At 47.3% G+C, this 278,240-nt stretch overlaps 12 protein-coding genes, 2 non-coding genes and 1 pseudogene across 28 annotated transcripts; 5 read left to right on the forward strand and 10 right to left on the reverse strand.

Moving 5' to 3' along the window:
- Positions 1-4,986: 4,986 nt before the first annotated feature.
- Positions 4,987-5,975, forward strand: LOC117033231 (glyceraldehyde-3-phosphate dehydrogenase-like; annotated as a pseudogene).
- A 14,559-nt stretch (positions 5,976-20,534) lies between these two features.
- Positions 20,535-27,236, reverse strand: TCF23 (transcription factor 23). Its single transcript, XM_033124332.1, has 3 exons — positions 26,925-27,236; positions 25,919-26,161; positions 20,535-24,090 (listed from the first exon to the last, which is right to left on the reverse strand). The coding sequence occupies exons 1-3, from the start codon at positions 27,144-27,146 to the stop codon at positions 23,911-23,913; spliced, it is 645 nt and encodes a 214-aa protein (XP_032980223.1). The 5' UTR covers positions 27,147-27,236; the 3' UTR covers positions 20,535-23,910.
- A 10,158-nt stretch (positions 27,237-37,394) lies between these two features.
- Positions 37,395-38,477, forward strand: PRR30 (proline rich 30). Its single transcript, XM_033124348.1, has one exon. It carries the CDS (start codon positions 37,395-37,397, stop codon positions 38,475-38,477), a length of 1,083 nt encoding a protein of 360 aa, XP_032980239.1.
- Positions 38,478-40,266: 1,789 nt separating this feature from the next.
- PREB (prolactin regulatory element binding) lies at positions 40,267-44,195 on the forward strand. 2 transcript variants are annotated; one of them, XM_033124563.1, is made up of 9 exons: positions 40,269-40,674; positions 41,267-41,459; positions 41,639-41,859; positions 42,043-42,123; positions 42,222-42,346; positions 42,542-42,715; positions 42,864-42,936; positions 43,126-43,285; positions 43,463-44,195. In XM_033124563.1, the coding sequence occupies exons 1-9, from the start codon at positions 40,540-40,542 to the stop codon at positions 43,555-43,557; spliced, it is 1,257 nt and encodes a 418-aa protein (XP_032980454.1). In that variant the 5' UTR covers positions 40,269-40,539; the 3' UTR covers positions 43,558-44,195. The 2 variants fall into 2 exon arrangements, with proteins under 2 accessions (XP_032980455.1, XP_032980454.1); XM_033124564.1 differs by lacking the exon at positions 43,126-43,285 and having other exon boundaries at positions 40,267-40,674; positions 43,463-43,516.
- ABHD1 (abhydrolase domain containing 1) lies at positions 44,178-51,440 on the reverse strand. Of its 2 annotated transcripts, XM_033124565.1 has the most exons (9): positions 49,179-51,440; positions 46,287-46,447; positions 45,781-45,963; positions 45,577-45,622; positions 45,313-45,425; positions 45,017-45,190; positions 44,793-44,841; positions 44,525-44,690; positions 44,178-44,419 (listed from the first exon to the last, which is right to left on the reverse strand). In XM_033124565.1, exons 1-9 carry the CDS (start codon positions 49,290-49,292, stop codon positions 44,208-44,210), a joined length of 1,218 nt encoding a protein of 405 aa, XP_032980456.1. In that variant the 5' UTR covers positions 49,293-51,440; the 3' UTR covers positions 44,178-44,207. The 2 variants fall into 2 exon arrangements, with proteins under 2 accessions (XP_032980456.1, XP_032980457.1); XM_033124566.1 differs by having other exon boundaries at positions 45,781-49,060.
- A 3,860-nt stretch (positions 51,441-55,300) lies between these two features.
- CGREF1 (cell growth regulator with EF-hand domain 1) lies at positions 55,301-67,688 on the forward strand. Of its 2 annotated transcripts, XM_033125458.1 has the most exons (7): positions 55,328-55,385; positions 55,551-55,626; positions 65,181-65,292; positions 66,346-66,411; positions 66,501-66,571; positions 66,709-66,833; positions 67,025-67,688. In XM_033125458.1, the coding sequence occupies exons 3-7, from the start codon at positions 65,186-65,188 to the stop codon at positions 67,478-67,480; spliced, it is 825 nt and encodes a 274-aa protein (XP_032981349.1). In that variant the 5' UTR covers positions 55,328-55,385; positions 55,551-55,626; positions 65,181-65,185; the 3' UTR covers positions 67,481-67,688. The 2 variants fall into 2 exon arrangements, with proteins under 2 accessions (XP_032981350.1, XP_032981349.1); XM_033125459.1 differs by lacking the exon at positions 55,551-55,626 and having other exon boundaries at positions 55,301-55,385.
- Positions 67,689-68,848: 1,160 nt separating this feature from the next.
- Positions 68,849-80,041, reverse strand: KHK (ketohexokinase). Of its 3 annotated transcripts, XM_033125454.1 has the most exons (9): positions 79,282-80,041; positions 75,850-75,966; positions 73,403-73,537; positions 73,073-73,207; positions 71,261-71,333; positions 70,618-70,764; positions 69,482-69,570; positions 69,206-69,363; positions 68,849-69,119 (listed from the first exon to the last, which is right to left on the reverse strand). In XM_033125454.1, the coding sequence occupies exons 1-9, from the start codon at positions 79,371-79,373 to the stop codon at positions 69,034-69,036; spliced, it is 1,032 nt and encodes a 343-aa protein (XP_032981345.1). In that variant the 5' UTR covers positions 79,374-80,041; the 3' UTR covers positions 68,849-69,033. The 3 variants fall into 3 exon arrangements, with proteins under 3 accessions (XP_032981345.1, XP_032981346.1, XP_032981347.1); XM_033125455.1 differs by lacking the exon at positions 73,403-73,537; XM_033125456.1 differs by lacking the exon at positions 73,073-73,207.
- A 143-nt stretch (positions 80,042-80,184) lies between these two features.
- Positions 80,185-87,995, reverse strand: EMILIN1 (elastin microfibril interfacer 1). The gene is made up of 8 exons (XM_033125453.1): positions 87,405-87,995; positions 86,319-86,444; positions 85,627-85,847; positions 82,575-84,497; positions 82,098-82,214; positions 81,639-81,656; positions 81,344-81,481; positions 80,185-80,904 (listed from the first exon to the last, which is right to left on the reverse strand). Exons 1-8 carry the CDS (start codon positions 87,572-87,574, stop codon positions 80,567-80,569), a joined length of 3,051 nt encoding a protein of 1,016 aa, XP_032981344.1. The 5' UTR covers positions 87,575-87,995; the 3' UTR covers positions 80,185-80,566.
- Positions 87,996-94,217: 6,222 nt separating this feature from the next.
- Positions 94,218-95,523, forward strand: OST4 (oligosaccharyltransferase complex subunit 4, non-catalytic). Its single transcript, XM_033125113.1, has 3 exons — positions 94,218-94,371; positions 94,497-94,635; positions 95,273-95,523. The coding sequence occupies exon 2, from the start codon at positions 94,498-94,500 to the stop codon at positions 94,609-94,611; it is 114 nt and encodes a 37-aa protein (XP_032981004.1). The 5' UTR covers positions 94,218-94,371; position 94,497; the 3' UTR covers positions 94,612-94,635; positions 95,273-95,523.
- AGBL5 (AGBL carboxypeptidase 5) lies at positions 95,377-115,090 on the reverse strand. 8 transcript variants are annotated; one of them, XR_004424839.1, is made up of 17 exons: positions 114,296-114,590; positions 113,221-113,358; positions 111,590-111,850; positions 111,219-111,390; positions 110,733-110,896; positions 110,001-110,178; positions 109,546-109,724; positions 108,670-109,126; positions 107,987-108,156; positions 107,514-107,649; positions 106,650-106,852; positions 105,801-106,015; positions 98,633-98,788; positions 97,332-97,444; positions 96,983-97,029; positions 96,271-96,401; positions 95,377-95,906 (listed from the first exon to the last, which is right to left on the reverse strand). XR_004424839.1 is itself a non-coding variant. In XM_033125107.1 (16 exons), the coding sequence occupies exons 1-16, from the start codon at positions 114,454-114,456 to the stop codon at positions 95,735-95,737; spliced, it is 3,006 nt and encodes a 1,001-aa protein (XP_032980998.1). In that variant the 5' UTR covers positions 114,457-114,591; the 3' UTR covers positions 95,666-95,734. The 8 variants fall into 8 exon arrangements, 6 of the variants coding, with proteins under 6 accessions (XP_032981000.1, XP_032980998.1, XP_032981001.1 ...); XR_004424840.1 differs by lacking the exons at positions 113,221-113,358; positions 114,296-114,590 and adding an exon at positions 112,980-113,105; XM_033125107.1 differs by lacking the exon at positions 96,983-97,029 and having other exon boundaries at positions 95,666-95,906; positions 114,296-114,591.
- Positions 113,487-113,559, reverse strand: TRNAA-AGC (transfer RNA alanine (anticodon AGC)). Its single transcript has one exon. It is a non-coding gene; the product is annotated as a tRNA-Ala (tRNA).
- On the reverse strand, positions 113,917-114,007 carry TRNAY-GUA (transfer RNA tyrosine (anticodon GUA)). The gene is given in 2 exon segments: positions 113,917-113,952; positions 113,971-114,007. It is a non-coding gene; the product is annotated as a tRNA-Tyr (tRNA).
- Positions 115,091-119,391: 4,301 nt separating the features above from the next.
- TMEM214 (transmembrane protein 214) lies at positions 119,392-127,835 on the reverse strand. The gene is made up of 17 exons (XM_033125126.1): positions 127,652-127,835; positions 126,473-126,672; positions 125,759-125,909; positions 125,329-125,463; positions 124,987-125,069; positions 124,441-124,546; positions 124,254-124,335; positions 123,895-123,996; positions 123,404-123,545; positions 122,891-122,982; positions 122,551-122,599; positions 122,242-122,355; positions 121,903-122,020; positions 121,216-121,312; positions 120,856-121,024; positions 120,568-120,713; positions 119,392-120,350 (listed from the first exon to the last, which is right to left on the reverse strand). The coding sequence occupies exons 1-17, from the start codon at positions 127,794-127,796 to the stop codon at positions 120,224-120,226; spliced, it is 2,058 nt and encodes a 685-aa protein (XP_032981017.1). The 5' UTR covers positions 127,797-127,835; the 3' UTR covers positions 119,392-120,223.
- Positions 127,836-131,969: 4,134 nt separating this feature from the next.
- Positions 131,970-177,290, reverse strand: MAPRE3 (microtubule associated protein RP/EB family member 3). Of its 3 annotated transcripts, none has more exons than XM_033125164.1 (7): positions 177,123-177,290; positions 136,478-136,605; positions 135,688-135,833; positions 134,881-135,082; positions 133,437-133,591; positions 133,169-133,321; positions 131,970-132,914 (listed from the first exon to the last, which is right to left on the reverse strand). In XM_033125164.1, exons 2-7 carry the CDS (start codon positions 136,596-136,598, stop codon positions 132,846-132,848), a joined length of 846 nt encoding a protein of 281 aa, XP_032981055.1. In that variant the 5' UTR covers positions 136,599-136,605; positions 177,123-177,290; the 3' UTR covers positions 131,970-132,845. The 3 variants fall into 3 exon arrangements, with proteins under 3 accessions (XP_032981055.1, XP_032981056.1, XP_032981054.1); XM_033125165.1 differs by lacking the exon at positions 177,123-177,290 and adding an exon at positions 140,776-140,993 and having other exon boundaries at positions 131,991-132,914; XM_033125163.1 differs by lacking the exon at positions 177,123-177,290 and having other exon boundaries at positions 131,991-132,914; positions 134,926-135,082.
- A 14,807-nt stretch (positions 177,291-192,097) lies between these two features.
- DPYSL5 (dihydropyrimidinase like 5) lies at positions 192,098-270,785 on the reverse strand. Its single transcript, XM_033125490.1, has 13 exons — positions 270,576-270,785; positions 240,054-240,318; positions 217,272-217,430; positions 215,013-215,192; positions 214,294-214,362; positions 212,534-212,578; positions 210,655-210,730; positions 209,413-209,569; positions 204,996-205,137; positions 203,650-203,792; positions 202,014-202,221; positions 197,360-197,528; positions 192,098-195,246 (listed from the first exon to the last, which is right to left on the reverse strand). Exons 2-13 carry the CDS (start codon positions 240,312-240,314, stop codon positions 195,161-195,163), a joined length of 1,695 nt encoding a protein of 564 aa, XP_032981381.1. The 5' UTR covers positions 240,315-240,318; positions 270,576-270,785; the 3' UTR covers positions 192,098-195,160.
- Positions 270,786-278,240: the final 7,455 nt, after the last annotated feature.

Below are 278,240 nucleotides of genomic sequence, written 5' to 3' on the forward strand. Positions count from 1 at the left end.
GTAAAAATGATGAGGAAAAGAATACGTTAATACTTGTTTGTGTATACACAAACTGTCTCTGGAAGGGTACAGAAAAAACTAACAATGATGAATGTGAGGGGAAAGGATGATAAGAAGATTGAAGTGGGGTTGTGGGGGGGGGGGGTCTTCTCATCTCTACACTTTTTTACACACTTTGATTGTGCACAATTCCTGTATTACCATACTAATATATTTTTAAAAGTCCTATACATCGGGAAGTTTAAAAAATACTTGAATATCACCTGTATGAAAGATAAATCAAACTGGAAATCTAAAGCATTTAGAAATGTATTGCAACTTCAGCGTTATTACATAGCAAAGACTGTGGCTTTAGACCAACAGTCTTTTAAATGTTGAAAAATCTGGTGGGCAAAGAAAGAAAATCTCATTTCATTTGCTTTTCTTGATTACTGTTGAGTTTGAGCACCTTTTTTTTCCTCTTTTTTTCCTTCTCTTCTGCCTCCTTATCCTTCTCCTTCCCCTTTTCCTCCTTCTTCTTCCTCTCCTTTTTTGCTTGCATTGTTCTGGGAATTTCCTTGTTATATCCTTTGTCAAGTAGTTGTTGTCGGAATGCTGTATATATTCTGGATTTCTCCCACTCTTTCCCTTTTCTTTTAACTTTTATTATGGTATTTCTTTTAACAGAAGTTTTAAATTTTTATGAGAACAAATCTCTCAGTTTTATTTTGATGGCATCTGGGTTTTGTATCTTGTTTAGGAAGGCATTCTCCACCCAAAAATGATTAAAAACATAGTTTAAAAGCTTCTAAAATATTTTAACTTTTCCACCTAATTGTTTAATTATTTGTACCATCTGTGTTTGGGGTGATGGGACAGGAGTTTCAACCTAATGTTATTTTTCCCTTCGGTGGTTAACCAGTTATCTCTCATGGTTTATTGAAAAAGCCACTCTTTCCTCACAGATTTTAAATGTTGCCTCTATTGTAAGCTTCATTTGCACACATGTGTGGATCTGTTCTGCATTTTATTCTGTTCCACTGATCTATTTGTCTATTTTTATCCCTTTAGTTTTATATTACTAAATCTATTTGTGTTATGTTTATAGAGCTTTATATATTTTTATATTTACATTTTCATATATTGTGGGGTGAATTCCCACTCAATAATCTTTTCAGATTTTGGGGGCTACTATTGAACATTTTCTCTTCCAGAAGAGAATCAGAATTCTTAAATTCCAATTTAAAAATCCTGTTAAGATTTGGTTGGGATTGCGTTGAATTTATAGATTTGTTTGATTGTCCTGGATGACAATAGCATAGAAACTGCTTTTCCTGGATGCTGTCAGTACCAGACCTGAGTGGCTTTCCAGGCAGTCTCCTTTATGAAGCGTATTTGACTCCGATAGGCAATTCCTAGGAGCCGTGGCTCTGTCTGAACTGTCTACATGGGGTCCTCCATACCCAAAGCATGGATGGCGCTTATTGTGGGCTCCTCTCCCTGTCTTTGGACAGGTGCTGTAACAAAAAAGTGGCAAGCAGGCTCAGATGCAAAAGGCCCATTTAACTCGCAATATTTCCATGCAGAAATACAGTAGTAATCCTAACACACCTCTACTTAACCACCTCAGCTTGAAAGATGCTCTCCATTTACTCTGCAAAATATACTGACAGATAACCAAAACCCATTAAAATCCCAGAGCTAGTAGGCGACTCTCTAAAGCAATCTATACACATGGCTCCCACGGGTTGAGCTGTATGCTTGCCAAAAATCAGTTATGTTTTTTCTTAAACCTGAATTTACCAATTGTACTTTTATTGTAATTACATATAGTCACCTGGCTGTCAGGTGGGAGTAGAAGTCCAGGTTCCCTACGGAGCCCCTGCTGACATATGGGAAGGTCAGTCTCCCCACTAGGCCTCTGCTGACACATTCTGGCCAGGAGGGGAAGGGGTGCTCCTTACGTCGCCTCCAGAGACACTGGGGGTAGGGCTCTACTTTCTGACTCAATGGATTGCCTATTCTGAACAGTTCATATAAATGGAATCATACAATGTGTGGTCCTTTGTGACCGGCTTCTTTCACTTAGAAGTATGTTTTCAAGGTTCATCCATGTTGTACTATGAATCAGTACTTCATTCCTTTTTATTGCTGAATCATATTCCATTTTGTGGATATACAATATTTTGTTTATCCTCTCAATGATTGATGAACATTTGGGTTGTTATCACTTTTTGACTATTACCGTGTTTCCCCGAAAATAAAACCTAGCCGGACAATCAGCTCTAATGCGTCTTTTGGAGCAAAAATTAATATAAGACCTGGTATTATATTTATATTTATATTATATTATATTATATTATATTATATTATATTATATTATATTATATTATATTATATTATATTATACCTAGTCTTATAGTAAAATAAGACCGGGTCTCATATTAATTTTTGCTCCAAAAGATGCATTAGAGCTGATTGTCCAGCTAGGTCTTATTTTCAGGGAAACAGGATATGAATAATGTTGCAATGAATGTTTATATACAAACTTTTATGTGGATATGTTTCCGTTCCTCTTGGTTATAGACCTAGGAGTGGAATTGCTGGGGCATGTGTCATGTGATAACTGTGTTTAACCTCTTCTGCATCAGGAACTCACTTCGTAACCCCTACTGCCCCAAAGCCATAAGGCTCTGCTGCATCCTTGCCAGCAAAATGGATGTTTTGCCCAAAGCCCATTTCCTCCTGTGGTCCATTTCTGATTTGGAGACTGGCATGGGTATAATTGATTGGTGGAGTTTCAGAGGATGCTGGATAGTGAGTTTCCCCACAAATATGAGGAGGGTTCCAAAGCTGCTGGCCAACCAGAAAACATGACAAAGGTCCAATATAGTGTCTATCAATAGGAGATTGGCTAACACGTTACGGCACATCCATGCTTTAGAATACTATGCAGCCCTTGAACAGAATAAGATAGCTTAAAAAGTAATGATGGCAGAGGATATCCAAGATTTATTAATATGCATTCTGTTCTACCATTTGTAGTTTAAAAGGAGCTGTACATATTTATATATTTGTCCATGTATTCAAACCTTGGGAAGGATACACAAAAAACTGATAACAATGGTTACTTCTAGAGAAGGAAAAAGGGGACAGGATGGAAGGAGGGCTTATTGGACTGAATTCTGTGTATGCCATGTGAACATATAATTTATTCAGAATATTTAAAAATAAAAATGTTTGCCATACATACAAATTGTGGCTATTAAACATTTGGTAAATTTTATTCATTCTAGAATGTTTGGAAATAAAACCAAGAGTGGGTATTATCTACATTGTGATCAAAAGTGACAGCACAGGGCCGGCCCGGTGCCTCAGGCGGTTAGAGCTCCATGCTCCTAACTCCGAAGGCTGCTGGTTCGATTCCCACATAGGCCAGTAGGCTCTCAACCACAAGGTTGCCAGTTCGATTCCTCGAGTCCCGCAAGGGATGGTGGGCTCCGCCCCCTGCAACTAACATTGAACAGGGCACCTTGAGCTGAGCTGCCGCTGAGCTGCCGCTGAGCTCCCAGATGGCTCAGTTGGTTGGAGCACATCCTCTCAACCACAAGGTTGCTGGTTCGACTCCCGCAAGGGATGGTGGGCTGCGCCCCCTGCAACTAGAAACGGCAACTGGACTTGGAGCTGAGCTGCGCCCGACACAACTAAGACTGAAAGGACAACAACTTGACTTGGAAAACAGGCCTGGAAGTACACACTGTTCCCCAATAAAGTCCTGTTCCCCTTCCCCAATAAAATCTTAAAAAAAAAAAAAAAGTGACAGCACAGATGCCATTGATGCTAATGATATCTCAGGATCACCCAACCTCAACTTCTGGTCTAAAGGTTGCCCATCTCACACCCACAATTGTGAAACAGTATCCATCTGTTCCATAAAATTGGCCTGCCTGGCTAGCACTTCCCCAAGCATCCAGTTCAGATCTCTGAAGCTGTCAGTGACATTGAGAACATAGAGAACTGTTAATAAAAATAACTTCCATCCTAGGAAGCAAGAAACACTCACCCCCCGACATACACACACACACACACACGCAGTCTGTAGGCGAGTTTCTATGACTCTTCCATAAGAAGTTGAGAAAGACCCATGTGATACTACTAGGCCACTGATGTTATAATAAAATAATTTTGTTTATTTGGGTAGCATAAGGTTCTGTAGCAGAGACTGGGTCTATTAAAACCTGCTGAGTGAGATTCAAAATTCTTTCAGCTGAATCATTTAGGATGCTTCCAGCAGAATAAACAGAATGCCTAACTAAAAGAGGTTCAAACGGGAGGACATTCATTACTTCGCAAAACAAGAAGTATAGAGAAGAGAATTCCAGAGCTGCCTACTTCAGAAATTTAACAATGTCAGAGCTCTGGGTCAATTTCTCTGACTTTCACATGATTTTTTCTCCACGATCACAAAATGACTTCTGCTGTTCCCAGCACCACATCTTCCACGAGATTATTTCAGGCAGGATGCATGAAAGACTTCCCACATTGGTGTCTGTGTGTTTTTAACCAGGGAGAAAAATATCTCCTAGAAGCCCCCAGAAGATTTCTCCTCAAATGGAACTGTGTTATATTCCTACCCCCAAACCAATCACTGGCAAGGGGGAAAGGGATTACCATGTTTGGTTTAACCAATCATGGTTCATCCTCAGAACCTGGGGGATAATGTTGCCTATTCGTTGTTTGTCTGATATTCATTTTTAACTAGGTGTCCTATATTTTTATTTGTTAAATCTGACAACTCTACTCGGTGACACCCCCATCTTTCTTAAGCCCATTGCCAGCCAAAACTTAACAAACTCAGAGTTCCATTAGCAAGAAGAAGGAGCTAGTGCCTAAAAGTAGTAATGAACATTCTGCCTCATTGCTACACAAGATTTCCTACAGCTTCCAATAAGACAGTCCTGGTTTGGCTCCTCCCCATTTGACAGACAGCCATGTATTTGAGATGTGATGGTGAAGGTTGGAATAAATAGATTTGGCCATATTGGGCACCTGACCACCAGAGATGCTTTTAACTCTGGCAAAGTGGACATTGCTGCAGTCAATAATCCCTTCATTGACCTCAACTACATGGTCTACATGCTCCAGTATGATTCCACCCATGGCAAGTTCAACAGCAGTCAAGGCTGAGAACAGGAAGTGGTCATCACTGGAAAGCCCGTCTCCATCTTTTAGGAGTGAGATCCTGTTAACATCAAATGGGGTGATGCTGGTGCTGAATATATTGCGGAGTCCACTGGTGTCTTCACTACCTTCGAGAAGGCTGTAGCTCACTTGAAGAGTAGAGTCAAACGTTCATCTCTCCTGATGCCCCCATGTTTGTGATGGGCATGAATCATGAGACGTATGATAACTTCCTCAAGATCGTCAGCAATGCCTCTTGGCACCGCCAACTGCTTCGCTCCCCTGGCCAAAGTCATCCATGATAACTTTGGCATCATGGAGGGACTCATGACCGCAGACGACCATGCCATCACTGCCATCCAGAAGACCGTGATGGCCCCTCTGAGAAGCTGTGGCATGATGGCTGAGGGGCTGCTCAGAACAGCATTCCTGCTTCTACTGGTACTGACAATGCTATGGGCAAGGTCACTCCTGAGCTGAACGGAAAGCTCACTGGCATAGCTTTCTTCATCCCCGCCTACAATGTGTTAGTCATAGATTTGAAATGCCATCTTGAGAAAGCTGCCAAATATGATGGTATCAAGAATGTGGTGAAGCAGGCATCAAAGGGCTCCCTAAAGGGCTCCCTGGGCTACACTGAGGACCAAATCATCTCCTGCCACTTTAACAGTTACACCGACTCTTCCACCTTCGACGCTGAGGCTGGCATTGCCCTCAATGACCACTCTGTCAAGCTCATTTCCTGTGATGACAATGAATTTGTCTACAGCAACAGGATGGCGGACCTTATGGTTCAGATGGCCTCCAAGGAGTGAGAGTTCCTGGGCCACCAGCCCCAGCGAGAACGCAAGAGGAAGAAAGAGGCCCTCAGCTACTGGGGAGTCCTTGCCCCAGCTCGACCCGTCCTCAATGCAGTTTCCATACTAAACCCCTTGAAGGAGAGGGGCTTAGGGTGTCCTATCTTGTCATGTGCCATCAATAAAGTACACTACCCCCCCACACACACACAAAAAAGAAAATCTGGTTTACGTGGCTTGGAAGGTCATAGTTTTATATTATAAAATAAAACTTAAATTTTCAGGGTCAGGTGGCAAAGATGAACAGTGAAAGACTTGTTAAAAATAAGGTGTGTGTCGGACATGTTACAACCTGCAATTTACATTTGTGTGACCTAAAATTTTAAAAACCACCACCTCGTGTTCTAGCTTTGCTGTGACATTTAAAGAAGAAGGAAACACCAGCCCCACTGCTTCCTGAGACCCTGGAGTTTTTCTGGCTGTGAAAGATTTGAGTATTACTGCCTTTTCAAAGACCACTTGGGATTGAAAATCAAGGTGCGGTACAAATGATGAGAGAGAACAGGAATGATTCCTTGGGGAATCAGTGCCATTTTCACACTATTTTTATGCATTTATGTCACGGGATGATTATGATGTAAGTAACGAAAAGGCATTTCTGGGTCCTGATTATAAGTGTGACTACTGGGATTCTGCTCATAGATATACACAGACCGACAGCTCCTTTGCCAAGTCACAGCCGACCACTAATAGCGGGCTGCCCCGCTACCGCAGCGCTGTGGAAGACCACTGGCTTGTCCGACCCCCAGAAACTCTGGCCCACAGCCCAGGCAGCTGTTGGAAATTCTGGCTGCCAGACTAGAACACCATGTGACAACTCTTTTAAGTGTGTCCCCTCTGGGAGACAAAAATCCAATGGATTGCATGGAGATACTGGGATCACGTCTGGTAAACATCTATGTTTTCTGAGGTTGATCAGAGATAAATTTTATACACACACACACACACACACACACACACACGTGTGTTCATGAGAAAATACTATCCACTTCCTATATTTATGTTGTAGACTTGATTAAAGAAGAGCTTGTGTAAGTAAATATGAAACACTGAATATGCATTTATCTGTTCCCTGTCAAATCCTCACTGTAATAACAGTAAAGAAAAAGACCATAAAGTCATAGCGTTAAAGAGGGAGAAATGATGACAGGATCAAGAGATGTCAACACAATTTTGGAAAATGAAAGCAGATGGAGGAGTGGTAACTGATGGGCAGAACGGAGAGGTTTACACCCAAGGGAGCTCGGGGGAGTGGTGCTGCAGGCAGAGCAGGGGAGTGAGGGGGCATACCAATAAAGCGAAAGCCCATTGGCCCAGCAGAACACAGGAAAGGGGCAGAAACTGAGGGCGCAGTGTATCTCTGGCAATCACGGATCGGATCTTCATCCCTATGCTTTTGTCTTTTCCAGGATGGTACATAAACGGAATTATACAGTATGTAGTTTTTTGAAACTGGCTTCTTTCATTTAGAATAAAGCATTTGAGAATCATGTGTGTTGTTGTAGTATCATATGACTTTTTTCCTTGTAATTACTAACTAGTGATCCATTTTACAGATGGGCCACAATATGTTGGATTGTTTCCAGGTGGTTTCTCAGGTTTTCTGTGAGCATAGGTTATTTCACTTGGGCAAATACCTAGGAGTGAAATTCCTGGGTCATGTGTATAAGTCTACAAGAAACTTCCAAACTGTTTTCCAGAGTGGCTGCACTATTTTGCACTCTTTTTTCCCCCCTTCTCCTGCCTCCCCCTCCATCCCCACTCCGGTTCAAGCCGTTGTTTCTCAGTCCAGTTGTGTAGGACACAGCTCCCTGGCCCATGCTGGTGTTATGAGCCTTGCGCTCCCCCACCCCCACCCCAATCCTCTTTGAGGCAGGCGGTCGCTGGTCTTCGGTCGGCTGCTCACAGCAGCTCCCGGCAGCTCTCACCGGCTGCCGGCCGCTCATGTTGGCCACTCACGCTTGCTGCAGGCCACCGGCCACTCATGGCAGCACACGGTAGCCCGTGGCAGCACATGGTAGCCCGTGGCAGCTCACGCCAACCACCGCTGCTCACGACAGTCCAGTTCCTGGGAGAGCTGCTCTTCACAGTCTTAGCTATAGAGGGCGTAGCTCACTGGCCCATGTGGGAATCAAACCAGCCACCTCGGCGGCGTTATAGAGCGCTGCTCCAACCACCTGAGCCACCAGGCAGCTGGGCCACCCTTATTTTGCACTCTTATCAGCAATATATGAAAGTTCTGGTTCCTCCACATTCTTGGCAGCACTTAGTATTGTCATTTATGTTTTGTTTTATTTATTTAAAAAAAATGTTAGCCATTCTAGTAGCTACATGGTGGAATGTTACTGTGTTTTTCAAAGTATAAAATTTAGTGAGTTTTCGTATATTCACAAAGTTGTGCAACCATCACCACTATTCGATTCCATAACATTTCTGTCTCGTCCTGATATAGACTGAATTGCTCTCAAAATTCATATGTTGAAGCTTCCTAACCCCCAATGTATTTGGAGCTGGGGCCTTTGGGAGGTAATCAGACAGAGATAAGATTGGGAGGGTTGGGGCCCTCATGATGGGAGTAGCGCCCTGATAAGGGGAGGGAGAGAGATAAGCTCTCTCCATGCTCACACACCAAGAAAAGGCTATGTAAACACACAGCAAGATGGTGGCTGTCTAGAAGCCAAGAGAAGAGGCCTCAGAGTGAAACCTGCCTTGCCTGCACCTTGAGCTTAGACTTTCCAGCCTGCAGAAGTGGGAGAAATAAATTTCTGCTGTAATGGCAGCCACAGCTGACTAAGAAACCCCATAAGAGTAACCCTGCACCTCCCAATCCCCTCTACCCCCATCCTCTGACAATAACTAATCTACGTTTTGTCTCTATGGATCTCTCTATTCTGGACAATTATATAAATGGAATCATATCATACAATATGTGGCCCTCTGTGTCTGACTTCTTTCACTTAGCATAATGTTCTCAAGGTTCAACCATGTTGTAACATGCATTGATAGTTCATTCTTTTTATGGCTTCATGATATACTATTGTGTGGATATACTGTATTTTTCTTATCCATTCATCATTTGAATATTTAGGTTGTTTCTACTTTTTGGCTATTATGTTTAATGCTGCTATAACTACTTGTGTACAAATTTTTGTGTGAACATATGTTTTCAGTTCTCTTGGAGTAGAATTCAGTTACCTAGGAGTAGAATTGCTGGATCATATGGTGACTGAAACCGGAGGCCAAACGAGTCCAGGGCTCATGCTGCCTGTGCCGCTCAGCCAATAGATCGACGCAGGTGTTGGGTCATAGAATAAGCGTTTATTATCAGAGCACCGGTGGTCTGAGAATGCAATGAGTTAACACCTCCAAAAACTGTCTTAACATTCTCAGACTGGCTTGGAGTTTTTAAGGGAAAATCTGGGCAGGCCTCCAGAGGTTACGTGATGGTTCCAGGGGGTCTGCATGGAGCCTTCCCTCTGGCCACGTGATTCTCTGGTGGAGTCAGCAACCCAGGAACAACGATGGGTTTAGCTTGGAAAGAATGCTGAACCATAGAGATTGTGATCAATAAGCCTAAGGGTATTAATAATAAGTTTCAGGGTAATTTTCTAAAACTGGGAACTGGGTGGGAAAGGGGACAGCCTGAGCTCAAGCCACAGGGGGTTGATCTATAGTTAAGCTATAGTAGGTCAAGTAAAGGTGAGGCCGGGGATGTGGAGAGGCCTCTTCTGTGGGGGTGCCAACCAGGCCCTGCTTCAACTCTATGTTTAAGTTTTTGAAGAACTGCCAAACTGTTTTCCATAGCAGCTGTGACGGTTTACGTTCCCATCAGTGGTGTATTGGAGTTTCAATTTCCCTGCATCCTCACTGGCACTTACTATTGTCTGTATTTTTTATTATAGCCATCTCAGCGGTTGGAAGTGGTATGTAATTGTGGTTCTGAGGTGCGATTTCCTAACAACTAATGATCCTGAACATCTTTTAATGTACCTATTTACCATCCACGCAGCTTCTTTGGTGAAGTGTCTGTTCAAATCTTTGTTCATTTATTACATGGTTTGTTTTCTTTTCATTGAGTTTGACAGTTCTTTATGTATCTTGGATACAAGTCCTTTATGTGATTTGCAAATATTTTCTTCACATCTGTTAATTGTCTTTCTATTCTGTTAAGAGTATCCTTCACAAAGTAAAAATTTTAAATTTTGATGAAATCCAATTTGTCAATTTTTTCTTTTATAGATTGTGCTTTTGGTGTTATTTCTTAGAACTTTTTGCTTAACTCCAGGTCACAAAGATTTCCTCCTGTGTTTTCTTATTAAGTTTTTATAGTTTTCGATTTTACATTTAAATTTAGGCTCCATTTTGAGTTAGATTTGTATAAGACATAGAGTATGGGTGGAGACTCATTTTTTTGTAAATGTATGTCCTGTTATTCTACCACCATTTGTAGAAAAGACTATTATTTCTCCATTGAATTGACTTTGCACTTTGGTCAAAAATCAACTGTGGACTCTCTATTTCTGGACTCTCTGTTCTGTTCCATTGACCTATGTATCTGTCCTTTAGCCTAATACCACATTGTTTCTGGTTTTGATATTAGAGTAATTGCAATGGGCTGACTGTTTGTTTTTCCCCAAATTCATTTGTTGAAATCCTAACCCCCAATGTGATGGTATTAGGAGGTAGGGCCTTTGAGAGGTAATTAGGTCATGAGGGTGAAGCCTTCATGAATGAGGTTAGTGCCCTTACAAAAGGAATCCCAAACAGCTCTCCTGCACGATTTCTACCATGTGAGAACACAATGAGAAGATGACAGTCTGCAATCTAGAAGAGGGTCTTCACTAAAACCCGGCCATCCTAGATCTTGGACTACCAGCCTCCAGAACTGTGAGAAATAAATTTCTGTTGTTTCTAAGTCACCCAGTCTGTGGCACTTCATTATAGCAGCCTGACCTTACTAAGACAGAAACTTTGGTCTCAGAAATGGTTTGGGATGTGCTCTCTTCTCTTCTGTTTTCTGGAAGAGATTATGTCAAATAGGTACTATTTCTTACTTGAATATTTGATAGAATTTTCCAGTTAAATCATCTAGGCCTGGAGTTTTCTTTGTTGGAAGGCTTTTCAAAATGAACTCAATTTCTCCTATCATATGAATTGATTACTCTAAATACCTCATATAAGTGGAATCATACAGTACTTGTCTTTTTGTGACTGGCTTATTTCACTAAGTTTAATGTCCTCAAGCTTCATCCATGTTGTAACATGTAGAATATCCTTCCTTTTTAAAGCTGAATAATAGTCCATTATATGTATATATCATATTTTGCTTATCCATTCATCATCGATGGACACTGGGGTTTGCATCCACGTTTTAACTTTCTCAAATCAACTGATCGTGTGGCTTCTTATGCCCAGGCAGGATATTTTGAATGATAGAAAGGATGCCAAATTCTGGTGCTGTAAATGTTTAGTGATAGCATTTCACTTTAATCTCCACCCCCTGCCCTGCTCTCAAGTAGTCCACAACCACTGTGTTCAAATATTTCACATGAAATACACTCATTGTCATTCTGTGTTGCCAGGAGGATTCCCATTCAGCAGAGTGTTTGGAAAATGTGTGTTGTAATGTCCTGTACAAAGGCTGCCAAACACCCATTGCACCATATTATTTTTTCTGGTACTTTAGATACTAGTTAATCACCCTTTTTATGTAAAAAAAGTTCCCTGCCGATTAGTTTCCTCTAAAATAGACAGTCATGCCAGGATACAGACACACACAAATTATTGTTGCAGTTGTACATACAGGACTCAGAAGTCATAAGGGTGCATTTCAAAAGTTTGGGATACTTTTTTTTTTTAAGCAGTATTCTGTTTTTATCATATGTAATGATTTACCTTTTATTATATATATTGCTGCTCTGTGGCATAACTATCTTTGCTTGCTTTTGCTTCCTAAATTGAGTAGTTGTTCAGGACAGGATCTTTTAAGCTGTGAAAATTGACCTTTGGTACCATATCCAACATTGAAATAGGAATCCTTGTACCTCGATCATATTTTTACCACCTTTCATTTCATCCTTCTGTGACTTGAGACAACAGGAACAAATATAAAGGTATTCCCCTGTTGGCTGTTTGTAAATTCCCTTCAGACAAAGACATCACAAGAAAGTAAAACTACAAACCAGCAATAATAACAGTCATTATCTCCCCTAACAAGATGTCTGGGAGCTAGGTGGTCCAAGGTCAGCTCAGAGCCTTGATAAGGTCATTACAGATCTAGATTCACCAACGAGTCCATCTTTCTGCCTTGCCATCTTTCTGCCTCAGCGTGTTGGTGATATTTCTACTTGGGGTTTCCAGACGGCAGCAGCAATTCCAGACAATGCATGAATTTCATCCAGCAAAGAAGAAAGGGGAGTGCTCCTTCCCATGCCTCTCTTTACATTAGAGCAGACACAAAAACTCCTTAACACACATTATAAGACAATGAAAATGCTATATTAGTGATTGCATTACCAATTCTTTGACACAAGGAAGAAGCTGGCAAAATAAAACTGCAACCCTTTCGGCAAACAACAAAATTCAGAAACGTAAGTAGCTGAGGTACAGATCTGAAACTGACTTCTACTTCACAAGGTCATTTATTACAAGACTTGGAGATTGATAGTTCTATGGGGGATAGTATGAAACTTGTGGAGGCCAAACGTCTACAAGAAATTTCTTACAAATAGTCGAGAAAGACATTTTTATGACTACAGAAAAATAAGAAGATTAGAAGATACTGCATAGATACAATTTTCACAGCAGAGTCCTTTTCCTGAATGTAGGTCTGCTTAGCTCACCCTGACTGTACATTCAACATAACTTCTGGGGTGGTGAAGCCTCTGCATTTTCCACATGGCTTCATAGTGATTAATGTGAGGAGCATATAAATGGAATCATATACTATGTGGCCTTTTGTGCCTGGCTTCTCTCACTTAGCATAATGTTTTCAAGTTTCATTTGTGCTGTAACATGTATCAGTACCTCTTCACTCCTTGTTATTGCTAAATAACTTTCCATTGTGTGGATATATCACCTTTGGTTTATCCATTCATCAACATCTGATCAACATTTGAGTGGTTTCCACTTTTTGGCAATTATGAATAGAGCTGCTATGAACATTGATGTACAAGTTTTTATTTGAATACTTGTTTTCAATTATTTTGGGTACATATCAAGGGGTGGATTTGTTGGGTTATATCATAATCTATGCTTAACTTTTTGAGGACCTGTCAAACTGTTCCACAGCAGCTGGAAAATTACATATTTTGTATGATTTCGATTTTTAAAAAATGTATTAAGGTTTATTTTATTTTCCAGTGCAGTTAGAGGTGAAGTGGAGATGGACAACTGGTTGGAGTAAGTGAGGGAGGGAAGATAATGGAGAGTATTTTTTTTTTTAAGTTGTGCTCTGCAGTGGGACAGAGAAATGTGGGAGCAGTGAGGTGGGGATCTAAGGTCAAGGAAGTTTTGTTCATTTGTTTGTTTGTTTTTAATGAAAGATATACTGGAGAGTGTTTGTTTGCTGATATAAATGGGAGAAATGATCCAGTGGTGAGAGAAAAAGCTAAGGAGGCAGAAGGAGCAGAGGAAATAACTTTAAGAAGAGGCTCTTCAAAAGGGCACGAGTGAGTGGGATTCCAGCCCACGCAGAGGGCAAGCCCCGTCTATTGTGAGCAGGGGCGCGCAGCTGCGGAATTGGTAGGTGTGATGACGGGAAGGTTCCTGCCTGATTGCTCTTATTCATTCCATGAAGCAAGTGGTGAAGGCACGCTGAGAGGTCTCGAGGAGAAAAAAGACATGGGAAATAAATGTGCTAGAATGTGGGACAGGAGGCATATCAGGGAAGGTTGCCACAGAGTGTTGAGTGCCCATGTGAGGTTTATGATGAGAATTTCAAGGGAGGCCGGTAAGCACAGTGGTGTATTCGTCTCCAGTCACGTTTGGGCAAGGCCTGGAGTGGAAAGATAGGCAGAGTCAGCATGTTGCCAAGCAAACACAATGGAGGGGGCAGGGGAAAAGGATAAGCGTAGTTTTCAAGGGAGCAATTATAATAATATACATGGAATCTGGGGTGAGTAAAGAGGAGGTAAGGAGATGAGGGAAGACGGTTAGTAAAACAGAAGTGGTAAATACATCAGAGGTCTCAATAAGATTGAAGAAATATTAGGCTGGAAGCACTAGCCTAAGTCAGATGGACGAACAGGAGATAGGGATAAAATTATCAAATCAGAATGCTTGGAACAGAGATTCTGGAGATGGTACAGTTAGTGGTGAGGACAAGGTAAAGGGCATGTCCCTAGGAGAGGATGGCTGAAGTGAGCGAAATTACACTTGGGAAGGTCAGGAGCTGAGGTCCCAGGACGTTGGATAACGCCTCCAGGGCAGACCAGAAGTTTATCACCATCTAGAATGAATACATTAGGAAATTTTTATAAGAATATTATGGCTTAAAGGGTGAGTGAAAATAGATTTTTGAATAAACAACTTGTGTTCTGCTTTCTTTAGACACAGATTTAAATGTTGGGAACTCTGGAGGTGTGTACTTCACTGGGTTAGGAAAATTATATACCATGAGAGATTTCTGGGGGGAAGGGAGGGTGAACTAGACTTATAATAATTCATGATGGTTGGTACACAAGCCTGCTAGGGGATGAACACTGAAAGTTCCTGGCCCATCAAGGTCTTAGCTCACATTGTTTTGCTTACAAATCGCACGAACTTTTTGTTCATTTGTTGGGTAAGCTCTGCACACATGTTTACAATCTGGTTAAAGAATCAGCCATAGCAATGACGTTATTAAACACACACATACACAGTGGTGGCCACAGTAACAGCAGGGTGCCTCTGAAGTTTGATGTTCTCAAATTCATTTTCCTCAGCAACTCATCTAAGGAAGGCCATGAAGACTCAAGCAAGACGCCAGTTTCCCATTCATAGGAGAAAAAGAGTCCAGCCAGATATTGTTCATAAAGGTTGGCGCGAACCCTAGTTGTCCTCCTGGTAGGCAGTCACAGCAGTAGACACCCAGGATGTTCTGATCTCTTTGGCTCTGGTTGACTTCTGTAACCATGACAAGAAGCCATCGACAATCAACCAAGCAAGGCAGTGAGGATCTGGGAAACTTACCAACCACATTGCAGCCCTATGGTTCCCTATTTAAAAGAGGAGTGATATTACAATTCATTCCTGGTCAGGAGGCTGGTCAGATGCCAAACATATTAATCCTCGGCTGCATCCAGTCAGGGACATAAAAACCATACTTGTTATTTTAATAGGAGTTTATTATAAGGACTACAAAGGCCAAAGGAAATGCCCAGGAAACATAGACGTGGCAACTGAAGGAAGCCACAGGAGGAGTTGGGGGAAGAGGTGAGAGTTACTGGAATCCAGATGCTTGGAGGAAGAGCCTGGGTGGGGGCGGTAGAACTCAGACCTCAGAGGAAACAGCACTGAACAGTTAGTGCAGTGACTTTGCGGGGTACAGTAAAGGCTGGCTCTGAGAAGGGAGGAAGGCTGAAAACTTCAACCAAACGTAGCCGCCAAGGTAAAGAGTTTTTGCCACAGTGACACCCCAGACGCCCTAAGCAAACTTCAGGAAGCAAGCTCCTTCTCTCTCTCTTGCCTTACAGGCTTTCTCTAGCGCCCCCTATTGGCCTAACAGGGTGCCTAACTGGGTGCCCGTTGGCAAAGAAAAATATAACCATATTGGGTTGGTTATAAAGAAGCTCAGCCGCAGCAGCCATAGGAAAGAACACAAGTTTCCAATTTGGGGTTATTACAGGTAATGCTGTTATGAACATTCTTGTACATATCTTTTGAAGCACTTGTGCACTCATATTTCGGAGCTATATACACAGGAATGTACTTACTGGATTAATAGATACAGATATCCATTCTAGTGAATGTATAGTACTATCTCATTGTGATTCAATTTACATATTTTGAATTACTATTGAATTGGACCATTTTAGACCACTTGGATACTTGGATATCTTTTTTACAAAGAAGTCTGACTAAGTCTCTCGCCCATTTACAATTTTCTTATTGCTCTATGGAGATTTTTAAATATAGTCTTGATACAAGCTCTTTGGTTATATGTATTGCAAATATCCTCTCCCAGCCTTGCATTTTTCACTCTCTCAGTGGTGTCTTGTGATAAATAGATGTTCCTAATTTTATGTAGTATAATTTATCAATCTTTTCCTTTAGGGTTTGTGTTGCTTGTGTCTCCTTTAAGATATATTTCCTTATTGCAGGGTCACGAAGATATTCTTCTATATTATATTCTTTTTTTCTATTTTCCATCTCTTTGTCCATATGTACTGAATTCTGAGTAATTTCTTCAGATCTATTTTCTGATTTACTAGTTCTGTTTTTAACAGTTTTTAATCATCTACTGGGTTCCTAATTAAAATATTATCCTTTTAATTTTGAGAAATTTTATTTTTCCCCAATTATGCCTAGTCATTTTTGATAGCCTTTGTTCCTGCATGTCTTTTCAAATTACTCCTTATTTCTTTAAACATATTTAATGTATATTTTGTACCTAAAAATGATCATATCTGCAGTTATTGCAAGTCTGAGTCTACAGTTCAATGTTTCTAGTGTTGCTTGCTTCTGGGGGCATATTTCCTTCTGACTTTTAGAATTGTTTGCTATGAATTTTTTAATTTGTTGGAATTTTATCCATGGGAAGTCTTCAAAGCCTGGATTTAAAGCATGCTCTTCCAGAGAAGAAGAATTGTACTTTCTTGTGCCTAAAAATACTACTAAATCAAGACCACTTGAAATTTTTGTTCTTTTTGTTCTAAAAGTTTAAGGGCTTAGAAATCTCTGGGAGACTCCCTCCAATCCCACCCTGAGCCAAGACCTATTTGGGCAAGTATCTTTATCTCTCTTTTTTACACAGAGGCTATTGCTTTATGACGATCCCCACCTTATGACAGGGTCTCTGACCCAACTTCCCATTTTGTATGGGTCCCAGGCTTTGTCTCTGGTCCCCAAATTTGGTCTGTTAAAACCCTGGTATTGGGCACCAGAAATCTGCGGATACCACCAAAGCAACACAGACCTCAGTTATGCTGACTATTTTGGTTTTAGGCTTTTTTAATCCCTCTCTTTTTCCTTTCCCTTATTTCTCTGCCAGTTCAACGACTTAAAATATTTTTTATATTTTTCATTTAAAAATATGTTTTAATATTTTAGCATCATTTCGAGTGTTCTATACCAGAAGGATTTCTCTACACATCTAGTCCACCATATTGTCAGAAACAGAAGTTCAACAATTTTTCTTAGAAAATATGTCACTCATGCAGGAGTCCTATAAGGGAGGTCATTTCTGTATCAGCAGTTGGTCCAGTGTGTTTTACAAACCCACATTTTCTCTTTCCTGCTCTGATTGTTCATGTTTGTTTAGAGTGTCTCTGGAGAAATTCCTTCTATAACTTGCATAGTTGCCATAACTGAGCACAAATTGAATGAAACCTCTATAAGAATAACAATTATTACACTAGATAACAAGACGATTATCCAGGACTACATCAAGTTGGGAGAGAATACAGGCTATGGGAGAGTCGATCAACCCCACTGATACCCTTCTATCAAGATCAGAGCCATCTTCTTTCACAAGTTTGCAATTTAGGAAGAGCTAGGAGTTGTTTCAAACTAGACAATCTCACTGGTTGGGGATATAAATTTAAGAGAAGTTTCTGCTAAAGCCAGAGGGGATATTTCAACATAGATACTTTGTCACTTTAGGTCTTTGTGGGCAGCTTCTGAACAATTCCAGTTCTGACCTCGTACAAAGATCATCCTTGCAATGCTTTAAAGAAAAAAAAAAAGTCCTCCAGTAAAGGTGATAGGGCAGAAAGCCGGCTAATCTCTGTGTCTTCTTAATCTGGAAAGAACATTTTCCGTCTTCTTAAAAGGGCTTTAGGAGGATCATCATATAATGATTGACTTAGGATTTTTACTGTTTCTGGGAGGCTGCTGATGGCTCTGGTTTCTTTTTATATGCACGAGACCAGCCTCTTTCTGTTCTAGCTCTTAAATTAGTATGGTATTAATAACACACCACATCACTTCACTGCTAGTGTTTCTTACAGCTGGTTTCTTGGAAGGATTTGCAATATCCAGATCTCTTCTACAAAGTGACACTGCCTTTCAAAAAGGGCCATCCAGTTTTTTCCCCCAACTTCCCCCATGGCGCACACATAACAGGAACCCGATGAAAATCTGTTAGCCCTGGGTCCTGTAGACATCAAAAATACAGCCTAGAATTTCATAATTTGTTTAGTAACACCACGTTTTCCCCATGTGGAGTTCCACCTTTTCAAGGAACAAGTAGGTGTTCATTTTATAGTAATGTATGAGGGCCCTTCCTGTCTGGATCAATGGCATACTTTTATGATGACCTTCCAAAAGCAAAAATAGGTCTGTCCTGGTCTTCCCTTATATCCAGGGGAAATCGTGGTGGTGGCTTGTTGTTGCCAATAGGCAGCTGGTGAGACTGGTCAAAAGGGAGCCTCACTTCCTGGCCAGTCGGTGGAGCACGATAACCATGTTTGCGAGGCACATTCACCCAGCCTTGGCACGTGAAGGAAGAGGTGCTTGGCTGACTGGCTGGCCCATCCCACATCTGGCAGCCCTCCCAGTGTCAGGGTTAATGGCTTCTTGCAATGAGTGTAGCCCTTCCCAGCAGGCTTGGCATATGCCCACACTTCAGCGGTTACCACTCAGCTTTGCTTCAAGTTCCGGTTTACACTACTGCACTTCTCAGAGCATATCAGATCTTGACAGTTTTATTATGTTCACCTGTCGTGTGTACATCAGTTATGCCTGGCTCCCTCCCAAAGTCCAAAGTTTGCATCTTGGGAGACAGACTAACTGTATTTTCCCCAAGACTCCAGAGATACAGGGGCTCTGCCAGCCACCGTGCTATTAGCTATGGTTTCTGGGATGCGTGGTATAGAATCTATTTCCATCCAACTTGGACCCAACCCCCAGAAGTTCTGCCCCACGGAAGCCTTGGTGTAACTGTTGTTATTTAGGCCTGATTTACTCAACTGTTTTTCAACTTCCAGCATCCTAATGTGGAGGATTGTTTCTATTCTGATTACTGGATCATAATTTTTTGTAATTGTTTTCTGGTTTAAAAAAACCTCACTCACCTTTGCTCTTTCACAACTTCTCAGCTTTTTCAATGGCACTGGTCCTTAGTTTCTGCCTCTGTCCCCACTAATATCTTCCTGGTGGCTGGTGGTCAGCCCTACCCTAGGCAGTTAAGGAGGTCCCTTGTCCTTTGTTTCTCTGTTCAGCAGATGATCCCTTGCTGTGTTGGGGGTGGGGGTTCCTCTCCCCACTTGAGGCTGGGGAGGCAGACCCCCCAGGAAGGGGAAGTGCCATCTGCATGTTCCCAGCATCTCTAGCCACCAGCCTGGCGGTGGGAGGAGTGAGAAACCCAGGTTCAACCAGGAAGAGATAATCACTCCGGGTGTTTCTGATCATCAAAGCAGGGGCCGTGGTGGTTCTTTTGAAGGCCAGGGCCTGGGGAGCTGTGGTTGGCTGTGAGTCCAGCGAAAGTCCAGGGACCTGGCAGTCTGCTCACTGGTAAGGAGGTGTGGGATGGGTATCCAGAGAAGCAGGACAGGCTGAGGGAGAGTGCTCAGGGAATCTGGACTTTGGGGGAGAACTGACCTTGCCCTTTGGGCTCCTGGATGTCTGTGAGTCAGGTTTCTTGGCCGAGCTCCAGGAGGTGGGCAGGGGCTGGGGGCTGGGAGCCCCAAGAACAGTGGGCTTGCTTGGTGTGCACTAGTTACACGGTAAGACTCAGAGGTACCTTGATCTTCAGGGGGAATGCGGGGCCAGACCCTGAACCCTTGGACCATTTACCCAGTGTTGCCAGGACTCCTTGACCTCCTGCCCATGTCCTGTCAGAAGCGACTTTACTGCATTTAGCCAGGTAGCACCTATATTGTCCAGATTGCCCCCTTCCATCCCTCTCCAGACTACCACCTAATCTTCCAGGTTCCTTTTCATCCCTTTTCTTTCTCCCCCACCCAGCACCCTTTGCTCTGAGTATTTGCCTGAACCTGGACCATCCCGCAGCAGCTGCCCTTAAACAGAGGGTAGAGCTGTCACATGTAGGGTCATGGGGTGGGGTAGGAGCTTTCCTTGACCATCACCAATTTATTCTAAATCAGAGATTCTAAAAAGCTTTGGTCTCCGGACCCTTTTACAGTCTTAAAAAAGCAAGACTCTGAAGAGCTTTTGCTTATGTGGGTTATTCTATTGATAGTCACCATATTAGAAATTAAAATAGAGAATTTTTAAGAACATTTATTTTAAAATAACATAATTAACCCACTATAGGTGAACATATGTACAATTCTTATGAAAAATAATTGTTTTCCACTTTGGAAAGTATTTAGTGAGAAGAGTGACATTGTTTTACATTTTTGCAGATATCTTTAATGTCTATTGTACCAGACAGCTGGATTCTCCTATCTGCTTCTACATCCTATCTGTTGTTGCAATATCACATGTCTTATGGCTTCCGGAAAATTCCATTACACTTGTGAGAAAATAAGAGTGAAAAAAGGCAAATAGCATCTTGTATTATGTTTTGGTCACTTAGAGAACTGGAAGGGTCTCAGTGACACCCCCCAGAGTTCCCAGCCCACACTTTGGGTATCTCTGATCTAGAGCAGGGGTCAGCAAACTTTTTCTGTAAATGGCCAGAATTCCTTCATAGGAACAGTGTAAATATTTGGGGCTTTGCAGTCTTTCACAGCTATTTAATTCTACCATGGTATCAGGAAGCAGCCATAGGTAATAAACAAATGGGTGTGACTGTATTCCAATAAAAACTTATTTACAAAAACAGGTTGGAGGGGCTGAATTTGGCCCCTTGGCCATAGTTTGCCAACTCTTGATCTAGAATCTAAACTTTCAGGGGCCCTGGGTTTAGGGTTTGTGCCACAAAAGGGAAAGGACAGTGCCATCTGACTCATCCTGGCCAGGCTCCTTCCAGAGGAAGAGAAAAAGAATTTCTCAGAAAAGACTATATTTTCTATTTCTAATTATTCTAGTTCCCAATTTGGTGAGGTCTGCAGCCTCTCCCTTAATACTTAGATAACCCTTGGCCAGCTCTTCCTCTGCCACAGTCCATCTAAGCCTCTGCCCTTAATCCTGCAACTCATCAGAAAGCACAGCACATCCCACTCTGGGGAAGCTGTCATCATCAAGGCCTCCACCCTCACCTCGAGTCATGGGCACTGGGTATGGGGCAGGCGGTACAAGATAACCAAGTGGGCCAGCCATCCCTCTGACTCCTGAGCCAGATCACTTTAGTGTCACTTTGTCAACTGTGCTCTCTTTCCCACATAGCCTCGTTCCCAGGGAATAAAAGCTGTCTTTGGACCTGAGTCTCAGCTGCCTCCAACTGAGACTTGTTCACCCCCTGCTCTTGTTCACCCGCTGCTTCCAGCCCTGGTGGGAATAAAACATCTCCCAGTGAGAAGGTGTTTTTCTTTCGCTGCTGCAGAGGCAAAGGGGGTTACTGATGGTTCTGGTTCGTTTGTGGATCTAAATCTCCAAACTGTTATTTCCTCTGGTTACTCCTGCTCATCCCTTGGTTCCACCCACCCCCTCACAGCCCGTTTGTTCCCTGGTCTGACTGTGCTGGGTGCTGTCCGGCTGGAGGAGACAGCCTTTGGACCCCACGGTCCTGTCCGGGCCTTAAGGAAGACAGCTCTGCCTGGAAAGAGCCTGAGGCAGCTTTAGAAACCTGTGATGATCGCACTTGCCCTTCCTCAGCCCTCCACCCGCTTCATCCTTCTTTTGCCCTCCTTGTCTTCTCTACTCGGGCGATGTGGTCACCTTTGAGGGCATGAGTCTGAGCAGGGCAGGGTGGGGCGAGCCCCAAACCAGTCTCCCAGTTATCCGGAAAAGCCCCATGTTCTGGGGGAACCCCCCCATGCACACCCAAAGCCAGCTTTCCCAGTTTCATCCTCAGAAAAAGATTGTGTGCCACGAGCTCTGGAGGAAATCCCCCTGGTCCTCTTCTTATCATCCTAGAACTCAACCAGGAAGACCCTGCTCTTTGGCTTCAAAATAGAACACTCGAGCTGGACTTTTATGGTCCTGAAGAGCACGGTGCTCGTGCCCACCCACACCTGGTCTCTGCCCCTCCTGGCCCCGCGCAGCTGCCCAGAAGCAGCTCTGCACAAGCTCTCTAGGCCGAGACTCGGTAGATTTACGAGTTCAGCCTTGGCCGAGGCCTTCTCCCCGTGGCTCCCAGCCACAGTCCAGCTGCTCTCCCCCATCCCATGCACCCACGGCTGGGACATTCTGTGTCTCCTTTTCTGACTCCACCTCAGCTCGCTGAGTCACCCCCTCAGCCCTCTTTCCCCTGCTGTGCTGGCCAGCCCTATGGAGGAACAGCACCCCATCATGCCAGAACCCTACCCCTGGCCACTCCCAGCCTGCCCAAAACCTCAGTTATGCTCGTGATGGCAATGGTAGCTCTGGCGAAGGCTACCCCTGTTGGGACTCTAGGCAGCCTGGACCATCCCCTCCCTCTCTGAGGCCCTGAAGTTTAACAAAAAGCTGATTCCTTTTCTGTCTGGACTTCAGTTGCCTGGTTGGAAGTTATACCAGATCTGGAAAGTTACTTCCAGTATGTGTAGACTCTGTGATTAGTCCTCAAATGATTTCTTCAGGGCCAGAGAGAAATTCCACTAAAACCCTATCAGATGTGTGGCACCCCGTGGCTTAAGGAGAGCCTGGGAGGGCAGTGTCTGTGGGGAGGAGCTGGCCCCAGGAAGCACATCTGTAGACAGATTATAGAAATAACTCCAGAGCCAGTGAGGACTTAAGCCAAAGTCATACAAGGAACCCACTGACCCCAGGCTTTGTTTTTCCTGGAGGTTAGGTTTCTAACATGATGGAAACAAAAGACGAATTATCCCCTGGAAAAGATACCCGTTCTCCATTGAAGGTCATTCAAGGATGTAATCGAGTCTGTCAATATTCTTCATATTCTTCATATGCAAAGGCTTTACGGTGCTGCCTGGTTCAGTTAAGATAGAGCTGCCTCTGGGTAAGATCTTTGCAAACTAGGCAGCTGCAACCATCTAAAAGCGCCTCTGGAAACTGGAATGTAAGCAATGTAAGCTGTATGGCTTAACCTGTAACTAACTCACATTAAAAAAAGTCTGGAAGGGTGCGGAGCCCAGAAAATGCAGCGATGAGGGGCAGCTGGAGAGACCCTAATGCACAGACAAGCCCCCTACAATCCTTCCTGCCTCTTTGATGCCCGGTAAGCGTTGTATGGGGTCAGAACAAAACATGTTCCCTTCTTCAGTTTTTCCTCTTGCTAGGTAACCCCGGCCCAGCTCTGTTCACACTCATAACTTCCAAGAGCCTGTCTGGCCTTTGGCTGTCCCATCAGCACCTGTGGCTGCTGCCACCTTAGGCGCCTACCTCTGCACCTGTGCAGCAGTGTCTGTCTTCTAGCAATTTCCAGAGGGTCTGTGGGAAATTGAGTAGGAGAAAGCAAGGGGTGGTGCCCTAACTCAACCTCCAACCCAATCAAACCCCTTCCTTGCCCCTTTCCCTTGAAGCTGTCACAGGGAAGTCACCCCCTCGGTGCTGAGAGGAGGATTTGCTCCCTGCTGCTAAGTACTCTCATCACAGAGATGCCCGCGGTTTTACCTGGTCTGTGGGCTGGAACCTGGGAGCTGAGTCAGATTTGATGGGTAAGAGAGTGAAGACATGCAGGGCCTGGTAGAGAATCCAGGTCCCTAAGCTTGAGTCCTAGTCTAGGAGAAAAGGGCAAGTGTGATCATCATTTGTCACCAAGAGCTGGTGAGAGTGGCCTGGTAGGAAGGAGAGCCTCTGCTTCTCCTGAGACTTGGGGCCCGGCCTCTGCCTCCTTTGATCTTTGGCCTGAGGTGGTGGCTGTGGTGGAGTCAAGGCCAGAGTACCCCAAGCCTCCGGCGTAGAGACGAGATCGCATCGGCCACTTCTGCAAGACACAGGGATGGAAAGTGAGTAATGCTCACTATTGCAGCTTCTCGTAGCCCTTGGCACCCAAACGTCGGCCTTCTTAGTCTCCCTCCCTGAGGCCCTGCCCTGCCATGACTGCTCTGATGACAGCGGTTTCTGGTTCACCACACCTTCTGGCCCCACACATTCTCCTGGTCACCTGAGCCTTGCGGGGAGGCACATGAGAAGCCAGCTGAGGAGAGCGAGAGCCCTGAGAGGAGCCCCCATGGTGGGGAGGGAGGTGGACAACAGAGCTGGCCACAGTCATGGCTGGGCAGTGGGGAGGGCAGCAGAGCCAGGGCAAGGAGAGGCACCTCCTGGCACTGAACAGTCCTGAGCCCTCGTCTTGCCCAGCCGCCTGCCCGGTGCACTCGTATCTGGCCCCAGACATCAGTGCTGCCCACTCCCTCCAAGCTGGGGACTTCCATGATAGTCCATCCTTCCAGGAGGAGCGTGGACAGTCCCAGAAAACCAGGTTGACTCTGCCCTCCTCTTGGCAGCCCCTTCACCTGGGGGCTGAGGGGGCGCTGCTCCTGGCTGACTACCCCACCCCACCAAGCTGCCAGTACTAGACCTAACCAGGCTCTCGTGTTTCATTCCTCAACGTGTTGTCAACTACACGCAATGGCCTTGCCTTGGCCACCGTTTTACAGCTAAAGCAATGACTATCCACGGCCACCACCCCAGGTGCCGCTGTCACCATTTTAGAGTTGTGCCCATCTAGTCTCAATTTTTTGCATTTCAGCTACATTTTCTTGACAGAAAAAAATCCTCAAGTTTCAAGACATTACAGAACTATGGTGTTTAGGGGAGAGGGATGGTTAAGAGTATCTACCATAAAAATAAAGTTGTTAAAAATAAACGCTATCCTCAGAGGGCAAAGCTAGCCCTACCTTTATAGCACAGTTATACTCTGCAACCAGAGTTACATGCCGTCCCCTGGGTCTGCTTGGTGGCTGTGTGTGTGGATAGGGGTGCTGTCTGAACTCAGACTCCCTGCATTCAGACTGCATTTAGCCACTTAATCTTCCTAAGCTTCAGTTTCCTCATCTGTTAAATCATTCTCCTTTGGTTCTTGTGTGGATTAAAAGATAAGAGTGCACTGAAGCACTTAGTCCGGCTCCTGGCATAACTTTAGCATCCAAATAATGCTAGCTGTTATTGAGATGGTGATTTATTATTAATTATACTTTCATTCATGATCTTATTTCATACCCTGGAAGAGAAGTAAGGCTCCTGTTACTTCCCTTTCAATATAATAAAACTGAGGTGCAGGAAAGGTAGGTTGCAGTCTGGTAAGTGGTACATTCAGGAAGCCCCTCCTCCCCCTGCCGCAGGCCCCACTGTGCCCTCTGCTCCCTCCTCCCCCAGCTTGGTTGCTTCTAGAGTGATGGTGTTTTAGACTATTGTTCTTCCAGAGGGGGAATCTCTTTGTGACACAAGTCCAGAGGACATGAGTCATTGTACGATGGGATGATGTCCCCCCGAATCTAGGACTCCTCTAGGTGTGGTTTCCTTTCCCAGGCACCAGCCCTGGAAACTGCTCCTTTTTCTCCCCTGCCACTTGGCACCCCAGAGTCTTGGGGCCTCCATGAATTTCCCTCCTCTTGGAGGAACAACATTCTCATGAAGTCATTTCCAATCACCACCCTCCACTGCACCCTAAGAGCCAATCTAGGCTCCTGTTGTTTGAGAGAGCAGGAAACAGCTGGTCCCCATGTTGCTCTGCTCAGGGCAGGCGGCCTGAGTCTAATATCTCTCTATCCATAACCCCCTTCCCCCAGGCCCTGGGCCTGTGGCCTACCTACCTTGAGAGGGTGCAGGTAACAGAGTCCACGCAGGAAGGGTGGCCAGGCAGGGCCAGGCAACTCATGGCCAAGTGTGCGGGTGAGGTGGGCTATGTAGCTGGTAGCCAGCAACAGCACATCCAACTTAGAGAGCTTGGTGTCGGGGGGCACGGCAGGCAGAGCAGCCTGCAGGGCCAGGAAGGCATGGCGCAGCGTCCTCACCCGGCTCCGCTCCCGCGCTGCGTTCTCAGGACTGGTCTCACTCTGCACAGAGGACCCAGGTGAGTGGGTCTGACCACATCCCCACATGTCCTTGGCTTCTAAGAACATTCTAGTGCGAGGTCTCCTGCCATAGTAGTAGCACACTGATCAGCAGAGACCAAAGGGCCTCACCCCCAATTTGTCCGCTCTTGGCCCTGCCCCGCTTTACAGTTGAGGAAATGAGAGAAGGCCTTGCCAGGGGTCAGATGGAACAGGATGCCAACGCTTGGCTCAGAACCCGAGAGTCCTGTACTCGTTCTAAGTCTCCACTGTGCCTCCTCCTAGCCCTCATTCCATCCACATGCAAGTCTGAACCCAGTTTATCAGGGGACCTGCCCTTGGGGCCACAGGGATCACAGAGCCACGCCCTGTTCAGTCGGGCTGACCTTTGCCCCACCAGTCCCTCGAGGAAGAGACAGCTGTGGCAAAGAGGAAAGGACCAAACCAGGGTCAAATCCCACAGGCTGATGTCCTGGCCCTGCCACTGATGACTGCCCTGGGACTTTGGGATGTTCACATCAGTCCTCCAAGCCTCAGTTTCCTGAGAGAAGTGAGTCAGGACAGCTCTCTGAAGCGCATTCTAGTTAAGACCAGCTTTGACGTGTCCCAACCACCCCAGCAGGGAGCCTTGTTGTCAAAGGAGCCAATGTCCCCTCTCTTGGGCAGGGACAGTAATACTGAGTGAGGCTCTACCATCAGAGGCGACCTCCCAGGCCTCCAACCCCTGCCTCCCCAGCTCCCCTCTGCAGGGCCGGTAGTTCCTTACCCTGCCTCCAGCCAGGCTCCTGGCCCTGACCCCTCTCAGTCCAGGGGCAGCTCTGCTCCACCTTTGGTTGCTCCAGCTGGTCTCTTCCCACAAATGGTGACTTGTCCTGCTCAGGCGGCTCCTCCTCCTGTCACTGCCTGCTAGCAACCTCGGCCTGGCCTTCACCGGGCTCTGCCCTACTCCAGGCATGGCTGGTGCCCCTCTGGTCTCCCTCTGTGACATGCCACACCCCGGGGATGTGGACAGGAACACAGTGCCTGAGGAGCCCTTGGGCTCAAGTTAGCTGGGGCAGGCTGGTCATCCAGCCAGCAATGTCTGTATCTGAGGGAGCTGGCGCCAACTCAGTCCTGCCTCACTCCTTGCTCTGGGAAAACGGCCCACCGGCACAGCCCCCGCGAAAAGCCTCCTGCCTGCCTCCCAACCAGCTGAGGGGTGGGGGTGCAGGGGGCTGGGAGTGGCCAGGGCCTGGGAGGAGGCCCTTCTGAAGGAGGCAAGAGGATGGTGGGAAGGGAGCTTCCTTCCTGGAGCCTTGCTTGAGCCTGACAGCTGTCCTGTGATAGACCTGTGCCTTTAGCTTTGGGGTTCAAGTCCATGGAAGGGCCTTGAACCTCCTTCTCTGTGCCAGAAGCCTGCCTGCACACATCCCTGAAAGGACTTTTCCTCCCCTTGCTAGTGAACATAAGCTTCCAGCCACAGGGTGCTACTCTCCATCTCCAAACATGCCTCCTGTTTCCAACCCAGTGCTTTTCCTTTTGCTTTTCTGTCCCCCTGCAATACCTTCCACTAGCTCATCCAGGGCAAAGGCTGCCCATCCTGTGGGTTATTCCCTTCATTTGTGAAGGCACAGAACCCAGAGCCCTTGGCTCCCTGTTCGATTGGTGCTCCCGTTTATACACAGCCACACCATGGCTAGCTCCCTATTCGTTCCATGTTCTCAGATCAGCAATGCCAGGCACTGTGCTAAGTACTTTATATACATTTTCTTATCTATTTCTCAGCTCAACCTTATAAGAAAATAGACTCTTATATTCTCATTTTACAGACGGGAAAACTGAGGTATTGGGAGGTGAAATAACGTGCCCTATGTCAAGCACCTAGTAAGTGATGGGGGTGGGGTGGGGGAAACCCAGACATTCAGTGGACTTGGAAGGCTGACCCTTATCTGATGCTATTCTGCCTTGGGTGGGCTACTCACCTGTCGGTCCCCATGCTAGATGTGGGGTCTTTGAAGGCAAGGACCAGGATGTTTGCAGAGTGGCATTGTATCCTCCATCCAACTCGTTAGGAGTAGGAAGAAATAGCCCACCTGCTCCAGTAGCCCCTCCCTGCCCTCAAGTTACAGTCTCTACCTGCAGCAAAATCATCTTGCATGTCCCTTTCCCTCAATCTTAAGCTCCAGGGGAAACAAAATAAATGAAAGGAAAGTACAGAGAGGACAGAAAAACAAAAGTGGCTATAGATACAATCGGACAGAACACCCAGCCAACCAGAGAGAAAGGAAAAAAGAAGACAAGTAAAATTGACCTGACTGTCCAACAATAAGAAAGTGATTAATTAAATTTTGGTATATCCATAGCATGGAATGATGTGCAGTAAAAGAAAGAATAAGACAGACCTCTGTATAACGGCATGAAAAACCTCTCCAAGATGCACAATTAAGTGAAAAAACCTAGTTATAGATCAATATGTATCATATGTATCATATCATAAGATCCCAGCCAGGATCAAAACACCAAAAAACACAACCTGTAAATGTGAAGGTTTATAGGCTTATGTGAACATATAGGAAGGAAGCTGAAAAGATGCGCACACACAGCTTTTCTTTTTCTTTTTTTAACTCAAGATGCAGACAATTAAACATATACCTCAATTCGTGGCACACTGTTGTATTTGGTACACGCAGGACCACTTGTGAACCTCCTTCCCTCTCTCTATTTCTCCCTCCTTCTATTTCCTTCTATCCCACTCCTCTCTTTCCTCCCTATTGTATAACCTCTCTAAACTGCGTAATGTAAATTCTTTTGCTAGTGTGTTTGGTGGTTTGAAAGTATGTACACAAATTCTTTGCCACTCCTCTGTTCAAAGGAGGAGCCTAATCCCCTCCTCCCCCTGTGTGTGGGCCCCACATAATCACTTACTTCTAACAAATAGAGTGTGGCCAAGGTGTCAGAGTGTCACTTCTGAAACTAGGTTATAAAAGACACTGTAGCTTCCTTCATGCTCTCTCTCAGAGCACTCGGGTCACTCATCGCTCGCTCTGGAGGGAGCCAGCTGCTATGTACTGAATATACTCAAGTAGCCCTGAGGATAAGCCCACGTGGCGAGGAGCGGAAGCCTCTCACCGACAGCCAGCACTCCCTGGCACCCGTGTGAATGCACCACCTTGGAAACAGATCCTCCAGCCCCGTCCAACCTTCAGATGACCGCAGCCCTGGCGGACAGTCTGAGTGCAGCCCATGAGAGCTCTGTGAGCCAGTCTCACCCAGCTATGCTGCTCTGTCCCGTAGAACTCCTGACCCACAGAAGCCGTGTGAGATCATAAATGTGTATTGCTGTTTAAGTTTGGGGGTAATTTGGTAAGCAGCAATAGATAACTAAGGTGATATGTGTTACTGAACCGTGTGCGTTGCCATATGAATGAATTTGAAACTCAGTAAAATGATAATACATTTTATACTATAAATATACAATACCACTTATGTATTAGGTATTGCATTATATGTGTCATTGTTACTCCTCCCGTTCAATCCTGTGTTTTTGAGTTCCTTGCTTCTACCTGCTGCAGAGTACTCCACAATGTGCACCCATCACATTTTGAGCACCCAAAGCCCCAGGGATGGACATCCAGATTGCCTCCAGTTCCTCATCACCCCACACAATGCTGGCATGAATACCATTGCATGTCTCCTCGTGGATCCAAGTAAGATTTTTAAAGCATATGTCCAGGAGCAGAATGCTGGATTAATTGACGAAATACTGCCAGAGTGCCATCCAGAATGGCTGCAGAGTTTGCATGTCCAATGGTACTGCATGGGGCCCTAGAGGCCCACGTCCTCACCCCACCCGGTGTTAACCAGATTCCTAGTTTTACAGGTAAGTAGGTACAGAGGGTGATCTTGTTGCCACTTTAAGTTGCCCTTATCTGATTACTGATGAGTTCACACACCCTTTGTATGTGATGCTTGGTAGGGATTCAGTTTTATTTTTCCCCATATAAGGAGCCAGTTTTATTATCTCTGTGTTGTCTGCCAACATCATCTACAAAACAGTCCATTCTCTCTCCCTGTTTAGTCACAGCTCCCACTTCACCATATATTGTTTCCGTATTTGTATATAGGTCAATTTCTGAGCTCTCTATTCTGTTCTACTGATTTTTTTTGCCTGTGTTTGAGCCAATACCAGACTGCTTTTATTATTATGACTTTGTAGCATGTCTTAATATTTGGTAGGATAAAATTCCTCTATTTATTCTTATATTTCTAGGTTGACTTAGTAATTTCTGGACCCTTGTTTTTCCATATAGATCTTAGAGAAATTTTGAGTTCCTAAACATTCAACTGAAATTTTGATTAGGATTTCATTGAATCAATGTGTTAATTTGGTAAGTTTGCCAGCTTGATACTTTTAAATCAATCCTTCCAAAAACGTGGAATGTCTCTTACTTTATTACAGTCATTCTCTATATCCTTTATTAGTTTTATAGTTTATTCCATGAATGTCTGTATATTCTTGCTTCAGTGAAACAGTTCATAGTTTTATTGAACTAAATATTTCACAGTTTTTGTTGCTCTTGCAAATGCTTATTCTTATTATATTTTCTAGTTGACTATGGCTACTATAGAGAAACGCTATTAAATTGTTTAAGTTTATCTTGAATCCAGCAACCTTATGGAACTTTATTCATTTTACCACTTTGTTGATTCTGTTGGTTTTTCTAAGTAGATGAAATAATGACAATTTTATCTCTTCTTTTCCAATCTTTGTATTTCTTGTTTCTTCTCCTTAAAGCATTGACAAGTGCTTCTAAGGCTATGATAACCATAAATAGTGATGGTGGGTGCCCTTTTCTTCTCTTACTCTTAAGTAGAATGTATCTATAACTTCTCTATTAAGCATAATATTTGCTATGTTTTTGATATATGACCTTTACAAAGTTAAGGAAGTACGCCTCTATTCCTCATTTGCTAAGAGGTTTTTGGTGATTTTTTTTTAAATCAAAATAGGTGTAGCGTTTTACCAAATGTTTTTCTGCATAATTTGAGATAATCATGATTTTTCTCCCTCAGTCTATTAATATGTTAAATTATTATTTAGATTTTTCTGATGATCAATTTTCCTTGAGTTCTTGTGATAAATCCCACATGCTTGTGATTCATTTTTTAAACACACTGTCTTATTCATTTAATTAATATGTTATTTAGGATTTTTGCAACTATTTCATAATTGAAATGAGAGTATAATTTTCTTTTCTTTAATTATTATCATTTGGTTTTGGAACCAAACTTACACTAACCTCATACAATGAGCTGGGGAGCTCTCACTCTTTTTCTATTTTCTGAAACAACTCTTTACATAAGATAGGAATTAACTCTTCTTTGAAAGTTTGGTAAAGCATACTTGTAAAACCATTGGGCCTGGGCTTTTTCTCTGGCAGAGAGGAGAAAACATTTTAATTCCTATCTCAGTTTCTTTAGTTTCTTATTGATTGATTTAAGTTTTTTATTTCTTCTTATAAATATTTGGTATTTCATATTTTTCTATACATTTATCTATTTTATCTAGTAGTGGTACGGGACAAGAAAAACAGCCTTCTCCCTCTCTTTCTAGAACAGTAAGTAACTCATTCTTTTCCTAGCGCCTCAAGTGCTATAGAAGTTCCCTGCCCCAGCCCCAAATGGGAGCCCTCTTTTATTACTTTTTTTTCATCTCCATTATGTCTCTAGATAGTTCCCTTTTTTTCAGTTCTGTATTTTATTTGCACTCAACTCTTTTTGTTCTTCATCAGTGTTGCCAGAAGTATGCTTAGCTTATCAATCTTTTCAAAGACCAGCCTTTGAGTTTTTTAATATTCTATATCTTTTTAAAAATTATTTATTTAAAAATTGTGATAAAATACATAACATAAAATGTGCCATTTTAACCATTTTTAAATAAATGGTTAACATTAAGACATTCACATTATTGTGAAAACATCATTGGCATCCATCCACTGAACATTTATCATCTTGTAAAACTGAAATTCTATACTCATTAAACAATAACTCCCCGTTCTCCCTACCCCCAACACCTGGCAACCAGCCCTGAACTTTCTGTCTCTATGTATTTGACCACTCTAAGTACCTCATATGAGTAGAATCATACAGCATTTGTCCTTTTGTGACTTCTTGCACATAGAATATCGGCAAGGTTCATCCATGTTGCAGCATGTATCAGAATTTCCTTCCTTTTTAAGACTGAATAATATTCCATTCTATGTATATATCACATTTTGTTTCTCCATTCATCTGTGGATGGACATTTGGGTTGTTTCCACCTATTGGCTATTGTGAATAATACTGCTATGAACATGAATGTACAAATATCGCTTTGAGACCCTGCTTTCTGTTCTTTTGTGTATATACCCAGAAGTCAAATTGTGGAATCATACAGTAATTCTATTTTTAGTTTTTTGAGGAACTGCCATACTGTTTTCCATAGTACCACACCATTTTACATTCCCACGAGCAGTGAACAAGGGTTCCAATTTCTCCACGTCCTCAGTAACATTTATTTTCTGTTTTGCTTTTGTTTTTGTGTTATAATCACCATTTTAATGGGTATGAATCTATATTCTTTTTAAGTCTCCATTTTATTAATTTTTGCCCTTATCGTTTTTATTTTCTTCCTTCTCATTTCTTCAGTTTTGCCCTACTGTTCATTTTCTAACTTCTTGAGAAGAGAACTTGGTTGGATTATCTTTAAAGTTTTATTGTGTTTTGCTAAACTATAAGAGGAACAACAGAACAAGAAGTCTTAATCATTATAAACATATTTTTTCACCTAATAATACAGCTTCAAAAACACATTAAGTAACAACTGACAGAAATGCAGGAATAAATAATCAACAATTATAGTTGATTTTAACACATCCTTTCAGGACCTGATAGATTAAATAGAGATACATAAGCAGAGATACTGAAGTATAATTAATAGCCTCAAGATATTAGATATATCCAAAAACGAAGGTGAACATCCCTGGCCAGAATAAAAATAGGAAGAGTGTCAAGGCCAACTTTTAAATTTTACTCTTTATACTTCTGTATTATTTGGATTTTGTACAATGGAATTTGTGTTTTATTGTATACTTCAAATAACAATAAGAGATAAAGGCAAAAATAAATAAACAATCAATAGTCGATCAACTGGCTTGCTCACATTTTTCCACCTCAATACTCTGCCAAAAGCCTTGATGAAATCAAATACATTGGGGTTATTATCATTCCCAGGCTAGAAAACTCATTTACAAAGTAGAAAATAAGAGCAATATGGGCAAATGCATGTGATAAGTACTTAAGGGTTACATTTAGGTACCTACAAGCACCTGCAGATAGGGTAAATTGCATTGCTGAACTGCAAAAGCAACTCACAGTGAGTCAGAGCATAGGAGCGTAAATTTCAATTCCCATCTAGCAAGTCTCTTTAGTAGCTAGTTTGAGAGAATGTGTCAATCAACTTTGGAAGAGTAAGAAAAGAAGAGTTACAGAGGTCAATCTGGTAATACTCCTCCCAGCACTGTTCAGAAAAGATAGAGCTTTGTGCAACAAACTGAGTATTTCTGTTGAGATGAATGAAACTAACTCTTCTAGCCTGGTGTTATTAGGGAATCAATTTATTAATTTGACCAACTTCCCTTGTTCTGATACCATGCCTCAAGGATCTTGGTGACTCCCAGGCAAGTTTGCCTACATGACTGGAGAATACTGATGATATTGAAAGCAGTAGGTCAGTCCCTGCACCTACAATTTCTCATGGTAAATCAGTGATGTGGATTCTGATTACATTTTGACTCCCCAAATAGCTATAGACAGAGAATATGCTAATTATTTCCTGTTGTGTGAGCTACTTTTTCAGGGTAAATTTATAAATTGGCATTCTGGCATTACTTTAGGCTGTTGTGTTTTAGTTGGCATGGTCAAGAGCACATTTCTTACCCTGGAAAGTGAAAAGCCAGATATAACTGCCTTCTCTGATGACAGCATATACAATAGTCCCCCCTTATCTACAGATTCACTTTCTGTGGTTTCAACTACATGTAGTCAACCACTGTCTGAAAAGAGGAAATGGAAAATTCCAGAAATAAACAATCCATCAGTTTTAAATTGCACCCCGTTCTGAGTAGTGTGATGTAATCTTGTGTTTTCCTGCTGTATCCTGTCCTGGATGTGAATCATCCCTTTGTCCAGGTTATTCACACTGTACATGCTACCTGCCCCTTAGTCAGCAACCGTCTCCTTTGTCAGATCCACTGTAACGGTATTTTGGTGCTTGTGTTCAAGTAACCTTTATTTTACTTAATAACGGCCCCAAAGCACAACAGTAGTGATGCTGGCAATTAGGCTACACCAAAGGGAAGAGTTATAAAGTGTATGTATGTATATATGTGTGTATGTGTGTGTGTATATATATATATATATATATATATATATAGAGAGAGAGAGAGAGAGAGAGAGAGAGGCCAAAAAAATGTATACACATTTTAAGAAAGGAAAAGACTATTAAAAGTGTAATACTTAATATATACCAATAACAAAAGATGAATACAAGTCATGTTTGACTTCTGCAATTATAAGAAGTGCTCAAAGTGGTTGCCATCAGTGTCCAGGCACTTCTGATTATGGCAAACTACTGCTTGAGCATCATTGACCATCTCTTAAAATGTGGATACATTTTTTTTGGCACCCCCGGTATATCTATATATATGTACCGGGGGTCTTAAAATATATCCCCTAAGGATAAAGGGGAATACTGTGTGGCAATGGTTTCTTAGATAAGACACCAAAAGCAAGCAAGAAAAGAAAAAAATAGATAAATTAGACTTCATCAAATTTAAAGTTTTGTTCATCAAATGAGACCATGAAGAAAATAAAAAGATAATCCAGAGGGTGGCAGAAAATGTTTGCAAATCATATATCTGATAAGGGACTTGTATCCAGAATATATAAGAACTCTTACAATTCAACAATAAGAACACAAAATATCTAATTAAAAGATGGGCCAAAGATTTGAATAGATATTTCTCCAAAGAAGATAAACAAATAGCTAATAAGTACATGAAGAGATGCTCAACATGATTAGTCATTAGGAAAATGTAAACTAAAATCACAATATTACACTACCTCACACCCACTAGAATTGCTAAAATCAAAAAGACAGACAATAACATGTGTTGGTGAAGATAGGAAAAATCGGAGCCCTCATATATTGCTGGTGGGATTGAAAAATGGTACAGCTAATTTGAAAGAAAGCGTTTCAGTTCCTCAAAATGTGAAATATAGACTCATCATGTGACTCAACAATTCTACTCCTAGGTGTCTACTCAAGATAAATGAAAACATATATCCATACAAAACTTGTATAAGAGTGTTCATAGCAGCATTGTTCATAATCACCAAAAAAGTAAAAACAACTAAATGTTCATCAGTTGATTAATGAGAAAACAAAATATGGTACATGCATATAAAGGAATATTATTTGGCAATAAAAAGGAATAAATACAACTTGAATAAAGTTTGAAAACATACTGATAGAAGTTAGACATAAAAGGCCACATATTGTGTGATTCCACTTATATGAAATTGCTAGAGTAGGCAAATCCATAGAAACAGGAGGTAAATTTATAGTTTCCAGGGACTGGTGGGAAGGGAGGAATAAGAAGTGACTGGTAATGGGTCTGGGATTTGTTTAGAACACAAAAGTGTTCTAAAATGAGATTGTGGTGATGGTTTAACAACCCTGTGAGTATACTAGGAGACAGCAATTGCACAGTTTAAATGGGTGGATTGTGTGGTATTTGAATTGTATCTCAATAAAGCTGTTAAGAAAACAGTTGTTAAAACATATAACTATATCCCAAGGCCAGGGAGGAATGGAGCATGAGCCACTGATCAGAAAGCAAAAGAAAACAGGAAGTTGAAGGGAAAGCCCAGCCCAATAGGCTATATAGCTCAAGAGAGGGCAGAGAGCAGAGGTGGGAAATAGGACCTGAAGAGGAGACTGAGTGCCCCAAAGATTTTTGCCTGCTTCAGTTTTGTCAAGGACCAGCTTTGGATGATCCCTGAAAGAAGGTCCCAGAGCCTTGAGGCAGAGGGTCTATGATGTCAGTACCTGACTTTTGTGACATAAGCACTGGATGTCAAGGAGAACTGCCCCTAGGAAATGGGGCTCTTAGCTCCCAAGGGGGGCGGCAACGCCACCCCTTAAACAAAGTCCCAGTCTCCCAGAGGCTTTCACCAGCTAGGCCCACTGCTACCACTGCTGCTGGGTGTGGTAAACCGTCTCAGCCTGGGCGAGGCTGAGCCAGAGGACATCAGCATTACAGGCAGCAAGGGGTCAGGGGAACCAGAGTGGCAGGAGACCAGGATGCTTGCAGAATCCCTGATTCAGGTTTCGAACAAAAGCCTGTAACAGAAGACCTCCACCTCCCTGGAAGAGGACTGAGGGCAAGTCTCAGATAGAAATCTGGGTCAGAGTGAATTGAGGGAGGTAAACGAAGCAGAGCGGGGTGTATCCACCCTGTAGTGACTGTTTATCTTTCTCCCACGTCCCCTCATTGCTCAATTGCCTTGTGAAACACAGCCCAGAGAAACCCTCGTTGGTAAGAGCTCACAGCACCAGAATACCCTCCATTCCTAGTCCCATCTCAGCCCTCACCCCCCAAACCCCCTCATCCAACTCCATTCTACCCTCTCTCCCTATAATTCTCCTCAGATCTAACCTACCCTGGAGCATTTTCCAGCTCTTCTGACCCCAAAGGTGACATGCGTTTAGGGTCTTGGTGAATCAGCCTGGTACTGGCACATGAAGTAGAGCCAGAAATGGACTGATTCTCCCAATGTCTTGGGCTCTGTTTCCCTCTCTACAGGTCCTATAGGCTGTGTCTTCCTGACCCATTCAGATAACTGCTGCTGCCCCTCAGCTCCCACGAGGCAGCTCTGATTCTCCATCCCTATACATCCCTCATCAATGGCTGACTGCAAAGAAGTGAGACGCTGAATTTAGACCCAAGCTTCTGCCTGAACACCCAGACAGCCTGGTGCTACGGGGCTGGCTGTCTCCTTGGCCTGCCACCAACAGCTGTACCAACGCAGCCTCACACTGCACACAGAAGACCTTGGTTTCTCAGCTAAGTCTGACCTCAGAGATTCTGGTCCTGACTCTGCCAGATCTCTAATCTCTGGACTTGACACCCCAGTCCTTTCTGGACTCAAGGCAATGCTGCCTAAAAACAAGGACCAGGTGCTTCTACAGAACACAGTGCCCCCTGGGCACCCCCTTCAGGGCCCCTCACAACTTGTGGACTCCCATCCCCCCAACCTTCAGCCTCTGCCTCCCCAGAAATCACTCACTCCTTCCTACCCACCTAGCTTCCTTTCTCCACAGTCCCATTCTCCTGTCTCCCATTTTTATTCTTCTGAGTCATATTCTGACTTTGCCCTACATCCCTACTCTTTCTCTCTCCCAAGTTCTCCCACTTTCTTTCATCAGAATCACCCCTCTCTCTCCCTTTCACGTTCCTCCTCTCCCTCCCAACGGCTATACCCCTCTCCTCCTCCTCCTCATTCCTTGTCTCCCTCTGAGCCAAAGAACTCTCTCTCCCACTCAGGCTGCCAGACTCCTTCCCACCCTGTAGACCTACTTAGCTCCCCTCTTACTTCCCCAAGCCCCAGCCTACCTTCTCCGGGGATCTACTCTAACAGGCAGACATGGCACTGGCATCATCAGTACCAGGACACCAGGTCCCCTGGGGTGGTGGGGGAATGCGTGGCAAGCGAGAGGGACCCTGCAGAGTTCAGGGACCCCGGAGCACTGGCCAAGGCCCTGGTGGCCCACTTGGGGCACCGCCGCATTGCACACGACCTGCGGCTACTGCTTTTGCAGCACCTGTGGCTAGGCAGAACCGGCCAGGCTCCAGTCGTGGAGTATCCCATATGCCTGGTGTGTCTCCGGCCCCGCAGCCCCTCTTGCCCCATCCCCAGTTGCAGGACTGGACCCCGGCTCCTGGCCTTCCCCCAACTACTGCCCTGTGCACAGGGCCAGGAATCCGGACCACTCCGCCTAGGCATCGGCTTTGGCCTTCGCCTGCCTCGTGGCCAGGCCAGGGCTTTGCACCTGTTACCAGAAAGAAGGCCAGAGGAAGTAGGGTCTCAGGGCAAGGCCCCTCCCGCCTGTGGGTATCCAACCCAGGCATCTCGGGCCCCAGCAATGGCTCAGGCCCGGGCAAATTCAGCCCCAGGCACACCCTCCCAGACCCGGAGCCTCAGGTCTGCAGGCCCTCAGCCGTCAAACTCCGCCTGATGTTCAGAGCCTCCACCTCAGGCACCAAAACAGGCCACTGTCTCCCTGAAGCCCAAGCTTTCCTCTGCTCCAGAGAGGCCTGCCTCTCTAGAGCCCATTCTCCGAAAGACACCACCTTAGTTCCAGAGCCGCGGAGGCTCCCTGGAGCACCTCTGCTAAACGCCACTGTCCCCACCAGGCCCCAGATCTTGGGAAGCCCCCAAGACACCCTGAAGGGCTGGCTGGCTGGAGGTCAGGTGTGTTCTCCAGTCTTGAACCCTGGAAGCCCCTTGTGGAGTCTGCTCTCTCCGGGCTGAAGAGGACCAAGGGCATCCAAGGCCCCATTCAGCCTTCAGTGTATCCAATAAAGCCTGACCCTGAAAAACCTGTGTTTGTGCCCTGCTGAGCAGACACAGTGGGTACCTATGTTACTGGAAAATGGGTTCTTGGTTACGCCTTAGGAAGGAATTCAGGAATGCACCGAATAAGCAAGCAAGCAAAGCGAGCCAAGCCAAGCAAGTAGAGGATTTGTTAAAAGACAGAGAATAGACTCCCAAAAGGCAGGAGTAAGCAGGCCAAGAACAGCAACTGCGCCAAAGAACAAAGAAGTTTAGGATTTTATTTGAATGAGGGCACGAAATATTCAAGATTTAGGGGTGGCGTCACAGGTGTGAGGACAGGTTCCTGCTGTCCTCGCTTATCACTCCTTCCTGTGGGGAGGTGGGATTCCCTTGTCTTTACTTGGCCCTTGTTTGAACTGTCATATGGTGACATAGGGGGTAGAGATTTTTTCCCGCCCATAATGCTAATAATATTATAATCTATTACAATTAGCTGTAGCTGCACCTTAAGAATGATCTCATATCCTTTGTTTCCCTGCACTTCCTTCTTCCTTCCCCTTCCCTTCAGCCGCCCAGTTCTTTCTGCCTACAGTAGCACCTTCTGGGGGAGTCAAAGGAAACAGTGGCCAGGGACAGTGGATGCCATGTATCTGAGGAAGGCATGGGATCCACAAGGCCTGAGCACCTGAGATGTGCAGAGGGCTCTGGCAGACACTTCACACATGTAAAGACAGATAATGGCATCCCCAAAGACGAAGCCACTGGGCCCCTTCCTCTGGGGGAACCTTAGGTTGATAAGATGCACGCTGATGAGGCCAGGGGAGCAGCAGATGTATCCTTGCAGGAAAGGGCACTCCTAGCGTTCACTTGCCGAGAAACACAGGGACCCTCTCCTGGGAGATTAGAAACCCCAGGGCCTCCTAGGAGGGTGGGGTGTCAGGCAGAAGTGAGATCTGCCCGGCTGGGAGCCAGGTTGCCTGTCTCTCAAGGTGTCAGAGGGGAGCAGCCTCCACCTACAAATCCTCGGGAGCCACTCCCACCACTGCCTGCCAACCTTGGGTGGTTGTTAAGGTAAATAGTGGGTTCCTCAGACGAGGAAGCAGTGGATTCAGAATTTGAAGCCAAGTTCGTTCGAAACTCCGCACTGCCTCCATTGAGAGATTACATTGCCCGTGCGTGACCTTGGACAAATCACTTCCTCTCTGGGGTAAAACATGAAGGCTGAGCTGCATGAGTCTGCGTGTCACTCTTGAAGGGTAGACAGCCCTAATCCAAGGATTTCTTTATTAAAGGTTTATTAACCTTCCTTAATCTTTGTTGGTTCCCCTTCCTCCTCCAGAATCCCCGAGGACCTTCCCGCGAAACAGGAGAGCACCTCTCCCTCCCCGCAAAAAGAGGTCGAAATTTGACGTCACGCGGGGGGGCGGCGACCAGAACCCTGGCGCTGGTGTTCCGTCACCTACGGCCCGCCAGTGCTGACGCGTAATGGCGGGTCTGCGCCTGCGCGAGGAGAGCGAGCTCGGTGCGCTTGCGCGCTGAGCGTCTGCGAGCCCGACTTAGCCGGCTGGGGGCAGAGACACTGATCCCTGTGTGGTTCGAGTTTTGGCCACCCGGCAGATGTGAGAGGTGTCGGGAGTCCTCCCGGCAACGACGGGGCCAAGTTCAATCGCGGCCGGGACAAGAACCGAAGGCCGGGCGCAGCATGTCCCGGGTGCCGCCGTGCGGACAGTGAAGCGAGCGGGATGGGCCGGCGCCGGGCGCCAGAGCTGTACCGGGCCCCGTTCCCGTTGTACGCGCTTCAGGTCGACCCCAGCACCGGGCTGCTCATCGCTGCGGGCGGAGGAGGCGCCGCCAAGACCGGCATAAAGAATGGCGTGGTGAGAAAGCGGGGCCGCTGGGACCGGGTCACTCCACGGGCTGAAGGCGATTCCGGGAGGGTCGCAGGGTCGGGCCGCACCCCAGCTTCGGACCCTGCCCCTCCCCGGTTGAAATCCCCGGCATGCCGGATATCCCGGCGCGAATTTCAGCCGAGCAATTGATTGAGAGACTCCCGAGGTAAAGTGAAAACTGCTCTTAGCGCTGCGTTGGCGGGAACGCTTTAAACTCGACCACAGGAGCAGCTCCGGGGGTCTTATCCTGGGCTTTTCCAGGGAGGCCACAAAGACTTGTCCGTCTGCCCTCTAACGGCGGCGAGAGTGCTGCGTTTGGTCCTTAGGCTAGGTTTCTTCCTTCTAAGCGCCACCCTATTGCACTGTAAACTGGAGGCAATAACGCCAACCCTGCCAGCTGTCCAGATTTGCGGGGTTCAAAAAAAAAAAAGAAAAAGAAACAAAGGTTGGAGAAATCCTTGTGCACTAGAAAGTGCGGTAAGCAAAGGGGTAGAGCATCAGACTATAGGATGCAAGTCTGCCCTTGAGGTAAACTCCCAGCACCCCTGAACCTTGCTCATTGTGCTTCCCTTTCCCATAGCACTTTCTGCAGCTAGAGCAGATTAATGGGCGCTTGAGCGCCTCCTTGCTACACTCCCATGACACGGAGACACGGGCCACCATGAACTTGGCGCTGGCGGGTAACATCCTCGCCGCAGGGCAGGATGCCCACTGTCAGCTCCTGCGCTTCCAGACCCAGCAGCAGAAGGGCAAAAACAAGGCAGAGAAGGCAGGTGAGAAGCCCCCTCTCTAGCTTTGGAAAAGGTTACATGAGTGAGATCACTCTCATCTTGGTTTCTGTAAAAGTGGCGCTGGAAGTGGGGTTATGGTAGCAGTGCGAAGCTGGATATTGTAGAGAGGGACCTGGGATTACTATAGAAGACTGGAAAGTGACAGGCTGCTTGTGTTGCAGATTCCAAGGAGCAGGGACCTCGACAAAGAAAGGGGGTAGCCCCAGCAGAGAAGAAATCTGGAGCTGAAACCCACCAGGATGGAGTAGAACTCAAAGTAGAGAATTTGCAGGCAGTGCAGACAGACTTCAGCCCTGATCCACTGCAGAAAGTTGTGTGCTTCAACCACGATAATACCCTGCTTGCCACTGGAGGGACAGATGGCTACGTTCGTGTCTGGAAGGTGTGGTTTTGGGGGATTAGGAAGGATGAATGTCAGTAGCAGCAAGGCCAGAATTGTGAGAAACTGAACTTGGGTTCTAGGAATTTATGAGAGTGAAACCTGCGCTGCATGGCCATGAGAAGAGAGGAGGGGTGGGAATCAATGTGCTCTGCCTGGCTAATCATGGTGGTGGTTTGGCTGCAGGTACCCAACCTAGTGAAAGTGCTGGAGTTCAAAGCCCATGAAGGAGAGATTGAGGATCTAGCCTTGGGGCCTGATGGCAAGGTGAGGAGGTGAGAGGGTGGAGAAAGTATGTAATTATGCTGCGTGTTCTGTAAGTGGATCTCCTAACTGTTCATCTTGGAATCTTGATTCCTGACTAGTTGGTAACTGTGGGCTGGGACCTGAAGGCCTCCGTGTGGCAGAAGGATCAGCTGGTGACACAGCTGCACTGGCAAGAGAATGGACCCACCTTTTCTAACACGCCTTACCGCTACCAGGCCTGCAGGTGTGAAGACCCTGGCTGACCCCAGAGGGTCAGCCTCGATGTGGTGGGAGAGTGGGGAAAGACTTAGGGGAAACTGGGGAGCATCATGGCCTTGGTGGTGTTACCTCAGGCCTGACCAGGATGCAGGAGGGTACAGACTCTTGAGGAGGGTTGTGCAGGCCCCAGACGCTTAACAGCTTCTCACTTGGCTGCCAGGTTTGGGCAGGTTCCAGACCAGCCTGCTGGGCTGCGACTCTTCACAGTGCAGATTCCCCACAAGCGTCTGCGCCAGCCCCCACCCTGCTACCTCACAGCCTGGGATGGCTCCACCTTCTTGCCCCTTCGGACCAAACCCTGTGGCCATGAAGTCATCTCCTGCCTTAGTGTCAGGTATGAGATGATGCTGGCTTGGCTGGGTGTGAGGGTGGCTGGGGGAGCTTGGGAAGGAATCCTGCCTGAGTCCCTGAGGACTGTTTTTAGTGAATGAGTGTCGCTGCACAGGCCTCCAGGACAATGAGCATTTTATTGTCTGTTGCAGTGAATCGGGCACCTTCCTAGGCCTGGGCACGGTCACTGGCTCTGTTGCCATCTACATAGCTTTCTCTCTCCAGGTAACGGGTAGAGGTGGGCACAGCCCTGAGGTTTCTTTGGAGTGGGGACTCTAGGCCTGCTTGTACCCTGAGTGTGCAGGAAGGAGTCTGGCCTTCCGGTAGAGGGAAAGCCTTCTGGGGGCAGAGGGGATGTTTTCCAGAACTGTTCCCAATTGGGCCTTCCTTCACTAGTTCTCCTTCTGTCTCCAGCGCCTCTACTATGTGAGGGAGGCCCATGGCATCGTGGTGACAGATGTGGCCTTTCTACCTGAGAAAGGTCGTGGTCCAGAGCTCCTTGGGTCCCACGAAACTGCCCTTTTCTCTGTGGCTGTTGATAGCCGTTGCCAGCTGCACCTGCTGCCCTCACGGCGTGAGTCATTGGGGTGGGGGTACCACCTACCCTTTCGCTCTAGCAAAAATTTGCCCCCTGGAGAATGGGCTGCTTGCTTGTAGCCATCCCCCCTCCTTGAATGGAACCGGTTGAGGTTCTGTTCTTCAGGCTGTGAAGTCCCTTTGCCCCCTGACTACTTCCCTTACCCCCCTGCAGGGAGTGTTCCTGTGTGGCTGCTGCTGCTGCTATGTGTCGGGCTTATTGTTATGACCATCCTGCTGCTCCAGAGTGCCTTTCCAGATTTTCTTTAGCCTCCCTGCTCCCAGGGAGACTGCCACCTGGACACTGCCACCTTCTGGACCAGGGTGGAGGCCTGGACCCCGTTGCTCACTCCACCTCCACCTGGGTTTACAGCTGAGGTGGCCTTAGATGAGACTTGCTGGGTACTGCCTGCCCTTCCCAGTAAAAGCTCGGCTGTGGCCCTGTGCCACTCGAGTCCTGGGAACCCTGCATTCATCATCTGTGGATCTACCCAGGAGAGCAGTGTCTGCAGCTCCAGGCCACACCACCTGCTTCCTTCCCTCTGTCTACCAGAGGCTCCGGAGTTGAGCTTGTCCTTTCTCCAGAAATATGTGAAGATGCCCCAGAATCTGGAGGCACTGCTGTCCCTTCCTGCGAAACAATCCGTTTCTCCTCTCCTCACAACCTGTGGCCAGTTGCTCTTCACATGAGCCCCTGGCATTTGTTGGCCTGGGACTTGCTGTTAGGGAAGGAAGGGGCAAAAGGAAGACCCAGGCAGTAATGTGTGGGTTCAGCTGGGTAGCTGTAAGCCAGCCAGGCTAAATATGCAGTAAGTTCCCTAGCCTCGAGAGAAGGGAAGATGAACCTCAGTCCATTCAGCAGGAAAAGTTATATTTAATAAACAAGGGAAGACTGAACTGAGACCCCAGTGGTACTGTTGTCAGCTTTTGCCTCCCTCAGAAGGTGAGGGAGCCCTGAGGCCGAGCAGCTCTGCTGGATGCTGAAAGACAGCTTTGGCATACTGATGGAGGAGGCGGCTCATGTAGCAGTGCTGCCAGGGGAGCAGCCCCTCCAGGAAGCCGATGTGGCCACCCTGGGCAGTGACGAGCAGTGCGACATGGGGAGACTGTTGGGCAGCCTGTAAGGGGAGGGCTGGGGGGAGGGTTGGAGAGGAGGTCAGGAGAGCCCAGGCTTTCCACTTGCACCTCCTGGCCCATTGTCCTTGGGCCCTAAAGCATCCAGATTCAGGGTGCTCACCATGGACTGGGGAGAAGGGGTCATCGGCTGCGTTGAGGCAGAGCACAGGGATCTGGATGGCATCTACCTTGGTTCTTGGGCTTGCTGCCTCATAGTAGGTAACACAGTCTTGATATCCAAAGGCCACAGATGTGTAGCGCTCATCAAACTGGCGGATTGTATGGGCCTGTGGGTGGTGGAGGGCAGGATAGGCTAGGATGAAAATAGGGAATGGGAAGATACTAGAAGAACAATTTTGGGTGGAGGGGAGATGGTTGAAAGACTATACCTGTAGCACAAAGTCTACATTCACCACCTTTTCCATCACCTTTCTATTTCTGCAAAAGAGCGCTTAGAGGTTTGACTCTGCTCCTGGACCTGATCCAGAGCCCCCAGCCCGTTTTATCTTATGAGTGAAAAAACCCAGATATAGAACTGACCCAAGCACTGGGAGAACCTGGTGTCTTTGCCATCCTACTCTCTGCTTCTCCCTCCCACTTGCCAAGATCCTACCGGTCCACCATTTGGCAGAGCCCAGCAGTAAGGCGCTGATTAAAGAGCAATGAGTTGAGTGGGGTCTCCAGGGAGCGGGTGGTCTCAAAGGAATCCCAGCATGCAGATAGAGTCAGGGCTGCCACCAGTCCTGCAGCCTGCCCCATTCGTGCCAGGTGGTTCAGCACCAGTATCCTGCAGGATCAGGTCAGTGGCCATGGAAGAAGGGTTTGCATTAATGAGTGGGACAGAGGATATGGAGGAGGAAAGAAACAAAGGGAGACGGGGCATTTGGGTTAAGCCCAGGAAGACTTTACCCTCCAAGAGAGATGCCCACAGCCAGCAATGGAGCTTGGGAGTAGCGATGCTTTATGTGGTTCACGACTGTCTCCAGATCTTCAGTATTGCTGGCACAAAAGGCCCTGTGGGTCTGAGGCAAACTGGATCATTGGACAGGGAGGGAGGCCCTTGCCAGAAGGCAGAAAAATGGAAGGGAAATGGGGGAAGGATAGGTAAGTGGAGCCCCAGGGCCAAGGATCTCTCAAGGGAGTGGGTTGAAGGACTGAGGAAAGGGTACTCACCAAGAGAGCTTCCCCACGGCAGCCCCGGTTATTGAAGACGACAGCCCTGTGGCACACAGGTACACCTTAGCCCCTCCCTAGAAGCCCCTCTTTGTCAGCCTTCAGAAAGGCCCTGGTCAAAAGGTGCCTTTCATATAGCACCGTCTGAATCGACCTCCCTATTACCAGTTCTCACCCCCCAGCTCCTCTGGGCTGTGGCCTTACCTATAACCATCCCTCAAAGCTTGGTCAACTAGGTGCAATATGTATGCCTCCTGGCTATTGCCTGTGATACCGGGAAGCAGTAATACAATGGGCTGGGTGGCAGGGTCAGGGTGTTGACTGCTGTCATGCTGGCCAGCCCAGTCTAGCAGGAGCCGTCCTCCATCTGGGGTTTGGAGGACTTCACTGTGGTTTTGGAGAAAAGGGCACACAAAGATATCATTAGGAACTCCATGTACTTCCAAAGGTTTACCCCCTGCCACACCACAACTCCCATCAGCCTCACTTGAGGGCATGTGTTATGCCAAACAAGACTAACAAGGTATGATGGGGACATAAAAGATGGATTACCTCATGGTTGTGCAAAGACATAGCCCTCCATCTAGCCACTCTTTATTACCCTCAACACACCCAGGCATATGGTGCAAAGGTTACCTTCATTTTTAAAAGGTAGACAGGATTCCCCTATACTTGCAGCTTCACATTCACCCCTTTCTGTCCCTTCTTACCTGCAGTAAGGGACTAGAGGCCGAGACTGCAGTAAGACTCGGAAGATGGTTTGTAGCCGCCCCTCAAAACACCACAGCGTAGGGTAGAAAGTCTCCACAGTGATTGGACAGTGTTGCTCCAGGAAGGCCAGAAACCGGGACCCAGTCACCAGTTGAGGCCTCTGTAATCACAACACAATCGGCCTCACACCCGATGTTTGCACCAAGCCAGTGAGGCACCCAATACCAGTGACCCCTCTGCAGAGGCCAGCCTGGAGGGCACTGCTTCAGCTGCGGTGAGAAATCTAGCAAGTCATATCTGTTAATATCGTCTGCTCTAACCCAAAGAACTCCAGGAGTGTCACCCGTCCAGAACTGACCCTGAACTAGGGCTGGGTGCCGCTGCAGCTGACTGGGTGCTGAGACCCCCCCTCAGCCTATGCATGTCCCAAACCCATTTTGGAGAGAGCAGGTAATAGAAGTTGCCCAGCTGATCCCTTGCAGGAAGTGTTGGGATCCTGGACAGAGGCAGAAGAAATGCAGCACCATTCAACCTGCTACCTTTGCCTTGCAGTTGAATTATCCACACTGTCATCTTTCCAAAACTAGCTCTAGCCATGCTGGCTCCTCCTGATTTTAGCACCCCATTGTTGCATGTTCCTATTCCTTACTGTGTGCGCTCACTGTTGAAAGGCTTCTTCCTACCACAGCCCATCATTTTCTTGTGGGGCCCCTGCTGTTAGACCACACTCTGAAGGAGGAAACATCCTGATGTGAATAGATTTTCTCTTCCTTCTTGCCAGCCAGGGAGAAGGTAACAGGGATGGGCTAATAGGGACAGATGAGGTCAGAGGGCACTCAGCCCTGCTTACAGCGCCTCTGCTTGGATCTTCAGGAGAGACAGCACGTGAATGAGAGGACCTAGCCACACAGAAGGCTTATGAAGGAGTATGCCTCACAAAGCCAAAAGGCCTCAGACTCAAGGAAAAGAAACCGCATTTCTGTCAGAGGCCCTAAGGAACCCGAGGATCAGATTTTATCTTTTCTGCTGTCTCTACTCAAAAGGGGTTAGGTAAATTATGAACTAGAGAGGCCAGGTTGCTAGTGTGACTGTTGTGTGATGTGACTCACCCGTAAGACCTGAATAAGAACACCTGTCATTCGTTGTGTGCTATCTGCAGGCACCAGGCTAAGCTCAACCTTATCAGATAGGATATTTTCAGTGAAGAAACTATGACTCAGAGGTTGTTTCCCAAAGTCACATAGCAAGCAAGAGGCAAAGCGGAATTAATAATTATATTACCATTAGTACTAGTAGTAAAATTTGTTGAGTGCTCATTATGTTCCAGCATCATGCCAAGCATTTTACATGATTATATCCTGTGATCTTCACAAACAGCTCTTTGAAATAGGTGTTATCCCTCTGTGGAAACAGCTTTGATTGTTGAGTAGCTTGTCAAAGGTCACAAAGCTTGCCAAAGCTGGTTAGTGGCGGAGCTGGGATTCAAACCCAGTTCTGTCTGAGTCTAGAGCTTACGCTCTTAGTCACCATACTATATTACCTCCTAATTGCCAAGATTTTGAGTTGTTATCACTTTAGTAAATCCTTGGTCAAAAAGCTTAGCAGTGTAGAACAAAGTGCTAATACATCAGGTCACGGGTTTGATTTATGTGGGTTAATTTCATTTTAACTCTTGTGAAGTACTTCTTGACTCATTCCTGAGAATTAACTTGTAAGATGCCATTGGTCCCTGTGATTAATCAATACCAGTCCAATACCATGCTGAATAAACGCCATGTCCTCAGGGCCTCCAGAATGGCACTTCGGCATTTTAACGAGTATGGATGAGTATGTGAAAGTCAAGGAAGGGTTTGGAGTATGAAGTGGCAGAGGTCTCTGACTTTAGTGGCTGATTGCAAGCAAAGGAAAATGTTTAGTTAAGGACAGCTCTGGTCTGAAATGAATGACTTTCTAAATCAGACATATAAGGTAAAATTTATAGGGTATGGTGAGGTTTGGATTTTTAAAATTGTTTTATTAAGGCAGACTTATTTAAAAAAAATACATGTGAATGTAGAAAGCTGAGAAACTACAGAAAAGTCAAGGTAAAATTAAAATCCCTGATTGATCTTTTTAAAGGGCTTGAATCAGTAGGTTTCTTGTTAGACTCAGCTACCTAGATAGAACTGTGTTTAATGAAGATTAAAAGGTTTAGATTTTTCTAGATATGTTATGTATTTTATCTAAATTTCAATGGGAATAAAATCTCCAAGTTCATCAAAGTCAACCTCTTCAGACTTTCTCCCTTCTCTATCCATGGGAAACCTAGAACTTAAAACAGGGCTGCATAAGCAACAGCAGTTTGGGTTATCCATTAATCCTGAGCCAGGAGGGGAACCTCCGCCAGCCCGTAAGAGAAGCAAGGCCCTACTATGCCGTCGCAGTGGTGCTGGGAGTAAGCCACAAACCCGCAGGCATCTGGTTCCTTCATTTAGGACCACTAATGAGAAACTCAGCTAGGCTGCCTAAAAAGAAAAGGAAAGCATAGCGTGCTTATCTCCCTGACACCTCAGGATGCCTTCCGCCTGGCCTTTCCCCGAATGCTTGTCCACATCACAGGGAGCAGCGCCACTCCGATGACCGAAAGGCCCAGCTGGCATGGGGAGCGCACGAGATGAGGAGAACCAAGGCAGGCGAAGAACCGACTCTCCATTAGGTGATAACACCGTAGCATAGCGGAGCCTGGCTGCAGCGCGGGGCTGGGTGGTGGTGGGATTGGGGCAGCAAGTTTCACCTGGGATGGGAGGCCAAACAAGCCAGCTCCCACAAAGGGCTCGAGCCCCCGGCTGGAAGCTGCCCCCTGGACCCGAGTATCCCCGACCCGCCGGCCAGAGCTCTGGACCCGCACCCACCTGGGGCACACATGCCCAGTAGTAGCCCAAGTACAGGGCAGCGACGAGACCCAAAAGCAGAAAGAAGAGCTCTGTCCAGGTGCCATTCTGGGGGCTCAGGAAGGCGCTCAGCATACTTTGTTGCTGAGTTCCGACTCCCAAGTTCTCGATTGGCTCCAGCGCCTTGACTTTGACTAGTCGGCCCGCAGGTGCGCGCCGGACCCCACCTGTTGTTACATGTCATTGGACGGCCTGTGCAGGTCCCGCCTCCACAGACCGGTGGTTGGGGGCCCCGGCCCCGTCCACCGCCTATGATCCCGCGGCCGGCGAGGCGTGGGGCAGTCCTAGGACGGCGCGGGTGGGGACGGGCTGCGGCCGGCACCCTGCGCGGAGCTGACCCCGCTGACCTGCAAATGGCTGCCCAGCCCGCGGCCCGGATCTCGCGCCTCCTGCTTCCGCTTCGCGATCACGAGCCGGGCAGCCCTTTGCAAGGACTAACGGCCTCCTCCATGGCCGCCATCTTGGTGAGGGGCACCTCCTGCGGCTTCCTCACACTCGGCCTGGTGGGAGGACCCCAGCCCCTCAGTCCGTCACTCACAGGACACAGCCACACCGGTGGTGACGTTCTGCCCTGTCACACAGAGTACAGCCATTCACTGGAACCTTCACACTCGGGACATGGCCAATTCACGTGGTGACTGACACCCCGAAGTTCCAGTGTTCAGCCATTCATAGTGGTCCTCCCCCACTGGACACAACCGTTCACACTGTAATACCCCTCACTGTCACACAGGTTTCAGCTACTGAGTGGGTGGCGTTACAACACAGAGTCACGCACACATAGGTTAAATTCACGCACACCGTGTTACTCTGTATTATGTAATCCCTGTCAAGTAAGTACAGCAGATACTTACTCCTCACCCATTCTGTACTAAGTCCCTGAGACGCGCCAGGCTGCTGTCCCTGTCTTCCAGGGAGATGTAGAAACAACTCATCTACTAGAGCAGTGGCTCTCCGTCTTGACTAAAGATTGGAATCATCTGGGAGGTGTCAAAACTACCAGTATGCAGGCCCCACGCCTGACACAGTTGGTCTGGAGTGGAGCTTACGTATCAATATAACCTGAAAGCTCTCTGGAAGATTCAAATGTGTAGTCAGGGTTGAACCTCTGCAGTAGAGCATGGTGTTAGATAAGGGAAGGTCTAGCTGCAGTGGGAGCACTGAGGAAGGTCCCCAAACTCCATGGGATCAGCGAAAGTATACGCAGATGTTAAATAACTGTAGGGAAGGTGTTAGGAAAATTTGCCTTCATTGACTGATGTGAGCTTTTGTCTGTTAGCTTTTTGTTCCTTTGTTCCCCCACATGAGAGACTGCATGTGAGCTATTGATTAGCTTAGGGTTAAGAAAATTTCTCCCTCGTCTCTTTCCCGGCAGGAGAGATATGGGATGATGTTGCTTTCTGTCTGTTTTGCCCTCATCAGCAGATGAGGTAGAAAAAGTAAGTTATATCAGAATGATGTGACAGGCATGTTGCCAGGCTTTGGAAGGCCTTGGGCTGATGATCCCAGGCGAAAACAGTAAGTATTGTTTGTCTGAATGAACTGGCCCTTCAGCAGGATAAATAATGTTTTTATCACAGTAAGTGCCCAAACCTCCGGGAATTGGCCATTCCATGAGGGGGAGGCAGGAACAAGGAGCTTGGCTCTAAGGTACATCTAAAATATATATATATTTTACATATATATATATATACATATATATATAAAACAGACCTCAGTTGGCAGTATAATTTTGTTATTTTGTCATTTGTCATCGGTGATTCTTCATCATTCTAACATTTTGGAAACTCATATACAACATGCAGCTTACAATACCAGGAGACGCCCCGACTTCCAGCCGCAGACCTGGTGAGGTCTGGCTGGTTCCTAGCCTCTCCAGTGTTGTTCCCCACGGTTAGCCTTCTTGAGAACTGTTTAGCAGTTTGAAAACTTGTATGCAGCTTGCAGCTTACCAACATCAGGAGACACCCAAACGTCCAGCAACCACAACAACAACAGAAAAAATAGCAGCAACATTCTTGGGAACTAGCAAGCATCAGTGGGAGACTCTTCAGCTTTCCCAGCTGCAGACTTGGCAAGGTTTTGATTCCTGACCTTTCCACTGTTGTTTTTCCTACAGTTTGGTGCGCTTTTGGCATCTACTGTAATAGCTGATATCCTATAGAGTTTATTACTGCTTTTGGGTACTCTTTATTGATGTTATTTGTGTATTTAGTCAAATGATTTTTGATCAATAGTAAACATATGTTGAGATCTCTTAAACTTATATGTATGTGCACTCCTTTGACATGACATTGTGATCAATGTATATAGTTTAGTCTTAACCGCCTTTACTTTCTGTCATCAGCACATTCTTTTAAATGCCTTTGTCTTTTGCTATTGCATATTGCTAAATAAATTGATTAGCTCTTGCTAAGTAATTAATTAACCCCACTCTAGTGTGTGCTCCTCTTTCTTTTCCCCACTCGTCATTACAATAACAGTACATTTAAGGTGAAACAAACAAACAAACAAAATATGTAGGAGCTTCCCAGGCAAGAGGGAAGCCGGCAAAGAGTAGTTCCAGGAGAGGGAACAGTCTAAGGAAAAGCATGTGAACGACTTCTTAAAAGAACCAAAAGAAATTTGGTGTGGCTGGAGCATATGAGATGGTCAAGAACCAGGTTTTGAGCAGCAACATAAAGGATGGTAGAGTTTATCCTAAGAGTGGAGGAAAGCCATCAGAGAGTTTATGAACAGAGAGTTTTATGAAGTGGTGGGCTACATGATCAGAGTTGTTTTGGAAGAATTATTCAGGCTTCTTGGAGAATGGATTGGAGGAGGATGAGAATGGAAGCAGAGGGACCAATTAGGAGGCTGTCCACAGAACTTTGGCAAGGATGATGGCTGCCTGGACTGGGGGAGGAGTGAAGATCTTCGAGACAGGCTGAATTGATAGGACTTGGTGGTAGGTTGGAGATGGGAGGAGAAGGAGGAATCATGGATGACCCCCAGGTTTCTTTTTTTTTTTTCTTACATAGCCAGGCAAGAGAACACAGAGACTTTATTTCTGTGGTGAGTCTTAAAAATTACCTGCTGAACCGTATAACTCTGGATTCAATAAGCAGGTTTTGTCCCAGTAGTCTACCTGTCTATGTCTAGGTTACACCCCAAGATGCCTATTACCAACTGGTTTCACCCCCTTCAAAACACTGGTGTTGCGTACTCTAACTTTATACGAGGTCAGGGTACAAAGCAGATGGTGTTAGGTTTCTGCAGCTTCGGCGCAGTTGATCTGCTGGTGAGTGAATGGGAGGAGGCGTTCACAGCAGCGTATCCCAGACGAAGGGCCCAGCATTGCAGCACAGCCGTTCTGGAGGCTCGAAGTCTGAAATTAAGGTGCTAAGAGGGCCGTGTTCCTTTCAAAGCCAGCCTCTAAGGAAAAATCCTTCTTTGCTTCTTCCAACTTGTGGTACCTCCATGTGTTCCTTGGCTTTTGGCAGCGTAACTCCCATCTCTGCCTCTGTCCTCACATGGCCACCTTCCTTCTGTCGACCCCCAGGTTTCTGACTGCTTTTATTTTTTTAAAGATTTATTGGGGAAGGGGACAGGACTTTATTGGGGAACTGTATGTACTTCCAGGATTTTTTCCAAGTCAAGTTGTTGTTCTTTCAATTGTAGTTGTGGAGGACGCAGCTCAGCTCCAGGTCCATTTGCCGTTGTTAGTTGCAGGGGCACAGCCCACCATCACTTGCAGGAGTCAAGGAATTGAACCGGCAACCTTGTGGTTGAGAGCCCACTGGCCCATGTGGGAATTGAACCGGCAGCCTTCCTTGTTAGGAGCATGGAGCTCCAACCGCTTGAGCCCTGGGCAGGCCCCTGACTGCTTTGATTCAGAGATGCATGGTGGTGCCTGTCCCTGGGATAGGAAAACTGGGGGAGGGGAAGGTTTGAGGAGGAAGATGATGCATTCTGACTCCGACATGTAGAGGTTGGGGTGCTAGTAGATGTTCTAATTGTGTTTTCTTAGACTCTGAATTTTGGCATCCATTACTATACAGCCAAACTAATAGCCAAAGGTGTTTATATCTCCCTTGCTACCCAGAGCCCATACTCTGAGCCACCTCCTTTCTCTAACTCTCACATACCGAGTCGATATTTCCTCTGTCGTAAATCAACATAGGGCCAGGTATCAGACAACTAGGGATAGCCCTGTCCCCCAGAGTCTGCCAGAAATATTCAAACTAGCCAATCCAAAGCTGTTTACCCTGCCCTGCCTTACCTTTTCCACTTAATAAAGGCTGTGGCCTAAGCCTTCCCCTTGCTTCTTTCTGGCTTCTGACTTACACTGGCACTTCCCGCTGTGGTTCTGTGTGGTGAGCTGTGCCTCTCGTTTCTAGGGGAACTGTAACATTAAACTTTTCTTCAGTGGCGTTGCCCTCTCCATGTTGTCACTCAGTCACCTTTATAAATTAAGATCTGGACACAAATCAGTAGGCTGTTCAATTTCTGAAGTGGTCTGGGGCTTAAAGATTGGAATTTGAGATTTGGCAGTCATCAGCATTTAGATGATGTATTAGTTTGCAGGATTGCCATAACAAAGTACTACAAACTGTATCTTAACCAACAGAACTTTATTGTCTCACAATTCTGGAGACTAAAAGTCTAAGTTCAAGGTATCAGCACGGTTGGTTCCTGCTGTGAACTGGGAGGAAGAATCCATTCCACACCTCTCCTCTAGTTTCTGGTGTTTTGTTGGCAATCTTTGGTATTCCTTGGCCTGTAGAATAGAAGCTTCACCCCAATCTGCCTGCATCTTCACATGCTACTGTGTGTGTGTGTCCACATTTTTATATGGGTACCAGTCATATTATATTAGGGACCCACCGTACTTCAGTGTGACCTCTTCACTAATCATGTCTGCAACAACCCTATTTCCAAATAAGGTCACATTCTGAGATATTAGGGCTTAGGACCTCAGTATATGAAATTTTGAGGGAGGCAGTTCAACCCATAATAAAAAGTGAGGGAAGCTACATAAATAGAGGAGCACATGAGCAGATGGGGAGTGAGAAGAGAGCCCAGAGGAACTCTGGTACGTGACGAAAACTAAGAAGAAATGACTCTGTAGAGAAAACGGTGCTGCTGAGACCAGTGGGTACCGTGATCCAAGGAGGCAGTGTCCATCAGTGTCCACCACGAGGAGGATAGGATGACCTTGATGAGAGTGAGTTTGTTGTGATGGATGCTGATGGAGAGGGAGAAGATGAAGATTCCAGGGAGATAAGAAATCGTTTATTCAAAGAACTAAGTCTTTGGGCCGGTGGGTGAGGATGTAGTCCAGAGCCTCCGTGGAGGAACTGGCCACTGACAAAATTAGGTGACACTCTATTTCGACCACAAAGCTATAGCCACACACTGCAACACTTGGTGCTGGCAAATAACTGCATCCATCACCCTTGAGATGCTTTTCCCAGACAACCCCTTCCCACCACCGCTGCTGCCAGGTCTCCTACGGAGCCACTTCTCAGGGATGCACAGGCACAGCCACACAATGACAGTGTCATTGGGAACCAGCAGTCACAGCTGCCACTTGAGCATCATGAACAACTCAGGAAGAGTGCACCCAGATACCCTAACACACATACTGCTACCATCACATACCAGTCAGTCAGTCACACATTGGCCATACTTTCTCAAGCCCATACTGTCACACTGGATACACAGTCACACAAAACACCCCTTACTGTGTCACAAGTTCCCCAAACACACAGCCACAAACACCAATCACAATCACACGCGCTAACAGTAAGTTACATTCCATCTTGTAACATACATCTGGGTGCTTGCGGGCCGTGGCACCCACAGCATCACACACACACACACACACACACACACACACACACACACACACACACACACACGCAGAGACCGCGGGGAGGAGAAGCCGGGTGGAGGTTGCAGAGAGCCCGGTCCGGCGGTCAGGGCGGGGCGGCAACCCTGTCCTCTCGCTGGCGCTCCGGACTCTGCCCGTGCCAGGGCGGTGGCTGCAGCCAGGAGGGCGACGTGGAGCGGCCACGTGGAGCTGCCTGGGGGAGGGCCTGGCGGCGGGGAGCGAGGCGCCGGCGGCGCACGGCCTGGAGCGACGTCGAAGCCGGCCCTCAGCTGAGCCTGGTTGCGCCGCCGCAGGTGGGTCCGAGACCCGTCCGGGGCTGGCGGGCTGGGAGAGGCGGGGGACCCCCACCAAGCCAGCTGGGAACGAACCGCGCGGTGGAGCGGGATCGCGGGGCGGAGGCGGCCTCCTCGCCTCTGGGTCTGGATGCTGAAGGCGCAGTCCCTCTGCATCCCCTGCAGCTGCAGCTGTGACGCGTCCGCAGCGGTGCACCTCGCCTCCAGGCACCTCTCGGGAGGAGGTCACGCCTGAGAGCAGGTAAAGGAAGGGGTGGAAGGCGAATCCTGAGCTCCCTCTGTGTGATGATGAGGTTTCACAATTATCCAAGTGTCTCATTTGTCACTCTGACTGCCCTTGGGGAGAGGGGGGCTGGCAGGAGTTTCATTCTCTTTTGACAGATGAAGAAAAGGACTGGGTGGGGGCCAAGGTTATCACCCAGCTGGAAGTGGCAGGATGGAGCCCAGTGCTCAGGTGTGGGACCCTTTGGTGGTATAGCCACTGCCTCTTCTCTTGGGAGGGGTGTGCTGGGAAGCACCAGAGGGATAAGCTAAGGGAGAGGATTTGGTTCCAAATAACTTCCTGACAGAATTAGCCAGAAGTGGAGTGGATGCCCTGTGAGGTGCTAGGCTCCCATTCTGGAAAGTCAGGCAGAGGCTGAATGGCCATTGGCAGGGATACTGTGGAAGCAATGTTTGCACTGGATGGGAAGTTATGCAAGATAAAAGGCCCCTGGCACATCCTAGAGTCTCTGAAATAATCAAGAAGCATCTGCTCACTTTCAGCCATTTACCCTACAAAGTGGCTGCATTGCATCCTCCCCAAACCCCTTCCAGATAGATAGTGCTATCCTCATTTTTTAAAATGAAGATCCCAGGGCCCCAGAGATGTTAAGACACCTGCCTAGACCACACTGTTACCACTGTGAGAGGCAGGGTTTGATCAGAGGTCTAACCCCAAGGCTGGCTCTTTTCTCTTGGGCTGGAGCAAAGGTTTGAAGAAATCAGAGGCCGGAGGGTCATTGTGAATGTGAGTGTGTGTGTGTGTGTGTGAGTGTGTGTGTGTGTGTGTGTGTGTGTGTGTGTGATGTGAATAACTTTACTGAGTTACATCACAACTGTTAACTGACAGTTGTGGAGGCTTTCATGTGGTGATTAGGGTAAATTATGTTTATGCACAGTAAAGTTACAGGAAATGATTAGGAACATTTTATTTGACAGGCAGTGGTTTGTAACTGCTTTATTTCTGTTGCTTACAAATGCTTTGTAAATACTTAGAAATTTGTGTGAACAAATCACATTACACCAACCTCATTACTCATTCCTGGAGGTGCCTGAGACTGAATTCCTTTAAATAATAGAGGGAGGTGAGTTACCTGTACTAAAAATGTCACAGTTGGAAGGATGACTTAAGAGAATGTTACTTAGATGACACATGCACAAGTCCATATGCACTTATTTGAGTTTGTGAAGTGGACTACAACCAGAGTGCTAGGGTTGTCACGAGGGACCAGGATATTCCAGGGAGAGGGTGGAACAGCTCGGGCAAAAGCACTGAAAAGAAAGTGAAAAGTATGTCAGGAGACTCCACTCACCGCTCTGTTAGTGTGATGGAGCACTGGAAGATGAGTCTAAGATGATAATTTGATATCTGAGTGTAGAAGGCTTTAAATGCTCAGGTGGGGACTCTGGACTATAATCGATAGAAGGAGCCATTGAAGATTTTGGAACAGTGGAGTTCTAGCAGAGGAAGATTAAGCTGATGTGGGTATGGGGGCTTCTTTAAATGGAAAAGAGGCGGGAATAAGAATGAGAGGCTGCTGCATTAGTTTGTGCAAGAAGTAATTAATTAATTACCCACTTAATAGTCGCTGTAACCCTGTGAGGTAAGTACTCTTTCCATTATGCAGATACAGTAACTGAAGTTTAGTGAGGATAATTAATTTACCTAAGGTCACAGCGATGGTGTGATGGTGGAGCTGAGATTTGAACCTCGGTCTGGCTGCTTCCAAAGCTCTGCTCTCTGCGCATTGCACATGCTGACTAGTTGCGTAAGTGTGACAGATACATGGACAGATACAGAACTAAGAGGAGGAGAGTGATAGTAACTCATGTGGGCAGCGCTCAGGACCAGGTACATCCTTTTCAGGTCCCGGTGCAAAAATAAGATTAAGAATTTTGAGACAGTGACAGCTGAACATTAAGAGTAAGCACAGGACCTTTCCTAGAGCAGGGCCCCAGTGGCTGCAAAGGTCACACGCCCATGAAACCAGTTCTAATTACTACGACAACTTAACAAACCATTTCAAAACTTAGTGACCAGGGCAGACGGGTGGCTCAGTTAGTTAGAGCGTGAGCTCTGGACAACGGGGCTGCTGGTTCGATTCCCACATGGGCCAGTGAGCTGCGTCCTCTGCAACTAGAATGAAGTCAATGAGCTGCCCCTCAGCTCCCAGGTGGCCAGATGGCTCAGTTGGTTGGTGTGCGGGCTCTCAACCACAAGGTTGCCGGTTCGAATCCTTGACTCCCACAAGGGATGATGGGCTGTGCCCCCTGCAACTAACAGCAACTGGACCTGGAGCTGAGCTGCGCCCTCCACAACTAAGATTGAAAGGACAACAACTGACTTGGAAAAGTCCCGGAAGTACACATACACACTGTTCCCCAATAAAGTTCTTTCCCCTTCCCCAATAAAATCTTAAAAAAAAAAAACTTAGTGGCTGAACAGTGGCACTGACTTTGCTCATGAGTGTGCAGTCTGAGCAGGGCTGTGGAAACAAGCACATTTCTGCTCCATGCTGTTTCACCTGGGGCAGCTTGAAGGCTGGGGGTTGGAAACACCTGAAAGTTTGCTCTCACTTGTGTGGTCCCTGGGCTGGGAAGATGTGTGCAGCTAGAGGCCAGAATGTCTGGGGCCCCTCAGGCATCTCTATCTCTATATGGTTTCTCCACATGGTCTTTTCAGCATGGCGGCTTCGGGGAAGCCAGACTTCTCCCATGGCAGCTCAGGGCTCCAGAGGTGCATATCTGCATGTTAAGAGAAGGAGAGAGAACCAGAACCAGGCATAAGCTATGTGGCTTTTTGTGACCCAGACTTGGAAGTCATGCAGCGTCATTTCGTTAGAAGTGAGTTGCTAAGTCCAGCTCATATACAAGGAAAGGCAAAATAGACTCCAGCTTTTGTGGGGAGGATTGTCAAAAGAAATTTGTAGACCTTTTTTTGAAACCAGCACAGTTGGCCTCATGAGTGAGTAGAATAGTGAGATCCGCTGGGTGCATCCCCTCTATGCCTGAACTGCTTGCTACCACTAGAGATGGTCGTCTTTGTCCTCTTTTAAAAGGCAATTGCTAATGGATGATATATTAAGCCTGGATAATAGATTTTGACAGCTCTGAGGGATTTAAATTACTCCAGCGCCTCCTGCTCCCCTAGGTCCTGGCAGTAAACAGATGGGGAGGAGAAAGCAATTTGAGGGTACCCAGGTGGGGAGACCAGGATGGTGGATATGTACGAAGCCACCGCCAAGCAATCCAGGAAAACTTCTGAAGGAAAAAGGCCTTACTGTATGACCAGACATTGTGTGTTACACATCTTGTCTCGTTAACCCTGACCACACCCCATGAGAGGGTACAGACGGAGAACCTGAAACACAGAAGTCACACAGCTAATGAGTTGCAGAGCCTGGATTTGAACTTAGGCAGCCTGCGGTTAGGCCCCAAATCCTTTCACTTTGGGCCGTGCTACCTATTCCTTGGCACTTCTGTGTTTCTCTGTCCTATTAATCATTGTTTTAATCATTTATAACTTTTCCTACTTAACATATTTGCAAACCTTAAGGAAGAAAAAGAATAAGTAATTCTATTTTATATTATTATCTTATAAGATAGTGCCTCATCTACAGTAGGTACTCAATAAATATGAAAGAAATGAATACCACTTATCTTTATTCTACAAACTTATGTTTATACCTGCCTTCCCTATGGATGCTTGCCTGCCTGGCCTTTGTCACCAAAGTTGCTTCCCATGGTATCAGTGGCACTGAGTCCCAGGGTCCATACCTTGTAGCTTTCTCTTTCTGACCTCTTCTGGCCAGCCGGCCCTCTTAGCCATTATATGCCCATCCTTCCACCTTAGAGCCTGGAACCCTCAGCAGTCCCACTGCCCCCACCCCGCCCTCCACCTCAAACCACAGCACTCTGGATAAAAAGAACTGGGTGAAGTGGCCCTTTTGCCCATTCACCTAGACTCTCCTTCAGCCACGGCTTCCTGACCACTCAGGCACCCTGTGGGAAGGGCCTTCTCACTAATCCTCCCAGATTAGGCATATATCTCTGCAGTTCTTGGATTTCCACTCAGGCTCCGTGGGTTATAATGGAGATTTCCGTCTTCAACCCCCAGTTGAGGGCCAGGTGGTGGTGAGCTCCACCCGACTGAGAGCCCAGGTCGCCTTGTACACTAGTTACATTCCCGCCAGCCCTCTATCACTCCTTGAACTTGATTTATGGTGTCTCTCCTGACACAGAAGTATAAACTTTTGATGTACTCAAATCTGTCCATTTTTTCGCGTAAAACATAAGTTTGAAATATTTATCATGTTTAGTGGCTCTGTCATATAATATGATTTGCTTAGTCATTGCCTAAACGTTACACATTCAAGTTGTTTACATTTCTTTGACTAACATTAATAGCACAGCTATAAATATCTTTATAACGTTTTTTTCAATTGTGTTTTTCCTTATGAAATTCCCAGGATGATATTGTTGGATTAGAGTTTCACAGCAATTAATACACATTTGCAGAGTGCTCTCTAGAAACAGTTCAGGTTTATAGTTCCTCAAACAATGTAAGTTAATACTCACTGATTCAATTTCTTTTTGTGAATTTTGTGATGACACTCTTCTGTCTTTAATAATGCTTTTCACCTTAAAATGTAGTCGTTAAAGCTATATCAGCTTTCTTTTGTCTAGTACTGTTTTATATATCCTTCTTCCATCCTTTTGCTTTCAACCTTTCAGTCTTTATTATTTAGGTTAATCTTTTGAAAATTGCATATAACTGTATTTTGTTTTATACACATTTTGATAATCTATTTCCTAACTGATGAGTTTATACGACTTATATTTATTATGATTACTGATATACTTGAATCTATTTTTACCATCATATTTTGTACTTTCTATTTGTCTTTTTAATTTTATTTTCTTAGGTGTGCTTTTTTTTTTCCTCTTTCCCTGCCTTCCTTTGAATTGATTTTTTTAAAAAAATTCCATTCATTTTATTCTGTGCTGGCTTGAGGTCATATATATATTCTATTTCTCTTTTTATTTTTTTTTTAGTGGTTATCCTTAAAAATTTTTAAATGCATATTTAACTAAGTTGATCAGTATAGTATGTCTGTTCTCTTCTCAAACAACCATCTTCACCTTGTATCTTGCTAACGTAGTTCTTTTGTCCCATACAGTAACATAATTATCATAGTTTAATAGTCTACGTTTATATTTTCCCACATGCTTTCTGATTTTTTTCTCTCTCACCACTTTTCCTTGCATTTCAAAGCCTTGGATCACTTTTCTTTTTCCTTAAATAGATCCCTTAGAATTTCCTTTAATGAAGGAATGTTGGTGGTAAATTCTCTGATTTGTTGTTTATCTAAAGTTGTTTTTGTTTCACCTCATTCTTGAAAGATAATTTTGCTGAAAATAGAATTCTAGAGTGGTAATTTCCCTCCTTTTTCAACATATTAAAAGAATACACTACTGTATTCTGGCATCACTGTTGCTGTTGAAAAATCAGCTGTCTAATTACTCTTCCTTTTAGGTGATTTGTCTTTTCTTTCTGACTGCTTTTAAGATCGTCTCATTTTCCTGGTGTTCTCTAGTTTCACAAAAGCTATAGGTGTGGATTTCTGTTTATTTAATTCACCTGGGATTGTTGGGCTTCCTGGATTGGAATATTAGTGGTTTGCAACATGGAAAAATCTCAACTGTTTATTTCTTCAAATACTGCTTCTATCCAATTTTCTCTATTACTTCCTCCATCCTCCATGCCGTTTAACCTTTTTTTCATATTTTCTATTTCTTTGACTCAATGAACTTTTAGGGGCTCAGAGCTACTCATCCCAAGATGTGCTTCTGTGGTGTGTAGATTGTTTTGAGCTAAAGAGCTGCTGGCTCAGGAGAAACTTCTGTCCCTCCCTTGACTATTTGGAAGAATTTGAATTAGGGGCCTTTTCCATACTGGAGATTATCAGAGATAACCTCTTTTGACTCCTCTATAGGGCAGGGCAAACTTCTATTTATTAAATGTCTATTCTTCTTATCATCCTGCAAGGACCTGTTGAAGCCCTCAAGGAAGGCACTTTACCTCATCCCTTAGCTCAGAATGTTTTATATACCTCAATCCCCCTTTCTCCCTCTGAACCTGTTGTGCATATGGGGTCTCTGACTCTTTCATGTATGTGGGTTTCCCATACATATATATTAAATTTGGTTATTTTCTCTTGCTAATCTGTCTGATGTCTATTTGATTATTAGACCAATCGAAAGAACCTTGAGGGTAGAGGATAGTTTGTTCCTGCCCCACAAACTGTATTCTAGTTAATTTATTCAGATCTATTTTCCAGTTCGTTAATTCTCACATCTGTGTGTAATCTATTTCACTCACTGTATTTTTTAAATCAATCTTTTCTTTATATTTGTGTAAGTTATACTTGGTTTTCAAATCTAGTTGGTTATTTTTATGGTCTTATTCCTTTCTCATAGTTTCAAGCTTCTCTTTAGTTAAAACATATTAAATATGCTTTATATTCTGTGTGTGCTGATACTACTACTGTGTTTCCCCGAAAATAAGACCTAGCTGGACAATCAGCTCTAATGCGTCTTTTGGAGCAAAAATTAATATAAGACCCAGTCTTATATTATATTATATAAGACCTGGTCTTAGATTGTAGTAAAATAAGACTGGGTCTTATGTTAATGTTTGCTCCAAAAGACGCATTAGAGCTGATTGTCCAGCGAGGCCTTATTTTCAGGGAAACACGGTACCTTTAGTTTTTGCAAGTCCAGTTTTGCCTGCAGTTGTTTAGCTGGCTCTTATTCAGTGTCTTATTTTCCTTGCATGTTTATGACTTTTTGGCTGAGCATATGCTCCTTAAAACTTTACCTATGGGACTTCTTTGAGCCCTGGATTGGAGGTGTGTTCTTCCAGACCATATGTATATTTTCCTGTCAGAACTGGGAGAATTATCAACCAGGTACCACTTCAAAATCAATTATCTGCTTTAGGTTTTTGAACCACAGAGGTAGCATTAATTCAGGCCTCGAATCCACATTAGAGCAGGCTTATTACAAATTCTCCGGGGAGATATTTTTCTCCCTTCTATCCAGCACCTAGGCCAAAGTAAGCAAGAGTTTGTGCTGTCCTTCTACATGGCGAATTTACTTCTTGTTCACCCTTAGATTGAGAGTTGAGCTGTTTGAATCCCACCTTTATGTATATAGTCTCCAATTCATCTCCTCACATTCGATGGATCCAGGCTTTATCTGTGGTCTCTTCTATTGCACAAAGCACTCAAACTTATAAGTCAAGTTCACCTGGGGTTTGGTTTAGCACATACTCTTAAGGCAAAGGCTGACTTCAAACTGACTTTTCCCCCAGGATTACAGGTTTCACTGCGCTTTTATACTCAGAGAATTTCTTAACTTTCTTGCCAACTTACTGCATTTGAAAAGATACTTTCTATTTTAATCCAGCTTTGGACTTACTTTCACTGGGATATTTACTATTATATTACCAGACATGAAAGTCTGGATGTTTTTCTAGTCCATCCTTTCACTGAGGGGTGTCTACTGTGGTGGGATCTCTGAGGTCCCCAGTTACTATGGAGATCTCAGTTCCAGCTGCCTCTCCTGCATGGGCCCAAGACCTTGTCTTCTCTCCTGGGTGCAGCAACTAAAGTCCAAGGACCTATGTTGCCAGCCGATGTTTGTGAACACCTTTACGGCAGCTGTGGCTTCAACACCCATTTGGCCACCGGGGATTATGGACAAACTATGTAGATTATCTCTTTTGGGGTCAACGTATGCACAGAAAATTGAAAACAGTGTCTAGGACTCTCAGGAGCTTCACCTTCACGTGTACCTCCATGTTTTGCTGCTGCTTCTTTAGGGCAGCTCTGCTGGCACAGCTACAGGCAGGTTCCCACCTGTATCTTCCTGTTAACCAGATGCTGGCCTACTCTTCCCTGCATCTTTTAGGAAGCTGATGTCCACCCTTGCAGTGGTTCTGAACCTTGTCAAGGTCATGGAACTCTTTGAGAATCTGCTAAAAGTTATGAACCTTTCTCCAAGAAAATTGAGTGCCAGCCAGAGAGTACGGCACTGTCTCAGAGGGCTCCTCACCCTCTGCCTAGACCAACATCTGCTGATTTGTCTTCCTGGAGATGGGCGTGGGGGTCAGGCCTCAGCTGTGGTGGGCGCCTGTTTCAGGAGCGCACATGATGTGCACACACACTTGGGACTACTCACACTTCATGCTCTGTGCTTTTGTTCGATCCTCTCTTTTTGACTGTTTTCATATAATCAAATGATTGTTACCAGTGGGCCTCAGGGGACGTTTTTGTTATTTCCTTCATATCGGGATCTGATTTCCTAACTGCAGTAAACAGCAGTTCCTGGGGCCACTGTTGGTTTGACCCTGTTTTTCTTTCAATCCCTACCTGAGATTAGATCTATTTCAACGAGTCTGATTTGTTCTTTGATGAGGTGTTTGGTTTTTTTTGGTTTATTTTAAGTTAGTTTACTTTTTTTTAAAAACATTTATTGGGGAACAATGTGTTTCTCCAGGGCCCATCAGCTCCAAGTCATTGTCCTTCAATCCAGTTGTGGAGGGCGCAGCCCTGCTCCAAGTCCAGTTGCCGTTTTCAATTTTTATTTGCAGGGGCACAACCCACCATCCCATGGGGGAATTGAACTGGCAACCTTGTTGTTGAGAGCTTGTGCTCCAATCAACTGAGCCATCCGGCCACCCTTCCGGAAGCTCAGCTGCATCTCATCTCCAATCTAGTTGTGGAGGGCACAGCTGTGGAGGGCGCAGCTCACTGGCCCATGTGGGAATCGAACGGGCAACCCTGATGCTCAGAGCTCAAGCTCTAAATGACTGAGCCATCTGGCCGCCCCTCTGGAAGCTCAGCAGCAGCTCATTGTCTTCAATCTAGTTGCAGAGGGCGCAGCTCAGTTCCAAGTCCAGTCTCCGTTTTCAATCTTAGTTGCACGGGGCACAGACCACCATGCCATAGGGGAATTGAACTGGCAACTTTGTTGAGAGCTCGTGCTCTAACCAACTGAGCCATCCAGCCGCCCCTCTTTGGTGAGGTTTTAATGAATACAAACTAACAATTTGCCTTTCTGTTTATAAGTCTTGGTCTTTTTGTGAGTCTCTGCATTTCTAATTTGGCCTTTTTCTTAACCTCTCTGAGCTAATTTCCATCTGTAAAATGAGTGGACTGAACTGGACTGAACTTACTTAATTTAAACTGCGCTCCTCCCAGTACCTCAGGGGGCTGACAGGGCCAGCGAAGTGGGGTGTGGGGAGGGGCTCCTGTCCGTGTGCTGCTTCCACCAGAGCAGGGCAGCTTTGTGCACCTTACACATGGGATCTGGAAAGTTCCTCAGGGGAGCCTTGATGTCTGTGTGATCGTGTCTTGTGATGACTCCAAGCAGGAGTCCTATCCCAGGACTGCGGGGGAGGCAGGAAGAGAAGGCATTGCTGTCTCACCCACCCATCCCCCTTCCCCCACTCCCTAACTCTGTTCCCAGGAAAGATGTTACCTGTTCCAATTCCAGGAAGGATGTTACCGATGATGATGAGAATGTTAGCGCTGCTGCTGCTGCCCCTGAGTCAGGCTGCGCCCAGGGATGGAACCACGAGGTGACGGGATTCAGAGGGCAAGGCCAAGCAAGGCCCAGGAGCAGGGAGAGTCTGGGAGGATCTGAGGGTGTGGTGAACCTCTCTGGGAGGCAGGAGACCAGGGTGTACGTTCCCTGATGTCTGTATCCCTCCCCACCAACCTCACCCTCTGCCTTGTGGCCTATGCAAAAGTGGGTATGCAGGGTGTTTGCTGGACTCATTTGGAGCCAGGAGCTCAGTTGCAATGAAATGTCAAGCACAGGGAAGAGGCTATGGGCCAGGGAAGAAGCTGCAGTCCCCTTATCAAGATGTTCTAGTGGGGACTCCATAGAAATAGAGCTCACTAAGAAGTCATTTCTATTTTATTGGAATACCTTTCTTGTACCTATGCAGTGTGCATGCTGGGCTGGGTGGAGGACAGATACAGGAACAGCCGCAAGGGCTGGCCGCACGGACAAAAGTTGCTGCAGCAGCTCCTGCCAGCTCTTTAGAGTCACCAGTCTAGACTGAGTTGGACTTGGTCCAGAACTGGGAGCAAATCTTGAGCTTTAAAGACTGACAAAGAGACCCTGAGCAGATTGAAGCTCCAGAAGCAACATATATGCCTTCAGCTCCGGGAGGGGGGAAGAGTCCAGTTTGTGTCACGGAGTAAATCGGGTCTATATAAAACTGGGCAGTGCCACAGGGCTCAGCCAGAGACCTGCCCCTTGGCCCAGCATCAAAGTAGAAGGATTGCCACAATCCATGCTGTCCTGCCCCCTCTGCCTGTTTCCTGTGGTTGCCGGCTTGTGGCTACTAGGTGTGGCCTCATCTGGTCTCTTTGTAACCAAATATCTTATGGGGCTTTCCGCTTACCATCTAAGTTAGGAATCTGCAAACACAGTCAGAGGGAGTAAGGCTCTGCTTCTGAGGAGACCAGAAGGACCTCCTCCCCACAAGGTTTTTGGGAATGTGGGGGAGCAATTCCCTTAGGATCTGGGGAGAACTCTGCCAGGAGCTTGGAGGGTGGATGGCTGGTAGGCTGGGCCCTGAGGAAGGCTCTTTGCAAGGCGGGTCTTCTCCTTCCTCCTCCAGGCTGGACCTTGAAGAGCAGCAACAGCCCCTACCCAACCCCTTCCAGCCAGGCCAGGAGCAGCTCCGGTGAGTAGGCTGGGCTGGGGGCCTGAAGAAAGGCCTGGAGCTGCGTGCAGACTGGCCGCTTGTGGGCTGATTGTCCACTCTTCTGTCAGACTTCTACAGAGCTACCTAAAGGGACTACAGAAGACGGAAGGAGAGCCAGAGCACATGAGCCGCGAGCAGGGTAAGGGGCTGGGCTGATGCGGCCAGTGGGTGGGAGGCACAGGGAAGCCAGAGCTCGGACTGACCGCAGGCCGTCCTGTTGCCTCCTGCCTCCTCCCCGTCCCTGACACCTCTTCTGATCCAGCTTCTTTTCCTTAGTTCTCCTCTACCTCTTTGCCCTCCATGACTATGACCAGAGTGGACAACTGGATGGCCTGGAGCTGCTGTCCATGTTGACAGCAGCTCTGACCCCTGGAGCTGCTGACTCTCCCACCACCAACCCAGTAAGCCCTGCTGGATGGGGGCACTTCTATCATGAAGGAGACCCGGCTCCTTGGGGCTTTGGTCTTTTTCATCATGATTCTTTTGGTGAATCCCCAGGAATGCTCAAAGCCCGCATGATAAGGATGGAGGGGGTGGCATTGGGAGGGTCAAGGCTGCTGGGAACACCTCTGGCCACTGTGTGCTTGCACAGGTGATCCTGGTAGTGGACAGAGTGCTTGAGACTCAGGACCTGAATGGGGATGGGCTCATGACCCCTGCTGAGCTCATCAACTTCCCAGGAGAGACCCCGCAGCACACAGAGCCCCAGGAGCCACAAGATGTTGGGAGGCAGCCCCTTTCAGCTAAAAGCCCAGCAACAAAAGAAGCACCAGAAGCCCTGGATCCCAGAGAAGAAGCTGCAGGACAGGTGGAGGCCAGAACGGAGTCCTTGGAGCCTGTACAGGAGGCTGGGAGACAGGCGGAGGCTGGGGGACAAGCAGAGGCTGGAGGACAAGCCCCAGGCCCTGGAGGGGAGGCTGGGGGACAGGCAGAAGCCAGAGACATAGGAGAGAAAGCAGAAGAGCTTCCAGGGGAAACACTGGAGTCTAAGAACACCGTAAATAAGTTTGAGGTTCATGCTATTCAACTGGAGAATGATGAGATATAAACCTTAAAGATACAGGTTTCTACCCCTAGAAGTCTCAGTGCCAGAACATAAGGCCCAAAGGGTGGGAAGTGTATGTTGGGATAAGGACCACCTCTGTGTCCCCTTCTTGGCCCCAGTAGGTGGCAGGTCTTTCTGTGCAGCTCAGGGAAACCCTAACTTGAGGGGCAGCTTGAGGACTCAGACAACTAATAAAGAACGAATGAACTCACCCCCCTGGGCCACCTATCTACTGGTCCAGCCTGCCGAGACCTCAGCGACACAGAGGGCTGGGGTTGGACAGGTCTCTTGGAGGAGCAGGGATTCAGCTTTCCCAGTGTTCCCAGCTGGTGCTGAGACATAGGAGAGTACAGCACTAGGCCACAACCAGCTGCAGACAACCCGGGGAAGAGAGCTCAGCCTCTCCCTGGGGCCCAAATGCTCCTGTTCCCTCCTCCACTGGTGTTCAGGCACCCAGTGCCCTCCTGCAGCTCACACAGACCTTCCCCATCACTCTGTATCTGCCCCCCATCACATTAACAATAACTACCATTTATTGAGAGCCTCGTACACATCAGCATCATGCTGGGCATTTCATGTATTGTCTGATTTTATCCTCACAATAATTCTATGACCAGACAGAATTAGTTCCATTTTACAGATGAGGAAATTGAGGAAGATTGAATTCAGTAATGTTCCCAAGGTGACACAGCTAATGAATAGGCAGATTTGAAATCAGGTCTGTCTGACTGCAAAGCCCAGGCTGTTCATCACATTCCGTGGCCTCACTCACCCTGACCCCACTGCCCTGTGGAAATTGGCCAACTGCAATATGCCCTCGAGTCTCCCCAGGGACAGCAGCACTCTGTATCCGGTGTAGCCACATTTGTGGCTGAGGCACCGCCTTAACTACAAGGCTCCAAGGGTGGGGCTTTCAGGCTTTGGGGCAGTCACTGGGGGAATATTTTTGGACTGCAAAGGCCCCACCAAACCACAGAGTAGGCTCCCTGCCTGCTGGCCTGTCAAGTTGACTCAGCCTGGGCCACTCCTGGGGCCACAGGACTGGAGAGTTGCGACAGCACAGGGGTCCAAAGGAGCTTTTCTCATGACTTGTGGTGATTTGGAAGGGTCCCTGGGGTGCAAGGAGTTAAGTGTCCTCCCCAGCCAGAAAGGCTCTGATCACTATCTACCCCTGAGCTGGGCCTCCCCCACAGGCGCAGCTGGTAGCAAGCCAGGGGCACTTCTGCTGCTCTGGTCTAGGCAGCCCCTCCTCTGGTCTTGGGCAGGGAGGTAAGTCGGGGGAATGGAGGAAAAGGATGAAAGACTGTAGTATCAAAGCCTCCTGAAGCCCCAGCCAGAGCAGTTTGGACATCAAGGACACACAGACTGCCAGAAGGAAGCAGGCTCTGGGGAAGATTTATTTGCTCTGCGGCTCTGCAGTGTGAGATGCCAGGACACAGGGAGCGCCCTCCCACAGCTTGCATCTGCCCAGAAGCAGGGCAGCCTGGATGCCAGGCTAGACAGAGGGGAGAAGGCTCAAGGGGTGGTGTGAGCCAATGCCTCCTGCCACAGGGCACTCACACGATGCCATCAAAGCCCTGCAGGCCGCACTTCTTGCCCGCCACCTGGCAGCCAAACCTCAGTGCCTCCTGCACGCTCTTTCCTGGAGGGAGGGACAAGTAGCTGGGTCAGCCCTGTCTTCTGGGCAGGGCGGGGCCCCAGCCCTGCGCCCCCTGCTGAGGTACTCACCCTGGGACAGGCTGAAGATGACTGAGGCATTGAAAGTGTCTCCAGCCCCCAGAGTGTCCACCACCCGGGGTGGTGGGAAAGCATCCGAGTGGAGCAGCCGTCCATCGGGGCCCAGAGCATCGGCACCCTCTTCAGCCCAGGCACAGATAAGCACAGCCCTGCAAGATGCTCCACTCAGCCGGGTGTGAGCCCACCCCTGACCCCGGGGCAGATCCCGGAGCCCAGGCTCCCTCACTCCCCACACCTAAGGCCTCTCCCTGGCTTCCCCCAGCTCACCCTTTCCTCACACGATTGTACAAGCCCTTCAGGGCCTCCACCGCTGACCGGAACCCGAAGTGCTTGGCCACATCTTTGCTGACAAACACCTATGGGCAGTGGAAGCGAGGCTGATGGTCACCCTAACTCTAGCCGCAGCTCAGTCACCCGCCACCAGCAGCCTAGCATGGCCCCCAGATTATAACCCGCTCCTCCAACATGCCCAGCTAAATTCCCAGCATAGCGTCATCACACTGGCTCAAGACATGCCAGAAGACAGCCCTGTAAATTGTGACACACAAGCCCTGGTCTGGTTGTTGTAAGATCAATGAACTGCCTCGCAATTGAAAACCCAAAGCGAGCCTTGAGCGCCATCTTGAGGTGAAATCTACCACTGCCAAGTTAAACTGCCCCCTTTTCAGAAGCGTTTTTGTTTTGGTTTGGTTTGTTTTCCTCACACAACTATTCTCTCAAGGTCTGGATTCTTTATCTTAAACACAAAGGGGTATGGGCCCAAAAGTTTCCTTAACACCAGCTACATGTTAGAATTGCCAGAGAGAGTATTGTTAAAAAAAAAAACACAGCACTTCAGCCCAGGCTCCCCTACTACCTATTAAATAACAAGCAAGGGTGGGGCTCAGGCATCCTCATCTTTTAATGTCTGGCCAAGGTTGAGGACCAACCAGCTTTGGCTATGATGATACATCAGTCCTGCCCAAATCCACCTTGTCCAAGCCCCTTCCCATGCTCTCTCAGCCCCTCGTGGCTCCCATAACCTGCCACCCACCCCTGAGTTGGAGGACACATCAGAAACTGTCCTATACCCCCATTTGACAGAGGAAAGGACTGAGGAAGCCCAGGGAGGAGATGCTTCCATGCAGGCTTGCCCTGTGGCTGGCTCTGTTGACCCTGTCTAAGCCCTCTGGCCACCCTCATACCTATGTACACACTGGGATAGAGAATTCTTGGTCACTGCAGAGGCCTGCACCAGAACCCAAAGCTGGGAGTCAGCCTCTTTGCTTTGTAACCCTCCTGCCAACACTACCAAGCCATGAGTAGCCGTTCTAGGCAAGGTAGGCAGGACAAGGGAATGCTCAGGCTCCTTTTAAGAACCAAATTAGAGGGATGGGCAAGCAGAAGCTGCACGGGAGGCTCACCACATCTCCATAGCTGAACAACTGGAACAGCTCCTCTCGGGGCTTCTCCACCTCCACGGACACCCGGATTTTCTGCTCTGGAGGCTGCCTGGCATTGTGCTGTTCTATCCGCTGCAACATCTTCACCTGCTCTGATGCGTTCCGGCCCTGGGGCAGGACAGGGCAGCTCAGGGCCCATTCTTCCCTCCCTGCTGGAACTCTGGGGGAGTGGGGAGAGGAGCTGGGGGAGGCTGGGCTGGAACCACATCCTCAGTCTCAGAATTCTAGAGCTGTCATGGACCTAGATGACCTCCCATTTCTGCTTCCCTAGAGGTAATGGGTCAGGTCTTCTGCAGCCAGGCTCCTGCCAGAGTCTGGAGGTGGTGGGGCAGCCTGTACCACAGAGAGCATGGGACTTTGTCTGGAGCTAGCATCCTGCTTCTGGTGCCTACATCCTTCTGTATAATCTTGAGTAAATCACCCAATCTTTGTGGGCCTTAGTTTCCTATCTGAAAACACAAAGAAGGATGGAGATGGGATGAGGGAAGTTGGATTCACTGATCTCTAAGGTACTTTCCTGGTTCAAAGAAACCAAGAAGGAGGCAAAACATGAGGAGGGGCTGGCAACTGGAGCCCCTCGAAACACAGGTAGGGCAGGGCTTGCCTCAATGTGGATCCACTTGAACCGGGTCAGATCAACTTTCTCAAAGTCCATAGCAGACACATCTGGCAGGTTCCTAAGTCACAAGATGGAAGGACAGAGAAGGGGCATGGTGAGGTCGGCCAGGGCCAGGATCTCCAACGGGCTGCTGGGGCCCCTATGCCTAGCACTGCCTGCAGCATGAAGCTGATCTACAGCTCAGTCTTCTGAGGCTCAGCTACAGGACAGACCCTGTCCTGGGCTAAACTCACAACCACTCCTTGCCCCTCTTGGCTCCATCCAGACGGGACTGGAGGTGGTTTACTAGGATTCCCTTTCCTGTGTTTGAGGTTGTGGTATTATCTAAGAGCAAACTCAACAGCAGCATGTGTCAAAGGGCAAGTTCTGTGTGCGTTGGAGACCACATCTCCCAGAATGCCCTAAAAGCATCAAGGACTATAATTCCCAGAATTCCCCTTATCCGCAGCACACACAGTTCCCAGCACCCTGTGCCATGGGAAACTACAAAGGTCATGGCTACTCTGCCTGGAGCTCCAGTCTGGTCCCACTCGCTTCTGGCACCCCAGCGTTGACAGCACCACTTTGGCTACTTATGGTGGAGACCCCAGAAGGGTCTGCCTTGACCCTCCTTAGCCAGAGACCTATGCACAGCTGATGTCCTTCCCTGCCAATTCTGTAGGTGAATCCTTTGTCCACTTAACCAGCTGTGTAACCTGGCCTTTCCGAGGCTGCTTCCCTATTGGTAAATGGGGCCAAAGCCCCCAGCCTCACAGGCCTGTTGCCGTTGGAGGTATGTGTGGCTATGCCTGGACTGAGGCCAGTAGGCAATAAACATCTCTTCTTGGAACTCCTCTCCCTCCCTTTCTGTGAACACCATGTTGTGTCCTTGATCAGAATCACTACAGACTGTTGCTTAACGGGCAGATGACTAGGATTTGGCCCAATGTAAATGCTGCCTCTAGTAGCATGTATGCCCACCCATTTATTGCTTGGGACTCACAGAACCTAAGGACCACTGGCCATAAAGCTTGTTCTCTCCCCCAGGTCCAGGGGTCACGCTGGGTAGTAAGGATGGCCTGAACTCCAGGGCAGCTGAGTTTGGCATTTCAGCCCTAACATAGTACCTGGCATACACTAGGTTCTCAGTAAACTAAACCTCTGAGATTCTTCAGGAAAGAATCTGGGCAAGAAGAGAAGGCTCTGTGCCCACAGGTCCTCTCCTAATAGATCAGAACCTAAAGGGATCCCCATCCCCCTAAGTTAGCACCATATCAGACGGCCCTGATCTGTTGACCCATGTTCCCCTTTTCTCTGTGTGGCATTTGGTCTGCCTTCATTATGCTGGGAACTTGGCAGGGGGCTCATCTTTTCTGAACACCCAAACCCCAGCTCCTTGGTGCCATGCTGCAGGCTGATAATTCTGGGGGCTGACCGTGGAAATCCCACTGGCCCCACTTCGGGGCTCACGGGAGTTTAAATCACATCTCCCATCCTTCCACCCTCAGAACAATTTCCCCCCACCCACACCCAGGCTGCTGATTGACTAATTAAGGAGCAATCACATAAATTACATTTTATACAGGCTTGCCTGCCCAACCGTGATATTGACCAAGGCCAGGTTGCCAGGCAGAGCAAAGCCCATCCCTTCCCACCCACTTCTCCCCTAATTGAACACAATTCAGAAATCACTGAGCAGTTTGGCATAGGACAATTTCTGGTACAATGAGGCCACATAAGGTGGGCAACTGGGATGCCCATGGTGGCGAGGGGGGGACTGATTGGTGGGTATGGCAGGGCGAGGCCAGGGGGCCTTACGTGTCATAGAGCACAATGGTACGGGAGCCATTGGAGTTGTTGATGATGCAGCAAGAGCAAGGGGTCTCCCCCCTGCTCTGCCAGGCCACCTGAGACACGTCCACGCCCCGTTGCCTGAAGTCAGCCACCAGGAAACTTGGGGTGGAGCCCGAGCCAAGGGAAGGGCAAGGAGACACAAATTAGAGCCTACAAGTGGCCTGGACCTTCCATTGGGGTAGGGAGGGGTGCTGGAGCCTGTGGGTGTGAGCACCCCTCTTCTGAGAGAAGAGTCCCGTCCTGGGATTCAGCAATGGTAGCAGCAGCTGCCAAGACGCAGACAGCTGTACAAACCTGTAGGCATGGAGGATGGTGCGGCTTCCACTGGCCTCGCTGATGACGACTGTGGAAATGGGGACAGAGCCCGTGGTCTGAGAGACCGTGTAGCGCAGGTCCACGGAATAGCGGCGGAGGTCATCCAGGACAAAACTGCTGGGGCGGAGCAACCCAGGGAGGTGCAGCTCGACAAGGGTTTGGGGACTGGAGGGTAGCTGGCAGGGCCACTATGGACCCAAGGTGCAAGCAGAGAGAGCTAGGAAGGAACTGGAAATCACCGGTTGTCACAGGCTGGGCAAGGAGGTGGGAGAGGCAGAAATGCATAGGCTGGAGCTCAGTGAGATAAACACTAAGGGACCTTCTTTGAGGTCCTGACTGAAGCAAACTCCAATCCTGACACGGGCCTTCAGTTGATTCAAGCTGGAAAGGATTTTCTCGCATCCATAAAGCTAACTGGGGTAGGTTTGGGGCCTAGAACATGTGCCTTGTTTGAAACAAGTAGGTGAGGACACTGTGGCCTGTTTCATGCAAAGCCCAGGCAGAATTAATAATTACCAAGATGAATAAACAAGGGGAAAAAGTTTTTTAAAAATGAATTACCAAGATGATACTTTGCTCCCCATCTGCCCTCTGCACACTCATCCCCAGGGCCCTCTTCTCTCTGAAGTCCCTTCCAGTCCAAACATGAGTCCTCTCATGCTACACCATGATGCCCAGCCAAAGTGGTGCTGCCTTGGCAGCCCTGCTCACTGTCCTCTCCTCGCACAGTGAGGCGAACCCTCCCGGGCAGTGAGCTGGCTCCCAGTGCCTGAGGCCCCTCCGCATGGGCATGGTCCAGGACTCTTGCCCAGAATCCCCTCCAATCAGAGCGAGCCCGGGGCAGCCCCTCAAGAAGACTACACCAGCAGGAGAACAAGGAAGCCAGGCCCATCCCTCCTGGCCGTCTCCGGAAATGCAGTGTCCTGTGCTCAACAGTTGGCACTTATGTCAGTCGACCAGCCATCATCTTGGCTTTTCTCACTAGGACTGGATCCCACTTATAGCAACACCAAAGCTGGACAATACAGATTTGTATAAAAGTGAAAAGACAATAACGCTGGGAAAATAAAAAAGCAGCTGTAAGAGAGGAAGACCAAACATGAGATGGACTGACTCCATAAAAGAAGCCACAGGCATGAGCCTACAGGAGCTGTTAGGGCAGGACATTGTGGACATCATTCATTCACAGGGTCACCAGGAGTAGAGGCTCAATGGCGTGTCACACACACACACACACACAAGTCGGGACATCGGTCCTTGTCTTACACTTCAAAGATCCTTTAAATAGTAGGTTCCCCATAGTCTGGAAAATACGGTTTGGTTTGCCAAATAACTTTCTGCACCCATAGTGCCTGGCACATGGCAGATGCTCATTAAATGTTTGTTGAACACAAGAGGAGAATTCGAAATGGCCCACTATCAGCATGATTGCTACATAAAGATGGGTCCACTACCTGAAGCAAGAGCCAGTCTCGCTTCTAGCTGGGAGGGAAGGCAGCTGCTGGAAAGGGTTAACAAGAGACCAGCTGTTGACTCCGGGACCTTCTGTTCCATCTCACAGGGCAGGCTCTCACCCCTTAATTCGCTCTGTTCCAGTTCATCAAGGAAGGTCATCTGGCTGTGGCTCGGGGGCAGGGCTCTGGCAGCAGCCTCCCTCCCCCTCCAAACCAGGGTTCAAAGGGCTTTGCTTCACAGGCCAGCAACCTGGCAGCCTACTCCAGTGCCCACAGTGGGCAAAGTGTAAGCCTCACCTCCTGATAAGTGCATGCTGAGTTGGCAGTGCCAGGGGGTCAAAGGGACCTTGGGTCCCTGCAGTAGCCAACAGAGTGTAAGTGTGTAAGCCACATACTGGCTGCAGCCTCACAGCAGATGAGCCGGGAGGCAGGGGTCTGGGCCCAGCTTTAGCACGTGGCTCCAGAGTATCCTTGGGCAGGGTGCTCTTGCTGCTTCAGGGAACAACTGGGACACGAGCACTGGCCCTGCCCTCTCAACTGGAAAAGAAACTGTAGGCCTGGACCCTCAGACCATGGATGCTGGACAACTCTCAGGGAGGGTGGGTCCACCATGTCCCTAATTGCCTTCTGCCTCAAGCACTGCTAGAATAAAGAACTTAAGAAGGGCAAAGTCACATCCACCTCAGAATCTGTTGGAAGCAAAGAAGGAGAAAGTGGGGAAGCTGGAGCAGGCTCCAGGGAGTGGACAGGGAAACAGGCTATACAGATGAAACTTTTCACAGGAGCAGTGTTAACGCCTGAACAGCAGATAAACCACACCAGGGAGGGTCTGGGATGCTGGTACTCCTCTCCGCCTCCTCCCACCCGTGTCTGGTGGCCACACACCTCTTCTTATAGCCCACCACCCAGGGGTAAGACTTTCTTCTCTCCCCACCCTGAAGGCAGGCCTCCCCTGCACCCTCCTCAACTCACTCAGCCACGTGGCCTGGGGCCAGCGAGCCCATGAAGGCACAGGGGGCTCCAAGCAGGGAGAGAACGGTACAGGAATTAGATGCGTTGCCTCCACGCTGCCATCTCTGGGACAAGCACCTGCAAAACACAAGGAGGGTCCCTGCAGTGCCAGCAGGCTGATCCCGAAATAAGCAGGGCTGATCACAGTGCCTGGGTAGGGGCCACAGAATGTAAAAGCTGGGAGAACTCCTTCTGAAAGCAGCCAGGCCAGTCTTCCCATTTTCTAGATGGGCAGCCTGACGCTAGGGAAGGACAGTGGCTTGGCTGAGGACCAGGTCTGTCTCTCCAATCCAGGCTAAATTCAAATGCACAGCAATGAATTTCTATCTTCCACCTATGCTTATGACATTAGGAAACCATTCACTCAGATCCGTCACAACTTGAGGGTTCCACTCCCTCTGGGTTACCTCCTCCTCAGTTACAATGGCCCGCTCTCCCCCAGGCACAGCTGGGACAGCCTTCTCCTGAGAGCTGGATAACTACAAGTGCTGCTTCCTTCCCAAAGGTGTCAAATCTACTATGTGTTCCTCTCTGAGAAGAGCTGTTTCAATAACAACTCAAGTTAAAATGAGTAAGACAGGAATCAAACCCACTGTGATCATTTAAGAAGTGAGGGTTGGGGGGTGCTAACTTTCACAATATCAAAAATTTTAAAAAGATTATTGGGTGAAGACCAGTTTTTCTCCATCGTTTTTTTTTTGGTTTGTTTCCTTTTATTTTTTATTTTTTAGCTTTATTGAAATATAATTGACATATAACATTCTGTAAGTTTAAGATGCACAACGTGATGATTTTATATACATCTATATTGCAAAATGATTACAATAAGGTTAGTTGACATGTCCATAACATCACATAGTTACCTTTCTTTTCTTTAGTTTTTCTCCATCTTTACTGAAAATCTAACAAGAGGAAACTAACTCAAGATACACCTGTATGACTTCATTGTAATCATCAACAAAAATGATAACTTATGCATACGTATCAAAGCACTTTAATGATATCTCATTTGTGCGCCAATAATACTGTGGGGTAAACAATGCAGGATGTTATTTCTATTCTCCCAGTGCCAAAAAGAATAATAATGATAACTTTGGCCGCTTACAATAAGAGGAACAAGTACCAAAGAGCCATTAATTAAGGGAAACAAATGAAGCAGAATTTTTAGACTAAAGTTTATTTGTACACAAAACTTAACCCTGGACTTCCGTTCAGGGAAAAGGGGACCATAATCTCATTAGAAAGACGGATACCAATTTGTAAAGGGGCAAACGTTTCTCAAGCTATGAGCTTTAGAGGAATTTTCATGCCGAGAGGAGGAGCCTGGAGGCATTTGACTTGCTCAAGGTCACACCAATAGTTAATGACAAAGCTACTATGAGAACCCAGGTTTCCTGACTCTTAAACCACTGTGGTGTCCTCTGTATTTCTGAAGAGAGAGTAGTCAGGCTCCAGCTTGAATGAGGTGTCAAAAAAAGGGTATAAATTGTACTATGTGGAAACCCTTCAAAATTACACTGATACCCAACTTCTGGGGCAGGAAGATTCTAATGAGCATGAGGATACTTTCTGGAAGGCTCTTCTCGGCCTGGACTCTGGGAGACAGGGCCATTTCTCAGGGGTCGGGCCAAGTACCAAGCGGCAGCTCCAGTGAGTCCCCAGTTTCCTGTGGAGCCTGGGACAAGTGGGGCTGAGATGGCTGAGGACTGGCCCCGCTCAGGCTTGCTCCTCTGTGCTGGGTGGGATGGGAGCACAGGAGAGAGGCCCTACACAACCCAAGTGCTCTGCAGAGGAGCAGAGCCAGGGGTCTGGGGGAGGGGAAAGTACACCTAAGGGCAGCTGTACTGAGAACATGGGCTGGCTCTGTTTAGAGAGGCACCGCACTGAGTGCCCACCTTCAGAACCAGCCCCAGTCAGGGTGGGAGCTAGCAGGATCTCCTCACCCTGGCCTCCTGACATAAGCTCAGAGGAACGGGGCTGTAGCTCTTGTCGAAAGAGGCACTCTGGGTCTTCCCCAGGCCCTCCCCAGTCCTTGGAGGACCTGTGGCCCTGAAATGTAGACTATTCTTCTGAGAGGACGCCTAACTCCTCACTGTGCAGGAGCGGGGGCTGGCCTGTGCCTCTCCCCTACTGGCCCCGGCACCCCTGGCAAGAGGCTCTAACCTCTGGCAAACAAAGCAGCCCAAAGCCAAGGGTGAGCTCCATGAGAAGGGCAGCAGAAATGGGATGGGGTCACGACAGACAACGGAGGGCTGGAGCGCTAAGCTTGGAGTTAGGAGGCTTGGGATGTGATGACTGCTCTGCCACTTGTGAACCACGTGGCCTTACAAAAATCATAATGTCTCTACATCTCCCTCAGCTATAAAGAAAGGATCTGATTGATCTTTACACACTTCCCATGTGTTGCTGTGAGGAAAGTATGTGGTAACACATATGACATTGCTGGATGATCCCAAAGCCTGAGGAACGCCCGGTCTCTCCCCTCTATTAGCCTCGTGGCTATCAGTGCTGTAATGTCTTGCTGAGCTCAGTCTTGAATTGGCCTTTTATCCAGAATAGCCAAGGAGCAATTCTTCTCAGTATTCTAAGCACTGGACTGCACCAAGAGAAAGGCCTGTATTTCACCCACAGAAATACCTTCTTGGGATTACAGTGTAACAGTGGGGTTCTTATCAAGAGTAAGAACCACCAAATGACTCTTCATCTTCTACCAGACAACTGAGAAGAACGTTTTTCACGACAGACTTTTCCTTTTATAAAAAGGACTTCCGGTAAGCTCCTTTTGGAATTTAGCACAGGGGAAAAGTCTGTAGTGACCAGCTCTGTCCATAACCCACAGCATCTCCAAAGTTGCCAGTGCCAGCGAGCCCTGAGCCACATGGTGAAGCTCAATACCACACCTTTAAATGTTCTTGAACAATCTTAACTGTACATACTTTTTATGGTAGGCTACCTCAATTATTTTAATAGATGAGATACATATGTACTAAATAAATGAGAAGTAAATGCTGGTGAGAGGCAAGTGCATAGGTCATGTTAAAAAAAAAATTGGCCCTACACTGTACTAATTGCATGCCCTTGGATAAATCACTTCGTCTCTCAAGAGTGTCTACTTGCTTATGGGTAAAATGGGGATAATCATACTTGACATAGTCCCAGGGATGAAATGAGAACTGGAGAACACAATGCTATCTGAAGTCTGGGCCTTTTTACTGAAGGCCTCACTTCTTTCCCCAGGTGTCGGGCAGAGGGCACGGGGCACGGGCTCCCGAGGTTGGTCTCTCACCGCCTTAATGCGGGGCCCCTGACTCCGTGGCCCTGTAGTGTTGGCTGCCAGGCACAAACACGGGGCTGCAGCAGGCCCTAGTCTCCGAGGGGCCCGGGTGCCCCTACCTGCTGTCCGTGTCCTCCTCCGGGTACTTGTCCACCACGTTGATGATGTCCAGCACCACCAGCCCCACGCACAGGATCTGCTTTTCTTCCATGAGGCCGCTCCTGGAGCTTTCTGCCCACCCGGCTGCAAAGATTCCTCCCGGTCTGGCTCTTATCCCTTAGGATTGTATTCTCTGCCCTGGCTCCGCCTCCGCGTCTCGAGCTCCTCCTCCAGGGAAGCCTCCTGCAGCGGCGGCGGGTGCAGTGGGGTGCAGAGAACCTCGCTCTCCACGTCCACCGATGCAAGCGGACGTGGGAGCGCAGACCCCGAGGTCCTGGCCACTGGCTCTCCTTAACAGGTTGTGTGGCCCAGCAGATGGCAACGCCTCCCACTTCTCGGCCTCAGCTTCCTCACTTGTCAGACGGAGGAGCGAAAGCACGGCTAGGCAATCTCATGAATGCAAAGAGAAAGTCCAGTAGAAAGGCGCCCCTAGCTCGCCCTTTCCTGCACGGGTGGCTCCCACGGCACACCCTAGACCCACTGAGTTGAGCGGACCTCGCAGCTGCAACCAGTTCCCGCAAGTCCAAGCAGTGGCTCGCGCGCCCGCTACTGCACAGCGGGGCCCAGACGCTCAGCCAATCCCAGTCCGAGGCCCCGCCTCCGCCGGGCAAGGAGAGCGGTGATGGTCACGTGACGGGAGACGGCGCCCAGCGACCCCTGGCGGACGCCGGCGGGACGGGCGTGACTGGGAGGAGGGTCTCACCTGGGTCTAGTGTGGCTCGCACGTCCGGTGCAAGTGCTGGCAGAGCCTCGCAGCGCAGAGCGGAGGGCGCGAGGCGGGGTCCGGAACCGGGGCTCCCCCATCCTGTCCCTTGTGTACTCCTATCTATACCTGAACATACTGAAGCAGACGGGGTGTTTTGTTTTGTTTTTTATAAAAACCAAGTGTCTTTATTCCTGAATAGTTTAGTATGGCGGTGGGGTACTCTCCCGAAACACCCTCGGGAGAGCCCTGAAACCCAGGGAATCAGCCTAGAGGCCAGTTGGGGGAGTAAAGAGGGCCATGATCGGCTCTTCCACAGTCCGAGTCCTGCAGGGGACAGCGATCAGGCCAAAAGTCTGGACGAGGGGCTCCGGAAACCCCAACCCGACGCACTCCGTTCGTGGGGAGGACGCTGCTCTGGATGCCAGTGCCGCGGCGGGTCCCGAGACGGCGACTCGCCCGGGGCTGGGGTGCCCGGGATCGCCGCCCCCGCTGGCTCTTTGGCCGGCCTAGACTCCGGGCAGGTCGGCCCAACCCCCAGTCTACTTCTGTTCTAGTTCCAGGTCCCCGTAGAGCAGGGCTCCGCTGAAGATGGTGAGTGGCTCCTCCGAATGCGCCAGCTGCCCCATGACTAGATCGATGCAGACCGTGTCCCCGGCCTGCAGCGGCAGGATGAGGCTGAAGACACCCAGGGCGCCGGGGCTGGGCTGGCTCTCAGCCACAGGCTTATTCTCCAGGCCCTCAGGCTCGTAGCCACCGGAGTCTATGCGGGCCACGCCCAGGTTGGAGCGGGACAGCACAGCCTCCACTTTCTCGTGCCGGTGCCCAGTAAGCACTGCGCTCAGCAAGTAGCGGCCGGGCAGTGGCGCTGTGAACACGCCTGGGGACAAGGATAGCAGTCAGGAGGACAGACAGGTGGCAGAGCCCCTGAAGGCTTCCCGACCCAGAACTCTTGGACTAGGGAGGGACCTGCTGGGTCTTTTCATCTCTCTTCCACCAGACTGTAAGCTCCACGAGGGCAGGGGATTGCGTGTTTTGTTCATCACCGCATCCCCTGCGCTCACAATAGTGGCCTGGGCAAGAGCCAGACCCAGTAAAGAGCTGTTGAACCAATGGCTCCTCCCGTCCCCACCCCAGTGCTCGGCCCAAGCTGTGGTGAGAACGAATAAATGAAGGAAAGAACAGGCTCTCCCCAAACCAGAGCATGAAGAGTTTCACCTTGTCTGAAGGGGCAAGAATGAGAGCACGTCACTGCATAGCCTCCCTGCCGCTCCCGCCTGCTTCCCCGCAGTGCCCAGCCAGCCTTCTCCCAGGCTTACCGGTCTCTGGATCGTAGTAGTCCCCATCGTTGAGCAGGACTCTGTCAAAGGGCACTGTGCCTGGTTCAGACCTGGGCAAACTCAGGGCAGCTGAAAAAGCCACCCGGGGCACAGAGACTGCTGGTGCCCCCTCCACTCCTGGGTGGGGGTAGGGTGGGTGTCAGAGTGGATGCTCAGTGCAGAGCTGCCTAGCCCCCTTCTCCTCCTGGGTCTCTACCCTCAAGACCACCTGAGGCCTTCCATCCTCCAACCCCTAGTTCAGTTCCCCTCCCCCCAGCATCACATGAGAACTTACCCTGTTCACCTTGGGGACCTGTGGGAAGAGGAAAGGGAGCAGTGAGAAGAGAAGTACAGCAGCTCTCACTAAGTCACTTGGCAAACATCTGCTGAGTGTGCGCTGCTGTGCTAGGTGCTATGCAGACTTCAAAGCAGGAAAGGGGTACTAAGAAAAGGAGGGATAGGTCCACTCTGTTCAACTGTTAGGCCATACCTCTTTAGCCCCTAGCTTTTCACATGCAACACAGGCCTTGTAGACTCAACCTTGGTCTTCAGTACAGCAGTGAGGCCGCCATATCCAATTAGCCAACACAGCTCCTAGTCATTTTCCTCGTCACTACCAGCCATCTAGAACTCCCAATTCCTTGCCCCTTTCCCCCCTTCCCTGTCAAGTTCAGAGTAGAATGTCAAGCCTGGGGCTAATCGGGGGGCATGGGGAGTGGTAACCCGGCTGCAGCAAGAATCTCAGCCCACATACCTGGTGGTCCGATGGGCCCCTTTTGTCCATCATTGCCAGGAAGTCCTGGAGGTCCAGCAGGGCCTGGAGGTCCCTGTACTCCAGGAGGCCCTGGGGGTCCAGCCTCACCTGCAGGCCCTACAGCGACAAACACAAGTTGAAGGAGAGCCACATGAGGAATTCCCAAAGGACAAAGAGGGTTGTGGCTCCATTGACAAGTTGATGGGACCCATCGCTGCCCGTGCTGGATACCTGGCAGGCAGAGCAGCACCCCACCTCCACCCACAGGCCTGTCCGAGCTGCCAGGGGAGGGCTGGGAGCTGGGACCTTGGAAGATCTCTTGTGGATAAACCAACCCTGGGACAGTGTTGGGTCTGCGATTTTTGCTGGGCAGAGCAAGGAGAAAGTGGATGAGGTGAAACCTGGGCCGTTGTGGGGGCCGGGGAAGGACTTGAAAGGGATACCCCCACCACCCCAGGTCTTCTCTTGCCCCCTCACCAGTGAGGTCCTTCAGGCTGAGCTGGTGAAGTCGGTCCTCCAGGAGCAGCAGGGAGGTGTTCAGGGCACTGAGCCGCTTGCCCAGGCCCGCCTGCCCCCCCAGCAGCTTCTCCAGCAGCGCTGCCTGTGTCTGGCTGGTGCTGTTGGTTTCCCGTAGCCCGGCCCAGAGCCCAGCCACGTGTCTGGAAAGGCCTTCGCGTAGGCCCTGCAGTCCGCCAGCCACTGTGTCCAACCGCTCACAGACTCCCTCCAGACGGCCCAATCGCCCCTCTAGGCTGGGGCACTGGCCAGCCTGTGCCTGTCCCTCTTCCAGGCCTCGGAAGCGCTCCTCACTCTCCGTAACATGCTCTGTGGCCTCCTGCTGCAGCCTGTTAATCTCAGAGATGATGCGGTCTTTGGTGGCTCCCAGGTCAGCCAGATCAGCTCCCTGGCCCTCCACGGTGGTCTGGAGCTCATGCAATGAGTCATTGAGGGAGCTGAAGGTGAGAATAACCTCGGAGAGCTCTCCTTGCAGGGCCTGTAGGGCTGAGCCTGAGTTGCCCCCAAACACACTGAAGCCATCCAGAGGCCCACGGCTTGGCCCCCCAACACCCGGGCCGGCCCCAGGGCCCCGTGGGGGTAGTAGGGGGCAAGAGCAGCGCTCCACACCATCCCGAAGACGACCCAGTTCCTCTTGGACACCACCGCAGGCCCCACAGCCCTCATCCCCACGGGCCTGCAGCAGACCCTCCAGCTGGCCCAGCCGTGCAGCTGTGAGATTCAGCTGAAGCGTGAACTCTGCAGCTATCTCATCCTGCGCATCGACACGACCCTGGAGCTGGCCTATGACCCCTTGTAGTCCCTCCAGTGCAGCCTGCTGGGCCTCCCCAGCTGCTCCCACCTTGTGCAGGCCTGAGCCTACCAGTCGCAGCTGCGCCTCACTGTCCAGCACCCTGCGCTCCAAGTCACTGAGGATCTTGCTGATCTGGGAGTCCTGCTCCCCTGGAGCCCCAGAGCAGAGCTGCCCACAAGCGTGCACAGCCCCTGCCAGCTGCTCTTCCAGCAGGTCTAGCCGCCCACCCAGCTCCCCACTCACATTGGCCAGGAGCCCCTCCAGCTTCTCTAGCCGGCCCCGGGCAGCAGGCAGCCAATGGCTCAGTCCCCCAGGATGCCCAGGCCAGCTCTCTTCCTGCTCCGAAGGACCCAGGGTGGAGTTGAATCGGTCCTCTAGGCGAGAGAGGCGGGATGCTAAGCTGATGTAGCCTGGGGGGTGACCCCCCTGCCCTGCCGCTCCTTCCAGCTCGGTGCCTCGACGCCCGCTCAACACTGTCACCGAGCCAGCCACGACCTCTAGCCTCCGCTCCAGCTCTGCCAATCGGCGGCCCAGCTCTGGTGGGCAGCATTCCTGAGGTGGCCTGCGGCCCAGGATCTGCCCTGTGAGCTGCCGCTGCCCCTCCTCCACAGAGGCCAGTAGCTTCTCCAGTGCTCGAAGCCGCTCCCTGTCCTCTTGCTGCTGCCGGCGGAAGCCATCCAGTCCCGTCAAGCACACAGAGCAGGACTCCTGCAGCCGCTGCTCCAGCTCCTGTAGCAGCTCCTCGCTGTGGCCAGGAGTTGGTGGGACTGGGTCCAGGGCCCTGCCGCCACTGCTACCACCACCACTGTGATGGTTGTTGAGATGGCCCAGCTCCTGGTCATGGGTGGAGACGCGATTGTCTAGGAGCTGCAGCTGCTGCTGGATCTCATGGAGGGTTTCGTGGACCCCAGGGCGAGCAGCTGCATCTGCTGGCTGCTGCCTCCCATTAAAGGCCGTCTCCACAGCCCGCTGCACATCTTCAGCCAGGCGCCCACTCAGTCCTTGCAGGACACCGCGAAGACCCTGCAGTTCCTTTGTCAGGCTCTGTACCTGCTCCTCCAGCTGCTGTACCTTCTCTGACTCCCCAGGACCTGGCAGAGAAGGGAAGGCATAAGGCTGGACCTCAGAGCTCAGTGCCTACCTCCTAGGTCCAGCTCCCCAGTTCCAACAGGTCAGAGGTCCTAGCTGATCTGGCCACCCCTTTCCTGGGTGATTTGGGCAAGAAAAGATGGAAGAAAACTCCCATTCACTAAATGCCTCTAGGACAAACCTTTCCCCCTTACAACTCCATTGGGCAGCTGTCATCAACTCTTCCCATTTTGCAGATTGAGAAATCAAGGACCAGAGAGACTAAGTAATTGGGTTGTGGATTACAAGTGTAATACATCGCAGGGCCAAGTTTCAAACTCAAGTCATCCACTGGACCACCGAGCCCATGTCCTTCCCACTGTCCAGAGGGCCTCTTTACTCTATGGAAACTGTGTCCTCATCTGTGAAATAGGTATGACACTAGGTTGCTCCCTCAGAACAAATGAAATGGGAATGTAGGGGAGGCAGTGTGGACTGCATGACAGTGGCTATTCCTGAACAGCACCTCTCTGCAACACCACGGGACAAACAAGGTTCCGTGGCAAGCCTGCGGGGGCTCTGGCTGGATGCGGGGAGAGTTGGCCAGAAGTTCCTGTTTCTATAATTACATCATGGTTATCTCTCTGGCAGGCAAACACAGCACATCCGCAGCGCCCAGCACACACATGGGAAAGCAACAGGAACTGCTGCATTCTGGGACCTGCCGTCTCCAGAGGCCACCGAGAGGCCTGGGACCTGTAGTCGGTTGCAGTGCATGCTAGGACTTGTAGTCTCAACTGTCTACCCCTTTGGACCAAGCTTCTCGAAGGAATTCCCCCTTCCTCCCGCAGCTGTTCCCAACTAGGAAGTATGTTGGCCACATGTGGGCGTGCGTGAGCACATTCACTTTCTCTGCCTTTTTCTCTTGGTCTCTTAATCTGTTACACACACACACACACACACACACACACACGCACGCAGGCACGCACGCGTGCGCGCATGTATGCACGGACAGGGAATCTCAGGGATCTCATTAACTCCCTTCTGCCCCTGTTTTTCTGACTTGGAGCATGGGGTTTTCCCTCAACATCCTGACCACATTTTCCACCCAATCCCATCTCCCACTTCTCTCCCCAGGGCTCCCATACTCACCTTCCCCCCCTAGTCCACTCAGGTGGCTGCCCGCACTGGAACCTGAGAGGTTGGGGCGGCCGGGCCGGGGCCGGGGGCGTGGTGTGGTCGGTGCAGGACCCAGCGCTGGGGCAGGACTCTCGGCACAGGCATCACCCCCGTACCCCTGACAGCACCTCCACTCCATATCCGTCACTGTTTTGTAGGCCACGCGGTAGCGAGGGCGGAGGAAGCTGCGGTACCTGGGAGAGGTAGAGGGAGGGCTCTTTACTCTTCCCTGTACGGTCAGTGACCCTGGCCCCTGTCCTCAGAGATGGGCAGCTGCTGGTGGGCAAGACCTGTCCCTCAGGCTGGGCCACCCTTACTGTCCAGCATGCGGCCTGGCTCCATTGACAGCTGTCAGCTTGCTGGCCAAGGGCCAAATCCCTATTCTTTCTCCCCTTGTGCTGTGCTGGAACCTTGAACTCCTCTCCTTGAGCATGACCCAGCAAGGAGATGGCATTCGGGGGCTGGCAGGGTAGTCTTGGTAAGTGTGTCCTCAATATCCCACCAAAATGTTGCCTCGGCATCTTCTCAAAATGGCTCCGACTGAAACCCCTGGTCCTGCCCCTTGCCACAATTACCTGCTTTGTACAAATTCCCTGAGTTGGCTGGTCGCCTTCCGTCCTAGCCCAGCCCCCTCCAACTACCCATTCCCCAGCGCCGGGGCTCACATCATGCTGCGGTGACACTGGGGCTGGCCCCAGCCACAGGCCGGGATCTCGCGCTTGATGAAGGTCTCCACTCCATCCTCAAGGACACAGCTCACTGTCCGAGTCACCACGTAGGCACACCAGTTCCTGCAGGCACAACCTCACCTGGGCCCGAGGGCCAGAGACACACGCCCCAGAGCAGGGCACTGAGGCTACCAGAAGGGCTGAGGGAGGGTCAAAAGATGAAGGGCCCCTGGGGACCAGTGGGAGCCAGGGCATTGGCCGGGGCAGCTCCCCCCACGCCTTCCTGTACGGGACGGAGTCAATAAAGACTTTTCAAGACAGGAGAAGAGGCACAGAATGGAAAACCACAACTACAAAAAGTTGATACATGGCTGGGGAGGGGGTCCTGGAGAGGCTCTGAATTCACACATTCATTCGTTTCGCTGTCTGAATCCCCAGCTTGGCGTGGCCTGTATGAGCCGGCTGGCGGGGGCCCTCTGGTGATTCTTTGGATGCTGGCTTCCACCCGCCCCGCAGGGGAGAGGACTGGGCAGGCAGGGGTCCAGCTCAAGGTTAAGCAGAGAATAAGCCATTGATGAGCCCTGTCCCCCATGGGGTTTGCAGTTCTGCACTCTTGGCCCCATTCATGCTGGCCTCTGATCTGTGTCCGGCTGGAGACCCGAAGGGAGCAGAGCAGGAGTGGTGTTAAAATCATGGATTACTAGATGGGCCGAGGAAGCCCTACACAGAAATAAAAGGTCTGCCCGAGGATCCCAGGCTGGCACACAGCTGGCCGGAAGGCCTGGCCCACGTCCCTCAGGGTAGTTTCCCTGGGCACCTAACGGCACGTCCCATGGGGAGGACGTGAGAGCCGATCCTATGAGGTTTGATGGGACCCATCTATGCAGGGGGGCCCTGGAAACACCCGGCAGGAAGGTGGGCGTGTGAGGAGCCATCTGATGGATGGGTTTCCTCTCCCGTTCTTCCCTGCATTGGCGATACAGCCCAGGAGAGGGTAGCCAAAGTGGGGCAGGGCCAGGATACCCACCTTCTGACCCACCCTCCCACCTACCTCCAGCGTAGGGCTGGGACCCAGATTCTTACCTGTGGCGGCTGGCAGGCCGGGGGGCACTCTGGGCCTGGGGCCCACCAGGGCTGAGGGCCCCGCCATTCCCCATGTAGAGGCTGTAACCACGAGGAGGGTAGCTAGCTGCCGCCACAGCTGTGGTCAGCAGGCAGCAGAGATAGCAGCTCCAGAGGTTCCTGGGGGCCATGGTGGGGGTGCTCCGCTGTGGCCCTCAGAGGCACATCCCGCCTGACCACTGGCGCCTCTGCTTGGAGTGGGGATGCCCGCTGCTCCAAGTTGGGTCCTGTCCCCAGCTTCCTGCTGGCAGCCCCCAGCCACTCGCCTCCTCCTTGGCCTCCTGGCCTGACCTCTCTCCCCCTCCTCTTTCCTCCTCAGGCTCCCGTCTGTTCTTCCCTTCGTTCCTTCCGCTCTCCTCTTCTCCACCTCTGAGGGGAGTTTGTTCTCAGTGCCCCCGGCCTCCTGTGCCTGGTCCCTGCCCCTCTCAGATGCTGCTTCCTGGGCCTCCGCCCCCTTGCCCCAGCTGGCCCTCCTCTGGTCCCCTATCTGTTTTCCCCAATGACCGGATCCTGGGGGTGACAGGACTTTACCCCTGTGGCTGTCCAGAGGCGCTAGAGTGGCTGTGTGGGGCGGGCCCTGGCCTCCCGCCTCTCTCTCTTGCTTACTCCCCTCCCTTCCCCCCTGTCTGGCTGGCGGTCCAGCCTCCCCCTTCCTCCCCCCACCTCTCCAACCATCGTGCGCCACATCTGCTTCTTGTTAACTCCGGGAAAAAGAGGGGAAAAAAAAAAGGAAAAACAGAGAAATGTGGAGTTGCCGCCGGGCTTAGGGCCAGCCTCTCAGACGGGCCACATGGAGCAGAGCCGGGGCCAGGGCTGGGGAGGAGGCCCAGGGCTGGCTGCTTAGACGGGGAACCGGGGAACAGGAGCTGGAGCCACAGCTCTCCTGGGGCTAGGGCAGGCCTCCCCTGGGATAGACCTGAGAGAGGGGCCTGGAGGGGACAGGAGGAGGGAGGACTGTAATAGGAGAACAGGCTTGGAGGGCTCCGCAGGACATCACTCACAACCAGTCCAGCTCTCTCCTTTTTATAGATATGAAAATTGAGGCCCAGAGAAGGAGAGTAACTTGTTCAAGGTAACACAGCAGATCAACAGCAGGGCTGAGACTAGAATCTAAATACCTAGGTCATGACTTGAGAGAAAGAAGGCGGATAGGAGAGAGGGCTACTGGGTCAAGTAGAAGGAAAAGGACTCCACTGAGGCAGGCAGGAAATTCAGAGACGCCAGAAAAGGAAGAAAGGAATCTGGAGAAGGGGGAGCAGAGGAGGGAGCCTTTTAAAAGGCCAAATGAATATGGGTCCCAGGCTTGTCTTAGTGAGTGTCAGGCCTTAAGTTGGGGAGGGGAGGGAGGTATCTATATAGAAAATAGGGCCCTATCTATATAGAAAAGGAAGTCACTCCCTAGCCTGAAGGCAAGTCTGATAACCTCCGTAGCAGGCAAGGAACTCAGTCAAACTCAACCATCGGCCTGACCCGACAGCTCTTCCTGAGATGTCTGAATCTGTCAGCTGCCCCTCTTCACCACCTGGCCCTCAGCGTTGTGTTCTGGACCAGGTCTCCCTGTGTGGTGAGATGCTTGCTTGTGAGAATGAAGTGGAAGTACTAGATGAGAGCGCTGTGTGCCAAGCACTATGGAGGCACCCAGGTAGCACAGGCAACTGTAAGACTCAGTGAGGAGCAGCTGGGGCTGTTGGGGAATGGGACACAAGGTCCAGAACAGAAAACAAACACAAAGCAGGATAGACAGAGTGCCAAGGGGGCCAGACATTTGTGGAGTGTTCATCCAGACATTTGTGGATGAGGTGTGTTCTGGGTAAGAGAAGGACAAAGACAGCTGGCTGCTGGGGGAGAGAGAGAAAAGCTGTTGAAAAAGGTACAACTTGAATGGCGTTGGGGGTAAAAATTGAAGAATAGAGACAGTGAGGGGAGAGGGGTGTAAAAAAAAAAGAGAGAGACAGTTGAGGGGAGAAATTTCAGGTTGGGGAATGTGGTCTGCTTCAGTTTCCTTTTCTGTAACGTGGGACTAATGATAGAACTGAAGACTTAAAACAACTTTGGTATCATAACTGGTGGCCCCAAATTTGGATTTTTGCAGCTTGAGCTCTGAAGCTGCCCTTTTGGGCTCTGAAACTGCCTGCAGAGCGAGCAGTCCCCCAGTGCTGATTGTGCTGTTAAATAAATTGTACTCCTTGTGTCGCTGTTAAATAATACTCCCAGTACTATTAGGTTGGTGCAAAAGTAATTGCGGTTTTTGCAATTAACCTTTTAAACCGCAATTACTTTTGCACCAACCTAATATAATTATGTGAGCAAAGACAGTCTTTTTGCTCTACAGGCCTGGACTGAAACTAAGACGTGATGAATGCTTAATCATACATTACCCACTGTTCTCACTTCACAACTCCACTTGCTCAATCACTGAGTCAGTCAACTACAGAAAGTTCAGTTTGCCCCCCCACCAATCAGAAAACAAATGAGGTAAGTTTATGATCTTGTTTCCCCTAGCAACCCATCTCTTTGATCACATTAGTTCCTTGCAACTTTTGCCTTTATAACCCTGCCCTGTCCCCTTCATTTTGGAGCATATTTTCTTTTCATACCAAGGACTACATTTCCTAGTTTGCAAACCATTACCTGAATGAACTCTTCACATTTCTTTAAAAAGGTATGTCCAGATTTTTGTTTACAGTACCCTCCTTCCTAGGTTTTTGAGGATTCAGTTAATACATGTAAAGCATTTAGAATAGTGCTTGGTATGTGGTAAATGCTCAATACACGTCAGCTCTTATTTGTGTCAAGAAGAAGTGGCACAAAAAGAGACGTTGAATGTGGAAAAATTAGGGAGAGGCTCAGATGACTGGTTAAGTGCTTGGGTTACAAGCTTTTGAGTAGAGGGTTAATACACACACAGAAAGAAGACACTGTTGGCAAGAGCAATGGGCACGGTGTTAGGGCACGAGGATGCTAGCAGTTCCAGCACCTCCTCTAAACGTAGTGGTATCACTTTGAGCAAATCCCATGACTCCACTGGGGGTCTGTTGCCTGTTGTCTAAGGGCCCTTCCAAATTCTATATTGCAAAGATGCAGAGCTGGAAGAGAAGGCTGGGACTGCCTGGGTAATGAGGGACCTGATTGAAAGAGATACCAGAGAGGATTCCAGGGTTCTAACGCAGATGGGTAAGTGGAGGAGAGGAGCAGGTTTGGAGGAAAGAAAGATGACCTTAGTTTGGATATACAGGCATATCTTGTTTTATTGTGCTTCACAGATGTTGCCTTTTTTTACAAATTAAAAATTATATACATTTTTACAAATTTACTTTCTCCACTAGCAAAAAGATCACGACTCGCTTTATTGCAATACTCACTTTATTGTGCAGCCTGGAACTGAACCTGCAGTATCTCTGAGGTACACCTGTACTGAGTTTAAGATAATAACACATCTCAACGGAAATAAATGTCCAGGAGGTGGTTAGAAATGTGGGTCTTGATTCTGGGAACCATTTGTAGAGCAATGATTGGAAAACATGATAACAGACGCCACCAAATCTTCAATGTCACCCCGAGGTTCTATGGCACAGAACATGATCCTGATGGCTGAAAGCCACGTTGGTGAAAAGACAGGATGGTGAAAGGAAGCACTGGAACCAAGAGATGGAAATTTGTGGCTGCCCCTCAGAGGTGTAGAGATCAGCACACAGGCAGATTTGAAGGAAATGGTCCTAGGAGACCCTGATTTCAAAGTGGCTGTCCCCGGAAGGGTGCGGCTTTGTCCCCACTCAGCATGAGTTCTAGGCCCTGGCCCTGGCAGGAAGCCAATCCACTTCCCCCCTCTTAGTTGCCCTGGCTACTGGTATAGGTTTACTTTCTCTGCTCTTCCCCCTTTTCTCTCCCTTCATGGGGCCTCTGGCAACCTAAAAATTCTTCCCAGCCATCTTGTCACTGCCCAGTGTCACCCATTCCTTCGCCTGTCCCCTTAAGTGTAAAAATTGGTTGTGTTTTAAGTGTGTCGAGTCAAAATGTTGTCTTTGAAATACAATTGCAGTAGGTTGCATTTCATTTAGTCTTGTAATTAGGAGCCAAGACCTAGAGGCTGACATGTCTGTGAGATCTGATAAATCAGTGGCTCTGGGTTCACCGGGGAGAACAATTCCAGGGTTCACTGGGGAGGCCTGAGGTGTTGGGCAAGCAGGCTGCAATGGAGACTAGGTTTAGAGAGAATACAGTGGTGGCTGCAGTGGTGGTACTGGCAGATAGCCACACATTTCCAAAGCAACTGGCAAGAGAATTCCTGAGATCAAAATAGGCTAAGTCCTGGGGCACTAAGACAATATCTATTTTATAACCTCTCCAAGATGGGGGCTTTCCAAGGTAGTATCAATGGGAAATCTTGGCTATACTAGGCAAACTAACTCGTTCAGTCAACCATCACTGGCTGAGCAACGAGCTCATATCCCAGGGCCAGAACACCCAGGGCACTAGTAGTAAGGACATTTTATGTCAATACTATCAGAGGACTGAATATTGGGAGGGAAAAATGTGAATTGGGCCTTCGGATCATACAAACCCAGATGCGAATTCGAGCTTGTGGGGACTCTCGAGCAAAAGTCCACCCGTCCTCAAATGTATACATTTCCTTTCCCTTTCAACCCTTCTGATAGGTACAATACTTTAGGTGTCAACCTCCCTGGACTCAGGGTCCAGTCCCCTTTTTCTAGGTTTTGTTGCTTTTTCACTCCTGAGTCTAACACTAACCTCCTATTTTTTCCTTGAAAATATCACACTAATCACCGGGATTAAGCTCCACATACCTGTCCCACTCAAGATCCTCTTCCTCCTCTAATTCCCCTCAGGGTGAGGCTTTGCCAGTGTCATTTCCCACATATTCTTCCACCCAAGCTTTTTTCAAGATTTATTCATTCTTAGCTGAGTCTAGTTTTGTTCTGGAGACCATTTTTAGTTTCAGTTCCTTCCGGCACTAGGCCAAATGACCCATTCAGGGCTGATAAAGTCTCGCTGACCTAGGCACAGGAAATTCTGGAGAGTGGAGGACATTTCTAGATGGTTCTAAAACAAATCCTTTCCTTCTTGTCCCTGACCAAGGACAACCTACTGACTCCACAATCTGACATGGAGTATGGAATAGAGGAAAGAGGATCAAGTGACACTGCCTCTAACGTGCAGAACCTTGGTCAAATCAATTACCTTCTGGGCCTCAGTTTCCTTCTTTAAAAAATGATCTTGAAGGCACCTTTCAGCTCTGACAGTCTAGGATACTTTGTACCTGGCTCAGCTGGTCTTGGGACAGCCTTGGAAATCTGAAGCACCTCATGTCATTTGCAGTCTAGAAAGCCTGCTTTCTAGGGTCTAGTTCTAGAGGTCTAATTCTGTTCCAACAGTAGACCTAAGTGTCTGTTTGCACTTGGATCTGCTTCAAATATCTAGAAGACATGAAGCATGATGCGTATAATCCTTTCAGACCTAGGCTCTCATTCTCCCAGGGCAGAGCTGGGAACACACTGTGCACTGAGAGATACATGAGGGAGTACAGGTCTGGGGTTTCACTGTTATGTGGAGGGGACATGGGCTTGGGGTTCCAAATAGGAAACCTCTGGGGAATACTTGCTGGGGGCTACGGGTGAGGCCAGGGGACCTACAGACTCCTAAAGGCAGAGACTGAGCTTAGGAGTCACTGGGCCGGAGCATGGAAGACAAACTGCTGATGGTCCCAGGCCAGGGAAAGCCACTCTAGGCTAGGGCACCCTAGCTCACTCCACACACAGGCAGCCAAGTTGGTCCCCTGACCCAGTTGTTCCAGCCTCATAGAAGCTCCTGTAGTTTTCTTTGGCTCAGAGAAGCAGAGGCGTCCCCTGAGCCCTGGCCCCCCTCTACCGCAAAGCAACTGGCTTCCATTACCCCTGACAGCTCCAGCGCAACAGCCCAACCCAGCCCAGCCCCCGGCCCCAGCCCTGGCTCAGTGCCGTTCCCTTTTATGGTGAAGCTGAGGGAAAGCCAGGAGTGAGGGGGGAGTAGTTCCTGGCTGGGCAGAGGGTTGTAGAGCCCGAGTGCCTCTCCCCTCACCAGAGACCCTCGGACATCTATCCACAGTCATCTTTCTTCTTTCTCCTCCACAACCCATTCTGCTCTGAACCCACGACCCCTCTTGCTTGTTCCAGCCCTTCCTCTCCTCCCCCCTCCTTCATATCCGGGGGGTGATTTCCCACTTGGCCGAAGTCCCACGGTTTGGGTTTAGATTCCGGGAGGGTCCGCCCTATTTCCGACGCCCACCTCCGGGGGTGGGTAGAGGGAGGGAGCTTGGGTAAGAGAGGCACAGGTCAGATCACAGACAGGGTCGTTCTACTTGGCGTTTGTGGGGCAGAAAGGCCGGCGCCAAGGAGAGGAGCACCCGGTCGCCCCAGCCCTGTCTCCATCTGCACCGCCTCTCATCCCTTTCCCCGAAGCCCGGGCCAGAGAGGGGACCCTGTGGGCGGGGCTCAAAGGAAACACCTGGCTGGGCCGGGCCGGGAAGCGAAGGGTGGGCAGCAGCGCTGGGGACCGGGGCAGGAAGGGGGGAGTCGGAGTCTAGGGTCAGGCCGAGCCTCCTGCTCGTCTCCGCCGTCGCACCCTCACCCTAGTGCACTCCTCGGCTCCGGGAAAGCGGTCACCCAGAAGGTAAACTAACCGCGTCCTCCGCCGCGCCAGCTGTGAGCAGCTGCGCTGTGTGGCACGCTCTCCGCAGCCCCGCCCGAGACCCCGCCCCTTGCGAGCGAGGCGCGGGGAGCAGGCGAGACGGCGGGGCTAGAGAGCCCGATCCGGCCGAGCCGCCCAGCCGGAAGTGCCTGGATTGGGACAGCTGGCGCTACAAACTTCCGGTGCAACTCTCCTACCTCGAGCTAGGGCGCAGAGCGCGTCGGAGCCGAGCCCAGTTGATCAGGTGAGAGGCACGCAGGCGCGGTCCACGGCGCATCTGGCGGTGGCTGGGCCAGGGGAGTGAAGACGGGTCCCAGTCTGGGTGAGGGGTGTGCCGTCCCGAGGCTTAATCCCTCCTCTTTTCCGCAGGATGATCACAGACGTGCAGCTCGCCATCTTCGCCAACATGCTGGGCGTGTCGCTCTTCCTGCTTGTCGTTCTCTATCACTACGTGGCCGTCAACAATCCCAAGAAGCAGGAATGAAAAGTGGCGCTTTCTCAGCCCCAGGTAACGGTCCGGGGCTGTAGCGCCCAGCCCCCGGAGAGTGGAGTGGCGAGGCCGCGCCAGGGCCTGCAGGGTTCGAAACTTCAGATCAGAACGTGTCGGGCCAAGCACGATGCAGTCCAGCACTGGGGCCCTCTGTCCGCACCGAGAAAGGAGTGCCTTCCAGTGCCCAGTCTCTCCGCCTTAAACTGCCCCCTGCTAGAACGGGGCTGGGTTTCCTACTCCCCCTCAGTCTGCAACTTCATATGCTCCCCAGATGCCCAGGTTGGGGGTATGGAGGCACTGTCACCGGTGGAAATAAATGCCATCCACGTATGAGGATTTGGGCTGTTCACACTTTTTCAAAGTTGTTTAGGCTTTATTTACACAGCTTTTTTGTGAGGGATTGTAAAGAAACAATTTCATTTCCATGTGCTGGGGGTAAGGGGCACTGATTTAGGGATTGGCTACTGTAGACCCAAGTCATAGAGAAGGGGAGGGTGGTGGGGGAGGGGAGGTGAAGGGCTTGGAAACCAACCTTAAGTGTGGGTCAAAAACGGAAAGGGGGAAGAGGCTGGATGGGAGTTGATTCCTGAAGGACTTCCCCCAAAGTAAAGCTGCCGCATTTTTCTTACCTCAGGTCTTTCCCCCTCTTTTCTAGGGTTCCAGGACATAGTCTGAGGCAAGATGGAGGGTGTGAGGGGCCTTCACACTTCACTTCATCCCTTCTACCCATCACAACATACAAAGCAACTACACCTGGATTTTTTTCAAACAACTTTTATTTCCTCAAAGTCTTCCTTAGCTCTATGGAACAAGAAGCTGCCACTGAGTAGGACCCAGTATAGGGGCTGCTTTCTTTTCTACTCCCTCCCCCCCAATATAAAAATATAGATTTTTTTTCCTGTGGTCCCAAATCTTGTGCTGTGGAGGGAGGGAAGGGGTGGCACAGCTCTGCTTTGTCCTGTTTCAAGGTAATGCTCTGCAATGCCTCAGAACAGTGTGGCTGGCATTCCAAGGGGTTACGTTGTCACATGGAATCAGCAGCTCACGGAGGGGACTAGCACATTTCTCACTGTGTTCCCCATCTTGTGGCTCTATCCTGGGCATGAAGGTCAAGGCATCAGACCCGGGGAGAAACAGTGAGTGGGGGAGATTTAGGGACAAAACAAACCTCAGGTTGGCCCAAGGGCCCCCCGCTGTAACAAGTCCGGGACTGGGAGTCAGATAGACTACAGGAAATAGGAGAAAAGGCAGGGGCAGAGCGGGGCCGTGGGGGCCCAGCCTGAGGCAGCCTGCAACAGAGAAGAGAGAGGAATCAGGGTTGTAAAAACTCTGCCCCTCTTCTGGTCTGTTAGCCAAGGGCTGGGAGAGGAGAGGGGTGAGTGGGTAAGGCTGAATATTGCACAGTCGTCTGACGCTGGAACCAGCCAGCTTTCCTAAGCCTTCCACCCTAAGTAGAAGTTGTTTTCGTGTCCATTAGAGTGAAGACTGAGGCCATGATGGGGGAAAAAATCAGGGACTAGATTCTTAAAGAAAGTACATTTAGTCTTTTTGGGGTCAAAGGGAGTAGGGAAGGAAGAAAATGATCCTGAATGGCAGATGTGGGAATGAGGGGAGAGAAATGAGGTGGGCGAGGAACTGGACCCCGGTGCTCACCCTGGTGTTGAGCGGGGTCCCGGCTCCGGCTCACGGCTCTCCCTGGTCCGAGGGGTAGGGAATGTGGGGCTTGAAGAGCCTCTCATCCCTCTGCGAGTCGGCGGTGAGCCCCGGCCCAACCTGGGCCTAGCCTGTGTGGACAAGGGATGCGCTAAGAGGCTGGATTCTTCCAACTTTTTTGCTTCTGGAGTTTCCATGAGTAAGAGTGTAGTTTAGTGGTCAACACAGGTACAGGGACCTTGAATTCCTAGGCACTGTCCCTAGCTGAGAGGGTAAGGCAGGATAATATTAGGTTAGTGCAAAAGGAGTTGCAGTTTTTGCAATTGTTTTTAACCTTTTAAACTACAGTTACTTTGGCACCAACCTAATAGCTAGAGAACTCTTGGATTCAATCTGTGACTATATACTCCAAGTCTTATTTAACTAGGGGAGGCAAAAGGACCCAGCGTTTAGGCAAAAGGATCTAGCATTTAACCTTCGTGGCTATACCATGGCCAAGATCTGGCTGAATAGAGAAAAACGGCATAGAAAGATGCTCGAGGACTGGTAGAGCTTCCACAGAGCCTTCTATGCCTCAGCTCCTGCCAGAGCAGCTTAAGCTTCACCCAACCAGTCACCTGTCTATACCCAACTTTAGCCAACCTAGCATGGGGATCTGGCCTGAATCAGAGTTCGTACAGCTGTTCCTAGGAGGAGCAACCAGATGTATTACCTGGGGAATCCGGGACCCCTCCTGGCGGGAACTCTCCTCGGGCAGGTCTGGGCAGAAAGAGAGGAAAAGCTAAGGGCAGGGGCAAGCAAAGCCAAAGCTAGCAGGCTGAGAGGTTGGGGTATATCTGGAAGGGTCACTGGGGTTGGAGGCAAGCAAGAGACCTGGCTGAAGGGGATGGAGACACTTGACAGACAGGCACTCAGAACCAGAGCAGCTCTGTGGCATGGTTCAGGGAGGAGGCTGTAAAGCAGTGCTGGGCGTTTTCCCTCCCGCTACCCAGATAACAGTGCCTTGTTGGGCTCTGCCAGAGTTGTTAGGCTGGAGACTGGGGAAGGCCCAAAAGTGTTACCTGCAATCGGGTCCTGATACAGGGGATCCGAGGTCCTGTCCCTAGTAGACCTTTCCCAATCACCATGACAGCCTCTGGTTTGTCCCCTGAGGACAGGAATGAGCAGCTGCTCCCTAGGGAACAAAGAAAACTGATAAGCAGGGTAAGGGCCATGGAAAAGAAGTGGTAAGTTGTTTAGATCAGGGTTTCTCAGTCTTGTCAATACTGACATTTTGGGCTGGAGATTTCTTTGTTGTTGGGGGCTGTCTTGTGCCATTGTAAGATGTTTAGCAGCATCCCTGGCCTCTACCGACTAGATGGCATTTCTTCCCGTCCCTTCCCCATTTGTAAGCACCAAAAATGTCACCAAACATTGCCAGATGTCCAGGGGTGGTGGGGTTGCCCCTGGTTGAGAAACTTGGCATGTTCTAGTCTGGTTCAAGGGGTGGAACAGCAAGTCGGAGCTTCAATCAGAACACTCAAGCTGAAATACTCTGAATTTCTAGACCTTAGAGCCTGTTCCAATCAAATGTGTAAGCATTTAAGGATCAAGTCAGCAGTAACCAAGACAGGTGGATTGAGGGCTACCCAGTGAAGAGACTTTCAGGTTAGGAGGAGTGGGCCGTGAGGGAGGTGAAGATGCTGCACTGCTGGAGTCTTACAAACCGTTCCCATCCAGGCCCACACGGCTGGGGCTGCAACTTAAAAGGAGCGGATGGCCAAGGCGGTTTTGTTTGTTTTAAGGAGGGTGTAGCTCACAGTGACCCTTACGGGGGTTGAACCAGCAACCCTGGTGCTATTAGCACCATGCTCTAACCAACTGAGCAAACCGGCCACCCTGGCCAAGGTTTTATGTGGATGATATGGTCACACACTTGCGGCTATGACAGGTAAAAGGCCTATGCTTTTTTCCATTCTTCAATTTTGTCCAACGTTGCCCAATTCCTAGAGTCGGAGCTTGAGTTAAGTAGCAGGTAGAAAAGTCCTCAGGTTCCTCAACTATAAAAATGAGGATTAAATGAGATAATGTGCTTAGAGCATTGCCTGCCACATAGTAAACGCTCAATAAACCGTAATTATTATATAAAGACGTTCATTCAATTCCATCTTCATGTACAAGGGCATGGGGTTTAGGATAATCCAGGAGGATAACCAACGCCCCTGGTCTGGAGTGGCCTATATTATATCAAGTCAACAAGGAGGTCCAGGTCAGATGGCAATGGAGCTGAAGGGAGTTCTTCAGGCCTGGTCTACACCCTGTGTGGGAAGGAAAGAAGGAAGGAGGCTGGCCAACCCCAATGTCAGTGTCAGTGGGTACAGACCTGATACGCTGAGTGAGTTGGGCAGTAGGCAGGAGCCTATGCTGCGTGAGGAGGCTGGGCTAGAACTGGCAGGCGTTGGGGATGGGGCCAGGCTGCTTGAAGTAAGGCGATAGGTCAGTGGCTGCTGCCGCCGTCTCCTGTCATGGCCTCGGGGCTCTGAGTGGAAGGGACATGAACAGATAAAGGCAAGTAAGTGAGGTAGTCACTCCACTGCCCTGCTGGCTCTCCTTGGTCAGAAGATGCCTGTTTTCAAGCTTGTCATCACACCAGCAGCCCTTCCTCTTCTGGAGTAAATCTAAGACGAGTAGAAAGACCTCTAATATTTATTCGTTATCCAGTGCTCAGCCACTCCTCACGCTACTCACCTCTCTGTACTACCCAACCTGCTCCCCCACCAGTCTACCCCTGTGGCAGTTACTGAGCGTGGCTTCTAGAGCATAGCTTTCCTAGGTTCTCCTCTTCTCACTGCTCCTCTTCAACTACTCTTCCTGTCTCTTAACTGACACTGTCCCCCGCCACCATTCTGTCGTTAGTCCTCTCCTGCTCAATGTACTTTAAACTCCCAAATCTCCCTCTCGCCCTTTCTCCTGAACTACAGTTCTAATTGTCCACTGGGCATTTCTGACGGACAGTCTCTCATGAAGCAAACAAAATTCATTTTCTCCCACCCTTCCTTTTGTTCTCCGTATCTTGGTGAAGAATCTGCAAGAAACCTTTTTCATCTTTCAATTTCTCGCTCTCATTTAGATTTGTGTTTAACCAAATCGGGACAGTTCTACCTCTGCCTTCACCTGAGTTCCTCCTTTCTTCTCCTTTGCCATTGCCAGTGTCTCATTCAGACTTTTGAAAAAAATTCCCCACTGGTCTCTCTCTTTTTACAATCCGTCCTTTACACAGGTGCCAGAAGTTGTTATTCTAAAATACAGACCTGATCAAAAATCATTTTGGCTCAGGCAAGGGGGAGATACGGAAGGTCTTTTAAAGGAGCGAGTCTAAACCTTTTCATGTGGCACTCACAGCCCTGCCCACTGTGGTTCGTGTCTATACACCCTCGGTAGGGTGCTGACTTGATCCTTCACACCCTGTGCTACAACCCCTGTGGCTAGTACTAGCTGTGTGGTTCCTCTGCAACGTGTTTCCTAGTGAAACTTTGGGTATCTTACATGTCCCATCTCAAATGACACCTCTGTGAAGCCTCCTTGACTATTACAGGTAGAATTAATTGTTCTCGTTTTATTGTCATTTTCTTACTTGGCTAGTAATTGTAGTTTCTGTCTCCTTATTAAATCAGTACATATTAAAGGATTTGAAATGGTGTCTGGCATACAGTAAGTACTCTAAACATTTGCTGATATTCTAATTAAATTTGAGTCTCTTGACGGTAAGGACCTCTTTAATACTACATAGCTCAGTGCCTATAAAATACTGTCTAAAAAACAGAGACCTTAGTATTGTGTACCTGAATTGCAGACACCCACTACAGACCTTAAGCTGGCTCAGTAATCTCTTGTCTAAGGGCATATGGTTATACCCTATGGGCAGCAATCTGGTCTATTCCTTGTGGCTAGAGCCTCACTTTACAAGTTCTAAAAGGTGGGGGCCCAGTGGCATAGACAATGACTGGGTGGGGTAGGGAGGCTTTCAGGTTTGGCAGGTTACTTCCTCATCACAGAGGGACAGCAGGTGCCAAATGCTCTCAAACTGCACGAGCTATTAACCTTCGCTATTAACCTTCACGGAGCTGAATTCGATGGGGGTTCCAGGATGTTAGTTGACACCTAACAGCAACATATGTTAGATGTGAAAAGCCTCCAACTTAGGAAGGAGGTGACAGTAACTTCATCTTGTCTGGCTACACTGAGCAGAAGCTGGCAATAACAAGGCGACTTCTGGAAGGTCCCAAACCAAATTTTAAAAAAATTGGTACTTTCATGAATAAGGACTAGAAAGGGAGCGATCTCAAGATGGAAGCTACTCTACAGCTTTGAGGAGCTTGCTGAGATGCTGGGTAGAGTCTAAGACCACAGCCAAGAGTCAGAAACAACCAGATCGTAGTGGGCTAGTAAGAGCTGGCACAGCAAAGCCGACGGACAACAGAAGTCAGAGATTGAAGGCCACAGTGAAATAACCTGAAACGTTACCCATCACCAATGACTTAGTGATACTGTAGAATCCGGACCTGGGTAATTCTTTGATTAAAACAGGAATGTCAAAGCAGGCGAAAGACTTTGGGACGCTTGTAGGTTCTGGTAAGAAACTGCATGACACTCAAGAAGGTATGAAGCGAAACAGGCAAATAGTTTTTAAAAAGTCAGTTTGAAATGTAGGGATGATAGGAAAGGTACTAAGGATACAACTCAGGAATCCTGCCCCTACAGAGAGTTTCAGGATAGGAGACAAGGTCTAGTTTAGGGGGCAAGTCTGATCTGGAAAGTGTAAGGCTTTTAAAGATACCATTTCAATCCTTACTGAAAAGGCGATCCGAAGATCTGGCCAGGCCTGCCTATAAATTTGGCATTGTGAGCACACAGCCGTGTCTCATGTTTTGGCTTTTGGCCCCCAGTATAATCCAGGCCTGCACAGTTCCCATTGAGATAAAAATTAAAGGGAGGAGCCCCAACTCTATTATTTCTTGCTTCTGAGCTATAGAAACAGCAGCTTGAGACTGAGTGCACGTGGTATGTGATCAGCTCTGCTTCCAGAGCTGGTGAGGTGATGCTCGATGGTAATCAGCCATAGGCTCCCTCTGGGGCGGTAGGACAGTCCCGGGGCAAGTCTGAGACGAGGAGCCCCGACTGACCTGCCACTGTGTGAATGCGAGTGGATGTTCTTAGGCCTCACAGTTTAGAGCAGTTATGTGACTTGCGCTTGGTCCTGCATCATCCCCCCAAAACAACTTTGGAACTGCCCCTACATGTAGCACCCCAGATCTTCTTTCACCCCTAGGACTGCAGGCCTCATTTATGCCCTCGGAGGGGTGGGAAGGTGAGATACGCATTCATGCAGTTCCCAACTTCTTGCCTTTTATTTGTCCAGCAAATATTTGCTGGTCATTTAATAAGTGCTGGGCATGGTGCTGGGTGATAAACAGATGTATGAGGAGACATTTCCTGCCATCAAATAAGTTTCAATCTGTTACTTAACATGAAACTTGTTTGCAGTAAAAGTGGTGAAGGTGCTGGAGGACTCTTCCTGTGTTCTTTGACTCATTTCTCAAAGGAACCTCCACTCACCACTGACTGGCCTTTAGCTGCTCTACCAAAAGCTGCCTGTCAGCTGAGCCAAGGCATTGCACAGGCCAGGAAAGGGGTCTAAAACCTCAGGTTCGGAGGGATGAGTGGCGGTGGTAGGACGATAGCTGAAGACTTTACACTTAAGTCCCTTGTCTTTTACCCCAGTGTCCTGGAGGCTGGGGAGGCTGGAGGGCAAAGCCATGTTTCAGTTACTGAGTGTTGCTTGAATCCAGGGCCAAGAATAGGATGAAGCGAGTGAGGCATCTAAGGTATACAACGTAGGGAGACCCTTGCCTGACCCTGAGAGCAAGTACCTTCCTAAATTGTGTGTCCTGGGCGCCTCACTGGCCTCCCCCCAGTCCTTGGCCTGTTTTTAGCAATACATAACCAATAGGAGAAGCTGGTTTACCTCTCTGCCCTCTCCCCAGCAGGCCCTCCTTTGAGCCGTTTCCATCTGCCCTTGCACCAGTTAGCTTGCAGACATGACTTCCCTCACTCCATCATTGTATTAGCTATTCCCAGCAGATCTCTCCCTTCTCTGCAGCAGCAGCTGCTGATACTGCTGGCTGCGCTTCTGAGCCAGTGGGCAGGAATTTGACCACGGACCTGGGAAGGTGGCATTCAGGGCCTGTTTTGTAGCAGGGGAAGAGGTAAAGCAGATCCTGATGACAGTTAGGGGGTGCTGGGAGTCAAGGCTTACTCAGAGGCTCCTCCAGCCTCCTGCCCTAGGAACATTCCTGTTCACCCCAAATTGGCTACTCGTTGGCCTTCTAAAATGTCATCCCCCAGCATCTGAGGACAGAACCTGGCAGACTAGTTCCCTGAACCTCTGCCTCAAGCTTCTGAGTGGGCTGCCTAGATCTTTTCTGAAATTTTCTGGATAGCCCAATCTCATGTTTTGTTCTAGCCAATAAAGGAGAGTCACTAATTAAATGTATACTTAAATGTGATACAATTTTTATACATTAGTGAAAATTTTCTTACATAAGTCAACAACAAAAAATCCTTCATCAAATCACAATGCCAGTTATGGGATTGGAAAGTATAGCTGCTTTATAGTTAGATATCAGAGGTCCGGGGGTCGTGTTCTTCCTGTCTTGGAAGACCAAGTATGTCTAGAGGTGGCAGGGGCCAAAGAGCCAGACGTGTGGAAAAGGAAATGTCACAAAGCCACAGCAGACAGATCACACTGGACAAACAGAAGTTGTCCCAAGGGTTGAAAACACCAAGTCCAGACCCAGAGTCTGCACCACAGGTCCTGGTCCCAGGCGAGGGCCAGTCCCCCGTTCTGGACTCCTATCAGACACTTGAAGAGACAAAGCAGCACAAACTGCAGCAAATACCCAGGAGACCATAGGAGGCAAGATTCCCAGGATCTGCTCTTTCAGCTCCTCACAGTATTCCTGTTTGGTATTATTAGTAAACCTTTCCTTGACCCCCTGACTTTGAGACATAGTTTCTTAGTTCTTATAAATCTTTATTCAAGTCCCTGGGGTGTCAGTACTCAAACCATCTCTCTTTTCCTGCTTCTAAGCTCATTCTCCTGGGGAACATAGCGTCTCATTTGGTTTACCAGCACCTGTATGTAGAGGGCCCCTAGAGCCAACCCTGAGTCACCTTTTCTACAAGTTTGGCCCTTTTTCTGCCTGTGGGACTCTCCACATAGATACCATGCCATCCAAGTATGTCTAAACTAGGCAAGCTCATCACTTTCACCCAACAGTGTCTTAATGTCACCATGACCTCTTCAGGTTGTAACCTTGAAGCTCTCTTAGTTTGTCCCTCTTCCACCATCACTGAGTCCTGCCACTTCTATTTCTGGTTCTCTCCTTTCCAGACCCTGGTATAGGTGCTGGTCTTCTCATGTATAAACTACTCCAAAGATCACATCTCCCCTCCCTGCCTGATACGGTTCACAGACCGCTCGCTCACGTAAGCCTTTGGTTCCCATCATTCTCCAAAGCACACAGTCATTGCCATATGTCTCATTAACTCATAACTCATAATCTTGGTTTTCAAAACATTTCAGCTTCTTCCTCCCGCCTCGCTTCACCTATTTCCCTGATGAAGGGCTTGCCCCTTTCAGCCTGCTAGTACAGCAGGCTGTCCTCTCTATGGCAGCTCTGGTCCTGGCTCTCGTTCTCATCTCTGGAATGTTTTTGTCAAACCGTATACCACCACCCATTCTTCAAAACCGTTTCTCAACTAAACATTATTTGGGTAATTTAATTCCTGTTTATCTATGACAGTGCCTCCCAGGTCCCGTGTATGTTTATAATGTGTGTGTGCTTTATCTCCTAGTTGTATCTCCTAGTAGGAATTGAATTATTTTGTACTGACCATGCCTCTTTTCTACTAGTTATTCGGGGAATTCATGTCCCTCACTCCAGGAGCTTAATAGAGCTCTATGCATTGGGAGGGTATTTGAAACTGCCTAGAATCCTCCAGCGAGGACCTAGAAAAGGCTCTTTACTATCTCCCTTTTGTGTAGACAGGGAAGGAGAATTTATGATGCTATATTCCTTCCTAGGAACTATGAGTTAAGAAGAAAGGAAATTAGACAAAGAAAAACTTTATCCATATTTGAGATGGGCAACTCAAGTATACCAGAGCATGAAAAGACATAGTTTGAATAACTGCCACTTAATAGCTGTGTAATCTTGGAAAGTCACCCATAAATAGCCTGTTTCCTCATCATAGAAATGGAAAGCCATCTATCCCACAGGGTCCTCATGAAGATTACATGAAATGTATGTGATGCTATTTTGTTCACTGTTTAATGTTATTTACATATAAGGCGTTACTACTTTAATACTCTCCTTCAAACACTGTACAAGTATCCTTTCCCAGGGAAGACAGAATCGCAGCATATAAGCAGCGGTAACTACAGTGTGTGTCAGAGAGTAAACATCTCACTGGTCACAGCCGGGAGGGACCGCTGCTCTCCTCGGGCTGCTCTGACTCGTGCAGTTGGGTTGCCAGGGCGCTGAGCCTCTGCATGTGTCTGGTCTGCAGCACAAGCTCTGAGGCGAGCTGAGTAGCAGGGACGGGCTAACAAGGAAGAATGAGTACAGCCCGAGAACCAGCAAAGCTCCTGGTGCTAGCTACAAGCCTCCATACTCGGGCAAGATTTCTGTGGCCCAGAAGTCATATACAATATTGATTTGTGGTTTAGTGTATTTCTAGAAGTGGCACTGCCACAATCTCTCCCCACCATAGCCTGGTCACTCCCAGGGAATGGCTCTGGAGTCTTTTCCTCTAATTTTTCCCTGAAGGACCACGTTTTTCTGGTATCCACTTTGACCCAGAATCTCTTGTATTATCAGGCAGGGTCTCATCAGGCCAAACTAGGGGGACTGATGCAAAGTGGAGCAATTGTGGCCACTGCTGGAAGAGGCTAGACTGTTGCTTTGTAAGCCTAGAACAGAAGCTGTCTGCAGTTCCATTTTTCTTTGGAAGAGCTGGAATCTTTGATTTCAGTTTCTGAATTGGCTCTGAAGCCAGGAACAATTTCAGCCCACAGGACCTTGGAGAGGATTCTCCATCATTCTACAGTGTTGCAATTTGGATTGTGAGGGCATTTCCTTACACTGGCTCCAAGAAGACAGCCTGGCACTGTTCTTGAAGTGGAGGCTCCATGACTCAGTGTGGCCCTGCTTCAGCTAGTGTTTCATCCTTAGAAACTTCCCTGCCTCCCAGCATGTGCTGAAGCCCAGATACCCGGGACTGCCGCCTATGCCACACTCCATCCCACTCTGGAGCTCATGCCGCAGGGAACACCAAGGTCGCAGGAGAGGCTGCAGATTCCACTATGAACTAATTTTATTGGTTCACCCTTTGGTCCCAGGCCAAGTGTATATCTTCAAGCTCTCACTTCCCCCAGCAAAGCCCCAAACAACTGAACACCTGTTGCAGGGGCTCCCAGACTAGCTTACCTCTCACAGGACCCAGCACCCGGTGGCTGACCTTTTGGGTGCTAGAGCCCAGGGCTGGCAGCCCTGCAGGCCGACTGCCATGAAAAGGAAAGCTGGGGGAGTTCTTCATCTGTGGAGAATTTTGTTGGCTGCTGCTGCTACCACCAGCACTTGTGCCAGTGCTAAAACTTCGCGTGCGGCTCAAGGTATTTTCAGAGCAGGAAACAGGCAATCCACTGCAAAGAAGCAGATGCCAGTTGACCCTGGGCTAGGGAGATCGTGCCTTGAGCCTCTCCGCATTGTGTGATGCTCAGTAAAACTCCGCCTCTGGGGTGCAAAGGCCGAGGGACTCATTCTGAGGGAGGGGGATTCTTGTTGATGGATAAGTTATCTACGCTGGGGCATACCGGCTGATCTCCGAATGCCGAGGAGCCCTTATCCACACATACAGGCTCCTGCAGAAAATATACTGTGAGCGACAAAGGCTGTCCCTGGGCAGCTTTAACTCCCAGTGGAGTCCCCCCTTATTGCTGTGGTGCTGGCCTCTGGATCCCTCAATCAGTCATTCACAACCATTGGAAGCTGAGCCCTGCCCACACCCCACTCCAATTATATTTGATTTTGAGCAGGGCTCTGGAGCACGGAGCCCCCGACCCGATTTTCAGATATTTACGACATACGCAGCTCCAGGCAGAAGGGAAGAGGGTCCCAGTCTCAAAAAGTAAGCTAATCTTACTGTTAATTTACCCTAAAAATATTCACCATGTGGCCCTTCTGGAAGTAGGGAAGGAACATAAATCCCCAGGAACTCCTCACTCTGCAGCCTGTTCCACTTTCCAACGCGTTGTCCCTTCCACCCTGATGTCTTACTTGTTACACTTGGGTGGAGTTCGGGAGCCTTTCTTCTTGTTCACGGCCGCGTTCCCAGTGCTGCTCAGGCCTCGGCCGCTGCGCACATGTCTGAGCATCCAGGCCCGGAGGTTCGCGAGGCTGCTGTGCTCCGACAGCACAATCCGGGGCCATGGATTGCATTCCGCCATGTCCAGCGCTGCAATGGCCAGAGCTCGGCCTACCTGTGGGGGAGTCGTCCAGTCTGCTTCAGGGTCTTGGTCTTCCAAACCAGGGTGCTGTGTTGGGGTGGCGTGCACAGCACAATGGAAGGAAGGAGAGGCCAGGCCACAAGTTTCTTCATCGGGGACCCTAACTTTTGTGCCTGGACTGCTTATCACAAGTAGATTTAGACCTGTTTCCTAAACCAATGCTCATTTGGGACCCATATCCATGTGAGCTGGGGCAAGTGTGCTTTCTGGCTGGTGACTGGAAAGAGTTCTCCTACCAGAAGGCATTTGATTCTCTTCTATAACCCACAGCCCTTTCTACTCCTGTCCCCTAGGACACTGGGGATCAAGACCACTGTAGAGGGGTGCTTTTAGCTCAGGAGTGAACTAACCCGACAGCAGTGGGAACACAAGCTCAGAGGCAAAGAATCTGACTCAGATGTGCTGGGGATTGTGTATCGGGGACGGAGTGTGTGTTCTCAGAAACAGCGCCCACTTATCCTTCAGTGCTATTACAGTCCGCGGCCTGCGCCTGCCGACTGAGGAGAATAACCAGTGGGGAGCTGCTGAGAGCGCTGAGCCTCTCTTCAGAGGAACTTAGAGTCGGGCAGCAGGAGTGAAGGCCCTTCCAGACCTTGCGGTTCCCCCTTTCCCCACTTATCCCATGTATTCATACCTGCTCAAACAATTCCACAGTGTATCTGGAGGGGAAAGCCGGCGGGGGAGGGGGGCTGGCACGCCCGTTGTCATGGCAGGCGGCAGGGATGCTGTTTACTGAGCGTCCAGTGTTGTAGTTGCATTCAAGTGTGTAGCTAAGACACAGAGAGCTTTATCAGTGTGCTGTTTGGACAGAATTAGGACAGAACCTTGGGGGCCAGCCTAGGTAGTCTAGAAGGTAATCACTTGGAAAAAAGTGGACATAAATAGAAAGTCCTAATCCCTAGCCACCAGCAGCTGACTTTGGCACTGTATCATATACCCAGGAAGTCCCAAAAGGGTGGAGTCCCAGACTAAAGACGATGAGGACACTAATTGTGAGCCCGCCTTTTGAAAAGACTTGGGCCGTCCCCTGGCTCTAAACCCTCTAGACTGGGTATTGCTTTCTTTATGGAAACTATTTCGTCAACTGTATCCCAGTTCCCACCGAACCTGTGGATTATCCCTGAGGCTTTGTAGATTGCAACCCGACCACTTCCCTCCTTAGACTGGCCATCTCGGCGGTCTCGGGCGTACATGTTCTTCTCTGAGAAATTGCAGCCCTGGAAGTCGAAGTGGGCGGAGTTCAAGGAAATGAGCTTTGGATACAGCATATTTTCCACCTGTTTTGGGGGAGGAAAAAGGCAACTCAGAAGGAGAGCCAGACAAATAACGGACAAGGGCAAGAGAGATGGCAAACATGGGGCCACGTGACTTAACACACGGCAGATACCTTCACAACCATCAGCAGTAGTCAGCGTTTCTTGAATTCTCACAGAATGTTTGACATTATTTCCAGGTGTTGGAAAGGTACAATTCTACCTCTTTTTAAGCTCTTAGCTTCTTCTCTCCAGTAATACAAAATTGTCGTCCTCCCCTGGTTTCCCAAACTCTCAAAAAGAAAAAAACTACAATGCCAACAGCTTGACCCTCTTTCAAAGGTCATGATGTTATGACTGAGACATATGGCCCCAATGCCATCCCTTCCTGCCCCTTTGACGCTTGTTCAGAAGTAGTTCACCCTTTCCAGCCACAGGCCTTCCTGCCAGATCACCTTCTCTCTGTTCATGGCCTAACCTTCATCTCCTAACCTGCCACACTTCGCACATGCACATGACATTCTGTGGACTCCTTACCTGGGTGCTCTCATCACTGAAGCTGTTCCCATACATGAAGCAGCCCCTTTTGGAAGCGTGTCCGTGCAGGTCCACATAGTAAGCAACACCACTCTCTTTTGGGGGGATGGAGTCGGGGGCTGGCTGCTCAACCTCAGTGGACGGCTGTGGCATAACCCACACACTGTGGGGCTTCTGTTCTGCTGGCTCGGTCTGTGTCCAGGCTTCAGGGTTATCCCCATCCGGGGAGTGCCCAAGATGAGCTGCATTGTGGAGATTGTTGGCTTTCTCCAGGTCAGAAAGGGGAGCATGAGGAGGGAGACGAGGACGGTGCTGGTGCTCAGAGGGATTCTGGGAGTTCAGACGGGAGTGCACGTGGTGGTAGAGAAGCACAGCTTTAGCCCCGTAGATGGCTGGGTGCAGGACCGCATCAGGCTTCAGGTACTGACGGTTCAGATTCACTCCACGCGAGTCTGTGCTGTAGGGAAACAAGGACTGGAGCGGGGTCTAGAGGGCTGGGCCAGCAAAAGAGGCACGAGAGTAGATGCAAGGAGACTATGGGAGACTGACTTACGTAATGAGAGGCTGAAGTTCATTAGGAAAGAACTGAGGCCCTCTCCATAATCTGCTTTCATTCCTACCACAGAGACCTAAGGATAGTTCCCTCTACCCAGATGCACCCGCAGTTACTCTAGCTCTGCTCCTTCCAGAGATGTCACTAGATGGGATCCCATTCCTTCTGGGGTCACTGCATGATTAGATGGCCTTGCCCTTGTTGGGGTACAAGAAGATTGGGAATATAGGAGAAGTTAGAGGAGAGGCTGATAGTATTACACTGACAAGCAGGGCATGAAGGGGACTGGGGGGCAACTCAGACAGGCTGGGGAGGCTTCTTACCGGTAGTGGCCCCGGACTACACCATCGGGGTTCAACATGGGAATCAGCTTAAACACAAAGAGGCGACGTAGGGTTTGGGCCCGGGGATCATCAGGTCGGAGGATGAAATCCAAAAAGCCATTGAAGACAAAGCTCGATGGAGTCTCCCCGGGGTGTACCCTACTGCTTAAAAAGAATATCTGAGGTGGAAAGGAGAGCAGTCATTAGGTCAGTTACTCTGTAGTTCCACTGGAACAGTATGTAGGGCGGTGGGGGTAGTGGTGGTGGATGAGGCAGAAATAGCCACTGGATTTGCAGCTGGCTGAGTTTGTAAGTGGAGTGGAACTGCCACACTTGCCTGAGAAAACAGGCTGAGGCTGTGTCTAAGACACCTAGAGATAAGGTGGTCTTAAGCGATCAACAGTGCCTAGACTCGGGAAAGGCCAGGGTCCTACCTTTACACTTTTCCCACTCACCCTCTTGCCTGTGAAACAGAATGGTCGAGGGGTGCTGATGTCAGGAAACAGCTGCTCTAGACGGGGCTCTCGATCTTCTCGAAGCCCGTGGCAGGAACTGATAGTTAGCAGATCTACACGGAGTCCATCCAGAGAATAGCAAAGGATCTCCCGGTGGTAGTAGATGGTATCTAGGGGGCTGTAGGGATAAGAATCCTTAAGCCAGGAGAAGTCCCTAAAGTCCTAGCAGGAGGTGGGCCTCGTCATCAGTCCAGGACTTGTAGCTTCCGGTCCTTTACCGTAACCTTTGGGCCTTGCAGTCCCTCACAGTGTTAAAGGAGGTGCAGGACTTGGGGGGGTCTGCATTGCCAGAATGCAGACGACAGGACAGGATGAACTTTGTTTCTCCAATGAACGGCTCCCTACGATAGGTTACTTAGCATAGACACAGAGCTGCCCTCGGTGGGGACAGTACAAAGGTGTGCTGAGCGATGGCAGTGCTGGCTCAATTCCGGATAATTGGTGGGAACTGGGACAGTAAGGCCTGGAACTGAGCAGGTGGTGAGTAGAGTGTAGGTGGTGGTACGCTGAGCTCAAGGTCACACAGAAACATTTGTCAAAGGCACCCAAAGCCCCACATTCTCTAGAAAGAACTGATGAGGTTTTGATTCAGGGCTCTTAGGGCAAGTTCCAGAAGTAGCAGAGGTACTCTGGTCCAGGAGTGTGTGGTACAAGTAAGAATGCGGTTGGCACCTGCTATGGGTAGGGTGGTTCTCCAGAAAGCGCTGGTCTAGCTGGTTTAGCAAATCCTGGCAGTCACTATAGGAGAAGGGGTAGCAGAAGGCGAAGAAGGTGGTGGTCCCACGGCCCTCCACGAAACGGTGAACAAAGGATAACACAAACTGCGACTCTGTCATCTGAGGAGCAGAGGAGGAAAAGGGAGGGGCAACATGCCATCGGGGTCAGAACTAAGATCCTACTGGAGTCACCAGCTACTGACCTCACACCCTTGTCACATTTACCAACTTCCCTCCCTCTGAGACTTTCTATACGTCAGTCAACAAACTCCTTCCAAGAGCTCCTTCCAGGCTTCCTGAGGCAGGGGCTTAGCTTGGACTCCAGCTAGCGCTGCAGGGTGTCCTGCCTGCCTAGTGCTCTGTATCAAGGGTAACTCCTCTTTCCTTTCCCTCTTCTACTTTTAGCACCCAAGTCTTTCTTTCCTCCTCACAGAGAACTTACCTCAAAGGTGGGCCGGTCTCGAATGCGTTCCCAGCGTGGGCGGGTGGGCAGTGTACGCACAAAAGGGGCCATGCCCTGGGAATACAGCTTACTTTGCTTGTTCATATTCATAATATTGATCTTGATGAGTTTTCCTGGAGATCCTCCCCGGACACTGAAGTAGAACCACGACCTGAGGGCCAGAGTAGGAGACAGGTCATTATATACAGGAGGGTTGGAGACGGGATATGTGGCCGATTAATAAGGAGGCAGGAGGAGGATAGGGCCAGGGAAGGGTAGGGTACCAGTATGACCTATAAGGCCACGGGCTAACTGAGGTCGGTTTGGAGACACCCCCTTTCTTCTTCCACTCTCTCTTACTTTCCTCTTACCTGTTGCCATTCTCAAACTCTGTTTCAGCACAGTCTGGCCGGGTCCACACATTGAACTCGTAGTCAGGGGAAGAGGCAATGCTGCTGGTGGGGGCTGATGCCCCGCCTGCTCCTCCTTCCCCATCACTAGACACAGATTCCACTTTCTCCACGTGGGCTAGGTTCCCTGAATCAAAGCGAGAACTGAACAGCAATCCCCCACAGCGCAGCTCCATGGTGGGGCTGGGAAAGCATCCTCCTGCCCCACTCTGGCCCTGAGAGCTGGAGAAAAATGGGGAGTGGGGTAGGGAGGAGAGGGAAGAAAAATGAAAACAAGTTTCCTGGGTGTCTCTGGAGAAATGAGAGCTACTCTTCGGGAGTGCCTTATGAAGCAAGAGGTTCTCTCCCCCCTCAGGAAAGGTAGAAGTGGCCTTCCAGCAAAGGCCGAGAAAAAGCAGTATTCTGTCCCCACACTAAGGGTTATTACTGACCTAAAAGGATCCCATTTTATGACAGCTTGGCTATTTCAAAATGAAATGCTAGACTTTAAACTTCTCTGCAGCCCAAAGATTAGAGAATATAGTAAGAGAGGTCAGATTGCCCAAGCGTAGCCAAGGTACACCCACCACAATGCATGGCCGTTCTTAAAAAATGGGCCCTTCTGTATCTGCTTCGTAGATTGCCTCCCCACAATCCAGCAGAGCGGAGCGGAGAACCAAGTTTCTAAGTTTAAATGGGCAGCTTCCTGTCTCCACTCCTCTGTCCTCACAAGAACTGACCAGGCATTCTTCTGTTGCTCCCCTGAGCCCTAGAAGGGTTGGTTCTTCCTTTTTTTTATACTACCCTATCCCTGTTATGGAAAAAAAGTGTGGCCTTTGCCAAGTCAAAGGAAACTGGGCAGAAGCCATTTGCTTACCTAGAGACTAGCTCAATTCCAGCCAGGGCACAGGTCTTTCCACCCTTCTCCCACCCTGTAAGCACTGGAGTCCCTGAATAAGCTATCCCGGCAGTTATGGGTGAGTAATGGGTGTTCTGAGCACCCCTAAAAAAGTGGTTGTAGAGAACTACTTGGGGGCAGAGGAGTGGCTTCTCAACCTTCGATTCTGAAGGACCCTTACACTGACCATCTTGCGCGGAGCAGGTAGGGACTTGGAGGCATTGGATGGGTGGAGACAGACTCGCACTCCAGGAAGGGCGGGAAGGCAGGTAATAGGGGTCAGACGTGAGGCCACTGGAGTGGGGTGGAGCTGAGGGAAACCGGGGCTGAGGGGCGGGGTGGGCCAGCCGGGTGGCGGCGGGGCGGGGTGGGATTCCAGAAGTGCCACGGGCTGAAAGGGGCTGAGAAGGGGGCGGGGCCGGGGTCGGCGGGGCCGGGGTCGGCGGGGCCGGCATTCCACGCAGAGCCCCTCACCTCTCTCCCGGCTGGTGATCCCGCTCCCTTTCCCGCTAGCGAGGCGCCACCTCGGGCCCCGGCACCCGGGCCCTCCACCCAGGACCCAAACAAAACCCGAGCGCCGTGGTGCCGGGAGCCCGCTCTGCCAGGAAACAAGAAGTCTTTCGCCTATTGGCCACGGGTACAGCTGGCTACCCGCCCAGTAAAACTCGCTGCCATTGGCCAGTACGTAGGGGTTCCCTCGCACGCGGGCGGGTACCTGAGCCAGTGCCGTTTGGGGGTTCGGATGATCGACTGGGCGGGAGGGTTCCACCTGTGCCTTCTCAGAAGACGGTTAACGGCCTGCCCATCGGGAGGGGGAAAACACAAAGTAACCAAGAAGTAAATTGGAAAAGACCTGCAAAATAAAAGGACAACATAAAGTTAATCAATGTCTGAGTTGCTCTACGTGTATCACAAACACCTACCCGGCTCAGCTTATCTTCCGCGGGCCAGGTATCCTGGGGTGCATGGGCAAAAGCCGAGTGGAGGATGCGGGCATCGATCCCGCTACCTCTCGCATGCTAAGCGAGCGCTCTACCATTTGAGCTAATCCCCCGGTTGTGGTTGTTGCTCTTCCCTTTGCCTTACAGGTTGTTGCAAGCTGTCCTCTGACCCGCGGAACTACCTCCATTCAAAATATTTAGTACCAGAGTATAGTGGAACTGTGGGCAAAATTTTTTAAAAGTAGGCATTTGATAAGTACACGTAAGCAATAGTAATAAAGCCTTATTTAAAAACACCTGTTAATATGTTTGCATTTAACCCACAATAGTTGTACTGCACTCTGATCTCTTACTGCATATATATTTTACCGAACATCGGTAGTGCTCATGCAAATTCGGTCGGCCTTCGGGTTAACCTTTTTCCCCATGGGCTATTTGAATTAGCTGGAGGTTAAAAAGGTTATACGAAGTCCTTCGAGCCGGAATCGAACCAGCGACCTAAGGATTACCGCTTGTGTTACCCACTACAGTCCTCCGCTCTACCAACTGAGCTATCGAAGGCCTCGCTGGTGTGGCTGGTTGCGAATTCCCCTCTAATACTTACCGAGGCCGCACTACTCCAGAGACCGATAGATTTGGGGGCTCTGGACCCTCTATCTCCTAAGAAAGCTCAACCGGGCCGAGCCCCTCCAGGCAACACAGAACAGATGAAGCCGGAGACATAAGTACGAGCAAAGGATGTTGCCAAAGGACCCGCTTCCCACTCCTGGACGGAGGAAACACAGGCAATACACTTCCTTTCCGTTTCCCTGCTTTCCACAAAACAATACAACACCGCCCCACACTCACCCCCCGCGATGGCTTCTATAGGATTGCGGACGCTGACAGATCCCGTCCGCAACCCTGAGCTTATGCGCAGCATTGCAAAGGGAGACCCGTCTGCACACGTGCTCCACGAGGTGAAAGCCCCGTTTGCAAAACAAATAGCTTTTGCTATTTCTGCTCCACATTTCCCTTCGGTTCTCTCGAGACGCCAATAAAATCCTACTGCTCTCCTGATGTGAAGGACATTTTTTCAGTCAGTTAACCAACGTTTTTTCAGGATGTATTCGTCTTGACTAGGGTAAGAAAGATACAAACCACGCAGCTGCAGGGCGGCATAGGATCCCGCGGCGTGGAAACCCGGGACTGGCTGACCCAGCCAAACGAGGGGCCCAGAGCAGGGCCACGCCCACCTTGCCCCCGCCCTCACCCGGCTCACGCTTTCACCTCTCTTTCCAGGGACATGCAAAGCCAGTCTACTATCCTTTGCCCACCAGAAGTTCCCAGTGTTTTAAAAACAAAGAAACCAACCTAAAACCCAACTCTGTGAAGCCTTGCTTTGTAGTCTGGCGGGTTGGGTGTGCGGGGAGACCTGGCCTCCATTTCCAGCTCTTTCGCCAACTGCCTGTGCTGCCTGAAGTCCCTATTGCCCTGGGTAAATCCAGGTCAGGTGACGGTTTCAAGGCCCTGGCAGCTCACGTTTTACGGGTTCTTCAGGCTGAGCTTTAAATCCGAGGTCTCTGAAGTCATTGAGCACAGCAGGCTTTACGCCCACCCACAGAGCAGGAGGGTTAATTTCATTCAGTCGCTGCAAATGCTACCGTTGTGTACCCAAGGCATTAGCTTGGGGTGGTTTTCTCGGCACGGTGTTTAGCTTCCTCTCTCTCGCTCCCTCGCTCGCTCGCTCTCTCTTTCTGGCTTGGAAGCAAGTTATTTATGTTGCTTTTTTTTTTGAGGCGAAATTCAGGTAACATAATTAACAATTTTAAAGTATGAACAATTTAGGGGCATTTAGTGCATTCAAAATGTTGTGCAAATTACCACCTCGCTCCGGTTTCAAAACTGTTTTTTTTAAACCACCCTAGAAGAACATCCCCTACCCTTTAAGCAATTACTTCCCATCCCCATCCCCTGGCAATCACTAATCTGCTTTCTGTCTCTATAGATTTGCCCATTCTGGAGATTTCATTTAAAAGAAATTATAAAATGTGTGATCTTTTGTGTCTGATTTCCTTTACTTATAATGTTTTTGAGACTCATCCAAATTGTAGCATATACCAGTACTTCCTTGTTATAGCTGAATAACATTCTGTTGTATACATATACGACTTTGTTTACTCATTCATCCGTTCTGATGGACATTTGGGCTATTTCCACCTTTTGTTTTTTATGAACTACGGTGCTATAAACATTCATGTACAAGTTCCTGCGTGGATATGTTTTTATTTCTCTTGGTATATACCTAGGAGTGGAATTACTGGGTTTATGGTAATTATATTTAACTCTTTGAGGAACTGCCAAACTGTTTGCCACAGTGACTGAACCATTTTACATTCTGACCAGCAATGTAGGAGGGTTTCAATCTCTCCACATCCTCACCAACAACTTATTTTCCGTATTTTTTATTATAGCCAATATTTCAATAAGTTAAGCTCAATTAATTATAAGCATTTTTCTATACCATTAAAGATTCTTTGAAATCATTTGAATAGTCATTTCCCATCCTTAGGTTTTACCAGTTTATTGAAATATTTATCTTATTGCTGGACACAGTTTATATCCAAATTTTCATTGTTGATACTGCTACAATAAAAATTCTGGTACATAAATCTTTGTCCATATTTCTGTTTACTTCTCTATTCTCCAGAATATATTTTTAGGAGTGGAATTACTTGGTAAAATAGTATGAAACTTTCAAGACTTTTGATAAATATTACCAAATTACTTCCCAGAAACATTATGCCAATTTCTATCATACCATTCATTGAGTATATTATCACTTAAAAAAACATAGGCAAAAGTAAATGGTATCTTACTTTAAGTAAATGGTATTTTACTTTAAATTTGCACTTTTTTTTAAACCAATGAAATGAACTACTTTTCGAGTCTATTATTTATTTGCATTTCTTTTATGAATTATGTCTTTCATCCATAATTTTATTCGTGTTTAGCACTCTTCGTATTGATTTGTGGAGTTCTTTAACATTAAGGATATACAGAGGGTGCCAAAAAAATGTACACACATTTTAAGAAAGGAAAAAACTGTATTAAAATTATGCTGACGGTAACCACTTTGAGCACCTCTTGTAATTGCAGAAGTCAAACATGACTTCTTGTTATCGGTATATATTATTACAATTTTAATAGTTTTTTCCTTTCTTAAAATGTGTATACATTTTTTTGACACCCTCTGTATTTATAAGCTTATCAAGAAAATGGAAGCCATGATCAACGTACCAACTTGACCTAACAGATATACACAGAACATTTCACCCAACAGTAGCAGAATATGTATTCTCATGCACTGGAACATTCTCCAGGATAGCCTGTATGATAGGTAAAAAGTTTCAATAAATTTAAAAAGATTAAAATCATACAAAGTATGATTAGTGTAAATGTAAACTACAAACTGGATGATAGTGATGTGTCAGTGCAGGTTCATTGATGTTGGCAGAGTGAGAGGCTGTGCGAGTGTAGGGGTAAGGAGTATGTACATTTTGCTCAACTTTGATGTGAACCTGAAACTGCCCTAAAAAATAAAGTCTATTAAAAGTTAATAACTGGTGTGCTAACACAGTAAAAAAAAATTATACCAAGGCACATCCAAAAATATATCTGATTTCAATATTTTTATTAATAGGTAGAATAGTCACTATTCAATATTCACTCATACCCTGAATGGTCCCTCTGCCTTCAAATTCCTTCTCATATCTCAAATATGGGGCAAATAAACTACCAAAATGGAGTAACACATAAGGGAAAGCAAGGTCCTTTGTCCCCTCAAACCCTTTTGTGAACAGAATCATGAAGAATATGTAGAAAAAGGATGGATCACTTTAAGTGTTCACTTCAAACTCCTTTAGTAAAGACATGCTAAAATACTGAGGTCATCCAACCATTGAAATTTCTGTGTAATTGACAACTAGGTTATTCCGCAATAGGGCAGGGAAGGCATGTCTGTCTCCATGGGAAACACTCCACCCCAAGGGTGGTGGCATTTGAGAAGACCTGCAATGCTGCATGTGGGAGCCGAGCAACATATTCTTCCTGGCAATATTATCTATCCATAAGTCAGTCTGGCCCATCAAGCTGGCCTGCTCTACAGCTGCAGCTGTAAACTGGGCACAAATAACCAGAGGAATCTGGAAACATACTTTAAATGTTTCAAATGAGTCATGTGATATAATTTGCAGGTCCACACAGAATTGGTAATAACTAAAGTTAGTAAGACATAACCACACTTAAACTGCCCTAGTTTTATGGCATGTTATCTGTAGAACTCCAGCTGTGTGTGCCAAGTAAAGTTACAATGCCCGAATGTGGTCCTCTGAAGTCAGTTTACTTCCATTCTTTAATAACAAGTCATTGCCCACCTGTCAGTATCAGCGTGTACTCTTACTAGATCACACTCGTTCAACTCACTGGTTCAGTTTGGATTCCTGTTTGTTGACAGTTCTGCAAAAATGAAACATCTGGATGACTGGTTTAGCTTTAATAGACAGCTAAGTGCAGTGTTGGACTCCTCCACTGACAGAGCAAAAATTCTGGACAATTCCAATATTGGGTCAACCAACTGCATCTATCACGTAAAACTAATTCAGGTGTCAAGTGTCCTTGAGAGGCTGTGGAGACCCCAGTTTACCTAAATTGGAGAAAAATGTTGTATCCCAGACTAATGTCAGAAATTAAATGAACCCAACAAGGCATAGTACACACATTAGGCACAAAGGAAGCACTTGTAAGTGGCACTCTGAGAGCTGCTGGATTGAGATCAGCCCAGCAACCTTAGTGGGACTCAATGTCATTGTAGGATGGAGTGTCATCCATCTACTTGTCCTTTGCTGTTGCCAACCCAGGATCACACCAGCCCCTTCTTCCACTTGTCTTGAATACAGGACAGTTCCAAGGATTCGCTATTAAAAATTGACCAACAACCTTAGTGGGACTACCTTAGTGGGACTACTACAACCTTAGTTTGTTTCTGATTGGTGAAGAACTGAGGAAACGGAACATCTTGGGACCTTGGACAGTTCTGCCTAGCAGTCCTAGACCATGGCTTTTTGCCAGGCAGGGTAGTTTTTATTCTCAGAAAAATGTTCATGGTAAGTGCCACTAGGAGAGCTTGGTTCTGTCCAGTGTGGGCTGTTTAATTCCCTAGGTAACGTAGTTACTTCCTAACAAGGGAACAAAAATGTGAGATGCTATAGTTCTCATGACCTCACGTTATCAAGATTTTCCTATGCTTGCTACTTTATAATCTTGCCATTGGAAAATGGAGCGACTTATCTCAGAGTAGCACATGCCAATGGAAAGTGGTAGCTGGCCATCATCCCTGCTGGTCATCTCAGGTGTTCATGAAGGAAGCAGAAACCAGCCCGTGGAAGTTGGGAGAGGGCAGTGCACCTCTAATACTGCTTGTTTTACAACATTCAAGCAAAGAAACTCAAGGTGAGAGCCGAAACTCATGCAGTTATGATTTACTCAAGTCAAAAATTAAAAGAGATTTTGGTGATAAACCCTAGATCATGTGTCTCTTAGAGTTCTAAATCTTTCAAAAAGAAGATATCCCCTCATCACTGGCCAAGCATTCCCCTAGGAGAATCCCCTCACCGCAACTTCTCCAAACATAAAATATTCAAGCTGTCAAGGCAAATCTTAACTGGGATATGAATCAGTGACAAGTGGGACAATCAATACTCAGGGGCAAAAAGAGTGTCTAGAACCCTCCTAAGCCAAGTTTAGAATGACGGGTGTGGGCTTTCCTTGCCAGAAGCTCAATTACTGCCAGTGGCTCCAAGCCCCTAAGAGGGCAGGGGGCCAAAGGAGAACATGCAGGTGCCCATATTTTGTTGTCCTGTCCACAACTATGGGAATGCCAATGGAGGATGCAGAGAGGAAAGCTAGACATCAAATCTGTGTCCTTTATTCCACCTAGTCGGCATATCCAGGAGCCATATGCTGAATCCTGTCTCAACAGACTGTTGGGAAGGTTCTCTGGCCCCGAGGCACACAACTACATGGGCTCTGCTCTCCAGAGATGGTAGGGGTGGGCAGCTGAGAGAAGCGGCGCCTTGAGGCAGAACCCCCCAGCACTGAAGGGGAATGGCGAGTGAGGAAGTAGGATCACGATGGAGGGGGCAGCAAGCGACGCTGAAGGACCTCCATTGGGCATTTTGAGGTGAGAGCGTTTTGCAGCCAGCCCTGCATGCCCACTGACCGCCACCGCCCGGCGCTGGGTAGAGGTGCAGGTGCTGTTGTCCATGCCCAGTGTGGTGCTGTATTCTCCGGGAAGTCCCTTTCTTTGTCCTGCTGTGCTCAGTCTGGGAGCAGATATCATTCGTCAGAGGTATGTAGAAGCCACTCGCTGGAGGCCCACCTCTTTGGAGATGAGCTGTTTGGAGCTTCAGGAATGAGATGGGAGGAAGTGGAGAGCAGAAGACAAGAGAGGAGGCAAGAGAGGCTACCAGCCCCAGGACAGAGGCTGGGAGCGATGTGCCATTGGGCCAGAGACGTGTTCAGTGGAATCGTGGGTAGGAGACTGAGACACCCCTGGGCTCAGTCACCACCAAAGATGGAAGAACTGGGGCAGAGGCAACTGGCCACTTGCCTAGGAGACAGAACTCAGGGACCAGATTAAAAAAAAGACCCCACACAGAACTGAATCCCTCTGCCCCCCAGCAGTCTCAGAGGGCCTGCTCCAGACAGAGCCAGGCCCTGGCGGCCAGGGCGGCAGGGCTATTGCTGGGATATCATGGCAAGTGCCCAGTCCAAGAAAGCCACTGTGATGTCTTGCAGGCAGAGCCAGGTCCAGTGGGCAGCCTCACTGAACTGTGTCTTCACGCAGTTCCAGGTCACCTCACCTCTGGGAGGAAAGCAGAACACTTATGGGGGTTGCAAAGTAGTGGTGTGCAGCTATGTCAAGTCACAAGGCTGCCACTGAGACCCACAACCCCATACTAAGGGGGCCAAGGCATGAGCAAGGGGCAGGGTGGCGTGAGAGACCGGACAAAGGAGCCTTGTCCCTGGAGAGGGCATGCGGCCCCTGGGGCTCCTGCTGGAGCCCTGACTGAGGGTCTCACCTGCACGCCTCGTGGCAGTGTTGCTGGGCTCGGGCCAGGGCCTCGAGCAGCATGTGCCACAACGGCAACAGCACGTTCTGGTAGAGAAGCAGGAGCAGCTGCCCCAGAGAACAGAGCAGCTGGTTCAGGGCATCAGGGAGCTGGAGCTGGAGCATGAAGAATGGACGGGGTTAGAGTGACCGGCAATGCACCCCGGCCCTGAGGACCCAGTGCATGCGGGGCTGCACCTTCCCGAGAACTCAGCCCTTGGGGAGACCAGCCCTTCTCTGAATGCCGTTTCCGGCTTACCCTCTGGGACAAACTGGTGAGGCTGTCACGGAGAGAGGCAAGGTGGGAGGCACAGTGGGTAGAAAGGAAGCTGACTGTGGCACTGAGGTGGGCCCACGCCAGCTGCAAGCTGGGCCTCACCACGGTCAGCAGGTGGGAGCCCCAGGCCGGCAACGTCTCCACTAGCCAGCTGTAGAAGATGGAAGGAGAGAGGAAGGCTGAGTTTCCTCAGGCAGCTGGACTCCCCAAGAATAGTTGCAGGGAGGCCTTAGAAAAGGAAAACCACAATCACTTCCCACTGACGGTCAATGTTGTCACCACCCTGAATATCCAAGCCCTCTCTCGGCCCTCTCCCTCCTCCCCTTCCTGGGAGGTGCTTACCTGCAGCCTTGCAGGCTGTAGGAGTAGATCTTGGCACACACTTGTTGGCCAGCAGGCAAGAAACCAGATGATTGAAGCAACCGGCCAGAAAGGGAGGCTGAGTAAAGGGGGCTTCCGGTGAGCTGGGCAGTGAAGGGAGCAGGGACTGGGCAGCCAGACACTACAGGCCCCAGAGCAGGCCCGTTGGGGGATGGGGCAGAACTCAGTGTGTTCACAGAGCTGCACAGCATGCATGGAGGGAGGGACGCAAGGCTGGGAAGCTGAGCCCACTTCTCCTGCCGGGCCAGGTGCACAGGAATGGTGCAGTCAGGTGGAGGCCTGGACTTAGGCATCAGAAAGCCTCGGGTTTGGGGTCTGCCCTTCTACTTACCAGCTGTGATCTTAAACTAATTGATAAATGTTTGTGAGCCTCAATTGTCCCAGGAGTTAAAAAGAAGGTAACACCTACTTAAAATGAAATCATGAACACACAAACATTTCTACACTGCAAAGCGCTAGTCCAATCTGAAGTGGTTGTGTCACAGCTGTGCACACAAAAACCTGTCTGAAAAGTGTGTCTCTGTAGTATCCAGGGCAAAGCTGTGTGTGCTGGGCACAGAAGCGCTCCACCCAGCTCTATGTTGTCCACCCAGAAGTGTCCACCCAGTTCCACCCCCCGCTGTCTCTGGTCTGCCAACCCCTGCTTACCCTGGAAAGAGCTGTGTGACCGGAAGTCGTGGCACAGGAAGCCGATGGCAAAGATCAGCACCAACAGGAGCAGCTGTGTCCAGGGCAGCCGGTAGCCCCAGGCCTGCTGCAACAGCCCCTAGGAGGCCAGGGTGAAGGAGCAGTGGTCAGTCAGGAGGGAGACAGGCTGGTCTGGCCTCAAGCTAGGCTGACCACGGAGAGGGTCAAGCCCTCACACTACCCCCGAGGCAGTGGGGGCTCCAGGGACAGGTGGGGAAGGAATGTGACACAGGCCCAACCCAGGGTGTGCCACGACAGAGAAGAACAGCGTGTGGGCTGGGGAGGGCTGGGTGCCCGCACCTTGCAGGCCTTATCACAGGTGGTGACATCCTGGTCGTTACAGCTGCCTTTCCTTAGCAGCTCCTGGTTGGTAAGCTTGAAGGACTGAATGGTTTCTTGCAAAGACTTCCATGTCTACAGGGTAAGAAATATCTGGGTTGAGAACTTAAGATTTGGCCCATGAGAGAACCCTGAACCTCTGTCATGCTTCATTTTCCGTACCAAGTGTACCAACAAAGCACCTTCTCAGGGAAGGGGGGACAGCGGCTGAGGGGTACGAACCCAGAACCCAGGTGAGGCTCAGCTTGCCACGTCCTCCCAGCTCCTCACCTTCTTGGGAAGCCGCTCCCAGGACCTGAGCAAATGCTCCAGCAGCAGGCTGTGGGGGAAGCACAACCGCTTCCAATCAGGGGCCTGCTTGGCTCCTCCCATCATCCATTGGACCCCACCTTCTTCAGGCTGAAAGACTCTCTACCCCACACTCAGAACCCAGAGAGGAGCCGCTTCCTAGAGGCCACCCAGCAATGTGTCCACTCAACTTGAGAGGCATGAGCCCCAACAATAGTGACAAATGTTCCCCTTCTGCTTCTAAGACAGAAACAGGCTAGGAAGCATGAACTACGGTTTCTCTGTGTGGATCAGAGGCAGGTGACCCTCCACCCCCACCTGCCTGGATTGTGACAAGTGCTTGGGGTACAGCTGCCTCCAGACGCTGGCACTGAGGGGGTCCACTGTCAGGCACTCAGTCAGGCTGCTCAGGAGCTGCACAGGAGACAGGAGAGACAGATACTGCTGGGGCCCAGGGATGGCAGACGGGGAGTGCGGAAAGGAAACCCCTGTCCCCTAAGTGAGGCCACCCAGGCAGCCCTAGAGGAGCGTGCCCAGACCCCAGAAATCTCTGAGAGGCTGTAAAGGGGAGGCTGCGGTTCCCGAGCTAGACCTGGGGCTCAGAGATCCCTCGTTTACAAGGGGCAGGACATCAGAGATCAGCCAAACCTGAATGTGCCGTCCTTTCGCTTTGTTCTTTTAGTGTAGAGCATGAGGGAGTGGGGCAGGAGGCTGACAGGACTGAGCTAAGGGATGTGCAGGAAATGGGTCCACGAAGGCGAGGCCTTAGTCAGCAGACAGGAACCTCAGCAGCCGACCCCTGAAGGGTAAAAGGAGCCTCCCACCATTTCCTCACCTCTTTCTTCATCTCAGAAGGACAGCTAGGGGTGGCTCTGGACAGAAAGGAGGGGAAGTAGGTATGCAGGGTGGATTCCGGCTTTGCCCCAAACGCCAGCACCTTCAGTCGGGGGTAGAGCTGACACAGCTGCTCCTGCAGGCTGGGGTGGGGATGGGGAGAACCAGGCACAGGCTCTAACTGGAGTTGTGCCCCGTGTCCCTTTGCCTGCCTCAGAACCCACGCCTCGCCCAAGAGGGAAGTCACTAGAGGCCTTGTAATGGCTCTGAATCTTTTTAGACTCAGAAGCTTCTTGGAAAAGCTGTTGAAGGTCATGAACCCTCTCCCCAAGAAAATGCTCATATGCCAATCAAACTCGAGGGTCCATGTAATTTCACTTGAATTTGCAGGTTGTTCTAGGATGGCTGGAGAAGAAGGGACAGGGATACACTGCCTGCTCCTAACCATCCGCTGGGATCCTTCACAGCAGATGTGCCCCCAGGCAGCCCTACCTGGGTGTCAGGGAGTTGTTGGGCATATAGGCAAAGTCCAGAAGTGGGAAGAAGTCTTTGGGGCCAATCATGCCAAAGCCCTTCGTGAGGTTGGGGTGCATCCTGTGGGGGAAGAAAGACACAAGTTTGTTGGGAACCACCACCCAGGCCATGATGCCAGCTAAGACCGACATCTAGGAAAAAAGGCATAAACTCTACCCTACTCCCATCCCTTAATGCCTCCCTCCCTTCTTCCTCGCCATACATTCTGACCTGAATTCTCCTCACTCTGTGGACCCCAGGATCCCAGCATCCCATTTTGCTAAAACAGCCACTTGGAGACACCTGGGCCCTCCCCTTGCTGCCCCCCCACTACTTACAGGAGCAGGCGGTCCAGGTATGCAATGGCGAAGGGGGACAGGGACTTGATGCCCAGCACAGGCAGCATGATCCCCAGCCACACTGTGGGGACAAAGGTCAGGGCGGAAGCCTCAGGCTTGGATCCACTGGGACATAAAGACGAGCGCCCTGGCTCTAAGACCACCCCTCCCCCCACTGCCTTGTTACCTTTCAGTCCCTCGGTGAGGTTGGCAAAACCTGCTTGACCCAGGGCCCACATGATGGTGAGACACTTTGCTGGTCGGTTCTGGTGGGACCTCAGCAGTTCCAGGAACTGAGGAGAGCAGTGGGGGAGGCAGGCTGGGATGGAGCAAAGCACCAGGAGCACCCCCACAGCCAGGCAGGAGAGCTGTCAACTGGGAGAGCGACAGGCTGAGGGCCAGCGGGCTATCTGGTCGTGTGGTGCAGTGATTCAGAGCAGGGGCTCTGGCACCAGGCGGTGGCTTTCACCCAGACTTGCCACTTACTAGTTGACTGACTCTGGGAAAGTGACTGAACCCCTCTGTGGCTCAATCTTCTCATCTACAAATGAGAGTAACAGCAGTACCTGCCTCATGTATATAAAGCAGACACACAGCCAGCGCTAACAGTGGCAGCCATCATGACTGTCTTACGGGGTCCTCCACGAGCCCTTGACTGGGTCTAACAGTGTGGACTGTACCCAGCCACCCCAGTCCTAGCCTCCTGGTGTCCTCACCACCACCCTGAACTCACTTTGCCCAGGTTCATGGTGGCAATCTTGGGCTTGTCTTGTAGAATGGCCTGGATACAGATACGGTAACCATGTAGCGACTCCCCTGGAGAGACATATGTTCTCAGACCCACACACAGGACCAGGCATCCCAAACCTGAAATCTCCCGTTTGTCAGGTATGAGCCCAGAACCCAGGCCCAGCGAGTCCTACCCTCCTCCGCCCTCCCTCCCTCCTCCTCCCAACAAAAGAATGTCGAGATGAATACATTTCTAGAAACAGAACCACCCAACCACTCTTGACGCAGGAAAAAGGGAGCAGGCACCCAAGACGAGGCTGGGCTATCCCACATGGGCCCATCTCACCTGGCGTCTTATCCAGCTCTTGCAGCATGGTGAACAGACAGTGGTCAAAAAAGAGCTCCAGAGACCCTGCTGCCTTTGCCAGGAGCCCTCGGATGGTCCCACGCAGCTCCCGGCTCACCAGGCTGTAGGGATAATCTGGGGCGACAGGCCTCCACGTGAGTGCTACGACCAGAAGCCTCTGCCAGCTCTGCTGTGCTCCCCGAGGATGGTGAGTGGAGGCAGAGGTCCCTGCACCAAGACTGGCATCCTTCCCCTCTCAATGAGGTCCACGTTTCACGGCAATGATGGTTTGAGAACAGCTCAAATCACCCACATAAATCAGGACAGTGGGGGGCACTGGGGTCTGCCGTCACTACGTAACGCGCGTACACACAGCCCTTTGCGAATTTTCTTGAACTTGTCTGAGCTTGAGGGAGTTGGGAGAACTAACCGTGAGTATGCTGGCTCAGTGTGGGTTCACTTAGAGGTGCTTGGAGCTTGTAGTTGAGATAGCTGGCCAGGTCCTTCAACCACACGGATGGGTTCCCAGAGAACACACTCTGGCTCTTGTCTAGTTCCTTCTGCAGAGCTGCCACGTCCAGCTGCCAGGGACACAGGCCCCTCAGAGTCAGTTGTGGGTAAGTTTTAAGTGTAGAAAAATGGGGTAGAGGTGGGGAAATGATTGAACTAGGTGGTGGTAGGAAGAACAAAGGGTTTCTGCTTTTAAACATGAGTATGAAGAATGCCACAATTTTGCTGCATCCAGATCTTTACAAAGTGTACGACAGCTGGAATTGCTGATCTCAAGGTCCAGTACGCTTAGGCCCTTCACATGTTCAAGGGGAAAAATAAAAGACAAGCTACAAAATGAAAGATTACTGCTTCCAGGGCGAGAGAAACCACAAGTCATTTCTCTAACATGGCATCCATGAAGTTTCAAGGCTCTCCTGTCACTAATTTGTTTCCCTATAAACTTTTTATTTCCTTTTTACCCTAAGTGCAAACATTCTATCTCTTGGGGTTTCCATCCTGCCCTGTGCCTTCTCTCAGCCAAGTGTCCCAAATTCCACAGGTCTCTCAGCTGCCCATCCCCGCCCGGGTCCTTTCACTTTCTCTACATCCCAAGTCCTCCCTCTTTCCCCACCTAAAGTCTAGGCACACTCACAGCTTTCAGTGCCTCCTCCAGGCTGCGGAAACGGCCCTGTTTCTGGTTTTGGTTGGTGAGGGTCGCCTCCTTTTTAGTCTGCTTCTTGTTCCCTGGTTTCTTAGGCTCCACAGCAGGGGGTGGAACCTGCTCTTTATTCTGCTTCTTCATGATTCTCTCAAAGCCCAGCTCGTAAAGGGTGCTCGTTGTCTGGATTGGAGCTGGGGTGATGACAGGCAGAGAAAGGGGGGCCGTCTTTGGGTCATGAGGGCGTCACAGGAACAGGGGTCCCTTCCCCCACACTGTCGCCTAATTCATCTCCAGAGGGGAGCTGCCTCAAAGCCCCTCCTTGCTGTCCTGCTTACGGGGCAGACCAGGGAGCCCTCTTGGTTGCTTCTTTCAGTCATCACAGCTCTTGAACTCATAGGCTCTTTCACTAGATGAGGCATTTATTAGTAAATCAGCATATGTGGGAACTAGTGGAGGGGTTGGAGACAGAGGGCTGCTTCCGTGGTGAGTGGTTACTAGTCTGGGAGGTCAGAAATTCTCCATCTTGGTTCTACCCCATGTCCTCCTGGTTCAGATGTGACAACATCTTAATCAACAAGTGGCAAGATTTCTCCAGGAGACTGAGGAAACAGGTGCCACTTAGAACACGACTTGGTGGGTGTTGAGAGTGTGAGGTGGGTCACTTCTCCCATCCCTAGGCCTCCTGTCCGGCCTCCCTTCCCCTCATCTGCTGGTTAAGTAGGGAGGGAGCACCTTGTATAATGAACCAGAATGCCTGTTGCCTACATTAGGACCCCTGCCCATCGAGGCCAGGCCAGAGACCGGGAACAGCTGGTAGGGTTTGTGTGTGCAGTGAGCTGAGCATCCGAAGGCCGGAATCCCAGTCCCCTCTGACACGTGATACCACGCAAGGCCTCTAACTTCACTGGGTCTCAGTTTTCTCATCTGCGAGGCGAGGACAGCAACCTCCAACCTCCCTCGTGCTTTCTACCGCTTGTGATGCTCAACAGAGGGAGACAAGGCGAGGGTCGCGCTCGCTGAACCGGAGGAGGCAATCGGCGGAGAGCTCTCGCCTCCTCCAGGGGCCCGGGGGTGCTCTGACTCTGGGCTCCGGCAGCTACTCGTTACCACCCTAGAGGGGCAGGCCTGGGCCGGACAGCGGCGCGTGCAGCGGGCCCGGTGGGTACTCACGGGTCAGGTCGTATTTCCATACTCCGTTCGCCTCCCCAAGCGCCCGGCGGTCCCCTCCGCCGCCTCGCCCACTGCCGCTGGCCCCAGGCCGCCGCCCCTTCTTCACCACCTCCCAGCGGCCCCCACCCGCCGTCTTGGCCGCCATGGTTCCGACCCTCCCGCCAACGCCACCTCCCTGGACTTTCCAGTCGGATACAGACGCACTGCGCTCTGCCACGTCTGCTCATAGGGCCTCACGGAGCGTGATGCCACCCGCAAGGCAGCCTGGGACTTGTAGTCTTTCGTTTTTGCCAAGTTATCCCCGCGAGGGGCGAGGGGCGTCATAGCAAGAAACACCCAGGGAAAGATGTTGGGATGGGGAGGCTATTACATTCAGCAAAGTTTTTTTTTTTAATGTATTTTAATTTTTTTTTTCTTTGTGGGAGGGATATTGAGGGACAGTGTGTTTCTCCAGGGCCCATCAGCTCCAAGTCGTTGTCCTTCAATCTAGTTGTGGAGGGCACAGCTCAGCTTCAAGTCCAGTTGCCATTTTCAATCTTAGTTGCAGGGGCGCAGCCCACCTTCCCATGAGGGAATTGAACCCAATCTTTAGTTGCAGGGGGCGCAGCACTCGTTGAGAGCTTGCGTTCTAACCGACTGAGCCATCTGGCTGCCCCTCCGAAGCTTAGCAGCAGCTCATTGTCTTCAATCTGGTTGTGGAGGGTGCAGCTCACTGGACCATGTGGGAATCCAACCGGCAACCCTGTTGTTCAGAGCTCGCGCTCTAACATCCGGCTGCCCTCAGCAAACTTTTATTGAGCATCTACTGTGTGAAGGCCACTGCATTGGGTGACTTTGTGGAAATTTAACTGGGTTTTTCTTTTCTTTCTAGTAGTGCTAGAAGGATGGAATGGAAATAGTTCTCCTCACCACCGGGAAGAGTTTGAAGATTAAATCCTTCCTTCTAGGAAAGTGCTCATTTTACTGTTGCTCATGATTAAACTTTGAGTTTAGTGGGCTATAAAAATCTGTTGTGAAGGAACAAGAAAGAGGATGGAGCTCCAGGGAAGAGGCAGCTTTTGGAGGGTGGAGTGTGGAGAGTCCTTCTGACAGAAGGCAGAGAAAAGTCTGGGGGTCTGGGGCAGCCAGGGCTGGGTTTCCCCTTCCAGGCAATGGGAAAGAAATGGCTCTGGCACTGACTGCAAGAGTCAGTCCCAAGTCCCAGATATGGCAGGGAAGTGATCAAGCACCCCAGACCTGAGGAACCACTCAAACAGGTTACTGTTCAGACATTCACTATCCCTGGAGGGCCTCCCACCACGCTTGTAGTATCATGTGAGACCACAAAGTTTGAAGCATCCCAGCACGGAAGGATGAGGGAGGGTGAAATGAAAGTAATTTATCACATTTAAGGAAATACGCTCTTTCGTACACTCTGCTACATTTGAGGATGAGATTCATACCTGCCATAATGAGGTACAGGCAGGCCAACCCTTATAGTAAAACCTAATACAGTCCAAATTCCTACAGGATGGACAGCTTAGGAGATGGCATTTGCGATGGGTCCTGAGGAATGGAAGACTTTTCATTGGTTGGGGATCAGGACCAACGGAGAGAATAGGCCAGTTATATGGATTTATTGTTTAAGCAAAGGCCTAAAGGATGGATATGGCAGGGCAAGGCTGGGAAACTGGAAGTGGTTTAGTGTGACATCGCTTAATGAGATTTTGGAAGTGATGAGTTGGAAAGGAGTCTGAGCCCATATGCTGTGGGCCTTGCCTGCCAAATTTGGACTTTATCCTCCAGACCTTGGGAAGCCAGTGGAAAAGTGGCATGATCCACTTTTTTAGAAAGGTAAATGGGGATATGTGAATGCATTTGGGTGGGGGAAAGGCAGGAGGTGGGCGATGACTTGCTGCCTCCTTCTGCCTGTCGTCAGCCCCTTCAGGCCTGATCGTGGCTGACTTTGCCTTAGGTAGCTCTGAGAGGGAGTGCTTTTGCCAAGGACCACATTGGAGTTGATCATTAATCAATTCATTTTTCAGATCCTTGGTTTAGCTCTAGTCAGAGTCCAACAACAATATCCCCTCTTTGCTTGATCCCTTCTGTGTCACATGTATGGTCACAGAAGAGACACTTTTGGGACGAGAAACAGAATAGGCTTTCCATAGTGGCAAAGCAGGGGGCTGCTCCATGGAGAAATATAGAAGAGTGGGGAGGCTTTCTTTCCTGTCTTTCCTTAGAATAGTCTGACAGGTCTTCTGTAGTAACTTGGTACATAGGGGACAGAAGTCATTCACTTACTTATCCAGCAGCATTTCCAAAGCACCATCTCTACCTAAGCACCTAGCGCTGTGCTAGATGGAGCTGGAGAAACCTCACTTGCTTGTGAGGAACTCAAAGACAGTGTAGGAGACAAAGGTGTGAACAGAAAATGACAGTTCACCATCTTCAGTGTTCCGTGGAAAAGCACACTTAGTACGAGTTACTGGGAAGTGGGGGAAAGGCAATGGCTCTGTATCCCTGAGCTCTTCGCGTTCGAAGAACAGTCTTAGACACCAGCCATGGAGGTGGGCTTGGGCAGATACCCACATCGGATTTGAGGGGAGAATCAAAAGATATTGGGTCAAGGGGGACAGGTAGGTGTCTAGTGTGGGGGCAAGAAGAGGGGAGAGTTCATTGAAGCACAGTTTGACCCACTGTGTTAGTTTTATGTTGCTGCTGTAACAAATTACCACAAACTTACTAAAACAGGTGTCTGCAGGTCACGTTCCTTTCTGGAGGCGCTAGTGGAGAAACTGTTTCTTTGCCTTTCCCAGCATCTTCAAAACCAGCAACAGCGGGTCAAATCCTTTTCACATTGCATCACTCTGACCTTCTCTTTTGCACCGCCTTCACTTTTATGGCCTCTTGTGATTACATTGTGCACACCTGGATAACCCAGGATACGCTCCTTAGTTTAAGGTCAACTGATTAGCAACTTAATTCTATCTGAAACCTTAATTCCCCTTTGCTATGTAACCTAACATAGTCACTGGTTCTGGGAATTATGATGTGGACATCTCTGGGGGGAGGCATTATTTTACCTCCCTCACCCACTTTACCAGCAGAGAGGTCTTTGCCTGAAGACGAACACTGGGCAACGCAGAACTACCTCATCCTTTCATAGTATTTCCCTGGAATAACGGAGGAAAAGCCTTTTAGAAGAGGGCAAGGGGATTTGAAAAATCATGAACATAAATAAAAGCAGGCAAGGAACTTGTTGGGGAAAAAGAGACAGAGTTAGGGCCAGAAGTATCCGTAGGTGGGGGTGGGTGTCAAAATGAGGAGGCGAAGTGAATGAGGAGTGGACAGGGATTGCTTATGTAAGGCTTCTGCCTGGAGTCGACAGAGAAACTGTCATGGTCCGGAAGGAGGGTCACGGAGCAGGGTCAGAGGAGAAACACAGCCCCAACTACCTCGCTCATACTCAGGATGGTGAGGAAACATCTACCAGGACGAATCTGAAACTAGAGGAACATTGTGGAGGTGACACCTCTATGGTCTTTGGGGACTAGCACCCAACCCGAAGTCAGTTGGTCTGAATTCCAGTCCAGGTTTTTCCTGCCTTGAGCACGTCATGTCACATGTGGGGCTTGGTCCCATCATCAGTAAATGAGGGTGCTGGTCTACGTGGCCACTGAGGCTCTGTTTGAACGGGCCTGGTAGCCATATCCATTTCAGTACCTCCAGCTCCTGTTGGCTTTCCCAGACACTTAATTGTGGCCCTTTGCAGGGGCACACACCGGGAATGTAGGGCTGTGTGGATGATGTGAATGGCTTCTTGCCTCCCGGTTCCCATTAGAGCTTGTTCTACAGAAGGAACCACACGGCCCCTGCTGTCCTTCTGGGCTTCAGTGCTTAGAGCTGTAAGCTACTCCGCTCCCGGTCGCATGAGCCCTTGTCCCCAGCTGGATCACTGTTGTGAGTTGTGTAAGCTTTGACAAGGGATGGGGGACAGCATGCGGTCTAGCTGGCCCAAAGGAGACTGAAACAAAGCACCTCTTGGCCAGGCCACCCTGTTACACCCCAACCGCTTTACTGGGCTGCCCGTCGTCCCAGCCACGGCCCCGAACTTTGTTCCTCCTGAGGTATTCGGGGTCGGGCCTCCATACCTTGTCTTAGAAACCAGGCACCAGTGTGGGGAGATGGGGCTAGTTCAGAGCTGGGCTCTGAGGCCAAGTGCCAGTGGCAGTGTCCAGACATGGGAGAAGGTGGCAATGGTGCTGTGCTCCGTGGCCACCACCTCTGGAGAGGGGATTGCTTGGCAGGAGGAAAGCCCCGAGACACAGGCTGTGGCTCAGCAGAGGGAGATCTGGCATGGACTTTTACCACACAAGTTTATTTAAATAAAAGTGAACACATACGCAGGCTGGGTGGCCCAAGGGGGCAGGGGTGGGGGAGGTGGGCAGATGGGAGGCAGACGTACAGGAGGGTCTGGGCAGTCTGTGTGGTATGAACCGAGCTGCAGAGGGAGTGGCTAGGGGCCTCGGGGCAGTGCTGGGCTTCGGGGCTGGGGGCTGGGGGCCGAGGGTGGGGGCTGAGCCTGGTGCCAGGAAGTCATTTTCATCCCTCGCATGCTCCCCTCCCTCTCCCTGACCACCAGGGCCTAAGGCACCCCCTTCTCAGTCCCCCTATCCCTCTCCTGACATCAGTCTTCCCCTCAACTACTGGGAAGTCAAAGGACAAAATAAATAAGAATCGGTGAGTCCTGCCACGGCCCCGGCAATGGGGAAGGGAAGCCAAGCCAGGCACACTGCCCCGGCGCCCGTCTGTCAGCCCTGGGAAAAGAACAGGTAAAGTGCAAGGAAAATCCAGTAAGTAAAAATATACCAATGATTTTGTCAAATATACAGCTGCTGGCTGTCAGGGGAGCAGGTGGCTGGCTGGGGAGGGTGGCAGCAGCACCCTGGGAAGTGTTGGCCGACACAGCATAGAGACAACGGAAATAAATAAGGGTGGGGAGTGGACAGGGGTCCCGCCCACTGGGCCAGTGCCATAGGAGGAGGGGGCCTCTGCCTGCCCACCTACCCCATCCCCACCAGCCCCCCGTGCCTGACTCCCCAATGCTGCGGCACTGACACAAAGCACCTGGCCGACTGGCTGTAAGGAAAGGGTTGTAATGTGGGAGTGGGAGTGGGGGGAGGAGTGCAGTCAGCCAGGGCTGGGGCCGCTCTCAGTACTCGTCCTGGTCTTCTTGTTGATGTTCCTCAATCTCGTCGTCCTCAGGGGGTGCAAATCCTTCCTGGAGGGTGGGAAGGGAGAGGGAAGTGGTGAGCCAGCCAGGCCAGGATGAGGTAGCTTGGGAGCAAGGGCCCGAGTTCTAGGCCCCTTTTCCCTGTTCTCTGTGACCGGGGGCTCGTGACCTCAGCTCGCTCTCCTCACCGGTCCATGTTCTTCAAGGCCCCATCTGGTCTTACCCCTTCCAGTCTTAGGGCCTGGAGGAATGGGGGAGGGCCCAGTGGACCTGGGACATTGGTGGGTGAAGGCAGCGCTCACCTCAGTGGCATAGAGAATGCCAATGATGCCCGAGATAACAGGGCTGTTCTCACTTTCGTGTTCCTGGCAGATGAGCTCGATGTCTCGCAGTTTGCTGAAGTAGAAGTCGCGTTCCTTCTCCAGCCCGTCCACTGTCAGCTTCAAATCCAACAGCTGCTTGGGGAGGAGGCAGTGTTCAAGCCAGAGATCCCTGACTCAGACTTCTCCCTCCCGCCCTGGGCCCTGTTGTGGCTGGGTTATCTCAGCTCCCCTTGCCCACCCCACTCACCTGCTGGTTGAGTTCCAGAATTTGGGCATCAGTCTCATGGCCACCATTTCGGGCTGACGGGGGATTCTTCCGGAGGATGCAGGGTGGGGCCACGTTGCTCAGTCGGCCAGAGGTCTGCATGTTCTTGGGGCCTGTGGGGGACGTCCTCTGTGGAACTGCCCAGAGGAGAAAAGTCGGATGGGGCCACGTGAGCCCAGAGCTCACATGGCACGAGACAGCCTGGTGTGACGAGTGCGGGGGTAGCCCATGCGAAAGGCAGGCACTCTTGCCCTCCCCTCCTCTCCCACGCAGAAGGGGCATCTACATCTAGGCCTCAAGCCATTGGCCACATGTGACACCACGGCAGCTGGCCAGCCCTTAGGCCAGCCTGGGAGAGCAGAGACTACAGGAGCTAAAGAAGGTGTGAGGTGTGGGGAGGGAGGAGAGCTGGACTGAGGCAGAAATGAGGGGATCTAGCATGGGGAATTTGGAAAGGGGGGCTGGGAGCGGTGGGGGACCTCTTGTACTGACAGCTGGAGCCTGAGGAAAACCAGTTTCATACAGAGACTTTCCTCTCACTGAGTCTGTCCTAACAGAAACCCCAGCCCAAAGCCACCCTCCCTGTGGGTGACCTCAGTCTCAGGACTGGAGGATTCAAAAGAAACCTGGCCCTCCCGGGCTTCCTATCTCAGCATGGGCTCGATGCCCTCTGCTGGACTGACTCAGGGCAGGAGCATGCTGTGGCTACTTGTTCTCTAGCTAGGGCAGCTCCCTGGCAGAACTGGCTACTTCTAATGCAAAGCAAGCAGGTGAATGGGAGCAGGCCCAGGGGGGCAGCAGCGCAAACAGAGGAGGGCTCTGCTATGACGGGTTCAGATGCGGGCTGGGCTGCTCCTCCCCCTTTTTCTCCCAACCCTCTCTTCTCCCAAAAGCCCTGCTGCTTCTTTCCCTTCTCCTCTGGAATCCAAACAAAGCCTCATTTTCTGAGACTCATCTCTTGAGGACTTAGGGCTATGGCCTTTGGAACGGGGGAAGATACGACCAAGCTTGGCAAACTCCTATCCCCAGGCATCCAGTGGGTAGGGGGCAAGAAGGGTGTGTAGTGCTGGTACCTGGCCCTTGGCCTGGATGGACCTGGATGGAGGATCCATGCCATATGCTGCCCATCACCTCAAGGCAAACATGTTAGATCATGCTACAGAAGGAGGTGCCCTGGGCCTCCCACTGCCAGCTGCCACCCTGGCTGGTGCTGGTGGCTCTCCTTTTGAAGCAATCTTTGGAGCCCTCTCCTCCCTACTGTGACTACCCGGCTCTAAGAGGGCAGCAGGCGGCGTCATCTGAACTCCGTGATAACAGTCTCCTCTAGGCAGGCAGGGCCGGGCCGGGTGGCCCAGGGGGCACTACTGGCTGTAGAGCCCTGCCGGCCCGGCCCCCCACACTCCCTCCCCCAGCTCGGGCACGTTACCTGCTGTGCCAATGAGTTTCTTGGATTTGTTGAAGATCTGATCACCTGGGTTAGGAGGTGGCGCTACGTCCTGGCCCTGCCGCGCCAGCAGAGGGTTGTACTCCTTTCCATCATAGTTTGCGTCAAAGAATTTCTTAAACCACTGAATAAACTCAAAATTATCTTGGAATTTTCCTTTCACTAATTTCTCTACAGGAATTATCTGAAATAGACCACATAAGCAGAGAACTTTAATCACCTGTTGCTGCAGGGCTGCTTTCCTCTGTGAGAGGACCACTGCTCTCAGGAAAGCCAGCCCCTGGGCTGCAGTGTCCTCTACCTTCTCCCTGGCACCCCTCCCGTGGCACTGGAGCAAAAGGGTAGGCTGCAGGCCCCAGCCTGGGACCCAGACGCAGCCTTTCCCTCCAGGCACAGGAAAACTGAGCTTCTGTTATCTGCATGTGGGGTGGGGGGCTGCTGGAACCAGGGGCCTGACACCATCGAGGCAGTAGAATGAGAGAGACTTTCCTCAGGCCCTAGAGAAGGAACATCATAGGAGCAGTAGGCCAAGCCTCAACTGCTGGGACAGACGGGGTCAGAGAGGAGGAAGGGACAGGCATGTTGTCAGGATGAGATGTCAAGGGTGTGGTTTTCCACGGCGCCTTGAGCTGGGGGAACATTCCCTCTGGAGCGTTGGCGGGGGTCAGGGATGTGTGTGGGGGGGTGAGAGCTGGCATGCCCAGCAGCCCCTGGTGCCCTGGTGGGTGGGCCATCTTCTTTCCCAGGGTTACACAGCTCCTCAGGGCCCCGGGGAGCACAGGCACCTACTTTGTCAACACCCATCTTCTTGAACGCAGCTTGCAGCACCTTGAAGTTGTGAATGAACTCGTGCTCTAGCTTGGCCTGGAACTTCACCTTCCTCAAGTGCACACAACCAGGGAAGAGCATGTCCATGAACTGGCAGTAGGCTGCCCCTGTGGAGAGGCACGGCTGACTGAGGGGGTCCAGGCCGCCCCCCTGCCCAGGCTGCTTGCTCTCACTTTCCCAGGCCCTATGCTAGCCCACTCCCCCAAACTACCCCATCTTCTCTTTTCTCTCCTTGTTCTGGGGTCGGCGCCAGTCCTACTTGCAGGATAGACACAGCCAGAATCCTCCCAGCTTTCCAAGAATAAGAGCAATTACTATTTATTGATGCAATTACGTACCAGCACCATAGCAAACACTGTATATACGTAATTGAATCTAATAGCAACCCTAGTTAGGTAGGTGATGTTATCTTCATTTTGTGGATGGCAAAACTGAGACCTCGAGAGATGCAGTGACTTGCACAGGTCTGCACTCCAAGAAGAGCTGAGTTGTGGACCCAGGGTGGCTAGACTAGACCTCATGCTGTTAATCTCTGTCTTTACCGCCTGTCCCCACTGCCCTGCCCCTCCTGCAGCCCTTCCCTGTGCCTCCCCTGCTCTTCCCACTCCATGGAGACCCCGATTCCTTCCTTCAACGCCAAACACTGACTAGTGTAGGGCTTGCAGCAATCGTTAATCCTAATTACAAGCTACATTCTCTGCTGTGGCTGTTTGGCCTCGCACCATCCGTCCCTTTCCCTCCAGCCTCCTACCTGAGCACAGCTGTTCTATCTTGGTGTAGTTGAGGTGCAGAGAGTCATTGACCCACGCAAGCATATCATGGCGACTCAGATTCTCACTGGTCACGGATGTGGAGTACACATTGACGGCCATACCCCAGCTGCAAAGAAAGAAGAGAGGCGAGGTCAGCACCGGGGAACTCGTGCTGTTCTCTATCTGTAAGAAGAACAGGAGCTAGACCATCCCTAGGAAAATGAGAAGCATGTTCCGCTAGGCCGCCTTGCAGTTTCCCTCCAGAGAAGGGGTACCTATTCATTCTCTAACCATTTAATGAATGTGTACTACAAGCTAGATGTGTGCTAAAAACTGGGCAAATGAAGTGAAGTAAGACGTGGTCTCTCCCTTCGAGGAGTTTACAGACAGACCAATCCCCACAGTAGGGAGTGACAGGACACACACAAAGTTCAGGAATGGTACCAAGAAGGAAGTGATCGCTTCTGCTTGGCAGGGTCAGCGGAGGCTTCAGAGAAGAGATGTGGGAGCTGGAAAGAAGCAGGAATTTTCCAAACATACAAAGGGATGGGGTAGAAGGGCACAGGGGGCCCAGGGACCAGCAAGAACAAAGGCCTGGCTTATTCCGGGACTCCGACTCCGAGTTGCTAAGCAGGCCTGGGGAACAGGTTTTGTGTTGGGCGTGGCACAGTTGGCAGGGACGGATCACCAAGGGCTTTGTTTACGTGAGGAGCAGTTTGGACTTTCTGTTCAGACAACCGGAAACCATTAGAGGATTTGAAGCGGGCAGTATCCTGGCCAGATTTGTGTTTTGGAAAGCTGACTAACCTTTGCCTGTGCTCTGACTTCAGAGCCCCTATTCCTGTGGGGCCTGGGGCCTGCTGGCTGATCCACTGGCACCTAAATTCCACTTGTCCAGAACCTTCCCTTAAGACATGGTTCTGCTCCTGTGTTCATTATCCCGGTGAATGTCACCACCAGCCAGCCCATCACTCACATTAGAAACCTGTGGGATCGTCCCACACAGCCTACTCTCCCTCATCCTCCATCTAATCAAGTCCTGCAACTCTGCCTTCCCCACGTGCCCTGCTTTCACCACCTCTCCTGCTACCTCGGGGTTTACCCATTCTCTCTGGCCAAGGCTAGCGGAAGCCTTCTAGAAGGCCTCCCAGCCTCCAGTCTTTCTGTCCCCCAGTCTATCCCGTACACTGCCGCAGTCAGAATCTAAAAGCTGCCCTGGCCATCCACTCCCCAGCTGAAAGCCCTTTCAATCAGCAGTAATAAACGATACACTCATGGGCCAAATTTGCCTTGCGGACTCGAACTCTTTAGCACTCACAGTGTTGGAAACGTTTTTGAATTAGTGCCCAATATTTTAAAGCTGGGATGTTTCACACAAACAATTTGGGATTTCTGGCTTCGTTTGGCAACCCTGGGCCTCGGTTCCCTGCACGGCAGCCTACGGTTGGAGCTGAGCAATGGCGCCCCCTCTGGCCAGCAGGTGTGAGCTCCTATCGACCTTGCCCCCGCGGCGCCACTCCACCTCCCCCGCACCCTGCAGAGGCCAAGGTCAGCGCTGTTTATCACTGACTTTCACTGTTAAGGGAGGAGGGAAGCAGGCGTTATTTCTTGTAGCTCGGTCTTTATCGGAAATGGGGAAACAGAAGATAGACTGAAAGGACTATACACTTCAAGAATCGTGAGAGTGCATGTTTCTGGAGTGAAGACTATTTGTCTAGGTTTGATATGCAGTGTCTCCGTGAAGGAAGCACACCCAAACCACTTCCCTGTTCCTACCCATTCTGCCTCTTTAGCAAGTTTGGTCTGGAACCAAAAGTGAAGTAAACATGGCCTGCCCCGTGCACTCTAGAGGTTCACTCTAGAGGTTCTAGGAGAGTACATCAGATTCTCCTACAGAGACTTTCCAATAGGCTGGAGGGAAGCCCAAGTGCACGCATGTGTGTGTATAACCATATATATGATACGTAACTATTAATATATTTCTTATGATGTTATTATATCTGTTATGTATATAACTACATACACTGTAGAATATAGTATATATAGTTATACACACATATATTGTTTACATGTAATTTAAAAGACTGCAGGTGATTCTGGTGCACAACCAGGTATTAGAACCACAGTCTTCATCTGATTCTAGGAACAGTTCCCTCGTCTCCTCTCAGGACTGGCTCAGGTTCTTCAGGTGAGGCAACCCACTGCCCTGGCTGGGGACTCAGGAGGACTCATCCAAGGCACCCAGGGGTCTCTGCAAGGATTCTCTGTCACACTTGCTCAAGGGTTATGTCACGAAGAAAACTGACTCCTAGTTCCCCTACTCCCTCATCATGACAGGGAAGGCAGGATGCGCTTTTAATTTTCCTCTCCTCGACTTGGCCCCGTAAATACAACTAAATCATGGCCAGCAGGTGGCACCCAGGTCCTGAGCAAAGACTCTAAATGTTTCCCCAGCCCCAAGGCTCCACCAAGTAATAAAGGAGACCCCTATGTTGGATCTGGTCCTCCAAACACGAAGCCTGGGTCTGTCAAAAGCTCATGGTGTCCGGGCAGGGGGTTGAGTGAGTGCTTGTTCCGGACCCGGATGTCCTGTAAGAGCTGGACCAGCTGGAGTGGCAGAGAGCATTCAGCCTGCTCTAAGAATCTGGACTCAACTAAACCAACCTCCCTAGTCCCCAAAGCCACAAGTCAAACTCATCAATGGGTCCATCTTCTGACGCCCTTTTGAATTGGGGGCGGATTCAGGTCTAGATTCAAACCAGACCAGCCTCTGTGGGCAGAGGTATACGAAGCATTTGGCCCTAGTAGACCAGTTGCCTCCACTTAGAGCGGAGACACAGTCTGAGAAAACTCTTACAGTTGCCATACCTGTTCCCAAGGGCTGCTTCACCTCCCCTGAGATGGTGGTAGGCACCCGCCCAGAGGGGGCAGGCTTTGTGCCAAGGGCTACAATTGTGGGGTCTTCCTACCCAGTCCCTGTGTTCCTACCATCATCTTTGGCACATAGTGCCTGTCAGGAGATACAGCCCGATTGGGTGGTGACATGTCACCCGCTAGGTCCGCTGAAAACCCCATTCAGGATTAGACTGAGGACATGACCTTGGGAGGAGCCTGCTCTTAACTCCTGCTACCAGGTGTGGTCATGGGACAGAAATGTTGAGGAGGTTTAATCTGGCGATTTTGCTAACTCATTTCCTAAGTTAGGACCATAAGGGTCATGGTGCATTCACTGCCCACAGAACGGTGGTTACAGCTCTCAGGAGAGGTGAGCTCACGGTTAACCGATGCCTTGAAAATGGTCATCGTTTGACTAAATCTCAACAGCCCGTGGCTAGAAGAGTTTCAAGAGACCATCCGTTCCTTCCCAGATATGTAGGACTGCACTTAGATCTAGGCATTTATGCATATTTTTTTATTAGTAGAAAACAATGTAATAGTTAGACATTTACACCCCTCATGAAGTGATAACCCCCCTCCCCCAATCTACTACCCCTCCGACATCACATATAGCTGTTACAATTCCTAGGCATTTATATTCTTATATCACAAATAAGTCAGCATCCCTCTGAAATCTCACATTCTAATATTTCAGAAGCTTATCACCAGCCTAAATCTAATTTTGGCCTTTTGTTTTTAAGTCTTCAGTGGAAATTTGTCTTCCACAAATATGTCTTGAAGATAATTCAGCCCCCACCTCCCCCAGTCTTCTCTAACTCTCTGGTCCCTAGAAGACCCCTCTGCAGCTTCCAGGACTCTACCTCTGCCTAGCATGGCTATGAAAGGGGCACCAGGTCTTTCAGTCCTGTAGTGGGTGTCAGCCATGCCTCCAGCAGGCTCCAAAAAGCTTCTTCTGCTTTGAGAATCCTGGATCTCAGTCAGACCACTTGGGTTTAAATCCTAGCTCTACCATCTCCTAAGTGTTTGACACCGAGCCTCAGTTTCCTCATCTATAAAATGGGAACAGTAACAGTTCCCACTTCATAGATCTGTTATGAGGATTAAGTGAGCCACGTATACAAGTGCTGAGCAGAGCCTGGCACACAGTAAGTATCTGGTAAGTGTTATTAGCATTACTGGGCAGACCACGAGAATCCAATGGCACTTGTTTGAGAAGCAGGTCCCCAGCACACATCCAACTTTAGGTCTCTGAGACTCCAGTCCAGGAGGGAGACAGGGCTTTTTTCTGCCCTTTCTGCTTAGGGACAGCCACCTGGGCTTCCTGAAGCTGGGCCTGTGACCACGATACCTCCCCAAGTCCAGATTTCCCATATATTCCGCTTTGTAGATGCCATCCTACCAGCCAGGAAAACTGGAACAGACGCTGTGGGATCACAGGAGACAGAACTTTGCGGAACCTGCCAAAATATTTCCCGCTCCTGACATGGGGCTATGCCCATTGTCACTGGGCTATCCCTTCCTGTCCAGGCCCAGGGGGGCTGAAGTCACCTGTTTGGAAAATCTGTAAAATTGCTACCCCTTGCCCCCTTAGGTCACACATCCAGGTTATCCTGGGGTTGCATGGAGCCAATATGTACAGGCAGGGATGAAGGGCTCGGAGGGAGTGGAGAAGCCCTGCTGGCGGGTCACAAAGCCCGGGCAGACCCAGCCAATCACCTTCGTCTCATGGCCAAGCAAGGATCTGACTCACAGGGAGGCTTGGCCTCTCAAAGGTGAATTAGGCAAAGGTAGAGATGGGGCAGGTGGAGTGGTCCTGGGCTGGTGAGGAACAAGCACGTGTCCACCCAGCAGATCCAGAACAAGGACCTAGACAGTGTAGGTTCAGGCAGGGATGGGAGCTTCTCCAGGATTCTGTTCTCACAACACTTAGGTCACGCAGCTCTTCCCTGAGATCCTGAACCCCGCTGAGGTCCCAGACACTGGAGTCTTGGCCATGACCTGCTGAATAATGATCTGAACTCCTGAAGAGGCTTTCCCCACGCTGGTCTGGGTAATGCTGCCATATGCCTTGTCACTGCTGTCCAGGGAAAGGAGTCCTTCGGCGAGTTCTGGACAGGATGCTCTATCTGACCATAACTCAAAGGGTTAACAGAAACCCAGGAGGGGAGTAAACAGAACTCCTCACTTGCTAAAATTAATTAATTTTAGTAGGGTCCATGTAGGCGGGCAGATAGAAAGGTAAACCTTTCTTTCTGAAGGTTCTCCACAGGAGATCTTTAAGTTCCTTAAACATCTACTTGTTAAGTCAACAAATGTCCATGATGGGAGCCACCCGTCCATCCAAGGCGACCAGCAGCTGACCCCTGGAAGCTGTGCAGTGTGGGGAAGCGACATATAATGGCATATGTGGCTTGGTTGCAGGCTCTGCCACCTACTGCCCGTGAGACTTTGAGTAAGTGGTTTGAGGAATCCAAGCCTTGCTTTTCAGGTCTGAAGAATCACAATGATGATACATTGAACGGGGCTTGTTGTCAGGTTAATGAGGGACTGTGTGTGTGGGAACCAGACGCTCATCATCACCCTGCCTGTGGGGGCTGAGCAATCCTTACAGCAGGCGCAGAACGATCGACATATTCGATCCACGCTCTTCTTTCTAGCACCATGAACCAACTCCCCACAGACCCTCTGGTTGGGGTCCTTAGTGGGGACAGAGCAGGGACAAGCTTGGCTTGCGGTTGTAGATCTCAGATAAAGACAGAGTGGCACTTTGGGAGCGAAGTTGCCCATTTCTTTCTTTAGTTAGCACTGTTTCAGGGCCCTGTACACAATAGCTGCTCAATCAACATTTGTTGAATGAATGAATGAATGAATGAATGAATGAATGAATAAATGAATGAATGGTAGAGGTTAAACCACAGTATGGGGTTTCAGGTGGTAGGTGGGCTCTGAAAGGGTGGTTTTCTGGCCTTATTTCTTGTTTGTTGACCTGAGGAGAAGGGAGGAGAGTAGAATGCTAGCTGTGCTCACTGGCCACACATAACCAGACACAGCACAAAGCCTCTGGATGCTCAGCAAGAGATTTAAAAATCTCTTCCTTTAATGCAAGTAAAAGAGATACTATATAACAAGGCGCTGCCGGATTCCTCAGGGCAGGGTTTCAGGATGGTTCTGAGAACCGAATTTGGTAACCTGCTGGGAGAACTCCCATCAAGATGGCTCTCAATCCAGTTCTGTGCAACCCAAAAGGTACGGGAGCCCCTCTCTCCTTGGCCTGCCCTTGGGGGGGGTGGTTTGCTGGCCCATCTGCAGTGATCCGGAGGACAGAGAAGGAACGGGGCTCCAGCAGCTGCTGTGACGTGTTGGGAAGAAAACATTCATTTCCACAACCCTAGTGGGTTTGATGTTTCCTTAACGATTCTCTTCACACTTCAAAAGCACACTTGGGTCTCTGGGGATATATAAGCCACGTCACTTTATCTTCCTTTAGAATAATGTTTCTTCAGACTGTGTGGCTGTTTTCGTGCCAAGTGGTATACTCACCCCTCCTCTGAAACACCTGGATTCTGTCATTGTTCAACCTCCCTTCCCGCGACCCCAGGCTCAGCCCTTCTCTGCTCTCTAACTTCTCCCACCCCACAGCCAATCCTTCTCAGAATCCTCCAGTTTTATTTCCTTGCCTTTTTGATAGCCTGTTCATATAATCCTTTAACCTTTCTACCACAAAGCCTCCCCTGCCGATGTCTAGAAGAAACATAACCCTGTTCAGTGTTTGATTCTCTGTCTTCTCGCTCAGGCAGCAGGCATGCCATTCTTCACCCCTGCCCTGCCTGGCTACCCTGCAGGAGACAGTCAGCCCCCCTCAATGGGGACGTGCACGGGAGGGGCACCAGAAGGCCTGCCTACCTTCAAACAGCTTCTCTCGAGATCTGTCATGGTGCCTGCAATTCCCACCACGAATGCCACTTTTGTGGATTATAGCATTTGTCTCCAAAAATCCTTAGTTATCTCACTTTTGAATATGAAAATGAAGGCTCTGTTCAAGAGATTACTCAAGCTCAAGATCAATAATAACGACTGGCAAGGTCAGAGCATGAACCTGGGCCATCTGAACCCAAACCCTGTGCTCTCTCCACACCATCACACTGGGGCAGGAAAAGTGATTTGATTTTGCACAGCTCCAGTACATGATGGCGCACTCTGACTTAGGCCCCTGAGCATTAGCAGAAAGGGAAGGAAATTTCAAAGGTTCTCTTCTTTATATTTCTCTCTCCAAGCTACTGCATCTCAATCAGCAAGTGTCTATTGATCACAGACACGAGTGCTAACCACTCCAGGAGGTACCATGAGGACACGGGATCACTTTAAGGCATGGGTCTTGTCCGCAAGGAGCCTTTGTTTGGTTGAAGAAATACGAGTAATTCTTCATGCCCCTTGTTGTTGTCATCAAGCAAATAAGACAACAAGGGGCCCCACAAACCAGATTATATGACCTACATATAAAGGAAGCAAAAGGACACTTGGATTTTAAGTGCTCCAGGAGAATATAAAGGGTGAATGGGGGCTCAGTAGTTAGATAGTTTCTGGGGGAAGGGGCTCCTAATTTGGGCCTATAAAGATGACAGGATGTCAGAAAGCAGTGAAGAGAAAATGGGCAATAGAGGACACAGAAAGCATGTCTATTATTACTTTTATTTTTTAAAATGAGCATAAGACCAATGATTAAATCTTAGAAGAATGTTAGGGGACGTGATCAAGAGAGGAAGTGGGAGAGGTAGCTGGTGTCTCAGGAGCCAAGGGAGGGACCTGCCTTGTTTAATGAAGTTACGAGATCTTGGATGGAGAAATGGTCACTAGATTGTGCAAGGAAAAATGATGAAGCTCTGAGTCGTTTTGTTGGAGTGTGAGGACAGAAGCTAGAGCCGCAGACGACTACGGAGTCCCAGATCATTTGCCCATGAGGATGCTGAGGAGGCAAATCAGGAGTTTGTCATCAAGGCCATTTGTGTTTGCGGCAGCATGGCAGGTAGACAAGAGAGGGACTGCTTGCAAAGTGGAGAACACCTTGCTGCTTTTAGTAGAAATCGGAAGTGATCCACAGGTTTAACATAGACCTGTGCTCTTTATCTCAACATCCCACCCACCCCTGTTAGAGTTCCTATCCTCGCCTTAAGTTCTAGATCTTATCTACCCAAGAAGGCTCTCGAGTACAACCTTTCTAAAGCTTCCTACAACTCTGTGTCATGAAGGAAAAGAAAGAATGAGAACAAATGTAGATAACGTCTCAGCTAAGTTGAATGTTTTAAATATTAATTTACTATTCTGCTTAACTGTGGTTAACCGGAACCCCTTTTGATCTTCAGTTTTCCTGAAAATTTTGTTGGCACTTACTCTATTAAGGCAGGGCAGAATAAACACAATTGATTACCAAGGACTTTAAGCAAGAGCCTCAGACTCACTCAGTTGCTTTTTGGAGCGTGTGCTCCATCCAGGCAGAGCTGCGCGGGGGCCTATAAGAAGGAATGAGACCCAGTCTGTGTTCTTGATGAATTCACAGCTAGGGCAGGAGCTAATCAAGTGAACAAAACCAAAGGGCAGCAGGTTACGCTGCACCCCCCCCCCCCCCCGCCCCCGCATCCCCTCCCCCGCCGTAGGAGTGGCATGCCACTTCCTGGGTCAGGGAATTCTTCTCCTAGTTTGAGCTGGGTCTGGGTCTTGAAGTTGAAGCTCATCAAGCAAATAAGAGTCAAAAGGAAAAAGGGATGGGCTGGGAGGAGGGAGAGGTCTGTAGATAGTTCACCCCAGAATGCATGCTGGGGGCAGAAGGAGATGTGGTTATCACGGTAGACAGAAGCCACACACCAGGAACTCTGCAAGGAGATTAGAAGCTCTTTCATCCTGGGGGAAACTCACCAGGCGATTGTTTTTTTCATGTATAAAATATATTTGTAAGAATACTATAGTTAAAATAATTGAGCATAATTTTCCTAAAGAGCCTTAGATTTATCATTCTTGAGGCTTTATTTTATATTATCTTTTCTAGTAAAAATTGAAGAGATTCCCAAGTGCTGCTTGCGGAAATCAGCGCCCCTCCAAATTTCTGTAAACTCTTTACTTTGAAATAATTTTAGACTCACAATTGCAAAATAGGACAAAGAATTCCCATGTATCCTCCTCCAGCTTCCTCAATGACATCTTACATAACAATTGTTAAGGGCAGGAAATGACATTGGCACATTATTAACTAAGCTACAGACCTTATTTGGATTTCACCAGCTTTTACGTCCACTCTCTTTGTGTGTGTGCAGTTTATGACATTTTATCACATGTAGACATTCATGTAATCACCACCCTACTGGGACACAGAACAGTTCTCTAACCTCTAAGAAATCCCCTCCTGCGACCCTTTTATAGCCATACCCTTCCCCCACTCGAACCCCTGGCAACCACAGGTCTGTTTTCCATCACTATAATTTTGTAATTTTAAGAATGTTGTATAAATGGGATCATACAGTAACCTTTTGAAATTGGCTTTTCCCCCTCAGCATGCCTTTGAGTCCCATCCAAGCTGCTGCAGGGATTAGTAGTTCTTTTTTTATTGCTGAGTACTATTCCAAACAATGGTACAAGTGTGGATGCACCAATTTATCCATCCACCCAGAGAAGGCATCTGTATTGTTTCCAGTTTGTGGCGACTATAAAACATCTTATGAGAACTTTCCTCAGCCTCATCTTGCTTTGTCCATGACAGTGTGGCTCTGGGAGAGATTGCTCCTTACTTTTCTGTTCTTTGGGACTACTTAATCTGATTGGGGTTTGTGGTTGGAAGGCCCAGGCGTTAGGCTGGGGGCAGGGGGCTGAGGAGATACAGGTATACAAGCAACTCTGTGGCCTGACTGTTCCCAAAATGATGGGTTTGCCTCAGTCTAAACATAAGTCTGTGCCCTTGCAGGCCAGATTCCTGCTTCTTACATACACGTATTTACACTGTGACCGAAATTTGTGAACTTATCTTTCCAGAAGTCACAATTTCATCAAGGATACTTTAGAATTATAGTGGCCAGTTCAGGGAGCCTTCAGTATGAACAAAATTGAGAGGAGTTTTAGAGTTAAAAAAGGGGAAAAAGTTTCAAACATCCAATTGTCTGAGGATTATTGGGGTGAATCCATTAAAGTTCAGAACGACCTTTCTAAATTTCTACCCAAACTTGCATAAATCCCTCTTAAATCAGAAGCTAAAGAAGAACTAAAATAGTCAGAAGTATAATAAAAGACTCATAGTATCTTGAACAAGTCCTATAGCACCCCTGCCCTCCAATCAAAAACCCCAATAGTGGGGTATATATTTACTCAGGACCTTGAGGCCATAAATACAATAGTCATTCCCTGACCAGAACCAAATACTATTTTATGCCTCCTGAGGCTGCATATTTTACAGTTGTAGATATATGAGGTCTGACAAGTTCACGAGCTTGTTGCAATGATGTTGCTAAACTTTTTTGATATCAGAGGGATTATTCATTATGAATTTGTACTGGACAACTGGACAAAACAATTAAACAAGTTTACTATTTGGAAGTGCTGAAAAGGCTGCATGAAAAAATTAGATGAAAACGACCTGAACTTTTCGCCAACAATTCATGGCTCTTAACATCACAACAATGCACCAGCTCACACAGCACTGTCTGTGAGGGAGTTTTTAGCCAGTAAACAAATAACTGTATTGGAGCACCCTCCCTGCTCACCTGATCTGGCCTCCAATGACTTCTTTCTTTACCTGAAGATAAAGGAAACATTGAAAGGAAGACATTTTGATGACAGGACATCAAGGGTAATATGACAACAGTTCTGATGGCCATTCCAGAATGAGTTCCAAAATTGCTTTGATTAGGGTGGACTAGGCGTGGGCATTGGTGCATAGCTTCCCAAGGGGAGTACTTTGAAGGTCACCATAGTGATACTCAGCGATGAAGTATGTAGCACTTTTTCTAAGATAAGTTTGCGAACTTAATTGTCCGACCTCGTATATTCTGCTTTCATTAGTCTTCCTTCAGATCAAGTGTTGCCTTCTTTTGGCAAATCAACAATATACCAGGATTGTTGTGCCCCAAACATTTGCTGAAGCCCCTCCTACTTTTTACAAGTTCTCAACCCCAACCTCTAGGACTTTGAACTTCCTTGTGATTCTTTATGTGGATGACCTTCTATTGGATCCTAAAGTTGAGGCAAGCTCTAAGACTGACTCTAGCTATCCATGGTTTTCTTTCAGAAGGGGCATAAGATTTTCAAAGAGAAGTTAAAATTTTGTTAAAGTGAAGTTCATCACTGAGGACATGATTTTTCCCAAGGAAGAAGTAAATTCTTTACTTGTGACAGATGATAGGCCATTCAAAACTTTCCAACTTTTCTGAAACTAACACACTTATAAGTGAACGAAATCCTCAATATGCAAATCACTTCCTTGGAAATCTGAACATGAAGAGGTCTTTTGTGAGTTAAATCAGCCTTTCAACAACTTCCTACTCTGGGCTTACCTAATTATCATAAACATTGCTACCTATGTGCCCATGTAAGATCTAGACAAACCTTTCCTGTTACGACTCAACTTCATGGGACTCATCAGACATCAATATTCTACTGTAGTCTCTCTTGACCTGTGGAAAAGCCTACCTGTACTTCTCCTATGGGCAAGAGCCCTAGCAGCTAAGCTAATGGGGGCTTCTGCACACTTGGTTTTAGGGTCTCCTTTACATTTGATGGTTCTTCATGCTGTATAATATTTGTAGCTCACTGAAAACACACGCCATTTCTCAGGAAATGGGCTTACCCCCAATGAAATCCTACTACTTTCTCCCCAGATATTTCTATTCATTGCAGTAATACTTTGAATCCTGCTACCCTACTTTTAGATGTCATGTTCTCAATGAGGTCATTTTGGCACATTGGTTTCTGCTCTAGGAAAAAGAGATAGTTAGATAATTCAAGCAGGAGAAAAATTGGGCCTTGATTTAAGAACCAAAACCCCAGCCACTCAAGGAGAAATCATGGTTGCTTTTTTTTCTTTCTCATTACAGCCAAGATTTTTCCAGATCTCACATGTACATAAATTTTAGTTTCTCTTCATTCTTTTCCCTCACAGAAATAATAATTGACAGTAGCATCTCACACTTTGCCTGTCACCTCTCTGGAGGTCAGGGTCAAGTCCTCAAGGGACTACTGAAATAGGATCCTTAAACATTTCCCTCCTGGAATCAGAATTCTGGAACTTTCTTTTTCTGATTTTAGAGGGGTGGTGGTGAGGTCCTGAGATTTGGCCTATGTTCCTGCACTGAGCACAAGTCTTGCTTGGATTCATCATTCACTCATTTGTTCACACATGAATATGTGCCTACACATAGGAATATTTAAGCACCTACTATGTGCATAGAGCTAATCTGACCAGAAGAATCCTCTCATTCAAGGATGACTCCTGATCAATGAGGAGTGCTGACTGGATAGTAACTATTTCAAAGTGACGTGTAGGGATAATTTACTCCTTTGACCACCTCCCCAGAAAACTGCAGCATGTTGCAAAATCAGCTGAATATTATTTAAATACCCCCTAGAATCTACTCATATTGTCTTCTTTTTTTTCAAAGAAACATTTATTCATTTGTGTTTTTCCAGGACCCATCAGCTCCAAGTCAAGTAGTTGTTTCAATCTAGTTGTGGAGGGTGCAGCTCACAGTGGCCCACGTGGGGATCAAACCAGCAACTTTGTCGTTAAGAGCACCGCGCTCTAACCGACTGAGTTAATCAGCCACACTGCGCCCCCCACCAATATTGTCTTCTTAGCCTTCTCTTTATTGCAGCTTATGAAGTAGGCCTACGAGCTACCTTACCTGATGTACATCAGATAAGAGTGAACTGTTACTAGTAGAGAGAGCTGTTTCAAAAGAGGCCAGATCCCAGGTGCACCTCAATCCCAGACAAGCCAGGATGGCCTTGAATTAGGATTCAGATGGGACAAATGATGCCTCCACAGTGGCAGAAAGGACTTTCAGAATAAGGGCAGGTGAGTGAGGTACATGCTCACAGAAGCATCACAAGTGCTCTGCAGTGCCTGTCAGGAGATGACCCACACTAGCCTCCCGGGAGCACAGGACCCTGCAGTCCTGCATCCAGGCAGTGATCGAGAGGGTGGGGCTGGCTGAGGTTCTCAGCGTCCCCGCTCTGGGTCTCCAGAGGTCACTGGGCACGTCACAGTCTGGTCAGGGCTAATGCAAAGTTAAATCCATGTGATGCTCATAGGATAATAGCTTAATGATAAACAAACAAAAACCTCTTATATGGAGGTTTATATAAACCTCCATAAATAAACCTCCATATGTAAACCTCCATATATTCCCGGGAGGGTGCCGGGAAATATATTCTTTTAAACATGGTTGGTGAGAGTGTCATTTAGTACAATCATTTTGGAGGGCAAAATTTGATTAAAAAAATGGTATCATATTAAAAGCCTTTATATTTTATGTAGTCTTTGACCTTAATTCTAATTCTAGGAATTTATACTAAAGCGGCAATTATGGGTAGGTATAAAACTTTAGTTGTAAGTGTATTTATAATAAAAAACCGAAAACAAGTGAAATGATCAACAATAATGAACTGTTAAATAAACCACGGTACATCTAAACTGGACAGCTGTTTAAGAGAGCGATATTTTTGAAGAATAAGTAATGGCTCTTGGGCACTGTTGGCTGACTGCCTCAGCACCCATGCCCAATACCCTTGCTTGTCCTCTGTGGAGGTCAGGAAAATGAAATACTTGCTTCCCAGCCCCGCGGTGTCTCCTGGGGAGCTTTTCCAAACACACACACACACACACACACACACACACACACACACACACACACACATACACCCCTGTAGAAAGAGGCTCAGTTATGGGGAAAAGCTCTCCAAGTGGTTCTGATTTACCTTCCAACCTGTTTGACAGCCACGTTTTTCTCTTAACCCTATCTTTAAGGAAGAGCTTTCCCTTCCTACCCCATTTATTTTTTCATTTATCTCTTTATATCAGTATAAACTTATAGGTTATTTTATTCAGTGGGTTCTAATACATTACCTAATACATTACTCTAATACATTATTTTTTTAAGTGTCCAATATTACCATGATTATTCTGATGCTGAAATCGTCCCAGCAGTGGCCATTGGAGGTCCCTTCCAGCTGGCTCCTATGTCTTTTTGACACATCCCCAACATTTTTGGAGGAGTTCTTTACTTTCTTGTGCAGTAAGATGTTTCAAGCTCAACTTATACTTTCCCTGCCTCAGTCTTGGAAAAGCCATTTCTCTAAGGATTCCTGCTCCTTTTAGGGGAGAGTGAAAACCACTTTTGAAGACTTACACCTCATATTAATATTTATGATAAGAGGACTGAACAAAGTCAGGAAAGAACAAGAAAAAGCCCCCCTCTGCTGACCCCTAACAAGCAGGGGTCGGCAATTATGAGCTAAAGCCTTATTATTATTCTTTTTAGTAAATGAAGTTTCTTTTTGGAACATAGTCATGCTTCCTCATTTACCTACTGTCTATGGCTGCTTTCACATAACAACAGCAGAGCTGAGTAGTTTTGATTGAGATTGTATGGCTTGCAAAGCATGAAATATTTACTACCTGGCCCTTATAGAAAATGTCCGCTGATTTCTTTTTCTTTTTCTTTTTTTTTTTTAGTTTAATAGACTTTATTCCTTTAGTTGAACAACCTCTACACACAAAATAGATGGTTTAAGATCTTTGAGTGGAAAGGAATTTAGGTCTCAAAGAGGTTTTATGAGTCTGCTACATGTTTTCTGGAAATTATTTAACTGAGACTTTTAAGACCCCTGAAGAAAATAGAAAAATTGGTTTAAGGAAACAGCAATTAGATTTTGGAATCAAACTACCTACCTATTCTTTAATCCGCTGATTTCTGAGAAAACATTTCTGCATGTTATAGACAGGATTACCTATCAGGAGGAATAGTGTGACTTGGAGATACTGTAAAAAAGACCAATATGTCTTCCTAGATGTCAAAAGGCAGCACCTCTGTCAATGCAAAATAAGCCACAAACTTGGAATGCTGTAGCATGTCATGATGTAGAATCTGGTTGTAAAGGCAATTATAAACAGAGGGGGTGGTTATTATGAAATATAGAAAAAAGGATGGCTGGAAAGTAAAACTATGTTAGTGTAATTTTAAGATTGTCCAATGGAATGGCATTCTGTTCAGTTGACATTCGTATTGTGATCACTTGTACTGTGTTTGTTCTGAGAAGGAAGAATTAATCAAGCTTGACCACAGTGTGGATGATATATCATTTCTTAACGTCTTCCAACTTATTTGCTCTGATTTCATGCTCACAAAGCAAGCTCTGATTACCTTTCTGATTTTCAAGGTACCACAAAAGAAGTATATCCCTTGCTACATTAAATTTACTTTCTCGTACAAATGTGCTTGAGCAAATAAATGTAAGCAGGTTTTCTCAGGGCTCAGTGACCTTAAGGAGAGTTAATCATAAAAGTATCAAATCTAAAGACATGGGGGGCTAGATCGGGAACTGTGTCAATTCCATTAGAACATGGCACACAGATTGCCACTGCATTTCTTTCAAAGCGGGCAGATGCAAAAGTATGCTGAAATGTTGGACAGCTCCCACCCGCAAAGATTAGGGCTTCAGCCAAATCCTGGGGTATCCCGCAAGCATTCCTTTAAGCCAATGTTCTCAATAAGTCTCTGTCTTGTGGGAGAAGCCCATCCCTACTTAGGAGAGCATGGTTCTCAAGATTTCCATTACAGCTCTGGCTTTCCTGGAAGACATTAACTTTCAGACCCAACCAGTGAAGAGGACAAACAAACAAACAAAGCTGGGCCTACGGCAGTGGGATAAAGAACCAGAACTGCCTTATTTCCTAAATCCAGCAAACATTAGCATTAGTGAGGCTGAAAAAGGGGCAGAGGGCAACTGGTCCTCAACTGGGCCATCTCACTGGGCAGGGAGTCACACCCACTTGTACCGAATTACAGGAGAGTATATTAAAACTATACCATGAGTTAGCCACACCCACACGTACCAAATTACCGCAGCATGTATTAAACCTACAACATGACTTTAGGGGCAGGCATAGTGTCTCACATTTGTATTTTTAATTCCAAAGCACGTCCCAAAGTAGGTGCTTAATGTTTGTGGGGTGACCTGTTTTCCCTCTCCCTCAAAGAATCCATCCCCAACTCCTAGGATAGATCAGTATTTTAAAAGAAAATTATCTGAGAACATTACTCAGTGAGAATGAGTTGTTGAGTTTCCTCTAAAATATGACTTTAAAAATAAAATGTTTGAACAAAAATATTGCTATAGCTTTTAGATGTAAATAAAACAAATATGAACATATCTCATTTATTCTTCTCCCTTCATTACAAGAGTAAGAACAGTTTCTGATTTCCAAAAATCATGAGCTTCAATAATTATACACATCTGTTTCTTATAGGAAGTTGACACAAAGGAAGGATGTGTGTGGGACGGTGGTGATGGTGGTGAAGGACAGGGAATCAGTTCTCCCTTGTGTGGCCTGCGAAGATCAAGGTAAAAAGTCTAGCTTGACTTACAACAGTGAGTTATTTCAATAAGGGAAGATGAGGAGGAATGCCCAGTAAGTATAGTGGAGCAGAAAGAACAGAGACAGTTGTCACCTGTTTACATCTGGCCTGCTTGAATCTGAGAGTCTGATCTAGAAATGTAAAACTGGGGGTGGACGCCTGTAAGTTGCCAGGACCTTCCAGAGATCATTTATTTAAGCAATCTCATGACTGCAGGATTCTGGAGGGACAGAGACAGAAAGGTGACTCGAAGGAAACGGTGTGAAAATGAACCCATTTTTTATTTCTGCAGGGCTCTCCAAAAGTGAATGGGGAGCTTCTTCCTGTTTTTAAAAAGAGTTGGGGTTACTTTGGAGCAGGCAGTCATGAATCATAGCTATGGAGTAGTGACTTTTGATAAAGTGAATTGGCAGTGACCCACAGACCACTGGTGGTCAACTGGCACCTCCAAAGTCCTCTAACACCACCATCAAGCTCTTTCTTTTGTGATCGAGGCTATAGGCAAGATTGGTGCAATCACCACGATCACTTCCTTTCTGCTACTGTCCTTCTACTAGGACGAAATGCCAACCTAGGGATAGGCTGTACCTCAGCAGCAGACCTGACTGGCCCTGGGGCTGATGAACCCAAACTCTTAGATCACTTACGTTCAGTAAGTACGCACCGTGTACCCACTGCGTGTCAGGGACGTGCTGCGCACAGATGAGGGACAGATGAACAGGACGAGACCCCCATCATCAAGGAGCTCACAGAGGAGATAGACACGTAATGGTAACTGTAATGGTAACGTCGTAGACAAGGGCCGTAACCTCAGTCAGTTCTGCCCTGGTAACGACTTGAGGAATTCCATTGTTATGGAATTTGAAACATTACAAAAGTGGTATTCAAATTCAAATAATACAGATGTGTGTAAAATAAAAAAGCAAAATTCCCTGGTATCCGGTGTATGTATTTTTCAGACCTCTTAATATACGAATTCAAATTATATACATATTTTTGTTCCATTGTTTAAAGAAAAATAGAATAAAAATGTGAATATTCTGTGACTTTTTTCCCTCTAAAAATTCATGGTTACTTTTCCATGCAAGGTATAGATATTCACCGCATTCTGCTTGATGGTTGCATATACTTTTGCATCCAGGAATAATTAATTTCTCTGAAAAAGTGAGGTCATGTTTTGGGTAAAAGGTGATCTGGGCCTTGAAGAAAGAGTTGGAGTTCACTTAGTAGTAGTGGGTTTCCCCGAAAATAAGACTGGGTCTTAGATTAATTTTTGCTCCAAAAGATGCATTAGGGCTTATGTTCAAGGGATGTCATCCTGAAAAATCATGCTAGGACTTATTTTCCGGTTAGGTCTTGTTTTCGGGGAAACACAGTAAGTAGTCAAGAGATAATGCTCCTGATGCATGATGGGGCGGAGGCTGAGAGGGAGAGGTGCTTCAGGGGAGAAAGAGAGGCTGAGCATGTCAGGGACGTGTGGAAACACACAGCCTCTCTGGGGACCATCAGTGGTCTGGTGAGGACATGCTTACTCCTCTTCCTTTGAGGTGCATCACAATTACCTTTCTTAAAACTGCAGCTGCTCCATCCCCTTCCTTGAGATTCTGATTCAGTAGGTTGGTGACCCCAAAATCTTTGCTCTTAACCACCACACTAGGCTAACTCTCATTCTATGATCGTGTGTCGTCACACCATCCTTCATAACACAAGCAAGGCAAAAGGGGGCCCAGAACGTCCCCTTGGTAGCAGAGTAGAAAATCTTGACAGCCTTACATTTTGCTCTCCCTTAGCCATCTCAGACGTAGTCTTCCAGCATCCTCTTCTACACCAACTCTTTACTTTGTAGTTTTATATCATCTTTCATATGAGAAGTTCAAAGTATTCCCAACACTGCCCTCATGATTGGGCAATGGGAGCAGGTAATACCCTCGTTTTATAGAAGGATAAATAGAGGCTCCAGAGAGCTCCCTTTCCTGCCATGGTCAGACGACACTGAAGCTGAGGACAAAATTCAAGCCTGCCTTTTGTTCTGTTCGTGCTAGTACGTATTGTCCTTTCCCCTGAATCACATGGACCCTGTATTGCTTTTCTTATTAATCAAGGCAGTGTCTGGAAAAGAGCCTGCATCGCGCCCAGCAGACAAGTCACTTCTCCCCTTGACCACACTAAACAGGGGCTGCCCAGGGGCTCTGGAGCTTAGTGGGTGTTTCATCATGCTCTGCAAAACAGCCATCAGAAATTTCTAGAGACTTTTCTTCTAAGGGTGTCAAGGAAAACTTCAGAATGCCGTCAAAGAATGAGAGAGGCAAAGACAGTGACATCCCAAGGCTTCGCTTCTGTGTCAGTTTGGGAGATAAGGGTGCTGTAATTGCATGGCCGTCTATGAAAAGGTTGAAGGGAAGCTGCCTGCCGGGCTGACAGTAAGAATGAAGAAGAAACCTGGGACTTCACAGCATACAGTGGTGCTTAGCTAGTGCACAAGCATACAGTGGTGCTCAGCTAGTGTACAACTCGCTCCTAGGTCCAGGGGATACAAAGAGGAGCAGGACCATTTTCCTGCTAAGGAGGGGCAAGGGTCACATTTGGCTTTGGACAGAGCCCTTCAAGCTAAGACTGACCCGTGTACCTCAAGAAGGGACACGCTCTAGAGCAGAGGTTCTCAGAATTTGGGGTGCACAAGAATCCCCTGACTGGTCTATTACTATTGCAGATCCCGGAGCCCATGACCGGAGAGGGACAGATCTGGGCAGGGGCTCAGGAGTCTGCATGTTTGTTCCTGGTGACACAGTCGCAGGGCCACACTTGAGATCACCCTGCTCTAGAGAAGACACACGAAATTTTCCCATTTACCTGCTTCTGTCAGTGGCCCGACCAGCATTCAGCCGAGTCACAGGGAAGCATGGTTTCTCAGATTGCACTTTTCCCTCATCTCCAGAAGTTTCAGGTTTCTTTCTGGTTGGATTCCAGGATGTTGTGATATAGCAACTTGGGAACAAACATAACAAAATATGCTGACATCCCATGTGGATGCTGAAAAACAATTTCAATGAAGGGTCACAGCTATTCATGACCACTTAACTGGTGTCTTCTGCCACCATTTAAAAAGCAGCTAAATGACAACCATATATGCAAAGTTAAAAAAACAAGCTAGAGGCTAGGACAGATAGTATCTCACACAGCACAGGCTGCTGAGACACTGGAATGTTCTTGCATTAAAACTTGTCCAGGAGGAACCTCCCCTCCCACCAAGCCAGGATGCTGATCCCGTGGAAGACAGGGTTGCCTCATCTGTGCTGCTCAGGCCAGTGGCCCAGAGACACACCATGAAACAACAGCCATGGCTGTTAGAACCTGGCCTCCAGCAGGCCTGCCTGCCGAGGATGTGGGAGCAGTGTCGTCAGCAAAGAGGTGGCCCCAGGATGATGGGTTCTTTTTTGTCCCCTACCTTGAGTTTTATGCTCTAAATGAGAGCAAGCATCTAACAAGCTGATTGTTTTTAAAGAGAAATTCGTTAATTGGAGTTTCAGACGTTGGCGTTATGAAAAGAGGAGCTGAAGCAGAATTAAGCCATTCATTATTTGGCAAGTTTCTGAGGTATTCGCCATAATGTCTCATGTTTCACAAGCATGCAGGACACCTCTGTCTAATGCCTTGCCCTCGCAATGAGTTTGAGTGGTTAGGAACACAGACATTTCTATCCTACTGGACTCTTCTCTGATCCCTTCACTGGTTGTCAAATCTCTTTTTAAAATTCTCCAACTTCATATTCAACCACTAAAAACTTTTCCGAAATAGGCATGAGTGTTTTCTAGCAGATAATTTTAATGTTGAGAATTCTCTTCCCCAGTCCCTACTCTACTTCTTTGAAGTCCGCATGCCTTTCATCTGTAAATATGAAAATAAACATTAATAATTAATGTGTTCCCATCCTCTCCAAGGGGGCAGGTTTATTTACTTTTGAGGAAGAAATTATTATTTCCCAGAGCTAGAGCGATCAGCAGAATGGGAACTCGGCTTTTGATGGGCTTCATGTAGATTCGAACTGCCTCAAGTAATTACATCTGCCTGCAAGAGCAACTATTACTGGGACACTCCCTCCTGAATTATTACCTCTGGCTGGAAATAGGTTTCAAATGGTGGCTTTTCAGCTTTTTACTGTCCCTCTGACCACAACCCCCATGGATGACTCCCACCTTTAACGAAAGGAGCCCTAACATCTCCCACAGGCCCTGTAGCTCTCCCTGTGCAATGAACTTGCCCCGTTACCTCTAATCCTAGTACGAGGAATACTTCTCGGGACATCCTTTGGCTCCTCCAGGGGGCTGTGTCTCCACAGGCACCCGTTTTATGACTGACGGCTACCTGAAATGCCCTTCCAGGCCCGTTCAGTTTAGTCTGCCTGATAAATAAGCATCGAAGGAGAGGAAGCCCCAGCCCCGGCACACACATCAGCAGCAGCTCAGGAACCTAGAGGAACAATGTTACCTCGTGCAGCTCACATTCATATCCCCATCATTTTAGCACAGCTGACCTCGGCCATTCTATATTTTCTGCCTAGAATAACCTGTGAGGGTCGGAGTTCATGTTTTCTACCTCTGCATAAAGAAGTGTTTCCTGTGATGCAGGCTTTCTTACGTCAAGGAGTAGCGTTGAATGTGAACACTTGGGAAATGCTGTGCACAGATCCACCATTCCTAGCCACACCCGTTAGGATTATACAGATTGTGGCAGGCCACCAAAGACGCCCGCGTCCTAGTCCCTGGAACCTCTGAATACGTCATCTTCGGTGGTAAAAGGGGCTTCACAGAGGTAACTGAATTAAGGGTTTTGTGACGGGAAGATTATCCTGGATTATCCAGGTGTGCGTCCTCCTAAGAGGGAAGCAGGAGGGTCAGAGAGAAAATATGGTGATGGCAGCAGAGGTCGGAGTGACGCAGAGCCACAAACCTAGGAATGCAGGGCAGCCTCTAGAACAAGGGTGACCAAACTTTTTTCAACGTTTTTCACCAAGGGCCATATGCAGTAAAATACACACACAGCCGGGCCACTCACTCGAGGTGAAGTCCGTATTGCCTCACCTGGTTTATTTAAGTAAACTAAACATATTTTTGGAATTTGCTGCGGGCCAATTAACAATGGATTGCGGACCACAGTTGGCCCACGGGCCACAGTTTTGACACCCCTGCTTTAGAAGCTGGAAAAGGCAAAGGAAGCAGATTTTCTCCTAGATCCTCCAGAAGAAATATAGCCTTGCTGACATCTTGATTTCAGCTCACGGTATTAACAAATCACTACAAATTGGGTGGTTTAACACAACAGAAATTTATTTTCTCGCTGTCCTGGAGGCCAGAAATCCAAAATCGAGGTGTCAGCAGAGCTGCACGCCTTCTGCAGGTTCTGGGGGGAATCTGTTCATTGTCTATTCTAGTTTCTGGTGGCTCCCGGCATTCAGTGGCTGTGACCATATCACCCCAATCTCTGCCTCTGCTCACACTGTCTCTTCTTCTCTCTCAAAACTCCCTCTGCCTGGGGTTGCTAGATGGGCGGGAGGGGTGGGAGGTGGGGGGGAGGGTGAGGGGATTGGAGGGCAGTCGGTGACCACAGGATAACCACGGGTTTGAAAATTAATCTGGGGAACGTAATTTGGTGGTTACCAGAGGGTAAGGGGGTTGGGGGGTGGGGGATGAGGGTGAGGGGGATCAAATGTATGGTGATGGAAGGGGAGCTGACTCTGGGTGGTGAACACACAGTGTGATTTATGGATGATGTGATACAGAATTGCACACCTGAAATCTATGTAATTTTACTAACAATTGTCACCCCCAATAAATTTAAAAAATAAAATTAAACAACAACAACAACAACAAAAAAAAACTCCCTCTGCCTGGACTTAGGGCACACCCAGATAATCTGGGATAAGCTCCTCATCTTTTTTTTTGTTTGTTTTTTTACGGGACTTTATTATTGGGGAACAGTGTGTATTTCCAGGGCTTTTTTTTTCCCCAAGTCAAGTTGTTGTCCCTTCAGTCTTAGTTGTGGAGGGCGCAGCTCAGCTCCAGGTCCAGTTGCCGTTGCCAGTTGCCGAGGTCACAGCCCACCATCCCTTGCGGGAGTTGAGGAATCAAACTGGCAACCTTGTGGTTGAGAGCCCGCCCTCCAACCAACTGAGTCATCCTGGAGGCAGCTCAGGTCAAGGTGCCGTGTTCAATTTTAGTTGCCGGGGGCGGAACCCACCATCCCTTGCGGGACTCGAGGAGTTGAACCGGCAACCTTGTGGTTGAGAGCCCACTGGCCCATGTGGGAATCGAACCGGCAGCTTTCGGAGTTAGGAGCACGGAGCTCCAATCACCTGAGCCACCGGGCTGGCCCCAGCTCCTCATCTTAAGATTCTTAAGTTAATCACTCATTTTGTCATAGACAGTAATATTCACAGGTCCTGGCAATTAGGACTTTTTGGGAGCTACCACTTAACCCACTATACCTACTGACACAGAATTTGGACTTCCGACCTAAGAACTGTGAGATCATAGATTTGTGCTGTCCTAAGCTACTAAATTCATGGTAGTTTGTTACAGCAGCAATAGGGAATTAATGTACTGACTGATCACATGTCCTCTCACTTGGACTCACTAAGCTGAAGAGTCCCTCTGACCTCTCCCTCACGGAGGTCACTCTGGATTATGCTGATTGTCCCGTGGCCCTGACAATGGTCTGAGCCAGACCTGAGGTGGTGGAGTGGGCTCCTGAGCCTGCTTCTGCCATGTTCTTCTACGAGAATGGTTTCGCCCACTCAGATCTACACTGTCAGAACTCTCCCTGGCGAAATGTTTGCACATGGAGAAAGGAGAAGAGAACCTAGAACTAGAATACTGTGAAGCATCTCAGGAACTGGGAGGATGGCCCAGGGGGGATTCTGTCTGATTTTAAGGGCCAACATCCTTCCCCAAAGTGGGGAAGGTTTCAACAGCATATGTCTTAACAACCTCTCTCTGGACTGAAGCAGCTGATACCCAGGCTAGAGAATGAAAAATTCAGGACCTGGGCATATCCCTTCTACTCCTTTCCAAATGTTTCCCTAAACTCAGGCAGTTCAGCTAGTGATCTTGTGCATTTAGACACCTATAGGTCAGTCTAGCTAAGGCAGAGTTTTATTCTGCTCTTAAAACCAGGTCATTGCTCCTATGTTTTAGCTTCTCCACCAGCACAGTGAAAGCATCTCCCAGGGATGAGTTCAAAACAAAGTTCCCTGACATGTTATTTCAGTCTCTTGGAAATAGTGCTATTGGGGACAAAACCAAAAGCAAATATAATGTTACCTGGGCAATGGGAAATGCTTTCCACATGTATCTTTCACTGGGATTTGAACATGACTACTGGGAAAAGTCTAAATGGATATGATTCGAATTTAGTTAAAAACTGAAAGAAAAGGCAGTAATATGGGCACAGTAGTAAACAGAGATGGTGGCAACAGGTTTTCTGTATGGAGGGGCTTAGGGCTGGCAATCTGGTGGGGAGAGAGTGACACACTGGTAGCACTAGGACATACTGTATTTGGACCGTATGTTTACTTGGACAGCTTTGGGTCGGGGGTAGCACTAAAGCCTACCTAGCCATCTGTGGGGACAGAGCCAGGAATGCAGTTTCCAGGCTCTCGGCCTCACATGGAAAGGTGCTGGCTCAGGTAGTAAATGGCCATCAACTGTGATTGGATGGCCATCAGCTGTGGCTAGTTGGCCGTCAGCTGTAACCAGTGAGCCATTGGCCACTAACATAACTGTCGTGGCTACGCTAGCAGCAAATGGGGGGGTAGCAAGAGGATGATGGCGGAGCTAGCAAGAGTGGATTGCAGTTAGCAAGTGAGGTTGGTTGGCTGGCAGAGAAGGGGACGGCAGGTTGCAGATCGTGTGGCTCCTGCTTTCTGTGTGTCTAACCCAGCCGCTAGCGAGAATATAGTGGTATGACTCCCCTATCTATGGCTCCGTGGGTGTTCCTTTTTGGCCTCACCATATCGTGTGTTATGTGAGTAGCGGGAGCTGAGACCCCACCTAACACCCCGCATGACACCACCCCTTGATGCCACTACTGTCTGAGTGGTAGAATTACAAGTGGTTTGCATGTTCTTATTTATTCTTTTCTATCTTTTCCAGTTTTTATATAAGTGAACAATAGTAAGATCCCATGTCTTAAAAAAGAAATAATATGTTAGTATGTGTGTGGGAGAAAAATGTTGGAACATTCAACAAAACAGTGGCCGTGATTCTCTGGGGACAAGGTGATGGAAGGCTTCTACTTTCTGCTTTATGCATTTCTGTAATGTTTTCATTTTAAAATATTTTTAAGGGCAATTTTGACTTACATTTGTTAACCAAAAAAAAAAAAAATGGTTTTTTTTGATGACTACTATATACTAGAGGCATTAAACATACTATTCTTAAAAGTTTCTCTGAAAATATGAACAAGGTAATAGTGATTTTTAAGAATAATTTTTAAAAAATTCATGGGAGAACTACTGCATGGCTGCAAATTAGGATGCATGGATTATTAGGGTGAGAGTGAGACAGGTGATGCAAAAACTCTTAGGAGTGTGCTTCAGTGGGATAACTGAGCAAGTGGCAGCCGTTTGAGGAATCTCTTTCCAAACCTCAAATCCCCACCACAGAGAAGGAAGCAGAGGGGAGAGGCAGCCGCTGTTCAGAGTCCTGTAGGCAAAGGCTCCTGAGATGTTTCTCTCAGCGGGCCTCCTGCCTTCAGCAACCCAACTGCAGCTTAGGGACCTGGGAAAGCTTCATCAAGAAGCCGACAGGCAGCCTCTTTGGAGAGGCTGTTCCTAGAAGGGGCTGTCAATTCCAGAAAGTCAAGCTGAAAGCAATGCATAGATTAAGGTATTTCAGCTAATAGTTCTGGGAGCTCTAAAACTGGGTTCTATTTCCTGGGAATTATTCCCTCCCTCCTCCCCAAAAGGTCATCTGCTCCAGGCAGCAAGCAACATAATTTCCATAGAACAGCCAGATGCTGGCAGAACCATCTGAGTTCAAATGATGAACTTTAAAGATAAAGGGGCAAACTGGATCTTCTTAACTACTCTTGACAATGCCTGTGTTATCACTGGGTTCCCAGTGCTCTCAAGAGGGCCTCACAGGAGCAAGTCCTCTCGAGTTATGACCTTTCGTACATCCGGGAACAGCGCTGGGCCAGAGCAGTGCCTGGCTGGGTCTCACTAATGGAGACTTCCAGGCCATGGGAAGTTCTCTGGGCCACAATCAGAGGCTTGTTATATCTGGGAAGGCACAGTGTGCTCATTCCATCTGTTGTCAGACTGGCTAGGTTCAGAAAGAAACCTCAAGAAGCGTATCAGTTCTCGGGAAGTGCTTGCAGGCAGGATGGCAGTGCTTCAGTGGAAAAAAGGAGTCTCCCCGTGGAACCCAGTGGGCTCCTGTGTCAGGGGCTAGTCGCCCATTCCCAGGAGAGTGGGAAACGGGCCATTGGAAGAGGTTACACTAGACAAGTCGACTGTCTTTACAGAAGCACAGATTGTGTAGTGGATTGGGTCTCTGAATGTCCTTCTTACTGGAGAATGAACTCTGCTTATTGAACAGGGTCCATGTAGCGGTATTCTCTTCCTCCCATTTCCTCTGAGGGGAGCTGGTTTGGGCCTTCCTGCTTTCCACTCCCAACCCGGAGACTGAGAAGTCCAAGGACTGCTCTCTCTGTACTCTCTGTCCACTCGGAATGAATGTCAGCATTTTAGTTTATTATTGCAGTCACTACCTACTCACTCCTGGGAACCAGCACATAGACCAAAGATGACAGCAACAAAAGAGCCCTCAGAAAGCCACTCATCCAACAACTATTTGTCGAGCCTCAACTAGTTCTAGGTCTTATAAGGATGAGTAAAAGTCAGTTTTGGCCCTTGACTCCTGAAGCTTGTTATCTAATGAAATGGGTAATCAGTATTACAATAGTCATACAAATAAGTATACAATATAAGTTACATTAAGTGCTGTGGAGGAAAAATACAGGACTAGTGTTTTGAAAGCAATGGCTTTCAACCTTTCAGTAAAAAATACATTTTACATTAGAATCCAATATATACATACACACACACACATACAGACATAATAAAACAAAAGCTTCATTAAATAATTCTTACTCTTACTATGAGCAATGTACTCTGATATCTTCTGGTCTATTAATTTAAAAAAATTATGGTTACAACCCAATAAATCGATGTCACAACCAACTAACGGATGTGATACACGATATAAAAAACCCAGTCACGGGGGCCCCAACCCGGGGCAGAGCTGGGGTAGAGGTCCCAGCACAGTTCCCTGTGGGAATGACCTTTAGGCTAAGCCATGCGAGGTTAAGGAGAGTTAGCCCTAAAAGCCCAGGAAAGAATGTGCCAGGCAGAGAGAACAGCACACGCAAAGATTCCTCCTTTTACAGAAAAGGAAACTAGGGACTAAGGAGGGATGTGATTTGTTCAAGGTCACGTAACTCCAAGCCCAGGTCTCCTAGCTCCAAGTTCGAGGTGCTTTAGTGTACTGCAGCTATCAGTTATAGTCTTCCTCTTCATTTTACTAATCATGGGCCAATTCTCCTCACCTCGGTTGACTAGGAGAAAAGAGAAAAGAACAACGCAGGAGGCAATGTTTACAAAGAGCCCATTAATTCTTCATGCAAAACAATGCACCTTAGCTCCTACCCCACCTGGCTCGAGGCCTGCACTGCAAGCTGTTTGTTCCTTCCCGGTAGGGACTGGCAGGAAGCCACACTCCAGCTTAGTCCTGGCTTTAATGAAAAGGCATTTACAAACTATCCGGGCAAGGTTCAGACGCAGCGAAGGGCCTGGGAAGAATGCAGAGCACTGACCCCGCTATTCCATCTCCCCATGTGGATGCCGCACCTGCCTTTCCGCGTGTTTCCACCTTGCTCAGTTCCCTGCTATCAGTCCCGGGGATTGCTGTGCACGGTTAGCTGTGTAAATGGCTTCAGTTGTGCGGCACGAAGGTAATGTGACTCCTGCAAGTGAAATATAGGCCACAACCAAGGGTGTCGGTCAGGATCAGGGTCAAAGTGGCTGGTGAAGGACGACGTGAGGAGGAGAGGGGTCAGAAGAGGCACGGGCCTTATGCCAAGTTTCAAAGCAGGCACGCAAGAAACAGGGCTGCTGTATGCAGTTGTTCAGTCAGTACACTGCACAAAGCACCCAGGGAGGGGAGTGAGGCTGAAATGGAGCCCACACTCCACTCACAAAACTGCGTTCCTGGCAAGGGGCTATGTCTGCCTAGAAGAAGAACTTTGAGTCACAGAGGAATGACTCAGTAGGGCACGTTGTCAGAGAGTTGGAGACAGCCAGACCCACACAACAGCACATTGAAAACATGACTGTGCAGCCCAGGGAAGGTCTTAAACACCACTGGTGTGGGGGTGGATAAGGGTGGGTGGCTGGATGCCGGGCCCAGTGATAAGCTGCCACCCTGGGAGCTGCGGGCTGATAAGCAGACACCTGCAGTTCTAATACCTTATCCAGCCAGACTCCGATCCTCCTCCATCTTCGCTTCTCCTTCATCAGGCTCGGAGTAATCCAGCCACACCCTGGAGGCACAGCTCCACTCCCGAGATTTTAATTATGCTTCAATTGTAGTTTAAAAAATGTTACTGGTAATACATGCCCATGTAAAAAAAAATCCAAACATTACTCAGAGATAAATAATGAAAAGAACAGCTACTTCCCAGTTTTAAAATTAAAATCTTCCTCTGTCAATAACCTCCTTAATGCGCATCCCTCATTTTCTAACCTGCTTTCTGTTCTCACTGGAGCCTGTAATTACGCTGCCCCCTCATTGTGCTGACATCCAGCGCCTGTCAGATCTGTGGTGCTTCCCTCCACCTCTGACCTCGGGGCCAGCTGCTTCACTGCCATCTTAAATGCTGCCTCCTCAGAAAGCTTGTCCCAAACATGCCGAGCTACACCCCCGTCCTGATGCTCCGTCACTGCTGCTTCTCTAGGCGAGAGGACTTCCGAGACTTAGCCCATTAGGAATTCATGGGCCCAACTCAGCCCTCACCCCTGTGCAACAAGACTTTTATTCATCTCGCAGACGCCCAGGCTCCTTTCTCACAGTGGGTAATTCAGGCCTCACCCCCCACCCCCCCCCCAGCAAGTGGGAGAGGTCTTTCCTTAGCAGGAACTCCAGTCAGCTCCCTTGGACTTCACCCTGCAAGTCAGGGGTAAAAAGAGCCACGCCCTCTCCTCCTACAGTCTCAGAGGAAGGGACTCCTTCCCTCCCCGGCAAAGTTACCTCTTCCCTGGTGTCTTCTAGGTCATCCTATTGCTCCCTTTCTCTCTTGCACCTGGATTATTTTCCTCAAAAAATTTTTCCCCTTCTGCCATCAGACATGCGTAGATCTCTTTATTATCAGAAATCATTCTAAGTCGATATCAAACTCTTTACTCTAAGTTGTTTGGATCACTATGGAGAACAATGTATAATAAACCTATTAAAAACAACATGGAAGCAACCTAAGTGTCTACTGATAGATGAATAAAGAAAACATGGTGTGTATGCGTATATTACATACATATATATAGAGGATGGCAAAAAATGTATAACATTGTAAGAAAGGATAAAACTGTATTAAAATTACACTGATGATGGTAACCACTTTGAGCTCCTCTTGTAATTGCAGAAGTCAAACGTGACTTGTATTTACCTTTTGTTATCGGTATACATTATTACAATTTTCATACAGCTTTTCCTTTCTTAAAATGTGTATACATTTGTTGACACCCTCTGTGTGTGTGTGTGTGTGTGTGTGTGTGTGTATCATTCAGCAATAAAAAGAAGGAAATCTTGCCATATGTGATAACATGGGTGGACCTTGAGGGTATTACACTAAGTGAAATAAGTCAGACAGAGAAGGACAAATACCATTATGACCTTACTTATATGTGGAACCTAAAACAAAAAAAATCAAAAACAAAAACAAAAAACCATACTCATAGACACAGAGAACAGACTGGTGGTTGCCCGAGGTGTGGGGTGGGTGAAATGGGTGAAGGTGATCAAAATGTACAAACTTCCAGTTATAAAATAAATAAGTCCTGGGAATGTAGTGTACAGCATGGTAACTATACATTAAGTATAGTTATAGCTATAAGTAGCTAACAATACTGTATTGTATATTTGAAAGTTGCTAAGAAACTAAATCTTAAAAGTTTTCATCACAAGAAAGAAAAATTAGTAACTGTGTGGTGATGAATGTTAACTAGACTTATTGTGGTGATCATTTCACAGCATATACAAATATTGAATCATTATGTTGTACATTTGAAACCAATATAATTAATGTTACATGTCAATTACAGCTCAATAGAAAAAAAACAACATTGTTTGTACCCTCTGCCTCTGTAATTCTACTTCATGGGATATATCCTGAAGAAATAACCCACAAAAGAAGGAAAGGAACTTGTACAGTGATGTTCACAGCAGAAATATTTACACTTGCAAAATGTTGGAAATACCCCCATTGCCCAATACTAGGTTGATGGTTAAGCATATTTTGGTATCAGTATGATGGATACCACAGAAAGAATGGGATATTTGAGTGATATAGAGAAATCTGCAGATGAGGCACATTTTAATCCACAAAAATATATATAAACAACAGATGTATGCTTATTGCAATTTTATATACTCGTATGTTTGCTGATAGTGAAAGAATTGTTTATAAGAAAAAAATTGATCCTGCTGCTTCTGTTACTACTTTTCTCCCCTTCCCTATTGTTCTCTGGTGACTATCCACGGTCTCTATTTTCTCTCTATCTGCTTTTCCCCATAACCCTATGCAATCTGGCTTCTATTTCCAGTGTTTTACTGGACTGACACCCTTAGCAATCATCATGATTTTCTTCTGGGTAAATCCTTAAGTCTAGTTAAACCAGTAGCACTGAAACTCTCAACATCTTCTCTTCCCTTGCAGCTGAAACCATCCTCACTTCCCCACATCTCTTCACTTTTTTCCGAGTTACGGATAATTCTCAGAGCTATTACTTGGAGCTCTGGTCTTTGTACTCTGTACCCAGGACCTCTGGAGAGGTCCCTTTCCGGGAAGCCAGCCCTCCTGTGCTGCTGACTCCCACATCTACGGCTCCATCCCACCCGCACCCTCAGCTTCTGGTTCTATGTGATCCCTCCACTTGGATGTCTCCAACTGTCAGCTCTAGCTCTCCGTGTCTAAAACTAACCTCCCCTCCAAACTGTCTGTCTCTTCAACTTCCTAACTTCTGCTCAATGTCACCAATGCTGTCCCAAACTCAAAACCAGCTCGCCCCCTCCGTGTGGTAAGGGGACCTTCGGAGAGTCCTCATGGCACACATCCCCGGCTGTTTCTTCGCGGAGGCTGCGCCTGGCCCCATGGAAAGCCCTCCTTGGGGTTCTGTCTGCTGGGAGCCTGCTCATCTTCAGGGCAAGCTCAGGTTCCGCTTCCTTTGTGAAGCCTTTTCCGCTTACTCCAGTTCACAATAATTATTTCCTCTCAGAATCCTTTTTGAATTTAGACTCCATAGTACTAACGACACACAAGACACTGTTCCTTTCATTTCTTTTGCTGGAACGCTCTTACTCATCTGTCCTCTGGTGGGCGGGAGCCTGCGTCATCCTGCACATTCAGCTCCAGTGTCTCCCTGTGTGAAGCCTTCCCCGTTGTCACAGGCTCAGGGTCACTCTTCCTTCTGGGTTACCAAAGCACCCCTTCCCATGGCTGCTGGAGTTCCCATCCCCTTGGGTTATAGTGATTTTCTCATTTTGTGTCCAATTCTCTTGTCAGAATGTGAGGTGAGTTTCTTAAGGGCAAAGACCATGTCTTACACCATAAAGCACACAGATGTGTCACTGACATCTGACAGTGTCATATACACTCATCATTCCACACATCCATCTTATCTCCAAACCAGACTGCCGTTCCCTCGTGGACAGGGGTTGAATCTCATTTCTTTTACATCTCACAGTGATTAATAATACAAAACAGAAAGGACTTACAGAGAGTACTTATTGAGAATATACTTAGAATAAGGCCTTGTTCTAGTAGACAATATTCTAGTAGAAGACAATATGCAAATTTATATGAATTACCTCTAACCCTGGAAATTATACTTTCCGGGAAATACAAGTCTTATCAAGTCTCAAAACCCTGCACCTTGCTATTTCGGGGCCAGCATAACATATCTCTGTACTTAGCAGTAGTCTTGTCACTTAAAAGTGTTAATAGGATGCCCAAACTGGGAACTTTCAGCTGTGAACTCTCCCCATCTAAAATCACAACAAATCAGAGACTAAATCAGCATCCCTGATAAGTGGCAATCATCCACAGAGAAGGAGGTGGTGGGGGAAGGTGCGGCTGTCTGCCAAGAGTCTGGTGCTGCACAAAAGTCTGACTACACAGTACATATTACACCACTGGAGATAAGCCTTCAGCGAAACACTCCTCATATGGGAAAGGATATTTAATTTCAGCCAGTGGTCCAAAGCCTGCCCCTTTCACATGGCACAACGCACATTAGTCCAAGTATGATCTTGCTGACTCAGAGCAGCTAAAATTTCAGTTCTTACCAGTCAGGAAACACCATTTAAATTACAAGGTGACCAGGACAACAACAACGCCCTCAAGAGAAGATAAATGCTTCTCTGACAATCACTCTCTCCAAGGGGTGGAGCGTCTCCCGCCAGCCATACCTAAAGACTTGTTCACTAATAATCCCAAGTGGCAGGGAAGGCCTCCACCCCATGTGGGACAGGTGTTTTGGGAGTCAGAACCATCTGGAAGAAGAGGCACATCCTGCTTAGTAAACATTTGTCGCAGCAGAGGCTGAGCTGTGGGACAGGCCATATGGCCCTCAATTCTCAGTCCCAGATCCCCAGTGCTCAGAGTCGGGCAGACTCCACCACTGGCAGAAGGCAGGTATCAGTCCACTGGACGGAGCCCCTGAGGTTATGTACAATGTGTGTGTGGATGGGAAAGACAAGGCGAGGGGACAGCTGCCAGGCCAGCCCTTCCCTTCATGGCCAGCAGCTCCAGGGACCTGCTGGAGCAAGGAGGGAGCTGCCCAGTCTGTTCCTGCAGAGGGCTTCTGCTCAGGCCATTGGCCGGCACCCAGCCTTCTCAATCCCTGTAAGGAAAAGGGCCTCTGAGCTGATGGCTGATCCGAATATGCCCAAGGAGACAGGGGAAAGGAGACTGCAGCAGCCTGGGCTCAGTCTTCCAAACAGGTCGTTCAGATAGGTACACGCCCAGCAAACATGAGAGAAAGGCTCAAATAGGGCCCCCAACACACTGGGGAACTGGGAATCTAGAAAATCTGAAGACGTGGAAAGACAGCCTACCCAAAACAGCCTTGTGGTATACAGGTTTTTACTGAAACTTGCTAAATTTAAACAGCAAAAGTTAAGAGGCAAAGAAAACTATCTTAAAACACTTTCTTTTCGTGTGTTTTTTTTACATCTCATTTGAGTCAAGATAGATGACTGCTTGGATGGATGGACTTGGAGTTTCTAGGCTGATTTTAAGTGACAGGTCCACCCAATAATACTTCAGGCATGCTCTCTCTCCAAGAGGACATGAAGTAGCTATCTAAAGAAACACCTTTGAGAAGTGTTTATAATTAATCATGGCAATAATGAAACAAAACGATCATAAAAAATTAAAAGCCTTGTGATTTTTTTAGAGATTGTGCTACTACATGGAATCTATAAATCACTCGTTTAAAAATTTTGTAATAAAAGTTATAGTTGCTTAACACAGAGAAGTTTGGAAAACACTTAAAAGCACTAAGAAAAATATCCATTCACTTATAATTCCATTATTTAAAGACAATCATTTATGGTTTGGCATATGCTCTTCTAGTACCTTGTCATACTTTTCTGTATAAAAATTGTATAATTCTCAACATACTATTTTACATCCTTTTTTCATTGATTGTATCAAAAGTTTAAGATACCAATAAATATTCTTCTATAGGATTTTTAATGCCCGTATTTTACCTAGATGAATGTGACCAATCCCCAATTGTTGATCCTTTTGGTTGTTTTAAATGTTTAATATTAATGTTGGATTAATAAAAATCCTTGTATGAGTATTTTTATACACACCTCTGATTTTTATAAATATTCCCAGAATAGCAATTTATGGTTTATGGATATGTGTCCTTTTAAGGCTTTTGATATACATTGTCAAAATTACTGAGCAGATTTGAAGCCATGCTTCTTGCTCAGTTATTTTAAACATATCACACAAGTGGTATGTATCTCCTATATATAGGAAATAGTTCCAAGAAAAAAATAATCTTACATGGAGTCAAAACACTTTAGATAGGCCAAGTCATTTATTTCAGGCAAATGAGAAGTCCAGAACTTAAAACACTGATATTATACTAAAAAGTTGGGTAACAACATCTGGCCAGTTTAGCCAAGTTGGTAGGGCATGGTACTGGTGAGAACAAGATCTGTGGCTTAGGCCAGTATTGGCTAGTCAATTCTACACAGAGGAGAAACCATCTCAGGGTGCCTCACCAACCTTGGCCAACTGTCACACAAATTTGTACTTCGGGCCAAAGGGAAGACTAGATGACAGAATGTGGATTACTCAGCATAACCCATCCGAATTCCTGGGTAAGGGAGCATGTGTCCAAATGATAGGTGTGTCATCTTTCTATAATAAGCAGGACATCTGGCTAGGAAACACAACTGACCGACTTATGAGAAAATTAAAAGCTCAATAATACTTAATAAAGTTGTCATAGTTTATCAGTAAGTCCTAAGAGAAACACTTAATAAATCTCCGTATGAAAGGGGTGCTCTATCAGCCAGGTTGGAGCTAAAACAGCCATTGTAACATAGCGTGTCAGCATTTCAGTTAGGGTTCCTTTCAACTTCCAAGCCCTCTTGACGTTAAGTAAGAGGCATGGAATTTTCATGAAGACCATATGGTCATATGGTCAGATGCCATTTTCATCCATAGTTGAAAATTAAATGACCTTATTAGAATAGTAATGATTACTTCAACTGGTCAAGAGAAAGAGGGGACTTCTCAAGAAGGCAATGAAAAGACTAGCAATAGGTGTTGAGGTAGGAGGTCAATAAGTACGCTGGCTGCCAGGGAAGTGGCCACGTTGGAGGGTCCTGCCATCACTGAAGAGCCTGGTTTGATGCCAACTGGCTTGGTCTGCTGGAGGGAAGCAGTCTAACCCTATGTGCCCCTTAAAGGCTCCATGGAAAGGCAACTGCTTTTTTTGTACCAAAATGTATTCACTGAAAAACAAGCACTACTAATTCTACTGGTCTTTGTGAAATTATAAAAACGTATGTGTTTCTAGACGATTCATATCTAGAAACATATAAAGTAAAAATTCCCCTTTGAGTCTTCTCTTCCACAACCAAATCTATTATTATTATTATTATTTTTCAGTCTTTGGATGCTATTCCTGGGTATTTTCTTCCCTCATGAAATTTGTGGGAATTTACATTCATTTATGTTCTCTGATCTGAATGGCCCTGGTTCGTTAACTTGGTGGTCTCTGCCTTGAGCCCATCTGGAATTGCTGCCATCCAAAATGACCTCCCTTTACCTCTCTGCCCATCAGTGAGGAGGTTTCCCTCCTAAATGGGTAGCTCCTTCCCCTGGCCCTTCAGATCTCCTGGATGCAGAAGCTGACCTGAGCAGTCACCAAGTAAAGCTGCACCTCAAATAGAAGAGAAAGTGAATCAAGACCATGTGGGCTTTACTCCCAAGCAAGAACTCAGCAGCTTTTCCACTTCAAATTAAGATCACTCCTCAGACTGGCCTCCCCAGCTGGAGGACCAACCGCCCCCACAATGCACACAAACACACCAAGTTTGCACTCTCCTAGTCAACTGCTCCTGCCCTGCCAGTCTTTTAGATACCCGGGCCAGCTGAATACATGGAGACAAAGGGGTATTTCATATACTCCGTTTTTGGCAGTTGAAATAACACTGTAAGTGTCAGGTCTTCATAGGACAAATCTTCTCTCTGTGCATGTCAAACACACGGAGAGGTCTGCCAGGAGATGGGAGCTACTGTATTGAGGACTGAAGATGGATTTAAATCACAATAAAATTTTGAAAGCATTATTTTTTATTTTATACTTTAGTGATATAAAATAATGATTGCTACCTCTTATTAAGCAAGTACTGTATTCTACATTCTTTTCTTTCATTTAGTCCTCACAACCACACTGTAAAACAGTCAGTCATTCCAGGCTAGCAGGTGAGGAAATCGGCACTCAGAAGTCCCACGACTTGCCCAAGGCCACTCAGCCAAGAAGTGGCAGGACTCAGGTCTTTTTTCTTCTAGAGGCCAGGGTGCCTCACTTTCCCAAGGTAGGGATTAGAGGTCCCTATGGCTTCCAGAAACTAATAAAGGCTACATTCTGGGACCTGGAAGAGAATCCTCTTGGCCCCCTTTCGGCCCTCTCCACCTCATTTTCTGGAATGCAGCAACTTCACAGATAAAAAGTTGAGAAGACTTCAAACACCCTTCTTCACATTTGCTTTATATTAGATAATACAAATTTAAAAAAGAACAAACTCCCTGAAGTTGGAATGTGTGAGGAAAAATTATTATTTTTAAGGTGGCAAGACTATTTAATTAGTGTGACACTACATTTTGCAACATCTCAGACAGTAAAACAAGCCCTTGTCTATAGGGCTAATTACAGACTACTAAATTATTTTTATTAAAACCCTTTGGAATATTAAACATGAGGGATGAAGCAACTTCGTATTGCAGAATAGCTCTAGTCTGGAAATCTGGGTTCTAATCCTGACTCAGCAACTAATAACCATCAGTGTTTATTTGCATGATGTACATACTCTATAGTATTTTCACATACTTGCTACATTAGTTGGGTGACCTAACCCTTGGTGTCTCGTGGAAATCTGGAAATGAGGACATTGAACTATACCATTTGAAGTCCTCTCCACTTCTAACATCCTAAGTGGGAAGGACACATGTCTTTGGATATTTACAAATATGTTTGTAAACACATCGGGGCAGATGCATTCTGGTTGAGAAAATTATATTTTCTGTTCAGCTTCTGCAAGATGTTACTTGGCTAAATTCAGGTTATACAATTCAGTTCTGACAATTAAGTTCACAAACTCATCCTAGAAAAAGTGCTACATACCTCATTGCTGAATATCACTCTGGTCACCTTTGGGGTACTCCCTTTGGAGTACTTCGCCAGCACCTAGTCTACCCTAATGAAAGCAATTTTGGAATTCTTTTTCTGGAATGGCCATCAGAGCTGTTGTTGTATTACCCTTGATGTCCTGAATGTCATCAAAATGTCTTCCTTTCAATATTTCCATTATCTTCAGGTAAAGAAAGAAGTCATTGAGCCAGATCAGGTGAGTAGGGAGGGTGTTCCAATGCAGTTATTTGTTTACTGGCTAAAAATTCCCTCACAGACAGTGCCCTGTGAGCTGGTGCATTGTTGTGATGCAAGAGCCATGAATTGCTGGCGAAAAGTTCAGGTCATTTTCATCTAACTTTTTCACGCAGCCTTTTCAGCACTTCCAAATAGTAAACTTGGTTAACTGTTTGTCCAGTTGGTACAAATTCATAATGAATAATCCCTCTGATATCAAAAAAGGTTAGCAACATCGTTTGACTCTTAATTTGGACTGATGGAAATTTTTTGGTCGTGGAGAGTTGGCTGACTTCCATTGTGCACTTTGACGCTTTGTTTCAGGGTCGTATTGGTACACCCATGTTTATCACCAGTGATAACACGGCCCAAAACATCGTCTTGCCTCTCCAAAAGGTCTTGGCAAACTTCGACTCTCCTTTGCTTTTTGTTCATCAGTGAGCTCCTTCGGGACCATTTTGCACCCACCTTTCTTGTGCCAAGATTTTCAGTTAAAATTTTCCTAACTGTTTATTGATGTTTACTTGCTCTGTTATGCTCCTTACAGTCATCCGATGATTTTCATGCACAATTCCACAAATTTTTACAATGTTTTCATCAGTTCTGCTCATTACTGGCCGCCCTGACCTCTCTTCATCAGTGACGCGTTCTCTTCCCTCAGAAAAACGTTTAATTCTTTTTTACACTACCGTTTTCTTCATGGCATTATCCCCATAAACTTGGACTAACATGTCCCTGATTTCACTTCCACTCTTGCCAAGTTTAACAAGAAATTGAATGTTTGTTCATTGCTCTAATTCAAGCTCAGACGTTCTCACGACAGCACACAAAAACATGCAACAATAATGAACACTGCTCAGCAAGACACTGCCACACATCGACACAAACACAGCTGTGAGGCACTGATACACCAAAGTTATGAAAACCTACCGAGCTGTTTGTACAGTGCTGCTAGTGTAAGTGCACGGTGACAAGTTCACGAACTTAAGTGTCAGACCTTGTAGCTCATATGATATTTGCTGCCAGCTAATTGGCTTAGCTTCTGGAGGGTACCATACTAAGGCTTTAGGCTAGATTCCCACATAGGCTCTTTCTTCTGTCGAATAGCCAACTACCATGCCTAATTCCATCCAATCATCTTGGATACACATCCCAGTAAAGTAGGCTGGCTTGGGGGAAGGACTTGAAGAAATCTGTCCTCACAATGCATGTACTCTCAGGACGATAGGTCAGTAATGGCATCATTACACATTCAGGAATATTATAAATCTCACTCTTTCTCACTTTTACGATACACAAATCCCTCCTTCAAGTCTTGCCACCTCCTGGCTAGTTTCATGTTCCTGAAATTAGGATTACCTTAGAATCAACGTATATAATTTGATCTGGTAGTGTTATTTTATCTAAAATCTGTTGGTAAATTGCCGGGGTGCTTTGCCTTAGAATCAAGGACATATAGTGCTATAAAACCACAACATAGATAACATAGATTTAGGTCTAACTTGGTTCAAATAATGTCCCTCTCCTGGATCTTAACAATTACAGTCAGTAACAACCGGATAGGCAATGTATGAGACACAGGTATTAGTTCTGTTTCCCAATCGTAGCAGTTTAAAAGGCATTCCATAATTATCTCATAAAACACGGGTATGGATTTCAAAGGCAAATTAACCCACATAAAAACCACTGTGATACTCTGAAAACGTACTGTCCCACAGCAGACTGGAAAAGGAACATTTTACTCATACCTTCCCGATCTATCTAGCCTTGACAAATTTTCTTGCTTCTTAATTCACAACCCTCCATCCCAGTATATCACTGATTCCCAAAATATACCCAACCCAGGAGGAGCAGCTCTCCAGTACAGCTGTCCGCTCCTGCCCTGCCCGGGTATTTCGGTGAGCTATGTGACACAGAGAGGACCACACAGAAGGAATGTAACTCTCGGACCCCACAGTTCCCATCGCCCCGCAGGCAGGTGCATCCCGCCAAACCCCAGACTGGCATTCGAAACAGAAGAAACTGCACTGCTGCATGGGGGCTGTAGTTTTCCTGAACTTCATCTCTATGTTTAAAACTAGGGCGACAGCCATCTTTCCTACTGTAAACTAATCTGACGGGCATGGGAGTAGGGAGTGGCTCTGAGGAGGCTGCCAATAGGCCATGATTGAGCAAAGTCAAGGAGCAAAATCGTTATTTCTCACTATCTGCAATCCCAGAAACTCCACATTAGTGGGACCTTCAGCATGATTTTTTAGGAGTGAACATCTACTCCTTTTGCAGTCGTAAAACCCAGAGCCTCTTGTACAGTTTAACTGGCTGATATTTAAACATATTTTCTAACAGGACACTCAAATCTGGAAGCCAGAAAAAAAAAATCAAAGGAAGTTGGCAATGAAGTACATACACAGTAGTTAGGAGCCCTCAAGTTCAGGCATGTTTATTAAGAGACAGCTTCTGGCTGTGGGCAACAACTCAGACTTTAGCTGGATGTCTGCTGGAAAAAGAAACCAGTTTGGGATCTTCCTCTATTCCAAGATCAGGGAATGCAAGATGGGCAGGTGGAGGGGGGGTAGCAAATACAACCCAGGGAATCCTCCAAATGTGCTAGAACCCCTATCAGGTGACAGCTCCCACAAAGACTCACAGCTGCAGAAGGCCAGGGGGTACAGGCCTTAGACCTACACCATGGAGAAACCTCTCTCTCCTCTCCCATCTGCACATGCTAAACTAAAACTACGTTTTACCCAGTTGGTTACCACATGGAATTCACAGGCATCAGAGATCAAGTCCTGCCCCAACCCCTCAATATACAAACAGTAAGCACTTGCTATGGATGACACCAAGCCTGTTTCCAAACCTCACAATATAACAGGATTGTACTGAGGGGGTGAAAAATACATTTTAAACAGAACGGCAAGATGCTTATTCACAACTACACACGGGACGCGCAAGAACTTCAGCTCCCACATGCAACCTTCCCCGCCTGCACTCCCTCCCCACAGCACCCGCCACGGCAGTACTGAGACCACCATAAGGCCACCGTGCACCAGCCGGTGTTCACTAAACAGTAGCTGACCACGACGGGGCTAAACCCTTCTCAGCAAAATCTACTCTGAAAGCCACTCGAGCTCTTAGCAGCCGGTTAGAACTGTACAGACCCGCTTCCCACACCAGCCAGGGCAGGAGCGTGTGGGTACGAAACCTGAGGCCCGGAGGTTTGGGCAGGCAGAATGTCTCCCCCTCCCCCAAGTCTCCCCTCGCTTTCTCCCTTGTCACTCTTTTTCTGGCATATCACTGGGGAAAACCAGAAAGGCCGGAGGTGTCAGGCCCAAGACAAGTAAGGGAGACAACGGCGGACGGGTGGCACTTGGGGGGAAAAAACCAGTCCAGGGCCGAGGTGCGGTAGCGCCACATCCAGTGGGGAAGGACCCCCAAGGCGGGTCTCCTGCCCGAGGGAGGGCAGGGGAGGGGGAGTGGCTCGAGGAGGCCTGACGGCTGAGGCCGCAGGGAGCCCGGGAGAGAGGGATGGAGGGAGGGAGGCGAGCGGGGGGTGAGACGCAGTTGGGGGGGGCGGGAGCGCGGGTGGGTAGGCGAGGGGGGCAGGCCGGTTCCCCTCCCCCAGCCCGGGCCCGGGCCTCCCGCTGACTCAGCCCCACGGCGTCTGTCGCCTCGGCCCGGACTCACAGTGCGCGACGCGGCTCCGGTGGAGGCGGCGGGGGAGGGGACAGGCGGTGGGAGCGCTGCGGCTGAGGCTGCGGCTCCGGCCGGCGGCTCGGGGGCGGAAGGTCCTAACAGAGGCCGCCGCGGTCTCCGGCTTCAACGCACAGAGACTGCGGGGGAAGAGAGAACTGCGCAGGCGCGATGCGGCCACCGCTGTCAGTCCGAGCGGGGCGGGGCCAGGGCACCCGCCGTCTCCAAGGCAACCGGTGGCGAGGGAAGGACAGCCCCTACCTCCACCTTGTCTTAGCAACGGCGGCAGGAGGTGGGGGGCAACGAGAACAGTCCCTATAGATTGTCATAGCAACAAGGAGAAGAACCCGCTTCATAAATTTACCGCGGTACCGAGGGAACGCTCTTAACTTGTCACCATGACAACCGGGAACAGCCCCTTCCTTTTTCCTTAGCAACAGGGTAACAATTCCCCCGCCCTGTCTAACTAGTCACAGGAAGAACCCTTTACACCTGATTCCATAGTAGCCAGATGACGGATTCTTATCTGTCTCACAGCTACTGCAAAGGGAAAAGAGGAGAATAATTTCTTCTCTTTCAACAACACGAGAGAGCTAAGGCTGGGTTTTCTCTCCTCTCTTGCAATTACAGCCTGTCACTCGAATCCCCAAATTCAATTTTACTCTACTTGTATTAAACATTCCTTTTCATTTCCTACCAGAAAGTCTATACCTTTACTCCTAAATCGAGCTAAGAAAATCGTCTACGTACATATCATTTGAGTTTTTATCAACTGTACTCTCTCCCAATGCATTTGTAAATAATTCGTGTTTCTTCTTCTTGCCCACTAGCTGGCTTAGATGCTACCTCCTCATAAGTAGCTCCCATTTTTGATGTATTTATTGGTGTTCCCGAATTTCCAGTTCCAAGTCTGATTGTATAGTTCTCCCCAGTTCTTCTAGATCCCTCCTCTTCCTGCTCATGCCTGCCTGCCCTGGGTTCCACTCTGTTCACTTTGTGATTTCATCAGCTTTGTTCTTTGTGCAGATGACTTCTGGCTCTCCCTCCCTAAACCTTTACTGCCATGGATGTCTTGAGGTCACCTTGGTCCCCACCTTGTACATATCTCCTTCATTACACAGTAATACAGTATCGTCCTTGGTGTACACATCTATCTCGCCAATCAGACTATGTGCTCCTTGTAGGCAAAAATTCTGTCTTATCAGCTCCCTCAGCATCTTGCACAGAATGGGACACATACTGGAGTTCCAATAAGTGTTTATACAATTGAATCAAGCGAACACAAAGATTTTCTTTAAAGATTCTTTAAAGGTTTTCTTTGGCTCCAAAGAAATCGGTGAAGGGGGTCAAAAGGTAACAAAACTAAAAGAAAAAATTTTTCATTCTTCTTCACTTTCTCTGACCTAATTGCCAGAGTCTCAATCAACATTTTCCCTATGATTTTCATATGTATTTCATCTTTAAGTACTACTGCTACTATTATAACTCTCTCATTCCCTTAGCTCTCCATCGTAATGCCAAAACTCTAGTAATCTATTAATTGAGACTCTGTCATTCTCTATTTCCTGAATCCTCACCTTTAGCTAGTCTACCTTCTATACTACCCAAATGTTTCCACTGAGTAAATTTCCTTACTGGGTACTGGCCTCCTCATGACTAACTCATCATCTAACTCCTGTCACCCTCTCTAATCAGTATAAACTCTTCATACCTTACCATTCTATCATCTCCTAACCAGCTAGGATTGAGCCCTCTTGGTAAACATCTCTGGCCTCTGCTGGGCTTGTTGACCTGCTGGAGATGCTGCATTCTCTTCCAATGACTCAGAAGGAAGAACTCATAGGCTAGCATTCTTTTCCAAGTCTCCCTGTCTAGCTCCCAGAGATTGAACCCCAGGACTATTGGTGTCAAAGCACTCTGATTGAGCCCATTTTATCAGGGGAGAATCTGAAGGCAGACAATTACAAATGGAGAGAATAAGAGAGAGACAGGGCATATGCTGAGTCAAGATTCTCTCCTTCCATCCAAGGCAACTCACAGAAAGGAGAGGATTCTTTGTAGAGGATACAACTAATTCCCAGGACAAATCAAGAGGTTAGGAGAGCGAAAACCCAGGTTACACCTTTTCTTAGCCATAGAGTTGGAGAAATGAAGTTGTTCCTAACTATATTTACAGGGTGTCTGGATGCTACAAAGACAAGGGGAAAATTTCAGACTCAGTTTATTTTGTTTGCCCATTCTGAAGTTTCAGCTCAGCTCCATGGTTGTAGGTATAGACCTGGGTAGTGTATAGACTGCCCTGAGTAATCCTGCGGAGAGACTAGGATCCTTGTAGCCACACCCATTCATTACACATGGGATAGAGGACTATTCTACAAAGAGTTCCTGCATACCCTTCACCCAGGTTCTCCACATTTTATCTATTGCTACAAAACAAATCACTCCAACTTAGTGGTTTAAAACAACGACCATTTGATTATCTCCATTTCTGTGGGATGAGAATTCAGGAAGAGCTCAGCGGCGTGGTTCTGGCTCAGGGTTTCTCATGTGATTGCAGTCAGATGGTGGCTAGCTTAAACAGCAGGGTCTGACTAGACAACCCTCTCTTTCCTCACGCTGTCTCAGAGCTAGCTTTCTTACTACCTGGTGGCTTCAGGTAGACAACTTATATGGTAGTTGAAGCTTTCAAACGTGAGTATGACAGTAAGAGAAAAGCTGCATCCCTTTTTACAACCTAGCCTCGGATATCACTTCTGCCATATCCTATTGGTTGAAAAAAAAAAATCACAAAAGTCTACCTAATATCAAGGGGAGGGAATATAGACCCCCACCTCTCAAATGGGAGGAATGTCAAAATCACATGATAAAATCATGCGGATGGGAGATATTGTTGAAGTCATTTTTGGAAAATATAATGTGCCACACCCTACCCTCTGATGGCAACAATTCACATCCCACTCAATGCAAGATGCACTCATCCCTTCCCTCAATACCACCAAGTCTCATTCCATGATAGCACCAACTCGAAGTCCAGGATCTCATCACCTAACTCAAGTCCCAGAGTGGACAGGGCTCCTCAGGTGCAGTGCCTTGGGTATAACTCCTTGAGTACCAATTTTCTTGATCTGAAGACCTGTGAAGTAAAGAGACACATCATCTGCCTCGTACACACCAGCTTACACTACAGACATAATTGCTATAAACATCATCATTTCAAAAAAGAGAAACACAAGGTACACACCGCAGTTACTGGTTCATAGCAATTCTGAAATCCAGCCAGGCACGTGTTGCTACCAGATCTTTGTTTAGAGCTTGGACCCACTGCCATTTATTTATATCAGTGTTGACATGGATTTTGTTCCACCTTGTGGGTTATAATCCTTTCTTCTGATCATTTGTTTTGATGCTCAATTTGGTGCAGAGTTGGCCAGTGGAAGAAACTTCAAGCTCCTGTGCCTTTGGATTTGTCCTCATCATTTTTCAAACATTTCCTTGCTTTCTGGCACAAGATGTTCCAGGCTTGTACCTTTCCTGCCTCAACCCTGGAATTGGCCATTCAGCAGGGAGCCAGGGGCCCCCCTGACTTTTTGACACTCTTTTTCCCACTGTCCCTTGCTCCCTAAATCTGCCCCTAACCAGGGCTCCTCCGTATCTCATTTTCCTCTCTCCTCCCTCTATATATACCCTGAATGGCCTAATCTATTCTCACGACCCCTGGATCTGTATCTCCACCCCCATCAGCTCTTCTAACTGTCAGACCTGTATATGCAATTGCCCTCTAGATAGCTCCAACCCTATGTCCCATAGGCACCTCAGACTCTGTGGGTTTTACCTTATTTACCTTTCCCCCCATTTCTACATTTCTTTCTATAGTCCCTATTATTGTTAATAGTATCACTATCCAAGAAAAACCTGAGGATGTTGCTAACCCTCACCTTCTCCCCAACTCCCTGTTCCAGAAGTTTTCTAACACTATCAACTCCACTTTTAAATGCCTTTCAGAACTATTTCCCTTCTTCATCTCCGTCACCCTCACCGTCTCTTTCTTGGATTATGGCAGAGCCTCCCGCCCACCTCCGGTCTCTCTCACCTCGGGCCCGTCTTCAACACCACTGCTCCAAGGCTCTTTCTAGAAGATAAATCCTATTACATAACTCCTATGCTTAAATCCCTATGGCAGTCCTTCTCAAACTGGCTGAAGAGACTTTCTGGGCACAGGGGATTCATGTAAGGAAACAGTGGAGGAGCTATAGGATAGTTACTTCCTCCTCAAGTTTAAACTTGGCCCATGTGGGGATCAAACTGGCAACCTTGGTGTTATTAGCACCATGCTCTAATCAACTGAGCCAACCGGCCACCCCCTCAAGTTTAAACTTTATGTAAAGATTCAGGAAAGCAACATTTTAAAATATTAAAACTGTGGGGACAGAGTCCCAGAGAGCAATTTCCAGGCTCTCGGCTTCATGTGGAAAGGTGCTGGCTCGGGTATTAGATGGCCATCGGCTGTGACCGGTTAGCCATTTGCCACTAATATAACTGCTGTGGCTACGCTAGTGGGTTGGTTGGTTGGCAGAAAAGCGGCCGGCGGATTGCGCATTGTGTGGCTCCTGCTTCCTGTATCTCCAACCCCGCTGCCAGCGAGAATATAGTGGTATGAACCCCCTCTCCATGGCTCCATTGTTGTTCCTTTTTGGCCTTACCATATCCTGCATTCTTGTGCAGGGAGCCGGAGCTGAGGCCCTGCATGACAAAAACAAACAGATATATGATGAAGTAGAATGCAAGAATCACATGATTTTAAAGACAAGATGTTTAAAAAGAGTTTGAACTCAAGGTAACTCTAAGCCTGTACTATCCATTGCCTTTTAGGGTACTTTTATGGAAAATTTGAGACACACTGGCTTAAAGGATAAAAGTTCAGCCTCCTTCACACGGTGGACAAGCTCTGTTATAATCTGGCCCTTATTAACCATTTTCACTTCACCTTCCATTCCTTTTATGCCCCTCGTCCCAACCTGGTTACCTCTTGCTATATATGTCAGCCACAAAGAGCATGCCCCCTGCAGTTGGCTGAGTAAGCAGTTCTGTTTTGTGGCTGAGTCTGCATTATGGGGTTGCCCTGCTTGGAGTCTCTGCTTTCTCTTCGTTAGACAACCTCCTACTCATTTTGCAAGACCAGTTTTAGTACCATCTCCTCTCGGACAATGACCTGGACCTCCCGCAGACAGTCAACATGTTCTCTTTGGTATCGAGTACATTCTTTTCCTTTTTTTTTTTTTCAGAGGAGAACAGATTTTTAAGAGATCTTTAGACATGATAATAAAATATGTCAATATATTAGCATTGACTATTACTTCATATTATCGATTAAAACCTATCTGTGGAAGAAATGAAAGGAAATAGCATGGTGTTGATTAGTCTAGATGGAAATAAGCTGACAAAACTAGTAGCATCCCTGAAAAGTATGGTGGTTTTCAAAATATATTCCAAAATCCTAGAGCAGTAGTTTTGAACATTTTTAAAAACAATTCGATACCCTTTGAGAGTCTAATGAAATCTATGGATATGCTCCTTAGAAAAATGCACACATATGCATAGAGACAGTTTTGTATAAAATTTCATGGGGCCTCCAGGTGTTCCTGAAGCCCCAAGTAGAAGACCCCTTGCTATTAGCCCTGCTCAAGGACATTCTTTATCATAGTTCCCCGTTGCTAGTGTCACCATTCTTGTTCACATCTGTCCCCACCAGAAGTCCTCACGTTCCGAGACCATATCTTATTTACCTTTGTATTCTTAGCACCTCACACGGGACTAAAAACAGCCAAGCAAGTTAGAAACAATCTGGCCTTCCTGCACTGTTCCCAGGGTGATTGGGAAGCCAGGTGGTGGAGGGAGTATAAGAAAGTGGGTTATCTCTGGCTGGTGGAGTTTAGATTTTAAAATGGAACATGCAGGATTGTCCTACCTGGTGTGAGGTGAAGGCAGGGAGGAGCTGTGCTGGTAACTGTTACCAACAGTATTCATTATTCATTTGAAACCAGCTAAAAGTGGAACAGTGCCTTCAAATAGGACTGATTGCCACATAGACAAAACCCTTGACGTGGATTTAAAATGTACAAGTTATCCATGTAAGCAGTATGTAATCTTGCTGAGGAATGAATTTTAATCACACAACTTGAAGCACATGAGTCCTTATCTAGAGAGTGAATCTAACCCTCGACCCTGCTGGAGCTGCACAAGCATTGGGTCCAATACTTCCTGGGTATGTGAACTTGAACCTTGGTTTTTCTTATCTGTTGTTGTGATGGGTAGATGACATAATGTATGAAAAATGCCTAGCAGTGCCTGACACACAGTCAATGCCCAACAAATGGTAACTACCAATAATAACCAAAACTCTCATTAGGGTCAAGAAGTCACTTTATTTTCCTTCTCCATTGTACCGTTGCATGCTATAAGAGCAAATATGCAAATGTAGAACTTGCAAAGGTCTTAAGACAACCTCCCTGTAACCAGTAATGCCCCATGGTATCCAGAATGAACAGTAATTCTAGACCAGTGTCTTAGGTTGCAAGATGCTACACTGCTTTTTGTGGAAGACACCTACCTTGATGATTGGGTGGGTGACAAAGGCTTGGATTAACTTGGATGAGTCTGAGGTGGCCTCAGGGCCCCAGGACTCTTCTCTTTCACCTCTCTCAGCTTTTGCAGCAGCATCAGCTCTTCCTGCTGCTCAGTGGGCACAAATCATGCCACTCTGCCTAGTGATCACCAACTGAAACGTCCAGGGCCAATGGTATCATCAGATAGGGGTTAAGAGCACGGGTTAGGGAGCTACATGAACTTGAGTTGAAATACTAAATCTGTCACACACTAGCTCTATAGCAAGTTGTTTAACTCAGTTTCTTCATCTGTAAAGTGAGGATAATAATAAAAACCCCAGAGAGTTAACATGAAGATTAAATGGATCATGTTTATCAGGTGCTTAGGACAATGCTTGGCATGTTGTGGACACTCAGTAAACAGTATCAGCTATTATTGTTATTTAAAAAGTAAAGTGTTAACATTCTTTGTAGAGATCTTTTTACAGCAGACATAAAGTTCATTGTTACTGCGGCGCTTTTAGTTATCTCTCTTTCACAGTATTTCTTATTTACGAAGGGGAAACTAGCATTTATTCAGCTCCTGCTACAGGTAGGCATGAAATGCACACCATTTCCTACGACCTCTCTGGTTACTTCCTGAGGTTGGTATCACTTCCATTTTCACAATAAACAGCAGAGGCCCAGAGAGGTTAACTCACTTGCCCAAGATTAACACACAGCTAGTGAACAGCAGAAACAGGGGTTGAACCTAAAGGCAACACCAAAATCCAAACTTCTTCCATTATCCCACGCTTCCTACATTTTCTGTCCTACAATTATTTTGTCAATATGCCTTTTCCCCAAACTAATCTCTAAATGCAGGCGCTGCACTTGATTCATTTTTGTAGTATGTAATACATGCTTAGCAGATATTCCATCAATATACATTAAATAAAAGGCAGAAAACTCATGTAAGTAAATCTAAACCAGAGTTTCCAGATAAATACAAGATGTCGAGTTAAATTTAAATTTCAGATAATCAACAAATAATTTTTTAGTATAAGTATGACACAGACAATATTTGAGACATAGCTATACTAAAAATACTAAAAATGATTTGTTATCTGAAATTCAAATTTAATAGAGCATCCTGTATTTTTATTTGCTGAAGTTGACAAACTTAACCTAAACCCTGAGATTAGCCTTGGAAGGGACAACTTACCCAGGGTTTTCCAGGTAGGAGATGGCCTCTTCCTCATACTCAAGGCTGAGCTGATTCTGAGCTGCTCTGAGGGCTGGGATTGAGGCCATGGTAACCTAGACCATCTACCTTTCTTGGGTCTTACCTGTTCACCTAAATTAGGTCAGCTTTGGCATCATTAAGCCAAAGTAGCCACTGATGGGCTTAAAGTGCCATCTGGAGGCCTTTGTGGGTAGTACTGTGGTCAGGAGCCATCTCATGAATCCAGACCTTGGGAGAGCAAAGAAAGGCCAAACAAGGCAGAGACAGGGTAGAAGAGGAGGCCAATCTGAAGACCGGCAGGGGAAGATATACCCTCCTGGCATTTTCAATTTACAGAAGCTGCTCTGACCGCCTGGGAACTGAAGGCGTTCACTCTCCAAAGGAGGTCATTGCTTGGGGCTTCAGTTTCCCAGGACCCTCTGCCTCTACAGCTGTTCTTCGCTGGGCGCCAGGCCTTGCAGTTGGCTGCACCATTTTACATTCCCACCAACAGTGTATGAGGGTTCCAATTTTCCATGTGCTTGCGAACCCTTGTTATTATCTGATTTTTAATTATAACCATCCTAGGGTGTGTGAAGTGAAATCTCAGTGTGGCTTTGATTTGCATCTTCCTAATGACTAATAATGTTGAGCTTCTTTTCATGTGCTTATTGGCTATTTGTATACTTTCTTTAGAGAAACGTCTATTCAGATCTTTTAATTGAGTTATTTATCTTTTTATTATTGAGTCATAAGTTATTACAAATCCCTTATCACATCTATGATTTGGAAATATTTTCCTCCATTCTGTGAGCTGTCACTTCGCTTTCCTGATAGTGTCCTTTGAAGCACAAATGTTTTTAATTTTGATGAAGTCAAATGGATCTATTTTCTCTTTTGTTGATCATGTTTGTTTTTTTTTCTGTCTTATCTATGAATTCATTGCCAAATCCAAAGTCTTGAAGATTTACCCCAATGTTTTTTTTCTTCTGAGTTTTATAGTTTTAGCTTTCACATGTAAGTCTTTGATCCATTTTTAATTAATTTTTATATATGGTGTGAGGTAAAGTTCCAATTTTATTCATTTGCATTGGATATCCAGTTGTCCATATAACATTTGTCAAAAAACACTATTTTCCCCCATTAAATCATCTTGGCGTCTTGGTCAAAAAATGAATTGACCAATAGACACTTGGGTATGTTTTATGGATTCTCAACTCTATTCAATTAATCTGTATGCCCACCCTTCCGCTAGTACTGCATGGCACTGTCTTGATTACTGTTGCTTCATAGCAGCTTTTAAAATCGGGACGTATGATCCCTTCAACTTTATTCATTTATCTCTCTCTTCAGTCTTGGGGGCAGCAGTTTGACCTGTGTCCTCCTCTTATGAATCCAAGAATCATAGTTGCTTTATCAGTCTATTCAGTTTTTTGCTTGTTGTTAGGGTGGAGTAGCGACTCCCAACCTCCTTACATGCAGAATGGGAAGCCACCAAAAGCATTTTGTTGTATACCTGTTACACCCAAAGGAAAGCATTTGAATTGAGAAGGAAAAAAAAGATACAACCTCAGTCTTTTACTGGAAAAATGTGACCTTTTACAGAGGTATATCGTTTCACTCCTTCAAATAGTTTTTTCGAGTTTTGTTTATAACCATAATGTCCACTCTCCCTTCCCCAGCTGAGTATCATGAGGCCTTCTTCCCCCTCCCTGGGTCTTAAGAAGTCCGCCCTCCTCTACTGGCCATAAGGCAATTCCTGGAGAGGGTCTTAGTTTACACCCAGGGATATAAGAAAGCCTATACCTTTGATTGGTAAGGAATTGAGATGTGACAGTCATTAAGTTGCCACTTGTTGAGAGCTTAACCTTCTGCCTTCCTGCATGCAGAGTCTCAGTAAATAACAAAACTAACTTAGTTTTACATTCTGCACCTGTGGTCTTTTATTTTCCTGCAACATTTTACCATGTGGATGTGGCACAACATGGACCCTGATGATGGTGGCAGAGGATTGCCAGATGAGGCCTGAGCGTACATATGGTAGGACCCAGTGATATCTTACTTTCCAGGCATCACCCTTACCTCCCCCGTGTTGCCAGGGGGTATTGTGGTCCAGCTCCATCTCCGGGGTGTTTTTAGTTCAGAAAGCTTTGCCACATAAGGTAGGCATCATAACCTGAGTTACCTTTCCCACCTCTTAAAATTTTCCCACATTATTTCTCAAAATGATTGAAGGTCCTGTTTTCACCCAACCAGGAGTTCTCAATGGTGCTCTTGACATTCTGGGTTGGACAATTCTTTATTGTGTGTGTGTGTGTGTGTGTGTGTGTGTGTGGTGGGGGCTTTTGTATGCATTGTACGATGTTAAGCAGCATCCCTGACTTCTACCCACCAGATTCTAGTAGCACCCCCTCTCCCAGTCTAGACATTGCCAAATGTCTCGTGGGGGACAAAATCGTCCCTGGTTAAGAACCACGGTGTTACACTGACTTAATGGGTTATTTTAGCTCAAGGATTTGGAAGGGAGCCCCCACCTCTGCTCAGATCATGTTGAAAACATAATGAACCCCAATTCATTGAATTTGTTTTAAAAATGGAACTGCCAGAGCAGAGATGTCCAAAATGACAATTTCATCTTTATAGTTCCTGTGACCGTGATACCAGAAGAAGGTGAGATAGCTATGAAAACGTGAGCGTTACAAAGGAAAAGGCAAAATTCTTTCATAGCTTCTCAGATACCCAGGAGAAATTACGAAACCATCTTCTGGACAGCAAGTAAAGACTATGAAGTGCTCCCAAAGCACAAGCTGAAACCCTCACAACTTTGAGAAGATACCAGCCCTGACTGTCCACCAGACCACATTGGGATAAATTTACTTACGAAAGCCTGGCCATTGGAAAACAGAGTGTCTGAATAAACCTTAGCAACCCCCTCATGTGGCATCTGGTCCTAAAACACCCTTGATGGTGCCTCCATATCTCTCCTTCTGTGGTCACCAGGCATTCTTCTGTTGGACAACTGTGAGACAGAAACAGGCCCTCGAAGCCCTGCCACTGAGGTCTCCTTTCCCTTGGGGCTCAAAATTACCTGGTCTTCCCCTAAAGACATTGTTCCCCAGAAGTTGTGGCTCCCATGTCAGTAAAGGGATTGAAGGCTAACCTCAGGAGACTAGTTTACTGAAAAGAACCCCTCCAGTGTGTTGAAACTTGGTGTCATTAGGAAGTGATCAAAAGGGAACAACTCCCTTTAAAGTAAGCGTAGACAGCAAAACTTCAGAGGATAGTTCAAAACCAAGAATTCTAATAGAGCAGGAAACACTGAATAGATTAGGAAATTTAAATATGCATAACTGTAAGCAACTGTTTTTCTGTGAGGTTATGTTTGATTTACAGGTGAAGAATCTGTTTCCCCCCAAAGGGGTTTGGAAGGCTATAATTCACATAACGTTGTTGATCTGTAGAAAGAAAAATAGTGTTCAGGAATCTCAGGGTCTCAGGAATGATTGTTTACTTTTACTAGTAAACATGTGGAGAATTTGCATTTTGAGGAAAATAGTCAACACATTTTTGTCATTCAAATTGGAAAGACAGTATGACAGCATGAGTGTATTTGTGTGCAGCTAAAAACTATGAAAATTAAAAAGTTGGTGTTATGGAATATAAAAATATCGTGTGTGTGTGTGTGAGAGTATGTATATGAATGCCTAAATTTTGACCTATGAGTCAAGAGGATTTTAGATAAAACCTGTGTTTATGTATTTCTTGTTAATCATGTGGCATTCTAAGATACTGGTATTTTCTTGATCTCCCATACACAAATTAAAGATTTTACAACTGATAATGAATAAAAAAAAATCCTAACTGTGAGAGTCATTTAGCAAACATCTGCAAAATTTAGTACAACAATACATAGTATATGTATTCAGTTGCTTAAGGAAGTTGCATATTGCAAAAAGGGGAGCTTGTAGCTCCTAGAAGAGAACGATGTAAATTTGAAAGCTATACCAGACTTCAGCTAGGTGATCAAGGTCAACATCAATAGTGATAAGTCGCTGATAGTATATACCCTGAATGTGATATGATAAGAAGGGCATTTTACTTCTGTGGTCTTCCTCCCCAAAATCCATTAACACAAGCCTAACCATTTTCTTTTTCTTTTCTTTTTTTTTTTTTGAGAAAAACATCAAAATAAATCCCAATGGAGGGACATTCTACGAAATACCTGACCAATACTCCTCAAAACTATCAGCGTCATTAAAAACAAGGAAAGTCAGAAACTCGCAGCCTAAAGGAGCCCAAGGAGACATGCTGACTAAATGTATTGTGGGCTCCTGGATCCTGGAACACAAAAAGGACATTAGGGAAAAACTAAGGACATCTGAATAAAGTATGGATTTTAGTTAATGAGACTGTAACAATATTGGTTCATTAATTGTAACAAATACACCATATTAATCTAAGATATTCATTATACTACATTATAATATATATTATGTAAGATATATAATAAGATATATATATAATTATATAACATTAATTATAAGATATTAATTATAGGGGAAACTGGGTATGGATGTGTCGGAGCTCTCTCTGTACTACCTTTTAATTTTTCTATAAATCCAAAATTGTTTTGAAAATTAAGTTTAAAAAAATTAAAACTGTTTTTAAAAAAGAAAGCTATACGAGGACAGAATTTAAGTTAAAATTTAAGGAAAACTTAAAATAACAAAGGATCTAATTTATTCAAAAAAATTTTAGAGGAGGCAGAATTCATTTGGCCAGAACTCATGTATAAATCTTGCACTGATAACTATGCAGTTTTGTAGACGGACCAGATAATGGCAAAGTGAAAATTTGGTACATAACTTTGGAGATTTGAGACACTTGAGTGGGGCTAGTAAGCAGCCCTTCCTCTAATCCTCTAAGAGCCAGCTTGCCATCAAGATAAGACTCGTAGCCAAAACCCAGTGAGAACTTAGACTTGGCAGAGTATAAAAATGCAAAAATAAAGATTTTAAAGAACCAAACAATACTGTTAATATTTTTGTATTAAGAGAGAATCTGCACATATTTGGTAGTTTTTGTATTTGCAAAAGAAAATTTTGGTATATTAGAGTGAGTGCCTCAGAGCTAATATAAAATGTGTCACTTAAGACTTGGACTTTTAAGTTGAAATCTTACTAAGTTTGTTTAGCAGCGAAACATCCAATAAACCTCTAAGCTCACTATATTTATAAGATTAATTTATTAGATTGGTAATAATTCTTTAGTACTCAGGAAAGGTACTGAAAAAGGAAATAGAATTTTAAGTGTAGTTTAAAATGTAAGGTATTCAATAAAGTTTATAAATGGGATCCAAGTCCCCTTAAAAGTAAATGATAAAATTTGGTGGACTTACAACGTTGAATGGAATAATCAGATCTACAAGCTAAACTGAAAAACTTAAGTGCCCCCAGGCCTTCATCACTCTGCTGCGTCCACAGCCACTGAGACAGGAAGCCTCCAGCAGCTGTGTGGAGACTCAGGGTTTGTCACAGGAAACCCTTGTCCCCACCCAATCCAGACCCATTTTCCTCATTTCCCACCATGCCCTGTCCCTCATCTTTCAGTGATAGAATAGTTTTAACTCCTGGACAGGCATATTAATAGCCTACTGAATATATAGGCACATAAGGTGACCATGTAATATGTTGTCCAAACCAGGACATATTTGAACGTGAGACGGGATACTATTAATAATTTTTCTAGAGCAATAGACTTAAACCAGGATTGTCCTAGGCAAATCAAGATTCCTCTAGTTATAAATGTGTGGTTTGTAAATACACGAGGGGAAAAAAGTGAAGAACTCAGCTTTCATTGTAAGACAGTATCAAGTGTCATCAAAATGTTAGATCCTTTAATGGTTTACTGGAAAGGTACTAAGAGCCCTTCAAATGTGTCATCAGTAACACTGTCAAATAGCCTTCTATTAAGCTAAGACTAGTCTACCCTCCCCCTGTCTCATGAGGTTTCTTCCTCCCTGGGGTGTCATAAGATCTCCTCCTCCACCAACTACAAGGTAATTCTTAGTGTTATGTTGTACCTGTATATACAAGTCAACCTGTAATTTTCAGTGAAGAAATTGAGGGTGATGGTTGCCTATTTGCTGACTGGTTCAGGTTTCTCCAGATGTAGATTCTTATAATCAGTCAAGCCTTATTTTACTGAGTCTGTGGTCTTTTATTTTTCCACAATTACATACATACATACACGCATACGTACAAAGGCATCTAGTCTTCCTGGGTATCTTTTATTTTTTCTTTATAAACCGCCTGATACCATGCACATGGCCTGCTAAAGGTGTGGCCATGTAATTTTCCATCCAAACGCTTACAATGGAATCAAATTCTGGGGTGCTCCCATGTTATGGGAGAATAGGGTAACATGGACACTTTGGCCCAGTACCATCCTACGCACTCATCATCCTGAAAATCAAGTAATGGTGTTTCCACCTGGCTCAGAAACCCCACCAGAGCTCGTAAACACAGCCAAGTGCTTTGCCCTAACTGCAGTGCTCTGGGTATTTCTTTGGGTCACAGCCTGTCTTATTTGCAGAAGGGTTACTTATGTGATGAGAGCTGGGAAAGTTCCCCGGCTGCCAACTATTACCCCACACTACCTAAAATTCCCTCATTAGGGTTTTGTCCTCTGGGGCTAAGAAATAAGCACAAGTGACCCCATAGTACTGGAAGCAACAATTTCACTCACCCACTCTTCAGCGTGGAAGTGCTCGATCAGAGAGAAGGCAGAGGAGTCTTGATGCAGGTGGGTGGGGTTTCGGGGTACAGTGGGCCAATCCAAATGGTGTTCTCGGGAAGCCAGAGAACAAGCCTGCAGATCTTTCAAAGACACACTGGCCTTGGGCCGGCCTTCTGTAATTTTATAAGGCTAAGGGTTCCACTGTGTGAAGGGGGAGGAGCGCCATGGGTTTCCAAAATGGTGGCCAAGAGACTAGGTGACAAAGGGAAGGTAGGGAAAGTCTGTTTTTCCCCTTTTATATCTAATGCTTCCCCCTAATTATCCCTGTTTCAGATAACTCAGCAACCTCCTGGCACCACAAACCTTGGTTTTGTTCCCATCAGGAGAGGACTGACTGCTAGCTGTTGGGCCACTGAAGCTCCCATCTCTCAACATTTTATATGGATACTCTGCTCAGGCCTCCCAGGAAGCTGCCACCTGCCACCCACCACCCACCACGAGTGAAGAAGCAAAGCTGAGTTTTCTTAGCAACTTCAGCTTCACCCCACTACTATAGAAGAGGTCCCCTGCCAAATCGCCTCTTCTTTAAAGAAACACAACTGAGACCAAGTGAGAAGTAGCTACAGTTTAATACAAACCTGCACCAGAACACAATGTGTCGGGCTGTTTTGTTTTTGCCTCAAACGGGTGGCCAAAGCACAGGACATGGGTTGTCTTGGGGTTGACACAATCTTAGCACCATGACTTTTACAGTGAGGAAGTCACTTGGGTGCTGGAGGCTCCATCCCGACCCCAGGCTGTGCCTGCTACCTGGGCAGCTGGAGGGGGTTTGGGTTTCTGCGTGGTTCTGTGGTTTCTGGGTCAGTGTTGGAAAAGCCCTCATCACGCCATTGGCTTGACAGAGAGAGACCTACCGTGGACTCCTAGCACTACACACACGCACACACACACACGCACACACAGTAGCACAATTTTCTGGTAACTTAACCTCACAAACCTAGAGAGCAGCTAAGGCAAGAACAACAGTATTTATTCAGCAAGTACAAGACCGGTTTGAGAGCTGCATTCAGTGCAACCAGAGACCCTATTCATTCCAACCAGGAGCCAGCGGGGCTGATGGAGCTGGCTGGAACTCTGCACGGGGGCAAAGAGCGGGTGGGCTGACCGTTCATTTGATTCCTTGAACCTCTTTCTGATTTTCATCTAGAAGCTCCTGGGCAAGGGTGGGGTCTATGTAAGGATCAGGGGTGGATGAAGTGAAAGGCCTACGGTGGACCACTCCAAGGGTGGTCTCCCAGCGCCACAGACCGTGCACCTCCCGGGCGGAGGCACTCAGAGAAGGTAAAGCTTTCCTAGCCCAAGCAGGGATGCTCTGCCCGTGGGCCACCACCACTGCTTGGCTCTTTGGCATCTGCCCAAGGCCCATGACCCAGCAAGGGCTGAAAAGGGATCAAGATGATGTACATTGTACCAAAGGGTCAGTGTCATGGCTCCCTAGGCCCAGATCCCTACCCACTGAACCCACGGCTGCCACCCTCCAGGAGTGCCTTTGCTGCCTCTGCTCCCTGGGTTACCGTTTCTGTCATCTCAGCCCCTAAATGAGGAAGATGAACATGAAGGAATAAGGATGTAGAGGCAGCTCAAACCACATAGCAAACCCCCAACACGTAGCTAGTTCTGGCTCAAATGGTGAATATGCATTAGAAGAAAAATCTATCTACCTGTGCAAAACGAAGCAGACTGCCTATCAGGGGAGTAAGTCTTCTAATTGGTTAAATTGTACGTGGGATCTACAAAGGAACATCACCCCACTCTTCCTTTCCACAGCTAGGGTAGATAGCCAAGCTCTTAAGGGTAGTCATAACACTTCTGGAGTCCGAAGGTCTAAACTTTCTGAGCCTCGTCTTTGAAACGGGAGTGTAATACATGCTCAGTGGTCATGAGGAGCAATTGAGAGCTTGTATATGGAAGTGCTTTGAAAACATGAAAAGCACGATAGAAACGTGCAAGGTATGACTACTAGCCCAAGAGTCCAGGAGCCATGTGAGCGTGGGATGCTTAAACTGAATGTGCAACATGAAATCACTTCCCCGAGGGGAGGACAAAGCTTACCAAGGGCAGGTGGCTGGGTCACTGACCAGCTCACTCAGGGTGGAGATTACCCAGCCTCTGGTATTTCCATGGAAATCAGGAGCTTCAGAGGCAGGGAGGGCCCCTGGATGTAGGAGGAGATGGAGGCCACAGCAGGTGAGGGCACGGTGCTAACCACAGACCATAGCACCTGTGCAGTGATGTGAATACTACAGCCAGGTCCTGCCGGCCTGGTCTCCTTCCCTGTCGTCTGGCTAGCCTCCTCTCCCGAGTCCTGCTCCCCCTCTCTTAGCAGGCATCAGGCCTCTCGCCAATCACACAGGAGGAGCAGCTGGGCCTCTGTCCAGCAGGGGGAGTTTACAGGAAGCTGGGCGTGTCAGCGCTGGGAGTGACCAGGGCCAGAGACTGGAAAGGCCACCCTACGACCCAAAGGTCTTCGGAGCCAGCACCCTAGGCACCCTCTCAGAATGTAGGGAATTACACCAGGAGGGGAAGAGATGGAAAGAGGGCCTGGGACAAGGCCTGTGGCAGCCTGGAAGACTCCAGGTGGGGAGAAGAAGGGCCTGTAAGCCCTGCACCCCCCACCCTCCACCCCTTCTGTGCCCTAGGCTGTCTGGTTGGTGTCGAGTGCAGCATCTCCTAAGGTCCACATCTATTCCTGTTTCTATGCTATGCTAGTGACACAAAGCACCGTTATTTTTCACAGGATGCACAAACAAGTCAAACCAAACCACTGCGCAAACCAAACGTGCAAAACAAAATCATGTACACGCGCCTGGCACCAGCCTCACACCCTGCCCAGCTAGCCCTTCTGGGCATGTGACTCCCAAAAGATAGGGGAGGGAGAGGAAGAAGCTGGCAAAGGGTGCAGAGCATCCCAACCACACCCACAGGGGCCAGAGGTGAGTCAGGAAAAACGGGATGGTCTGGGCGTGGCTGGGCAGCTAACACCTGTCTGACTTGAGAAAAGTGACCACAGGGCCGAAGGGATTGGGGAAGGGAATGCTTTTAAAATACATCTGCTAAAGTGCTCTGGGCAACCGGCGGGTCAGCCAGGGACAGGGCACTCAAGTCTGGGCTTTCCCGAAGCCAGCACACGGAGGCAGGTGTGAGGGGAGGGGCTGGGCGGGCTCTATGCATAGTGTGGCCTTCCTGGGCCCCAGGAGGCCAGGGCAGGAAAGGACTGCAGCAGGAGGAACACATCTCAAAGTGCCTGTTAGGGTCGGCTCGAAACACAGTGAATCACGTGTCAGACATGGCGAGGGCTCCCCGGGTCCTGTGGCCCCTCAGGTGGTGAGCTGCCCAGCCCAGCCTCTCCTGCCCCTGCAGCTTCGGCCGGAGGGTGTGCGGGCTGGTGGCAGCGGTGCATCCTCATTTGGGGGGGCTGGTCAGTGCCTTTACCAAATGCCGCTTGACCTGCCTCCAGGGGGAGCGAGGATCCGAGCTGAGGCTCGCTTTGGAACATGGTCATCAATCTGAGAACCTGCAGGGAAGGAAGCAGAGGGTGAGCTGCTCTTGCCTGGGTCATAAAAGCATAGCCACCTCTCCTGGTGGAGGCTGTAAGGCTCTCCCTGTGTATGATCTCTTTTAAGCCTCAGAACAACTCCTTCCTATTTTACAGATGAGGAAACTGAGGCTCATGGAAGTAACTTGCCCAGTGTTACACAACATGTAAGTGGCAGAACCTGGATTTGAACCTGTCTTCCTGATTCAGAGTCTCCATGATTTACTGCCCTACTATGCCCCCTTTACTGCTCCCAAGCCTGGACATATATGGGCTTTTGTACATTTGCCTCAGTCAGCACGAGAGAAGGGAGGGGCCTCCATTTATTTGGAATATCAAAGAAGTACACCCCAAAGAACCCCACATCTTGAAATCCCAAGACTTAGAAAAGGAGGCCTGGTGCACCAAGCAGTGCAGTGGGACAGTCCATCTAAGACAGATAAGGTTTGGGACCGAGGGAAGGTGGGAGGCTGCTTGATGTTTGCTGAGTCTGAGAGGCGTTCTGCTTGGTCTTGGCTCTGCTCCCAGACTTGGGTGGGTGCAGAAGCCAATGGCAGCAGGGTCCACCGCTCTGGAGGCCTTGCCCTTTTGGTGGGGCTGGCTGCTGCAGGAAGGGCCATGTCCAGGCAGCCTTGGACATTCATACCTCCCGGATGGGCAAAGCTGAGTGCCTGTGGACACGCCACACCATGGATCCCTTTCTGACTCCCTGAACTCTGGTCCAAGGGGTAGCAGTGGCTGGAGTAGCAGTGGCCCTCAAGGCGGGGGAGCGGTTATCTCTAATAAGATTAGCTCTGAGAGGAAGGGGAGAGTGGTGGAGAGGACCCCTCCCCACAGGCTATCAGCTCCTCAAACAGGAACCACAAGACTTCTGCCTGGAGCTGCTCCCAGCACACAGCTGAGCACAGCGGACAGACGCTCAGCAGGCAGCCCTGTTCTCTTGGTGTCGCTCTGGTTTAGCCCACTGCCTCTCGGGTTAAGACAGTGTGTGCGCGGGTCTCATCTCTCCCTATAAACACCCCTGTGGCGTCAGATCACCGGCCTTTCACTACAAAGCAGAAAGCTATGGGTAAGGAGGACTTCACCAGATCCCGCACAGAGTGAGTGGCGTGCAGGACCGCATGAGCGTCACTTGGGAGAGAGGAGCAGTATGTTCTTGGGAGCCCCTCCCCACTCTGGTCCTCGGAAGAGTTCTCTCCCTTAGGAGGTTTGGGTCAACCACAGCTCCTTGTTTCACTCAAAAATGAAAACAGAAAGGTCTTTTTCCCCACGATCAGATCTGGATCTCGCTCCTCTCTGGGCCCCAGCATAGCCCTCGCAGAGCACATACTAGGTTTGCACCAGGGCTAGGCCTGAAGGCCGATCAGAGAGGCCCGGCCTCACCCCACTCAAGTGCTCTGAGTTTCCATCAAAGCCGCCAGCAGGACCAGCATCCTACAGCCTCTGTTTGTCCTCCTCCGAGGGTTGCCATTTATTCAGCAACGACCCCCGTACATTTAACGGCTGCCAAAACATGTGGGATACAAAAAGTTGTTGACAATAAAATCCCTGAGGATACACACTGCATATATTATACGTAATACAATTCCTGGCAAAAAAAAAAAAAAAGGTGACAGGGCAAACGTGGGGACAAGGTGAGGGAGGAGAGAGTAAGGGAAATACCAGGTCTTTCAGAGAGGCTGGCAAGGAGCACGTACGTGGAGAGGGTAATGGTGCAGTCCCACATAGCAGAGAGGGTTAATCCTTCTGAGCTTGGATCATGTCTGGGGCACCTACTATGTGCAGGGCCCTCAAGATGTTTCAAGGGAAGAAAATATCTGAGTTAGAAACCATGGGGAGACTCTCCCACAGGCCAAGGCCTGTAAGAGTGGTGCCCAGGGATCGGGAGAGCCCTCCTGCCCCCTAATATTTGTATGTCTTTAGTAGGGGACCCAGCACTCATCACCAGACATGCAATAGGGGAGGGAGGAAGAGGAGGGGAAAAGCAGCATAAACCCCGTTACCCGGCTGGACCTCCTGGTCCCTTGGCCCTCCTCCTGCCACCCCACTGTGGTGGAGACGCAAGACCGGTCCTAGAGGTGCTTGCTCTTACCAGAGAGGCTGAAGCTGGATTCATGAAGGTCCCTCATGCCCCCATGTCGGGTAACAGGCCGGGTAGGAGTGTCTGCGAGTGGCGTTCCCATCTCTTTTTTCCCAGGATGCACAACGACAGCTACATCCCCCAGGTAGGGAGTGCGGTCCACTCCCTTAACCTTTAAGGTCTAGTGAAGGATGGAGAAGGAGAAAAAGGGACAAGATGACACCATCATCAGCCCAGACACCACCGCCACCACCAGAGCCTCCTCGATGGCTCACAGGACTCTAGACGCTGCCATTCTGCTTGGGACCCAAGTTATTGTGACAAAGTCTTCCTAAACCTTGACCACAGGGGATGGAGAATTCTTTTCTTGTACCTCCTGAGTGAGTGTGTGTGTGTGTGTTTGTGTGTGTGTGCGCACGCACACCCATGCACATGTGCATAGAGGAGATACCCACTGGCTCCCCTTAATTTTGATGGAATCTTTTCTAAGGTAGTAGGTAGACTTCTGAGATATTCAACCTTAGAGAGCACCCCTCACATGAGATCAAATAATATACATAAAGCTCTTAGAACTGCTCTGGCACAAGTGACACGTAAGTACCAGCAACTATTGCTATTGCACAGGTCATTGAAGGGTGCTTAGTCATACTAAAAGGTGCTATTGTGAGGAGGAAGTGCATTGGTGTGCATGACGTCTGAAGGAGCAGCACAGACACTCTCCATCCCAGGCACTCGTCAGGGACATAACCTCAATCTCCTTGTTGTGTTTGATGCTTACTGACAATCTTGTTCAGAGGTATGACGTGGGTGATTTCTTGAAGGCTCTCCGGTCTACATATGTCTTTGTGTTCTGCAACAACAGATCTGTAGTTCAGCTCAGTCCTCAGAATGTCAGACCTGGTCTGAACTGCTTTGGCCTGTGCACTTTGGCATCTGGCTTTTGGTGGCAGGAGTGAAGGGCACAGGTCCTGGGTGAATCCTGGTGAGTGACTTGGCTGGCCACAGCTCCCGGCTTTAGTGCTTCCTGGCTTTATTTGTGGAGCGCCATCCCAGAGCTGCCCTTTTCCCAGAGGCCCATGCTTTTTAGAGAATCCTCATTTATAGTTTTTGGAAAATGAGGTTTTCTGATAGTTTTCTTTTTCTGCATACCCTAATTCTGCTACATAAGGGCTGTAACAGAGAACAGGGAATAACAGTGGTTTTTTCTTGAAGACCTGACATTGTCATGTTGTCATTATAACCAACTTAGATAAGGGGACTCCGGGTTGAATTTCTATCAATCCTGGAAGCCGGTGCTCCTGCACCGTGGCTGGCTCTGCTGTGAACTGGTACCTATCTGACATTTTTATGAGGGTGGCTTTTAGAAGGGCTTGACACACTTTCTCTGATCTCTTTTGACTCTATTTCCTGACTAAAATATCTTTGTTTGGGAAGGCCACAGAACTGTTGTCAGATATTGTTTTTCTTTCCTTCAAATTGAGATAAAATTCACAGACCATAAAATTCATCATTTTAAAGTATACAATTCAGTGGTGTTTAGTATATTCACAGTGTTCTGCCATCATCACCACCATCTAATTCCAAAACATTTTCATCAACCCCCCCAAAAAAAAACCCCATACCCATGAGCAGTTACTCCCATTCTCCCCTCCCCACACCTCTAACCAACCACTAATCTATTTTCTGTCTGTGGATTTGCTCCCTCTGGACATTCCATAAAAATGGAATCATATGCTGTGTGGTCTTTTGTGACAATTGTTTCATTTAGCATATTTTTAAGGTTCATTTATGTTGTATATAGCATATATTAGTACTCCACTCCGTTTTATTGCTGAATAATCCATTGTGTGGATAGATCGATAGACCGCATTTTGTTTATCTGTTCAATAGCGATGAATATTTGGGATGTTTCCACTTTTGGGCTCTCACGAATAACGCTGCTACAAATATTCATGTATGAGCTTTTGTGTAGACATATATTTTCATTTCTCTTGAGTATATACCTGAGAGTGGAACTGCTGGGTCATTTGGTAACCAACTTTTTGGGAACTGCCGAACTTTTCCAAAGTGGCTGCACCATTTTACATTCCTTCCAGGAATGAATGAGGGTCTCAGTCTCTCCACATTCTCCCCAACACATTATGTTCCATTTTCTTTTTAGAAATTATAGCCGCCCTTTATCAGATATTCTTGTGTGAATGCATTGCTCTTATAGCTCTTTCTGGCACGTCCTCCAGGGGCCTCCTGCCATTGTCCATATCTGGGAAGTATCATGGAGACAGGACCATTTGCCTACCTGAGACCGTGAGTTTCCTTCGGACTGAACACTGTGATAACTAAAGTCATGCTTTTTTCAGGTAACCCAAGTCTGCTCTCCCACGTCAGACTTATCTTTGGGTTTCTCTGTTGGCCTTTGGGAGAGAACGATCTTTAGTTATTCCACACATGGAAGGCTTGCCAGCAGAGTTGATCTTTGGGTTAATATGCTGTTTACTCTTACGCTTTTGATAATTGCTTTCAAGTATCAGTTTTATGTGCCCTCACTTCATCAAGACTGGGAAGGACCCAAGCAATGGCACTACCTCAAGGCCCCCAAGCCTGCAAATCGAGAGGGACTCAGAGGCCACAGACACGCTCACATTTCCCTCTTGTTCCTTTGGGAACTCAGGACGCCCTCTTTGCCTGATCCTTTAAAATGCTATCTGGTAATTAAAGATAGACAATGGAAACCAGAATTATCTGACTCTAGTCTTCCCCTCGTCTCATCAAACACTCTCTGTCAGCACAAGAGAGCTGGACCACAGTTTGTAAAAGACACTTGTGGTTCTTGTGAATTAACTTGTGACAGAGGGCCTCTCCTGAGGACCATGCTCAGGGCGAAATGAAATCCTGGTTAGGGGACCTGCAGAATGCATGAAGGCCAGCCTGCCCACCATGCCACCTGATGGGACCTTCCTTCCTTTTGGTCCTTGAGTCATCCCAGGGCTGGGGCTCACAGGCCAGCAAGAGGGAAGGATGTTTAGAGAACAGGTGGGAGGGCAAAGGCTATAATAGCTACTCCTGAAAGTCTTTGGGTGGTTCAAGGAGGAAACAAGGGTGGCAACAAGTAGGGGAGGCCTGAGGTACTGAGTAAAGGAGCTTGGCTTTTGCATGAAGGATTAGAGAACTAAGAAAATAAGAAAGTTTGGATGAAGGAGAGGTCATGTGATCACTTGATGGAAAGTGTGCCAAGATAGAGGTAGCTCTTAAAAGGCCTATTCCTGCGATATTATTAAGCAGATCTAGAGCTCAGTAATATGGCAGCTGAGTGTATTTTCAGTCAAGGTCCTTTAAATCTCTGGTCCCCTGCTGGAAGCCAGAGCTGGTCATGAGTAGAGAACATGGGACCTGGGAATGGGAAACTGATGCTGATCTGGGAGAGTGAGGGGTGAGGTCACCTGGGAGGGGCCCAGAAAATGCCCCCCAATCCTGAGCTACTACCTGGGGCCTCTAGCTAAAACACAGACTATGTTACTGGGTCTCCATCCCTGGATAGTGAAGTAGCTGACTGCCAAGGCCAGACTTTGCTGTTTTCCTGATTCACCCAGAAACCTTCACTGCTCGTACCTCCAGAACACTGCTGTGTATAAAGGACTGGTATGTACTGGGCAAAAGGAATAAACAAATGGGACACGGGAGAAGCTGGGGGAGGAAATTAAAAAACATTGTTTTAAAAGGATCGATACCTCTTAAGTGCAACATGGTATCCCGGAGCCTGGGCAGGAGAGAGCTGGGACTCCCAGGCCCTCGGTTGTGATATATGAGTATCTAAGAACACTCACCCTTTCTAGACAGCATCTGGAAATAGCCAGGCAGGAGCATTTTGAAGCCACAGTAATATTGCTTTAGGCCAGAGAATGGGGAAGGATAACAGCAAGATGCTTTCAACTATCAGTTTGTTAGATTTGTTCTTTACTGATGGCTTGGGACCTCGACCCAGAGGCCGGGGCCAGCAGTTCCCAACATCTGGAGCTGTCAAAAAGGATCCAGACCAGATTGTCTAGGGCAGCTTTCAAACATAAGGCTGGACATCAATCCCAAGCAATAAGGGATAGCCAGCCCTCTTTTGGGTAAATGTGTCTACCCAGGGGAGCGGAGCCCCTGGGGATGAGATGGAGCCCAAAGCTTTAGTGAACACCCAGGGTGCTTATGGAATCTGAGGACTGGCTGCAACCATGAGATTTGAATTATTCCAGACCTGGCCTGACCACTTCGGTGTGGGGGGACCCAGACTCAGCAAAGCCCACTCAGTCTACTGCAGTCACAGGGAAGGGGTAGGTTTCAGAGAAAAGAGCAACTCCAGGCACATATGGTAGCCCAGGCCAAACCAGGAGCCCCTTGCCCTGAGGGATGGCAAGAATCCTCCTAGAGACCAGACATCAGGACAGCTGTGAACACCTCACAGTATTCCTTCAGCTCCAGGGGAGTTGGGAACCCTTCCCAACACATTTTATTTTGTTACAGGTGTTTCTTTCCTACTATTTCTCCTACCCAAAGCGACCATTCCAGGCAATAGGATTCAGTGGGAAAATAGAGTGAGAACATCTTTGAGATTTAAAAGTCATATGAGATGCCCGACAAGGGGCTTCAACCTCTTCCCATACATCTTCCCCTTCCTTCATCTTACCTTCTCTCTCTGGACCAACTTCTTGTAGACAGTGTCTGGGAAGGACCTCAGGGGACAGAACTTGCCGGTGCCCTCAGCGCACATGAAGACACCATTCTCATACACGACCCGCCCCCGGCTGATGGTGACCAGCGGCACGCCATGGCAGCGCATGTTCTCGTACAGGTTGAAGTCTCCTCCCTGCACCTGGGTGCTGGCTGAGATGGTCCTGGTGGGAGAAAAATCTCTGAGAAGAGGTAAAGATACCACAGCTCAGTGGGAAGGGGTAATGCTCAGTGGAAGGGAACATGTTCAGTGGGGAAGGGAAGATGCTCAGCGGGGAGGGGTGACGCTCAGTGGGAAGGAATGATCCCCTTCCCACTGGTTGCTGTAGGCTGAATTGTGTCCCCCCAGATTTACATGTTGAAGTCCTCACCTCTAGTATCAGAGTGCGCCACTGTTTGGAGACAGGGCCCTTAAAGAGCTAATTGAAGTAAAATGAGGTCATGTGGGTGGACCCTAGTCCAATCTGACCGGTGTCCTTGTAAGAGGAAATTGAGACACCAGACATGTACACACACAGAGGAAAGACCATGTGAAGCCAATGGGAGAAGATGACTATAAGTCAAGGAGAGAGGCCTCCGAATGAAACCTGCTGACACACCTTGATCTTGGACTTCTAGCCTCCAGAACTGTGAGAAAATAGATTTCTAGTGTTTAGGCCCCTCTGGCTGTGGTATTTTTTAAAGCAGCCCTAACAAACTAGTACACTGGGCTAAACTTGAGGGGTCCTTCTGCCAATAGCAATCAGTAACAGTCAGACCTACCCCAGCGACAGGGACCAGCCCCTGGTGTCAGGATGCAGAACAGGGCTTCTCAAGGGCCCAAATGGAGAAAAGCAGTGTGGGGATCCTGGCACCGAGCGGGTGGTTGTGTGCAGGGCGGACTTTCTTTGCTTTCCAATTTTTTATCTTCAACATCCCAGCACGTTTTTGTCTATCTTGTTTCCTGCTAGCTTGTGCAATTAGAAAAGTGTCGGCAAGCAGTGGGCCTTAACAAATATTTGTTGATTGAATGAAATTTAATATTAAAAGATGATTCGTGTCTCCCCTGCCCAAATCTACAAGTAAAAATGATGCTCTACATCCTGCGGCCTGATCACTCCTGACACACTTCATTTTAGTCCCTCATCTTGTGTTTATCAATGCTGTGTGTGTGTCAAGCGCTGTGTTCAAGGTACCACACCCTCAGGGAGAGAAGCAGAGGGTGGAAGAGCCTGGAACTGAGTGTTGGGATGTCTGTCCGTTTCAGCCACCTATTGGCTATGGGATGTGAGGAGTCCCTCCACTCTCTGGTCTTAGTGTCTTCAATAGTAAAATGGAAAGATGAACTCCAGGCTCGCGTGCTTCTTGGGGCTGTGAGTCAAATCAAATGAGATAACTGATGTGAAGCAGCTGTGAATCACTGTAAAGTGCTGTGCAGGGGGAGCTGTTCATTGTGCCCGGACTATGGGAGGCCCTCAGATGTTTGTGAATACACCTCAGGGTCATACTTCTTTATGCTACAAGGAGTGCAGAGATGATATGCTTTCGGAATTCTGTAATACAAGTTCCTTAAAATCCCAAGTCCCTTCGCCCCTGAGACTAGCAGGCTTTACTTTGTGGCTTCGGGGTCCCACACCACCACATCAGCATCGGCTCCCGGGATGACGCGGCCCTTGCGGGGATACAGGTTGAGAATCTTTGCTGCATTGGAACTGGTGACGGCCACAAAACGGTTCTCATCCATCTTTCCTCCAACCTGAAACATTGCAGAAGTGTTACGTCATCCAGGCCCCGTATGTGTGCCTGCAACCCCCAGTCACCCTTGATCCTGGCGTGTGGCCTTTTAATTTGTCAAAACGATGGCGCTGAGGTGGACACCACTTCAGACGAGCCAACCGACTTGGTGATTCCCGGTGCTTGCTTAACACCTTTCTCCTTCATCCAACAATGGTGAGTGGGCCCTTATTCCAAAAGGTTGCCTAGCTGGTGGAAATCTACCTCCTGATTGTAAAACCAGCTCTGCTCCTGTGCCCTCTATGGATGGGTCAGGAGGCTCCCTCATCCACAGACAGACATATCCTGGAAAAGGATCTTACTGCACTATCCACCTACTACCCACTGTGGACTCTTTTAGGGATTCCTGAGCCGCCTCATGGGTCCTCACTGAGCTGGAGGCTTAGTCTTGAGGACGTCAAATCTCCTTGAGCTCAAACTCTATGTTGCATCTAATCCGTGATAGGTTAAGACCAAAAATACATATTCTTTATCGGGAGAACAGATGGTATTCAAATGAAGACCCCCCTATCTTTATTGAAAAGTAATTGGACAAAATATATCAAAGCCTTAAAAATTTTTAATCCCTCAGCCCAGAAATCAACTGCCCGGAATCTGTCCTCAAGAAATAATTAGAAATGCTGACATATACTCATGAACAATGAGGTTCTCTGCAGCACTATTTGTAAGTGCAAAAATTTGAAACAGCTAAAAGTTCCAAACATCAGGAAAAAATTAACTGAAGTATGGTATTTTCACTAGAGGAAATATTATTTATCCATTAAAAGAGGTTTTTAAAGAATTTTTACTGATATAGGAAGACACTTAAGATATACAGTTTTATGAAAAAAAGGATGAACCCAGTTATTAAAATAATGTATTAAGACACGCACAGAACTAGAAAGAAACATACCAAAACATTAATAGTTTAATTTCTTGGTATGGAATTATGGGAATTTTTTTTCCCTAATATTTTTCTGTATTTTTTCAAATTCCTGTACTACTCCTATTACCTTTCTGATCATGGGGGAAAGACTTTTCTGTTTTCGTTTTTGAGTGAAACAAGGAGCTGTGGTTGACCCAAACCTCCTAAGGTTTGGGTGCTTGCTTACGCCTTTCTCCTTCCTTTCCTAAGGGTGAAAACTCTTCCTAGGACCAGAGTGGGGAGGGGCTCCCGAGAACATACCACTCCTCTCTCCCAGATGACGCTCATGCGGTCCTGCACGCCACTCACTCCGTGCGGGATCTTGGTGAAGTCCTCCTTGCCCATAGCTTTCTGCTTTGTAGTGAAAGGCCGGTGATCTGACGCCACGATGTTCAGAGTATCACTGTGTAGAGAGAAGGACGGGTCCAGTAGAGGGAAGGAGGCCACGGTCCGAGAGGGTGTGAAAGGTACAGGGAAAAAAATCTTTGCTTATGAACCAGACAAAGCTGATTTCAGTCTCGGCTCTGCCACTTAGTAGCTGTATGACCTTTAATGAGTTACTTAATCTGTGAGACCCTCAGTTTACTCATAAACAGAAAGGAAATATGTGCTGAATACGGCACAGGCTGTCAGTGTCACAGGAGATGTTGAGTCTTTGGAATGCTAGCTGTTAAGGGTTATGATAATGGGCGGAGAAAAAAACTGAACTTAAGAGTTTAGCTAAAGTGAGTGCGTGAAGGTAGTTTTACTACTATAGAATCATACGCAAACTCCCTTTCATCGCCCCCAATCCCCACCAGTCCCTGCTGGCAACAAGCATGTACTTGGTAAAACACAAGTTCAATGCTAAGCTTTGCAAATAACTTGGAGCCATAGCTTTCCTTGGATGTGGGGCTCTAATGGCCAGGAAGGGGAAAGGAGGGACAAGACAGAAAAGAAATCTGTCTCAATAAACCAGCAATGGTATGCAAGTCGGCTGGTTCCTCGCCCCTGCCATCTATGGCCATTGTCCTCAAATGGTTAGAGACCAGCCTCCATGCCAGGCTGCAGGTGGCAAAGGCAAGGCCGTGCTCTTGAGGGGCTCTGGGCTAGCTAAGAACTTGGGGCAGAGACTTCAATGGTGTGAGAGCAAACACAGCAGACCTTCTGCCTAATAAGGGAGGCAGACAGCTGGCCCGTGTTCAGAGATCTCTGCAGGTTCAGAGGTGGTGAGGAGCAGAGGGGAGAGATTGCTGATGTCACCCAGGTCAGGACGACCTCAGGAGGAAACACCCTAGGAGGGCAGGGAGGGGTCTGGCTGGATCACGGGTGGTCATGTGGGAGAAGGGGACCACACGGTGGGGTCCCTGAGAGTCTAATTTTACTGGTAGGAGGCACCGAAGCCTTCTGAGTGCATGTGGGCCATCCATGATGCCCACTTCAGAAGGGGAATCTGGCAGCAGAAGGCATTACTTCCCTTGGTGAAGAGGCGGATTCTTAAGGCTCTCAGATGTCCTGGGTCAGGCTGCCTAGACGGCCGTCTCCACTGGGGGCCTGAGGGCTCATCAGTCACAGCTCTTGTCTAATGACTAATATCCTTGAACAAATCCACAGCGAGATGACTTAGGTTTTCCTGTGGCATGGGCTGGTATCTCCCTGGGTCAAAGACACTTACTGCTCCAGGTTCTCTCAGACCCTGCAGAGGGACTCTTCCACAGAGCAGATGGTTTGTCCTGGGGTCCCCCAGGGCTCCCCACATTCCGCGGGCCTGCAGAACCCACCAGAGATGAACAGACTCTTTAGGGTTTCACTTTCTCCTGGGCCAGGCTCAGATCAGATTCATGGGCTGAGGGCGAGGGACTCTGGGAGCAACTGGTTCAACTCCCGTTTTCTAACCGACAAGTCATACTGAGCACCCACCTTTCTAAAACAGGATCCTATACGGTTGGTGCCTCCTGGGCCGGTGTGAATGGGAGCGTCTGAGGTCTCCCAGTGCTGCCCAGAATCTATCGATTCTATATCGATACCTATCCCTACGAAACCTATCCCTACTCTTTCAAATTTAAAACATGACCAGCTTTGTTAAGTACTTTAAAATTTTACATGTTCAAATTAGAAAACTTCTGATCTCTTTAAGAAGTCAGATTTTAAATAAAGGTCAAATTCTTACATCAATAGATTGTACTTGTTACCCTGATATATTCTAAGAAATCATATCCTAAAGCAGAATATTAGGAAGCAGCTCATATTTTCTTATGGGAATCTGATAATTGATGTCTGGGTTTTTAATCACATGTTTTGCATAATATCAATTATCACCAACAATGAAATGGGTCATAAAAGCAAAATTACAGTAATCATAAATTCCTATAAAGAACTAAAATGTTAAAACTATGCTCCAAATTCTGTAAAATTGTACACGTTTACCATATGCACTGATTAAAAAAGGGATTCAAACTATTCTCATAATAGTTCACATGAAATTACAATTCTATTTAAATGGATAGAATTTATTTAAATAATTTGACAAAATGAGTTAGATATAAAAATTTAAATTATTCAGTTAATAATACTTTCCCCCCTGCCTATCTGCATTTGTGTGGGTTTGGGCACTGTAATTTGGATGGGTTGGAGAATTTACTACCTTTTTATTCTTTCAGTAAATGTGCTTATGGCCAAGGTCAAAAAGCATCTTTGACCTTGGAACCGAGCCCATATTATTTGTTCTTGATACTTGTTTGTTTTGTTGTGTTGATAATGATGGTTTTTCCCAATGGAAAGCATTTTTAAAAGCAAAAGCTGGGGTGGCTGGTTAGCTCAGTTGGTTAGAGCGCGGTGCTTGTAACACCAATGGTTGCCGGTTTGATCCCCACATAGACCACTGTGAACTGCACCCTCCACAACTAGATTGAAACAACTACTTGTCTTGGAGCTGATGGGTCCTGGAAAAACACACTTAAGTAAATAAAAAGTTAAAAAAAAAAAGCAAAAGCTGATCTAGCACGTCTCCCTTCATCCTTTCTTATTCTCAATTTATTGAAATCTGTTTACGAACTGCAGCTGCTGGGTATCACAGCAAAACTACAGGACAGAATATAATGACTGCCACTGTGCCACCTCCACCTCCAGGGGCCACACTCACCCCAGGACCCTGTTGACTACACTCCGCTTATATCTGGAGAGCCCCCACATCCCACACTGCTCTTCAGGGTGTTAACACCCATCAGGATGTGGAGTGGGAATATTCCAGTTGTTGGCAACCAGGGCTGAAAACTAAGGACATGGATAAAATAAGTGCCCCAGTATCTACAATTGGGGCTGGTCACTTCCCTCAACACCCCCCACCCCAATCACCAACCCCAGGTCTGTAAAAGCCGAATACAGGGAGGGAGACTGAAGTGTGGGCAGAATGGAGAGTCCTGTAGTCTTTCTCCCCTTCCTCTTTCACTCTCTCCCCCACCGGTCTACCCCAAAGTCAAGGAAGGGACATTTCAAGAGGTTCACCTGTGGAGCTCAGAGGTGACGGCAGTGGGCGTCTACCTGGGAGGTGGGCCTGCCTCTGAGCCTCTGGGTGAGGACAGCCAGTGGGCTGGGGACAGCCTGGCCTCCCACCGTAGGGAATGGCAAAGCTTCATCTGGCCCCAGGCACTGCAGAAGGTTGCCAGGCTTCCACTGCCTTGTCAGGGCCCTTGTTCACGGGGACACTGCTAGTTCTGGGAAGGTGGAATCCACTTCCTCCAGCAGGGGATTGTGCGAGGTGACACGAGAGAGTCCACCTTGGGCATGTGCGCTGCACAAGGAGAGCCCCAAAGGCCAGTGACTTGTAGCCTGAGAAGCAGCAACAACTAATGTAGAAGTACAGATACGTGCTTGGGTATGGAGAAGAATCACCCCACCCCTTTATTCCTAATCTTCACCCACCACCCATCCCTGAGCTGGGGGTGGGGAGGGGAAGAGACCGACTTCAACGGAATTGGACTTTAATAACCAAAAGGGAAGAGAAAGCAGTGGCTCTACCCACAATGTCACTAGAGCAAAGCAAGAAGTTGCAAGCAGCTATTGGGACAAAACAAAATATCTTGTGTTTGCTTCCCACCAAATCCAGACTGTTCATTAAACCATCTCCTTTAGATTTGGATCAAATGGGGGGAAAAGCAGTGTTAGAAAAAGTGAAGCTGGAGAAAAGGAGGTCTGGAGGGAGACGTGAGGAGAAAGGGCAGAAGAAAAAGGGGGAAGGGTAAAGAAAGAAGAAGAGAGGCATACACAAGGAGAGAAAACCACATGTGAAACAATGAGAAGAGGTAGAGGTAAAGAAAAAGAAGAGATAGAAAGGTCCACATATATTCTAGGATAAGTCAGAGGCCACATGCTACAGTTCCAGTCCTTAGGGTAAGACATCAATGTCCTTTGAAATTCTGAATAACCACGGTTCACAGTTTTATATATGCTCTTTACTCTGATACCTCAGCAGCTCTCACTCCAGATCAGGTGGTCACGGGGGCCCAATGGGATGACAATGATCTATTGGGCTCTGGAGATGGTAACAAAAGCAAATCATCCTTTGGGCACAATGAAATCAAACCTAGGCCAGATGTGGGGCCTCTACATCACCTTCAGGGTCTACAAATTCCTGGCATGGCATGTATTCTGGGTTAATATTGTGCTACGGGGCCACGGCGGTCCTCCTGAAACGTCTTACTTGGCCAGCAGGCTCATGAGGTAGGTTGAGGTGTTGGTGTCCAGTCTCAGGGGAGGCACCGTGACATAGGCAGCCGCATGGGACCAGTCCTGGTGGTAGTAGTGTAAGCCTGTCAGGGTGGCATGCGCCGTGGTGGTCTCAGCCAGCACAACCTTCCCTGGAAGAAGAAGGGTCAAACCATAACTAGGAAGCCAGTGAACCTGAGAGCATTGGTCTGAGCCTCTCCTTTGACAGGTGATGGAGGTGAAGTCAGAGCGAGGAAGGGACTCGCCCAGGCTCACTCAGATGTTTGAGATCACAGCTGGGTTCAAGGCCAGAGTGGTCCCTATCCCCATCCTGACGCCACGCAAGGAGAACTAAAGGGCAAGGGCACCGAGGCAGGGCAGCACCAAATGGCACTTCAAGGAGCATGGTTTGGCTGGAGCACGGGTGCTCGCGGGAGGATGGAGGGCTGTGGATGACAAGCTAAGGGGGCAGTCTGGGCTGTTTTCTGAACAGGCAGGTGATGGGAGCACCTGCAGGAGAACTGCTGGGGGTGGGATCCATACACAGCAGCGCCGGAGGGCAGGGAGATGGAGGTGGGATCCAGTCAGAAGGTGAGATCTAGAGGGCAGCATGGCAGGAAGGCTGGAAGCTCTTGTTCCTGATTTATCTCCTCAGGTTTGTGACCATGACTTACTGGCACCCTGAGCAGGGCTGGGACTACAAGCAAGTACAAAGCCTTCAGGTGTTGCCAGGTGCTCAGCAACAGTAGACATACAGGTGCCCGGGGCTCATAGACAGGGTTCCAGGTGGCTGTAAGGGAAGTTAGGTCCACACACTGTTATTTCCCCAGGGACTTCCCAGGCATCCCCTGAAATGTCCATTGGAACTGGTCCAGAATTTCATATTGGTTACCAAGGCAACCACTAGTAAAACCCAAGAGGCCAGAAAGATCCCAAATAACGAGTTGACTGAAAACTTGCAAAATTTTGCCAGACCCAGGAGCAGTGACAGACACTTCTGTAAAGCTGTCGTGCAGACAAGTGTGCAGAGGAAAACATTCTGGTTCTAGCGGACTGAAGCCAGGCTAGTGCAAGGTGCTTCTGGGAACAGGAGAAGGGGAAGGGCAGGCTCAGGGCTGGGCCTCAGGCGCCGGGGCCGGAGTGCGCATGGAGCCGGTGGGCCCCATTGGGGATCCAATCCCACCACACACATGCCCTGTCCAACCCTGTTCCTTTGTTCTCCTTGCCAAGGACTCACCTTGCATCTTAGCAGCTGCAATAACATCACCGGCCGAAATGCTGGACACGTTGACCAGGTAGATTGGACAGTGAGTCTGAACACGGAAACATAACAGGAAGTAGAGAGCATCAACCCCCAAAACCTAACATGCACCAACATAACCCCTGGTCAAATCAACCCGGGCCCCAACATCTCTCCCTGCATCGCTCAGCCCCCTCTCTTCAAGGTGACAGTCTTATGCTAGGACTGCAGAATTGGCAGCCAGAGCCACAAGCTGCAGGGGAACTTTGTGAAGCAAGGAGGGAGTAAGCAGCATCCAGCACCAGAGCCCATCAGGGGACCGTGGGGCAAGATGTCGAGAACTGAACCTCACATTTTCTACAAACTGACAAAAGCCTATTTATAACTTAAAACAAGGAACTACTTTAATTTCCTGCTCATGAATGACTTAGAGATAGTCATGTATTATATTCCGTATCTAAAATTACAATGCCTGCCATCTGAGGGCTGCATTATCAGTAGACAGAATGTACCCTGGAGAAAAGAAAACACAAGGGCTTCAGGGTTCAGAGTCTACGCCAGACAAGACCAGACTTACAAATGGACACCTGGATGGCAATATCGATTAGCTATTCCTCCACCGAGCCATGGTCCATGGCTTAACTTCTCTGGACATATACTGGAGCTAAAAAACAGGAGCTGACGTTTTGTTGTTCAGATGCTTCCTTATTCTGGGGAAAGTTTCCATCAGGAAGTAACTGATAACATAACAATGGTTAGGACAGTAAAACAATGTCCTTGTTCAGCCCCTACCTTATTAACTGCTAGTGGGAAACTGTTTTCCCAAATGTTTTTCTGAAGCCTTCCTTGTTTATCAGATTAGGAAGACCGAGAGTTTCGGTGCTGGCCCGACATGTGAGGTGCTTCACACGAGTTTACTAATTCTGAAACCAGCTGGACCTTCAACCTCTCTGTATTTCTAACACCACACCCTCGTGCTTACATCCTTCCGGGTAGCCTCCGTCTTTCCAGAGGACAGGTTCTCAAGCGTTAGCGCCTTTAGAGTCATTAGGGGGTCTGTTAAAACACAGATTGCTGGGCATCACCCCAGTTTCTGATTCGATAGGTCTGCCCGAGAATTTGCATTTCTATGTTCTTATTTCTAATAAGCAATGCTGCCGCTGCCGCCAGGGGTAACCCTTAGAAAACCAGTGTTCTAAAGGAGGCACTTCAGATTATCTGAGCATATCAAACTCTTTGATGCTAGAAAGAGAAATGAATGACCTTCGTACAGCGCTCTGCTGTGTCCAAAGTGCTTTTCCTTCCATGACTCCTTTGTTTCATAACCACCCTGTGAGAAGTGAGTGATATTATCACCCCGATTTTAGCTAATGCAATAGTATGTCAGAGTGTCCGAGTGACTTGCACAGAATCGAAAGCTTGTATTTGCTAAAGGCCCCACATCTCTTGCTCGTTCCCAGCACCACGTGCAGCAGTGCCCCGACCCTGACAGGGCCTAACCCTGAACCACAGCAAGGAAATATCGTGAATGGCCCAGAGGCGGGTTTAAATCACGGTTCCCTAAGCACAGTGTCTGCCCATTTCTCTACAAGCAGCAGCCTCCAGTTGCAGTGAGGCTGTGTGCCCCACCTTGCCCGGCCTCCCCTCGGAGCCTTTTCCACGTAAGCACTGAAACCAGGCTCAGTGGGGTGGAGTGGAGAGCTGAGGGCAAGGAGGACCCCTGCCAGGTTTGTGGGAATAACAAGGTTCACTCAGCAAACAGTTTGGGGGGCCTGTCAGGCAGGCATGATGCAGAGCAGAATGGGACGCCACTATAGAGGTGGATTTCTGATCCCAGATTCGAGAATGGGCGTAGGGTGAGCCAGGGTCTACTTACCCTGTTTGCAATGGTGATAACTCGGTGAGCAGCTTCAGCTTCCAGCTGTTGGAAACAAAGGGTAAGAAGAAAACAAACTTCACTACCTCCCCCAAGCAAGCCCACATCTACCTGAGAGCCCACCTCATAGAAAGTGCTGGAGTATCTGACACAGAACCAGAGGAGCCAACTACACCCCTAGGGCTGGCACGCCAGGCTCAGTGGGGTGGAATGGAGCAGGGGCACCAAGCTCACCCTGAGAGAATCCTAGGACTTAGTATCCCAGGCACATCCTTGCAGGATGCTATTCAGGCCGTAATTAAAAGGCAACGAAACAAAAGCAAATGAAAACCTGGAGTCACATCTCTCGGTTTTCTGGTGTATTCTCTCCACAGCCACCGCACTGGAGCAAAGCAAAGGAGCGATATCAATTGATACCAAGCTGGAAACTAGCCTCGGTCAGGGCTAAAATCTCAGTATTATTGACATTTTGGGTTAGATAATTTGTTATCACAGGGGGCTGTCTGGGCATTGTAGGGTCTTTAACAGCATCCCTTGCCTCTACCCACTAGATGCCAGGAGCACCCCACCCTCGGTAGAGATAACCAAAAATACCTCTAGACATTGCAAATGTCTCCCGGGGAGCAAACTCTCCCTTGGTGTAGGTAGACCCAGGACCCTCCCCTTTAAGCAACAGATGGTGACAGTGACGTTTTGCTACTGCTACTACCAAGTCAAAACCTTGCTCGTCCCCTCATATAACTCAACAAAGTACAGTCCTCTGCCCACCCCCACCCACTCCTGTTTTCACAGGCACAGTATTTACTTTGCTGAATTCTGGTGCATCTTTCTCTACCAATTTTTAGGTACCAAAACAGGAGCTGTATTTAAGAGCGCTGACAGACACGGGTAGACCCAGGGCAGGAGTAAGAGGGGACCCCCCCCGCCCAGCTGACCCACTATGGGCCGACTTGGTCTTGTCCGATGGCCGTACCATTCATCGCACCGTCTCCAGCTCCTCATTCCCCGAGGCCTCCCCATCAGCCCTCATGGACATCCACCCACCACTCTGCATTTAAGGCTTTGAAGAAATGGAAAACGGCTCTCCCCTCACAAATGGCAAGGGATGTCTGAACAGGGTCATAGGGCAAGAAGGTGTTAGCGGTCTAATGTGGTCCCTCCAGAGCAGAATTCTTTAGCAGGGGACTCAGGGTGATTTGTAGCGACATCCTGCAAAACTGTGCAAGGATAACACCATAAGGCAGAATGAGAGCAGGGCTCTTAGTGACCATCTCGGTGAGTAATAAGGTAACAAGGGGGACAGAGCACAGACACATATGTGCCTCTGGTTTCTGGTGCAAAGGGTCCAAAGTCTTCCTCATGCTCAAAGGGATCTCATCCCCAACCACTGAGTCACTGGCTTATAGTCCAGAATTTCTTCTTACATCTGAGGAAACACACCTTTCGGTTTGTCTTTTCTCTCCGGATTTAATTTTGGGTAAAGCAAGCCCTATGTTCACATTGTCTCCCTCAGATCCTTGAAATCAGACTCAAAATGAGGTGGGTAGGTTTCCCCTAAATGGCCTTTCTCGGGGAAGCTCAAGGCCAAGTCTGCCTCAGCACGGAAGAAGCTGTTTCCTGGGAAGTTTGCAGATGGGAATTTCACCCACGGAGAAGGTGCTACTATACAATTTCTATTTACTGATGTCTCTTCTATCCTAAAGATTCTGTGAATCTATAGGAAAGCAGTTGACAAAAGGCACATAGGAAGTCTTCCTCACCTCCTCTGGACGGCTGATCTCTATTCCTTCTGGGCCTGTGATACCCAAATCTAGTGCCTCCTTAGCACCCTGAATAATAGCAAAAGGAAGAAAATCGACAGCATCAGAGATACAAAAAAAAAAATACTGAACCCAAGGGACAATAAAATATGCTAGACACGGCCCATTCCAATAAGCTTGCTACTTTCCCCACTCCTGTAACATTCATCTTCTAACGAAGGCAGAATGAGTACAGGGCTCCCTTTCAGGAAGGCTCTCCTGAGTTTCACTTCATAATAACTGAAAATATCTTTTCCTCTTAAAAATACAGGTCCATAACTAACGAACAGGCCTGGGACACCAAAGACAAGCACTCTTTATTGTTCTGAAAGTCCTAATTTCCCTGCTGGAAATCTCATTAAAATATTTCTTAGAGGTACTCTAAATCCCTTTGCTGTAATGGGATTTAAATATCATACTATTAGAATCAAGACATCATCATTTAAGATTTAGAAACCTTTTTGAACTATAAAGAGAGATTCGTTTTTTACAGATAGTAGAAAAGTTTGGATTTTCTGCCAAAGATTTGTCATCTGGACTGTTAACATCTTGCACTTTTTTTTTACAGCTTATTTTGTCTAAAACCTTGTAGGATAGGTAATGGGTGGTCAGGAATCCCCCCTGACAACTCTTGATTGGGGCCCTGGGGCCCTTTTCCCCAACAGTCTCTACCGCCTTGCCTCTGCCACGAGCTCCCCGTTTTCAGCATGGACTCGGGCGATTGCCCCAATGTCTTTGCAAGCGTGTAGCACTTGGTACAGCTCACTGTCCCGAAGCATATACAAGTCCTTGTAGGTCATGAACATCTGGAACGAGTTGACACCCTTCTCTCTCACCAGTGTCTCCATCTCTGCTTTCACCTGGAGAGTAAAGGCAATGTCACATGAGTACAGATGCCCAAGAGGCTGACTGGCAGATGCTGGCCCCATGTGGCGGAGGTGTGGTGCAGTTGGGGGAGTCACCATATGACCACCCACGACCTAGAAGTAGCTCACTTTCCTCCCACCCCACAGGCTGTTGTGGAGTCCTGTGAGCAAATGGATGAAGAAGTATTTTGAAAATTGTCGAGCATGACCCAAATATAGAAACTATATTGTTACCTTCTAGGCATATTTTTCCTATAGCACACAGGCTTGTCCTGTGTTTCTGTCTCCAAATCCGCCTTAGTGGTAAATGCATCAATGACCTTTATTCCTATGGCTTGTTCCCTCTGACCCCATAACGGAAGTGGTATTCCAAAGGAGGCACAATAATGCTAAAAATCCAGAGACCTGGGGAAAATCTAATTTAAGAACAAAGCAGAACATGAACAAAGCTATGTGAATAAGGAGATTCATTCCAACATTATTTATGTTTGGAAAAAGTGGAAGCAACATCGATCTGACAATAAGAAAATAAACCGAAGTTCATCTACCTACAGACGTCAGGTGGCCATTGCATTGATGGTCATGAAGACCACACAGCCAAAGAGAAAAAACTCACACTGAAGCGAAACTGTTACCATGTAAATAAAAATCATGTATGAAAAAAGACTGGAAGGAACTAGTCTAAAATAACAATAGTGATTGTGTTGGGGTGACCAGATTATGGCCTTCCTTTCTCTTCTATTTTTAAAATCTGTAGTTAGAAAAAGAATGATTTGATTCCTAGAAAATGAATTCAAAATTCTAGGTGTGTGAAAGTCTCCCCAACCTCTAGGGACTTAGAGATGGCTGGCCTGACCTCAGGCTTGCTGAGAATCCGACCGGACCCTCTAATCCAAGCCAACTCTGGGACAGGGAATGGAGAAAGGCTTGGGTGTAGGGGTCAACCACTCAGGAGAATGTCCAAAATGGACAAAAACCCCGTATGAGCTAAGGAATGGCTGTGTGGTCTGTACCATGAGCCAGTACCAGGAGGCTGGTCTTCATGGTGTGAGACTTGGGTAGGGGGTGGGGTCCAAGGCATTTCATAAGCACCAGGTTAGAAATAATGGAAGAGACCCGGTGAGCCCCACACTCAAGGCTAAAACCCAAGGTCAGAAACACAGCAAGGCTTTTAATGACCATGAGAAGGGTGTCAGGCCCTTTAGACCTGGGTCCACAGCTGAAGAACTTTATAAAACTTCTTAATGCTTACTTATTTTTATGACTCTGGGGCACCCCCCCCCCCCCAAGTACTGACACACGGTGATTAATAAGTAATTGATGAAAGAACAAATATCCAGGTTGCTTCCTTGGGGTTATAAGCAGGAAAACTCCAGAAACAAAACCAAACCCACATGCCTTTATATCTGTTTTCAGGAAGAGCAAGAAGTGGGACTGCAAGGAAAAGAGGAATGGACTCCGGCCCTGGGGCTGGGGTAGCAGGTGGACAGGAAACCCAGGGCGTGGGGCACAGGCTGAACTGAGAAAGGGCCCAGGCCCAGTGGGAGCCAGCCTCAGCCACACACCAGGAACAGCCTCAAGGCAATCAGAGCAGACCCTGGGCCCCAGTAGGAAAGAAGCGCCCCAGTCCATTCACACCAGATAGCACTGAGCCAGGATAAGACCCTCTGAGACGTCCACTCAGTGCTGTCACTCCCAGCACAAAAAATGATATGATCCTTGAAGCCTGACCTTGCTGAGCCCATTACTTAGTGGAGTTCTTGTAGGTGCCAGAGGCACCTAATGTTAAAATCAGGAGATGCTGAAAGCCTTGGGGTCAGAGCAAGGAGCCAGCGCTCCCAAGGCCTCCTGTCCTGTGTCTGCTGGAAAACTGGCTCTTTAAATAAAGCAGGACAGGTCCACCCACCCCCTTATGGAATCACAAGTGTTTTTTCTTTTGGCACTTGGGGGAGTTAGGATGGTGAGGGTGGAAGGGGTATTCCACACCCGTGGGAGGACACCACATCCCAGCTGGGTCCCTCCAAACGGCCTCTCTGCCTAAAAGCATTTGTTCTTTTAGGATCCCGCTGTTACCTTGGGTGCCCACCAGGTGATCCCCACGTGGAGGGCATAGTCACAGCAGACCTTGGGGTCAGCCAGACCCCGGCACTTCTCGTACGCATCCACAAGGGAGGTCTCCTTGTCAGGCAGGACGTGGCCGATGACCATGGTGGTACCTCCAACTAGTGCTGCCTGAGGGAGATGGAAAAGCAGTCTCGTCACATCTCTTCCCGCACCCAAGTCTCTGACGTGGGGAGACACGGGGTCTGTGGGTGGACATTCAGAACAACCATAGACCCTACGTCACAAGAGGCCGTAAGGCCCAACTGCAGCAACAATTGGGAAACTGTGAGGAGCTGTGCGGAGGTGCAGGAGCCAGTGTGTATCCATCATGATTGTGGATGGATCCAGCAGACACACCTGCTTCCTCCTCGTTTTGGGTTGCCACTCTGTGCTTTGGAAAAACCACCTCGGGTGTTACCCAAGCCTTAAGGCCAACCCCTATTTCCCAATGAGAAGACCCCCTTAAACAATTTTTGGCCAACATGAGTATATAGATGATACAATCAAATATCTGCATATGATATGACATAATAAAAATGACGATCACATGTCTGTGTATAATATTTATTAACTTAGTTACACACATATATTTAAACTATGATAAATAAAATGTTAATTTGCATATGTTGTTGTTTTATTCTCTCACATTTCACGAAACAATCCTATTCCAAGTTTTCATATGCATCCTCAACAGCACGGTCTTTGTCTTCGGTTTTCCAAGCACATTAACTTCGTTTTCATGTGTCTTGTTTGAGATAGAGCACTTTTTAGGTCCCTGTATGATTTATCAGTGAAAATTATCCTATTCACAATCTCCACAAGATACCACTTAAAAAGAAATCTTCAAAAAGCCTCACTTGTGATCGATCACAAAGCATACGCCTGGAAATAATGACCAAATCTGTATTAGAGACCCTGTCTCTCCCCAATACAAACTTTTTTAAAACCAATTTTAAAATTGGTTTTAAAAGCTTGTGACCTCCACGATCTTCCAAAACCAGCACTGACCAAAAGAACGTTCCAGGCTAATGAGCTGTGTCTAAACGAAACTTGATTAAAATGAAACTAATTGAGACAGGATCCTGTAATATGAAAGATTTTGTGAGGGCTCTGATATAAGGTGATTCTCTTTTTCTGGTGAGTAAAAGTTTGGACAAAAACCTGTGGTTCTACTTGGGTCCTCATAATGATTTGGAATCAGCCCCAAATTCCAGTCCCCACTATGCCACCTCCCAGCTGGATAACCTTAGCCAGGTTACTCAACCTCTGAGACGCAGATTCTTCACCTACACAATGAAAATACCTTCCTTTACTGGTTAGTTGCAAAAGTCAAGTGAAATATCACTTATAGAATAGAATGGACTTCAGAAAGTCTTGCCCTAACGTGTGTGTTTAATTATTCAGAACTTAGCTGTATTATCTGTTGTCTAGAGGAGAGAAAAACAGCACAACGAAATTGTCTTAATGATTTCTTGCTTCTCCATTCAGTTAAATCCTTGATCACAAATCAGAAATGTTGCTGGGGAATAAGAACTGAAAAAAACACCAATTAGTTCAGTGGCCAAGCAACTATAAAAATGAAAATTCTGCCAACGTTGGTTTTCCATGCTGACGCTGGCTGGGTCACTAAGACTACTCCCCATGTTGTCACGGCGAACCCTGGGGTCTGATTTCTTGCATAGCTTAAAGCGACCAACAGAGGGTGGCAGTTCTGCAGTGCACAAGGAGAAACCGTAATGGGGGAGGTGGAGAAATGGAGAAAGGGGGAAGCACAGCAGATTGTCGCTTTACTAGCTGGCTTCTATTTTTGATTTTGGCTGGATCGTGCCAGGCCAATTCATCTTCATAGCAGGTGGTTGTACTCTACATATTTTGTCCCGAGATGCATTTCTGGCTTTTACACATGGACATGGGGGTGTCTGATATATTGGGATTTTACACACTAAATTGTTCTATTTTTCTGTGGTTCTAGATTGTTTTCCTTTGCACACCCCCACCCTCAATATGACTGTAGCCTTGAATAGAAAAAAGGGAACCTGGAAACAGCAGTGTGAAAAGAGAGCAGAGACTGTTCTTAATATCTGTGGGTCCTAGAACAGGAATAGAAAAGGAGGTCCTCGTGCTGAATCTCTATATAGTTAAAAGTTCCAGATCAAGCTACAAACTGTTACACAGAATATAATTTGTCCCCCTACTCTGACAAATATTATCTTCATAATGACCAAGAAAGCCAGGCTTGAATTTAGAATTCTTGGAGTCTTTGCCGTTCTGAACTGCACTGCAGGGGACATTGGTCTTTAGTCTCTGCACCTGACTCCAGCCCACACCTCTTGACCCTGGATACTACATCCTGCAGGTCTAAGCTCTGCTCACCCCCTACAAAATGCTGCCCTTGGGGCTAGGCTGCACACATTGGTGGTCTGGCCCCCAGGAGATTCAGGCTTGTGCAGACCCTGGAAGTACTCAGGCCATTTGTCAGAGAATTCCTAGGACCCAGAGCGCGGACTAGGAGTGGGAGTATTGGGCTCTGGCAGACATTGTCCCTCTTGCCTGGGTCTCAGGACGGTCACGGAAAAGGTTCTGGAAGGAGGCAAAAGCATCGGATGATGGCCCTGACTTTCCTACTTACTGTTGTAATCCAGGGTCAGCTGTGTGCCTGCTCTGCACCTCACCTCTCAGGGGCCCAGAGAGGGTCAGATGGCAGTGGATACGAGAGCATCTAAAGCTGGGAAGGGGCACAAGAATATCTGGAATAATTATTTCTGCTGTTACCCCAGGCCTCAAAACAAGAGTTTAACGGGATCAGCAAACACCCCCCAGCTGCAGGTTCGAGCACTTGCTTCCTCTCAGGCAAGAGACACACAGAGCTGGCTTTTAAAATATGTACAGTTCCTACCCACGGGATGAATGCCGACTAGCTCAGTCTTTATGGGAATGCGACATCACAGATGTGACAGACTTTTTCAGTGTTGTCCCCCACAAGACAGTCCTGTAGAAATCAACAGCCTTGCATGACCCAGTTCTGTTCCTCAGGCTTTCAAAGGGATTGTGTTGACAAATATGTGACTGCTGAATGTTCACAACTGTTTTTATGCAAAATCTGGTGTGGGGTTAGCAAGCTATGGAACATCTTCAATGGAAATCAATAGAAATGATGTTCTGGAGGCTAAGTCATAACATAGAAAGAGGGTGATGGTACAACAAGTGAAAAAGGCAGAATTCAATGTGTATCCAAGATGTTTAGAATTATCTTTAAACACAGACACACGCTCACATGCACACACAGGAGGAAATACACAAAAACATGCTTTAGGGTGATGACATGACTCAGTAATTTATTTTTTCTAATTTTCTGCATTTATTGAATAGAATATATTAGTTTTACACTATACATTTAAAAATGAATTTGGAGGAAGCTAAAACGATTCAAAATTTAGTTAATCATGCTCATGTGTTTAAAATACTTTCCTTTTCAACTTATGAAATGTCTCAACCACAGAATAAAAATTTGGAAAACTCTACAACATGTACCCATGAACGCACTAGTCCCATATAACAGAGCTTAACATTTTTGCTGTAGTGACGGTTCATGTTTTTTTTAATAAAAAAATGAAATAAAATATTTCCAATACAATGGAAGCCCTCTCCCCTGAGGTTGATAAAAATTCCTCCCATCCATGTTTTTATGTTTTCACTATATTTGTTTTATGATTTTAAAAAATGTATAGAAATGGTACAGTACTGTCCATATCCTTTTGCAACTTGCTTTTTTTTACTCCCCATCAAGTGAGTAAATTTATTTATGTAGATTTATTTCCTTCATTTTAATTCATTGCATGAACACTCCTCCGGGTATGTATTCATTTCCTGAGTTTGTGACATTTATGGCCACACAGGGTGAGTGGGCCCTGAATTTAGGGTCTACGTTGCCGGAAAGTGGAATTGCAGCTTCATGACACGTGCATCTCCAATTATACCGGACATGACCATGGGACAGCTAACTCACGAGGGCCTCCTCCTAGAGCCTGGTGGCTAACCAGAACTGCCCATCTATCAACCCACGTCCTTTTTGTTTTTTTATGTCAACTGCTGTCCAACCAAGCATTTCCCGTTGTGTCTGTGGCGTTCGGTTTCCTTGTGAATGTGGGACTTCACAGCTCTCACTATTAAGTTAATCTGGACATTAGGACCATTTGTTTAACCAACAGACGCAACACCATTTACACATTTGGCAGGAGAGGAAACATAATTTTACTATTTCAAAGGGGTCCCATGATTTTGTTTTTGACATTTATGATGTACTGCTGGGTAAAACTGGATTTATTTGACACCCAGTCATGTCGCCTCCATTTGCTCCTGAAGAAAATCTAATATACTTAATGGTAAATAAATTTTGGGGCAGTTTCCAGGCACATACTTGGAAAGAACTTGTACCAAATGCAAACTAAACCTGTTATAAATGTCATCTTTATGCCTCAGAAGTTATCAGACCACTGTGGGGTACATGGGGGTCTCCATTATTAACCAGAGACCTGCTCAGCAAGTTGGAAAGAAATTTCAAATACAATATATTTGCTGACATAGTGGTGTTGGGGAGAACAATGTATTCACCCTTCCTGGCTTCATCAGGACAAATCTTTGGAGAGTCTCTCTTACCATTGGCTACATTGCTGCAGATCTCATCGTGGTTTGCTGAGTTGCCAACAGAAATGGTTTTCCCATCTCCCACTGCACCCCAACCTCCCCAAAGAAAAAGATTTGGTTCTCTTGCTCCAAGGTCAAGAACCACTAGGTCAAGGCACCGACTTGGTGCTCTGCTGGTGAGAAGGCACTTGAGCCAGAGCTAATCCCAGGGGTTTTTCATTGGGGGTGGGGTCGGCATTTCCTGGAGCACAGAAGAGGGGTGTGTTTTGGGCAAGGTGATTGGAATCAGAAAAGCAGCATCTGTTACCATCTGGAGGTATAGATTAAGGGCAGCTCAGTCTTTCAGGGGAACACTAGTGCACTTGAGAATCAGCTAACAAGTCCATGGACGTACTCTGCAAGCTAAGTGCAATGCAAACATTTCTGCATTTTTGAATGCAGTTGGGAAAACCAAGCAGATGGATCTGCTTCCTTTGGAATTGCTGAACCACCTCCTTTTCTTTTCACATTAAAATTATCTTCCATCTTTTACTCACAATCTCCCAAAGTACAAGAGAAAAAAAAAAAATAGAAGAAATAACCAGCTCAGTGGTTTCTCTCTTGCTCTGAGTAACGTCCTTCACCTTCAGAGATCTGTCCGTTGCTACACCTGGCACTCAGTAAACACCTTTCCCATCCTGAAACAAGCCCACCAGCAAGGGCCAGCTGCGTGGGCATGCGGTCTGTGCAGTGCCTCGGTGCCCTGCATTTAGAAGGGCTCTATGCTTAGTTTAATGATCTGCTGTCTGTCTTGAAATTCTTAATCATTTTTTAACAAGGAATCCACATTTTTATCAGCTATGCTGGCCTGACCTAGGGAGATCAGGCTCTTCACAGGCTTACACTGGGCTTTGCTGTCAACTGAGCCAGCTCACCCTGGAGGCTCAGGACACTGACCCTTTCTCTGATAATTCCCTTCCAGGCTGCTTGAATGCTGACCACTGACTGCCTGCCTCATCCTCTTTTGGAGTCTCCCCAATGCCCTCTATCAAATACCTTTTCTCTGAAAAACAAACAAACAAACAAACAAAACAACACACAGAAAACACCCCAGCTTATCTTCTCTCCAGGGCGTGCAAGTGATGTGTGATCCGTTCCCTGGGGCCACCCTGTCTGTCTCACTGGCTGTATGAAGCTCTCAAGCCTTTTCTTGACCCATAATTTGCAGCCTGTTGAGCGTATCCTGCAGCTGACTGGTTTTCTCCAAATTGTACATTCGCAATTCACTGAACTCCTAAACTCCTTTTACTTTCCACTCCTACCTTCTGGGTCTGCAGCCTCAACTCTATCATCTAGGGAAGTCATGACCTCGCAAGGAAGGCTGTCACTCTAGGCATTACCATTTCTAAAACTTACACTTCATTCGTTGAACTTTCTACAGGCAACATTCAATCCACAGTACAGTCTGGGAAAGGGACATTTTCCACACACTCAATTTCCCTGCCATTTAAAGGCACATTATATATTTAGAGGCAAAATAGTATAGTGACAAGAATCGGACTTTAAGGCAGGCAGATCTAGGTTTACATCCAAGCTCTGTCACTTATTAGTTGTAAGACCTTGGGCAAGTATTTAATCTCCTTGAGCTCCATTTCCTCATTTGTAAAATGGGATAATGACATATCCCTCATGGGGTTACTGTGAGAAGTAAAGCAGATAATGCGTGTAAAGCACCTAGCACGGTGCCTGCTCACAGTAGGAACCCAATAAATAGCAGTGATTTATGATACTATTATAAGTCTATCTATAGTACAGTGATAACTGTTATAGTTAATAGACAATAAGCATAATTTGTAGGTAGTATTTATGCATACAACATGTGCCCTCTGTTACGTGTATCAGATGCTCCAGAAATAGTCAGAAATGTAAGCACCTTGAGGGTGCTTAGAGTCCAGTTGTCAAACAGGACAAGAAAAAAGTTCATTTTTAATAGAAACGACTTCAGAATAGCATGAGAGCACAAGGCATCATAAGATAACATTCCTCAATGATGATGGCAGCAGCAAGTTCAAAAGAAGACCAGAGGAAAGAAAGGACACCTTAGGATGGGCAGGCTGAGAGCTGGAAAGGGCATGATGTGATACGCTGGGGTAGGAAAGGTGTGGGAAAGTCAGGGGTTTGGGGGGGGCACAGCCGGAGGACTGAGAATAGACCTGTTTGGTTGTGGTCAAGGCAGGTCTGATTAGGACCAATCGGTGGACTTGGATGAAGCCGCATTCTATCCGGTCAGCAAATGTGAGCAACTTGTGTTTGTATTGGGGGAGCTCAGGGAGTGTGGAGTTTAGTAGCACATTTACAGAGAGGACTCTGGCCACACTTCCATCCCTGGACATGTCTGTGGTCACAGCAGACTTCTGGGCAGAGGAAGAACATGAAAATCAGACTACAAAACATCACTGGATGTGGAATGCATGATCCACTGCAGTGCTGAGATGATGGACCTGAATGTGGGGACTGGGGTGGAAGGACATGTGTGAAACTGTTTCTTGGAAGAAGCAAGGTCTGATGACAGAAGAACAGAGATGTAGACGATGGGGGAAGTTTTATGCTTATGTGGCTGAAAAAATAGTATTAGAAAAGGAACAATCAAATTAAGGAGGGAAGGGAATTTTTAGACATCTTAAGGTAGAGTTGACTGAGGGACATTCAAATGGATGAAAGTCTCTAATTATAACAAATATCCACTGAGCACTTACTCTGTACCTGTTTAATTTTCACAACAGCCTGGTGAAATGGGTGCTGTATTACCTCCATTACTCAGATGAGGAATCTGAGGGTTGATACTCATATCCATTGGACTGGGAGGGACACCTCTTCCCATCCATTCAGGAAGGGGGTGGAGAAAGGAGGTGACGATAAGAGGTGACAGAGGAGAACCAAGGGTGCATAGGCCCTTGGTCCCAGGCTTCTTAGCCAAACAGGAAATGATGCTAATATCCCGGAAGACAGGTTTTGGGGAAGTCAGGAGTGTTGGTCTGAGCCAAGATGAGGCCTGTGAAAGCCGTATGGGAGATGCATTGACGAATCAACAAGAATGTGCCGTTGTCATGGGCCAGTTCTGGGAGCCCAGGAGCAGGGACAGAGAAAGCCGGCTGGGAGAGGTGGAGGAGTGGGAACCATGGGGTCAGGGATGGCTGACAAAGGGGTCCAGGCAGACGTCCAGCACAGCCCAAAAAATGGGGAGTGGTACCAGGGGAGGCCCAGGGTTTGGTTGGGACTTAGAGGGACATTTGCATTTTCAGTTTATTAGAAATGAAGTTCAGTTCTCTGACGACGTGTGGAGACAGGATTCTCTGGTGAGAGATGTCTGAACCTGGCAGACCTGGATCCCAGTTTTGGATGTACTGCTGAGAGTTCTGTGGTCTTAGGCAAGTGAGCGCTGGCTTGGGGCAATGGGGGTGCCATTCCCAGAAGGAGGGATCCCAGGGAGAGGAGTGGGGCTCTGATGGATGTGTTGACTTTGGGGGAGGTACACAGAGGTGTCTAGGCTGAGCTATAAACGTGACAGATTGAGTAGAGAGTGTAAGTAAGAGGAGAAGACAGTGTTCGGGAGGACACGGAGAGGCAGCCATATAAGGAGGATTAAGATGAAGACAACCAGGAAGGAGAGCAGGAAGGAACAGCCAAGAGGCAGGGGGAGACCAGGCTGCCATGGGCTTATGGAAACCAAGCAAACCCTTCTACCAATGCAAATAACTCCCTGGCTCACTGGCTCCCAGAAGAGGTGAGCTGCCCAAGGGGTTGAGGTGCAGGTCCTCTTGGGAGACCCAAGCTCCCCCTCTCTAGAGGTGAGTGATCCAGGGCAGCTTTCAGGTCTCAGGGACAGTGAGTGCATCTGCTCACGAAGCCCTGACTGAAGGCTGCCTGGCTCCTGCCCAACAGGTAGACCCTGGGTGCACACCACATTACCAAGTAGCAGCTCCACTGAGAAGTGAGAGAAAGGTCTGAGATGCCTTTCTCAGGGACATCCCCATCTCCCTTCCTCCCTGCAGCCTCATCAATAAAGAACAGGCCTGACGGCCATGCTGCAGGGAGCAGCTGGGTCACGCACAGGGCACAGGTCACAGGGAGGCTGTGCAAGAGCTCCTGGCCCCCTTCTCTTCTGTCACAAATTGCTAAATACAAAGGGAGCTGGCTCTCTCCAGCTTCACTGATGCTGGCAGCAGAACCCGCAGCCAAGCCTGGAAAGGCTAATTTCAGAGGACCAGAGAAAGATGGTTTCTGGGCTTCAGGATTCTCATGGTGGAGGGGCCCAAGGCAGCAGGGGAGTTATCCCCACTATAGGAACTTTTGGATGAAACTAGACTCAGAGAGAATCTCCTGAAGAGCTGCAAAGCAGCCCAAGGACCTGGCCCCTTCCTCCCTTCAGGCACCCAGTGCTGTAGGAGTGGGTCATCTGCACAGAAAGTACTTCCCTCATCCAGTCTTCACGTGCAGCACACGTGCAGCACACGTCCAGCCGCCACGTGCAGCACACGTTTCATCATCTTATTTTTTTAGACATGAGCCAAGACTGAGATCTAGGTATTTTTATTCCAAATCCCACACTCTCCTGTAATACTGAGAACAGATCTGATACCGCTGAAATAGCAACGAAGCACAGAATCTCACAGCCTGGGGCAATCCCACCCCAGCTTTGGGTCTCCCAGAGGGTGTACTTAAAATAGACAACTGATAAGGAAGTATATACATCAGCCCTAACATTTTTTTCATTTTGTAACTAGGAATACGTGAATACCAAATGGTGGGAGAAATGTGAAAGCATGCGTGGTTTTTATTGTGAGACTTGATGCACATTTACTTCCACACTTAAGACGTTTCCTTTAAACCCTGGAATGCACTGTGTTAATTCCCAGACATGGCAGACTAGTATGTCCCAGGGATACAAAAGCAGCCTGCTAGCAAAAAGTGACACCACTCTCATTAAAGCCATCGGACCACTGTGGCAGTTAGCTCCTGAGCTGAACTTACTTTTAGAAGAGAAATTCACCTTCACTGACAGCCTACTATGTGCAATGTTCTTAACATTTATTATCTTATTTGATGCTCAAAATGATTCTGTAATGGAAAGCAAGGCCTCAGATATTTGCATAACCACGTTCATAGCAGCATTCTTCATGATAGTCAAAAGGTGGAAGCAACCCAAGAATCCATCGACAGATGAATGGATAAACAAAATGTGCTAGAAACAGACAATGGAATGTTATCCCGCCTTAAAAAGGAAGGAAATCCTGACACGTGCTACAACATGGATGAATTTTGAAGACATTATGCTAACTGAAATAAGCCAGTCACAAATGGACAAATACTGTATGATTTCACTTATATGAGGAACTAGAGTAGTCAAATTCATAGAGGCAGAAAGTGGAATGATAGTTGCCAGGGGTTTGGGGGAGACAGAAATGGGAAGTTCGTGTTTAATGGGTATGGAGTTTCAGTTGGGGAAGATGGAAAAGTTCTAGAGATGGATTATCGTGGTAACAATCCTGTGAATGCACTTTACTATCACCGAGCTGTACAAGTAAAGATAGTTAAAATGGTAAATTATATATTTTATTACAATAAAAAAATTTTAGAAATATGGTTCTGTAGGGTGCAGGTTATTCTTCTCATTTCACAGGTGAGAAAACAGACGCTCAGAGGAAATCACGCAGCCAGGCTGAATAAGGGTCCCTCGGACTCTAGAGCCCCTAGTTGTCCTTTGTGTTATGCCGCCCCTTCTAGAGCTCAGGATAGCCCTGGCCTGACTGAGGGGCTCCCTGGCTCCAAGATTCCTCTGTCAAAGGGTGGGGAAAAGCCCAAGTGAAACCGGACCTCTCGCAGTTTATAAACAGGGGTAGGTGTGGCTTGGGTTTGAATTACAGGGCTAAAACTGAGAATTGTGCCAACATCAAAAATTATGAAATGAGGAGCTCCAGGCTTCTCTCTAATCCAGAATGATTATCTTCACTGTCAAGCACCCAATTTAAATTCATTGTGTTTAATACAAAGCCACAGTACAGAGCCTGCCTCCCAACATGCAGTTACCATGGAGACTGGGGATGATCCTCAAAGGGAGTTATGTGGCAGAGGGAATGTGGCTGCCAGCCTCTGAGAAGCCCAGGGGTCTGGGGGGACCATTCTAAAGCACAGAGCTGCACAGAGGGGCCCTTTGTCACCCTCCTTAGCAAAGCCCCTTCTAATCCCAAAGTGGGAAAGTTTACAGGCAAGCAGGCCACAACCATCGTTTTTAAAAGTCCAGGCTGCCCACAGATGTCAGAGGGGAGGGAGTCATCAACAATCGAGAAACAAGCCACACGGAATCCCACTTGCTCTTCTTCCCTCATCTATCCCAATGTGGGCAAGTACTCATTTTGGTCCCAAAGCTAAGTGATACAAGTGCCATCAAACTGCTGAGGGAAGCTATCCAAAGGCCTCTGTGGATACTGGCCCCAGGGAATGGGGGCTGGGGTCAAGGCTGGGAGGCAGGCAGACCTGTCCCTGCACTTATCAGCTTGGCAAGTTATTTTATCTCCCGGAGACTCCGTTTCCCCCCTGGAAAGGAAGGGGAGCTGCCTGAGGGGTCTTTAAAGATCAAAATACATGTACTATGAATAAAGAAGTGCTCTGACAAGTGGACCTGAGGTCCAGGCTGGGCAGCTCAAGTGCAGGTCCTGTGGAGAGCCATGTGCAGCCAGGTGCCACCTGGGGGTCTGGGATCCTGGAATGCTCCATTCTGGCTGCACTGGAGAACACTCGATTCTCCACGCAGCAGGAAAAAATATACTCTTTGCTGGGCCACTGAGTCTAAGACTTAGAGCTTTGGAGCCAGAGAGCTCTCCCAAACATAAGTCCTACAGTGTCGTAAGCCTGGCAACGTGAGTCAAGGCACCGAACCAAAAGAGAGAAGCTCCAGCCCAGGAGGCCTGGTGGTAACAAAGGATACCGAGAATGGAAACCTGACAGAGGGAAGGGGAGAGGGTGGCGATGGCTCAGTGGTTAGAGGTTTGGTTCACGGAAGTTTTATCCTAATCTAATCCGCTCAGAACTCCCCAGTCTACCTCTGTTCTCCACTGACTCTAAATACAAGGCAAAGAGGGAGAAGAACAAACTCTTCCCCATGATGTCATCACAATTTACTGTACATTGGTATGGATCACGTGAAGACAACATATCCACATCAGCATGCAGCCCCCTGTCATGGAGGACGACATCCTCATAGCCGTCATCTGAACCCCCAACAAAGTTCCTTTTAACACAACACACACACACCCGCATAGATTCTTTGCCCTTCAAATAACTTGAGAAACTTTTAAAGAAAATTCTTAACTTCTAGCTAACAGAAAGGGACCATGCTAAGGATTGACAATGTTTGTCAAGTGCTTGGTTAATGCACTCAGCTTACAGTTCTCTTTAGTTTTTGGTTTACAGCTTGCACTTAACAAGGTTGTTTCCAAGGACAAAAAATAGCCAAAAACAATTTTAAAGAAGAAAAACAAAGTTGGAAGGCTTACACTACCCGCTTTCAAGTCTTGTTGTAGAGCTATGATAATCAAGACAGAGTGGTATTGGTGTAAAGATAGACAAACAGCTCAAAAGAACAGAAAAGAGAGTCTAGAAATAGACCCGCATTCACAAGGTGAACTGATTTTTGGAATCTTCAATAAATTGTACTGGAATAATTGGATAGACATATGCAAATAAAAACAGAACCTCAACCCTTATCGCCTACCATATATAAAAACTTAAAATGAATCATAGAACTAAATGTAAGAGCTAAGATTATAAAACTTCCAAAAGAAAATATAGGAGAAAATCTTAGTGACCTTGGATTTCACAAAAATTTGATTACAGCACAAAAAAAACAAACTGTAAAAGAAAAAAAAAATCAATACATTGGATTTCAAAATTAAAAACTTCAGCTCTTAAAAAGACACTGTTAAGAAAATAAAGAGGCAAGTCACAGAATGGGAGAAAATATTTTCAAAAACATACACCCAACAAGTGACTTGCAATTACAATAGATAAACAACTCTGACAACCCAATAAAAAGAAGAGTAGTAACTCAATTAAAATGTGGACAAAAGATGTGAACACTTCACCACAGATATATGGAAGGCACATGTAAAGACATTCAACATTAGCCATTAGGGAAATGCAAATTAAAACCACAGTGAGATACCACCACACACCTCTGTTAGCCCGGCTAAAATTAAAAGGACTGACCATAACAAGTGGTGGCAAAGATGTGGAGCCTGGAAAGAATACAAAATGGCACACCCACTTTGGAAACCAATTTGGCCGTTTCTTAAAAAGCTAAACATACACCTACCATATACCGTAGGCATTCCACGTCTTGGTAATTAGGCAAGGGACATGTGCATAGGTACACACAAACACGTGTACACAAATGTTCATAGCAGATTTATCTATAATATCCCCACACTTAATAATGCCGAGTGAAAGAGATCAGACCAAAAAAGGATACATACTATATTATTTAATTTATATAAAAATGTGAGAAAATGAAACCTCTAGTGGCAGAAAACAGATTAGTGGTTATGTGGGGTGGCGGAAGGACACAAAGAAACTTTTGAGGGTAATTAATATGTTTATTATATTAACGATGATGGCTTCTCAGTGTATACATATATCAAAAGATGTCAAACTATACACTTTCAAAATGAGCAGCTTACTGTATGTCACTAATACCTTAATCAAGTTGTTGAAAAAAGGGAACACCTAAGTTTTTTTTTTTAAAGATGGCTTCCTAATCATGGTTACCTAATCATGACCTCTTCGTTCTGTAATACGCTTCCCAAGAATAGAGTCCACCTGCTAAGTGAAATAAGTCAGACAGAAAAAGTCGAGAACCATATGATTTCACTGATATGTGGTATGTAAAGCTGAAAACAACAAAAGAACAAGACAAACAGATGAAGAAACAAAAATTCATAGACACAGACAATAGTTTGCTGATGACCAGAGGGTAAGGGGGTTGGGGGGTGGGAGATGAGGGTAAAGGGGATCAAATATATGGTGATGGAAGGAGATCTGACTCTGGGTGCTGAACACACATTGTGATATATAGATGATGTAATACAGAATTGTACACCTGAAATCTATGTGACTTTGCTAACAATTGTCACCCCCATAAACTTTAATAAAAAACAATATTAAAAGAATAGAGCCTACCAACTTATATCAAGTTTAATTTTAATTCTAAATAGTAATTGAGAATATTGTGGCGAGATTAAATCTAAAAAGGAGGGTTATTTATGGATCAGGGGTTGGATTCATTCATCTCTAATGGTACTTTCACCCAGAAAATTATGTGTATTAGTGAGTGTAAGTGTGCGAATGTGAGTATGAGTATGTGAAAGTGTTTAAGTGGGAATGTGGGTGTGTAGTATGAGATAAACATTGGTTAGTAAGAAAGTTCTCAGAATAGTTGGTTATGGTTTTATCTTCACAGTCATTAATTAAGAATCCTTATAGCTCCTAATTTTTAATTAACAAGAAGTAAGAAAGGATCAGGGGAGAGAGAAACATGGCTGGCTGCAGTGATAACTTGAGGGACCAGTGAGGCAGGAACCACCAAGGGGAAAAGATATGGCATCTACACACATCGCTACCTGTTAATGAACCATTCTGAGACCCTTACATTCAACATAGGAATATGGCAACTTCAGATCAGAGGCGACCTCCGCAAGGTTTGGGAGAAGAGATATTTCCAGCTGAGACTTTTGAAGCCTTCCATAAGGCTATATTCAAATATTTCTTAAAATATTAAAAAAATATGCAGGCTTTAAGAAAAAAAGGAAGAAAAATATATCATTCATGTGCTATATGCATCACTGAAGTATACATACAGTACATGATGTGTTTTTTCTTTTCTTTTAACCCCAGAGGATGAGAGTATAAAAGCAGAACTTCTCGTACGAGTATGAAAGGTTTCCAAGACAGTTGGGCGCAAAAGCAGAGGGTGCGTTTACTTCTATTCTCGAACCAAAGGTATCACAATGCAATAATCTTTCTGTAGATAAACTCTTTGCAGATACTCTTTATTGTAGGAATTGAGAAGCTGCTTGGTCACCATAGGAGATTTTTTTCCAATACTAGATGTGAAAATTTGTAAGAAAACGATAGATCTTCTCTCTTCCGTTTGTTCTAAGAAGGGTCAGCTTGGCCTACATTTTGGCCTGCCAATTAATGTAGATGTAGACTAGAATGAAAGTTGTCAGCGAGGTCTTGTTAAGCAAGATAACTGATTTGAAGCAGGACATCTTTAAATAGCTCCTGATGCCTGCAGAGTTTATGACTGGCTTCTTCTGCTTTTAAGAAAGAGAGAAAATTAACGAGAATTCATCACCATTACATCGGATTCCACTTGAAATCTAAAACCACAGTCAACTCTAAGAATTGAAATGGAATGCAGTTTTTTTAGTGCCTGTTTGACGCTTAGCAGTGTAATACATATATGTACTCATGAGGAAACTGTACAAATGGATTCTCCAGGGGTCGGTCCTTGATCAGCACGATGTATTTATTTTTTTAACAAACATTCATATGGTGCTTAGTAAGCACCCAAGACTATTTTAAGTTCTTTACAAACAGTAACTCAATGAACACATATAAAAGAGTATTATAATCTCCATTTTTCCAAAGAAGGTAATTGAGAGACAGAGATGAACTTGTCCAAATCGCACAGCTAGCAAATGTGGAGCTGGAATTCAACCTCTGGCTGTCCACTTGAGTATGTGTTCACAACCTCCATGCTGTGCTCACACTCATCTATTTCTTGACCGTCTACTATATGTTGAAAGCTATGTGAATTCTGTGGTAAGTCGTCACTTAAATATGAATCGTGATCTCTGCCCTACGAGTCCAATCTAGCTGAGAGATCAACTTCACAGGAAACCATTTGAAAGCCCCAGGATGACAAATTATTGTAGTTGGTGAGAAGAAAATGGGGTCCTGGAGCTGAACTGGCTGGAGGGAGAATGTGAGATGAGTGAAGTAGGCCACGAAGGCAGGGGTCTATGGACGGGTGGGGAGGGATGGCAGGCGGAAGCGTGGAAGTTCAAGGGGTGGGGCTGAGAAAACCATCTTCCTGATGAATCGAGCATGCTGGGGCGTGGGTGGGAACGAGGACTAGATGGGAGCACACGGTCAGATGGGGAGTTGCCCAGGGTGAAGATTCAGATCCAAACTTTATGTCTCAGTCACCAGGGAGCCATCGTAGGTTCTCAAGCAGGGAGATAACATGAGGCACAGAAAGCTGTGAAGTAAAGGGTGGCCCAGGTGACTTGTGATGAGAAAAATATAAATGAGGAGTCTTCAAAAGGTTTAAGTAGTTTAAGCAAAATTGGTGGAGTAGAGATGTACCAGGGCAAAGTGTCGAGAGGATGGCCATGTCTGCATGAGCCCCTATGGGAGACGGATGACTCTCTGTGACCCACACCCTGTATAATCCCCTCCTGCGGAGAGTGGGCGGGACCCTGTGAATAGATGGGATACCACACCCATGATTAGGTTATGTTATATGGCACAGTTGACTTGAAGAAAGGGAGATTCTCTCAGTGGGCCTGAGCCAATCAGCTGAGCTCTTAAAGGGACAGGTTCTTCCTGGTGAAAAAGATTCTAAGTCAGAGAGATGTGAAGTGTGAGAAGGATTCTGCCACAACCACGTGAACTTGGCAGAGGATTCTGACCTCCAGTAGAGAATGGGAGACCCTGAGCAGAGAACCCAGTTACACTGTGCCCAGACTTCGGACCTACAGAACTGTGAGCTCATAAAAGGGTTTTAAATTGCTAAATTTGTGCTAATTTGTTACAAAATAGTAGAAAACAGGTACACCCCCTGCGTGGGTACTAGGTGCCACTGGGAGAGGTAGGAGAAGAGATGCCCTCCGTGTGGCTGGGGAGGAAAGTCACCTTACAAAGCACTCATGGAGTTCCCTAATTAGTGTGACTGTGGGTGATTCAGAGAAGACAGTAGAGAGAGGAGCCCAGCTATGCTGATCCAGGCCAGAGGGTGGCAGGTCAGTGGGAAGAAGGGGCACGGTATGGCAGCAGCCAGACCAGGAAAACAGGTAGGCCAATTGCACCGTAAACCCAAAGTGGGTGGATCAAGTAACCTAAGAATGTGGAAGACAAACCAAAGCCAGGCCTGGGGTGGACCCAGGTAGCCACAGCCCAGGGACCAACATCTATGACAGGCACAAACTGTGCCAGGCACTGTGTGACCTGTGTTTCATGCAGCACCTTATTACTTCTCACAATCACCACTGATAAATGGTAAAAGCCGTCCCGCTCTAAGCACTGACATCAGTGTTACTCCTCTAGGGATAAGTGGTGTTTTATAAAGTGCTGTCTCCGGGAGGCGGAGAGCACTCTCCAGTGTCTGCCTCATGCATGTCCGTTCTGGGGTGCCTTCCTCTGGTCCAGGCAAGTTTGGAGCCATAGTGTCAAGGGAACTATTGGTGTGCAGCCCACCGAGAGGCTGTCTGAACGGGGTGACTGTCCAACTCTGGGCTTTCAAGAGCCCCTGAGTAGGGTGGTCAAAAGGGCCTGAGACTGAGAAACTTGCATTTTGGTCTAATTACCTCAGAGACTTGAGGCAATTCATTCACCCTCCAATCAATGGGAGGGAGGGATTACATTTCTAAGGTCCCTTCCAGCGTTTTACAGGAATGAAGATATAAGCAAACTTGGGGACATCAACTAATAAGCAAGATTGTATGAGTCTAGTTCCTGATAAGCATGAAGTGTTGTTGCAGAGCTAAAAGACTAAAAAGACATTTTGGCCAGAATAAAATAAAAACAGATAGAATACTGGGGTCAAGGTAAAAAGAAAGGAAGTGAGCAGCATTGAAAGGTTTAATTCTAAGAGAGCAAATTTCAGAGGCAAATAGCACATGGAGTCTGCCCAGTGGATAAATGGGAGCCTTGGAAATGGGTGTTGGCAGGCGGGGAACCAAAGGGAATTCAATTATGCCCTAGACTGTCACATGTCAGGACTCTGCCAGAGCGGGTCCAGGGACTCTGCAGTGTGTGTGTCGGGGGGCGGGGGAGGTAGGGTCAGGACTCTCCATGGGTGGCGGGATGCGGCAGCAGCAGGCCATGCTAGCAATGCCACTGAACATTCCCTGGGCCCATCCCAGGCTGGTCAAGTACTCCTCTGGCTGGCGTTTGGCTTCCCTTGTAGGTTGACTACAAGCAAGAATAGATGCCCAGCTGGTGCTGGTTTCAAGTTAGTGGAAGGCTGTCTCTGTGCCCAGATAGTCCTGGCACAGGTCCTGGGCCCTCGAGGAAGAGGGACAGACCCAGCCGGACTTCTATTTGATGACACTTCTACCGTGGCCAACTTCTCTCTCATTGATGGTTTCTGTGGGGCATAGACAGCAGGGCAGAACACAGGGCCAGGGAAATTTAGCAAGTACAGGGTGGGGTTTGGGTTTCCAATGATGGGACCCTGGAATGCAAATAAGAGGAGCAAATAAAACAGACTGGCAAGGGCAAGGCAAGCGCATGCTTTCAACAGGGATTCAGATGTCAGTCCTGGCACGTAAGGTGAGGGTCAGAGGGATGACAAGTGCCATTCAAAATAACTAAGAAAGTCCCTTAAACATGCGCCTGCCAGTGCTGGAATCATCAGGGAGGCTTTAGCAAGTACTGATGGGGAAGAGGCAGACCGACAGACTTGGTTTCATTGGTCGGGTGGGGCCTGCATATTGGTATCCGTTAAGTTAAAAAGTCCCAAATAGTTCTAATGTAATTTTCTGCCAAGGGTTGAAAACCACTGGCCTAGACAGTGGTTATGAATATATGTTTGGAGGAGCAGGAAGCAGAAAAGGCATCCAAGGAGCTTTTTCCCATTGTCCATGTCTGTTCCCTCTATCAACATCTTGGTGAGAGGGCTGTGCCTGTGGTTTAAAAACCTGATTCTGATATCCCCACCTGGCCATGCAGGACCATGGTGGGGTGGAGCTCAAGAGCCTGCACTAACATTCTATATTATGTGATATGAGATATACACAAAAGAATCAATATAACAGAAGTTAAGCAGAATAATAATGAAAGACCTCACGACCCAAGTGAAATCCTAGACCTTTATTAACCCAGTTGGTGTTACTGGTTCCCCTTTCTCCCCTGGTCCCCCTGCTTCCCCATAGGAGATAACGTCTTTCTTCAGTGGAGTCTGCATTATTAACAAACAGGTGGTCCTCGCACCTCCGGGAAACCCAGGTTTGGGGCCTCTGGGAGGGCGGGTTCTGAGGGTTGGGAGGCTGTGGGGTGCGGGGAGGAGGATCAAATGACAGCTGTGAGGGTGAGACGCAGAGCCAGGGGAGCCAGGCAGAGCCGACCACAGCCTCTGACGAGGCAAAGGCAGGCGAGGCGTTTGTTAAAGAAGCACTAGAGAAATCCCTTTAGACCCAGTACAATGGAGACCCAGATGCTCGCGGGAAAAGCCAGGTCTTCCACGGTTTTGTTTTCCCAGCCTCGGCTGCTGTTGACAAATTGACAAGCTCGCAATAGCGTAGGGGGTACAGAGTTCAAGGCCCTGCGGATCTGTCCTCTGTCCAGCAAGAACAAAAAGATGCAACCTGATCTCTCTTTCTCTCTAGGCTAATCACTGGGGTGAGCTTTTCCTTGGGATTATTATTCCATTACAAACCCAGATGCTTAAAGTGAAGCAACTGCTACCTTTCTTAGAAGGTACAAAGTAGGTCAGCGGCGATCTATCCGGGTGCTCAGCCTCTGTGTGAGGGCGAGAGCCACAGGCCATGTGAATAATTAAATCCACATGTCCCTGGGAGCAGCATTGCAAAAGGAGAGCATTTTCTCTCCCCAGGAGATTGTCAGGAACTGGAGGAACGAGAAAGCCAAAATAGCCAGTGGTAGAAGCACCAATGACGGGGGGAAATGCAGGAGTGGAAGGGAGGGGACACTGGGGCAGGAAGCCAGCTCTTGGGAGGCTGGGATGCCTGAAGCAGGCTCTGGGAAGGGTCTGCTAAAGGGGTCCAGGGAGAACGGGGTCATGGCTGTGTTATGAAACAGAGCACAGTATGAGCTGGGGCACGAGGACAAAGTGCGATCTTGCTGAGGGGATGGATATAACCAAAGGGTCTGTTTAGGTGACACCAGCAGCCAGGGTCGCTTGGGGTCTATGGGCCCTTAAATTCCCCACAACTAGGGCCTGACTTGGATGGGGGTGCCTGAGGTAGCCTAAACCAGCAGGAACTGGGAGAGCTGGGGCCTGTAATCACACAAGGGCTTTTATGTGTTTTCCAGAGGCAGCTGTTCCCTTGGATTAGAAGCCTGGAAAAGATCAAGAGTTACCCTCCACCTTGCACAGAGATACATGAGCAGAGGTCTACATTGGCCATATAGAGCTAAGGGCTCTCAGGGGAAAAGCTGTCACTCCTGGCTAATGAGGCCCCGACAGATGACAGTGTGGCAAATATGACAAAGAAGGCCAGTCTGCCCTCCAAGAGGCTCATAGACAGAGTAGTGACAGAGTGGCACCCGGCCATGGACTAAAGGTCTCCCAAGGGGGGACCATAACCAGTAAGTTACAATTGTTTGGCGCAAGGCCTGAGTATACTACAGAATCGACCCCAGCATGGACCGGTGTGGTTATCAGCGTTATGCTGATAGTAAATACTGTGGCCTCTCTTACACGACTGCTGGAACTATACGTTGTTACAACCAGTTTGGAAAACGATTTGGCGGAATCTCCTACAGCTGAACATATGTTACCCTATGACCCAGCAGTTCCATTCCTAGGGATATGCCCAACAGAAATGTGTGCATATATGTTTGCCAAAAGACATGTACCAGAATGTTCACAGCAAAAGTGTTTGTAATAGCTCCAAACTAGCAACCATCCAAATGCCCATTGGTAACAGAATGGGCTAAGTACTATGTGGTACATCATACATGGAATACTACAGAGCAATAAAAGTGAATGACATGCAACAACATGGATGAATTTCACTGGATGAAAAATAATGTTGAGCAAAGGAAGCCAACACAAGGGTACATACAGCCTGATGTCCTGTACATAAATAGTCAAAACCAATCGATGGCAAATACATTAAAAACCATTGACTTCTACACTTCTACACTTCAAATAGGTGAATTGTGTGGTGTGTGAATTCTATCTCAATTAAGCTGTTCTTTTTTAAAGACTATGGCCTTAGAAGTCAGGATAGTGGTTATCCTTGGTGAGGAGTAGTGACCGGGAAGGGGCCCAAGGAAGGGCTTCTGGTCCTGGCAATGTTTGGTTTCTTGACTTGGGTGCTGGTCACAAGAGTGTGCTCAGATGTGACAATTCTGTATACTTATAATTTGTGTACTTTTCAGTATGTATGTTATATACTTCAATAAAAATAACACCAATAACTACAAACAACACAGGCCTGGCCTGGCCCCAATGCATGGGGATGGTGAACTGGATACACTAGCTACCCTTTAGAAAGGTCCTGACTGCCACTAGGGTACCTGCAAGAGGACCCTGCAAGTTGATGAGGATGGGGCCACCCCATTTCATCAGTGAAGCATCCCCTGCAGGGCCCGGGAAAATTCTCAGAGGAGAAAGTAGGGAGGGTCTGCCTACCTCCTCTCCTCCCCGGGCACAGCTAGAGTGTGCAGGTGTGGCACCAGATGCCAGGAAGTAGGCCTGCGAGCATCCTTGCCTCAGCATAGCCTTCCAGGGGCCTGGTCTGCTGCTCCTGGATTGGGGAGGGGGCATACCCTCATAGAGGCCTTACGGGGCCATCTGCCTGAGGTGGGCCAGCCCATAGAGCTGACCCCAAGACCAGCCCCTGCCTGTCCTGGCAGCCCCGGCCAGGCTCTTCAGGGGAGGCTTTGGGGAGCCTTGGCAGTGTTTGCCTAGCAGCAGGAGCACTTGAGCCCCCAGGAAGATGGATCCCAGTGGCAGAGCGCTGAGCATGGGAGAAAGACTCCCTGAGAACTACAGGCAGAACAGAGGTGGGATTTTAGGGTGTGGGGTCGTTGGGGATTTGAGGCTATGAGCCAAAATAGGACAGAGAACTGCAGCCACGGGACCAGGAGCTGGGGGATCCTTTTCACGCAGGAAGCCTGAAAGGCCAAGTCCTTCGTAAATCAGATAGGAGACGAGGCTGCTGCCAGCGTCAGGGGCTTGTGGCCCTTGAGATTCTGACTGAATTTTGCATTTTAAAAAATCTTCATCGGTGACTCTGATGCATAGCTGGGTGTAGAGACCCAAGTGGGTAAGTGTCATTTACTCACAGGCTGGCGTCCAGGGACAGGCCAGCATGTGACAGATGATTACAATGCAGAAAGGTGACAGCCATGACAGAGGTTCTGGAAGGGTGAAAGAACCCACTTGTGGCTCCTTTTGCGAAATATAATTTCCTCCTAATTCATTTGTTTCACACGTCTGAATGTTTGTATTTTGCATTCCGGAACATACGAGCACAGTAGCTGAGGCTTAGCTCAATCACTGTTAAATATTACCCATGATAACTCCCTCTGAAAGAGGACTCACGACCAGAAGTTTTCAAGCTGTTCTTTTAAAAATAATGAACAAGCTAGGAGAGATAACAGGCGATAGCTAGCTATGTCTTTTCCATAACGTCTGCCATTAAAATCATCTGGAAGAAGCATACCTATTTTTCACAATCTTTAGGGGAATTAACTTAGCCTTTCATAAAGGAGTCCATCAGAAGAACCCCCTGCCCCCACTACACACAAGCACAATAATAAACACCAGCTCATTCTCTTCTTCCTCTCGGAAGAAGAGATGTCCGTATTATGTCCATATTATGTGACATAAAAATATAAAAATAAAGTCAGTTCCCAGCCTGGGTACCTAGATAAGGGATGTGATCAGCAAAATAGGCCTAAATACATCCTTTTGCATAATCATGGAAGTCTGTGATATCTAGCCTGGAATTTCCAATTTTAGTTGCCACACTGGCCCCCCTGGAGGGCACCCTTCTTTTTAGCAGTACAGTGGAAGCACCCTGTGCACGTGGGTCTGGTCTGGAGCAGCCCCGAAACAGAAGAAGCCAAAGCGGAAGGCACCGTGGGCATTACCTTGGTTCCGTGGTAGAAGTCGTCCACACACGTGGCGTTCATGAAGGTCTGGTGGAAGTGGGTGCTGGTGTCGATGCCACCAGGGATCACCAGCTTGCCAGTGGCATCGATCACCTTGGCCCCTCCGGGGATCATGAGCTCACGGCCCACCTGCTGGATGACGCCGTTCTCAATGTAGACGTCCGCCTCGTGGGTGCAGTCATCGTTCACCACCTTGCCTCCCTTGATGAGAATCCGCACGCTGGCTGAATTGGCAAGCATGTTCCTAGGGAAGGTGAGAGGGGGGCATGGGTCAAGGTCAAAGCCGCTTCTCACGCTCACCGAGCCCGAACTCTGTGGGCAGAGTTAAGTGAGCAGGGATGAGAAGGACATTTCTTCACAGCCTGAGGACATTGGTCCTACAGCCAGCCGGGGTCACTGACCTCGCAGCAGGACTTATTGCGAATCGTGACATGGTGTGGCATTCAGGGTGAAGCTGGGCCCCAAAGAAACATCAATATTTATCTTCCTGAAATGCTGTGTGGGTTCTAAAGCCTTTTTATATCTACTGTTTCATTTTATTCCAGAAACAACCTGAGGACTGGCATTTTACGGGTGAGAAGGCTGAAACTGCTAAGGAATTTATGGCTACTTAAGTCGCTGAGTCAAACCCAGATGTCATATAGGACCAATGTCCCCAGTACGCCACATGGTCCTGAAGATCTCAGAGGCTCCTGGGCGTGTCTCTGTGAGCCAAATTCTCCAAGTCTCACAGCTGTTTAACTCATGCCATTCTTTAGACGGATTCTGCTGCAGTTCACCCTCCTAGATTTGCCTCAAAAAGTCCTCTACCTCAGCTGGCTGCACATTAATAAGCTCATCTGAGGAGCACCCCCAAAGATTCAGATTTGTTTGGTCCAGACTGGGTCCCCAGAATCCTTATTTTTAAAAGCTAGATTACTTCCTCAAAGTCACACAACTAGTTTGCAACAGAGTAGGGAATGAAAGCCAGACAGCTGTCTTCAGAGCCGTTATGAACTGAATGTTTGTGTCCTCCCAAAATCCATGTGCTAAAGCCCCATCTTCCAGTGTGGCTGTTTTTGGAGATGGGGCCTCTCCGGAAGTGCTTAAGGTTAAATGAGGTCATAAGGGTGGGGCCCTGATCCGATAGGATTAGTTTCTTCATAAGAAGAGACACCAAGAGAGCTCTCCTTCCCGTCCCCCCCCATCCCGGTGCACCATGTGAGGACACAGAAGTAAGGCCACGTGAGGACATTGAGAGACGATGGCCATCTACCAGCCAGGAAGACACCTCACCAAAAACAGACCATGCCAGCGCCCCGATTCAGACTTCCAGCCTTCAGAACTGTGAGAAAATAAATTTCTGTTGCTTAAGCCACTTCGTCTGTGGTGTTTCATGGCTGCCCAAAGCAGACTAATACAAGAAGCTATACTCTTAGCCATGAGCCATACTGCTAATATGGAAGCACAGTGACCCAGCCCTGGATCTTAAGCTGCCTGGTGGAGCCACTTCAGTGTAAATAATGGCCCGGCCATCGGGCCTGACTCAGCATAATGCCGTTAGCTCCCTCCCAACCCTCTGGCAGAATTAATTCCACCTTCAGCCTGGGGGCTGCTGGCATCAGAACTGCTTGCAGGCCTTCAGCCTTTTTGCAATTACCAAGGCCTCGGAACACTCCAGGCTTGGATTGGTGTTTCGATAACATGGCACGGTTGCTTACCACACTCCTGGCCCATGGTGCTTTTGAAGAATATCTTTTTAAAATGAACATTTGTGTGCACTAAAATATTCTGTAACTTCACTCTTTTCCAGTGTCATGCACTGGAGACAATTCTGAAAAAGACACAGGCCTTGCTCTCAGGAAGCTCAGTTTAGTGGGCGAGAGAGACACAAATAATTGTATTACCCAGTGACTAAAGTACATAGAAAGGGGACAGACACTTATTGTCTAAAGACCTTAAAACTAACTTGACAGGTCTTGGTTTAAACTGGGTGTCTCGCACCAAGTACCAGAAACCAGAGCTGTGAATGGGTGAGACTAGCTGTTTGGTGATGGTCTTGTTCCAGCAATAACCTCCCCACACATTTCTACATTTCCAAATTGTCTACATGGACAAAATCTTAATCCCTTCTAGTCCCGCCTCGCTGTTAACAGTTGACATTCATTATGTTTCTCACTTCTCCCAGTAACCTCATTAGCACCTAATTCCTACAGCTTTCCCTGCTAGTCTTTGCTAAACTAAACAAAGGAAAGATGCTACTGGCGTCTTTTTCCACAGCGAACCTACTGTCTGTGTATGTCCAAGTGTGTGAACATAACAGAGTGAGGTGGGCGGGTGAGTGTAGGGATACCCTGAATCTCTTAGGAGTCCCCCCGAAGGGAAAGGATTAGAGCACAATTGCTGAAATACAACGTCATAAGCACTGTACACGCCACTGGCTCTGAGTGTCTTTCTCTCTGCTCTGGTTGGGGCAGCATATACAGAGAACATTCTAGTTAGCAATCATGGTATATATAGAGAGAGGGTCAGAGTCAGTTTCACGAATTTATGAAGCTTCAAGTCACCCATTCTATTCCAAAACATCATAACTGCAGGATGGAGCCAATATCCAGCCCACTGGCTAACTTCCTGCTATGGACTGAATGTTTATGTCCCACACAAGTTCACTGTTGAAGCCTCATCACAATGTGATGATATTTGGAGAGGGGATCTTTGGGAGATATTTAGGTCATGAGGATGGAGCCCTGATAAGTGGGATTAGTGCCCTTATAAGAAGAGACATGAGAGATCTTGCTCTCTCTGCCATATGAGGAACAGAAGACGGCTGCAAGCAAGTAAGAAAGTTCTCATCAGGAACCGAACTGGCTGGCACCTTGACCTTGGACTTCCCAGCCTTCAGAACTGTGAGGAATGAGTTTCTGTTGTTTAAGCCACCCAGTCAACGGTATTATTATAGCAGCTCAAGCTGACTATGATAGCACATTAGACAGAAATGAACATTAATAATCAAATCATTAAGGAATGACTGAGCCCTAAAATAAATGTCACCTCCTTTAAAGACTTCTGGCTGTATCACACATTTCCATTTGTTTAACCAAAACCTTTGATCATCCAGCTATTTTGTCTATGTAAATGAAAGACTTCAAACCACATGTCTGTTCTTCCAGGCAGAAATGGAAAATAGGCCAGATGGTTAAATGCTGTTAGAAAAAATTAATCAGAGGCATGGAATTCTAGAGCCACATAGTTTCAAGTCTACCCTGACTCTCCCTCCAGTCCCTGGACTTTACCAACAGCGACTTGAATCGAAGGGAACCAATCTAGGACTGATAGGGTGGAGTTATGCTGCAAATACAGTGATCTTAAAATTTTCATAATGTATTCGGGGAAGCAATGATGCTTTCCATAGCAAGATGGTAGATACATTTAGTATGCCAAGATTTATCTAACTGTATACAGCTTGTATCCCCCAATTTCCTGATTCTTTGGCATGGGTTCCGTATATTCCTGAACCAGTGATAAAGGTTAGAGCTACGGTGACATGCAAGCAAGGGAAACAGGGACTTCTGGGTGGGCTAGGGGGGATAACACTATAACCTGGCAATCTTCCATGTTTGAAATAGTAACAATTATTGCTATCTGCGATCTAATAACTGTCTTGATGGATAAGAGAAAATTTCCCACACCGCCCACTCTCCTGCCTTTTTAAAGGCTGTTGAGCCGTTCCAAAGCTGAACGGCACAGGGAGCATCTTGCCGAGTGAAGAGTCAAGGTTATGGCGGCTGCTGCTTCCCGTTCATAGAGTGCACACACCTCACAGTCCTAGAAGGCGCTCCGTGTTAGTCCTGCCAAGGAAATGACAACCTCGACAATGTGTTTTGCAATGGCCTGCTTCTGTCATCACTTCCACAGTCCCCCTGTGCCTGCAGGGAGGCGCGAGACAAGGAGACAAGGAGAGACTGCACAGTCTGCCCTGCACAGCTGCCTGCTGCCAGCAGCTCAGCTGGAGGATACCATGGGGCTTGTGGGGCTCAGCACAGACCCACGGGGCCAGAAATGGTGCAAAGGGAATACTTCTTGCATGAAGACCTTAAAACTAACCTAAGAGGTATCAAGATAAGACATATGTTTCCTCTTTTTAACAACAGGCATTGGTTTAAGACTCACCATTTCCTCTTTTGGTAAAATTCACAGAAAAAGGTGTGATTTTATAGACAATTGGTCACTGTGGTATCAAGGAACATGCAAAAAGGAGCTACACAACTGCCCTGTAACTGTGAAGGATCTGTGGCACTTAAGCCAACCCTAACGGCACCAGGGGTGGTAACTGCAGGGGTGGGTGAAGCCAGCTGAGGTCACAGGAGGCGTGGTTTGTCCCTTGCCCCAAGCGGATAACATCTGCTAAAGCATCAAAGGGCAATACATGGCAGTGGTTTGGAAAAGAAAGTGAAAACATGCAGCTGTTTTCTGTTTCTGATCAGCACCTAGGAAAGAGAAAGACCAATGGGAGAGGGAACCGTGGGAGAGCCGTCCCTACGGGAGACCCGGGGGAGGGGCGGGGTGCTTGTACTTGCAGCGTCTTGGGGTGACTCTGGAAAGGGAGTCTCTTTGAGCTGAAAAATGAGAAGAAATGAAAGGTTCAACAGAACACAAAAGCCAAAAAGGGAAGTTCGAGGAGAGCGGGAAATAGCTAAGGGTTTAAGTTCATGAATTTAATTTTTAGAAAGTAAATTCCTTTCTTAATAGTAAAGCACTAGACAATCTTAACTAATATTAAAGCACAGTATAATTTTATAATGAATTCTTAACTGGCTTTATCAACTCGTGAGTAGATTTAACGATATTGATTACATACATGTAAGGCATAGAGAGTAATGACACGACACCTCTGAACTCACCACTGTCATAACCACCGAAGTCGCCACAGCCCGTTCATTGCATCCCACATCCTCCTCCTAACAGGTAACGACTTCTGCGGCCAAGTTTTATGAATAAATGACTAATCACAGTTAAGCGACAAGTGAAAAAAAAAGAAGACAAGATCACGGCTGTTCCTGCCTCCTGACCACCCGTCATGACTTCACCTGCCCTGTGACTGATTTCTTCACCACCTAGTTCTCTGCTTTCCAAGGTAAGCGGCAATCTGAGAGCCTACTCTATGCTCATGTGAGGAAGTGCGGGCATTTCACTATTATCCAGTGCCCACTGGACCATTCCACTGGAATGTTCCACAGGCAGCACACCCAACCTGTCCAAAACCAACTGCACCATCCCCAGTCACCACCCAGAAATCTGGGCCTCTTCCTGGATTCCTCTCCACCCCAGGCCAGTATCAGCATCCAGGAGGGCTGGTGGAAATGGTGGACCTGATTTTGGTTACCTGGGAATTTTGTGCAAACTGTTTTGAGGGATTTTAAGTAGAATACAGCCAGCCATGGGGATAGGAACGGGGGAAGGTCCATCGCTCATCAGGGGCTCAGGCGTCTCCAAGGGCTAGTGGGGACCTGGGGACCAGAGACCTGGACAGGAAGAAGGGCCAGTCAGGCTGAGGGGTAGCACATGAGGGCAGAGGTTAGAGAGGCTATGGCAGATGTTACACCCACCCTGAGACATACTGGATCCTTTCTCCGCTAGCCATAAACTATTTCTGCACCTAACTGGCTAGCCAGGAGGTCTCTAACGTCCCACAGGCCCTGTTTCCATTCACCCAGGGCTGGGCAGGATCAGGCCTACGGGTGGCAGGTGAGGGCTGAGGCAAGGTGCTTATAATTGGGGACCATCTGCACAAGGCTATGAAGCACCTGAGTCTGGAATACTGCCACCATCTTTGTCACTGCACAGTAGAGAAGGCAGAACGGGACCAGGTAGGTCAGGAGAGGGCAAGACTACAGGTGAGCGCCCAGCCCCAGGGCCGCCTCTTCAAGGTGATAAGAGGAAGGGAGGCCCAGTGTGTCCATGTGATGGGCACAAACACAGTGAACAGGGCTTGTCCCTGATAAAGTGTACAAAACAAACTTAGAACAAAGGAGCTGTTACAAGTGAAGCCCAGAGTTGGGCCTGGCTTCTGGGCAGGTGTCTATAAGTCCAGTGGGGGTAGGTCCTTAACAGGCTAAGATCAAGTAAGAGGTTTTAATCCCGCGGCTTCATGTGTCCCAGCCTGGCCCAGTGTAGCTGGGCTTAACGAGCAAACACCATGAGTGCACAGGGGCCAAAAGTGAAATTCCAAAGGATTAGCCAGGAGAGGGTGGTAAGAAGGGGAGCTGCAGACCACTTGTTCAACGAGATTAGCGATGAGAGAAAGAGGGCAGTTGTCGGAAGGCAAAACTGAGGGTGAATGAGAGTGCGTGGACAGGCTTCTCTGTGTTAGCACAGCCCACGCAGGCACAGTCTTTGGCATTTGGGCAGCAACCTAGCTCCTCTTAGGTGCCCACCCACCCGCTGAGGCCAGGAGGCGTTTCCTTTGAGGCTCAGGGCGGCCGAGCACCGGCAAACAGCAGTGTGAACTCAATCTTTCTTCTGTGAGCCCAGCGGCTCCAGGGCCCTGGAAGACGAGCAGAAGAAAGTGTGCTCACACACTGAATCCCCGGCTCCTGACCGAGGCTTTAGTCAGAGAACACCAGGCCTTTCGTGACCAGGAGTCACCATCTCGGTCCCTGCAGCTCCCCCACTGCCCCTGACCCTCTGGCAGATTCCTCAGCCCTGCTGTGCTTTTCATGCTCCTGCCAGCTGTCTCCAGGCCCCAGAAAGAATTCCATCAGCTCCTTTGGAAGGACGGCAGCTGCAGCTCAAGTGCCTCCAGTGGGCCAGAGTGGCTGCTTCCTAGGACGCTAGCCAAAGGAGGAGGGGGCAGCGTCCATTGCCAGAAAAGAGGGGGCAAGGGCTCTTCTCAGTCTGAGACCTGCATTCTTGGGGTGGGGGGGCAGCAGGGGTCAAAAGCAGGGGAAAAGAATGAGTTTTCCTAACTGTAAAATTATCACAAACCTGGGCTACCTGATAAAGTCTAGATTTGGGATAGAAATTGAGCGCAAAAATAAAACCTCTACTTTTTTCTTCTTTCAATTGAAAATCAGTATGAACTACAGCCATATACAACATCTCGAAAACGATAATTGAGGGAAAGAAGCAAAACAAAGTAGTAAATACGGAATGATTCATTTATATAACATTTAAAATCAGTCAAAAGTGAACTATAGCGCTTAGGCATATAGTGGTAGAACCATGAAGAAAAACCAAAGAAATGCTTATCAGAAAAGAGGGCTACAGTTATCTCTGGGGGCAGGGGCAGGCTGCATCTCAGGAGGGGCACATGGTAGAGGAAGCTCTTGAAAGCTGCAAATACTCTCGTCTTATACCTAGGGGTAAGTTACAGAGGTGTTTGCTTTAAATTATTCTTTAAACTGTATGTACAGATTTTTGCAATTTTCTGTATGTATCTCATAAAACATTTAAAAATAAAAGAACTGCATGACAGTATACAAAAAAAAAAAAGATATGTCAAGTATTATTACAACCATGTAAATGCATGCACACAAATAACAGACCAGATGAAAATAAACAAGGTTTGTGTTATAGGACTATATAGGTAAGTTACTCCCTCTAATTTTTCAAACTTTCTATATATGTTGATTTTATAATGAAAAATAAACACGGTAATTTAAAACCACATACATACGTTTACATTGTTTGAAAAAAATTTGAAATAAGGTGAAAAACTTTCCCCTCTTCGTTTTAGGAAGTTTTGCCTTCCTTCATCCTGCCACCTTCTGGAAGATTTCCTATAAGGACTGGGCTTTAGAACAAACCAGCCTCCTTCCTTATTTCAACTCAAATAGACTTCAGCAGAGCACAGACTTTTTTCTCTGTGATATAAGACTCCTTCAAAGAGGACCAGATATTTCATCTTGTGTTAAAAGGTGCTTCCAGCTGTCTCCCAAATGCAATACTTTTACCTGCCATTGACTTTTTACGCTAGAGATGCTTCTGCCCAATTAGTGACACACACCCCTCCTGTGCCTGCTTCTGCCAGCTGCCTTCTCATGGACCTGACTCATCTCCATCACTGAGGCAAACAGGTGTTTTTACCCCAATCCAGACTTCCTGGAGCCTGAGAACCAAATCTCATCAGTGCCCGTGAAAACACGTTGCTAATGGAACCCAATTTGGGGGAGATGGTGAATAAGGTGGGTGAGCCACTGTGGGCTAGATCATCTCCTTGCCAGAGACAAACACACAGGTGAGACAGCCAGGCTCACCTGTGGGACGCACCATGCCCACCAGGAGTGGCAGACCAAGCGGGTACTGTCAGCAGGCTTAAAGAAAGGACTATGGGTGAAAATGACCAACTGCCCTTGACGGGGGCAGTGATGCCACTAGCCTGGTGGTATCTGCATTCCAGAGGCCTGTTTTAGAGAGCAGTGAATGGGATTGGGCGGGGATGCAAAGACGTAAGTGGGGCATGAGGAGGAAATGGAGCAGGCAATGGGGTAGGGCAGCACCACAGCACTGAACTTGGCTTTGCCCCTCTAGCTGTGCGACTGTGGGCACAATCTCAACGGCTCCCAGCCCATCTTCTCAGCTGCAAAGCAGGCATCAGGAGCATCTCCTCACCATGAAGCTCTTTATGTTTAAGATTTCATATAAATCTTACAACAACCTGCTGAGGTAATTAGACATTATTATCCCCCTGTTATGGCTGAGGAAACTGTGGGTTGGAATTCACCCCTATGAGACTGGAATGCCTTGAGAGCAACGCCTAGGCCTTATTTCATCCTTCTAAGGGTTTGGTGCTCAGAGGGACTCCTTCAATGCTGGTTAAAGGAAGCAAGGAAGATTACTCACAAGACAGTGGTGTGACAGCACTTTGCACGTACAAAGAAGTGTCAGCCACAGTAACAGGCTATTAGTGATGGGAAGGAAGCCTTCTCTAAAGAGTTCTGTGCTGGTGGTGAGGGCCCTTGGTGCAAAGCCTGGGGCAGAGGAAAAAGGAGGCATTCTCTGGGATGAAAAAAAACAAGAGGTAGTGGAAAGCGAGGATGGGCTGGGAATGGCAAGCAGACTCTCAGGCCTTGGGGCTGAGAGGTTAGACTGAGATGAAGCAGCAGCTTGGAGAGCCAGGGTGTGAAGTCACGCAGCGGCTCAGGGTTCTGAATGAGACACGTGGGGCACCGTGGAGCATGAAGAGTGGGATCCTGAGTATGGTCAGCATGTGAAACATGATTTGGGGGCTGGTCTTCCCACTTCTTTACTTGGCACGGTTGACCGGAGGCCGGGAGAGCAGCGACTGCAGTAAGTAACCAGGCACGAGGATGTATTAGGTTAGTTAGGCGGTGACCATGGAAGAGAAAAGGCAGGAGCAGAGCTGGGAAGAGACGGAATCCTGGAACTTCTCTGGAGGAAAAGGAAAACAGACTGGGGATGACAGTAAGATGGCAGCATGGGCAAACAGGGCAGAGCGAAGAGCTGGTGTGGACAGATGGAGAGGGCACGCCTGCGGTCTGTGGAAAGCCAATAATAAAACTGATTTCAGCTTCTCTCCAGGAATCCTTTAGATCGGTCAGAGGATGGTACCTGACCCAATCACCCAAGGTAAGGAGGTGACCAGAGAACACTCACTGAGTGCTACTACGTGTCAGGCAGGGGCCGGGAAGGCTCTTAAATACATGGCATTTAATAGAAACCACTGCACAATTGCCCTTGGAGTTGACATCTCCACTTGACAGATGGCGATGATGACGACCCATGGTCAGACAGCTTTAGGGAAACAGAAGTAATTCTAAACACCAAATAATCCCCGAATCAGAAGGTCTGGACCATGCTAACAGGCTAACATTTTGATTTACTCATGTGTTGAACATGTAGGAGACATTTCAACAAAATACTCAAGCACTATCCATTCTACCTGCTAAACCTGTTTCTCATCTGTCCTCTTTTCTCCAAAGCACGGCCTCTGTCCAGGCCCTTATCATCTACCTGGTCTATGACATCTATTGCCTGGCTACTTCTAACTGGTCCTCCAGCCTCCACAGTTAGCATATTGAGCTTGCTAAGGTGCAAATCAGATCACAGAGGTGGGTTTAGCACCTACTACACTAAGTGCCAGAAGCTGCACCAACCTCCCAGGAGCTCACAAGTTTGAAGTGGAAAGAAATGCAATAACCAAAATTTCAATATGCATGAAGAGAAGGGTTGTGTCAGTGCCAGGAGAGGTGGGAAGCACTTAACAATGACTGAGGTGGAAGACTGCTTCTCAGAGGAAGTACTGTTGAGGTGAGTCTTGATGGTTGCTTTGGAGTTCACCAGGGGTGGGGGAGAAGCCAAACAAGGGCATTCCAGACAGAAGCAGCAGTGTTATCTAGCTCAGAGCATTCAGGATGGCTGGTGTATTTGATGTGTGAGGCTGGAGACTAGACAGAAGCCAAATCACCCCAGGCCTGGTGGGACATTCCAAGAGTGTGGACCTGGGTCTGAGTACAGTGGGAAGGTGTGCTGGTATTGCAAGCAAAAAAGTAACCTCATTAGATTTGCAATTTAGGTAAAAAATAAAAGGATGAGAAGAGAGGATGAAAAAACACATAAAGATACGTGTATAAATTTTGCATGGGTTAAGCATTTCTTAGCAAAATCCAAAGTCAGAAATCATAAAAGATTGCTTTAGATATGCCTATATGACAATGAAAAACTGTGATGCAGCAAAATATCCCACAAACTACTTTTAATAAAGCCAAGTAAAAATAGGTTATGACACGTTTGCAACATATAACCAAGGGTTAATATCTATAATATGCAATAGCACTTACAAATCTTAAGAGAAAGACAATACTTCAGTAGAAAAAAAAGCTAAAGGACATGAATAGGCAACCCACAGAGTTGGGGTGGGAAGGCATAAATAGCCAACAAGCAAATGAAAAGAGGTTCGTCCTTATTAATGATCAAAGAAATGCAAAAGAAAACAATGAGATTACATTTTTCACCTATCATAATGGCACAGACAGAAGGGAACAATGTCCAGAGTAAGAGAGAAAAGCATGCACTCTCATACGCTGTTAGCAGGAGTTCAAATTGGTACATTACCAGAGGGGAATCTGGAAATCTATATGAAAACCTAAAATGTGCTTTCACATCTAAGAGTTTCTCCTAAGGAAATAATTGGACCATTGCACAAAAATGTATTATGAGGGTCTCTTGTTGCATTATTGTTTATAATAGCAAATATTTTGAGAACAAGTTTAAGGTTTCTCAATATGAGGACTGTTTATATAAATAATGATATAGTCAATAGAAGGCCATACGGCCATTAAAGAGGGTCCTGTAGCTCTCTAAGTACTGACATGGGAGGTTACCCGTGAAACTTTCAGGAGTAAAAAAAGTAGGTTACAGAACAGGACCCATGGTATGCATATCTACTTGTGTATTTATATATACTCATACATATGTGAAACTCACCTAAATATAAATGAGCTTCTTGCATAAAAACACTGGGAAGCTATTCACTAAACTATTAACTGCAGTTGTCTCAGAAAGGGAATCACCGCAAGACTCAATCTCTCTGTATTATTTAATTGTGAAAATATTTTTGTAATAAACCGGCTGTGGAATGAACAATAGCCCTGATCAAGGGGGCAGGCGCAGTGGAGCAGATTCAGGAAGTCTGTGCCAGGGCAGGCCATTCGCCAGCAAGCTAACATCTCCACCGCTAATCTGTGTATCTAATGGCCTATTGGATCGCTCTACTTTGATGTCTCACTGGCCCTTCAAACTCATCACACCTAAAACTAAACTCATTATGTTCTGTCTCCACCTGGCTCCTTTTCCAGTGTCTTCCACCCTAGGAGCAAGCCAGCACCAGGGGTATCGTCTTTAATGAGGAGAGCAAACGACACAGGCAACAGCGATGGATCCCTTCCTCCATTTTGCTCACTGGGGACCCAGACAAAGTAACATCTTCTGGAATGGTTGCAAGATATGAGCATTACACCCCTTTTAACCCAGCCCATCTGGCTGCTGCTTTCTTTGAATGACTGGTTGGCGAGATGGAGCAATTGATTGTTTGGGATTCAAAGGCTTTTACTGGCAGTTCAGTCTGAAAAAGTGGAGATACCTTCATTCACCTAAACAAAAAAAGGTAATGAGCTTTTCCTTGGAGCTGTGGCTGGGCTCTAGAGCACCTGCTGAGTAACTGCCGACAAAAGAGATGAGTAAGCCCACCTCTCTTGAAAACAAGTAAATGGGAGTGAGGGGAAGTCTGATTGTCTGCCCTTGCATTCATCCTGAATGCCAGCATTTCCTCTTCACCTGCTCCTGCTAGAAGAGAGGTGGAGTTGGAAGTGATGACAGACAGCTCATTACTTTTATAAATAAAATTTATTCCCTTCTCCTTCCCAGAACGGCTGCCTAGATTCCCTGGGCTCTGAGTCCCTGGCAGCCGCCTCCCCACTCCCAGCCCAGGCCAAGGACCAATCCCTGAAGTCAAGTCTAAAGACCAGAGTCCGCTGTGCCGAGACTCCAGGTCAGAACACCTGGTGTTGGACAAGCCCTGGCTGTGCTCCAACTCCTGCTGCTTGGGCTCAGACCCCTGATTCACATCAGGTACCTGGTTCTCTGTGCCCAAGACCTGGTAAAGGGCCTACTATCTGCCTCATTCCCTGAAGGCGGGCACACCTCTCCTTATTGTTGCCTGTTGCCTTCTCCGCGGACTTGTCAAGCCCTGCCTGTCTGTGTCTGAGGCCCCTCCACCTGTGGGCACTCTCCTGACGCCAACTGCCTCCTCTTACCACTTGTACCTGCACTCCTGTCACTGCTCTACCTGCCTGTTTGCTGCCAAATGCCTGCCTGGGCTCCCTGCCAGCTGTGGTCTCTGCTGTCACGGGTGTTTTGCCCAGTGAACTAGTTGTCCCCTCATCTCATCCATTCTAGTCCTAGCCCTTCTCAGCCTGTCTGATTTTGTGGCAGTTCATCGTGACACATTTCTTTTCTGAGAACTGGCAGAATGAGGCAACTTACAAGATTAAAACGTATTTATCTCATAATGGCATCAAAAACATGATTAATTTAACAAAATGTGCAAAACCGGTACAATAAAAACGATGCAACATTGTTGAGAGAAATTAGAGAAATCAATAAATAAATATATTGTGTTCATGGATTGGAAGACAACGTTATTAAGATGTCAGTATTCCCCAATTTGATCTGGAGATTCAACACAATCTCACTCAAAACCTTAATAAGGCTTTTTTGTAGATATTAGTAAGCTGATTCTAAATTTATATAAAAATGTATAGGACCTAGAATAGGCAAACCATTTTGAAAAAGAACGAAACCGGAACGAAACCTATACTACCTGATTTCAAGATTTACTATAAAGCTACAGTAATCAAGACAGTGTGGTATAGGTTTAAGAATAGACAAATACATGGGTGGTATGATAGAGTCCAGAAATAGACCTACATATTTTATATAAAATATGGTTTTATATAAAATGTCAACTGATTTTAACAATGGTGTTAAAGTAATTCAATGGAGGAAAGCGTAATCTTTTCAACAAATGATGCTAAGCAAATGGACATCCATCTGGGGGAAAAAAATGAACTCAAAACAAATAATAGACCTAAATTATAAATTTTAAACGATAAACTTCTAGAATAAAACATAGGAGAGCATCTTTCGGACCTTGGGTTGGGACAAAAAAAACCATGAATCCTAAAAGATAAAATTGATAAATAGAACTTTACCAAAATTTAAAACTTTTGCTCTTCAAAAGATACTATTAAGAAAATGAAAGGGCAAGCCATAGAGCAAGACAAACCATTTGCAAAGCATATTCACAAGACAAAGGACTTATATCTAGAATATAAAGTGAACTCTTATAACTCAATAAGACAAACAACGCAATAAAAAATGAGCAAAAGATTTGAAAAGACACTTCACAAACAAGATTCGAATAAGCACACAAAAAGACATTCACCATCACTGATTATTAAAGAAGTGCAAATTAAAACCATAATGAAAAATCGTTGCCCATTAGAAATATGAAATACGCTGATTAAAATGGCTAAACGTAAAAAGACTAATAATATCAAGGTTAGCATGGATGTGGAACAACTGGAATTCTTATGCTTTGCTGGTGGGAATGTAAAATTGTGCAACCACTTTGGAAAATATTTTGGTAATTTCTGTAACGTTAAACATACACTTATCAAACTATTCAGTAGTCCTACTCTGTAGATATTTGCCAGAGAAACAAAAATGTGCACACAAAGACTTATACTGGTAGTTTTTTCATAATTGCCCCAAACTGGGAACAACCCAAGTGTCTACCAACAGGTGAATGGAAAAACAAATTGTTAATACAGTACTAATTCCAAACAAACAAGAGAATAATACTCAGTAATAAAAAGCAAATAACTCCCAGAGAATGGGAGAACATTTTGCAAATTGTATACCTGATAAGAAACTTATATATAAAGAACTCCTACAACTCAGTAATAAAGATATATAACCCAATTTAAAAATGGGCAAAGGATCTGAATAGACATTTCTCCAAAGATATACGAATGGCCAATAAATACATGAAAAGATGTTCAATATCATTAGCAATCAGAAATGCAAATCAAAACTATAATGCGATACCACTTCACACCCACTAGCATGGTTATAATAACAAGTGCTGGCAAGGATGTGGAGAGAAATTAGAATCCGCAGACACTGCTGGTAGAAAAGTAAAATGATGCAACTGCTTTAGAAAACACTGTGACAATTCCTCAAAAAGTTATAGAATCACCATATGACCCAGAAATTCCACTTCTAAGTATATACCCATGAGAAATGACAATGTATGCCCACATAAAAACTTACACATGAATGCTGGTAGCAGCATTATTTATAATAGCCAAAAAGTGGACACAACCCAAGTGGACATCAACTGGTGAATGGATAAACAAAATGTGGCAAATCCATACAATGGAATATTATACATTAATAAAAAGTACTGATTCATGCTAGGAACCAATTACAAAAGACTATATATTGAAATCGTTTATTTGTACAGCTATCGGCTGTACAAAATCAGGCAATGAAGCTGGATTTGGGCCGTGGGCCATCATTTGCATGACGGATCTATAGCTATAGCAGTTTCTCAGTCTTGGCATGACTGAAATTTTTGGCTGGTTAATTCTTGTATGGGACTATCCTGTGCATTTCCTTAAATACTGTCTAGCAGTATTCTTGGCCTCTACCCATGAGATGCCAGTAGCACCTGCCCAGTTGTGCCAACCAAAAATGTCTCCAGACATTGCCATATGTTCCCAGGGGCAAACTCGCCTGGGGTACAGAAATATTGATCTATAGTGATAGCAGATCACTGGTTGGGGGTCGGGAGGGAGGGGGATGGGGCTGAATAGGAAGAGGCACATGGGAGAATAGAAATATTGCACATCTAGATTGTGGTGGTGATTACTCAGGTATGTAAGTATGTCAAAACTCTGAAATGTACACTGAAATGGTTGTGTCTATAGTATGTAAATTACACCTTAACGAAGTTGACTTAAAAACAATAAAAAGGATTTTTATTTGGGGCTATTATGAAAAAAATTACTTACAAGTATTTGAAAGGATTGTTAAAGGGAAAGCAGAGAAATAAAAGAGATACAACTTAGTAGGAATTACATTTAGTGCAAAGCTTCCTGGCATGGCAGTTCAAGCAGAAAGGGAAATGGTTTCAGAAGGAAAAACTCTTCTTGTTGGATAAAAGTGAGGCTGATTCACCCACCAGGAAAAGCCTTTTGAACCCCAAATAATTCATTGCTTCCCTCCATCGAACCAAACATTCAACAGAAGGATTCAGTCAGAATGTTTCAGAGAAAGCCAGTCTGCTCTCTATGTAGATAATTTTAGAAAGAATTTATTGGATTACTTTTTAAGGAAAATTAGTAACATGACAGGTATATTTGACGGCAGTTTTGCGGGTGGTGCAGAAATATTTTTTCCAATGACTATTTTTCTTTTAAATAATCGTTTTAAAATGGCAAACATCATTCTTAGCTCAACAGGCTTGACAAAAACTCCCCGGGTGGTGGTCTGCTGACCCATTCTTGCTGTCTCATGGGGAGGCCACTCGCCTTGTGTGGCCACTGAGCACTTGAAAAGTGGCTAGTATGATTGAGTAACCGAAATTTTAATTGTATTTCTTTTTAAGTGACTAAGGCTCTATTTAGTGCAGCTCCAGCCAATGATTAAGGAAATGTATAACTATTTCAAGACAACTGTCAATTAGAAAGATAACTGCCTCTCAACCTTCTTTTGACCTTCCCTGCCTCTCCCAGTTCAACAAGCATTGTAAATAAATTACATTTTGATGGCAAGTCATAGTCATTATAATCAGGAATAAAGCAGGGATGTCTTGTCTGATCCCAATTATTAAACAATGTTTTCAATTTCCTAAAAAATGCAGTAAGAAAATTAAACCCTCAAGATAATCATGGAAAAAAGTGAGAAATTGTGTTATGATTGTATACCTAGAAAACCTAAGAAAATTTGTTTAAGATACCAGATTATACGATAAATATAATAAAAACCAATGTATTTTTTTTTCTATGCTAGCAGCCAACCAGCTAGAAATAGAAAAAGAGATTGTGTTTACAATAATGAAAAACACATAAGCATAAAGAATGAAACATAAAGAATGGTCCAGAAAAGGCAAATCTAAATATAAAGTATTTTCTCTATTTTGATCTTTTTGGTTCAGTGGCTGCCCAGGACAGGGGGTGAGAATGGGAGTACTGCAAATGGGTTTGAGTTTTCTTTTTGGGTCATAAAAATTTTATGCATAACGCAACCAAATTGCATTATGGTTGGACAACTCTTTATACCAGGGGTGCCAAAAAAATGTATATACATGATTTGTATTCATCTTTTACTATTGGTATATATTAAATATTACAACTTTAATTGTTTTCTTCCTTTCTTAAAATGTGTATTATATACTAGGAATCAGTGAATTGTACACTTAAAATGAGTGAATTTTACTGCATGTAAATTATACCTCAATACTCTCTCTCTCTCTCTCTCTCTCTCTCTCTCTCTTTCTCTCTCTCTCTCTCTCTCCCCCCCCCCGCCCTCCCACGAAAGGCACAGATTCCTGAAGAACGTCTCAAAGTACATAAAATAAGATCTAAACGAAATGAAACAAATACATTTTTAGATGGGAAAAGCTAATATTGTAAAATGTCAATTCTCCTCCAAATTAATACATAAATGTAATGCAATTCCGATTACAATTCCTAACAGATTTATTTTGAAATGGGTAATAATGGAACTGGGAAGAGGGAAGAAAATTATGAACAGGAATGCTGTGGAGTAGGTAAATGACTTAGGAATATTAAAAGATGCTCTATAAGATTACTGTAATCAACACTATGGTATCAGCATATGAGGAGACAAATAGAGGAGGGCAGCAGAATAAGGTGCTTGGCAGCAGATTTCAATTAAATCCAACACAAAGTAATATTTCAATTCAGCAGAGGGAAAATGATTTACTTAATGGATGAGGCTGGTATTGCTGGCTATTTGTCTGGAAGAAAATTAAGTTGGTCCCTACCTTACAGCATATACCAAAATCTGTAATCTATCTGGAATTTATTTAAATGTAAAACATAAACTAAAAATATTAGAGGAAAGCCCAGGAAACTACATGTACAACCTAGGAACAGGGCAGCCCTTTTAGCTCAGTCTGGAAACCCAGAAGCCATAAAAGTCACATTTCTGACTTTATAAGAATTTTTAAAATTTGGTAAATGATATCATAGAAATAAGTCAATAGATAAACAGTAAGTAGCCTGGCAAGACATATGCAATGCATATGAGCAACTATGAGCTCTTACAAATAGGAAAAATACACCCACGAGAAAGATAGGCACAGGATATCATAAGTGCCCACAGAAGAGCAAATCTATGTGACCAACAGCATATGAAAAGATGTTCAACCTCTCCAGCAATCAAGGAGACACAAATGAAAGTCACAATAAGGATGAATCACTTCACATCCACCTGACTGGCAAAAATTCCAGGGTAATACCTAACATTGGCAGGACTTTGGGGAGGAGGGGTGCAGGTTGGGAGTGGTTGTGAGGGTGATACTGATGGAAAAGCATTATTACATGCTTTTGGAAAACAGTCTGAAAAGACCTCTATTAAAATTTTAAGAAGATCTCTGAGTCAGCAACTCCATTCCTAGGACTCCATCCATAGAAAGATGAGGGGAGAGGTCCGCTATACAGAGAAGTCCACTGCAGAACTGCTGGTAGGGCAAAAACCAACACACTGGAAACAAACTGAATGCCCATCTATGGGGAATGGTTGAAAATCCTGTGGTGTTATCTAAAGGAAAACTGTTTCTCTAATCACAGCACTGACACTAACTTCCGGGAGTTAGCACAGATCCCCCCACCCACCCATCTAAAGGCTCAGTCCCACAAGACTGCTCTCATTGCAAATGCCAGTCACATATCCCAGGTTGTCGCCTATACTTCCTACCAACCGACTATAAATCAGGGGTTCTCAGGAACCTCCTCCTCGAGTTTGATAATTTGCTAGAATGGCTCACAAACCTCAGAGAAACACTTTACTTACTGGATACAACTAAGGAACAGCCAAACGGAAGAGACGCACAGGGCATGGTATGGGGATGGGACATGGAGCTGGGTGCACCACCTCCCAGTACTTCAATGTGTTCACCAGCCTAGAAGCTCTCCACATTCCTTGGGGTTTTTATGGAGGTTCCATTACACAGGCACGATTGATGGAATCACTGGCCACTGGTGATTAACTCCATCCTCACCCACTTTCCCCTCCTTAGAGATGGCGTCAGGGGTGGGGAGTAGGGCTGAAAGTCCCAACCCTCAAATCACAGAGTTGGTTCCCTTGGCAATGAGCTCCCATTCAGAGTTAAAAAGGTGCTCCTCTTGCTCTAATCACTCAGGAAATTGCTAGAGTTTTAGGGGCTGTGTGCCAGGGGATAAAGATCAAATATATATTTCTTATTATATAGCTCATTATCCATGCCATAGAATATCACACAATTTTTAAAAAGGTAGATCTATACCAATTGGCTTAAAGCTTCTGAGATGTAACAAGAAAGGTAAGTTGTAGAGATGACATATTTTACTACAATGGAAATCACATGCATCCATGATATTCACACGTAGACATAGCCATAATAGGATCCCATTCTGGTGAAATGAAGAAGGGCCAAAAGTACCCATGTCCATCTATTTATACACAATAATGTGCATGGAGTAAAATATGGTTAAAACGCCCGTTTGCTCACACAGATTACCTGAGGGTGAGGAGGTGGTATTTAGTTGGAGAAGGGTGGGAAGAGAGAAAATAGAAAAGGGAGGGGAAAGTCAAATTTTTAAAAGAGCAAGAAAAACTGTCAATAATTAAGACAGAATGTGTGTGTGTGTGTGTGTGTGTTACACAATGAGATGCATCAGAAGTCACCAAAATGCAAATGGTGGCTATTTTAAGGTTGTGCGATTTCAGGTGACTTTTACTTTCTTTTTTATACATTTAATATTGTTCAAATTTTTCACAATGAACATAAAACCAGGGGCGAGAGAAGCAACAAAATATTCACCGAGGCAAAAACTACCTATCCATCCTCTAAGGCCAGTCAAATTTACTGAGCCCCTGTCACATACCATGCACAGTACCAGATGTGCTTTATTCTAATCCTCATGGCAACACTGCAATGAATGAAGACAACGGGGTTTCAGAAAGGTTAGGTGACTTGCTTCGTATGACAGAGATTAGGAATAAGTACGGAAGGCGAGACCTGCACCGTTTAGATCCTAGACATTCTTTTCCGTCTCTGCCCTGCACTATTACGTATGGCCTATACTGGTCATAGGACATTTACCTTCTATTTGGCCAACCCTTGTGCCCTTCAGCCACCAGGTGCCCCTCTCAGTGTCCTGGATAGTGGGCTTCAAAATGAGTAGGACCCCGCCTTCAAGAGTCTCGTCTCTACCTCTACTAGCCTTTCAGTGTGCGATTGCCAGAGAGGGGAGGACCGTGCATTGCAGAGATCTGTGTGTTAACAACTGTGTTCATACTTGGCACAGGGCCCTGTGAACGTTCAATTTGTTGCCTATTGCTTAGGAGTTGAAAAACACAAAAGGAGAAGCTCTGAGCTGTGTTTTGCAGGCCTTTGATTGTCTCTTCACCTTTAGGGTCTTTCTCCTGGGCCATGCCCATTACGATAATTTTTTTATACAATAAAATATGCTCTGACATCCAAGCTCACCATAACCTTAAAAACAAAAACCAAAACCTAGCTATACATCTTAGCCGAGAACAAAGGATTCTACAATTAGGAGGAAAGACTGCATTTTTGTGCTACTTATTGACTACTTGGAACATGAAGGATGTGAGCACGGGTTCTCAAAGAACAGAGGAACAAGAGTCGTTATTTTAGTACACGCTTAGGAGAAAAGGCACATTGCATCTGTGCACAGGATTTTCTTAAACACACACTCAATTAAACATATTTTGAAACTTATCTGTATTGTCATTGATTTTCATTAAGAAAAGAAATTGCTAAGGGTGGTCTGCAGGAAGGCCTACAACTAGTGAGTCAGTGTCGATTCATGCAGGTAAAGACAAGGTGTCTTCATTTTCTGTCCTCTCAGGCTCCCTCCTTGTTACTCCCCTGAGCACAGAGACCGCCAAAGGGGAAGTGCAGGAAGAGATGGAAGCTTGGGTGGGGGGGCATGTGCTCAGTGGCCCCTACTCACCTTCAGCCTGTCTCCTTCCCTTGCTGCCTGAGCCTCCCTTCTCTGACACCAGCCAAACACGTCCTTGGCACTACCCTGCAGTTTCACACCCACCCCTCTGCGGGAATGTCCTCTTCCCCCAATCCTGTCCAGAACATCTTGTCAGGGAAGACCTTTGATGTACCTCAAGGCCAGGATGATTCCCCCAGCCTGTGGGCCCTGCCCCCCACCTTGGTTATACTCTGCACTTCACTGACAGTTCCACAGTCTTCACGGCTGGTACCTCTCTCCAACTTTTTCTTCCCACAGTATTTAGCATGGTGCCTGGCTAGAGGCAGATGCTCAGAAAATGTTAATCATCTTCCCTTTTAATCAACGACTCAAATAATCCTTCTATTGGTTTCTCCCTGCTCTGGAGAGAAAGACATCTAGATGCTGTCAGAATGATCTAGGTCTGCCCTTTCAGACAGGAGCCCAAGGAGCGCGGCATGAAGTGAGCTTTGGGGCAAACAGGGCATTTCTCCCTGGAACACTTTGGTGGGGTTAACATTTTAACTATACATAATTCCCAAAATTCGTTATAACTTTAAATCAAAACAAACAAAAAAGGGTATATGGTGAATGAGAGTACAGACATTGCATTAACATTTTTTAAGATTAAAGAACGAGGCTTCAATAGTCACAAAGGGCCACATATGATTCCATTTGTTTGAAATGTCCAGAACAGGCAACTCTAGAGATAGAAAGTAGATGACTTGTTGCTGGGAGCTGGGGGGTAGGGGTGGGGGGTGAGGTGAGGGTGGGGTGGTGGTGGAGGAGGACGGGGAGTGACTATTCATGGGTAAAAGATTTCTTTTGGGGGTGATGAAAATGTTCTAAAATCAGAGCATGGTGATGGTTGTACACCTCTGTGAACACTCTAAGAACTACTGAATTGTACACTTTACATGGTAACTAAACTGTATCTCCATAAAGCTGTTAATAAGGCTTCAAAGGCACTTCAGACTTGCATCAGGGTGTTTCAGGCTCAGCCCACAAGGGAAGCCGTAAGAAGCAGTAATAGTAAAGAATGGAAACTCCAGCCTGGTCCCCAAGTCAAGAAATACGTTCCTAGGAGGGCATCTGGGGTACAGGTCGGGGAGGCAGTGTCAAGACTGTCCCCACAGCTCCTAGCCAGCACCTAAACTGAACCAGTATAAATGAAGGTGGGGCGCCAAATGCCTGGAGCCATTTCTGGAGGTAGAGCTGTAAAAATTATGTGAGCATAGGGACAAGGGTTTGATGGAAAAAGCAAAAATGACACCAGCTATATTAGCAAAACAGTCCATAGGTGGTTTTATAATTGATTAAATATTAGCATATTATATTTATACATTTTAAAGTACAAAATGAAATCCCATATACAAAAGATATGAAATATCTAGGTGCTGAAGGGATGCAGAGTTCAAGCAGTAAATCTGGGTTGTTTTTTTTTAAGACTTTTATTTAAGTGTGTTTTTCCAGGACCCATCAGCTCCAAGTCAAGTCGTTTATTTCAATGTAGTTGTGGAGGGCGCAGCTCACACTGGCCCATGTGGGGATCGAACCGGAAACCTTGCTGTTAAGAGCACTGCGCTCTAACCAACTGAGCTAACTGGCCACCCCAAATCTGGGTTTTAAAGCAATGATAAATCTGATCTCGCTCACCTGCTTGTATGAGGACCTATAATACCAAACGTGACAGAACGTGACAGGAAAACAATCTTTCTCAGGAACAACTTGGTCTCATAAGGGAAAACCAGCCAAGGTAAGACTTCATGACCGCCTTGTCATGCTCCGTTGGTGGCACAGGTTTCCTTAGCATCATCCTATATACAATTATGCCTAAGTCGAGGCCCTTGATCTACATCATTGCCATTTCTCCTGGGTCAACAATGAAGCCCAGCCATGGAGGCAAGATTGGTTTGCCTCACATCCCATGTCTGAAGACTATTGCTCATATCTTTGTGCCTCATCGGTATTGTTTTTCAGTAGCTGCAGAGCTTTTTTCCATTATAATCTAGTTGTAAAAATCATGTCCATTTTAAGTCTTTTTAGAAACCCACAAAAAAGGGGATATATGCTATAATTCAAATTCCCAGTGAAGAATTCTGAACTTTGTGATTCCAAGCTGATACTTTTTAACGAATTGTTTCAAGTCACAGAAATCATACGGTTCAAAATTGCTGTTTGACCCAATACAATAAATAGAAAATAGTCAACAGAATAAAAATCACTTGTTAACCTTGTTCAAGGCTGACAGGACATCTGTGGAATGATCTTTGGACCCATGTTGCAATTATAATCTGATTCTCCTCTTTTCCTTAACGAAGAGGAATAGGGAAATTGCTGTAGCGAGACTAAGGCTGAAGTACAGCCATTTAAAAATGTTCATTTCAGCTACCATGGAATCAAACACAGCTTAAAGTTCTATTTTTTGCTAAAGAATAAGAGTTTGAAACCAATGTTTGATCAAGTCACACATTTTACCAGCCTTTAGGGTTTCTTTCTTTCTTTCTTTCTTTCTTTTTTTTTAGGGTTTCTAAAAATAATTTAACCACAGCATTGTATACTTCAGAGTATGTCAGAGTATGTTTGTTTTTTTTTAATTTCACCATTAATCCTACTACAGAGGGTGCCAAAAAAATGTATACACATTTTAAGCTAAAGGAAAACACTTTTAAAATTACGCTGATGGTAACCACTTTGCGCACCTCTTGTAATTGCAGAATTCAAACGTGACTTGTATTCATCTTTTGTTATCGGTATATATTGAGTATTATGATTTTAATTCAGTTTTTTCCTTTCTTAAAATGTGTATACATTTTTTTGGCACCCTCCGTATTTAGCACTGTCTACTAAAACCAACACATGCGTACCCTTGACCCAGCAATTCCATTCCTAAGTACATACCCAACAGAAACACACATATGTCCACCAAAAGACACACACTAGAAAGAAAACAGTAGCACTATTCATGATAAGCCTAAACTGGAAACTACCCATTAACAACATAACCGATAAATAAATTGTGGTACATTTACACAATGAAATGCTATATAGCAATGCAAATGAGCAAATGAAATGCAACAAACATAATGTTGAGCAAAAGAAGCCACCCAGGTTATGATGCCATTTGTAAAAAGTTCAAAAATAAGGCTCATCTATGATGGTAAGAAGTCAGGATAGTGTTTAGATAGGAAGAATAATGACTGGGAGGGGTTTTCAGGGGGCTTTGGGTACTGGTAATCTGTTTCTTGATCTGGTGCTGATCACATAGATGTTTAGTTTGTGAAAATTCATTAAGCTATATATTTATGATTTGTGTACTTTGCTGTATATGTTATACTTTTCTAAAAAGTTTAAACAGTAAAACTATTCCCTTTTTTTTTTTTAATTTTTATTGGGGAATATTTTCCAGGACCCATCAGCTCCAAGTCAAGTCGCTGTTTTTAATCTAGTTGTGGAGGGCGCAGCTCACTGGCCTATGTGGGAATTGAACCGGCGACTTTGGTGTTATGAGCACTGCGCTCTAACCAACTGAACCACCCGGCTGTCCCCAGTAAAACTATTTTTAAAACATACCCCCATCCACCCCACATATCTGGCAATATGGCAAACTTGAAATGATCCAAGTAACTGCATTAAAGCTGAGTTTCTCATGTGTTGGAAACAGGAGCAAAAAGACATTAAATGAGAAAACTGGGGACTACGTTTGAATTTTATAACAGAATGAACATATCGATCCACAGTGACAGAACTGGTTGAAGGGGTCAAAATAAGAAAGGAGGCAACTTCTCCATCAATAGTGGCTCATGCTCTGCAGAAGTACAAAGGGAAGGACAGGACCAGACAAAAGCAGGGACGAATAAAGACCCAGGGCCTGAGAAATCAGAGCAAGCCCATGGCGGATTTGAAATCAACAAAGGGGCTGCCTGTAAATGGACACTGAAGTGACACAAAGATGGTGTGACTAAGTACTGGGCACTGATAAAGTGTGGGAGACACATTCACAAGGAGTGGAGGCGGTGACAGACCCAAAAAACTTTGCTGAGCCAATGAAAACGGACAGATGTCGGGAGGTGGAGAGTGACACAACGCTCAATTCAGAATGCACATTGCCTCCCGCTTTTTCAAGAGAATCTAGTCATTCATTACACTTCAACCTCACTTGGGCCAAATAATTTTAAATTTAAACAGGGAGCCAGAGGTCTCACTGGCTGGAAAATCTTATGAAATATCATCTAAAGCATTCAGTTGCTCAGTCTTTCAATATTATTATTGAATGCTTACTTGGAGCAATATTTTGTGCTAGAAGCGACATGGATAAAAAAAAGTGGTCCAAATTCTATTTTAAACAAAGCGAGGAGCACCATTTGTAATAGGATAGCACGCCGCTAAGTTCTTTAGCTTATGGTAAGCCTTCTACCCAACATGTAAGCTTCTTAGTTTGGGGTAGTGTTTAAAAGTGTGGAGTGCATGATGATTAGTTTTTTGTGTCAGTTTGGCTAGGCTATAATACCAGTTAGTTATTCAATCACACACTCATCTATATGTGTTGCTGTGAAGGTATTTTGCAGATGTGCTGAAAGTTGACTTTAAGTAAGGGAGATTTTCCTTGATAATGCAGGTGGGCCTCAATTAGTTGAAAGTCCTTAAGAGAAAAACTAAGCTTTCCCTGAGGAAGAAGAAATTCTGTCTTAAGACCAAAACATCAGCTCCTGCCTGAGTGTCTGCAGCCTGACGATCTGTCTTACACCTGCCCTACACATATGGGACCTGCCAGCCCCCACAATTACATAAGCCAGTCCTTATTGGTTTTGTTTCTCCGGAGAACCCCTGCTTATAACAGGCTCTGAGCAGCCGACTCCTTGGGTTTGAAGCTTGGCTCTGCCACTTCGCTAGCTGGGTGATTTCTGTACCTCGGTTGCTTCATCTATAAAATGGGGTAATGCTACTACTTAACTCACAGGAACCCCTAGCACTGAGTAAGTGCTTTGAAAGTTGTTGTTAAACATGTAATTCTGTGGTGCTGAGTTTACTTCTCAGCTGGAAAACTTGAGATATTTTTATTCACAATTTGCCATAAACCAATCATGATCGCTCTTTCTCACACCAAGAACAGAGCAGCCTACGCACCAGCCACAGGCACCTAATTGTTCCTTTAGAGGGTGCAGGAGCAGGGTGAAACACCAGGCCAACTTCACACCTGGGGACGATTCGATAAAGCTGGGGTCAGAGCACTTCTGGAACATTCTTAACTCTGCAAGTACCCAGCTGCTGAAAACAGCTGTGCTTAGTCTCAGACTCAGCACAGAGCTATTTCTACTATTTGCAAGGGTGGGGGCTTCCGAAAGGGGTCCTGATCATTCTTTGTTCCCACTGTTTATACCCACAGCAGCCTGCCTGGCCCCTGGGATGAAAGATTAAATGGGGAATCCAAATGTTGTTTTTGTGGGCACATATTCTGGGGGGAACGTATGATGATGGTGCTGGTGGTGATAACATTTATTGAGCACTGACTAAATAGCAGACACTGCTCTCAGCGCTATACATATAATTCCCATTGTACAGACAAAGAAACTGAGTGCCTACGAGAAAAGGAACTCACCTAAGGATAGACAGATAGAAAGTTGGGATTTGACCCCAGGCTTTCTGGCCCAGACCCAGGCTCTCCCTCCAGTGCGCACTGCCTCTGAGCCTGTCTGTGAGGAGGGGGGTCCAGGCAGGAGGAAGCACCAAACTGGGCTGTGACTGATTGGACGGTGTGAGGGGCTCGGGGGATGCTAGAGTTAAGTTGACTTATTTTAAATTAAATCAGTTTTAAAAATTGAAATAAAACTAGTCATAAATAATATTCCTTCATGAATTTCTTTTGTTAAAGTATATGATGTGTCCGCTTTTATATATAAATATCAAAGTTCATTCAAGATTCATACCATTGTATTTGAACCTTTCATCTTCACATAAAAAAATTTAAGGCAAAGCAATCTTGACATTATTTCTCATTTATTCACTAGCCATACAATCAAATCAAATACCTTCTTACTTCTTATTCTCATTTGATTTCATATTATATCTACTTCTCCCTACAGGTTTTTCACATCGACAAAGATTTTCTGTATTACTATTCTCCTATAGGATCCTGTGAATTAAGTCTGAGAATACTTTTCTGAAATTATTTTCTTATAACTCAGAAAACAAAAATGTATGCACAGGATCAGATTCTATGAGAATTTGGTTAATTTTTTCATTAGAAAGATGGACTGGATCTTGGATACTCTTTTCTAATAAGACTGACTTCTTTGGCTCTCAAAGTGAACTGAATCCTAATTTACCCCAGAGAGTTGTCCACAGTTGTGATGGCCTTTGGCCTGCAGTTCCTCGAGGTTAATGCATGGTCACGCTGAATCCTGAGTCTTGAGGAACTACTATTACGGAGAGGAAATTCTCAGATGTCCGTAGCAGAAGGAGGACAGAGAGAGGTGCGGGTACCACAGATGAAGTCAACACCAAGTCCCCCAAGCAAATTTTGGCCAATTGTGTAGACTTGTCTTGCTGAGTAACTGTTTCCAGAAATGGAAACAGGTAGTACATTGAGAATACTGAAAATACTCTGGCTGACATCTGCATCCTGGAGAGGCTAGGTCTTCATGTTCTATGAACATCTTTCGTATACCTAGCCAAGGTCTCCAGGTTCGGGAAGATGGGGGTTAAGAATGGCACCCCAGAATTCTAGGGACATAAAGTCCTTTCTGGGCCACCTAGCTCTCCCTTCTGGTATTGTCACAGGAGGTGGGAGGGAATGTTGTTTTCTCTCCATCTTTCCTGTAGAAATGGGCTGGTCATGCTGGGATTCCTCACCTATGGACTCCTTACCATGAAGGACTGGGCTGGATGTTCACATAGTGCCTTATAGTATTACAGCCTGAAACAAATCCATGAAATTTTTTCCAAAATAATAAGCCAAGAAAACATCCCCTCCTGAAACTTTCCCCCTTGGGTGATGACTTGAAAGCCTATTCCCCATTGGACTCTTCTATAGGGAAAAAAACCTTCAGTGTCAGATTACTGGTTTGCTAATATTGGGATTCCTGGTTTTCACCTATTCTGCAGATAGGTAGAGCTATTAATTTAGTTTAAAAAAACACCCAATGAGCAACATTCCAGCTAGTCCTTCTAGACCAGTTCTGTAAATTCTGAGAGGCACCTCTTCAGAGCACCGTCCTGTGGCCACTCAGGACAACCCACACAAGAGGACTTCATGCTGGGAACTGCCACACACCCTGGGCAAGAGCCAATAGTCACATCACAGCCCCTCACCTTTTGCCTCAATCTGGTTACGAAAGAAAATCCTGAGGTTTCAAGGCTAGCTTAAGAGAGCCAAAAGGCTCATCAACTAATTTAATGGCAAATATAAGTCGCATTGATTAGTCCTATGATGCTGTCATTTAACCAAGCTTCCTCCACTCTTGGAATAAAAATGCTTCTGCCTTGCTCCTTTTATTTTAATAAATGACAGTTTAAAATGACAAAACTTATGTTAAACAGTCCCTTTAATATTAGCTAAACAATGATAAAACAAATCTGTAAAACAGCATTCTGTCATTTCACACCGTTAAGACGTTCCAACGTGACACGAAAGGTGCCTAGATAGCCAGCAAGACTAGGAGCGCATGGAAAGCTCTGTTGAATCCCCGTTTTCTGTTTCCATTTCTATTCATCTGCTTTCCCATGGGCAAGCAGCCACCTCCTATCACAGAGCCGGCCCCGTCTTAGGTCAGCAGACAATACAGGCGAAACCTGCGAAGGATGGAGATTGGCTCGGGTGTGGTCACTGGCACAGGGAAGCTCAGGTCCCCTTGCTGCCCGCTCTAAGACCAGGAGCCCAACCCTCGGCGAGTCATCTCCGCGCCCGCTTCTCCCGATTTTACTACAATCCGCACCAGCCCTGACTGCGCCCTTTAGGAACACACAGCAGCGCTTCAATGTGGCCGCCTCTGCAGACAAAGCCGGCTGCTAAGGGGGGCCCAGTCTGCACCGAGGCGAGCTCCGGGTCGCCGCCGGGACCCGCCACGTCTCGGCTGATGATCAGCAGCGTGGGGCAGGCGGCGCGGCCGCGGACCGGAGGTACCAAAACTGGGGGCGGCGGCTGTCTACCCGCCTCAGTCGGGGGAAACGCGCGACTCCCACCCCGGCATTAACGGCGGGGCTTGGTGTCCCATCACAAACCCCAAAATGAGCACGTGCCCTGAGATTTCTCCGGGGGCATTTTCTGCACCAGAAAACTGCACACGAGTTCTGGGGGGCCCTAGCTCGCCGTCGGGCGGAGATCAGTGCCGGCTATTGTTCTCCCGGTCTCCCCGGCGGGAGACGGCCCCCATTCCGCCTCCCGGGCAGCATCTGCCACTGGACCAAGCCTTTCAGCTCCGCGAAGAAAAGGGTGTGCCTGCGGGGCTGCAGATTGTCACGAAACCCTAACAGTCCCCACGGGCTTGAACCAAGCCGGCAGACAAAGCTCGCAGGGATAGACCAGCCCGGTCCCAGATCCTGGGTGTGTTGCCCGGTCCAAAAGCCACGCCCAGCCAGCCACCTGGACCTCCAGGCCTCACAACTAGAGCTGAGGGTCCTTAGGCCTGAGACCCACCTCCAGGCTGCCTGCCCCTCCCTTCCCCGGAGACCTCCCTCCTCCGCACCGCGGGAGTCTCCTCCTCCCCGCCGTCTACCCTCCTCAAACCCAGGCGGTCTCCACCCTCCAGCATCTACCCTAGCCGCCACATTCTTCATCAGCCCCAGCCTCAAGTCGCGCCACCTGCACCACGCTCCTTTCCTGCCTCCGCCCCCTTCTCTTTCATCCTCAAGCTCTGGTCTCCACTTCCCCCTCCTCCCAGACCCAGACACCTGTCCCCACCCAGATTCCCCATCTCCCCATCTTTGCTCAAACGGTGGCCTGGCCTCCGCCTCTGTATCCCAGCTTCCCTCCAGCTCCAACTCCTACCCCCTCCCCAGGCCCGGGGCGTCGAGGTCTCTCGCTCGCCAAGACCGATGCTGTGGGCAGGGCTCCCGCGCTGGGCTCAAGAGAAGGGAACAAGCTCGGCGCCCTTTCTGGGCTGGGCAGCGGCAGGCGTTCTTTGTGGTTCAGGCAGGTGCCTCCGAGGCGGCAGGCGAGTCATCCTCAGGCGTCTGCTCCATTAGCGGGACGATGAAATGGGCCGCGAGGTCCGGTCCAGGCTGGGCAATCCCAACCCAGGGACGAGATGGATGGACGGTGTGTCTATGGGTGGGGGCTGGGGGTTGGGGACTGCGCCGAGCTAGGGACTCGGACAGGACGGGCCCGCAGCCAGAGAAGCCCCCGCCTAGCCTTCTAGCCTTTCACTGCCCCTCGACGAGCGAGGTTAAGCGCCTACTGTGTGCTAGGAGTGAAACACCTTCAACCAAGCCGCCTCCTCACCCCAGTTCTTTGCAATTCCATGAGCACACATAAACGCCTACTGTAAGCAAGGCACCGCACGGCGCTCTGTGGGCGTACAAATAGGACCCAATTCGGGCCCCAGTTGAGCCCTGATAGCAGCCCAGAACCCCAAACTATCTTCTCGCTCCATTCCCTGCGGCCGGGCCCCTAGGCGCACCCCAGCCCCCGCCCTTTTGTGCGCCTCTCAAAGAAACAGAGGGCGTAAGATGGATGTCCCAGCCGGGGGAGAAGAAGCCCACCGCCCGCCCCGCCATCACCCACTCTTCCAGGATGCTGCGGCTTGGAGAGTCTGTCGGTGCGTTAGTCTCTTCTCGGTCTCGCCGCGGCGCGGGAGCTGCGGGTGCTCGGGGCGGCGGCGGCTGCACGCGCGCTCGCAGGATCGCCGCCTTAGCGCGCCAGGCGCTGGAGTCCCAAGCTGCGAGGGGGAGGGGACGAGGATGGGCTGGAGGCGGCCTCGGCCAATCACCGATGCGACGGCTCCTCCCCAGTGCCCTCCACCTCGCTCTAGCAGGTTCGAGAGAGGCGGGGACAGGCGGCGGTCCGCATCCTCCGCGCCGCCGCCTTGGGACTACAACTCCCGACAGGCCTTGCTGCAGGGCTGGGGTCCGAGAGTGGACAGAGGGCGCGGCCCGAGAACCCCCGAAACCCAAAGGAGCCCCCCCCGACCTTTTCTGCGTTCCTTTGGGTTTCCATGGGGACTCCCAACACTTCCCAAAGCCCGGGTGCTCCGACGCGCCGATGCCCGGGTCCTCTGGAAGGATTACGCGGCGGGTCCGCGAGGACACACCGCCTCCCCTCCCCCTGCAGGACCCCACCCCAGGGGCTGAAACAATGCCCGGGCTGCTTCTCCCGGCTGCTGCAGGACCTTCCCTTCGCTGGGGGCCTGGCTAGACCCAGTTCCCGCCAAGACCCAATCCGATACCTTCGAAGTGGGCACTCGGCGGGATTCCAGGGTGGAGAGGATGGGGTCGGTCGTTAGGAGTCAATGTTGTCACGTAAAAAGTGGACAGCCACTCCGGATCACCGACGTTGGCAACTTCTCCATGTTGGGGCCCCAACCCGAGTTCACTCTCAGGCCTAGCTGAGCTAGGGCTTCTCCATCCAGATCTCTCAAGTCCAGCTGCCTGTGCTGTTTCGGACACCCCCTTTCAGGGGATGGTGAAGCCTCTGGAAGTGTTTTATAACTCAATTTACATTTGCTTCACGTTTTTCCTTCACGTTTTAAATGCACACATAACTTAGAAAAAACAACACATTTGAAAAAGAGAGGGAGGCTCATCATGCCTTATACGATCTCCCTGATCCCCTCAAGCCTTTGCCCTGTACGTTATTTCATGTAGTTGTAGTAATGGCTTAGATACGGTTTAGTAATTTGCCTTCTTTCACTTAACGTCGCTCCAAAGGCACTGCTATTCATATGGTGTTAAGATGCAACATTGAATCCTTACCTCCAACCCCATTCCGGGATCCCCCTGGGAACCCCAATGTGTTGCGGCAGAAGCCCCTCCTCTACCGGGTGGCGCGAAGGGGTGAAGGTGAGGGAGTTCCCCAACAGTAGCAAAGCCAAGGCCCCAAGGGTTGGTTCTCTGCGGGGTATTTGCAAACCACTACTCAGGAGGGCCTCCCCTCCCGGTCCCAGCAAAATCTAGAGGCACCAGGCCTGCGGAGCCTGCCGAAGTGAGGTGGTCATGGCCACGCTTTCTCTGCAGTCCTAATCCAGAAGTGCATCCCCCTAATGCCAGCTTGGGGTTCAGGCTCTGAACCCACAGGGCACGTTGGATGCGGCACTTTTTGCCTAAGGGGAGGGAGTCCTCTAGTGGCAGTAAACGTTTTCTGCAACATTTAGTAGATCTCACAGTTGGACTCTTGCTTCTTTGCTTTCTTGGGGCGACCTCCTCTGGTCAGATAAGAGCTGCCTCCGAGTCATCAGTAAGACCTGGGACATTGATGAAAGTCATGCCCCAAACCTGAGTTTGTTAAATGGAGGAGCTGAATTTAGATTTTACCTGGATATTGATTTGTTGGATGGGTCTAAGCAGAGGTCTGAGATTCTAGGATAAAGGAGTAAAAAAGTCTGTGGGTCAGGCAGCTGGACATTTGGAAGACAGCTGAGGAACCACCATGGCTTGAAAGTCAAGTCCAATTGGGTTAATAGGAAGAGAAAGGGGAGAGTAAGGTAGACTGGTCCTGGGAGCCATACCTCATGAAGTTCAGGGCTACTGGCTTTTATGAGTAAATGTGTTTGGGGTTCCACATTGCTGTAACAACAAGCTTCCGAATAATGGGCAAGTGAAGGGTTACCATAAAAGAGGGAGGGAGGAAAGATTAGCAGGTGTTTTCAGAATATGTCATTTAATTACTGCTCCACATAGCAGGTAGCATTGCTCATTTCTTACAGATGACAAGATCGGAAGAGAGGTTGAGTGAATTGCCCGGAAAGTCACACTGTTATACATACGCAGAACCAGGTTTCCAAACCTCATCTGCCCAATGCAAAGCTGAGCCCTTCCCACTCCAGCACGCCCTTCCCCACAAGTCCTCCAGAAGGATGACAGACTGTGGGGACCATGAACAACTCTCAAGGAGAGCCGATGCCAAATCTTTGGCACTCAGATGGTCCTTCCTCTGCAGTTTCAACCTGTTCCTTCTCGAGGTGCCCTCTGAGAAAGGGTGTTCGCCAACATTCCTGAGGAGCTTGAAGTCTACTTAGTCATGTAAAAAAATTGTGAGCAGTCAAACCTTTATGTTCAGGTCAGTGCCACAGAGCAGGAGCCAGAATTAAACTGTCGTGAGCTCAAACCAGACATGTACTGTGAGCCTCAGTTGCCTCATCTATAACCTGGACTCTCAGTACCCATTTCTCAAGGTCATTTTAAGGGTGGATGGCACAATGCCAGTAGCAGTAGACCCCTCGATGCATGGTAGTTATTGTTACTGAGGAGACTGAGAAAGCTGCTTGGTGAGCAGTTGCAGTAAAGGATGAAGGTAAAAATCTGCTTGTAGGCTCAGCAGTAAGTGGATAATCCCAGGGAAGCTTGTCAAGGAGAGGACCGGCCTCAGGGTGGAGGTGGCTAAGAGGAGGGGCAGCAGGGTCTAGGGAAGGTTTTCCCAGCTTTGAGGACATGGCCATGTTTGTAGATGAGGAGAAATGTCCCATGAAGAGCAAGAAGCTGAACGCAGAGAGGACATAGACGTGTAGAAGGATCGAAGAAGGTGAGTCCTGGGGAAAGGAAGAGGGGAAGATTTGGAATACAGGAGAAATTGTGTGTGTGTGGAGGGGGGGGCCTGGGAAGGAGACAATAGCAAACATGGCAATGCACGGAGGACGTCTCCCAGCCTGAGACCAGCTGGAGTCCCAGAGCCTGCAGCAGGGAGAGCCTGGCCCTGCTCAGCACTGCACAGCGCTGCTTTCAATGCTCCCATTGTATTCAGGCACCCACTCCTGGAGATTCGGAGAGGGGCATTGATGGCAGTGTCACGAGCTGCTTGATTCAAAGGCTGTCCAGGGACCTGGCCCTGATTAGGATCTGTGTGGAACTTGACACCAGGCTGCAACTTGACACCAATATGTAGCACTGTGATGGGGGAGGGTTCACTTGGGAAAGGCACTAAGCTCCCCTGGCTCCCATTTACCCATCTGTAAAATGGGGTCAATCCCACCTGTCTGTCTACTTCCAGGAGTGTCACTGAGGATATGCGCAAAAGTCATATCCTCGTAAAGAATTATAAAATGTCATAGATGATGACTGATGTCAAGCGTAGCTCCTAGGTAAAATGGGTTTTCCCCCACTGGCTTCTTTCTCAGAGAAGTTTAGAGGAAATTATTTTGAAGTGCTTTGATCTCCTTGACAGAAAAACACCGAATAAATTTGAGATGTCATGGTACATTAGTCCTTCTGCTTTGGAACTGAGGGTGACCAATTTTGTTCAAAGCTGGTGACAACCTGTCAGTTGCTTAAAACCCCCGAGCCCCACCAAGTCCTAGCCCCTGAGACTGCTGCCCTCTGAGCCATCCTCACGTAACCATCCTGAAAGAGAGCCCGGGGCTCCCTGTGAAGGAGTTGGAGGGCCAACACCCTGTTTTTGTGGCTGTGCTCCTTGCTTTGTACCAGGGTATCCATTCTGGCAGCCGTGTGAATTGGGTCTGCAGACTGTGTTCAAGTCCCACCTCTGCCACATGGCTACTCAGCCTCCCTGAAGGTACTACCATGGAATTGAAACCGTAATAAGAGCAACAACCATTTATTGGGTGCCAGGCACTTTCCCAGTGTCACCAAGTTCAACCCTCACAATACCCCAGCACGGAGGTTCTCTCATTCCCATTTGCCAGACCCCGTATCTATGAATTGCCCGGATCACTGAGCTACCATCAGAATTGGGGTTCAAACTTGGGGCTGTGTTATGGAAGAAGGGTCTACGTTCCTTTCTACTCTGTCATTCTATTACCTCATATGGAAGATGGGAGTTCCAACACTCACCTCACAGAGTTGTCAGGAGGAATAGGTAAGTATCAGCTTATGTGAAAGCCCTGGGAGCATAGAAGGTTCTTTATCAATGTCCAATGCATACCAAGCGAGGTAAGAAATCCACACTTAGACACATCATAATGACATTGCAAAACAACGAAAACAAAGAAAAATCTTTTACAAAGAGATAGCCAGACAAGTAACATTAGCGGCAAAGGAGCAACTGTTGGACAGCTGACTTCTCAACAGCAAAAACAGAACCCAGGAAATAGTGGAATCAGCTTACTCATGTGAAGAAAGAAAATAACTGCCAATCTACAATTCTATACACAGTAACTCAACATACATTCACAAAGATGAGAACAGGAGAGAAGAAAATAGCAACAAAATTCAAAGTAAGAAAGCAGACGACAAGTTGAAACAATTCACAGATCCAGGAGAGTAGAATCCTAAGCTGGCAGCGGGGGAAGTTGAGAACCATCACAATATACACAGCAGAATCTTCACAAGGCCCAAGAACTGAGAGCGTCAAGTACTTCCACAACTGGCTATGAACAAGGGTTGGCTAAATAAAGAGGACTGGTTGCAAGCTATTTAGGAAACAAATCCCTAGATGCTGCTCCCTTACCACTCAGTGACTGGGTGACTCTTTTTCCCATTCCAGGCAGATGTCTGGAGGCCTATTTTCAAAAGAGAAAATCAAGGGTCTCTGAACTTGGGGAGGACAAAGCCAGAGAGATGAAAGAAGTGTATGCCTATGGGATTTTGAATATGGATATCTTCAGCTCTTCTCCATTCAGCTCCTAGACCCAGCTATGCCTTTACCCTCCAAGAAGGTTAGACGACTCTTCTCTGAGGCATTTGGGTAGGCTAAGGGAACAGGGGCTCCCCATCAAAAGACACACCTGACCATGGTACAGTGAAGCGCCAAGTCAACATCCCATCAGCATGCACAGAACTTCCCGTTAGCTTTTCTGTTTCCCACTCTTAGTGTTAATAAGGAGTGTTAATCATTAAAGGAAAACCTTGTAAGTGAGACAGGCCACAACAGGAAAACTAAATCAACCTGGAGAAAACAGACTATGCAGCAAAAAACAAACAACAAAAACCAGTAACAAAAAATCATACTATCTTTAAAATGGTATTACACCCATGAAATAAGATTGTGATGTGTGTAGATTATATTTCTACAGGCTTTTCAGCTCCATTCTCACCCTTGTAAGTTCTCTGTAACAGAAAGGGATTAGAAGTCAGCCAGTTATAGCCCCAGACTCCCTTGCAGCTGCTTGGGTTAGGTTCTGTCAATGGAAAATGCTGGTGGAGTCTGCAAGGTGAGGGGAAAAAGGAAACTTTGTTCTTTCATTTTTTGGTAGTGTCTGGCAGCACAAGCAGCTGTGGATGAAAGAGCTTCCTTGGTGTCAGTGGTGGTTTCAGCAGCGTTGGTTGGAGTCGGGGCTCATCTCCTGAGTTCCTGCTCAGTAGCAACAAGTGCGGTTTTAACACAGTGCTGGCAGGGGCTTTGCTTCCCAAACAGCAGTGAGTGTGGGCTTCTGACACTGGTAGCTTCCTGATCTTTGGGTAGCGTACTCTCCTCCCTTTTGCTCTTTCAGCCATCCCGACATTATTGTAACCAAATCCCTTCCATTAAATTTCCCTTTGCTTGCCATATCTAGATTGGTTTCTTTTGTTCTTCTTCTTTCTTATTTTTTAAGTATACACTGACTGATTGGGATGCTATAAAAAAGAAACATTCAAAAAAAAATAAGAGCGTTCATAGATATTAAAAATGTGAATGCAGAAATAAAAAAATGAATGGAAAGTTTAGAAGATAATGTTGATGGAATCACCCAGAAAGTAGAGAAAAACAAAAACAAAACTCCAGCAATAATGTAAGTACTCAAACTTTACAGTGAATGTAACACTATTGTATAACACTGTCATGATGTAAATATTCATTCTCATATATGTACAAATACTGTTTGGTGCCAAGAGCACACATCCCCTGCCTGACATTTGAATGTGACACATGTACGTGTGCTGTAGTGGTGCTCTGGTTAGTACAATATTCAGACAGCAGAGCAGTGTCAATTTAAAGAAAACGAGAGAAGGATGTTTAATAACATTCTGATAAGAACTTTAATATATTCATTGATAGATAAAACTTTACCTGATTGTCTACAAAAATATGAGCTGAGGTCAAACAAAAGGTTTTTCTAAAGCATTAAAATGTATTAAACAACAGAACTTGGTCCTACCCTTTACTTTGTCTCTGAATTCAGTTGACTGACACATCATTATTAATCCATCCTCACTGATCATTTTTACCACACACAAAATCTAAACAACTTTGGGATTTCTGGTCAAGATGGCACAGTCGGCCAAAGCTATGCTTACCTTCTCTCACAACCACATCAAAATTACAAACTAAACTACAAAATAACCATCATTGAGGATCGCCTAAAATCTTGCTGAACCGAAGCCCTACAACTAAGGACGTGCAGAAGAATCCACCTTGAGACTGGTAGGAGGGGCAGAGCCATGGAACAGGCTGATGCCACACCCATGTGTGACCATTAAAAATTGGGAAGGATATCAGCTGTGGAAGTCCTCCTGGAGGAGTGAGGGGTCCCCAGCCCCTCCCCAGTCCTAGGTTCCAGTGCCTGGAGAGAAGTCCCATAATTTCTGGCTGTGAAAACCAGCAGAGATTGTGACTGAGTGAGACTGAGGGCGGCTGGAGTACCAGGTCCTCCTCTTAAAGCGACCAAGCAAGGACTTACCCACAGAATCACTGGCTCTGAGCTCCAGCACTGAGGCAGCAGGTGGAGAGGTAGCACGGACATATGGTGGAGAACTGAATTGTCTGGCTTCAGAAGAGGAGCTGGAGGGGCAGCTTTCTCCTGGACTGAGATGGCGGAGGCCATTGCTTCTTTGTTGAGCCCTCTCCCTTCCCTGTGTGCAGACACAGGCAGCTGCCATATCTGAGTCTCCATCAAGCTGGCTAACGCTCCCCCTGGTGATTCAAGACCCCTGCCCCACCCAACTGTCAGGCACACCCAAGGTGCTTCCAGTGGCTTTTTTGTACAAATCTCCTGCCTTGGCTCATGCTGCAAACTCTCCTAGGGTCTCTCAAAGGTTTAAGGAGCCCAGACAAGTAGCATCTTGCTGGAGCGTGTCCTGTACCTCTGGCTGAGCAGCCCTAAGCTCGGCACTAGTGGCAGCTGGCCTTGGTTTGCGGCTTGGCCTCTCAAGGCACTTCCAAGTATGGCACAGGTAGTAGCCATCTTCGGATTTCTCTGTGGCTCTTGCTGGGTGGCCTTCGGTGGGGCACTGGCTGTGACTGAACTTGACCAGCAGCAGGTCTCCTCCCCAGTGGCCCTAGTGCTGGCATCCTCAGCAGCTAGCTTCAAAATAAGCTGGAACATCACCCAGCCACCTCCAAGGATGACACACCCAAGGGGAA

This window comes from Rhinolophus ferrumequinum, chromosome 13 (assembly GCF_004115265.2).
Source record: "Rhinolophus ferrumequinum isolate MPI-CBG mRhiFer1 chromosome 13, mRhiFer1_v1.p, whole genome shotgun sequence".
NCBI lineage: Eukaryota > Metazoa > Chordata > Mammalia > Chiroptera > Rhinolophidae > Rhinolophus > Rhinolophus ferrumequinum.

Excerpts from the sequence above, each read along its gene's own strand:
- TCF23 (XM_033124332.1), bottom strand. The coding sequence starts at position 27,146 with ATGTCACAGAGGGAGACCAGAGGGGCACCAGCCATGCCTGGAGTAGGG. Across the intron at positions 26,162-26,924 it reads GGAGCCTGGCTGGAGGCAGG|AGTGAGACCAGTCCTGAGAA; the intron begins GTAAGGAACTAC and ends TCCTCTGTGCAG. Across the intron at positions 24,091-25,918 it reads GTTACCTGCACCCTCTCAAG|AAGTGGCCGATGCGATCTCG; the intron begins GTAGGTAGGCCA and ends TGTGTCTTGCAG.
- PRR30 (XM_033124348.1), top strand. The coding sequence starts at position 37,395 with ATGCTGCCTAAAAACAAGGACCAGGTGCTTCTACAGAACACAGTGCCC.
- PREB (XM_033124563.1), top strand. The coding sequence starts at position 40,540 with ATGGGCCGGCGCCGGGCGCCAGAGCTGTACCGGGCCCCGTTCCCGTTG. Across the intron at positions 42,716-42,863 it reads ATCTCCTGCCTTAGTGTCAG|TGAATCGGGCACCTTCCTAG; the intron begins GTATGAGATGAT and ends TGTCTGTTGCAG. Across the intron at positions 43,286-43,462 it reads GCACCTGCTGCCCTCACGGC|GGAGTGTTCCTGTGTGGCTG; the intron begins GTGAGTCATTGG and ends ACCCCCCTGCAG.
- ABHD1 (XM_033124565.1), bottom strand. The coding sequence starts at position 49,292 with ATGCTGAGCGCCTTCCTGAGCCCCCAGAATGGCACCTGGACAGAGCTC. Across the intron at positions 46,448-49,178 it reads ACTGGGCATGTGTGCCCCAG|AGGCCTCAACTGGTGACTGG; the intron begins GTGGGTGCGGGT and ends TTGTGATTACAG. Across the intron at positions 45,623-45,780 it reads GCTTTGAGGGATGGTTATAG|GGCTGTCGTCTTCAATAACC; the intron begins GTAAGGCCACAG and ends TGTGTGCCACAG.
- CGREF1 (XM_033125459.1), top strand. The coding sequence starts at position 65,186 with ATGTTACCTGTTCCAATTCCAGGAAGGATGTTACCGATGATGATGAGA. Across the intron at positions 65,293-66,345 it reads CCCAGGGATGGAACCACGAG|GCTGGACCTTGAAGAGCAGC; the intron begins GTGACGGGATTC and ends TTCCTCCTCCAG. Across the intron at positions 66,834-67,024 it reads ACTCTCCCACCACCAACCCA|GTGATCCTGGTAGTGGACAG; the intron begins GTAAGCCCTGCT and ends GTGCTTGCACAG.
- KHK (XM_033125454.1), bottom strand. The coding sequence starts at position 79,373 with ATGGAAGAAAAGCAGATCCTGTGCGTGGGGCTGGTGGTGCTGGACATC. Across the intron at positions 73,538-75,849 it reads GCCCCAGGCCACGTGGCTGA|TTTTGTCCTGGATGACCTCC; the intron begins GTGAGTTGAGGA and ends CCGCCCCAGCAG. Across the intron at positions 69,364-69,481 it reads TACAATCGTGTGAGGAAAGG|GGCTGTGCTTATCTGTGCCT; the intron begins GTGAGCTGGGGG and ends AGCATCTTGCAG.
- EMILIN1 (XM_033125453.1), bottom strand. The coding sequence starts at position 87,574 with ATGGCCCCCAGGAACCTCTGGAGCTGCTATCTCTGCTGCCTGCTGACC. Across the intron at positions 86,445-87,404 it reads CGGCCTGCCAGCCGCCACAG|GAACTGGTGTGCCTACGTGG; the intron begins GTAAGAATCTGG and ends TTGTGCCTGCAG. Across the intron at positions 82,215-82,574 it reads CAGCCTGAAGGACCTCACTG|GGCCTGCAGGTGAGGCTGGA; the intron begins GTGAGGGGGCAA and ends TTGTCGCTGTAG.
- OST4 (XM_033125113.1), top strand. The coding sequence starts at position 94,498 with ATGATCACAGACGTGCAGCTCGCCATCTTCGCCAACATGCTGGGCGTG.
- AGBL5 (XM_033125107.1), bottom strand. The coding sequence starts at position 114,456 with ATGTGGAGCAGAAATAGCAAAAGCTATTTGTTTTGCAAACGGGGCTTT. Across the intron at positions 111,851-113,220 it reads CCCAAACGGCACTGGCTCAG|CTCTCAGGGCCAGAGTGGGG; the intron begins GTACCCGCCCGC and ends ATTTTTCTCCAG. Across the intron at positions 95,907-96,270 it reads GGACCCCGCTCAACACCAGG|GCTGCCTCAGGCTGGGCCCC; the intron begins GTGAGCACCGGG and ends TCTCTGTTGCAG.
- TMEM214 (XM_033125126.1), bottom strand. The coding sequence starts at position 127,796 with ATGGCGGCCAAGACGGCGGGTGGGGGCCGCTGGGAGGTGGTGAAGAAG. Across the intron at positions 124,336-124,440 it reads CCTCACCGAGGGACTGAAAG|TGTGGCTGGGGATCATGCTG; the intron begins GTAACAAGGCAG and ends TTGTCCCCACAG. Across the intron at positions 120,714-120,855 it reads TCACCAGTTTGTCCCAGAGG|CTCCAGCTCCCTGATGCCCT; the intron begins GTAAGCCGGAAA and ends TTCATGCTCCAG.
- MAPRE3 (XM_033125164.1), bottom strand. The coding sequence starts at position 136,598 with ATGGCCGTCAATGTGTACTCCACATCCGTGACCAGTGAGAATCTGAGT. Across the intron at positions 135,083-135,687 it reads AGAAGATGGGTGTTGACAAA|ATAATTCCTGTAGAGAAATT; the intron begins GTAGGTGCCTGT and ends GGTCTATTTCAG. Across the intron at positions 132,915-133,168 it reads GCATTCTCTATGCCACTGAG|GAAGGATTTGCACCCCCTGA; the intron begins GTGAGCGCTGCC and ends CCCACCCTCCAG.
- DPYSL5 (XM_033125490.1), bottom strand. The coding sequence starts at position 240,314 with ATGCTTGCCAATTCAGCCAGCGTGCGGATTCTCATCAAGGGAGGCAAG. Across the intron at positions 210,731-212,533 it reads TTATCACCATTGCAAACAGG|ACTCACTGTCCAATCTACCT; the intron begins GTAAGTAGACCC and ends TTCCGTGTTCAG. Across the intron at positions 202,222-203,649 it reads TGGGACCCCGAAGCCACAAA|GACCATCTCAGCCAGCACCC; the intron begins GTAAAGCCTGCT and ends TTCTCCCACCAG.